This window comes from Colius striatus, chromosome 15 (assembly GCF_028858725.1).
Source record: "Colius striatus isolate bColStr4 chromosome 15, bColStr4.1.hap1, whole genome shotgun sequence".
Taxonomy (NCBI): Eukaryota; Metazoa; Chordata; class Aves; order Coliiformes; family Coliidae; genus Colius; species Colius striatus.
The window spans coordinates 16682538-16970895 of record NC_084773.1 but is presented as its reverse complement, the minus strand read 5'-3'; the positions used below and the strand labels follow the sequence as shown (position 1 = coordinate 16970895).

Below are 288358 nucleotides of genomic sequence, written 5' to 3'. Positions count from 1 at the left end.
CAATGATGTAACAAGTTCAGTCCCTTTTGGCCATCCTCTCTTTGGGAAAAGGCCCTGATGGTCATGAATTGGGAAGGCTGGCTGAGCTGTGAGGGGAGGTTGTGCTGATATGATTTCATGAATGAAATCTTGATTTATCCCTTCAAGCATCCTGTTGTAGTCATGTCTTATATAAAAGGATTGGGGTTTTCAACACAATCTAAAGCCCCCATAAGCACCTTTGAAGATATTGTAGTTAATAGTTCTGATGAGATTATTTCAGTCTGTCAAATCAAGTCTGACTTTGCTCCTCCTTTAGAGAGATGTACATGTGTAGACCCGTGGTTTAATGGTCTGATGGCAGTTTTAGAGATGCTACAGTCTGCTGAATTGCTGCAGGTTCATTGATGGGTTAGACCCTATAGGCCTATTCCAAGGCATTAATGTTCACCATGTCAAGAATATTTCAACGAAGTTATGTTCCTGGGCCATTGATCCAGTGATCCATAGGTATGTAGAGTTATGTTCTGTCAGACAAACTCTGAAACAGGCAGGAATGTTTTCTGTACTCTCCAACAATATTTTCTTTACTATAGGAGTAACTTAATTCAAGGATTCCTTTGGAAATGTCAAAGATTTTTTTTAAATGGAGTGACATTATTAAGCCTGCCAAAGGTGTTCTCCCTGCTCAATAAGTAGCTATATAAATGAATAAGTAGCCTCTGAAATTCCAAACTAAAGTCTTTCCTTTCTTAATGTTTTCTGCTACCACAGTACTTTCTGGGGTGTGATTCATTATATCCTGAAATCTAGGAAAAAAACCAATATTGGAATAACAATGTAAATTCTTTATATTGTCTTCCTCTGTCAAGTCCATAAATGTCCTGAATTGCATCATGAGAATCAGCTCTCAGTTAATTTCAGAGAGTAGCCAAGATAGGACACTAGGAGAGAGGGTCACTTGCTAGAGAGAAGTGCTGGTTTTGATTCTCTGTTAATCACAGTCCTGCTCTGGAGGTTGTATTGAGATCCAGTTACAGACTGTTACATACAAAGAATGACAAAATGGTTGCATAAATGCAGGTAGTCTTTTAAATGCAGTGGATATCCTAGTGTGCACATTTATCAATAGAAATCCTGCATGAATGATGGAGCCCAAAGGTTTTCAATCAATGTCTGAAAGCAATTGCATCCTTCTCTGCTTCATTGCTTGTGACAAAGGCTAAGATGCTGAGGCTGTCCCCACTCTGTCCCTGAGGCACAGGTCCAATGGAGAAGCCAGACAATAGTTTTTGCCTAGTGTGGATTCTTGTAGCCTGCCTTCCTACACCTCTCAGTCCATTGTGTAGTAAGTAATGTGAAATGATGAGCTTTACCAACTTGTCTATCAAATATTGACTCTGTCCAGCTACAGTGAGGCGTTACAGGATATGCAGTGCAAAACTTGCTGCATGGTAAAAGCTATGTCTATACTCATTCAACTCACAATGTAGGTCCAAGTTTTCCTCACTTCTGCACTCTTTTGTTTTTCCTTTCTTCTATCCAAACTGTGTATAAACACACATTCAAAAGTCAACAGAGGGATAGTCATTAAAGCCTCCTGCACTGCTGTTGCACGGACAGAATTAGATGAGAGCCGTTTTTCCTTTCAAAGTAGCATATTTTGTTCTTCGGGAACATTTACAGTATTGTGCACTGGGGGAAGCTCTTCATAACAGCATTTGGTTCTTATAGACAGGTGCTGCAGTATGGTTTCCCATAAAGGATGGGCTTAAGGTTTGCCAACTGCTCCACAGCTGCAGCCAGCTGCCATACTGACACAAGACAGCCATCCGGAGAGCGCATGGGAAGCCATTAGCCTGCTGACGCTGCTCTGGTTTAGCTGTGACTGCAGAGATCACACCCAGTCACTGTGGAAATCCATAAAATGTTTTTCTTTTATGCAGCTGGAAAGGCTTTTATGTTCAAATGCTGCAGTGTGCGTGGCACAGCGTAACTTGCATTATCACTTTTGCTGTTTGCTCTGCATATAGTCCCTATTGGGACTGATTTAGATCAGTGGTAAATGCATGCTGAAGGCAGGCAGACTGGCATATAACATTGAGCCAGTGTCAGGAGGGAGACAGAGGTGGAGGTTTTCCAATGCCAAAGAGATCAGCTGCTGGTTTTAATCAGTCTCCAGCACTGGCTTAGCCAGTTGGATGCTGCAAAGGAGCAAGAAGTATCCAATATTTACCAGTACTTTGCTTATTTGCATGGCAGGGAAGTATTGAATGCACAATGTTGGGCTGCCATCAGGTTGCAGGAATGGACAGACCAGGCCAGATAATAAGCAGTGAATCTAAATGTTATTACTTTTATCCCCCTCCTCCATGTTTGTAAATCAGCTGTGGTAGATGGAAGTTGTTTTAACTGAAGGTGAAATGTAATATTTTGTTATATCTTATGAGCAAGAACCCTTCAATTTCTTTACTAAATAAAATGTTAGATTTGCAGAGGTGTTACTTTAAGACATATTACTGAAAATCTGAAATGAATTTATTTAGCTTTAGAAGCCAACACACACTCTTTGTTTTTTGCTTCTGCAGCTCAAGGAGACTCTCTTCTCTGGCCCTGCAGATGTCTCTGCAAATCTTAATAAATCCTTAAACTTCAGTTAATGTCTTATGCATATTAGTCACATGTGAATTTAATCACCATTATGAGAGCCTACCATGGGTCATGGTCGCAAAAACCATTTCCCTTGGAAATAATTACCCTCAGCTGCAGTATGATGTGTTAATAGAATTGCTCTAAAGCAGGATAGCAGCCCTATTAACACTTGTCACAGCTCTGTGTATTTTCAGTATGTCTTTCTCTTCTATTGTGTACTATTAGAATGGAAATGGTTTGAATGCAGTAAATAGTCTGGTGCATGCTGGCAGCTGTGAGCAATGAACTGACAAGTGATTTATTCAAAAGGAGGCATCTAACACTCCAAAGGCATTGCTTCCTAGACATATTTGGTCCAGCTCTGCAGTCCTGCTGCTGAGAGTACTCAGGTGAAGTGCTTTGTTTAACTGCTCTTTTGCTGGCTGCTGCTTGGCGTTCGTAAGAGCTGCTGAGCCAGGCTTATAGCTGCATGTGCCACTAGGATAGTTTAGGTTGGAAAAGACCTTTAAATCACCAAGTCCAACCATTAAGCCAGGGCTTCCAACTCCACTACTAAGCAATGTCCCTCAGTACCACATCTACATGGCTTTTAAATACCTCCAGGGAGGGTGACTCTTATCACTTTCTTGAGCATCCCATTCCTGTGCTTGACAGCCCTTTTTTACTATCTAACCTAAACCTCCCCTGGGTCAACTTGGGGCCATTTCTTCTTGTTACTTGGGAGAAGAGACTAACATCCACCTCATTACAGTGAGCTTTTCTTGGTTCAAATGACCTCAAAACCAAAAAATGGCACAGTAATATGAACAGGAAATGTCTCAAACCTGTGTGTTTGTGTGCAGGTGCTTCTCTGTTTCCATCTGCCTCAGTAATCCTGGATATGCTCATGTAACGTGGAGCTGCTTCAGCCAGTTGAAGTGAGGGTGTCCTTCCCATTCCTACACCAATGGCAATGGTGTGTGCTGGTGGGCTTCGAGTTGAACTCCTTCACACTGAGAAAGCGATTGGCCCCACCTGTGAAAGAAGTAAGCAATGAGCAGTAGGAGAGGTGAAAGCAAGGGGGAGAATTTGCAAATCATTTGGCTGGGTGGTGATTGCACTCAGAGACAGCATTTATTTTCCATGGCATCAGCAATCTTCCTTTACAAAACACTCTGTTCGTTGCATTACATTTAAAGCAATTGTAGAAAATCCGTGACTATAGTTCAGCATAGTTTTGCATTGCTTTGCTCTTGCAATTAACTTGTTGGCATAAAAGTCATTATCTGATGACATCTGGGAGCAAAAAAAAGTATGTTGTTTGGAGCAATTGTTTCTGCCCATCTTAGAAACAGCCATTCAGACAAACACTTACCTGATTTTGTGCAAACAACCTGATCACTCTTTTGGCAATCTAAATCAGCTGGCTTCAGAGTCCATCCCAGCAGCAAAGGTTGATAAGTAATAAATGTTCAAGTCAAACCTGACCTAATGTAGGCCACCCAGAGCTTAGAAAAAGCTCACAATATTTCAGCCACAGCAGGTGCATTCTGTAATCCTTTATTAAAAACTCCTGCCACACACCTCTCCAACATGTGATGGCATCTTATGCAGATTAAATCTGACACGCTATGAAGTCACTACAACCTTTTCCTTACTCCTAATTAAAGGAAAGTAAGCCAAAATAAGGATGAAGTGCTGCTAAACAGAAATGTCAGGCAGGTGGGTAGAAATGATGGTGTCGTGTTTGGTACTCACTAGGCCTGAAGTTCACAAGATGAGGAAGGTGCTTGACCTACTGTTCTTCCTGTGTGTGCACTTAAATTAAATCGTAGGCTTTCTGTGAAAGGTAACTGACATTGTTTAATTAAAAGCCTCTCTTCTGTTCTACCTGGACTTCTAATTCCAGTGCAATGTGTAGGCACACGGTGCTTTGTCTTCTCAGGGTATAATTAGACTTAGTAATGCAGCTGTCCTGTTTACAGTAAAAATCCCCCTAAAGATAAATGGAATAGACTTACAGAGAAACCCTGACGGTACTTTAGCCAGAGAGAGTGGATGATCTTTGCAAATAGCTGCTGGGTAGAAAGTAAATCATTATCTGCTAATAAGCCTCTGATTGCTGGCTGTTTTATAATGTAGATGATTAGAGAACTTGACTTTGCTTTATATTAGTCCTGGCTGCAGAGCTGGAGCACAGACGGGGAGCAACTGGTTTGTCTATAGGCAAGATTCTGACCTTGCATCCTGAGAATCTCTTTGAGAGTTCTTGCTTTGTTAGAAGTTTTTGGTGACAAAAAGGCTTTAGAAATGTCTGATCACAAGAACTACGGGGAGTGGGTTTTGCAGTTTCTGTTCTGAAAGCACCCAATGACCTCAGTCAGATGTGAGGTGCTGCCTAAGTGCTCCACAGCCAAGTAACAGGAGACTTCTCTGTCCCCAAAAGCCCACAGAAACAGGAGATGGAGAATGAGGACATGCTTTGACCATTGTTCACAGGTGTGGATCAGATTCCTGAGGAGAGCAGAGCACACCAACTGCAGTCATTGACTTCGGCCAAGGAAGGGAGGTCACTTCAGGTGTCAGATTTCAGAGACCAGAGACTACTCAGCAGGGAAGAGATGAGAAACATATGGTGTGGTGGGAGGAGGTGACAGTGCTACTGAAGAGGAAGAAATATAATGAGAAGTAAACTTTTGGTAGGGTACCGACTTTAGTAAAGACTGTGGCAGAGGGCAGGAGCTGGTGAGAGCGTGGCTGTGTGTGCAGAGGGGAATCAAAGCATGTGAGGATGGCAACTGTGAACAGGGGTGAGTATTTGGGAAGGCAATTTGCTTCTATTCTGCGTGTGCTCTTCATGGTAGATGTCAGCCTGGAGAAGCCATTGTTGATGTGATGTGAACTAGAGAAGTATTTTGAAAGGTGGACAATCCATGCCTGTGTGTTGCTCTCCAGTGCAATAAAACTGGGGCCTCTGCTGACTGCTCTCTAGCTCTGATTTTGATTCGAGAGTGGGCAGGACCTGTTTGTCTGGTACACCTGATCGTGAACACACAGTCCTGGAAGGAAGGACAGGCCATGGGAGGAGATGTGCCAGCAGCTTTTGTGCCTGGAGGGGTTCACCAGGATCACAGGAAGAAGACAGGAGCAACTCTAGGACAAGCAAGTGTGGAGGAAACAACCAGTGAGGAGTTCCTTCAACAGAACTGAATCCCTTTTCCCCTTGCTCCATGCTGCTTTAGCATGTGTGATCTGTTGGGTTGTATTGCCTTGTTCTGTAGTTGCACAGTATTGTTTTTGTCACTCGTGCAGCCATCACCAGATTTTTCTCAGCAATGTCTGATCCCACATGTGTTTAACTCACCAAGGAGACAACCTGAGAAGCTGCTTATCAACAGTTTCCCTGATCATGGGAAAGAACATCTGGATGCCCAAAGATCTGCTGAAGGAATTGTTCCAAGTGGTTTACAGTTTCTCATAGTTAATGTTTCTGTTGCAGCTCCATGGGGATCGTTTCTCTAATCTCGGGGAAAGCCAAGGTTTGAAAAATACTTTTTGTCTCAAATTAAGGCAGAAAACCAAAATCTCAATGATTTTCATCCATCAGGTGGGGCAATTCCAGAGGAGAAAACTGGTTCAGTTGAAAAAAATATATTTCAGTGCATTGTGATTCCTGCAGTTTGAGTTCAGACTTTTTATCTTTTAAAAGAACTATTTGCTGCTCATTATAAGTTTCAGAGGAGGAAAGCAGAAGTAGTTCTACATGAAATGTAGTCTCTTTCAAGTAAAAAAGTATACAAAAAAAGTAGTTTCATTTACAATTCTTTTCTTTCTGAGTAACACATTTTTGAACCATCCTTTATCTACAAAATGTTTTGATTCAGCTGCAATGGCATTTTTTTGTGTGTTTCCTCAAAAACATTCTCATTGTGTTGGGCTCATGGTCTAACAGCACTCTGTAGTAGCTTTTTGCTAATATATTGTTTTACATATGGTTACGCTATAATTGTATTAAAAGAAAATATCCTTTTCATCAGGAAAATATCCTCAAGAGGGATAAAAATGAATATAGAGTTGTAAATGAAATGCTCTGCAAAAGGGGAAAGTTCCACTGCGAGTAAATCCATGCTCCACCTTGGGTCCGAGATGGTAATAAATTGAACATGGAGCATTACACAGACAGTGTCAGATATAAAATATATTAATCTTGTCAGAGGGTGTACTAACTCTCCCAGATTCATGATCAGGTGCACTTAAGTGCTGTTCTTCTCATTAATCTTGATTTACAAACAGTAGCCTTCAGAACGAGGGGTCAGAAGAGACAAGAGAATCATAGATGTGTCACTTGGATAACTCGCCTTCCCCAGCTACTCTGTATTTTCAATGACATCCTTCCATCTTTAATTACTGAAAGGTCTTTAATCTTGCCTGTGTAAGGGCAGAATATGATGAATGTGAGGGGTTACCTGTGCTACTCTGAGTTTTTAACAACTGATGCTGTGGATGTTGGTGGGAACAGCAAGATAATTACATCTACTGCTAGCAGGACTTGATGCTCAGGAGTTCAGTGGGAGAGGGTTGTTCTGGGAAAGGGAACATAATAGGAGGAGAATGATTGAAAGCAGCCTTGTGAAAAAATGCAGTTGCTGAAGAAACTGCATTTTGAAGTCAGCTTAACACACATACCATGTATAAGATCATGTCCATCTGCAAAAGGCTGTCTCTTGGTAATTCTTAGAAATGTGAGGAGCTGAAAAACTGAACTTCTTTCAATGCAAATAGAGCTGGTACTTCCATTAGTCTAGATTGGAGAGAAACCACACTGGTACACTAGACAGGATAACATCGCCCTGGACATTTGTTAAGCTGGTTGAGCTGGAGGAGTAAATAACAGGCTTCCCAAATCTACTTGTAATTTGTGAGAGGAATGAGCAAAAGAATTCATGTGAGGAAGCTGTAAAACCTCCAGGTCTGAGAATGCAGGTGTATACCAAATGAAAATTGGTTTCAACATCCTCTCTGATATTTTGTGTCATGAAAAAAATATTGACAAGGATGGATTGAAGCACAGACTAAATTACATTCAGCACATTCTTCCTGCTCTTGCTTTTGAGTTTTTTCTCCAAGGATATTAAACTACTGAAGTATCTGTCCATTGTGGGCAAGGTCAGCAGCAGCACTAAGTGTCTGTGTAGAACCTCTTTCAGTTCTTCACAAAGGGAGCAGAAACTCATGACAGTTGATGAGGAAGTTGGAAAGAGTTTTGGGGTGAAACAGTTATCTGATCTCTGTCCCCTGGAAAAACAGGGGTTCTGCCTCTTTATAGCTGGATGACATTAGGGTACGCTGGGCACTGGTGTCCGCTACTCCTGTGGGTCTGACCTGCCAGGCCACCAGACCAGAGAGCCTGCTAAGCCCGACTGGAGGCAGCGCCTCTTGAGTACTGCTCATAGGATTCTTTATTCACTACTTGTAGAAACAGAACAGAATTGTATCTCATAGGATCAGGAATAAGATCAGCCCTTATGCTCTGCTTGCCACACTGCTCACCAGAGACAGAGGCAACAATTGTCCTGGAAGAACCTCTGTTTGTGCTTGTTTTAACTTGTGATTCATGTACCCGTGCCTCTAGGATCAAGGTAGGTGTTGCATCTCACTTCCTTGTGTCCTTTCCATGATCCTGCAGGTAAAACCACAGAGTATCCCATGGTGTGTACCTTCTATATTGTCTCCCTTGATCAGGAGCACAGTTACTCTTCACAGCTGTGATAATGGTCTGTACCTGTGCAGGGCAGAACTTATTCTCAAATCTTTGGAACTCCTGGGACAGTTTTGCTGGTGAAGAGTGAGAGAGGAGCTGTGTGGTGCATAGTTGCTGGCTGGGGTTAAACCACGACAGTCCTGCATTCAAGTTAAGAAGTAAATCCCCCTTAAAGAAGTTATGCCTGAAGTGTGTTAGAATCCTGATTTGTCTGATCTCCATTAGAAAAATATTCCCTAGTTATTGATAAAAAGGGTCTGTTTTCTTCATAGCTCTCTTAGATGCTTTGTTCTGAGCTTTAAGACCTCTCAAAGGACCACAGTTGCCATGGGGTTCATGGATAAAAATTCAGACTTTGATGTGGTTGGGTGTCGAGACACTAATTGCTTTGAAAAATAGGACCAAGACCTTAAGTTGGCATCAGATGCTGATTGGGAGCTATGGGAAAGACTTGAGCACAAACCAGACATGCCCTTGGCAACATAAGCTGTAGAAAAAGCAGTTGTTCCCCATTCCTAACTGGCTGAAGCTGGTGTCCAGTTCCCACATTGAGGTTCAAAACATGTTGAGTTGTTATAATCCAGCCCCGAGGTGACAAACTCATGGATTACTGATGCCATCCGAGCAGCCAGGCTTTGCAAAGTGTCAGACCCAGGGCACAGCTCTGACAAATGTGGGCAGTGTTCTTCTCCACTGAGAGGGAGATGATGTTTCCATGTGCTGTTGAAAGAAATCCTTCACCTCATCTTGTGTTTTGGCTATGTGTGGATTCATTCACTTCAGCCTTGCTTGGATTCAGTTCAGGCCATCTGCTCCTCTCCAAGAGCTATTTCCCTGAAGGTGTTCTGACGAGCTGTTAGTGTCTATGGTTGTATCCATGGAGAATCAGGACACTGACTGTCAACTACAGACTGTTGGTAGCCAAACCTACAGCACCTCTGCATCCCTCCCAGTCACCTTGCATAATTAATGGAGAGAAGGCAGGATTATGTGGATTACTATGGACTGCTCAAGGAAGGGAGAACAGAACCTGTCCCCACTCTTAGGTTCACTGGACACCACTGATAGCAACTATATTGAAGATGAACTGCTTACTTCTGGTGCGTATTGTTATTAACAGTCTCTTCATCTTTGTATGAATGGCTGCAGACTGATTCAGAGGAGGAGGAGGATGGTGGTGACCCCAAGAACACCTTCGGGTGTCAACAGAGCTGTCTGTGTTGCTTCATAGACTGTATTCCTCTGTGCAACATACAGATGTTGGCCAATGCAATCCTGTTGGCAAGTAGCAGGGAGATGGTAAGAGTAAAACATGTCTAAGAACCTTCAAGGTCAAGGATTGGCTTTTGAAAAGCTCAAAGAAACTCTTTATAGTTTAAAGAATTGCTTTGAAGACTTGCTTTTTCCAATATTTATTTTGAATCCTGGCTTTTTTGGAAAAAGTTATTGTTTACTTCTGTTTATAGTAAGACATTTTTATTCTTGGCTGACTTTTATCAGGCAGGAAAGTCATCAATCTCTTTCACATATAATGACTTCTATTTTTACTGCAGTTTTTTTCAGAACCTGTAATGATCTGGCATGTGTGATGGGCTGAACTTAACTGGAGCAGGGAAGCATAAACATCAGTTTGTTTGTAGGTGAAAGTTTCTTTTCCAGAAAGAGCCATATGTACATGATTAATAAGCCAACACTTCTCCACAACTACTCATTTTTTCTGGCTTACAGATTAATAGAGTGACCTTCTTGGTAAGTATAAAGGGAATAGATGGGGTGAGGCTACCTAAACTGTAGCAGATAATATGTAATGAATTTCTGGCCAGTTTGCTTGCCTGGGACAGGTTGAGGTTTCTTTGCAAGGCCACTTTCAGTTATTCTCAGCTGTGCTGGTATATAGTTTAACCTCTGATCTCTGTTTACATTAGTTGGTAATTATTCCAATGCTGTTGTGCTTCCAGAATACAAGATTTCTGATTTTGTATTGAAAATATGATACAAAATATGTCTGCTTCATAAGAAAACCCAGGCAATAACACAGTTTTCAAAACAGGAATGAGGAATCTCTCCTTTTTATATGCCTGATATGTACCAAAATGTATCCTGGAATGTGCATTAAGATTTTTTGGTGAGAAGGAGCTAAAGTGAAAGAGTTATCTTCTCAAGAGTCATAAGCACCATTGAGTCACATCTCAGTGATATGACCACAACTAAACACACCAACCAAACTGAAGTCCTATCTAGTCTGACTGGGTTTAATGACATCTGATCTTCAGCTAGCTGCTAGAGTGATAGGCTTCCATCCCCTCTCTTTTGTTTAATGGTATTGCAGAACTAACAACTGGCCTCAGAATTGATTCAGCATATGGCACAGTTGGAAGAAATACCTTCTGAAGATTTAGAAGGTTTAAGGCAATGGTATTCCAGAAAGTTCCTCCTGACAGTTTCCAGTTCCTGAGCCCTCGAGGGGCTCTGGCTTGTGTTTGCCCTACTGGACTCTATGTAAGGAGATTTGCATCTGTTCCTTAGCTGTTTGCAACTGGTTTAATGAACTAAAGTATACTTCAAAGGGTTGGAGGTTCTTGTAGGGTGACAGAGCCAAAGACCTTCCTCACACTGATGTCACCGAGGCTGCAGCTGTGGCTGGGAAGGAGACGGCCATGTGTGGTTAGAAAAACCCCAATGGATTCAGTGAAGCACCATCCCACGCTAAACTATGAATGAGTGACACTCATGCGTAGTGAGATGTAATAACAGGTTTTCAAGTCACAAATTCACTGGTTTTTAAAATATGTAAAGCATAAATTAACACATATAATGAAAAGCTGAATGATTTTTGTCACCAAGAACTGCTACTCAAAATGTTTCTTTGTTTTGTCAGATTAGAAAGGCATTGAATTGTTTTATTCATTATTTCTCCCCATAGGATACTTTCCAACTTTGTGTGTGTTTTGTGTTGTACAGTTTGCAATCTTTTCAGACTGGAAACTGCAGACAAAGAAACTCCTGATTTGTTTTGGCAGTATCTGGTGTATTTCTCACAGTGCCTTAATGCAAACACCACCCCTTGATGCCCCCTCATTAACAGTGATCCTTAATTTGATTCACTCCATGGCACTCGATATAAAAACCTGTGAAAAGACTAAACTCTGCAAATAATTAAAAAATCATGTCTAAATCCAAGTGCAGCAGGATTCACTCCTGGAAAGTCTCAGAATAGCTTGAACAAGGTCTTTCATGAATACTTTATGGTCCTCTGGTGGGATTGAAGCAATAGTTTGGGTAGCGTTTTTCAGTCCCACTGTGGGTTTGTCTTCTGTAATTCTCTAATTCACTGCTTTAAATTTATTTCCAAATAAGGAAGAATTGTTTTTATAAGAAAAGCTTAGTAGCACTAGGGCTTGCTTGGTCAGAGAAGCCTGAAAGACAAGAGAAATATGTCTAATTCCAGAGGTTTCCCATGAGTGGACCCAGGTTAGGCTGAATATGGAGAGTGAACAATGGGACACAAAGACTGAGCTGGGCCTATGGGTATAGTTATCTAATAGTAACTTGTGCCTCTCAAGGTCAGCTCACGTGAAGTGCATGGATATACCCACGTTATAGAGGAGTATGCTGTTAAACCACAAAATGTACAGCAGACTGAGGAGATGTCAAGTGGATTATTACTTTGTCTGACTCCCGAGACCAAAGTGCAGATGCAGCCTAACAGCAGCTGACAAAAGAAGTGCTGACTGCTAATGAGAGCTTCCAAAGCACAGAACTGCCAATACTCAAGGAGACCACCCCTGAGGTAGGAACCATTCCTTCCTACTACCTCTCAATGCTAAGAATAGGCTGAGATGTCCCTAGATGGTGGCTAACCCTGCTGTCTACTCTCCTTTCGGGTGAGACCTGTCAAGGATACACCTTGTGAAGCTGTGTGATTTTCACCAGAGCTACATAATCCCTACTTTGAATAAGCATTTGTTATGAAAGGTTGGAAAGGATGAGGAGAACATCCCATATGATGGCAATCTTGGCGAGCTGTAACCATCAGTGCTTCTCTGGACAGAAAGTGAATTGGGGAGAGAAGAAGGTGCAGTGGGTTTTTACTTTGTTTCTTGTAATCAGTAGGGAAAAAGGAGTGGGTAGGTTGAATACTCACCATCATCTCTTGCACCTGAAGGTAAATGGGAGGAAGCCACGTGTGTCCAGATGAAGGTGGTGTATGCTGAACCTTCCCTGCATGTGTTGTTCCTCCCTCCCTGGAGGAACTGATTGAGTTTGTCAAATAGAAAACACTACATTGCAAGATGGCTTTACTGCTTTCAGTAGTTCCTAGGCATAGGTTTAAGCAGCAGTGAAAGCTCTGTGTACCTTGCTGATTAATTTGATGGAAACAACTTTGCGAAGCAGATTAAACTATTTTGTGTTCAGTTAAGGAAGGGATAATTAGCTGGGAACACAATAGGCAGGAACAAGTCACAAATACAGCATTATCAGACTCTGCCTTTGATCATCTTACTCTGAGGTCTGCAGTCACAAATTAGGATGTTCTGTTTGCAGTAGACAGAGATTCACAAACATTGTGCTCAGAGCTGCATTTTTCCTTGATTTCCTCTTCAAATACCTCTTCTGGTGCAGAGATTTCCAGGCTACTCCAGTCTCAGAGAAACTGTGCTATCTCCAAAAGGAGTCCACAGAGGAAATGGCAGCTTTCCCAGTCTCTAGAAACACAAGATTTACCTTCATGGAGTTTGAAGTAGAAAGCAGACCCTCCTGTGTGTCTCATGGAGCTGCTTACTCAGAACCAAAGTTGATTATTTAATCCTCTCTTTGTTGAGGCCTTTCTCTGTTCTAAAAATTAAATGTCCCTTCTTTGAGGCTCTGACAGGTTGTGTGGCTAGAAAATATCTAATGAAATAGAAAATGGAGTCACAGCTAGGAAATACACTCAGTTACCATAGCTGTGACTGGTGGGCTACAGCTGGGAGTCCTGGTGGACTTCTGACCAGTCTTGTGTGTTTTGGTCCGTCCTTCCTTCAAGTCCTCAAACAGTGGGATTAGGAAAAGCTCCATTTCTGTCCTTTTGCATCCTCCTGCTCTGTCTGGAGCAGTCTCTGCTCTTTGTGGTGGGGCTGATCTGCAAAGGCTATTGCTGAAGTGAGTGTTGTGTTTGTCCCCAGAAGGGCTGGGTGATGCTCTCCTCCTCTCACTAAACACCAGTGTTTGCTGATCTGCTCTGGGTGGTGCTGGGGAACTGTCATACAAACAGATGTGTCTATAAGTAAGGCCTCAGGGAAAGGTCCTATTGACAAATGCAATGAGGCAAATACAGGCATGAAAAGCAGCCAGATTCCTTTTATATTATGAGAGATAGAAAAGAGAAGAGTGAAGGAAAGACTCAGGGGCTGCTTTATCATATTGCTTTTGAAACACTGAAGGAAACCCCTTTACATGCCAGGATGGAGGAACAACTCCTCTGTTCAGTCTGAGTCTGCCAGGTCTGGGAGACAGCTCCTCTGTTATCAGGTCTCTTGCAACTAAATCTGGTGTCTTGGTTCCGTGGTAAGGGCCCTGGGGGAAATGAAGCTGCTGGAAAGCTCTCTGCAAAATGCAGGGAGGCTGTCACAGGATGGAAGTCCCCACAGCCTTTGGAGAATGCTCAAATAAAAGATTCAAAAGAAAATTTCAAAGGAAATCAAAAGCAGGGAGGCTTCAATCAGATGAAGATGGAATAGAATGCTTGTAATGCTTCATTGGTCTAGCCTATGGAAAATTTCTCCCTGGGACAGGCATCAGAGAGGCTTGAGTTTGAAATACACCTATCCATAGGGCTCAGCTTGAATTGTGGACCTATGTCCCTCGTGCTGTATGTCCTATGTCAGTGTGTAGGTCAGCCAGGAGGATGACCATCACATTTCTTCCAGAAGAATGCCATTATACAGTGAGTGTGCCCCAGGCAGAGGTCATTTCTACAACCAAGTCACATCTTAGGTGTGAAGGCTTCCCAAAACATAAACTTGGTTTGAAACAGGGAAAACCTTCTGCCCCCAAAACTGGGATCTGCTTTTATAAAACTTAAATCCAGACATGTAGGTCTCAGCAATATAAAAACTATCCCCTCTAGGTTAGAGGTGTGGTAGAGTCCTTCATGGAATTTGTCATTTCACATTATTGATGGAAAACAGAGGCAGATTGCATTGAAACCGTGGGGAGATGCTGATGAAAGTGGAATTTGCTGCAGCAAAGTGGGTTATGTCTGATGGAAATGAGAGGGATGTAGGCTAGAGCAGTGGTATGAGGTATACAGCATCTGCAGGGCCTTTTCTTGATTAGTTGTACCCATGAGCTGCTCAAAGGAGCAGTGGGGCAGCTGTAATTTCATATTGTCTTCCGTGTCTGATCCCTCAGTGTCTCTGCCTTCTGTGAGATAACACAGAAAGCTTTAGGTCCCCTCTGTATAAGGGATTTTTCACACATACCCACACTTTCCCATGCTATGCCTTGCCTGTCCATCTTCGAGTCAGCACTTCTTTGGGTGGCCAGATCCCTGAAGGGAAACGGGGGCTACGGCAGTAAGTTGACTTTGTATCATTTTCCATTCTTTTTGCCTCATTACAATGACAAAGACTGTATTAGAAGCTGAGCAGCTCATAAATTCTGAGAGTTATAGCTGTAGGCAGGTCATGAAGGGGAAATTGAGACTGGATAGGGTTTGAAATTTGCATATACACCACACCCACTGCTATTTAATTTGCATTTGATTTGCATACATCATGGTTAAATAATACCCATGCAGTACATTTAAGCAGGGAGGATTGCATCAGTTTGTCTATGATTTATACCATTTTTGCTTTAAGTGTAATTTTATAGAGTGGTTTGGAGAGCATGCAGTATGAACTTAAATCTAATTTTGTGAAAATGATCAAATAACACTTATCAGCCACAAATATCCAGCTCTCTTTGAAAGTAGACATTGTTTTCATAAAGATGCTAGATTAACAGCACTGCAGGCTGAAGGCTGCTGTTTATCAACTGAAAAACTGTGATACAATACAATTACAACCTTCTCTACACATTGCAGTTGTAATGGCACGTGTCTTGAACTGGGTGGGTGTTCAGGACACGTCTGTACAATGGTCTGTGACACCTCCTCCCTTAGGAACTGTGAGTGTGAATAGTAACTTAAAGTATGTTCTTTCCTTCTTGACTTTGCAGTAATGATCTTTCCAGGCTGAATGGAGAAGCAGAGTGACAGTGTCTGTCCATCCTAGGATGGTGAATGACTATACTGTAATTATTAGATCACTGTGGCTGGTGTCCCACGTGGGAAGAGAGATGCCGAAGTTATTTCAAGATGCTTTTCACATTGCCTTTTTTAAATGTCTATTTGGCATGATCTCAAATGTAGAAAGTAAACCCGTTTGTTTTGTGCCTGTCCCAGTGGCTCAGAAATTGCAATATCCCATTTCATGTTCTGTTTACCCTTTTAGCTTTGTAGCTGTTCTTTAGCACCAAGACCAGTTCTACAAAGGCATTTCTGCATCTTTAAGATGCTGTGAGTACCACAGCAGAGAGCTGCTGTGCTCCTACCATTGCATTTCCCTTCACTGGGGAGACTTGGAAATCTCACTAAGCCCTAACCCAGGAAAAACTCTCTTCTTGGCATTTTTAGGCACATAAACCTTTTTTTTTATCTCTAAGCATATCTTTGACCGTATATTAAAACCTTTGGAGTACCATGTAATGCCATCTCCACCTCCTCTGCACGCACTCACAAATCTCATATGGTAACCACCCTCTCTCTAATGAAAAGGAGCAAAGGCAGCTCTTCTCTGGCAGCCCAGCAGTAAATCTGCTCTGAGACAGAGAATATTTCTATATGACAAAACAGAGATGCTTATGTGTCCCTTCAGTGACGATGGCCTACAACCCTGCAGTGCTCTCAGCTCCTGCTGCCTGCAAACAGGAGCCCCTTCCCATCACTGCATGCTGAGCTACCATGAGCTGCCTGCAAGGTTGAAGTTTGCCTTGGATGATCTCTCAGCTGACAAATAACAATGTGTCACTCTGGAAACCTGAGCTTAAATTGGTTTGAGTCAGTAAGAAATGCTCCCTGCACCAACAATAACTCAGTTCTGAACGTGCAGCCTGTTATTACTGTGAGCCTTTGACACATGGATGCGAAACCTCCTCTTAACCTGGCTGAGCTTTTGCCAGTGTGATGGACATCAAGGAGTTCTGCTCTGTTTTGATCAGCACCAGTGTGCTTGGGAGCATATCCGTGATCAGTTGCTTTTGTCGGTGTCTGAGTGCTTCAGCAAGGCTTCAGGGGCTGGTGGAGTACATCTCAGTTGACCTCTCCTTTTGTCTCTAACCCCAGACACTTGTAAAAATGCTGTCTGGAGGCGAGCTGGAGATGTGCTGTTACACAGGTTGCAGATACTGTCATTAGCAAAACAGGCCAGGTGTGGGTTGGTACACTTGAGATCCAAGAATGTTTCTTGGAACTTTATGTACCTTTTTTGTTGGCTCAAAGCATCCAAAAGGAATTTCTTCTGAAGTCCAAATTGTTAATTTGGCCTGGTGGTATATTGCCTTCTAATCCTTCTGACAGTCTTCCAGCTTTGCTGCATTTTTTCTGTGCCCGTGAGTGGCATAAAAACCAGTGTACTTGCTGCTTCTCTTTGTCCAAGTTGCTCAGATAGCCTTCAGCTCCTACAAATGAATGTCAGTCTTCTCTCAGCTTGCTTTTTATCCATGGGGAAATAGGTGTGTTCATGTAAGCTTAAAACAAACCCTTTAAGCCTATCTCCTAATAATCTGGGTTCGCACTTGAATGGTTTTTATGAAATTCAAGACATGAGTGATCAAAGGTGCTGAAGAATCCAAGTGTGGGTTTGCCTGGTAGACTGCTGAGTAGCACTTCTGCACAAAACCTTAGTGATTTGAGAGTCCAAGGACCCCTTTGAAGATTCAGGCCCTCAGAAACATTTGCATGGAACACGCTGAAAAGAGGGGCACAGCAGTGAACGTACTGCCCTGTGCCTTTCTACCCTGCTGCTAATGGCAGTGCTGAGGTGCGATGCTGAGAGAGGACTGAAACTGAAGGCTGAGCTGGTTTGTCCTCTCTTGCAGCCCTAGTCTGGCAGCCCTTGGAGGTATAAAGTGTCACTTGCTGTCTGTGGTGCTTTTTGAGCTAGCTCAGATGTTGCTACAGTTCTAAAATCCGCTTGTTTACCTGCAAGAGTCCTTGGTGTCATCAGCTGCTACCTAGTGCCCTGATGTGCTTGTGAGTCCTCAGCGATGGAGTTAAGTTGCTTTCTGCCTCCATCTGTCTTTTCACATGGCTGAGGCTGTGGCTGCATATGCATGGGAGCATGTGTGAGGCTTAGGAAGCAATCTGAAAGAAAGCCAGTCACTTGGTGTTTGCAAAGCAACAGGAACGTGCCATAAACATGTACCCTTCCAAAGTTTGAGTAAGATAGAGCAAGACACCAGGTCAAGCAGAAGACATGTGCAACATAAGGGGAAGTGGGAAAGAAATCCATAAATATTCAATGAAGGAGGTGGGAAAACACATTCTGATTACAACTCTGGCTCTAATGTATGCAAATGTAAGTTTCCTCCCCTACTAAGGAATCATGTATTACATACATTACATGATGTACTACTGTGTAGCAACATAGTTTATGACTCCTAGGAGAAGAAAATCATAATTCACAGCCATTAACAAAAATAATAGTGCTTTCACCCAGAGGAGCTTTCCTTAGAAAGCCTGCACAGATTCTATCTAACCTAATTTAAGCAATGTCATGAGTTGGAACAGATCGCTATCAAGTCTGTCATGCTTGTCATAACATGGCACTTGAATAGAAGACATCCCTTCCCAGGAGAAATCCCTGTGAAAAAACTGTATTATTTAATGGAGTTTAAGATTCCTTTTAAGTTTCAGAGCTTGTTTATTTGAAAATTGTTCCAGTCAAAAGCAACTGTTAGCCAGGTTTCATTTAAAGAGAAATGAGTTGGCATGTATGTGATTATAGGCTGCTGTTCCTCAAAGATAGAATTAACCAGGGTGTGCAAAGGGGAAGCTGCTGCCAAGGAGCACGAGTCACGTGCTTTGCATCTGGTGTGTATTTTCTCAGGGACAAGGGTTTGTCAAGCCTGTGAATGGATACCAGCATTTATGCAGAGAGACGTTGCCCCATGATAGCCACCTGTCCGTGTCATGCCTTCCCTCATCCCTTCTCCATTTTATGCAAGCAGCTGATTAGCTTCCAGTTTTTAGTGTGTAAAGAGGCAGAAAGCCTAAGGAGGAGACCAGAGACTATGACCTCACCTCCCATCCCCCCAAAATACACGGCGTCAAACGGCATCTTTATGAGTACGTGTGTTTAAACCCTTGGCTGCTCACAGGCACTGGCCTGACACCATTTCATTCAAACAGCGACTGTTGGAGTTGACTTTAGTCAGTGCTGCAAGAGCCTGAGCTATGCAGCCATGGCCAGGCATTGCCACACGTGTGGTGGTTGGCTCCGAGGTGCCTCGCATGGGTGCTGAGGGAGGCAGATGGCGGGCGCTCAGCGCAGCACCACACGCTCGCTTCATTAGGAGCACGTGTGGCTGTCCTCATTTATTGTGGCTGCTCAGGAACCTCCCGTTTGCAGAAACTTTGGCAGCTTGTCACAGCATGTCAAGATCTGCTTGTCTCCCTGGATAGCAGTTTATGCATAATGCAAGAAATAGAGACGGGGTGAATCACTTACATTTAGCTGATTTCAGACTATGTGAAAGAGGAGTTAAACTAATATCTTCCTGTCAACCTCTCAAAACATTTAATCATCTTTTTGTGCTTACTTTCTTCACTCCCCTCAGTTTATTTGTTTATTTCTACAAGATCTTTTGGTTTTACATCTCTCTGTTAAAAATGAGTTGATGCCTTTTTGGATCCTTTAGGAGATGTTGGGGAACACTTGAAATACCAGAGGGACAGGAAAAAAAGGTATTTAAGGAAGTGAAAGTCTGGGGAAAAAAAGTAATCTTCTTTTCTTCTCCCCTAGCCTGTTTGCAGACTCCTGTGACCAGACCACACGGTGGCCTTTGGAAACTTTGGAGTCTAGCTCTGAAGAAGTGTTCAAAGGAAAACCTGTCCTGTGGCAACAAATAGGGCTGATCAAGCCCTACTGAAGTCAATAGAAAGGCTTTCACTAAAGGCAGTGGGCTTTGGCTCAGATGCTAAAAGCATTATCATCACTCTCTGGATGATCCTCTTGATACCAGTTCTCTCATCAAACCTTCTGACAGAAGAAGAAAGAAAATCCAGTCCCTGCTGGTTAAAACAGCAACGAAACACCGAGTTTTGACAGATCTAACCCACCTCTGTGGAGAAGAGGAGTGTTTCAGCACAGAGGTACAGTAAAACAACTGCTCAAAACTCCCTCGATCTTCAAAGCATCATGTGCACCCCAGACTTCCCAACATGCGACCTTTTCATGACCAAGAGTGACAGTAAAAGCTGAAGGGAGTTGCCTTGCACCTTGCCCAGCCTGTGGCAGGGTACTGGCAAGCACTGTTGGGGGCACAGGGCTCTCCCTTTGGGACTGTGGAGAGACACAGGGATGTGCCGTGGCTGGAACAGGGCTCTGATGTGGGGAGGCAGAAAGATGGGGCAATGGAAGTAGCCTGGGTTGTCTGGGGAAGCTGGAGAGCTGGTGAGCCATACCCAGAGGAGGTGCAGGGAATCCGAGTTCACAACCTGAAAGGAAGAGATATTTAATGAATATTCAAGACAAAAAAATGCCATGAATAATCAGAGGTGATTTTATTGCTAGTCCTGGCATCTTGATGCTAAAGGAAAATGTAACAAAGAGAACATGTATTCTGACTTTTGCTCCTATTTTTACTGCAAAGTCTCAGCTCACAGATTCAGTCACTGGTAATGAAGAGCCAACAGTGGGCTGGTGAATGCAGGGGCACAAACCTCAGCTACAAATTTTAAGCAGCTTCTAAGTTAAATAAGAAGACAGAGCTAAACAAATCCCTCTTGATTCAAAAACCTCCTTCCAGCCAGCAAGAGTAACAGGCTTTGGGTGTTAGATGGCCAGCCTGAGTGGATTAATAACTTACTTTATATTATCAGCTGAGCTTCATCTAGAAATAAATCCTGTCTGATCTCTCTGAACATGACATGAGATTATTCCAGCGAGTGTGGAGGCTGAGAGTTCTGTATTGAAACCAGGCAGTGAGCAGGGCTGTGGAAACAGTCTGGGAGAAGGGCTGGGTCAGGGTTTTGGGGACAGGGAGAGGGCTGAAAAGGTGCCCTTTGCTCCAGACCTGAGCTGCAGAAGCAAAGCTGAAGAAACAAAGCACTCAGGGAAAACCAGAAACCAATACACCCAGGCCAAATTGACTTGCAGCTATGGCAGGGACTCAGTTGTAGCCTAAACTATGCCTTGGTACATCCAAGGTAAATTTATGATGCAGAGGAGTAAATCACCTGCAGTTGGCCCACTGAGCATCCCTGACCCTGAATTAACAAACTTCACATGCCTACAGCCCTGACTGGTGAAGTTGAGGCATATGGGGACAGCCCTCTGCTCAGCTTGTTTGAATTCTGGCTCTGGGCTGGGCAGCAGCATGACGAGGGGGTGTTAGAAATCAGGGTGAGGCAGGATAGCAGAAAGAAATGTGGGAGAGAATTTCATCTCAGAGGGAAGTGATTACATCCTATTCCTCTCTCAGACTCACGCCACAGGGCTCAATTTCCATGATTCCTCCCATGGGAAGTTCTGCACAGTGTTTTAATTAGCAATAGAAAGACATTTAAGGAAGCTTGAGGCTTCTTGGTCCTTACCCATGCTTTACTCATCCACTACATGCACCTCACTTAGCCTCACGTTCTTGGTCTACATTTGCAATTTCTGTTGGCTTTTTTTTCCCCTCCTCCTGCTTTGAAACAAAGAAACATAGAGAAAAAACTATAAACTGTTGGTTAGAGAAATGCACTTGGGTTTTCAGTTAATTTTGCTAGTAGTTTTTCCAGTTCTGAGTGTTAAGCCTCATGTGATTCCCAGGCAGAGCTCCTTTAGAGCCTGCAGCGATGACAGGCTGAGTCCATGCTGATGCTGCAGCTGGACCTGGATGAAAAGGTTTGCTTCCAGGTACTGACAGGACCTCTGAGGTGAGTGACAGCCCTTAGCCTGCAAAACAGGCTTTTCATTCATTTCTTTATTCCCTATCTCCAAATCAATATTAGACCAAAATATATAACAACATATTCCTTTTTTTCTGAATCAAAAACTACATATTTTTCCTCACTGAAGCACTTTCCCCTTCCACAGCAGCAAGTTGCTCTCTGATTTGGAAGTGCTTCTGCAGCCATCAATTAAGTTAAAATGTCAGTGGCTTCTGATTTGCTCTGTGCCCTCCGGAGGATACCTGTGTTTATTTTTAACCTATCTCTTGCCTTGTTTCCCTTTGTCTTCTTGGAGCTGCTCTGCTGAGCTCCTCAGTGGAAGAGGGCTGAAAACTCTATCTTTTGTCTCTTATACAATCTTCCTTGTATTTTGGCTTTCAGGGCTGTTGCTGTTGTTACCACAGAATGCACCCAATCAAAGCTATCATTGATGCTGAAGATGCTCTGACCCATCATCATCTCTTGGCTCCTTGCAACAGGAGCTAAGGAGAGGCAAGAAGAGGAATGTTCCTCAACATAAGGTGGAAGAGGAGGTAATGGGAGACTGCAAGAAGGGACCTGGGAAGGGAACAAGATAGGCACAATAAAAATGGGAATGAAAAATCAATGGATGACTCAATGTAGCCTCAGAGACACCAGTAGTGGTGAGGATGAGGGTGGACCTGTGCAGGTCACTATCCAACTGTCCTTAGTCAGAACACTCTTCTGCACCAAGCAAGAAGCAGAGCATTGGGAAAAGGAGCGCAATGGTAGAAGCAAATAGTGCTCAGTAAGCTTGTCCCACAATTGTACTCCTCAGGTGGGCAAAACCTCAAGCTTTCCTTGCTTTGTCCAGCCAAACTGATCAGGATTACACAGCAGGGTTGACTTTTTGTGTTTTGGTGTTTTTTTTCCTTTCCAGTTGGAAAAAAAGATCATTTTCTCTCTTTCCAAATAGAATGGGTGATTTTCTTGTCAGTCTTTAAATTGGCCTCCTTGGGAACGTGCTCTGAGATGGTGATGTCTACATTACAGAACAGAGACAGCTCTTGCCTTGCCAAAAAGGAGAAAAGAAAAATGGTGGTTAATGGAATAAAAACTCTGTTCAAAAGCCATTATAACAAAATCCTACAGAGAACTTTCAGCCTGGGCCTTTCCTTGGAGTGTCACCTGTGAGTTCTTCAGGGACTCTCAAGCCAGATGAAACCCTTATAAGGACATTTATAGATGCTTATATGTGTTTGTATACATATACATAGATATAAACACTCATACATATAAAACACATGAGCCTGTAAAAAAATCCCCAAGAATCTCTCTATTGACTTCAGAGGCATTTAAATCCATGCTAGTAATGCAACTCTGTATTTGTAGGTGATTTGAGGATTTAGGGAATCTGTCTCTGAACAATTTATGAAGGCTGTTTGAGATTACAGCATTACTCCAGGTAGCTCCATTAAATTACAAACTCTGCTCTGATTGCAGCCCTAGTCTGCCTGTGCTGCAGTCTTTTTATTTCTGTCTTGGACTGAAAGTCTCAAACATAGTGATGCAGGATTAATAATGGATCACACTGCTTCTTGAGCAAGACTTGTTTGCTGTCCAGAGGAACCAGGGGGTTGAGAAGTGACAGGTCATTTTGAGGCGAGGGAGTTAAAAGGTTATGTAGCATGGCTTGTCATTTGCCCAAGGGAGCTGGAATGTAACCCAGAGTCTTGAGGAACGTTTTTAGCAACAGAGAAGTAATGAATCAGTATTGTGGTGGAGGGGGGAGAGTAGGGAGGTTCAATAGTGATATATTTTTAACGATTCAACATATGGAAAGTATTTGCATTGCTGCTTGCTAACAGGCAGGTTTTGAAGCACTCGGGTGAGTTCACAGGTGCAATGCCAGTTAGGCAAAAAGTGAGGATGGTTTCTGGAAAAAAAAATGTGTTTTCTCTTATTAATCTGCTCACCAAGCAGGACAAGCAGAAATATTAGCTATTCTTGTTTGAAAGCTCTTTGTGGCTTAGATCAAATCAGATGACAAAAGAGTCTCACACAGCCATAGTTTGTCATTATAAACACGCCTGAGATTAAAGTACTGTAAGATAAGAGCCAAATGAACAACAGGTGCATTTTCAGTATTTGCAGTTCATGAATATAGCTGTAGGGACATATAGGAATCTTTTGCAATGGAAACTAGGGCAGTATTTGGGCTCTTATATTGTTCAGACCAATGTATGTAGCCACATAGGCTCCATGTTACACCCAAATCACTAGATATGGGCTTGGTTTCTGCTGGGGATTTTTCCATTCTACTGAGCTTTTAAGTTGGTTTTTTTTGTTCTATTAGCTGATTTCTGCCTTTCAACATGAGCTGTGTCAAAGTCAGCATTTCACACTGTATATTTACTTTGGTTTGCATGCAATTTGCAAATGATATACTGTACTTGTATATAGTTAATTTGTTCATTCCAGTGTATAATGCATCCGTGAAGTTTCTGAATTTTGAGCTGAAAATATGATAAGTGGGTTATGTTATGCAGTGAAGGAGTTGTTATGTGAAAACACTTCCACATCATCAATTATGCACTAGCTTAATACAAAATGATATTAATACATGAATCAATGAAGGAATAATAGGATTCTCATGAGAACATGAAGCTGATGCTTGTTAAAGATGTAAGATCAACGTTAAGAAGGAATAGTTGGTTTTGTTCATTTAGTTGATAAGCGTCTCAGCTGCCCTGAATGGAGCAACTTCATTGTACATTCACAAGGAGCCCTCACATGTGCTTCTCATATTTCTCACACAGCTCAGAAATGTGATCAGCAATATAGATATCATAAAACCCAACTACTGGTTTATGGCCCATAGTCTTGCTTCTTGTAAGCAAAGAGAAACTCAGTGGCTTTGGAACTGACCCTTCAGGCTGCTGCGCACTAGTGTGTAAGCTGGGCTGCCCAGGGATGCAGGCTGGGGGAGCTGGTGGGATTCCACCCTGGCTTTGCTGAGTGGGATGCTGGATGGAATCTCACATCTGAGCTTGAGCCTCTTGTGCTTCTGCACAGTGTGGTCCAAGCAGCCTCAGTGTTGTTGCCAGGTTGCTTTTCAGCTTACTTCACCTGAATCTCAAATTGTAAGTGTTCCACTGCCCCTTCATCTCCAAAATTTATTACACATCAGGCTGCAGATCCAAAGGCCAAAGCTGCTAGGGGTAAAATCAGTGAGGGGGATATCTGGAAGTAGGATTGGGTGTTTCAATGTCAGCTACAATGTTTTGCATTGAGATGGACATGTCTCCTCGTCTATCAGCACAGAATAGAGCAGAATAGAATAGGAATAGTTCAGTTGGAAGAGACTTACAGTGATCATCCAGTCCAACTGCAAAAGAAACCAATATTAACCAATATAGCATGCCTGGATAGCAGGGATGAGCCTTGCCCTGGGAAAACCAGCTGGCTGATTATGGTGTCTCCTATGCCAGGTAAGTATTACACCATACTGAGTAGAAGCAAGGGTCAAGGCAGTTTATAAGACTGGAGGAAAATGGGGACTTTATCTAAGTATTTCTACTAAGACATTAACTCTGTTCCACCAAGGCACCAGATATCCTTTAAAAACAGTTGATGGGTAGGCATTAGAGTCTGAGCTTCTCTAAGAATGACAAGTAGCCAAGAGCAAACTCTGCAAGCAGTGCCCAGAGCTCCTTTTCATCTTGGTTTTACCAATACCAGGAACCAGAATAAACATGTCTTGAAATGAATGGGAGCCTCTATGTATTGTGTTTGTTCTCATTTGATTCAAATCCAATAGAATTTTGAGTAGTACATTTGATGAGAGAGTGTTTATTGTTGTTTTCAACAAACTTTTAGATGCTCTGGTGATCTACAGGCTGACACAACCACTTTGTCCTGGGTCCCTGCCTGCATCTATTAACTGTCTTTGTTTCCCTCATCATTGCAAGGTGCTACAGACACCTGAGTACCAACCACAGATATTTTAGAAGGAAACTCTACACTGCTGGAGGAGCTAAGAAAAGAAATCCTGTAAGGAAACAGCATGAAATCCTGCACAGCCAACCGTAGCAAGAGAGAAAAGCTTTGGAAAACACAGTACTGGAAGAATTAGAGAGAGCTTGAGGTAAGCAGCATGTTGCAAAAGGTTTGTAGCACAGATTTGTTCGAGAACAATGTATTGAACAGCAGTGAGATAATACAAAGAGAAGCTTGTACAATACCTAAAACAGGGTAAGAGGAAAGATTGAAGATTATATGATGAAAGAGAGAGGGAGAGAAGTGTGTGTGAGAAAGAAAGAAGAATGGCAGTCAATATTAAGAACTGCACTTAGTTTGCTGAGGGAAGTAATGGAGTATACAAGGAAAAGTGAGCAGGGTGATGGAGATATGGAAGAACTGATGATAGAGGCTGCAGAAATAGGAAGGAATCTCTCTTCTCATTTGCTAGGTGTTTGGTAAGAAGGATGTTGCTGTTTTGCAGTGGGACAAAGTAAGAAAGACAGTTGTGTGATTGTTTCCTTTCCCTGCCTTGCCAGCTTCCATCTCCGAGAATTGAGGACTACTGCAGGGCTGGGGTGGGCATAATGGCTCAGGACAAATGTCCTGCTCCCCTGCTGCTGGCCCAGAAGAAATTAGTTGGCAACTGGGAACACTGGAGAATGTCCAGTATCAGTGCTGAGCTGCCCAACCCCATTTCCCAGCCACGCTGAAGTTGGAAGGCAGAGTCTGGCCCCTCTAGTGTCACTAGAGGAAATGCTACTCCACGCAGTCCTTGGAGCAGGCACAAGGAGTGTCCAAATCAGCGGGAAATCTCAGTTCCTTGTGCAAGTTTATGTCCAATTTCTTGTCCCCAGCATGCCACAGTGTGATGGATAAGTATCCAAACCACAGAAAACCCTGAAACAAGGGAACACTGCTATCAGTAATGAAGATACATCACAACTGGGCTTGGTTCAAAGACCATTAAAGTTTCCAAATGGTTCCAATGGGAACTAGAACAACCCCTTTCCTGAAGAAATAGAGGCATATATTAAAACTTAATTGGGAACAGTCTCCACAAGGATTTTCCCTCTGAGGAAAAGGAGCTTTTTGCAGATATAATTGTTTTGGAGGGAGTAATTATTCTGTGGATGCTTCCTGAGGTGAATAATGGCTCTTTTAAGGTTTTTTTCCTCCAAAAGTGAAAGAGCTGTAACGGTTTTATCAAGGGCCAGCGGCATTACCTGGCAAGCAGGAGCCAGGCTGCTGTTTCAACATACACACACAGCAGTGGAAAGAATTTTTGTACTGTTTGGCTGAATATTTCTCTATTATTCTTTACCCTGCAGCACAACACAGTTTGCAGCAATTGATTGACTTAGCTGGACAGTAAGATAAAAAACTACAAATAAGACCTGTTGGAAGCTGTTCTTCTGCTGTGACTAGATGTAAAACAGCCACAGCCAGAGCCATGTTTTGCCTGGAGTCAGATCAACAGACCACAGATTCTGGGGTTTTTACATGTTAATTTTTACTCAGTTTCAGGAGGGCTAGAAATCATCATCTTGAAAAACCCTTCAAGTGATAGAGCATGAGTGTCAGTGAGAGCTACAGAATAATCGCTTTTTCCTCCTGATCAGGAAGACATTACAGGGAGGTGATGTGCAGGAGGGAGAGGCTGACTGCGACAGGAGAGAAAAAGGGACATAAATCTGGGATGGGACAGAAAGAATGAGGTGAAACATAACAGGGAGGAAGATAGATCCCTGGAAAGAGAGCTGTCATCTGCAAATTGCTCAGCGGTCAGGCCCTGCTTGCTGTTTCAAGTGGCATATGGGAAATCCTGGATGGCCCTCCCCATCTCTTGCTGGGGAAAGCTGCCATTGAGAGGTTGCCTGAATAAGGAATGAGTCAAGGCTGATCATTCATTAGCATAATCCAGCCCTCCTGGAGGAGTTACTGCTAGATGTGGTGGAGGCAAAAGACACTTGAAACGAGATAGCTTAAAATTATTTTGTAACTAATTTGCAGCAAAGTTTCCTTTCATCATTTCCCTCTTTTCCACCCCAGCCTCTCTATTTGTCTTATCAAATCTTGGCAGAGATATTTGCATTGAATAGGGAGCTGCTGTTGAGAAACTATGGTTTCAGCTCCATAATAAAGCAGTCTCACCACAGTGGATTTTAAGGGCTATTTTGGCTGCCTCAAGAAATGCTGATTTATAACTGGGATGAGTCATGCTTCTTGCAATTAGCAGGACATTGTCTGGAAGTTATAGGACATCTTGGGCAGAAAATCAACAATTGTCCTTTTTACAAGGTATTTTTCTAAAACCTTTCCTTTCATTCAACCTGCATGTTAAATACTCTCCATTAATAAAGTGGCTTCTGCATTCAGACTAGGCAAATTTAGTTAGATTTTCCTTCAGAGTTGATAGCATTATCAAATATTGCTCCCTGCAAAAAGTTAAACTCACGAGGAGGTTGGTTGATTTATTTTTATCATCATACTACCACCCTGGGCAAATCCATAAGCCTCATCCTGACAACTGGAAGATCAGTTGTGTTACTTGCTAACGTAGCGATTGCAGGAGTAGTGATGTCAAATGCCAGAGGACTGTAAATGTGAGTAGCTATCTATACTACAGCATTATTAGATACAGTGGCAGACAATGACATTGGCTTGAATGCCACACAGTTCATTAAGCAAAATAGTTTTCATCTCGAAGCATTCAGACCTGTCACATTCTTTTTAATGAAACTCTGTTTTTTTAAATAAAAATGCTTAGCCAGAATAGCATTTCAGTAATTAATCTGATCGTATATTGAAGCTGATATCAATTAAAACTTTCATTATAAGGGACAGATTTCTGGAATTTTTCACAAGACATTCCATTTTTAATAAGTTTCTGGGGGAAAAAAAAAGCTCTTTTTGAAAATAACTTTGAAAAGTTTAGACAACAGCTGCATCTTGAGTCATAGAATCACAGAATCATAGAATGGTAGGGGTTAGAAGGGACTTTCAGAAATCATCTAGTCCACCCCCCCTGCAGAAGCAGGGTCACCTAGATCAGGTCGCATAGGAACATGTCCAGGCGGGTCTTGAAGAGCTCCAAGGAAGGAGACTCCACAACCCCTCTGGGCAGCCTGTGCCAGGGCTCCCTCATCTCAACAGTGAAATAGTTTCTTCTTATATTTAAGTGGAACTGTTTGTGTTCCAGCTTCATGCGATTTTACCCCTTGTCCTGTTGCTAGCTACTACAGAGAAAAGGGATGTCCCAACCTTCTGACACCCACCCTTTAGATATTTATAAATGTTAATAAGATCTCCCCTCAGTCTCCTCTTCTCCAGACTAAACAGCCCCAGTTCCCTCAGCCTTTCCTCATTTGAAAGATGTTCCAGTCCCCTGATCATCTTGATGCCCTGTGCTGGACTCTCTCCAGCAGTTCCCTGTCTCTCTTGAGCTGGGGAGCCCACAACTGGACACAGGACTCCAGATGAGGCGTCACCAGGGCAGAGTAGAGGCGGAGAAGAACCTCCCTCAACCTGCTGCCCACACTCTTCTTGATGCATCCCAGGTTGCCATTGGCCTTTTTGGCCACGAGGGCACATTGCTGGCTCATGGTTAGTTTATTATCAATCAGGACTCCCAGGTCTCACTCTGCAGAGCTGCTCTCCAGCAGTTCACCCCCAGCCTGTACCAGTGCATGGGGCTGTTCCTTTCCAGATGCAGGACTCTATGAGACCTTTATGATCTAAAGGACATCCACAAAGTTACAGGTCTTTGTACTAACATTCTTCACAGAGCATAAGAACATTTCTGTCTCTATTTTTGTTTTCTTGAAGGGTGTAGAGTTGATGGTCTTGTACTCAGTGCTACTTTAATGTTCTGATGCCTACAGATGATTTCTTTAGGAGATGGAGAGCTCTGGGTGAAACAGCTTGTTTTGTGGCAGATCAGCCTCCATCCTGGAGAACTTGCTGGATAAGTCATGGGGAAATACAAAGTGAGTGTCACAGAGACCCTCAATAAATCTGAGGTGATTTCCCATGAAACACTGCTGTCTGTGTGTGGTGAGAGCTCATGTTCTGTGTGCAACACAGAGAAGCATGACCTGCCTGGGCGTGCTGGCTCTTGCAAGATACATGAAACTTCACCTCCCATGAGACAGCAAGGATGACTGCCACACCAACCTCTGGTGTTTTGTTCCTGAAAAGAGGCTGCAACTTCACGTTCAAATCCAATTTTTCAAGATGTCTTCCCTCTAACTTGTGGGTAGGAAAGAGGCAAAAAGCTTGTTATTTTCACAAGGATAGAAATTCTGAATTAATATAATTGTGTTGAATGTTGTAAAAAGAGAAAAATCAAGGTTACAGCAGCTGCCTGATGCATTGTGAGGGCATTCACCACAAATCCACCGGAATCATTTGCCTTTGAATAACGCTCTGCTCTTTTTACAGGCAACTTTTCCTGAGTTTGCTATGAAAACATTTCCATTACTTGCAATACTAGGAGATACCAGTGGGCAAGGAGAGAAATTTGAAATGAAAGACTTTACAATGGAGAGGATATTTGCCTTGAATGTGACATTTGGACAATGGAGAGTATGGAGGAAGCAGGTCAACTGTGCAAGGCCAACATGAGCACTAAGTCTTTTGCGTGTGCTCCATCCTAGTGTCAATTATTGCACATACATTAAAAAGCCTAAAAGCTTTCTGGCCCCTTAAAGTTGTTATGGAATGGAAATAATCATCCATTTTGGCATTTGAAATAAACACATTATCCTTTGCTTCCCTATATGGGACCGTGGCTATTTATAATAGGAATCATTCATAGTTATTACAATAGCATTTCTCCTTGCCATGTCCTGATTGGCTAAGGTACCTTTTGGTTTACCATTAATGCACATGGCCTCAATGAATAACTTTATAAGGTAGGAATAAATGAAAGGCCAGCATTCAACTCATAACCACATTCAAAAGCATTTGGTTTATCAGACTCCTACTGTGTCTGTTATGTGCAGATTTTGATGTAGGCAAGTGTAGTAATGTAAAATGTGGAACATGCAAACCTTAATGATGGCTCTGGCTCAGCATTCACAGTATTTACAGCAGCAAAAAAATCCCTTTTTAAAAGCAAAATATGACCTCAGGAAGCATAAGGTTTATATTCCTGCCAATTCCCATTGCACTTTCCCAGGGAGATGTAAAACCCATTATCAGTCATCACGGACAAAACCAGCACATTCACCTTTCAATGCCGTTTGATTGAACGTACGTAGTGAATGACAGGTCTGAAGTTAAAAATGGGTACTTTGTGCTTCTGTCCACATGTACATGGAGCCCATTGGGATGAAAGCCTCAGCCTAAGCTCCACGTATTATTAATCAGGCAGGATTGCTCCATAAAGCTGATTTTTCTTTGCTTCTTTGAAAGCCTCCTGTAATTGCAGCTTCTACTCTTTTCTGCCCAGGTCTGTGGTGCATATAGAGAAAGACAAATTATGATGCTGGAAAATGATGTCTTTCTAAATTTTCCAACAATTTGGTGACAGGAATAAAGCAAGGAAATATCAATAATTTTGGTTAAATCAGCTAGATGTGGAGTGCTGCCTTTCAGGATTTCTTGTGTGTATGGATTTTGCTATTTGGCCATTTTACAATTACATTGGTTGGAAAACTTGGTACAGGGTTCCTCATCTTTCTGTTGTTTTCCTAGGAACAGGATGTCATACAGCAGACTATGATCTACTCACTTCTGCCAGAGAGACTCCATAGCTACATTTTGTTTCTAAATCCTCTGCTGCCTGGGGCATGTGCAGTTTTAAGACAGGTAAATAAATTTTGGGACTAAAGAAGTCAGTAGCTGGCACAACAGTCTGGCAGGAACGCGATGCTGTGAAGCTCATGTGTGGGATTTGCGGCAGACTTCAACAAGGCTGAGCAATGAGTGTCACTGTTAAAGTGCTTTTTTGAGAGAAATCAAAGGCTGGTGGAAGTGTTGGTTGATAACACCACTCTGTCTCTCTTTGAGGTAGACAAGAAACATCCTGTTACCACCTGACACGTAGATACATCGAAGTGCACTTACACTTGTACTTTAAAGACTCTGTAAGCCAGAGTGGTACAAAGAAGCCCCAGCATCAGAGAATTAAGCCTTGAGGCACAAAGGCCAGATCTGTACTTGAAAAGGCTCCTTTCTGTTGCTGCACTGCCAAACCCTCCTAGAAGCACACATCATGCCACATAGAGCAGGCAGGGAGTTTTTATACAGGTATACCCAGCTTTGTATGCCAGGACTTGTGTGGATATTCCAGAGGGTTCACAAAAGATGTTAGGGTCACTGAGTGACCTTGCCATGCAGGCAAAGCTTTCTGAGTGGCTTAGCAGAGACAGGAGTGAGCAGAGGGAGTTGGCAGCTGGGCCAAGACCTTGCTGCCCTCTGAGGAGAGGCATTGAAGGGCCTTCTCAACAGCACCCTGCGGCACAACACCACGTGCTCTGATGAACCACTTGTTCTTTTTCCTACACTGCTTTTGATATTCTCCCCAGGGATGTGAATCTTCTGAGATGGATCGAAAATTCTCCCATTTCTTTCCCATACTTGTTCTTTTGTGTCTCTGTTCCAAATAGCTGTGCTTCAATCCTTTTCTGCTAGATAAGATTCAAAGTCATTCTGCTGACTAAGGACCAGCAACCATACTGGGCATCAGTCTGCATCACCACGTGGTGGTCATACCTCCTTTTTCTCCTTGCACAGCTGGAGTGCCAGACAGTCCTTCAGAGCAAAAGCTGTCTCCAAGGGTAGGTTTCTAGAGGAAGGGGAGGTGTGTATCTTGAATATCTCTGCAAGTTCCCGTCTGCTTTTGAGAACCACAATTCAGCAGAAACAAAGGAGGAGCCAAACTGGTGACAAACAAGGCAGAATGCAAGGCTGCTCATTTTATGCAGAGCTCGGAGCTTTTGGGTTTGAGCCTGCAGCGTCACCATATTTTAGATATGATAATTTCTGAGACCAATCTAAAAGGCTAATTGTTGCTGTTACTGATCTGCTTTAAAAGCCACGATTAAAACCAGAGAGAGCAGTCACAATTCCTGCCAGCTGTGGGAAGCTTTGTGGCTGCCTTGTCCCAATTACAGGGTTTTTTGTAGTGAGCACACTGTATTAGCATAGCTGCAGCTCGCTTCTAACAACAAGCAATCATGAGAAACATTTAATGGCAGGCTTTGGACCATGTCTTTCTTCTTCTTTCTGTACAATGCTAGCAGTGAGGATTTCTGCTACCCCTAAAACATTTTTTCCCCTGGTTTAATAACAGGTTTGGAAAAGCAGAGTCAAGGTTCAATTTTATGTATTCACTATATTTATTCCTTTTTCCAAAACAGAAGTAGCTATTCCAAGGTTTAGGTGGCAGATTCCATTCATGCATCTCCAGTGACATCAGGCTCTGTTTTAACAGGGAGGGCAGAAGGAACAGAGTTTGCTTAGGAAGTGCTCAGAAAAATCCTCCAGCTCTACACTCTCCTGAGGCCCCATCCAGACACTTTAAGAGTGGGAAAACAACTGTGAGTAAATGTGGCCAATAATACCTAGGGGTGACTAGTCACAGCAAAAGGAAGATTGGACTAGACCAAACTGGCTGCTCTCTATCTGACACCTGTCTTCAACAGCCAATGACTCAAGAAACTGCCTTCAAAATCCAGCCAAAAATCTCCCCAGTAGCCCAGTTTGTCTATGAGAAAGCTGTTCAATTACACCATTGTTGCTGTGGGCAAAGAAGTCTTCTAGGAACAACAAATTGCAGTTACACTGTCTGGTTCAGTCATATTCTTCCCGGGATTTGATCCAAAGCCCACTGAGGTCAATCAGAACCTCCCATTGACTTTATAATGACTTAAACTCTGTTCAGTTGGAGTTACTAATCCAATTTCCACAGCCAGTGCTACTGTCTGTGAAGTCCCAGTGCTGATACATGAAATCTAGCTTGCTGCTGGTGATAGCATCATTACAGTTCCTGCTGGCCTCAGCTTGCTCTGAACCAAGTATGTTCACATATTTGTAGCCACAGAAGCTTGGACAGGAGTCTTGCTAGGTAAGCTTATTTGAGCCTCATCTATTGTGAATGGAAGACCTCCAAGAAAGACTGGGATGTGTGTAAAATAGACAATAATAATTCAATAAAGGGGCACTCTTCTGCTCAGTGCTGGTCTGATGGCTCAGGGCAGGTTCCTCTGCTTCAAGAGGTGTCATCTCTAGGAAGATATAGGAAAATAAGTCAGTAGAGACCACTGAACACCCTTCCAAAACAAGGGCCATTACTACTCATGTTTGTTACGAGATGCAGCATTTTCCCCAGAGACTTTACAAGACTACACTTAATGCTGGGGGCCAAGAATGACATTGATGAGTTTCTCAAATGAATTCCTGGTTTAGACATAGTTTTATCTTCTAGTCTGACTGAATTTGAAGTTTTATCTCCTTTCTTTTGACTTCAGTTGTCCTCAGGAGCCACCCAGCTGGATGTACAACTCTGTGGCTCAATAGCTAGTGTTTTCTGCCTTAAAATTCCATTCCTGTGAGTATTTGATGTGTGAGCTCAAACCTTTCGATGTCCATAGAAAGTGAGAACACATAGGAACTCAGCAGAACTGAAAAGGCAGTTATTTAGAGACCCAGGCTGATACAGAAGAGTTGTTTGATTCAGCTACAACATCCAGCTAGATGTGAGACAAAGCATACCAGTGTTTATTCCTTGCTTTCCAGAGCAGCTGTAGAGAACCACGTTGGTGGGCTTTCCCGTAGGAAGCACTTAGCGTACTTTAGGGATCCTTGGAAATGAAGAGGTCTTTATGACTGGAAATCAATATCATTCAGAAACCAAAAGGGATCACTTCCACAGCAAAATGGCCATTGAGCTGTGTAGCGTTCTTTAAGTTACTGAAGTTCCTTGCGTTTCAGGATTTCTTAAGTTTCTTTTATTTTCCAAGAAACGGGAGGTGAAACAGCTGCTATAAATCCTGTGAATCCAGAAGTGCCAGGTGTACAACACTAAGTACTTTATCAACTTCTGTTTATCTGGAATTTCTTAAAACTTGTCAGATACAATGATGATCAGCACTGACTCCCTACCAAACAGGTCAATAGAGGCTTCAGTCTCTGATTCAGATGCCAGATGAGTCCTCCACGAAACATCCATTAGGACACAGACCTCAGGTGCAGAAAAAGACAAGGAACACTTACAGAGACCTTCTGGAGTAAAAGTAATTTAAGCCACGATTAGCTGCTTGCTCAGAAATAACTGATAAAATGGGTGCTATGATTCCTTGTGATGGCCTGCCTGTTTTGTGTCAGGAAGATGCAGCCTTGTGATGCCTGATTAAACTGTTTTTAACCCTGGGGCATTGTGCTAACAGAGAACTGTTTTAGCAGGTGTTTTGTGCCACCTGTTTTCTTGGTAGGAGTGAAAGGCTGACCCCTGAATGGTGCTGGGAAGAATGCCCTGCATGGCATGGCAAGGGACTTTTTCTCTGGAGGAAATCTGCATCTGGGCCATGCAGAAAGTGATGGGTGATCCACGATTAACTGTAATATATGCTGCAGACCCAGGAGGTTCAGAGTAGCAGGGGGATAAACTGATACCGTAGTCCCCCAATATCTGTTTGTCTACTGAGTCATCTATTATGTTGTTAAAATGTGATAATTAGAATCCAAGGAAAAAAGACAATAATTAAAGCCCAGACACAAAGGGGAGTTAATTCTCCAAAACTATTTTGTGGAGAGGTATTGGAGGGTTTCAGCAAAGTAACTCCTTCTGTTTCCTTATGAAAAACCTCACTACACAATGAATCTTTCGAAATCTCTGGAAAATAATCTAATTATAGTTAACACTATTATGTTCTTTGGTGCTTTGAATAGAGCTGTGGGTAATATTATGATTACTCCAAAGTGAAATAGCTCTGTGGTTCAGTCTGACATTTCATATCGATAAAAACACAGACGTTTTATTAAAAACAATGGATGAGGGAAATTATTCATTTTCTAGGTAATATAACAAAAGAGGGTAAACAGCCATTGTTTTCATAACAACAGGAGAAATGTGCTTTGCCAGATGCTGTTCTATAAATATGCTTTGTTCAAACATTGTATTTGTCTTCTCATTCACTCTAGGAGAAAGCAGGTGAAATGGAACTTTCTCTTTCCTGAAATCTTCCATATACTTTACCAAAAATAGAGATTAAATATGAAAGGATGGTATAAAGTCTGGAAATGTGCACTTAAATCTCCTAGTTCAATCTCAAACAGACACCTCATTTTTTGTTGGTTTGTTTGTTTAAGAAAGCCCCAACTGGAGGCCAATGAAGTTGGGAATGTATTGATTTTGTTTCATTTCTGTTATAATTAGTTGCGTATTGTTGAATAGTGACATTAGATGGCACAATACCCACCATCAGCCTCCCTGCAGAAATGAAACTGCAATTGAAATTTGCTGCTGTCTCTGAAGCTGGTTTTGTTGGATCTGTTTTATTTTCACTGCAATCCTGTTGTTAAATGTTCTTAGACCAGGGAGGTTGAGTAACCTGACGTAAGTGTAACCCACGCTCACGTAGGCATGGCTGCACGGTCGGTTTTTCTGGTACTTTATGTCACAAATCAACATCTTTTGGTAGTTATGATACATGAAATGTGTCAGGAACTGGGCTAGGGGTGCTTGAAGGATGCTCTTAGCAATGCTCCTTCTTCCCGGTGGGACAGCATGGAGATGGTGTTAAGGTGAAAGGGAAAAACCCATTGAGTGCATCCTCTGCAGCCCTTACTGATTCACAACTCCACAGGCACCACACAGCAGTCTCATGCATGGGTCATGAACTGTTCACTGTGGATGTTCTCTTCCCAGGCCACCTCTGCTACCACAGCCCCCTTTTTAACTGCAGTTCTGCCTGCCCTCCCCCCACCACCCGGTGCCATTTGCACTGGGAGGATCTGCAAAGGGACTTCTGGGAGATGTTTGCACAGAGCCTGTGCTCATGCAGTGTGAAACCTGTAATAGAGTAAAACCAGACTCCACTGAAACTGCATTTGAGTGGAAGCAAACCTATCTGCTATTTGACTAGATGACTGACACATTATATCTCCCCCTGAGAAAGCAAATATTTTTCTGTCAAAATGTCTGTAATACAATCCATTCTCAGTCTTTCCTCTGTGTAGAAGCAAAAGCTTCTATGATTTTAATCAGTGCTGGGTTTTGTGCTCCCACTGGTATTAGAAATCCAAGAACATACAAGGCTGTACTCTGGAGACAACTGGAGCTATTCTTTTTTAAGGTCACAGCAAATGTAATAATGCCAGCAGCACATAGTGCTCTTCATTAGGCTGTGTAACTTCCCAGTGCATCAATCACTCAGTGGAGGGTGTTTACTTACCTTCTTTAATAGGGTGACTGTTTGGGGGTTTTTTTATTGGTAACCTAGTTTAAATTCTTCTTTATGGGACAGGTGCAGCTGACCCAGTTGCTGTTGAGGATTTGGTGATGCAGAGCATGGAGTCAGCAGTGGGATTTCACTACCCCAAGGAGATAAAGCCAGACAGGTACCCAGGGCACTGTGCACCCCCAGAGCTCAGCACTGGGGTGAGTGATAACTCAATAGGTGGAATATGCACTTGAAATTGCCTTTTCCCTCTGCAAGTCATCCCTATAGTGAACCTCAGCTGCACCCTGGGAGTCTCTGAAACTTTGGGAAGAAGGTTTTGGTTTGTTGTAATCTCTGCTATAGAATTGTGGTTAGCTAGTTAGCTGACAGTGTAACACTGGAGTAGATGAAGTAGCCTGCATTACTGCTCACTCGCTCCTCTTACAACAAAGAAATCTTTAGAACTGAAAATGCCAGGCTGCATCTACTGTTGTCTCTAAAGGATGCAGCTCAGGCCTCAGGTTTAACTCCCCACAGCTGTCTTGTGCTTGGTGGACAGAGGTTCAAGCTCTCCCTATAAGCTGGGGAAAACTTTTAGGGGGGAGTTACCAGAAAGATATTCAGATAGACAAGCAGCAGTGGCCCCAGATAGCCATTCCTGCGAGAGCTCCTCTTCCCAGCACAGATGCTCTGCCCACCTTCCAGGTGCCTTTGCATGCAACAGTTTGTGTAAGGCACTGTAGTGTTATTTAATCAGGAATTTGGGCTCAGGGGTTTGTTTTGGGTTTCTTTGCTCTTGTTTTCTTAGTCTTAGTAGCTTACTGCTGGGAGCTCACTGCAGACAGCGGCACTGACAGCTCTGGGCTTTGGTGTAGTGCTGGTACTCACTGAGGATCCCTGCTCACTCCTTCCTTAATTGAAGGTTAGGGTGAGGATAAGGCTTGTCTCACACCCCTTGTGAGACCTCACATGCAGAGAGCTGTGCAAGATAAGAAGGCAAAAAGAGCAGATCCCTGCCTGAGGTTTGTCTTTTTTTCCTCAACTCCTCCTTGGGAAGATGTGAAATTGCGCTGTGAGCAGCAGGAGAGACCTACCTGCTTCCCAGTGTAGGGATTATATATTAATACATCAGGCTTCAACAGCTTCTGGTTACACAATGCCACACACACACACACAGAGCAACAAAGTGGCTCTGCACCTCTGTGATCCTCTGGCAACACACACGTGTCCCCACTCACACGAGCAGAGCACGGGGAGAAGCAGTCACAGGGCCAGGCAATATGAAGAGAGGAAACCAGACTCCTCAACTGCATGTTGTGGTGGAGAGAGCTCCCATATCACTGCAAGCCAAGCAGCAGTGTGATGCCATTTACATGGAGGACAGGTAGGAATAATGCAAGTGGAAGCAACTGGAGAAATGTGGTGGGAGGTGGTCCACAGCAGTCCTGCCCCACCAGTGTGTATGATTAAGTACTGTGATTGTGTTGGACAGGGTCCCTGAGAAACAGCACTAAGGCAGGAAGCTTTCTAACCTGCTCTGTAACCATTCACAAGCTGATCTCATCTATTATCAAATGTGAAAAGTCTCAGTGGATGTGTTAGACTGAGTTAGTGCCCAGTGTGAAAGCACTCAGGTCTTAATTTGGTTCTGTTTGGTAACATTGGAAGTGAGACAAGTTATTGCAGGCTAACAGATAGCTGACCATTATATGAATATTCCCAAGCAGAGGCAAAGAAAATTTGATTTGATTTGGCCTTTGCTGGCCAGGTTAAGTTCATTTATAGGCTAAGAACATGCACACAAATGGTTACACTGTTGGGCCAAATTGTAGTGCTCACTAGATGTGCTCACACAGAGATTTAAATGCAGCTTCACTAGCCTATGTCTCCTACCTTTGTTATTTTGTGAGTTTCTGGTAGTGGATATGGCATGTGGCTCTTGCACAGAGGCCACATCACCTCCAGCCTCCTGCTGGCTGCAGCCCTTGTGAGCTACAGCCCTGTGTGCACTCTGTGCTCTGGAGATCCCCCTCCCCAGCCTCTCAGACATCTGAGAGAGCACTGAAAGGCAGATGGGAAGGGTCTGCATACTAATCAGAGACACAAAAAAAGACTGTTAATGTTAAAAAGCAGTGAAGTGATGTGCTGGAGGAAATTTCTACCAAAAGTTGGAAGTGCTTGGCCCTGTTGCTGACTTACAAAGCCTCTCTTCTCTTTCACATGTGCCTTATGATGCTCACATACCTGTGCAGTCATACTTGTGACACAACATTGTTGAAATCTTTGCACACCCAAACAACCCATGCCAGTGTTTCACCACCCCTGTCATAAACATTTTCTTCTGTCTCATCTGAATCTGCTCTTAGTTTAAACCATTGCCCCTTGTCCCGTGGCAGTAGACCTTACTAAAAAGTTTGTCTCTGTCTTTTTTACAAGCTTCCTTTAAAGATTGAAAAGCTGCAATAAGGTGTCCCTGAAGCCTCCTCTTCTCCATACTGAACAACTCTTTCAGACTGTCTTCATAGGAGAAAAGTTCTAGCCCTCTGATCATCTCTGTGGCCCTCCTCTGGTCCTGCTCTCAATCTCTTTGTCCTATATTGATACTGGGGATTGCTCATCCCAGCTGCAGGACCCTACTCTTGGCCTTCTTGAACCTCAAAAGTTCACCCAAGTCCAATTCTAGAGCTCATCCAGGTCCCTCTGGATGCCATCCCATCCCTCAGGCTTGGAGCACAACTCAGCTCTGTGTCCTCTGCAGGCTTGCACAGGCTGGTAACAAAAGGAGATGCATCTTGTGTAGATCCAGTGTGCAGAGCTCTGCTGATCACAATAGCACTCCTGTCTGGGATGGCAGACTGCTGCTGGATCTCAGCTATTGTGTCACAAGTGTGGCAGACATCCATAGAGCAGCTGGGCAAAGTACATTTATCTGAATGCCTCCTGCTGAGTGGATGCAGGGCTACAATACAGCACAAGCACTCCATCTACCTGAAGTGTAGACCCACTGCTGCCAATAGATAAGCCTTCGTGCCCTTGGAAGTTTTAATTCAGATAAGCAGCCGTGATTCTGGCTGTGGATGTGAAGCATCTCTTTGTGGTGGAAATCTTCTTTTTTGGGAGATTATGTCTGTGGATGCCAGAAGGTACTTGGCAATAAGTGCTTTCTGCATTTGCCTCCCTGAACAGGCTCCATAATCCACTCATTGCCTAAAGATGTTCTTTAGCTGCAAAATTCAGATTCCTGTCTTAAAACACTTTGCTGCCCTGGCACTCTCAGTTCCAGAAGTTTGCTCAGTATTTCTCCACCTTGGGAATTTGGCTTGGGACTAGCTGTTCATAAATTAAATAGTTTAGTACTTTTTTTTTTCCCTTTGGTAATGCTTTTGCAGTGAAGGCTCATCAGGGGATATGGAGATAATCAGCTTGAAGAAAGTCCCGAGAAACCTGTCTGCACCTCTCCAAATAGGTCACCCACCATGCAGCATCCCTGAAAATTGTATGGAGTGCCTCTGAGATAGCCTCCAGATTATTTATTGTGTTATAATTCAATTAAGTGATGGCAGGGGATCAGTGAGGGTGGCTGTGAGATTCTCATGAGCTAGATATTTTTGGAACCTACAGAGGAAGGGATGAGAGTATTTAGGATCGAGTAATTACAAGGGTTAGGATTTAATAGGGAATTTATACTGCAATCTGTGGATATTAGCCTAGCTGAGTAACTTCATATGGAGCACTCATCAGACAGGTATCTAGGATGTTGCCTATAAATAATCAGTAAATGATCTGAGGGGAAAGAGAGTGGATATGCTTGGACAGTGTTTTATGACCACCCGTAAATTATGGAGATAGATGTTCTAAAATGAGTGTCTGCCTTATAGGCAGCAGTCTTTTAGGTCTGTAAAGAACAGAAAGGTTATGGGTTAAAAGCAGATGGATTCCTTTCTGCAACAGACTGAGAGCAGATTTTCCTTGAGTCATTTAAAGGAAATGAGGGGAAAAAAATGAGAGAATAACGTGTGCTTTAATGTAGGGGACTGAAATGCTAGCAAAGCACTTTCCTAGGGAAGGAGTATTAACTCTTGGGATCAGAACTGTCCTGCTGGAGGTGCAGATGAAACATGACTGAGCTGAAAAAAAGAGCAGTAGGTTGCTTTGGTTTAGCTACAACAGCAAAATAGTGAAACACTTGTAATGTTAGTCCTCCTACATACTGGCCAAGTTTAAAACACCCCTTTCAGAGCATTTCCAACTTTCATCTCACTGCAAGCCACTTTAGAGTAATAACAAACATTTCTTATTTGCTTAAACCATGAGGTTCCACTAATCAAGGCTTTGTAACTGATTTGTGGGACCCCTTCCTGCATAAACATGCAAAAAACTCCAGCTCATTAAAAGGTGGCTGTCTTGGTCTCAGCTCTGCTGGTTCCAAGTGCACAGAAGTCGTTCCCGTCTGTTCATCTGCTTGGTGAGAGCATCGATGGCACTTCCAGACTTGGCTGCTGTGGGATTCTGGATTTGGCTGCAGAGAACACTGTTGCTGACCTTGTCATGCTCCTGAATGGAATCACGACTCATCAAACTCTCAAGTTGCTTGGTTAGTGACACGAAAGAGTGGTTGTGTGGGTTTAGTCTGAATGATGTGCATAGAGTTGAGCAGAGCCCTCTTCCCAGTGCTGTCTGGGAAGCCCTAATACGTGCTCAGCAGCCAAGGGCATGCTGCTGCTCTGACAAGTTAGCGGTGCCTCCTTTTGCCTTCCCTGCAGAAGGTACTGGCAACATCTGTTTCCCATTTAAATTCAAGGGTATTACTTTGATAAATGGTGGAGTGCAATCCTGGAGGTGGGGAGATGTCTTACTGTCCTACCAGGGCTCTGCAGTTGTGGTATCTGTTACTGTCTGTGTGAGAAATCCACATTTCTAAGCCCTGCCAGGCGTCAGTAGTGAACAGCAGATCTAATTTATCTCTTGGAAAGCTGTGAGCAGACAGGCTTTGGAATGGAAAGCAGTACTTAGCAGTTGAAGTCCTGCACTGAGATGCAGTTAATATGGCTCAGTTCCTCCCTCTATCATAGATGTCCTGCAGCCAGGTCAGGATTCAGAACCAGGATGTAACCCCAAGGACAGGACTGCAGAAGTATTTAGGACACTTCACTGTGGTGCTCATTTATGTAATGTATAGCCATAAAGTCCAATGTTTTCCACACCAGATTGCAGAAAAGGGGATGGGAGACCACCTGCTCATTATCCTGCTGGGATAGGAAAAGCAAATAGGCAAAATGTAGCCTCAGTCTTCAACCTAGGGACAAAGGGACCTCCAGGCTCTTTCTTCAGCTCCTGGGAAAGGAGTGTTTCTCCTGAAACTATGCAGGGAAATGTCAAGGCTTCCTGCCCAGGCACATCAGCTTACAAAGCCAGCATCTTGTATGGTCACGTTTGTTCTCCTGCATTCCTCATTGCACCATGGCTCAGCTTCAGCAGGAAGACGGAGGCCGACAGCAGCACCTCCAGAGACCAGATGTATGTTCAACCTGCTGTGGTGGGGCAGCCTGGAGCCATCCTTCCTGGGGGACACCTAGTCACATCACAACTCCAGCACAGGGCAGGCCCATCTCCTGTTCCTCAGACTGGGCAGGTAAGTGCCAGCAGCTCACCTCAAACCAACATCCTGCTGAGATGTGCTGAGTCTTGGGCAGCTCTGAAACATGATGGTGTCAACTGGACACTTGGGTTGAACATCGGCTTGTGTTGGCATGGTTTAAAGATCTTTCAGAGAGAGTAGGACTCCAAACCTATGACCTGGACTCTGAAAATAACTCTTATTTTTGAATGGAAGCAATTCAACAGTAATTTCCAGGAAACCACAGACCTGATAGACTATGACAGAACTGAGTGGCAATTTATGAAGAGACCTTGTGAGGTAGTGAAGATCCCTAAAGCAGAAAGTTCTGCTGCACTAGTATTAAAATAAAGCAGCTTTATTAGAAAAGTATCCATGAACAAATTGTTCTCTGGACAACCAAATCATCCCACTGTCTGCTCACACTGCTTTTGTCAGGGTGGAATACTTCAGCACACAAGTAAATAAATATAATGAAAAAATAACCCTGACATGCTCATTTGTCTATCCTGTCACCTGTGATCTATACTTTTGATGATATCCTGAGATGAATGGCCACAAGAAGACCTTGATTGTGTTATGGAAAGCACAGGCTGCCCTTTTAAGCAAGAAGATAAATTTATCTGCAGGCTGTGTCCCTCAAGTATTAATTCCTATCTGTTTTTTAGGACAGTAAGAGCTGCTTCTGGCTTCTTCATGATGTATCTGTGATAAAGAAAATATTTGCAGAGTTAGGACTATCCAGCACATACAGAGATGTGTGTATGCACACACATCCGCATGTTCTGGTTCCTGGTGCACTGCAACAGCACAAGAGCAGGTTGCCACAGGTAGCCTGCAGACAGACAAAGTTGCCTGCAGGTCAGCACATTAGATCTGTTCTGCTTTTGAGAGCTTCATCTACTCATCATGTCTTGCAGCAGCTCCAAATCTATCCTAAACTCAAGGCAATGAAAAATAAGTCTCAAGCCCAGGTAGGCAACACCTATTTTTGAGCAGTCCTTTGTTAAAGAGGCCATGGGACCAGATGAGAACTGTGAAGGTAAAAACCTGACGATTTATTGACCTGAGCAGAAAGGGAAAACTCAAATCTCCAACGATCACTCAGCATATCTGTAGACCTGGAGATCACTTCTGTATCGACAGAAGAAACAAGAAAAAGAAGAGCAGTATTCTGGTGTAAACCAGGACATTTTGTGGCAGCAGCAGCACATTGCTCTGCCATGCTTCAATCATGCACCAAGAGAAGTCACTTCTGTTCCTAATTTCCTCCCTCTGACTACCTCTGGTCACTATTAATCATTAGGCAATTACATGCTTTAAGATAAATCACCACAAGTTTCTCTTCTGTAAACAGACAAACAGCTTTTCTTTGTAAAGATTGATTCAGTTGCCCTGCAATTTCCTGTTTAATTAAACAAGATCAGTCTGACAAATGCAGGTTTTTAAGCACTTTGTTTCTAGCTTTATTTCCTTGTCCTAGGAATATACAAAGGATGCAGTTATTTGTCATGGCATTGAAAGGGTAGCTTGGTTAATACCAATCACTTTGCCCTTGGGCATTGATTAATATCAGCTATGTCAGATAATCTCATAGAAGAGAACTGCCAGAGTGATTCTCCAATATCCTTTGTAGCCCTCATCTGGTACAGAATGAATGTCAGGACCTTCCTGGGTCAGAAGATGTGTTTTGTCCAGATATGGGTCATCTTTGCTCTCCTTTCTCCTCAGGTGCATTGAGCCCTGTCCAAAGGGATGGAAACTTTGGTTATCGGTATCTCAAATCTGCATGTTTGGTAGGTAAAAAAAGAGGCTCCAGAGCTGCATCTTCTTCAGGGAGGTAAAGGGTATCCTGAGATGGGGCAGGAATCCAGAAATCTGTGAGCACAAAGTGAGGATTATCCTTAGATGAATTTTGGGCTGTGGCTTAAAACAAATGTGTCCCCAGACACAGCAGCAACTTGAAGCTTTGGAGAAAAGCTTGAGTGGGACATGTCCATGGGTTACCAAATCACAAGTGTGGGAGATGCAGCCAATGTGGAACTGTTCATCATATTGCTTGAAATTAGGACGGACTAAATGAACAGCAGGCTGATGTGGCTAATGGGGATGGCAGGGGGAGGAAGCTGGGGCAGTGGGGGCAGCTGTGAGGGAGCACATGCCACGACCACACTGCTGCTCTCCTGGTGCCCACCACTGTGCTGCAAAGAAGCTATGCCCTTCTACAGCCATGATTGTCTCAAAACACCCGTCAAGATGAAGTTATATGGATTGGGAAAACAGTAGCCTGTCACATTTTTATTGGCTTTCAGATAAATGTTCCCTGACACTGGAGCCATCTGCAGATTCAGTCCTGCCACTCCTTTTATTCATACCTCTGGTTAAACTGTTTCTTGAAGGGAGAAATCCAAAGGTTCATTTATCCCCTTTCAACCTCTTTCTGTGCATCACCCAATAAACAATTAGCACTCGTACTTAGTACCATTATTACAGCAAGAAGGGAAAGATGTCTCGTTCCTGCTGCTTGTTCCCAAAACAGGAATAGGAGCAGGGATTTTTCTGGGAGACATTTTCTTAATTTTTCCCTATGGGGTATTACAATGATGCTACTTAGCTGTTGTGACAGGAGACAACCCTGCCTTGTGTTGAAAGCTGCTTGTCTTTTGTTATTAGCTCTGTTCCAGAGTAAGCAGTTTGAAGTCTCCTACCGGTTCATGTTAACCCCATTTGACATTTGGGCTGTGGTGGTACAGAGTAATTCCAGATGTACAGATATACATGGCATTAAGGCTGTTTTGGGGATTTGGTAGGAAATGGTAGCAAAACTTCCTGCAGAGATGTAGGCTGTGCTTTCCCAGATGCTTTTTGCCCTTTTGTAATGCAAAGGCACAACCTACTGTGTGCAAATGTCCTGCAAACACATGGTCTGGTGTGGGGTGGGAATAATGGCAATAGGATGGGTATTGGTATTGACTGGCACCTCCGTGGCATCACTGCCTTGCAGATGCAGCTCTGGCCTGCAAAACCTTATAGTCACACCACTGGTCTCTCCTCCCTCCCTGCAAGCACTTCAGTATTCCCTAACCCACGTCACACAAATTGTGCCAGAGGAATGCCAGGGAGGCATATTGCCTTTGGCAGGAAAGTGGTGATAACCTCCAGATATAGTAACCCTGTCTGCTGGCACAGTGGGAAATGGAGGATGTCTGACCCTCAGAGTAACACTGACAAAAGTGGCTCTTGTCCTCCTGAGGGTTCTAATCTCTCTGCACGAAGGCAAAGGTGAAGAGGTGACATGGCAGGAGCTGTGCAGGAATTCAGCAGGCTGTGGAGAGCTGACCCTCAGTGCTGCAGCAGCTGGAGCTGAAAGGGAGCATCACCCATCTCTTCCAGGCTTTCCTTGCTGCTTATCCTGGTGAAACATCCTCTCCCTCAGGCTAAGTGGTTCATGGCTCTCGGCTCATTGCTGTTACAAGACATTTATGTTTCACGGCAGATGGCCAACTGCACAACTTGTTCTCTTGTTTTTAGCTAAGGTAGATCAGCAGGCAGTGGTAGAGTCTCAGGCAGCTCCTGGTTGAGATTTCAGTATTATTCCAAATCTCTTTAAAGCAAATGACATTAAAAAAAGGTTTTGGGAGAGAAATATTGTCATAGTCACAAATTTGTCAGTTTTATTATCTATTTGGCACGTAATTTGTGGAGGCCACAATATGATGTCACAAGCACATCTAGGAAACCATCATACTTGAAAATAATGAGTGAACACTAGAGTGCTTTGTGACTGAATGCATGAAAATGCACCGACTTCCAGCTAAGCTGCATGGAATTTGACCTTGGCACAAATGATGGCATTTATCCACCTTCTTTCTGACCTGTGCCTTTTCAGACGATTTGTAGATTTAATTTACAATGCATTTCCATATACAGAGGAAATGTGCTACAACTTTATCTGTCCATGGAGTCCCAGCAGTCTCAGCTTACCAGATGTTCTTTACTCATTTAAACAGTGCATTGAGCTTTGCTTAGTATGATAATTTTGAAATGCAAAGAGTATGGGGACACATAATGAAGAGTTAGAGCCAGTGGCTGTGAGGGTAAAATGTTTCAAGGAAGAGATCTATTGCTATGTGTCCAGCTGCATTACCATAACTGTGGGTATTAATCGCTGTGCAAACACCTACAGGTCACTCTGAGCATCAATTGTGTCTTAATTTCTTTCCTTAAGGCCAGAAAACTGATCAGTAACATTCATGTGGAAACAGGAGCTCGCTGCAGACACAGTCTTTATTTTGACTCAAAGTCTTGTGATTACCACATTGGTTTTGCTGCAGCACTGATTGTACCTGGCTCTGTGGTGAGAAGGTTTGTCCCCCATGGCACCAGCCCACAGCAGGGCTGGTGGGAGTCACTGCCCCAACTGCCATCACAACTTCTGAGCACAAAGCTGCCAGACATGTTGCTGGGAGAAAAAATTTTGCTGCTGAAGATGAGGGAGGATGTGAAGAGCAGGTTTTGCAGCCATGCCTTCCTACCCCTAGGAGGAGAAACAGCTGACCTGGTTCTCCAGGGAATGAGACCTTTTTGTAGCACTCCAGTTTTCACTCTGTGTCCAGCCCTTGCTCCCTGCAGCAGCTGATCCCAGGCCATCACCCTTGAAGCAGCTAAACAAAGCGCTGTCATCTCCAGGAGCTCTGTAAGGGGCTCTGAGAGGGAGCTGTGCAGCAGAGAAGGGATTTAGGGAACTGTACTACCTACAGGTTGAGAAACAGTCACTGATGAGGGCTCACTCACTCCTTTCTTCATCAGCGAGGCTGGAGGTCCTCAGCTTAAAAGGAGATGGAGGGTATTCACACTTATCCTGAAGAGATCTCACCGGAGGAGCTTCACTGTGAGCTTCCACTCCATATCCAAGAAATAAAATGGAGAGAGAGTTTTACCTCTAGGGCAATAGCTAGGGTGTAGCAGGACCCTCCAAGGGACATGGAGAGGCTGAGGGACACCAGTGATGTCTGCTGAAGGGTGACATTAACAAACTGAATGATTTTTGTGTCACTCCAAGGTACCCTGTGCAGGCAAGACCATGCTTTACCTCGCTTCAAAACACAGCGTCTGGGCACAGCCTGGAGTCAGGCAAGGGATGGAAGGAGAGTGTGCAAAGATAAGAGCATTGCCAGCTCTTGGCCAGGCTTCTTCACAAACTCTGTAAATAAAAGAAGTTTCATTTCCACCCAGTTCACAGACAATCATCTTTTCCACCAAAGGCAAGCACACAGTTCATGTTTCCTAAAGAAGCTGAAGTGTAAGAATCCGCAGAGTTATGTATTTTCCCCTTAAGGAATGTTGGATATCTTTATTGGGATTCAAGTTTCTTGGAGTTAAAAATACATTCACCTCCCCTCCAATAGCTTGCTGAAATGGTAAAAACCCCTCAATCTTGTCTCAAGTTGCCAGTGAATTATTTTTGCTATATATTTACAGCAAGGTCAATTTTTTCTCCCTGAATTTTCTTGCATATAATTCATTTGAATGGGGCGGCTTCTATGTCATCTTTAATCTTCTAAATGCATCTTATGTCCAAATTATAAATCCTAGAAAGGAGTCACCTATAATGAATTCTTAACCACAACTTTATGGCAGAACAAATACACTTCTCTAATATGCAAACTGTTAAATGTTTTCTTATCATACTAAAAGTGTGAATTAAATTATAATATGATGAAAAAGTAGCAGTTTGCAGTAATTCCAAAAGTGGCAAATCTGCAGCAGTGCATAAAATTATTCAGTGAACTGTGGAAAACATCAGAGCAATTCTAGCCTTAAAGCTTTTCTTCCAACAACCAAAAAGTGCCAAAAACAAGCAAGCATAGCTAAGCATTTCATCTTGGAAGCAGCTTATTGAATTAATAAGACAAGTCAATTAATGTAATGCTCTGTTGCTTCAGGATAAAACATGAAAAGGAAAAATATGGAGCTGTTTACTGTAGTGAGATCAAGCAACCATGAAGTCTGTAAAGCTAAAGTTGCTCATTTCTCTAAATCCTAAGGAAATGATCAGCATAGCCATTGTACATGCTCTATACCCAAGTCATCTGTGAGATGTGGATCTTCTGCTCGCCAGACGCTGGTTTTAACATCAATTTGCTCCTCTTTTGCCTCTATGCCACGTAAAAACTGAACAGCTGAAATCATTCACACTAGTGGATGGTGGGCTTTGTTAGATGAGCTCACCTGTGTCTCAGGGCAACTTAGTGCTAACAGGTGAGGAAAGTTCCCACTCAGGTGTGCAGGGTATTTGACATGAATACTGTTTTACACTCAGTCTAGCCTGTGTGTTGCAGAGCAGTGAAGAAAATGGAGAGCTGCAGGTGGAAACTGCGTATTTCAGCAGAGCAGCCTGGGCTTAAATCAAGGTAAGGTTCAGATAAATTGAAAGTTAAGGTTGGTAATCTTTTCTTTCAGGTCAGTCCTTCAATTTTCATTTAACTTAATGCCAGGCTTGTACGTGCTCAGAAATCCTGATTCTTGGTGTCTGTGAAAAAGTGTCTGAGAAGGATGGAGTCAATTAGTGATGAACAACAGCTTTTCCTGTATAATAGACTGAAACTTCCCAGAAATCCTCGTTATGCAAACTTTGGGTTTGATTTGGAAAAAAACTCCTCATCTTGATCAAGAACTTTACCTGTTGTGAACTCCCATTTTTCAGTTCTCCTACCCATACTACTGCCTTTGATTGCAAGGGACTCATTAGATTAGTTTAAATAGGGCTGCTGTGGGTTAACGAGGACTACAGAAAGCGACTGGCTGTTGGTAGAGATGAGTCTCTCAATTATTCAGGCAGAAGAGGACTTTCATGTCTCACAGCAATTTGTGGAGAAGAACTCTCTCAGGTCTCCTGGTCAAATTCTGTTGAAAGCATAAGGGCAGCTGCAGAAAAGGAACCTGGAGACAGAAACACACTGAACCAGATCTGCTCTCACTTCATGTGATGTCATGTGGCCTCTCATTTCTTGGCTTTTGGGGCTCCTTTGCAAGTGTCCAGACTTTGAATGATATAGGTACAGGAGGTGCTTAGGGTTGAGTTACTGTAGTCTCCAGGTAGATGTGAGAAGTGTAATAAGGGTGGAACATGTGGACTAGACATCAATGACAGCTGTATACTGAACCTTTTTTAAAGTTTTGGGCTGCTTTTCTTTCTTTTGCCCCTAGCTCTCGAACAGCAGTGACTGTAAGAAATCTCACTGCCCTTATTTTCCTTCACAGCTTTATTCTGTGGTGGAGGAAGGGGTGTATTGTGAGACCATTGTATTTTTGTAGGTTGCTTCTAGATGCACAGTCAAGATGTTATTGTTGAGAAGAGTCACTGTGGGACATTGGAGAGCTTTTGAGAGCAGTCTTTAACTCCATGGTCTCATAGATCACATGTACCAATCAGTCCCAAAAGGCACAATATGAATAATTATTGGGGGAAGAAAAGAGACACTTTTAACACAGCAGTGGGGCTGCAAAGCAACATTATGAATTGGCAAATACTGTGGGTCAAATCCAGTTATGAAGGAAACTAATGTACTTTGGCAGAAAACAGTTGTAGACCCTTCCTTGTCAGTCCTTTGGGGTGAACTCAGTAACTTCTGTCTGGAAAAATCTTTCAAGGCAGCAGGTTGGTCTCTGTGTTTAGGTAAGTCTTTCCTGTTTTTCTCCCATCCCTGTTCTTCTGCCAACCTGGCTGGTGGTGGTGAAATTTTGCTGTGCCCTCTGCTGAGGTCAGTGACTAAGTGATAAAGGCTAGCATTAAATATTAGACCATCTAACATGCTTTTGAATTAGTAAAAGATGTAAATGCCTGGACTACCAATTCAGAGTTGACTGTTTCATTTTATATCGTCCAGGAGTGGTGTGGAGTGTAACAAGACACTGCTGGAAAGAGCATTGCATGGTGGAAATTGCACAACATCTATAGGAAAAAAATGGTGGAATCAGGCACAACATTTTGAAATCTCTGCTCAATTCCACTCAGATGAGAGAATTAGAGATGGGTTAAAGGAGCTACAGCTCAGAACAAGTCGAAGTTGTCTGACGTTAAAAAGAAAAAGATGGGATACAAGAAAGATGTTTCAGTTCTGGGGATAGCTTGGAATCCTGTTCATAATCCCACAGTGAAGCAAGTGATGAGATTAGCTTTGCTGAATAAGACTAACGGGCTCTTATCATCTGTCTTGCTTTGTATGTTAAGTAAAAGATTAGGCTTTTGTGTAAGCAGAGTATTCTTTTCTCGCTTAGGACAAAGGCAGAGTGGAGATGGGCTGGAAAGGAGATAGGCTATAATAATATTTAGAAATCCAGTGCTGAGAGAGTAGAAAAACTATCAGAGAACATGATATTCTTACAGTAATCACATTGCAACACAGCTGGGCAGAAAAGGCCGCTGTAGGCTTGTACGAGTTTTAGGGCTTTGGGTGGCAGAATTCACTCTTGCTTTTCTGAGTCTTTTCCCTATTCCAGCTCAGGAGAAAGCAGAATCAATTAGGGCTGCTGGCATTTTTCACTGTTGTTTCCCACCTGTTTGTGCTGTTTTGAGCCCATCAGTTCTTGGAAATCAAGGTCAGAAGAAAATGAAGCCAAAGGAACGAGGCATTCATTGAAGCTGCTGCTTGAAGGTTCCCATCCAGACTGTGGTGGTACTTTGTTGTGCTAGCAGTGTAGCTACTTTAGCTTACATGTCTTTGAGGGTCGAGTGGCCAAACATAATGGGGGAAGACAGCCAAGCTGCTTAAGGAAAGCATCATAGACTGATCATTCTTCTTGAGCAGCTTTGAACACATAGGCCACCAAACTCTGCTGAAAGAGCAGGTATTTATAATGAGGTTATCTGCTTTCCTCAGTAGGAGAGCTTTATTTGGACTACTGTACTGCATTGCAAAGTCATAAGTGCCATTGTCACATGTACCCATCAGCAAATTCAGGCTAAATTTAGATCACTGAAAGTGGGTGGAGATACAACAAATCTGCTTACAGTGGATCTCATTGGTAGCAGGCACTCAGTGCTAAATGCTCAACTTGCCATTGGCAGGACTGAGGAAAAGCTGGAGAGTGCCTGGAGGTAGCACTGAGAGTCAGTGATGCCTTTGTGGTAGGTGGTCTTCTCTGCTTACATTCATTACTAAGACTTAAATGGGTGTCAAGATCACCCATCAGAGTCACCAGAGGCAAAGCTAGTGAAGGATTTGACTAAGGGCTTGAATTCAAGAACCAAGTGCATTTTGCCTTTTAGGATTTTTAGCTGATCTTCAGCATTAATTCAGCATTGAGGTTCTTCATGCTGCAGAATGCTCTGAAGGTCGATGTTTTGTTTCAAAAATACTTTCAGGGAAGATTTTATTGAAGCAGAGAAAGGACACAGAGACCATTGTCTTCAGCCTGTGATAGTCCTTAATTGGTTCTCTGCCTTATGTCAGTGTCTGTGGGACTTTAGGGACTTGGTGGCAGATTTGTAAAAACTCTGGACTCCTTTACATCAGATGTAACACAGGCTGTGCAAGTCTAGAGAGCAGAGTCTCTCAGGAAAAAAAAGGTGAAAGACCACTAGGAAAAAAAAAAAGAGCCAACCCATCCCCCTCAATGTGTCTTGTGCCCAAATTGTGCATTTAACAGCAGCTTGGCCTGTTCTTCGCTCTCCATTTCAAGTCCAAGAAAAGTCTGATCAAATCAATAGTGATAAATTTTCCTGTTGCAGAGGCATAAACTAATGGCAATCCCTCAACTGTCAGTGTGCTGAGTTCCTGGTTCTGGTCAAGGTATATGAGACTGTAGGAGAAGCAACAAACAGGACAAATTCAGTGAAGGTGAAGAACTGACAATTAACTCCTTTGCTGCAAATCAAGTACGAGTGGCATCTGCTTCTGTATACTAGGGCACACCTGAGGTGCACCCTGTGGCCCTGAGCTGAGGATTGCTGGGGTGGGCAGTGCAAATACAGGGAGCTGCTGGCACAGCAGCAGCAGAGAGGTCGGGATCTCACCTTCCAATGTACACAGGAAGAAGGAAAAGATAGATCACATAAATCAGTGCTACTGGGAAAGCAGCTCCCTGAATTGGGTCTTGACAGGACAGCTGTTTTTCTTGAGCCTGTGGGGTAGTAGTGGTGATAAAAGACTAATAGAGATGGATGAAAATAATTAAGTGGTATGAAAGAGAGGGGATGAGATGAAATGAAAATGAAATGAAATAGGAAATGGAGAGCAATGACAGGTGGGTGGAAGTAATTGCATGTTCCCCTGAGCAATATTTTAGGTTATGGGTAGTTTGATTCAGATCTAGGTAGGCCTCTAGCCCTCATTTCTGAGTCCAAGACAGCCATTTGACAAAGAAAGCAGATAAGAAATGGGAAACAGGTCCATAACCTGATGCTCAAACATGTACATTGTCTCTGGCCATACAAATTTGAGCATATTGCCACATGATGAGAAAACAAAAGTAATCTCACAGCGAGTGTTGGATGAAAAGAGGTCATAACCATGTGTCTGTACATTTCTGAGCTGCACTCAGGAGTGATAGGGACTAGCAACAGAAAAAGGGTTTATCAAAGATTGGCCAAGTGTGCCCACAGATGAATATTTGTCAAAAAGAAAGTGATTTCCTCGTTTTTCCCCTCTGACTAAGCTACCCTGTGCAGTATCCTCTCCCCTGGCAGTGGTGCTCATGTTTTTAAGTTGGGAACAAGTTATTTGTGCTGCTTGTTGACTGGTTCAGGCACTTTCTGGTGTGATGGAATGTGTGCTTCTCTGCTCAAATTCAACTTTGATGGGAATATCATTCTATCAGACAGGCATCTGAGCAATTGTGACTTCCAAAGGAGGGACTGTTGGCTACATCTTTGTGTCAGCCCATCTCAGCCATTTCTGTGCCTTTTTCCCATCTCTACTCTGACCAGAAAGGCTCAAAGCAGTTTCTCCTAAGCAGCTGTGAAACTAACCTAGGAAAAGACTGTGTTACAGTGTCCCTGTGGGAGCAGATGTTGGAGTAGATCTAGTGGTGGTATTCCACACATCAGTGGTTTGAAAATCTCAGCTGAGGGAGGCAAACAAGCTCTGAGCACTTGGTGCTTGCAGACAATTGCCCACACTTGTCTGCAGGTACCCTAATTCCACTCCCTGTGACCTGAGCTATAAGACAGGGTCTGCTGTCAGCGAAATTTCACTGATGTGAAGTGTAGATGAACCATCTGCAATGATGACCTCAAATCCAGGTGTCCTCAGTCCTACTGCTGGCTCTGCTGCAGCTTTTTCCTAGTTTAACCTTGAGGAAATCTCATCTTATGACTCTCAGTTTCCTACCTGCAAAGCAGAGGATTCAGCTTCTTTTCCTCAGAGCAGCACAGTTTTATAAACTATACATTTTTGTGAAGTTAAGTGTTTTGACTGTGTGGACATTTAAGAGCAGAAACTATAACTATGTGTTGGGCCTATGATCTGAATTCAAACCAGTGAACTAGAAAAAGTGTTGACAGCCTTAAACCAACTGCCCTGTACACGCATCTCCTCCTGTCTACCTGAAGGATTATTTGTGGACTGTGTTTCTATTTTTCTCTGACAAAAAAATAGAATACTGAGCAGAGCAGCATGACCCATTGCTTTGTCAGGCAAGCTCGAAACCCTGCTTACTGGCATGTGACTGAGGTATTGATAAAAGAGAAGCTCATTTTAGGCCACGATATTCATCCACCCACTGAGGGAAAAAGCAGACTGCCACGTTCAGATGAAATGGATGTGCTTGCCAAGCCAAGATGTGTTTCTCTCCTCCACAGCTTCTCTATGATCTGTAATTATATTTGGACCATACAGTGAAACAGAAAAGTGGCAAATGAAGAGTTATGAACATAACTAATCATATTAGAATAGGAAAATATACAAGCAATACACCACTTGAAAGTACCTGCAGACTCTGTTAATGGTCACTCAGTAGGTCAGATAAGAGCATCACTCATCATAAACTATCTCACCATCAGCAATTTTTCCTATTCCTTTCTCTGTGTAGTGCCAAGTTTGGGTGCACAAGATGCTGTTTGTAGTTGTTGGCCATAGGAAGGGTCTTTTTTCTTCACCTATAATGTAGCATATTCAAAGCAGTATCAAGTCATACCACACTGAGCTCTTTATTACCAGAGACTTTTGGACAGAAGCACTTAATCTAGATTTTTTGAACCAAGAGGCAGATTGCAGCTACTTGTTTTTTTATCAGTATTTTTTGTCCAACTTGTACAGTTCAGATTTACAGAACTTGGCTCCACACATCTGAAGAAGAAACATTGACACAAATCTTAAGTTTATCTTCAATGCAATTACAAATATTTTTCTAGACATGTGAGTGTCTAGGCTTCTGCCACAATGCAGGGACTTGAAAACTTTCTCTTCCAGTGATGTAAATACCTTTTAGCATTGTGCAGAGAATGACATGGCTCTCACTTTCTCATGAGGATGCGGGACCCATCCACTCGGCTACTGGAACGCATTGGGTTTGCATCAGCCAACACAAGCAGCTCTGACATCTTTCCCCTACACACCGTGTTTCTGTGCATATCACTGAAATACATGATCATTGTGACTCCAGGCTGGTTGAATTTATTTTATTATTGTTTTCAGTTGGGTTCAGTGAAACAATGAAGGTTAGCTGCATCCAGCTCTTCATTTGACTTCACATTTGATTAGTCATTATTTTTGCAAAGGCCTTAATTCCCCTCTAAAACATTTTAATTAAAACAGCAGTTTCTCAGGGCTGCACTTTGTAAGCAGATTTTGCAACAACTTCAAAGAGACGCAGATGTTTACTGGATTTGCTGTGGTGATATTTGAGGCTGCCTACTGGCAAAGAAAAATTCATAAACATCTCTATGAAACTTTGCCATGGTAATGACAACATTTCCTCCTTACATTTTAGCAAGTCTAATATTTCCCAATCTCAACAGGCATATTTCATAGGCACAGGCATAAGCATTTTTATCTGCTCACGGTCTGGGCCACTGCTATGGGGCAAAACTTCTCAATGGTGATACCGTGGGCTTTGGCAAAAGGTACAAGAGGCCTTGGGTTAGTTTGCCATGTGTGGATTATCTTACAGAGTATTATTAGACTGGGAATAAGGAAACCAAAGTTCAGTTTCTTCTTGATTTTCCGTAGCCCTCCAACGTGACATTTGAGTTGCTGTTTGTGTGCCTCAGTTCCTACTGGTAAAGGGCTGATAATGTAACGTGGCTTTCAGTCAGCTTATCTCCTGGTGGCAGGGTCTGTCTCCTAGTACACCAAAGACTTCCTTGCTCTAGAGGGTCCTGGGTTTTTTAAAGTGCTGTTCTAGTAAAGTTAAGAAATGATAAGGATTTCTTTTGTAGGAGTTGCTCCTTACTTGTGGCAGGTGAGCCTGGAGCTGGTCTTGATGATCTCATTTTGGGACTGCACTGTCAGGTAGGCAGTGGTCCTCTCTGGATTGACCAGGCAGATCACATCTAAAGCATAGACTGGGGTCCGGGCATGTTCTGTATGTTAGACAGATGGCTGTGGCTAGAAAATACATGGCCTGTCCAGCTGGGCCACCAGTGAGGTTGGTTTCCATGTGCTAGGACCTACAACTGGCTAGAATGCTCATGCTCCTATTTAGTTCTTCTGTGCACAGAAGAAAAACAGGTTTATTCCCTGGACACTTTTCACTCTGATATCTTTTTGAAGGGGAAATAATAGAAGTACTTGGAAACAGCATATCCATTTCCCTGTGAGCATCAGGCAAGGACCACCACAGAAAGCCAGCATGGAGCATGGCGTGACACGTCATGTAGCTGCCTTAATATACAGTGTAATTACAGTGACAAATTTCTGCCTCTTGGAACATCAGGGATTGCCCTGAAGGAGAAAGAAAGTTAGTGGGAGAATTTTGACCAAGTCTAGGTCAGGAAGTGCAAAACTTCCTCTGCATTGGATTAAAAGTGATCAGCATGGCCAAAGGGGTCCTGTGAGAGACAGGTAAGCAGGCTGAAAGGAAATTGGAAATATTAAAGAAATGAAGCTGGACTGGACAGAGCAAGTTTTACAGTTCCCTGTTCCTCTTTGATTTGATAGAATTAGGCGTATGGAAGGGTAGATGGTGCAAACTTGTGCGTGACAGCAAGATACTTTTCCACACGAATAAACCCCCTGAAATTAATTGGACTGCTCACAGAAGTGCCTAGGAATGTGAACTAGGCTTGCACATTTCAGCCCTCAGATCTGATCTTTCTTCAGCAACGCAAGGGCCAGGCTGCATGGGGAACAGCAACAGCTCGGCTAGAAATGTGAATTCGGACTGCTCGCAGTGAGGAAATCAGTGTCTTTGTGGACACATCCTTGCTGGGAAGCACCTCATCTCAGCTGAATTCACCTTAGGAAGAAACAGACTAAAATGAAACTGAAAGAAGCTATCCCTGAAATGAAAGCAGGGCTCAGACACAGTTTGTTTACCACAAGCTGTTGTGCTTTTGCTGTGCCATGGAGTTACCCACATGTACGCTTTTAGCTGATGGCAAACGCTCTCAATGCGAATTAGGTTGGCTTGAAATGAGGGAACCTTAAATCTGGGTTGTTCTGCTGCCTGTGCTGGGGGGTAAGAGCACACAAACAGCAGTCCCTTGCGTGTGAGTGTGCCTGAGCATTCGAGGTGTCCACAGAGGCATTTGCTTAAGCTGAAATACTTGTTGACCAATTGCAAATGGGCTCATGAAAACCAACTGGTATGTAAAAGCTCTCTCACATGTTGATCTGGAAAGAACCAGCTTTGCTGTTGTTACAAAGATCTAGTGAGCCAACAATGCAAAGCTTTGCAGTTGGTTACTGGGTTTTTACTGTAGTCTCTACCAGCTATACAAAGTCTGAAGACATTGTATGTACAGTACATCTTTAATAAGAAGGGAGCTCACAGTCTACCAAAATCTGCCAAATAAACTTTTAATACATACTGTACTTCACTCAGGAGTTGTCCATCTCTTCATGGTGGAATAGCTATCAGCTCTAAAAATATTTTCTTGGAAGAGGATAGAATTATCATTGTTATATATCAATCAAGTATGGTTAATGAAGCAAAGCCAGCATGCTAGTATTGCACAAGGGGAAAAGCCTCCAGAACACAAAGTGGAACAACAAATGCCCTTGAAATTCTGCTGAAGGGAACAGGATGCTCTGGATGCCACATCGGTAGGATTCACGTAGCTCTTAGGTGTCCTTGTTCTGCAGCAGGTTTGCTTTGCCTCTTCACTGCCACATTTCCCTCTGAAACAGGTAGAGATCTTGCAGACCATTACAAAAAAGAACAAAAGTTTACAGCAGCTGCAGCAAAGTGTGGTACTATTCAATTTCTTGAAGACTGAGGCTTTTATTTCAAAATATCATATATTAATATATATATATTTCTATATATATATACTTTAACTGGTATAAAGTAAATTGTAGATCCAAACTTATACTGTTGTTTGTACTTCACAATCTTGGAAACTTTAGCAAAGGAACCATTTTCTTCATTTTTATTTTCAGCTGTCAAAAATCAGGGGCCTTATTTCCACTGAATACTTTCTTCCACCCAGTAAAGCCACTGTTGTTATCTGGTAAACAGTCAAAGTGCAAATAAGAAATCCATTTGGCTTGGAAATGCTGAGATGGTTTTAAACTTTCAATACTTTGTCCTCATAAATCAGCAGGGCTTTCACTGTCTCCATGCAGCCGGTGCTCTGTTAGGTCCTGGGGTGGATCTGCAGTAAGAAAGTGCAAAGGAGTCAGTTATATAAAATATGCTATGAGAGGAAAGAAAAGGCCCAGGCTTCATGGCACTTTGCCCTGCTCATGGTACGACTGAGTTTAAATCACAGTCTTTTGGAAGGGTTCTTTTTTAATGGAGCTAATTGGGTTTTAAGGATGTGAAAGGGGCAGATCCTGAGCCCGTGCTTTAGGAGATCCCAGATGAACCTGGGCTGGTGGCACAGGAGATGCCAGGACGGAAGCCATGCTAACCCCAGCCTTCCACCCTCCCCTCTCAGAGTGATGCCAGTAGCTTCTGCTACACAAGGACATGCAGGTTGGCTCCATCTTTCAGGTTCATTTGGAATCCCACCAACCCACTTACCCAAAGAGGGGCAGGAGAGGAGTGAGTAGCTCTATAATAAACCAGAAAGTCTGCCTGACTTCCTCTACTCACCTCGAGTGAGATAACACAGCCTGCACCAGACCGTGAAACCATCGCTCTTTATGACTAACACCATAATTGATCTGAGCGAGCACACTAATGGCTTCAAGAGGAAACACCACCGCCCAGAGGGTTTTTTAGGATGCTGAAATAAAAATGACCAACCAGAAGCAAAAATAGGTCTCTCAAGGAGAGGCTTTTGTTTCTTTCCCTCACTGGTACGCACAGCACAAGGGCTCCGACCCTTTGCTCGATGACTAGGTCAGCAAGGAAACAAATTGACTTGAATACGAGCAGGCTCTGACATTAAATCAGGGCTACAAATTATTAGCTAAGCACTGGGTGATATGATGAAATGCAGCAGTAAGTCTTCTAGCAAGAGATATTTACTATCTTGTGCTTGACTGCTTTGAACTGACCTCTTAATTACAGGGACTGTTATCACAGAAATAGAGACGTTTCCTCACAGCTTTAAAGAAGAACTTAGTCTGGAAATCATGTGACATATTAACCTAGTTGGGTAACTTAAAAAAGAAAAGAAAACGCTAGGTTCATTTACCATTTCCTTCCTTTCCCCAGTTCTTGTGTTTTGTTCTCCTGCTTTGCTACTGACAAGTGACCGAGCTGTGTTTTCTCTCTTGCAGATGAATACATCCCTTTCTCATTTCTACATTGCCTCAAGAATCTGTGTGGTTGGTGTAGGTACAGGGCATGACAAGGGATCACTCTGCCAAGAGGCTGTGAGCACCTCAGGAGCTATTTGCTGCAGCATGAGGTGAGCAGTGGCAGGTAAGAAATGTGATGCTTAGGGGGACACTGTAACATGGCCTGCATTTCTCTGATGGCAAAATGTAGGGTAGACCAAGTGTTAGTCTAGAAAACGGGAAAGGGGTGAGCTGCAACAGAGGGCACAGGCTGTGATGCTGGAGAGATGCTCTACTAGGCACTAAGTACTCAAACTCCTTAATTTCCATCTTCCACAGTATAAGTAGGAAAACAGCTCGTCAAAGTATTTAAAGGGGTGGTATGTGGATGCCAGGTGGGGTAGACACCAATCCACTGTCAAGAGCTTGTGAGTGACTCTCACTCTCAGATAGGAAGGAACAAAACACGGGATGCATGAAGAGCTATGCTTTCCTGTCTTTCAGCAGCTCTGGTTCTTACAGGCATTTATGTGCCCTTATGGGCACCGTCTCCCAGCACTCAGACTGAGACTGTGCTCTTGCATTTCCCCTTGTGCTGGTTGCTCTGCTGAAATGCAGTGATATGATCTCCAGCCAGGTCCTAGTACAGCTCCAAGAGTCCCATGTTTTTAAGGAAAACATTGACACTTATGTTCTTAAAAAACAAGAGAGGAGTGAATAGGGGTTAAAAACCCCCTTTGAAACTGTTCCAAAAACTGTTACAAAATGGTTTCCTTCCAGCGTTTGTCACCTGCTCTGACCACCGATAGACAACAAATCAATTGAGAGCTTTACCTCTTTGGCTTTCACAACTTAATTAGTGTGCTAAAGGACCAAACACAGGAATAAATACATGAAAAGGGAGGAATAGAGGATGTGCTAGCAAAGCCTTCCCTAGATCTGTTGTGCACCTTCTTCTGACACCTATCAGTATTAACTACATCTGAGAACCAACTGCTAAGTAATACCCTCTAGTGCAAAATGAAATATATCATGTATCTAGATGTATTCATATATATACATATATACACAGGCTTATATGTGATTTATTCTGGGCTTTGAAGGATGTACTAATAGGTGTTTTAATTCTGTGAGTCATAAATCTGAGTGTTTTCCTTGTCAGGGCAGCAGCTGCCTAATGTAACTGTATTTAGTGTAAAGAAAAGCCTTTATTTAAACAGTTCACAGCCTGTGGTGACTTGCTCTAGCTTTTTGGCTTATCACCACAGCGAGATCTAGGATGTTGACTGATTTGTCTTGTTTCTTCTGCTTCCTCAACTTCCTTAACTACATAAATTAGACACACGTGGCCCAATCTTGCAGCCTGGATTGGGGTCAGTACAGATTATAGTGTAATCTCTTTCTCTGATGCCATCTGAAATGACAAAACAAACAAACAGAAAAAGCCTGTTTCAGGATCTGATTGCTTCCATTAGTTTATATTTATGTGGCTAGGCTTGACGCAGCAGCATGGACTCAAGCAAAGTTTCAGGGATTGGGAAGTAGAAGTTTTGCTTAGAAAATGCAAGAGACAGTTGCTAAACCCGTCATGTCATGTTGCCTTTGTCAATTGGGTTCTGTAATGATATTTTTAAAGCAACAAAGCAAAATTCTACTGGAAGCAGCACCATAAGGTAGTCCCCTCAGAAGCTAATTAAAATAACTCCTGTGGGTAAATGAAGAAATATTTTTCAGTTATGAGCACTCACTCTGTAAGTATTTAATTTAAATGAAATACAAGAATGCATACTGAATAGATTGGACCATACATCTGCGTGTTAATGAAGCTGCTAAATTTCTAGCAATCACTTCTAGATGCAGGCTATCGCCTAAAACCAGTTTAGATGATGAGGGTTGGGGGAGTTAAGAGCACAACAATTTCACAGGGAAAAAAAGCCCCAAATGCAATTCCTGAATTGTATAATTTGCAGGCAGGCTGCACTGAATTTAACAACAGTATCACACACTTCTTTGTGTTGCTTATTACTCCTTTAATATCCTTTCCTTTCATTTTAATTCTCCAATTCAGTGACAAAAATGTTGCCTCACTAAAAAGGACATGGAGTAAGTTTGTTTGTTTGTTTAATTGCACTGCAAGGCAGGATCTTCCAGTGGTGTTTCAGGGTGGAGAGATGTGCTGTGAGCGCAGAATGGTTTGCAGCAAGAACAACACTGCGGGAAGAATTCAAGCCAAGGTATCACAGTTCCCTCCATGCTTTTCTTTGCTCTGGGAGATGACAAACAGATAATATGCATCTTGTTTTCAAGGGCCACTGCCTGCCTTTGCACAGAAAACCTCCTAAATTGATATGTATCTTAGTAATTTAATGTGGGGGTGAGATTAGCCATGCCAGAAGGCACTGTTCAAGAAACTAGGGTTGCAATACAAATCATTCATAGTGGGGTAAATCACATGGAGGGAAAGAAATTAATTCAGATGGCAAGGGGGGCAGTGGGGGTAAAATCTCCTCCCTCAACAAAAGGCCTGGAAGACATGAGAAATGTCTGGAATCCTAACTAGTGTTAGGATTGTGGGAAAAGAAAGAAGTCAGGAAATCATGACTTTGTTTATGGGCTGGTAGCTAGGTATGAGTGTGCAGAACCTCTGAAAGAACGAGGACAATCTGGAAAATTTGCTTTTTTTCATTTAGTAGTTTTCAAAAAGTAGTTTCCACTCTAAAGAAAACCAAAATTTATTCCTTTACAAAATGATTTTGAGTTGACAGTCATGTAATTTTCTAGGAAAGAAATTCAATTGTGGTATGAAAATAATTCAATTAGAGTTGTTGAATAGAGGTAGAGGTGGCACTTTTAAGGCAATGGCTGTGAAACAATTGCACAATGCAAAAGCAAGGCTAGAATCTAATTTTGAAAACCACTTTTTTTCCCCCAAAGGTAATTCATAGTGGGAGTTTGGTCAGCTCAATCCCACTCTCTCTTTGCAGTTTTCTCTCTGCATTTTCCTACCAATGCTTGGTGAAAGTTGTCATCACCTTTCTGAATCCTGAGTATCTCAAGAGTGTGTCACTAATGGGTGCACGGGGCTAGAGCTGCTTTTAAGTAAGTCCTGAAATGCAGATAGTTGAGTGCTCAGCACCATTTCATATTACAGAGCACCTATACAGCTGCCAATACAGATTTGGCCTGGAACTCCCAAGGAAAGAAGGTAGGATGCAGAAGATCCCTTCAATCTAATATTCTACCCTTTAGCCAGCAGCAAGGGACTCAGTGATGTGCACTAGTTGTTTTTGTTCTGAGGTGATAATGTCTGTAAGAAAGTGACCTGGCAATTCAGCAGCTCCAACCTGCTGGTTATCAACCCTGGACCCAGCTGTCCAGCCTGAATCCATCTGAACTTTCTCTAGGAGGTATGCAGTGAACTTTAAGACATTGACAGTAGACATGGTGATGGAAAAGGCTAAGCAATCATTAGTGATTCCCCATTAAGAACTCCTGGATACAGACAGAAAGAAAACTTACTCTGGTGGTCTTGATTTTATTGCCAGTTGCACACATCCATCCAGAATTATCAGGCAACGTCTTACATTCCTCTCCTTCTAGGCAGGGCTCCATCTCACACCACCATTTCCCAATCACTATTGAAGCTAAAAGACAGAAAAATCCCAATGTTCACAACTGTTATAATGAAAAATGTAAGTAAATAATATCTCAGTGGTCTAACACTGCATTTAAGGGGCAGAATGTCCCTTCTAAACAGTTGAAATTGAGTTGCAAGGATTGCACATTTAATTACTTGGTTTCCATCCCATATTCTCTAACATAGGGCACTGCTGCTTTATACAACAGATTTTAGTCTACTGTCATGCTGGGACTGTGGGGAATGCTGTGATGACAGCAACACTGCTCCAGGCCAAAGGACCACCCAGCCCAACAGCGCTTCTTTGTGAGTGGCCAACCTGATCTTTATGGACAGGTATAAGAGCAAGGCAAGCAGAAAGAGGGTTTTCCTCAGAATATTCTCTAGGTCTTCAGCACTTGTGGCTCAGGGTACTCCAGAATAACCAGTGTCTGCTTTGCTTTCAATACCTACAGCTGGCTTTTCCTTCCACAAATCTGAACCCATGCAGACTTTTAGCTTTCATAGTATCAGTGTCAGAGCTAGAAATAGAAGGTAAGGTAACACTGAACAGCAGCCACAGTTTGTTGAAACATGATGAATTTGATAGAAACCATGTTATTTCCAGGGGTAACTTAATTTCCAAATATTTAACATTGTAAATAATTGTAAATGATGGCAGTGTTTGGATCTTGTTTGCATTTAATTGGCATATGTGTTTACAACCTTGAGTGTACCTTAATGAAGTGTCTTACCTGGGAATTAGCATCTGTCTATAAACTGAACTGTATCTTAATGACCTTTCTTGTCTTGGGATTTTGATAAACTTTAGCTAACCTTGCAAACTGTGACTAGTTGGTGCACGAGTGGTTTGTTTTTCTTGGCAGGAATTAATTTCATGGTTGCACACATGAAGCCTAACTGTCTGTCAAAGCTTCTTACACACTCACTCAAATACAGATGTTCAGTCCATTCATATCACCCCACATAGCTGCTTCAAGCCCATAAAATACCTTTGAATGAGCAGACTGCCTTGTAACATACCATTCTCTGGAAAATGTCCTGCTGTGCAGGAATTAATTTAAAGACATTTCAGAGTTTATAATTAAAGTCTTGGTTTATATTTCATCTAGTTGGAATCAGTTTATGCTCACAAAACCCCAAGGAAACACCCAAAGATGTTATCTGCAGCTGCTACTGCTGTCCATCCCTCTAATTCACAGAGACACAGATGAAGCTATAAATCTCTTTTTCTCTAACCTCATATGACTGACCCACACTGAAATGTGCTAAACCCACAGACACTCCTGGACTAACAACTGTGTAGCTTAGATCTTGCAAAGAGATTGCCAGCCCCCAATGCTGTTCAGCATGGGAGGGTTGAACACTGCAGCTTTGTGATGTCCTTCTCTTTGCACCTTTGGAAACAAATGTTGCTTAGACATATGGCTGAGAGGCCTCCGTGACTGAAGTAGGAGCACAGTGTTTCATGGGTGGCACCTTCATGATGAGTGAACATACTGCTTCACTTCCATGGGTGCATATATTTATGAAGTGTGTACAGCTGTTCAGATGCAAAAAAACCTCTGTTTTGTTACCTAGGTACACAGATGAAAACATCCAGGTTTTAAGGAGAACAGTGGAATTTGCATCATTATCTTCTGAGTCAGGTAGATCTCAGATCTTGGCAGCACTGAGAACAGACCAATTAAAGGCAATCAAAGCTTTTCTTAGGCCCTACAGTTCAACTGGGGAGATCTTTTCAAAGTCTCAGATTTTAAGACAGTAAAAACATGAAGCCACCAGAAGCTGTCAGGCTTGGAGGCCAACAGGGTGTAGCCCTCCTTCCCAGAGATGACACCAGATCTCAAGTCAGTTGAATTATGCTTGGCAGCTATCTCTCACCCCTTGATCTCGGTTCCTAATCCTACACTCAGACATCCTGTACATCAGCTTTTTAAACTATTCCACCTTCCACTGAGCTCAGACATGAACAATGCTTGGTGTTTTTCCTCTGACAGTTATGGATCACAGTTTATATTACATATAACCCTCACTGTACCTTTTTGGAAACTTTGTCTATTGGGAAACTCAGTTTTTGCAATGAGAAGCAGAGCCTTACAAAAGAGGATTTTTTGCAGATATCTGTGGCAGACAGAAAGGACAAGGAATGACCAAATAATCAATAGGTGATACATTTGTGTCCCCAAAAGTGTATCCTTATGTTTTTCCTTGGAAATTCTGGAATTCATGCAGAGCAACCTACATCTAAGGCAAGCATCAACACTCTCACTTTTATTTATAGTTTTATGCTTGTGAGTTTATTAGTGTTTGACATAACTTCACTGCAAAGACAGTGGGTCATTTGAGAGCAACCTGCTGACACTAATGAGTGCTAATGAGACTAATGAAAACATTAAACACTTACATGCAGGGAGCTGAAATAAATACAGGTGAACAAGTATCTCCTTCCCATCTGTATGGAGAAAATTGATCTTTTAGAGGATAGGGAGATGCATTGCTGCTATTTATTACTGATGTTTGGGACTGAATCCATCCCTTGTTGTAGAACAATGCTGAGAGCAGGCCAATGAAATATTTGTGCAGTGTAGCAGGGTTATTTACACCCTATTTGAACTGCTTCTATACAGCATAGTGAAAGCTTCATCTTATTGTTATATAATTAATGAAACGCCAAAGAACTGCAGCATAATTATACATCTTTGGAAAGACAAAAGGAAGCTGCTTATAAATATTCACACACATGTTTCACACCATGGTTGAGGAGCAGTGTGCCATCAAAGAAGAAAACTCTTTCCATGCAATGCTAATTCTTCATTAATAATAATTCATTTAGAAAGTAAACTAATGAGTTGAGATGTAGAGGGAGAACAGTCGAGGCTCTGAAAGGACGGTAAGGGAGGTACTCAGAGGTTTGGGAGGGGCCTTGCAATGCTATTCCTTTGGTGGCTGCAGGGTCACTAAGTCATATATATACACACACACGTCTATCTGATGAGCTGCTGTGGTCCTGATGCTGCTGTTACAGGATTGCTATGAGGGTATGATTGCTATGGCTTGGGCCCTCATGATAGTAGAAGCGAGCACCCAAGAGAAACAATTATTGCCTGTTTTCCAATTAGAAATCAATGATCTGTGTTTAAGGTCTGATCCAGTAGCAACAAAAGAAACAAGAATAAAAGAAATCCTCCTCAGTTTTAGCAGACTTCAGCCCAAACCTGGTGTCTGTAGAAGCTGCTGTTTGCTCAGACGTGAATTCCCTGCTCTGTGGAGGGATGGTTTAGGGAGGTGGAAGGGAAAAGCTGCAAGATGGTCTCTGAAGAGTGAAAGTCTATTATGAAATTTTGTCTGAATGAGGTGCCAGAAACATAGCTTAGCAGCAAAGCACTCTATGAGAACACTGGAAATGAATAAATTATATAACAGCAATGCATTTATAAGGCATAACAAAGCATGCATAATATATTGGTAGTTATCAGTTATGGAATTGAATTCTGGTGTGCTGCTTGGGCATAAAGTGTGTAGTATTTGTTTCTTGTTTCCAGTTCACAAAGAAGATTCCTGTAAATAAATGCAGAAAATTCTTCCGTTGCATCTACAGAATTTAATAACACATCATGTAATTATGTGTTATTAGTCAATGAAAACCTCATTTTTCAGCTTTGTACATGCTTTTCCAGGTGAAAATGGTTTCTTCTTTTATTTTTAAATGCAAACTATTATATAGTCATGGTTGTTGTCTGTGACAATTACTAAGGTCTCTGGGCTTTAAAGACCTAAGGCTGGATCTCTAAGCTTAGAAAATGCTGAAATATGTGGTTGAGGTTTCAGGTATCTCTCTGTAATAGTGAGAGCTGTCAGGGGGATACCTGCTGCTGAAGGAAATATGTGAGGACAGGAGGAGTGGCAAAAGAACTGAAAAGCACAATGGCCAGAGATTGGTGTGAGCAGTAAGAGGGTGATGTTTCTCCTAAAATCTGGATATCAATTTTTGTAAAAAGAGACTGCTAAGAGGTGTGAAGTATATGAAGCCATCTGCTATTCTTCCCTTAAAAAGGATAGGAAGAGAATAAGAATCAGAGCTGGAAAATTACTGAATCAAAACACTCTTCAGTTTTGAGCTTGTTGTAAGAATCTAATCTCCTAAAAATGTCTGAACATCACCACAGAGATTCTTGCTGGGTTAAGTTCTCAGATTCAGCAATACATTGAGTAACTAAATACAGATTCAGCCATCACTTTACTGCAATTTTATAAGAGAACCTTTGCTTGAGACATCATCCCTTCAGACAGACTGACCCTATCACGTGAGGATGGGGTTGAGTGTTCACAATGGCACAATGTGGCTCTGGAAGGACTTTCTTACTCTCCCCAGTGTCACCACTGCAAGCATCTGCTGGTATGGTCTTACTGATGTCCAAAACACCTACCATCCATGTCTTTGTACTGTCTAATAGCAGTAAAGCTGACTAGCTGACCCGTGACTAGTGATTAAAACATTTTTCAAGTAGTTGAAGTTCATTTGTGCTTGGCCAAATGTCTCATAACACATTTTTAGTGTGTTCCCTCTCCCCTGAAATATTCTACCTGTTGTGTCCTGATAAAATATGCACAAATCTATTACCCAACGGATACATATGCAGAAAAACAAGAGCCTTCATTAGCTGCCTGTTGCCATATGGCTGGTCGATTTTCAGAGTCAAGTGATGTGAGTGTAACCCATGGGTGACCCAGGGTGCTCTGGGAAAGGATGAGAGCAGCCCTTTGCTAGTGTCTGTACCACTATTTTCAGACCACATCGGCTACAGAAATACATTTATGGCAGATTGATTTACAGCTGGTGGAATGTTATTTAAACCCCCACCAACCGATAAACATGCTGCAAACTAGGGTCAGGTGCCCTGTGCTCTTGTCATAGGGATGGTTCTATCTGAAAAGATAAACTAAGGGAATTTTTCTTGTCCTAATGATGGTACTATGAACTTGCACGTGGTGTGACACTTTATATACAGTGATACCAAAAGACAGAGCTTGCATATTTCTTTAGGAGGTAGTTCAGTTTAGTTGCAATTATGTCTGCTGGGAAAAGACAGCACAGGACAAACTCTCTTCCCTGAACTGGGGATGGCTATGGTATAACACACTTACAGGACACTTAAATATCCACAGTCCACCTATCAGAAGGGCACAGTTTAAAATCTGTGTGGAGGAAGCTGCTTGCTAAGGTTGCCATAAACGAGCCAGCTGCCACTCCCCAAGGTAATTACTGATTTATTAAAAGTGTTGTCTTCATTCAAATCTCTTTGTTCTGTGATGGAACACAAGTATAATTTTGTTTTAAAGATTAAAGGAACATTTGGTTTTTGTAAACAAATCCCTTGGTGCTATTACAAATTCCATCATGCATAATCTTGACATGATAGATCTGGAGATATTTCAGTGCAACAATGGCACTGCAATTGGAACAAGAAGTGTGAGACTGAACAAGAGTTGATGAATTGAGCACACGATCCTTTGTATCTCGTGTCATAGTTTAATTGCTGCTTCAATATGCATGGAATAAGAGAAGTAACTCAATCATAAAAGCTTATCAGAAAGACTTGAAAACTCTGAAATTCATGAGTGGATATTAAACTGACCTTAACTGACAAGCTTTTCTTTGAAATTATGTTTTCCTTCAGTGCTCATAATGCTTATTTACTCTGAAACATTTTACAGAGCTGAGAAGTCTGTTAATGGGCACTTGTAATTTCATGGCCGTGTTGGTATTGGCACAGCTCATGTCTTTTTGCTTCCATTCAATTCAACTCTGAGCTGTATTATTTTAAAAGATGAAAATTCATTACCATTTACAGTGCTTTTTTTCCTCCTTTTTTACCTTAGAAGGCTCCCTGGATTGCACTTCTAGGTAATCCTTTGCTACAAATAATTTATACGATGATCTTACTTTGCTATCCTTAGAGTGAATAATCCTGAATTTATACAAGGATCATTATTTCCTCTGCAATACACAAGATGTGCCCTTGAAAAAAATAACCAGATGGAAGCAACTGAGAGTCTCAGACTCCAGATACTCCAGGAATCTCATGCATACACTCTGGTCAGATGATTCTTAGCTATGAAGCCGTAAGCTCTATTCTCATCACTACAAACAGGAATGAAACATTGTATTTTTCATAAACATCTGCCCTTGTTCTACTTGATCTCATTAATGCTCATACAAAATGAATGTAAATGCAGCCTGAGCATGCTCAGCACAAGTTCTTGTACAAATCTGAGTGTGAATTAGCGTAAAAGGCTTTGCAGAATACGTTCAGCTCTGCCAGTTGCAAAATGTATGCAAACAGAAGCCCTCTGAAGATGAACAGCTAAACAAAGATGCTGAGAATTGCTATAGTTACTGCAAACCAAACAGGAAGCTGCTTTAGATGAAATTTTGTAATACTCATTCTTCATCTTTTAAAGCACTTTAAGCCAGCACAAGGCTGAAATAACTGTGTTTGCTTTCCATACAGTCACCTCCACAACTACCTGAAAGTTAAACATACATCAAATAGGAAAGGTAACTGGCTGGTGAAACCCCTGATTCTGGCCATTATGTTACAGTTCTCAGGCCAGCAAGATTTCTGATATTCTACTTTAGTTGTGATTCCAACCCTTAAGATTCTGTGATCAATGGAAGAAGAGGTGAAGAAGTGAAGGAAGTGAGTGGACAAGTGTTGGGAAAAATGCTGGATATGTGGAGCTAATCTGAGCTGTCATTCCTTGTAGATGTGAGTTCATTTTTACAAGTCCTTCAGTTTTATCAGCTATCACAAGGTCACAGTCTGAGGCTTTACAGCAGGAGCATCTCCTGGTCTGTATTGCATGACTATAAACCAAATTCACCAGGATCTCAAGAAATCTATATTTCAACCTCAAAAGGTTCCTTGAACACAGGACAGTTAAGAAAAAAAGCACATGGTGAAAGGGATCAACATCAGACATGCCTTTTTATTTAAACACTTTAATTATCCATTACCCTGCAGAAGTAGTTCTGCCCTGATTGGCACCTGCAATTTATAACATGACTGTTCTTGAAAGCCAGACCTGACCATGTGCACAGAGATTGGGACTCAAAAGGTAGACATGTCTACAAGGTGAGCCTTCACCTTACTAATCAACGTTGCAAAACTAAGAACTCCAAAGCTGAAGCTTCCTTCCACCTGGAAAAGAATTTCCAGAAAAGTTTATCCAGTGCAATTTTAGGTATCCTGCTGCTGCCATATTTACTTTATGTTTTACTTGTCCTCTCCTCTAAGAAATCCCCTTGCACAGCCTAGGCTGATCTGCCATAGAGTTGTAGGATTGATGTTCTTTCCAGTGCCACTTACAGTATTTGACTTCTCATTCAATCAACTGATCTGTGTGAGTGATTTCTTGTTTGACGTGCTCCCGGCTTCTCCTCAGCACCTCTCTCCCCCTTTCTGCTCACTAATTCAGTTTGCACACCTGTGATCTCCAAGCCAAGGCTGGAAGCTGATGGCTCCTCTCCTAAGACACTGAGCACGGATAATGAAATGGTCACATATTTGCTTGTGTGTCACATTTAGTGCAAACCAAGATAGAGATGATGTTGTTTCATTTCAAACTTCAGGGGGTGATTTTTTTGCTCTAGCCCTGGACAGGGATCAGAAATGGCTTTGCTGCAGAAGGCAGGCTTCACAGTTTTGTAACTTAACTTTCTATGAAAATAGAATATGATAATTTGTAGAGTGCTTTTTGCATGGGCTGCCATAAATATGTGTAAACTCATTTACATAATTAACACAGGAGTTTTAATAAACTGTTTATATTCACAAAAAGAATGCAATTTGCAGGAAGAATTGTTCAGGTGTTAGGAAACATGGGTGGACCACATGAATTAAAAATAATGGCTTGTGGAAAGGTCACATAAACTTTAGATGCAAAGTGTCTAAGGTTGTTTTGGGGTGAAAAAGTGCTTCTGTTGAGCTGGTTAAGATTCACTGCACAGATTCATTTAGAAAGGGAGGAAAGAACGACCTTCTGTTAGCCTGGGGATTGTCAAGATCAAGGTTTATTCAAAGAAACAAAATATGTTATCTTAATTAAGTGTGTCACTAGATTTCCTTTGGTTTTTTTGAGCAATTGTGGCTGTACACTACTCTCAGGAAAGTGAAAATAGTTTTTCATTCACTGGGAGACCTTTGCATTTATCACGACAGCAGGTCATTGTTTAATCAAGCATAAGCTATCTAAGCCAGCCTGGGACCATCCCAATGTGGTTAATAACAATAAAACTAGCAACAAAAGCTATTACTTCACAGGAATTCAGCCAGCTAGGGCTTTCCCTGGGCAGCACTGATTTCCTCCCTCAGCTTCGGAAGCCAAGTTTAGCACATAACTCTCACAGGACACTTGCAAGGATGTCAGATTCAGGCTACTGCAGGTCAAAGGGGAGTAGCTCGCTCTGTCTCATTTTTATTCCATATATCCCTTTCTATGAGGTTGTGGGGTATTTAGCTTGTGCTGAGGTGAAGAGCCTGCCTCACTGAGCTGAGCACGGCCCCTGGCACAGCAGATCTGTACAGGCTGCAGGGCAAAACTTCCCTGCTAGTGCTGGGCAGGCACTCTCATCCTCAGAAACCAGCCTGGACTGATACATGACTTCTGCCCTACATCCATATAGCACTGAAACCACCTATTGTTTCTTGCCATCCTCTAGTTAATCAGTAATTGCTATTGCTGGCTCAAGGGATGCCTCTCAAGATGTGTGTGGGAAAAGTTGCCTTTGACCTCAGTATCATTTATCCTCTTCAAGGTTAAAGTTACCATGAACCAGCTAAATGCAAGCGGTTCTTTCCAAAACAGAAGCTGCTTCAGGTCTGTGAGCTCCTGCATGAGTACTGGGTCTCCCTAATTCCAAATGCTGTCTCTTTCAGATACCAACTACTGTCACTGCTCCAGGCAGGTTGAACTCAGTCATATCACAAAGACAAACTTCACACAGAAATAGCAAGTGGAAAAGAGACAGATTTTTTCCTCACCTGTATAAGCACAAAAAGCAAGCCCTCCATCACATTTAGAAAGGCAATCACAGGTATTTCAAATACCAAACAAATCCATGCTTATCTTGTAACTTCTGCTATTATAAAACTCAGGTGTGCTATGTTCTGCAAACATCTCATCTTTGCATAAGCCACTAGCAATCTCCAGCTCCAAGCCTGGAGAGAGCTTCAGTAACTAAAGCAAGGTGGAGAGCAAGGAAGGAAAGTATGCAAATTTCATTGGGCACACTATAATTACTAATTCATAGCAGAACAGATCCCAGTATTTCACACTTATCCCATGCAACTCAGTCACAGCAGTATTCATCTCACTATTAATTTCAAGAGAATAATTACTTTCTAAAGAAGAAAGAAACTACCATCAGAGGGCCAGATCCTCAGGTGGGGGAGATACGGTGATTTCTGCCAGTTTGATGGGTTTTGGAACCTTTCTTTTTCCTTCCTTTGAAAAGGAATTCAGTAATTGCCTAGCTGCCAGATTTACAGAGATAATCTATGCTAAATGAAACAAAACAAGAAGAAATTGTGAAGCAAAGAAATGCAAACACTTAATGGTAAAGTTTACATATCTGGATGTGAATGTTTGTGTGTGCCCAGGTCATTCCCAGTACTGCCTGGCAGGAGAAACAGTCTCTGTAGTGACATTCACTGCTGCATTTATAATGTTATGTGTCCAGATTCAACCCTTCAAAATAGCACAGAGTTTGGGATTCAAATAACATCCTTTTTGAGTATTAGCAGAGAGAAAAGGGGTTAGATTATGAGCCGCCTAAACGACCTACAAAACGAGGAACAGAGAGCTATATTATTATCTCAAGAGCCCAGAGAGATATGCAAACCACTTAAAAATTTTGCTTTTGGTCACTGGAAACTTTTGATAGCATTACTTTATAACCTGCAGCTCTCATCATTCATATATTTTTCAGAAAAAGCTTTGACCTTACCGTGCGCCACTCGCTGCCCTCGCATCCATCCTGCTTTTTCTCCCTGACATTTTCTTTTCCTTGTCCTTTTCCTTCATTTGCCTGTCTGGACTCACAGGAGCATCCTCAGCAGATCTGCCTTTTGCCTGAGCTAGTGTGCAGAGAGGAAGCAGAAGGAGGTAGAATTGGCCACCTGCAGCTGCCTCTCATCTTAAACCAGCTTCAGCTGCTGTAATTTAGATACTTCAAGATGCTGCCTTATATTAAAAAGAAATGGCTTGAGAATTACTACTGAGATTAATTGAATTTATGTCCCCATCCAGGAGTATGTGCCCTCATGTTGTGATTAAGATAATCCTTTGCTTGAAAAAGAAGTTAAAATACATGTCAATGTTGCCACTCTGCAGCGCTGTCATTGAAGTTTTTTACCTTCAAAAAAAAGAGAATTGGAACGTAATTGTTTCTTTTCTCTCTCCCAAGGTTTCATATTCAACTATTTTATTTCAGGTTCCTGTTTAAATTGAAACTACTACAGCATTGTATGCAAAGAGAAATCAATCTCAGAGGGAGGAAAAAAGACGAACCAAATATAGATTAAAAAGCTGCCTCTCCAAAGATTTTGAAATATGAGAAGCCTGGCTCTGCATGTAAGATTAATGACAGCCATGTGTGTGATGAATAGTTCAGCTCAAATCTAGGGGAAAGTTTTACCTTAAGTATCTGGTGTTCTGAATGTTGAAACCCTGATATCACACAGCCATGCAGCCAGTGCATGCGGCTGCTTTATTCTGGACTGCACAAAGAGAACTAATACACATGCCTATAGTCAACCCACATCACTTTATGACAAAAAAGGTAATTTCTCTCTCTCTGGATATCTTTCTTTCATTATTTTTAGCATGGTAATATATCAGCTTTGTTCATATCTTATTAAGAAATGTAGATACAGCACCAGTGACAGAAGCTTCTCGCACGTTGCAGCTTATGAATGGAGCTATTCTTGTACTTGAAACTGTATGGTTTTGAAGAATGGACAAAACTGAATATCCAGTCACTGTGCATTCAGGGGCTCATTTCATGGCCAGGGAGCATTCAAGACTTCAGTTCTACATTGGGAGCTCATGAGGAGACCTTCCAGCTCTGCCTTGCAGGGAGCACCAGTCCTGGCTGGGGAAATGCAGAATGTCTTCTGCAAAGAAGAGTCTTCAGTGGTTTAAGTGCTTCAAGATTTTATATCCTGATATAAATCAATTATTCAAACAGTGTCAGTATATTTGTTCATTGTAAACCAGGTGAAAACTCTCAAACTAGGACAGCTTTCAACCTCCAAAGGCTTTTTCAGGAATAGGGAGGCTCCTGCTGCAGCCAAATGTGTGCACCATCACGCCATAGAAGTTCTGTGTCTTTTTAGCACCTCCACTGCAAGGATCTCAAAGCAGTTTCTAAGCTGTGGCTTAACCCAGTGAAGCCCTGTAGAAGGGGAAGCATATTCCTGCCTCTGGATCACTATGGATTGTACAAGCTGCTCCAAAGGATATGGGCAGAAAGGGTAAAAATGTCCATCATCTTTCAGTGGAAATACTGGGTTATATCTGTGATCTCTTTGCTGGAGAGAGATTAGTGGCAAGCTCCCTTACGCTTTCTGTGGGCAGTGGAATAAAAAGACACTCATGAATTCTTTAGGAATGGCTGTAACATTTTATAGAGCTATAAAGATAACTCTTTTTTTTTTCTAATACTAAAAAAAAATGACCTGAGAGAGCTCTCAATGTACATTTCTTATTGCTATTTGGAAGGAAATTCTTCAAAAGCTAATGAGTTATGCAAACTTCTTTTTATTTAGTGATTGTATTTGCTATTACATTCAAAGGGAGCAGGTCAGAGAAGATGAATTGTGTGGCTGTTAGTGCTTTTTGGTTTAAATTGTGATTTTTAATTTAGAAAATCATTGAGGGCAAGTCATTTCTGTGGAATTTAGGTGACTGACTGGAAGCTCTCAGTCTTGGAAAGGGAGATCCTACAAACTAGTTTGTGCTAAAGAAAGAGAAGCAGGTTATGTTTGCAACATCACTGGTGCAGCCTAGTGTGTTGTGTGTTCTGAGTCTTCCTTCAGCCATCTGTAACACTCCCTCACAAAGCATCCCTCAGTGTGATTGCAGACAGCTTTTCTTGATATGTACCTGAAGAAACTATAAAATGGGAGAGAAAAAAATATGTAGACAAGCAGCCAGCCATGAAATGGATTACATCTATTTACAGCTATATATTTCTGCACCACCTTTTCTCTTTATGAAGGCACTGAGAGAGATGGACCGTAGGGACACACCTTTGCAACATCAACTCTCCATGCAGAGCTGTCTGGTTCTATCACAGTGAAGCTAAATTGCAGCAGCATTTGAGTGAGACCTTGCTAAATTCTAGTGAACAGATTGGGAGTCAAATCAGGTCCACAAAGACAAGATAACTACCTATTTAATATCCCTAAGGGATTGTCTGTGACCAATCTCAGCACAGCACGCTGCATTACGTTTTTGTTCTGCAAGGGTAGAGTAACAAATGGGACTATCAGAAAGGGCCACAGATGCATCTTCTGTCATTTTAAAGAAAACTAGATTTGTAAGAAGTCAGCCATACTGTATGCAAAAGAGGGTCTAAATGTACTGGAGTAAGATTGAAGACTTGACATTTAAATTGCAAGGCTGAAATTTTTATGCATGCATGCTGTTATGGCTGTGTGAGTAGATGAAGGGTAGGAACAAGGAAGTGAAGTGTTCACCTTCTGATGATTTGCAAAGACAAAAAGAGAAATTGTTGTTTATAGCATATCTTTACAAAATGCACTTGCTTATTATTCTGTACAAAGATCCAGAAATCTCCTGCTTTTGCTGAACTGTTGGAAAACACGTGCATGTAAGTGGCAGGGTTTCACACTCTTATTTCTAGTGATGTGATATAAAGAACTTTGCACATGGACCATGTTATGCAGTTCTCCTGCAGGCATTACTTGTTAGTTCTGCTGGCCACAAAACTAGTGGCAAAGCTTCCCCCAGAAGCTGAAGTTTCCCTTCAGCTGAAGCAGTCTAGCAGTGCCAATGGTTTCAGGTACTCCACCAAGGTGCTACTGATACACTCTTTAGATTGAATGACAAAATGGAGTTGAAACCAGTTTATACATCGAGTCAACACATTCAGTTTGAAGTCATGCAAAGAATATTGTATCTTTGCCTGAATTTCCCAAAACTGAACACAGTATTCGAGGTGCAGCCTCACCAGTGCAGAGTACAGAGGGACTGTTGCTTTCTTGGTCCTGCTGGCAGATAGCACAAATACACTTCTGGATTTAGGGCTCATGACAAAAACCTCACCACTCCAATCCTGATCCTTCCATAAATACAGCAGAGTATAGACAGAACAGCAACAATTGCAATCCCCAGTCTAACAATGATGTGAATCATACATTACTGTAGATGGACTTGTGCCAAAGCTCTAAGCTATAAAACATGAAGAAAAACAAAAACTCACTGCCTTGGTTTAACTAGAAGGTGATAACTGCAAATATACTTCACAATGTGCATCACAAATAAGGGTAGAATTGAACGTTAAATCCACCAGCATTTCATAATGCAGGACTACATCCTAACCAGAAATGCAATCTGTTATCTCACTAATTTTGACTCTGTCTCTTTCTGTCTTCTTCAGTTTAGTGCTGATAAGATCCGATTGAGAATTAGTTTGCTCCATTTGATGCTAATTCATGTGTATCTCCAAGACTTCATACTTTGTCTGTCTTTACTAGAGCATATACCTATAATGCAATAACCTATAGTTTTTATGATGACAAGCAAGCCAGAGAAGGAGCTTCAACTGAGCCAAACTGTACTCATCCTCAGCCTTAACATAAATGTTGTCTTATTTTCCACATCTCACTTCAAAACAGTTGTGAGTCATTGCAAATGTCCATCTCATGTAGAGGTTTGGACTGGACCCATGCTTTTACATGGCACAGGTAGCTGCTTCCCTTTCAAGAGGCTCAGAAACAGCCAGGGTAGTTTCAAGAGAGGATCAGAAACAGCATCAAAACATCATCTCAGCTGTCTCTCTTTGCTGCTCTTCCACGGAATCGTGTCAGATGCTGAAGGCATCTCCTCCAGAGGCTTCTTACAAGGCAATTCAAGGGTGAAACTTTACCCCAATTACTTGCTTAGTGAGGTGTACATTGTACCTCTCTCCTTCAGCAGGGCTGAGTAGTTCCTATAGAGCTTTCATGGCAGCAAAAGACGACCACGTGAGTTAACTTTCATTTCTACCAGTTGACCATAAAAGAAGAAACACAGATATGTGTCAGTCTAGAAACGATACACGAGGGATATCACAGACAGATTAATCTGACGCCTTGGAGACAGCATAACTCATTTGGATGTAAAGGGAATTCTCCTCAGTGACACAGAGAAAAATCTCCTTTTATCCTTTTCTTGGCAGCATGTGAAACATTCTGAGGCACATGGGGAATGCTGTCATAATTGCTGACACCATCCTGGCCAGAGATACTCAATTAGCCCAGTGCCCATTTCCCTTCTTGGCTATAGGCTTCATGGGCATTTGTGATTCAGTTCCCTAAATGTACCATAAAAGCATAGCACCAATTCTTCTGTCCCCTCATAATAGGAGAACTAGTGATACAGTGGACAATGGTGGGATGACCATGAGTATTACAGCCCCTCCTGGGAGCTGGGACCATAAGCCTTGCACAACTCATGCTAGTCTGTAACACAGACCAACAAGTCCTCCCTCTGTAGTGGTTAAGTCCAGGCTGACGATGGCCACAGGACATCACTGTACTCGCTGCAGCTTCAGCACTGTCAAACTCTGCCCTCCAGCCTTCCCTTAGAAAATTTATTATTGTAAGCACTGTTAATTCCTTGTAACTGTCAAGAGGCTTTATTTTTATTTCTCCCCTGTGATGAATTCCCTGTTAACCAAAATAATGTGACAAGGAGTAATTGTCAGAGAGGTAAATTCACACTCTGCTCTTTTGTTGATTTGGCAGTTTTTGAATTTGCATAGACAGCAAGCAATATGTTTTCAAATATACTGAACCTGAATAAAATCAGATGTCCTTACAGTACAACTCCTGTTATCCACGTTTCCTAATGGAGGGAATTGTGGACAGATGTAGGTCAAGGCTTCAGAGCAAGGCTCGCTCTATGAGTTGACACTATTTTGAGGGTAACTTGCCACTGCCTGGAGATATTTGGTTTTCAAAGCAAGTATAGGTCAGCTCTCTTAGAAAATGAGTATGGAGGTCTGTCCATTTGGTGCATCGTTGTGCACCACTTCATAAAATCTCAAGTAGACTCTTCTCTACCCTAACTGCTATTTCTGCTGTGAAGATGTGCAAAAGGGGCTACACTCATTTCTCATCAAGAACCTGAATCAACACTCCTGGAAAACTCCCATTAGCTTGAATGTGAATTGCCTTATACCAGTAGAAAGTTATAAATATGGATTAGCACCACTGGCACAGAACTGACACTATTGTAAAATATGAGGGATGATTACCTTGGCCTGTTTTATTCTGCATGCTGCTTCAGTAATACAGCTTCCAAGGCCCACCAAAGTTTGCAATAATCCCCTAATTTGCATCAGATGTCTATCCTCTGTTCAACAGCTTTTTAATGTCCCAGGGCAGTGATACTGGGCACACAACTTTGGCAGAGGTCCACCTGAAATATGGTGTTTCCCTTGCAGCATTTTATTAGCAAAAGACCAGGTAATGGAAAGAAGGTCCAAAGATGTGTAAAAATAATAATAACACTGAGATACTGATTTGTAAGGAAACAGTTCTTGATTACAGCAGAATAAGCAATACTTAAATTGGAACAAGTAGAAAAATAAATAGATAAATAAGGATATTGGGTATTACTATAGAGGGAGATGTGAGACTCAAGGATTAACAAACTCAACAGTAGGCTGGAGGTGTGTCATCAGCACAGGGAGTCCTAGAAGAGAGTACAATACATCAGCTTTATACTAGACCTTGATGAGGGTGGTTGACTAAGTTTATGTCAGTGTTTTGCAGGCAGGCAAAATAGGGGTGAACAACTTAATCAAATAAACTAGTAGAAAGACTGAGAAGAAAAGTCAAGACTAGGTCTGTGGTCTTCGTTTTCACTGCCTGTAACGTTGACTTTCCTTGGAAAAGGAAATGATATTAAAAGATATTGAGCTGAGAATATCCCCCTGAAAACAATGTGTGCTTGTTTCTGGCTAGACACAGGAATAGAGGCTGGAGAGATCCTGGAAGGAAACAGTGCTGCTGAAATGCTGGTGTAAGTGCAAAGACCAAAGGGGCAGCTAAACCAAAACAGACTGTGTCACTAAATCACATGTTTTTTCTGGAAGGGATGAAGATTAATCAAGACAGGACTAAAAGTGAGTCTTTGATAAAATGCTTAAGTGGCCACACTTGAACTGCAAATTATTTGCATCAACTAGGAGGATGAAACAGTAGTTTTCCATTATGCTGCAGGAAATAGCTGCTTGCTAAATAACTCTTTTAACTTTCCTCTGGCACCTATTGATTACATCCACTAGAAATTAAGAGTAGAAGGCAATTAAGTTCAAAATTTAATGGTGTTCAGCTCCTGTTAATTTACTGCCTGACCTGATCAATACATTACACTGGATAACAATCTATTCCAGCAAGGTTTGGTTCCTCCAGTGTCCCTTTCACTAAAATTACAATAATGACAAACAACCAAAGCTTAAGCAAATAATACATTAAAATAATACAACAACATACAAAATAATTAAGAATTGAATTATTCACTGTAGTGGTGAAAACAACTCCTTAAATGTAAATTGATTTTTATACCAGAACTTGGACTTTGTCAAAGTGTTAGATAAGCTACAACCTCAGCCTCACAAACCCCTCTGGAAGTCAAAATCTCAAGCAAGTTTTAAACACCTCACATACACAGCAGTACAAAGAACCCACCCTTAATCTAGAGGCAACATTGACCTGGGAAACTAAAGATCACTGGTAGTGAAACACAATCTTGTTCTGTAGCCATTATTTGTTGTACATAATAGTTGAGATCCCTTGGTGACTAAGTACAGTATAGACTTCGTGTGTACTAATATAATCCTTGAAGAGGACAATCTGGGTGCAAAATGTGACCAGTAGTTCAGCAATGTGTAAAGCAATGGAGCCTTTCTCTGGAGAGGTTTCTCCTTCCAGGTGCAGAATTAAGTGACACCCTTCTATGTGTGTCTATGTGCACACATGCCTATTTAACTGGCTGACTTTTCACCACTTTTGGTGTTTGCCAAATTTCAGCACGTCAGCATACATTCAAAACAGAACACAATGAGGTTGTCTGCAAATATCCTCTTCACTGATGGGCTGGATCCCTACCAGCATTCACTAGGTAGCCAGCACACTATTAATCACTATGAAACATTTTCATTTATTTTGACACCAAAGAGAAATTGGAAAGAGGATTGTTTTTGGATGAGAATTCAAAGCAAGCTGTAGGAATATCTCCCATTACCTTTGGGTTTCCCCAGCCTGAGTGCAGAACAGGATCCTGTGGGTCTGCCCCCTCTCTACCCCCAGTGCTACATGCTTTTATCTCATTCTTCACAGTAACAGTGGTCTGAACTGTGTGTGCCTTTAATCTAGTTATTGCACACTGCTTTGGGTTTCTGAGAGAGAAATAAATCCCAACTGTTTGAAGTTATTTACTGTACCCAGTGTTATCTAATACAGCAAGACTGCTCCCACTCTGCAGTGTAACCTCTCTTCACTCCTGTGTTGCCCACAGCCTAATTTTCTAAGCCCATGCTCCAGTCCTTGCTGAGTGCCTACCTTGTTTTGCAGTGTGAACTAGTAGATTGTGGTTCCTTTTTAGACTTTGGAGTGCAAATATAGCCCCCCTTGGACTCTGCAAAACTTCTGGAAAGAACCTCTGCACAACTATGGTGTTGCTTTCTTAGTGGAAAAAAACACCCCAAACAAAACTAATGCTGTAATATTTCCAGCTATCTGTCATTTTTAGCTGGAAAATGTGGTAGGTGGCAGCAGCATCTACATTCTTTGACATATCATAGTATGCTACAAAGCGAATACAAGGGTACACATAAGCAAAATGTGGTGTACAAGCAGGACACTACAGTAATGCAGTTGATTTGTATTCCACAGAAAGCTACATTTATCAAGACCTAATATTTCAAGGAAAGCTAGAAGAACAAGTTCAGGATCCATAGCCTCAGCACAGGGATACTGCAGTAAGCCTTGTCCATAATTCTGCTCAAAACCTGTGGACTCAGCAGAGTCAGGAGGGGCTCTGGCTGGCCCTTTTGCTTCTTCTGAGATCTGTCAGCAGTGCTAATGTTCCTAGCTACACATTTCCTCCAGGTCCATGACTATTTGACAGTGATAGTTGAGAAGGGATAAATAAGGGACAAATAAAAATAAGAACAGTAGAATAAAAATACAGCAAGACTCAGCAAAAGGCAATTAATACTGGCATAGACATCCACCAAAAACCAGAGCTGGGACTCACAGTGATGAGGAGGAAACAGTGTGACAGGTCATTAAGATCCAGGTGGTCCTTACAGGACTTCTACTAAAGATGAACTGTTGGAATTGAAAGAGCAAGTTTATCACTTTGCATTTTTAGCATTGGTCAGTAATAGAGACCAGTGCTTTATAGTTGCTTCTTCACTCATGCTATGGAGAGCAGAGTCTAGAAAATGCTTCACAGTTAGCAGCTGATTTGATTTAGGAATGTATTTTGTGTCCCTGAACAATCTGCTAGCTGAATGTGTTGATTAAACTTTGCTTATTTTAGAACTATTTGGTGAAAAAAAATTTAGAAGGGGACAATTTACTCTCCAGCTACTGTGGCAACATTTCAGGCATGCACTAGTGAGAGTTTATTAGCTGGGTTGAAACCCTTCATTCTCAACCACAACCAATTTATTCCTGTAACTCTGCTCCCTCACAGGTTATCATCTGTACAGATTAGACCTGAGACCTGGAGGTTATTTAAAAACATGAATTTCTATTGCTCTTTCTATTGGTTCAACAGTAATCCAGTAATAAATGATTTCAATCCCCTTTTGCTTTTCAAATACCAAACTATTTTTTATTACAAATATAGATGGAAATGGGGGAAAAAACCCCTAATTAAAGAGCATTAAATCAGCAGGGCAGGAATTCCTTACAGTGCTTAATATACAAATCCATTCACAGGCAGGGTTTTTTTCCTATACCAAATATGATTATGTTAACAAGCTGTAATATTTTTGTCATTCCTGCCCCAGACTTCCATGTTGCATCATATTCAAAGTCAAGGTAGTCTTTTCACATCATCTCTTTATGGGACAGGCTTCCTTACCTCTGAAGACCAGGAAAACCCCCATCATGCTCATTTCAGAGTGCTCCTAGTACCAGTGGCAGAGCAGCCTCACAATTTACCTTCTGATTCCCCAGGAGCTGCTCAGCCAAAACAGGCTGAAGGTGCCAATTGCCCACAGCTGCTCCTCACCCATCAGCAGCCTCTAAGGATGTGGGCCCCTCAAACCAGAGCTGGAGGTTCTCATGCTGGGTTCATGCCTAATCAGAGCTACTGATTTTGGAAACTAGTACAGAGCAGTGGGAAGCTGCCAACACTAACTTCCTAAAGGTTACTGCTTACAACTACATTTTGGCTCATATTTTCAAAGCTGCCTAGAGGGAACGGATGCCCAGTGCCCATTAATTTTAATAGGAGCTGGGCAGGCACAGTCCTTATGAGGCTCTGGCTATTCCAGCCTATTACTGTTGGTGACATAAGGTTTGATATTGCAGGAGGCTGATTACCTGCTGGGAGCACTGAAGCTAATGCAACTCCTATATTTTGGCTTGAAAACTGATTATTCAAAATGCATGAAGAGTGTGGCTATGCTTACCATAAATAATGAGTTTAGAATGAAAGTGGTTCATGTGGAAAAAGTCTAACCCAACACTTGTTACAAATGAGTGTTCCTGATTGTTTCAGAAATAGACTGATTCAATACAGCAGACACTTGCAGGAGTTTTCACTAAAGGTCATTGCATAAGGGCTGCTGCATTTAGAACATGAGCTTCTATAACCTGACTTGTCAATTTATTCCTCTTATTAGGAAATTGGATCAGCTTTCAAAAGGTTTTTCAGTGCCAGTAAACAGTAAAAAAACACAGATCTGTGTGATATGTAATTAGATTTGAATTTCAGGAATTTCTAAGCCTTTCCCATTTATTTTATTTACCAAATCTGGCTACAAACAGTCCATTCAGACCATGTCCACTGTAATCACAGATCCTGGGTTCCATCCTGCTGCGTGTGCAGCTGGCAAATCTGCAAACTCAAACCAATTGTTTTGGTAGAATCCCCACTTGCAGGCTCCAGTGATCATTTGAAGAATTCAAGCCAGGTAACAAGGCTATAATTTCCTAAACTAGTGTTTGCAAATGCTGGTTTCTTGCAATGACCACACAGAACTTACAAGCCCTGTTTCAGAGAAGTAGTAGAAATTGATTGTGCAATACTCCCTTATTATTGCTCATCCAGGGAAGTCCAGCACTGCCACTTCTGACAAAAAGAATAGATTAAAGAAAATCCAAGTCAATACTTACAGGGGAGAATTAATTGGTTCCACTGCTAAAACTGACTTAACAGCACATTATTGCAAATAAATGGATTAAAAAAAGATATCAACGTTGGTCAACCAAGCAATAAAACACTATTGTATCACATGAAGTCAAACTGTAACTGAAGACTTCAAAATGGGAGGAAACTTTTCCATATGTCTACTTGGCAATTTTATCCCCTTTTCTTTTTTTTTGTTAGAGTCACAACATTGACAAACCATTTTTGTTTTCAAAAAATGTATCTGAGAAACTACCAGCCCTCTCTTGCTCTTCACTCTTTAGTTGGTCTGAAATGCAGCTGCCTGAAAACTAATGTGAGCTTTCTATAAAGGTGTTTTTTTTTGCCATATTGAATCAATGCAGTTTGTTCTGTGTCTGTCACATGAATGAATTCTTATGAGTCTGCTCTATAGCTCTTTTTATTACACCAGTCTACAGTTCGTTCATTGCTCACTAGTATGCTGGGGTGTTATTTTATCAAACAACATGAATTCATTTTCCTTTTGCAAGATGGAAGCAAAAGACACTGCAAATCTTCAAAACTGGATGGCACCTCTACTGGGAATGCAGCTCCTCTAAGAGCCAGGACTGTTCTAATTGCCAATATATATTTATTGATGAGGTGTTTGTATCTATTAAATCCTCTACTACTTTCTTGGCCTTTCTCCATCCCTGGTGCCCATGCACTGATCTGCCAGCAGATTCACACTCCATGCTTTGCTTTGCCGCCTTACAACTCTTCTGTCTCGATAGCTACTGCCTATTCTCCCAAGCAGCCAATGCCTTTCTCCATACCTTGGCCCACAAGTTAATTAACCTTCTTTTATGAAGCTGAGTGGCTAGAACAGCACATCCATCCCAGGAAAGGATCCATTACTACACTAGAGAAGCATTACACTTCTCCAGCTCTGCCTCAAATTCCTCACCTGATTCCCTGTCTGACATTCAGATGAGACAAGTTCATCACAATACCCAGACAAATGAGACAAATGAATAGCACCAGTGCAACAATGAGGCCAGGCCTTTGCTCCTGAGCTGAATCCCAGAGGAAACACAACCAGGCAAAAACCACACAGATTTTCTACTTTACTAGTCTTCCTATGCTCTATGGTTTAAGGCAGTGAACCTTTTCCTCCATCCTGCTCAGAGCAATAGGGATCTGTGTCCCTGGATAACCATCTCACTGTGATACAAGTGTTCATTACACTAATGGGCTTTGGGGTTTTTTTATTTAACAGGGGCTACAGGTGCTCCTGTTTTAAACCATTTTCATCCAGTTTTCAAGAGGAGGAAAGGAAATTTCCAAAGACATAAGAGTTCATTTGATATTTGCATAACTATATTACACACAGTCCCATTTGATGGTATTTTGTGGAGGAGTCTGAAGAAAAAGGAGAGGGTATTTTATAATAAAACCAGTACAGAGATATGTATTCTACTCTCATTTGAGTTAATGGGAGATTTGCCATTGTCCTCAGTTAGGACAGTGTCATTTGCTTCTCAATTTCATTCCTGAGTGATGGTTTGTGCTGATGTTTCACCTTGCTGTTTGTGAGCTCTTGGGCACATTAGGGAGATTAAAAAAAATGTACTGACCATGCACATGCATCTTGAAAACTCTACTGTATGCTTGCTGCCTAGGAATTGTAATCAAAAGGAAATTATTATACAAGACCACATATTAAAAGCAATCCATCTGCTTGCAGAATAGGTTTTATGTACTAATGACACAGAGCAGAATGCTTAAATGGTAAAGCAGAGCCCCTTTCCACACTGCTGCCTTTTGCATGAGAGTTTCAAAAGGGAGAGGCAACACTTTGCAAATATTATTGACTTTTGCCATACTACATCAGCACTTGCACTTGCTTAACTTTGAGCAGTTATTGTAGTTAAATTGAATGGTCTATGGAAACAACTCCCACAGAGGAGCAGTTTTCTTTGAGATACTGGATTAGTAAACTGCTTTCTGACATGTACATATAGAGCCCTGTTCCAGAATCTGCAGGCTATGTACGTGCTGAACAGCAGACTTCCTCAGCACAAAGCCTAAGATCTGAAACAAATCCCTCCCTTGCAATGTGCTTACTTGGTTCCTAAATGTAAGGCAGTTCTGCAATATTAATGCAGGAAAATCACCCAAAAACAGACTACAGGCTGACAAACTGCTGAGGGGTTTGGATCCTACAGCTGCCTGCTTGTGTTCTGAGAGGGGGAATTTGAAACGTCTCGGTGGTCAATTTTATGGATAATCAATTCTCTGAAATCGATTAAACACTTGTTGACTTGTCTGCCTCTAGTTGCAGTTGCCAGATTAATTCATGTTGTTCAACAAAATGGACAATCCCAGTGCTAAATTAGTGACTTTTATTTGAACTCACTGCAACAGTAAAAGGATTAGTGATGTGCATTCCCCTTACAAAGGCTTGGCTGTTGTCTCTGGAACAGTGTGCAATAACTTCAGGTTCTCCTCTCTTAATTTAAAGAGAGCACACTATGTAGCAGCATTTCCCATTTTTACTTCATCAGCCACTTCTTTTGTCCTCAAATCCTAGTCCCACAAACCACATTCAAGCCTTGTGAACTGGCTCCATGTTTATAAATAGAACACAGATTTGAAAGAGAAGAAAAAAGGACTGAATTCTCTGCAACACTCTGGTCACATATTTGCTGTATTGTATTAAAGACGCTTGTAGACAAGCAGCATTTCACAGCTCTGGCCCTGAAAACACAGTATCTGATGAAGAAAAGCTGTGTGACATGATCTTATGGAGCATTAGTCATTTAGTAATATGATCTTTCTTAGCAAAGATAATCATCTGAATTACAGCAAAGATCTGGTGTAAGGGAATACAACACCAATGATAACCCAACCTTAACATTCCCCTGAGCTCCTCTTGGCCACTGCTTATCTGAATGCTGGTCTCATATTCCCTGAAGACTGTGAGCAAGGTTTAATAGCCAGTGACCATTCTGTTCATTTTCCTAAGCTCAACAAACCATGTCCTCGTGCTGCACAAACTATCAGGTCTCTGGATTTCAAGAGTCAGTTTACACCAGCTGAAAATCTGTCTCGGGGTGTCAAACTGCTTTCTGAATGTGATCTGGACAATGCATGTGTGCTTTGTCACACAAGGCACAGATAAACCCAGTGTTTGTTTAAAGGAATGGTGTGGTTTAAATCTTTCACTCCTGAGACATCACATATCCTGTACCAGCTGTCAGCATCACTCCACTCAGATGCAGTAAATGGTAGCAAAGCTCTTACTGCAGCCATGCAAGGCAGATACAGACCAGACTCCATACCCTGTGGTGGCAGTGAGAGATGCAAATACCTCAAGTGTCTTACACATAAGTCCCTCCTAAATATCCATATCTTACTCTTCTGAGCTATGTCTGTGTTACCCTTCAAGCTAGGACAGGCTTTCTGCCTCTCAGTATTGCTATGTACTGGCTTATTGTGAGAGGAGCCTCCCTCAGCATCACTGCAGCTTTTTTTTATGTCTATATCTACCATCTTTTCCTGCAGAAAAGCTGCAGGAGGTTGCTGCCCTTCCTCTGGGGTACTGTGGGCTCACCAAGATAGACCTGTGTAATGCAAAAGCCGCAAAAACCTCTTTTTTTGGTTACTCTCTATGCTTGCCAGGCAGCATGCTCAGTCCTTATGCTACCTGACCTCTACAGGACTCACCTGCATGGACCTGCCTGCGGCTTCACCCCTGCAAGGGAATTTTCTCTAGGCTCTCTTTTCCCACACAGTTTGTCTTTCTTTTTTACCTGTAGTACCTGCTGTACTGGTGTGGCCTTCTGCTCTCCATGCCTGTGCTCCCTGCCTCCAAAACCCCTTACCAGGCTCTTTCCAGTACTGTGATTAACGCTTAATGCTACCTATAAGAAGAGAAAACTCCTACTGTTTTTCCATTTAGCCTCTAGCGGGCTTATTGCAAGTGTTGTAAAGAAAGGTTACTTTCCTCTCTATGGAGGTGAAGTAATTATATGTTTCTGTGTGTCTTCACACTGCTGTGCAGCCGTGCCATTCTCTAATTTCCCTGTAAGGCTGCTGCTTGTGCACCTTGGTTGGCTGTGAGGGCTCTGCTCCCTCTGTGTCAGCACTGAAACCCGTCAGCTGGAGCCTGGAAAAATGACCACCCCTCACACAGATGGAGATAGTGCCATGACTTATGACTTATTCCCTCTCTTAAATAGAAAGACAAAATGCTTTTCCTGCAGAAACTGGGATTTAAGTGAGCTCTCTGCACTTCATCTGGGGTGGATTAGTCAGCTGTTCCATGGGCTTGATATTAAAAAGGGTGGCTGCTTTGCTATGCAGGAAACCACAAACTCAATTGGAAAAGAAAGAAACATAAGACATAGGTAGAGAGATAAATTATAGCTGAGATGAAGATGTACTCAGATGATCTCATTAGCTACACCATCCTCACACCAGAGAGACATGATCATCCGTCTACTTCTTCCTAATGTCTGGCAGATGTTTGTATGTGGCACAAACAAAGCAGCCCTCGCTGAGGGATGGGGAGGCCCTCAACTCAGCATCCCTCACTGTGGACTTTGGCTTAGCTTGCCTGCAAATTTGACCCTTAAAATTCCCCCTTCTGTTTACCTTAATCACTGAAAATGCACACCTGTGTCTGCACAGCACTGGGGGTGCTGTGATGTACCACCTATGGCAGGGTGACTCTACAGCAAGTGCATAGATATACATGTACATATGTAAACACACTTATATATGTTTGCACATGCTTCAGGGAGAAGCATGGCCCCTCTCCTCTTCCCTGTTTGCTCATTGATGGTCTGGGTTCAGGAGATGACACCAAAACTCACTGACCATCTGCATAGTCTCATCTCTGTGGACAGAGATCTGGTCGACAATAAACTAAACATGAGCCAGGTGGACCTGCTTGAGCAGGGCAGTTGGACTAGATGATCCTCAGAGGTCTTTCCCAACCCCTGTCATTCTGTGATTCTATGATTCTGTGATAGTCAAGCATGTGAGCCCCCCCTGCTCCATTCTGCCTCTGCCATGTAGATTAGAAGGCACACTGGTAATGAGAGCTACTATGCCTGGGCAAATGAACTAATTACTCTGCATTGTCACTGCCAGTTTTGCTTTTGCTCTGCCTGAAGTCAGCACCTCTCAGGATCTGGCTGCAAATTCAGGGTGCCTGCAAGGGCATTTCAAGAAGACACATTTCTAGACAAAAGCAAAGTCTTAAAATATTCCAGTACATAGTTAGGCTTCTTTCTCTCTCTCTATCTCTCTCTTTTTTTTAATAGTGCATGTGATATACTGTGATATTTTTTTTGGAGCTTACTAAATGGATGTCAGTGGGGAAAAGATACAAGTTTTTCCTCTTACAAATGAAGTCATCTGAATTCACCAAATGAAAAAAAATATATAGGAGTCTCCTGCTCAGTTCCAGTGGTGCTGCAGAAGGACAGAGCTATAGATTTTCCCAGGAGTGTGGAATAATTCACCAAGCCTGCTCGTTATTCATATAGACAGTGCATTAATAACGTGGGACCCTGAGATCTCTTCTTATCTAGGCCAAAGCACAACTAGAGAGATGAGAAACTGACTCCTTGGATTTCAAAAAGCATTTTTTTCCCCCTTTCTTCAAGAAATAAGAATTGATTGAAAGTATTTTCACAGACTGCAAAAAGAAAAAGGCTTTGTGGTGCTACCACCTCAAATACACATTAGATAAATAGAAAACTATTGGCTTTGTGACTGTGAACCATTTTCACTTGATGTAAGTGCTGATAGATACAGGATTATATCTAACACAGCATTTACTAAGGACCTGACCCAAAGTCAATAGGAGTCTTTCATTTGACTCTACAGGGCTTGAATCCCATACTCACTCCAGGGAGAGCTAAGAAGTTTCTGCATTTCCCATGCTCACTTCTTAGCTGGGACGAGCTGGAGCTGTGAGGGGATGCACAAGCTGAGCATCAGCTCAGGGACCCATGAAGGGATATGCTACACCTGTGTACTGTAGGAACACAGCACTCGAGTTATGAATGCTCACTCTACTGTAGGCATCTTATCTATACATTTAAAAATACATAAATAAGCTCATGTCAGCAGCAAAGCTGCACTTACTGTCTGCCCAAGCAGTGGCATACCACATATGACCTTTTCATTTGCAGGGCATTTTCTCTCTTTGAGTGAAAGAAGGGCAAACAACAACAAAGAGAACATGTGCTAATGAATGCTGTCCTTTCTCTGCTTCCACTATTCCACATGGAAAAATACCAACTGTCCAGCCCCATGACCAGAGAGGTGCTGGCCCAGAGAGGCATTAAAAGTCATGGTGCTCCCAGTGATCATTAAGACTTGTATTTACTTTGTTAATGCTGTCCTGACAAAGTCTGATGTAAATTCATAGGGACATATGGTGGCTAGTGATGGATAATCCTCAAACTAATAGAAATTTGAAGTATGCACATGCATGTTAATATTTCATATATTATGGAATGATTTGAAACTTAATGTGATCCAAAGCCAGTCTGAGAGAAAGGGAAATACTGGATTAATTCCATTTTATTGTTCTGTATCAGTGAGTGATTTCCCTTCCCCCTGATGCATGACTGGTATAAAATAGGGCAACAGCAGACCACGGAGAGTTACAACACTAGTCCTGCTACCTGAGAGCTAATGCTTCAAATCCTGTGTTGCAGACAACATGGAATTAGATCATTCCAGATCTCTGCTGAGACCCTTCTTACAGAGGGAGAGATACTGCACAGTATTTTAGTAGCACCTTACTTTTTCCTCATTGTGTTTGACCAGTGTTAAAACCACCACATTTCCTAAAAGCACTGGCAACATGCACAACCTGCACAAAAATCCTTTTGGACTGGTTTCAAAAGCCAGTGCCAGTGCTTTTCTGTTCTTCCATGCTATGTGGTCCAACAAATTTTACAGATAATCGTGTGAGAAATATTGAGGTTGTCTCTGAAAGAATTTTTAAAAGACTGGAAGAAAATGGAAGAAAAAGGAACAGAAAAATTCAAGCATTAAAAAAAAGTGTGCCTGAAAGCATCATTGACTGCAATACAGTAAACTTCAGTATAGATGAACAAAGTATGTATTATTGAGAGGCCTTGCAGAACACACAGATGTAACCACCTAGTGTCTGTACAACAAGGCTCAATACCACTGTAAATGTTATGGAACTAAGCACATTATTCATAGTATAAAAGGGACAGCATTAAAATGATAAATAACTTATAGTAATGATATGAATCATAGAATTATAGAATCATAGAATGGTAGGGGCTGGAAGAGGCCTCTAACGATCATCTAGTCCAACTGCCCTGTTCAAGCAGGTCCACCTTGATCAGGTCACCCAGGAGCACACCCAGGCAGGTTTTGAAACCTCCAGAGAAAGTGACTCAGCAACCTCCCTGGGCAGTCTATGCCAGGACTCCCTCACCCTCACAGCAGAGGAGTTTGTGTATTAGAACTGAGAGAATTTTAAGTCAGTAACTGCAGGGGCTCAGCCTCCTTTGTGCTGGCTGTTTGTGACCAGTCCTGTTTACTGATAGCCTGGAAGAACGTGAGCAGCTGCTGCAAACTGCAGTGGAAAGTGAAAATGTGTGTCCTTACAGGGAACTGGAAATTTTTCAATAGGAGAATTCTCATATGCTTTCAACTAGAGTGTAGAAAAGGTGGAGACTTCCATGTCCAATCAAACATTCATGTTGTTTACGTTGAGTACGAAAATGAACTGCTTAAAAGCCACCAAAAAAAAGTAAATGAAGTGACCACAAGCCTCTTACTGATGGAAACAATCAAAGTGGAAGCCATGTGTAGACTGACCATAAAGAACCCATAAAGAAAATCTGTGTATTAACCAATTTACTGCTGCCACTTGCTCATTGTTGCTCTCTAGCTCACACAGCCAACTTTATTCATGCTACAGAAGAAAATTTCAGTCTATCCAGAAAGATGAGATCAATTTTGCATGAAGATTAGGTCAATGAAGAATTAGAAGAGGGCATTGGAGTCTTGACCCAAATATGGTGTTGGTATAACCCTGTCAGAACAAAGTTGTTTGGAATTTATGAGAAACCATATGATGCCAAGAGCTGGTAGAACCATCAAACCTGAAGCAGTGTTCAGCCATTTATTTGAAGGAAATGTCTTCCAGTGTGAATGCAAATCCCTCAGTAATACTTAAACATTTTGAGCATATGCTGAGTACACCTAGAAAAGGTTCAAATAGCAATTTTAAAGGTATTTAAAAGTCACATTTTTTCATCAGGGTTTCACTCTGCTCAGTGCATTCCATACTGAGAAGGAAGATGGCACAGGAAAAGAAAGCTCTGATGAAGTGATGAACAAGCTTAAGAATACCTCCACATTATGCATGAACAATAGAAGAAATCATGGTCTTACTTAATGTAAAGGAAGTACTGAGAATGGTGAAAAATCCTAAAAAAGGCAAACATCTCTTTAGAAAAGAGAAATGTAGGAGTTTTTTCTCTTTGTTGTTTTGTTTTGGTTTAGTGGATTCTTTTAGTCTCATGTAGGATAACAGAAAATTAAGAAAAAATAACTACAATTTTGGAGCCAGTGACTGATCTTTATTCACAGAGGTGAACAGATTTTCTAAAGCATGTGGGCTTGACACCTGAAAGGACAATTGTTGTGTGCTAACTGACCCTACCAGGGAGATGCAAGAGGCATTGCTATAAAGAAACAGAGGGCATCACTGGGAACATCTCTCTTAGATAATCCCAGTATCAAAAGAATAATTAACAAAGACAAAGGAATAAAACTTCAAACCACATCAGAATTGTACTAGCCACACAACAGCTAGCAAAGGGATGAATCCCAGCTATTTATGCTGACAATTGAGTGCCCTCAAGCCTATGGAGGAGGAAAATTCATGGGATTCTGAAACGAGGAGGACAAGCTGTTTGTAAGCATGGTGGAGAGGGAAGGTGTGAATTCAGAAACATGGCTAAGAAACCCTTGCAGAAATAGGCTGCATGTCACACAAAAAGTGCCTGCAGTAACAGGAAAAGGAGAGAAAGCAGTTCCATCCAAGTGTGAAGCTACAGGAGTTTGCACACTAGGCTGAGTGGCAAATCAAGCCCTTTGCTGGCCCTGGCAGCCTCTGAAGTGTGTGAGCAGGGCAGCAGGTCAGCAATTGCTCTGGTACTTTCAGACAGCCATCACAGACACCATGTCCAACAGTGTTGCTGTGGGGTGGTAACACTCTAATCTGCACAGGTCCCCTGTGCTCTGGAGACACAGAGACTCTCTGGACATGCTTGACATTGCTTTCCCCAGAAAAAGGAAATCTCTCAAGCTGCTGTGTCACAAGTGAAGAAAATCCATTTGAGACTTGCTTTGGAGAGGTATTTAGGCAATGGAGAAAATAACAACAGCCATGATAGAGAGCTGAATAGGGTGACATGGGACATAAATGTAGGGAGGAAAGGGAGCATTCAAAACTATCCTTCAAAAAATAGAAAAGACCTTGAACTAGTGAAGGGAATCATGAAATATAAACATGCAACACAAGTGGCAAAGAAACAGAAACTGGCATCTCTGTTTCACAAGGTTTGGCTTTTGTTTTGCTCTCACTGTTGCTGCTACATAATTCATTGGTGGCTGAGGCAGGTTTTAGGACAGTGTCTACTGAATGAGCAAGAAGGAGTTATTTATAACTTCTGAGGCTACCAGAGCCTGGCCTCACTATACTTTTTTTAAGGTGAAGCCCCAAAGAAAAAGTTTGCTGTACTTGACAGGAAGCAATGCTTGGGAATACATGGCAACTTCTGCCCTTCACAGGACAACTAAGTGCAGCTCAGTCAGGGGGAGGACTGCATATGTGAGTCCTGTGTATTATGATGCTGCCCTACCCATGATGAGATTTCAGGAGGGGACAAAAAGACCATTTAGCACCCCTTGATACTTATTAAGCTGACTCCTATGTGTAAATGTATTGTCTTTTAAGCAGAAAACAAAGATAGCTCTGTGCACAGTGCCACTGCCCAGTGGTGTCCCAGAACAATGGCTGACAGGAGTGGAAGGCAATGCAGTCTCTCTAATGGGTGCTCAAATTGTCAAAGCATGAGCCTTAATGAGGTGCTCTCTGACTAAATTGGACTGAGAACCACCAAAAACTTGATTCTAATTGCACTGAGTAATAGTTTAGGCCAATGGTACAAATAGGCCAAGACTGAGGGTCATCTTGGTTTATACACTCTTCTGAATGGTCATTAGGTGGAGATGGCTCCAGGCAACAGTCAACCACAGGTGAGACTCAAACTGCTACCGTGGGATTTCCAAGTCCTTGTCACCTCTCAAAGCTGGCCAGTCTGTTCAGATGTGAGTATATTGCTGTACCTAAACCCCTATGGATTTTTAATTAACAGACCCAAGCGAGCTTTCTTAGTGATAGATTGTGGCCTGCAGTGTAAAAAACAGTGTGAGGTTAAACAGTCTTAATCCATTCCATATGGTGGGTAAGGAAGGTTAAAAGTTGCAGATAGCCTTTTGAAATATCCTCATGTACTAAAGAAACAACAAATCCCAAATCTTTACATCAGTTACAGTTCTGAGGCCAATGGGACTTGCATGGGAAGTTTGGGGAGTTTGCCATAGCAAGAACAGAATCACTAAACAGGTCAAAGTTCTATCTTAAAACAAGTGAGTATGTCAAAAGTCACAAAGCAAAGTCTTAGATAAAACAAATTTTTGCCAAAGCAGGTGCCCCTTCTATTAATTTTTACGAGAGTCATATTGGGCTTTTGAACCATTCACCAGCCATCTACAAAAGAAACTCTGAGATGACTACAACAACTAAACTTGAAAGGGGAAGACATTCCTTTGTAGTTCACGTTTGCTGGCTTTGAAGTCACTGTGAGTCTTACCAGGGACTTCAATGGGACTAGCTTTGCACTTTTATATTAGCCATTGTTTTATCCTCACTCCTTTCAAAATTCCAGACAATAACATTTCTTTTTATTATAATCCTGACAGAGCAATTAGGCTCCAGTCCACACCTGCACCCGACTTTTTCTTCTTAACACAGCATTCTTTGAGCTCCTCTTCTCTGAACAGAATGATGAGATCTGAATTAATGGTGTCTCTCTGCTCTATCCAGTGCCTCTGTTTTTCATGACCTGATGAGGAACATGAAATACTTCAAGGCTTGTACAGCTGATCTTTGGTTAAGACCAGCTGTAGGTTTCACCTACAGTTTTATGAGTGTGCTTAACAGAAAAAGAAAAGCTTCTTTTTATCAGGGTAATTAAGCAATAACAGAATGACAGAAAGTGGATTAAAGCGTAATCATTCACAGGTGCATTCATGGCGTGTTTCTAGTTACGAGTTCAGAAGCTGAATCACAGCCCCAGTGTAACAAGCTATGAAACACTGCCTCATCAGTTAAAAATTTTAAAGCTTTGAGAAAAAAACCCAGCAACTTTCTATCATTAATATATAAACTGGATATGAACACACCACAAATACCTGCTGAGAAAACATGAAGTTCTTATCCCTCCAAGGCATCCTCGATCTCTCATCTTCGTGGTGTTGAATGTGCAAGCCTCACAGCTTTGTCTAAACAATCCTGCAGCCCACAACACCCACCAGTACTCCTGTCTAACTTTGAGCCACAACTGGGCCAACCCCTGTTGCCTTGCTGGTGGCTTTGCAGCGTGTGATTTAGAAAAGGTATCCAGAAGAAATCATTTTCATAGAATCACAGAATGGTAGGGACTGAAAGGGACCTCTGGAGATCATCCAGTCCAACCCTGCTGGCTAAAGCAGGTCAACATAGATCAGGGGGAACAGGAATGTGTCCAGGTGGGTTTGGAAACCTCCGGAGAAGGAGACTTCACACCCTCCCTGGGCAGCCTGTGCCAGGGATCCATCACCCTACAGTAAAGTAGTTTTTCTTTATGTTTAAGTGGAACTTTTTGTGTTCCACCTTATGCCCATTACCCCTAGCCTAATGTTTGCTTGTACAGCTTCTCCCTCTCACTGACTTGAGGGGAAAGCTGAAAGCCAAACAACAGATTCAAAGATGAGACACTGGGTGCTTCCAAAACCTGCAGCTGTGGAAGTCCAGTCATGGGAAGGATGAGGACAGCCTAGAGCAGAGCTCACCTTGACTATGGCCAAAATCACCCCTGGCTCTCTGAAGCACCTTTGGCCTGTGATGTGGTATAAGCAATGACACCAGGCATTTACCATAAAGAACAGTGAGGAATTTTTACAGGGTATTCTGATTCACAAAGCTGCTGCATAAAGGGATTCTGAAACATGGAACAGCTTGTTTGGGATGGGTAACTAATGGGATTAGTACCACTTAGCCCCCATCTTCTTATGTGATTTATGTTTTTCTTAAGTGCTTCCAAGCCATGTCTCTCTCCCCAGTTGCTGCATGACTTCACCTTGCACTAGTGGCAGGGGAGACCCAGTGAGGAATACACCCTGTGCAGCCACATTTGATATTAAACCAAGACACAAACAACATGATGTTTTCCTTCAGTAAAAAGAAACCTCTGTGACAAGAAACAGCACCAGTGATTTCAAAAGAAAGAAGCTTTCTGTAATGCTTGTCCCAGGACTGGATAACAAGGTTAATTTATCTATTTTGTCACTGATTTTTCATAAGGATAATGAAATCAAAATGAATGGCTGTTGTCCTCTGAAATATTTATGAGTCAAAACTAATGGGACACTGGGAGGGCTCTGCCAAGTGACACAAGGGATAATCTTGTCCAGTTATTTATTAAGGGCTTTATCCTGACACAGAATCATTGTACTTATCTCAGTGTCTGTACTGAATGCCATACTTTCACTTTTTGAGTAAATCTTTATGTGACCTGTGTGCACAGAACCATCCACTAAAGTAGCAGACAAGGTGGTGTAAATGTATGCTTATGCCCAGAGAGCTTTTGCTTTTGTCAGAGAACACAACAAAGCTCCTTTGCATAATCTATAGACTTAAAGGTGTTTACTGGATGGTACACAAACAGAGACATATATACAGGAGGAACTACTTGCCATCAACACAGGAAGGTCTGTTTCTTGTAGTCCCAGCCACTTTCCCAGGTAGACAGGAGCATTTTACTGTTTGTGATCTTTCCTCAATTCGATTCTTATTACAGCATCTGTGTGCTGCTATAACTTCACACGTTCCTCCTTCTGGCAGGAAAAAAAAGAAAAAAGAAAAAAAAAGAAAAAAAGAAAAAGAGAATATTGACACTCTGATTAAGAAGAGCAGCAGTGGCTAATCAAAGCACCCAGGCCTGCTCCTGTCTGTCTCTCTACAGCTTCTATACAGGTGGGATTACAACATTATTTCTCCCATTGCATGTGCTCCTAAGCCAGGTGTGCTGTACTTCAGTTTTAATAGGCAATGCAGATAAATGGCACTTTAAGGTAGATGTAGGTTGCCTGTCTTATATTAGAAGCCATTGGTAGAATTTTTGACCTAAAATGACTGTGTTGATGCCTGGGCCTGAAGAAATGTGGGTAACACAACTACAGTAAATGTGCAACTGTTGGCTGATTTAATGCTTGTAATGTTGGAAGCCCCTTCCCCAAATATTCTCTTGTACAAGGGCAGCAGATAAAGGAATTCATCCAGAAATAAGCTTTTTCTCCAGGCATTTGAATCTACACCATTATTCATCCCTCAGCAGAGGACAATCAGCCTCTGTAAATTACAAGATGGTCTAACAGCGTTTCCCTTTGCTACCCCACTCACTAAATTGGCAGTTTTAAGGGCAAGAAACATTCCCATTGTGTTCAAGATCCCTGGGCTTAATCTGTCTTTTCCCTAATTGTTCTTTATGAACAACTACAATAGTTTGATTAGGTAGAGAAATGACTTAAGGTTTATGAATCCTTGGTGTTTGTGGCATATGCTCTACAGATAGATGAAGTGTCAAGTGTGTTATTCCCATTCACCTTAGCAGCGCAGTGCAAGGAGATGAGACACCACAGTGGGCTAATGCACTGCCCAAGTAATTTCTTGATTCCTCAGTTCAGACTGTATTTAGCTCATAATCACCAAGTATTTAACAGTGCCAGTCTGTTTCCCACAGATATTTGGCTGCTTTATGAAACTGCGGCATAAATTTGGCAGGATTTGTTTAAAGTTAGCACAAAACATCATGCACAGCCTACTAAAGAGCAGCATGTGTAAGAAGGTTTACTAGAAGAAGATTATTACTTTGTGCCACTATGAAATGCTAACTGTACATTGCATTTACTACAGCATAAAATGCATTATTCCTGTCGTTGACTTTCACTCTTTGTGAAACATCTGCAAGAGCTTTTGAACACTATAGTAACCCTGGAGATGAACAAGCAGCGTGGAGATGCTGATCCATGTCTCTCTGTGAAGAGGGGATTTGGGGAGAGGTGTGAGAATTCAGTGGCATCCCCTGCTCAGGTGAGAGTGCTGTTAATTGGTGATTCTAGAAATGTGACATGTCTGTAGTGAAGCACTGGGCCAGGTGAACAGGGAGGCATTTCCCTTGACTATCCATTGTTAAAGTCCTGTGGTGGTGTGCCATCAGCTGTACCCACAGTATCAAGTGGTACAACAACCACCACCAAACAGGGAGTCCACAAAGTGTGGAAATGTTTTATGATATTAAATTTTCAAAACACTGACCTCCCAGGGTGAGTCAGTGAATGAAATCCCATGAGCATCCATTAGGGTGAGCGAGCTAATGTTGTGTGGTCATGGGGGTTAAGCACTGATGAGCTTGCAAGCATGACACGAGACTAATTCCACAGTAAATATTAAACTCATCTGGAAAGAAATGCTGCTTTATGTATTAGTTATTAGGTGCATTTGGCCTGCTGACTCAAGCTTTTGAAAGCTAATAGGTGTCACAGCAGAGAGATCTAACAATTCAGAAAGCCATCATCTCACAAACAGTCTTTTAAGTGTCTCTTAGGAGTAAGAGAAACGGTGACAGTCAACTCAGCCCCAAATGCTTGTACTTTTCTATGAAGTAATTCTTCAGATAAAGTCCCTGTTCCCCCATCCAAATCATATTGAAAGCAATGAAACCATTCTCGTAGGTTTAATTCATCTTATGGTCATGCCTTAAGAGAAGAAAGATTTGTGATTTTATTGATTGCAACCTCAACAATAAAGATAATATATGCAGTAATAAGCATTTCTAATTTTAGACTATGTAGGCTGCATGGTAAATATCTGTGAATAAGCTAAATGCTTCATTTTCTCTATTAATTTGCTGTGTGAGTGCTAATAACCACATGAGCCAGTTTTGCTTATTAGGATATCTATTTAAAATAATGTGTTGTAGTGGATGAGCTTTATAACACCTTTAATTGTAATGTGGAAGCTCAAGCTGCTGCAGCAATAAAGAATTTAACTCAAAGTCTAGAGCTGTTTAGGAGTGGCAAAATATAATGAAACTATAAAAGCAATAACCCCCCACTTTTTACCATTAGACAGTTAATTACATTAATTGGAGCGTTTATCTGCATGGATTACAGTTATAATGCAAATAATAATAACAACAATAATAAAAAGACCCTTCCCAATGCTGACACAGAAGAAAAAATTCATCTCATGGAGTAAGTTCTGCATGTTACATGCCCTGTATTCCTGGCAAATTCGTTCTGTGAGATCAGATTCTTCCATTAAAGCATGTTTAGCCTATCAATCACTACTGGAGAGCACTGTATGCAGTGTGTTTGCTGCTATATGTTTTACCAACCATGCATATGCATGATAACATTTTTAACAGCCATACAGAAAATGGGAACAGATAGAGGTGCCTAGACAAATGGACACAGTGAGACTGGGAAAGAAGCTTATCAAAAGAGCACGCTCTTGCTCGTGTTATTCACAGAAATATATACACCACACAAATATTGGGCAGGGGGGAGGTGGTGGAGAGAGGTTTGACTTGAATTTCTATTTCAAGTGTATAAATGAGGAAACAAATTAGAGTGGGGAGAAGAATATGAATCAGTCTTCAGTTTCCTCTGAAAAAAAACAAGTTCAGAGGAACATGTGAAGTTTCTGTTGACCTGATAGGCTGTGAGTGCAGCAAAAGTTTGAACCTTTGTCACAAAGAACAGAAGTATCTCTTTTTGGAAGTTTATGGTCCATTGATGAATGGCCAGAATTGAGTTGGAGGCCTGTGGCCAGTGGAGTTCCACAGGGATGGGTTCTGGGGCCAGTCTTGTTCAACATCTTCATCAACGACCTGGATGAGGGCACAGAGGGACCCTCAGCAAGTTCCCTGATGGCACCAAACTGGGAGCACTGGCTGATTCCCCAGAGGCTGTGCTGCCATTCAGCGGGATCTCGACCAGCTTGAGAGTTGGGCAGAGAGGAACCTCATGAGGTTCAACAAGGACAAGTGCAGAGTCCTGCATCTGGGAAAGAACAACCCCACGCACCAGTACAGGATATGGGCCGAACTGCTGAAGAGCAGCTCTGCAGAGAGAGACCTGGGATTCCTGACTGATAATAAACTAAATATGAGCCAGCAATGTGCCCTCATGGGCAAGAAGCCAATGGCAGCCTGGGATGCATCAAGAAGAGTGTGGGCAGCAGGTCAGGGGAGGTTCTTCTCCGCCTCTACTCTGCCCTGGTGACGCCTCATCTGGAGTCCTGTGTCCAGTTGTGGGCTCCCCAGCTCAAGAGAGACAGGAAACTGCTGGAGAGAGTCCAGCACAGGGCATCAAGATGATCAAGGGACTAGAACATCTTTCATATGAGGAAAGGCTGCGGCAACTGGGGCTAGCAACAGGACAAGGGGTGATGGGATGAAGCTGGAACACAAAAAAGTTCCACTTAAATATAAGAAAAAACTATTTCACTGTTCAGGTGAGGGAGCCCTGGCACAGGCTGCCCAGAGGGGGTGTGGAGGCTCCTTCCTTGGAGGTCTTCAAGAGCCGCCTGGGCATGTTCCTATGCGACTTGATCTAGGTGACCCTGCTTCTGCAAGGGAATTGGACTAGATGATTTCTGAAGATACCTTCCAACCCCTACCATTCCATGATTCTATGATTGACCTAAGGTGGCTTCTGGCTTTGTTTCCATATTAACTGCCTCATCCAACTCATTCAAGTCAATGGGAGATTTGACATTGACCTTAAAAGGAAAGTGCCCTAAAATCCTCTAAGTGTCTTCTGAATGGTTTTTTGACAGTTACATTTCATGAATTATCCACCTGGCAACAAAAATAGCTTAGGGTTTTAAATGATTAGAAATGGAATAGGAACTTGCAAATAAAGAATAACTTTTCCTTGCCTTTAAGAAACTTCAGAGATGAATGAAAGTGTCCTAATAGAACTTATATCCTCTTCACATCAAGCATTAGAAGGACTTGATAGTAAGAGCAGCTGACCCTTTGTGAGTATTCAGTTCACAGGATGCCCTGAACTTTGCATGAAGGAAATGTGGTACCTACAAATGCAAGAGGGACAGAATTGACTGCTGGGAAGGACCTTAGGCTGTTGAAGATGGCAGCTATTTGTGGCATTTCAACTCTGCTCGTATTTCCTAGCCTTCTGGGAGTCTTTGTTCTGCGTAGGCTTAAAATATAGAGCTGTAGAAATTACATCTCATCCTTACTGTAAAACATGGGTAACTCTTTGCTGCTCCTGCAAATGGTTTCATTCTAAGCAGAGGACACTAAACTGCTGAAATCATGTTCATTTTTGTCTCTGTTATAAAGCCACCTTGAGTTTACACACTGCAGAGTGAAATATTTTATCATAAGTATGAGCCTACTGTGGGTGGCTGTGATTTAAAATATCTAATCACCTATTGGGTCTGAGCGCATTCCTGGCAGAAGCCAAAAAACCCATCTTCTAGTCATCTTTGTTTTTTATATCTCTAGCTGAGAGGTAATAATAAAAGCATATTTTGCACTTCAAAATTATAACTCGCCTCTGCATTCTAGCCAAGCCTGAACTTATCAGTAAACAAACATAAAAAAGGCAAACAGCAGTACTGATTTGTGTTATACATTGTGGAAGTCATTAACTATGACTCAGGTAGCAAAACTTATATGTTCTCTCTTTGACAGTGATGACAATTTAATAGTATTTGACTCTGCTGAGTTACATGGAGCATCCTGCAGCAATGAGAGAGGATGTTTATCAAAATGATAAACATGTTTTCATTTCCTCCTTGGCTGCATGTATGTGATCGGAAGTCTAAGGCCATCAAGAATTCACTTATTCTGGCCACCAGGCAGACATTAAGCTATTCAGGACCATCTGTGCTTGAAATGAGTTCCATTTAATGGACCTTCCTAGGGCAGGTCAGTCATAATGAATGCGTGTGTGCATGAATGCATGAGCAAAGCACCGCTTGGGTGAGACTTCTTGGGTTGTTTGTCAGAGGCACAGTTGTCTTAGAGATAAGATATACCTTTCTTTTTGGGGTCATATGCCCAGTGATTTTAGAATTCAGATCCTCTGTTACATTTGCTTCTGTCTCATTGCTAATGCACCACGTAACCTAATGCAGTTGAAGGTTGTTGCAAGAACTTGTTTATGTTACTTGCAAAACTGTAGTGATACCCAAACAACTTCATGGGGTTTGCTGGTCAGATTCTGCCTGCTGTTACACCATAAGAAATCCACCATGGCAATGTGAGCCAAGAAAATCGTATGCATCACTTTTATCAACATTTACAGAGAGTTCATTAAGACTATTAGTGGCTTGGATAGCTGTATTTATTTATACAGCTTCAACTAGTCTATGCTTCCATGTTATTATCCTATAAGGGGTTATATGCCCATATGTTATTCTGGTAAATGCTTAAGTACATGCAGGTGTTTCTTGACCTGGGAGATCAGACAAAACTTTAAACACAATTAAAGTTCTTTAGACTTTCAGTAAATTCTTAACAACATGACAGTAAAAATTCTTCAGACACTCGACTTTCTGTAAAAGTCCTTACAGCAACTGGTAGGTAAAGTATTTACACTCCTGTCACCTCATGGCTTTATACAAGCACCCTAGAGCAAGAACAGGCAACCCTGTGATGGACATCTTACATTTGCTAAAAAGAATCCAGATTTGGGGGCTGCAGTTTGAAGAGTAACAGTTTGAGTAAGCTTTGGAAACTTCCCAGGTGTAATTAATATATTCTTAAGCTTTAATCAAAATGTTTATACCGGCTAATGTGCCAGAACTACAGACTGTGCTGTGCTCAGGGGAAAATGCTATACTTTACTTTAAGAAATAATAAATCACTACCATGTTACTTACAAAACAACAATTTTGCCTCTGATGGGACTATGTAACAGATGGAAAAACAAAGTCCCATGCTATTCCATGAGCAACTTCATCAGTGAAGAAATAAAAGTGGCATAGCAGCAGCACAATTACACTCCAATTTCTGTTTTCCATATAATATATTGACATTCTGTATCTGATCCAGAAGGAAAAGGATCAAGCTTACAGGATGCATCTCTGCACACAGAGAATGCTAATGGCTACAGAGCAATCAGATAGAGTTTAGGGGTTTCACTCACTTTTATAAGGTGGAGGCTGATAAAAGCTGCCAGCGTGCCATCAGTTCCAGTGAGCTGACAACACAGCTAAACTTGGCACATGAACATGGAGTAACGCAAAGTTACCATAAAAAAATGGACCCCAGTATAAAAATATAGCATTAAGCCATAGTTAATTATTTCACATTATGATGCCTGATACAAATAGATTAATGGGAGACTCATTATAAGTGGAGTCATACCCATTGTGGGAATTGGTAACACACTGCACATGTTCTGCAAACCTCCTGGTTGTGTACTGAGCTTCTCCTGCCCAGTGCATCAGAAGAGACTGCAGTGGTCTGTTTCCTAAATTTACGTTTATATTTTAATTAATATTCAGTATAATGGCTGATGGATATTATTTTCAGCTTGGGAAGACTCTATGCAACAGGAGCAACATGGGAAATTCCCACCGTGGGTCATTAAGTTTTAGGTTGGGAGGTTATTTTCTCAGATGCTGTTGCTATGAAAGGGTTCTGGACACACAGGGTACCTCCTTGATATAAAACTCTATTTGTTTACAGAAGACTAGAGCAAATAGTTATGTGAGGAATGCGGCCAGTGAAATTTGGAGTCTTGAGGAGTTCAAACTCCTATTGAGCATCTTCCAATGTCTTGGTCACTTAAAAGAGCACTCATGGAGGTGACAGCTCAGCCAAGAGCCCAAGGGACTCTTTCCCGTGCAACATTCCTGTTCAGTTCAAGCCCCAGTTCCCCTATCACTGACATAATGACTCTTTTTTGAGTGAGACCAATGTTATTGTCTTGGTTTCTGTTGACACATTGCCCAGATGGTCAGAGTCTAGAAAAAAACTACTGGACAAAGCAGGTCAGCTACAGCTGGAAATTAATTTTGTGTTAAGCCAAGGATTTGGCAGATTCTGGAGTCAGAATTCAAAACTTCAGAGAGGCAATGTGCAGGCAGCAAAGGCATCTCTGATTATTTATGGTGCTATAAGCTAATTTTCTGAGAGCAGTTTCAACAGAATCATAGAATGGTAGGGGTTGGAAGGGATCTTCAGAAATCATCTAGTCCAGCCCCCCTGCAGAAGCATGTTCACCTAGATCAGGTTGCATAGGAACATGCCCAGGCGGGTCTTGAAGACCTCCAAGGAAGGAAACTCCACAACCCCTCTGGGCAGCCTGTGCCAGGGCTCCCTCACCTGAACAGTGAAATAGGTTTTTCCTATATTTAAGTGGAACTTTTTGTGTTCCAGCTTCATCCCATCACCCCTTGTCCTGTTGCTAGCTACTATAGAAAAAAGGGATGTCCCAACCTCCTGACACCCACCCTTTAGCTATTTGTTAAAAGACCATTTCCATGAACTCAATCTTTTCTACAAAATTCCATAACAAAAGAATTTGTGGAGGAAAACACCATCTTTAAAATGTTTTGTTCAGCAGAATTCTAATACTTCATTTGAATATTTCTTTTTTTCCCCCACATTTGTGTTTTATTTCCCATTCAGTGTAACAGGGGAAGCAGGGATATGCAAAGCTCTAATTAGCACATGCACTTGCACTCTTCTACAATTTTCTGCTAATGCTCTCTGCCATCAGCCACAGGAGGCTTTTTATCTGAGAGATTTGCAGATTCTTATGCTTACACCCAGAACAGACTCTGATCCTCAAGAACTGGTTTATTCACAGAACTTAAAAATAAGTAATTTTTGTAATGGAGCAATGGTACTGATTCTATTTTTGAATTCACAAAGAAAACTCAGAGCACGTCAGTGTATGGAATGTGGGTGGATCTAGGGCAGGCTTATGGATTTCCATATCAAACCAATATACACACTAGAGGATAGGTCTTTCTACTAAAGAGCCTTGCAAATTGATCTCCTGAGAAATTTGCAGAGGACCTTATTCTTATGCATAGTTAAAAAAGAAAAAATCTTAAAGATGAATCAAAGGAAAAATGATATCTAGAAAAAAACAAGGCAGTTTCCTAGCAGCTACTGCCTCTGGCACATTGCATCTCAAATGGCAGTGCAATAACCAGCATTGGCTGAGGTATTCGAGAGGACAACAGGGCAGGAGCAGCTGGAGAGGAATGCTGATGAGGAATTTGCCTCTAGCTGTTATTGAAGCAGAGTTATGGGTAGTTTTATGATTCTGTATGCACGTGTACAGTATACACATACACAAAAATGACAGAGGATATGAGAAAATCCCACCTTTGGTGTGTGTATGCTGTCCCTGACAGACAGCAGAGTGGAAGCAATCAGGCAGAGCCGCCTGCAGAGGACCATACATACACCCCATAGGATTGATTGCTTTCTTGGTCACAGGGAGTCTTGAAAGTGAATTGTAATAGGTACTATTAGCATTCTTATATTGATGAACTACAAAAAAAGCAGAAATGTAACCTGTGAGGCAGCCAAGAATCCAATGTTCTCTTAGTGGGAATCTTCAGTCTTTTAATGAGATTTTTTTTACTTCAAAGGTAGATCAACTTACAGCAACTTTGAGAAATGAAAGTTAGAAGTTAGAAGTTTTGGTAGGATTTACAGCTCCAGAAAGCCATTAAGAGATGTTTATGAAGAGGTAGGACTTTGAAAATTCAGCAAGAGAAGAATGTTGTTTTTGAGGAATAACTTAAGTTGCACATCAAAAAAGTAATAGGTGTTATGACTCTAAATTTCATTGGCTGTCAGTGAGATATGACACTCCTAAAGGTCTATATCCCTTGTAAATAGAATTGCTTGGTCTAAATGATGCAGGACTAGTGAGGCTGAGCATAAAATCTGGAAGTATCTTTAAAAAAATCTCACCCTTATTCACTTGGGTAGTTTGGGAAATTTTGCATTTTATATGTCAGAGAGGATAAAAACAACCAGTTCAGGCAAAACACAAGTAATATGCCTGCATTCAAGCAGTGCTTCTCCTATAACTTAAACTGCAGACAGCAGTATAAGCTAGAGATTAAAAAGACCTACTATGCTATTCTGATCATTGCTTTGCAGCCTCACAATTCTTCCCCAGAAGAAATTTTCTAGATATCAAAGCTGTGGAGAAATGAACATTGCTGCTGTTGCTGAACAGAAACAAACATCCAGCATTGGCATCTCTGGTTCTTTGCCAGAGCATAGTGAAAACCCAAAGTGGAATTAAGCCTGAAAATATCGTAACAATAAAAGTTGGGTGAACCACAGAATACTCTTCTAGAGGCCTCAAAATGTTGTTCTAAATGCTGCCAGCAAAAGGCACCCAAAGAATGGATGTTGAGTCTCAGAGAAGACAATGATAGAAAGATAGGATAACTCTCTTTTGAGGTGGAATGATTAGGCTGATAAGAAATACATCATCTAGGTGCAGCTGCTGAGAAATGAATATAGAAGTGTGAATGAGTAGTTAACTAAGACAGGATTTAGAAATGATTCTATATCAACCATGCAAGGACAGTTTTGTCCTGCCAGTCTTGCCCAACAGGCTTTCCCCAAGCACCTTAATGTTTCCAGATCTCTGAAAGTGCCTAATCCTTTTATTAAATGCCTTTATCTTCAGCCTACTCTCCAAACTGGGAAAATATACTACTTTTCACATCAGCCTCAAAAGAGATCCAGAATTTCTTATTGCACTCATAACACATCCTCTATTATTTCACATGATACACAAAAAGCTCACACTTTTAGGATTTCTGTTAACTAGTCATAAATAAATCTACAGATTACAGAGGAGATCAGCAATAACTCACTTTAAAATCCAGGCTTTCAGTCAAGACAATATGATGCAGGGATTTTAAACTCTTGTGGAAAAGCAGAACAATTCTGTTCTATACAGTTTGTCTTTTGATACAATTGCTGCAGATAAATTCATCCCCAGATAATTTTATGCACTAAGGTGATTAGCCCATGGAGAGTCTATGATGTGTTTACTGAGCAGAGTAACATAGTTTATGGTAATACTCTTGTCACGCTTTATAAATGTGTGAGGTGGTTTTTATGAAGTAGTTAGATAAGGGGTGGTGAAAGTAATGTGATCCATAAAGAATGTAGAGTGATGAAGAGCTAGGATTGCAGAGATACTATAGACAGACTGAAACAGAGAATTATAACCTGTGCAGAAGCTGCATTAATCTTCCAAAGAATAGCAATAAATAAAATACCAAGGAGGAACAGGACTAAAAGCATTTGGCCAATGTATAAAACTGAGATGTTAGGATGAGATCAAAGTGAAGATGTTTTGAATAGGGTCCCTTACAGATGAGTTGTCTTGCTGTGGTGGCAGTAACACTTCCATCAATGGGGATGGCTGAGTGTTACAAAATCCACAAAAAGGGAAACAAAAGATCATAAGTTACAGCATATGTAAGAAAATGTCATTATACAGGTGCTGTGTGCCACAAGCAGCTGCTGTAAATTCTGTTCTCTGCTGCAGCTAAGCAGTGGCAAGCAATCATTGCTCAGTCATTTTTCAGTGGACAAGTGTGCACATTATCCCATCCCATATATTCCTAGTCATTCACACTGTGACCACCAGCAGCTGGTCCTACATTTGAGTAGAAAATGAGACTTTTGCCAGGAACTGACTGAACACTGGTGCAGAAGGACAAAGGATGGAACTGAAGGAATAGAAGCAATCAGATTTTTATGCATGGAAAGCATTTTACACTGCATACATTATCCATAGCAGAAGAATCTGGTAGTCTCCAGCCTAAGGAATTTATAGCACGCTCATTACTGAACCTTATTTAGCTTCAAGCACAGTCAAACACTTAAGTAAATGTTACAGGCTGGATATGTGAACAGCAGTATTTTAATTTTCAGACTACTATACTGTGGTTGTAAATTAACAAGTTAAAAAATTCTCTCTCAAAAGAATCCATTTCATCCAGACCTAACAATGATTACGCAGTTTTACTACTGGTCAGGGCCAAACTATGACTGAGGAAGAGGCAGAGAAACAGAGGATGCTGTGAGATTCAGACCTTACTGTTGTCAAAATGTAACTCTTCCCTGCAGCCACTTCTACAGGAAGCCTTAGTGGAAGGGTGGCTGCCTCCTCCTCAGAAAAAATTGACAAGACGGCAGTGGCAATACTTCATTTCATGCTAACGTTTAATTCCTCTTATTTCCTTCTTTTTGTTTCATTTTGGTGACACCCATCTCAAACAAAATGTCTGTCTGACTTTTTCCAAACTAAGCATTCCCCAAACCTCCTTTCCCCTGGATTTTCCAACAGTCACTATCCCAAGCTGCCTTTTTTTCATGAGTCTCCACGTTTGATGTCTCTCTCCTCCCCGCTTCTGTTGATGAGCAACATTTTATTTCTCATCACCTTGATTTGTTCTGTCCTTCTGCTCCAGCTCAGCATACAATTCTCACCCTGGTTTATTCTGATTCCCCTCTCTCTCTTTTTACCATTTTTGTAACTGCATCGAATGTTTCTCTCTGAAAATTTCTTTCTCCTCTCTTTTGAAGCTCCTGGTGAACACCACAATGCAGTACTACCTCCTAATAATTGATCATCTGGCTCCTGTTCACATTTGTGCTGCTTCTTTGAATACATGTGCAATTCATTTCACTCTGTTCCCTTATAATAGGAATAGAAAGGGCTGCATACTTGAGTGGAAATACATGAAGTCTAGTGAGCAAATAATTTTCTACTCTGAAAGCAACGTGTGATGCATTACAGCATTTGCTTAAAATTCATATTAAGTTATTTTTTATTAGATAAAGAGTAGCAGTGTGCAGGGAGCTCTGCAGTTAGCAGAACCAAAGAGGCCAGCAAGAAAACAGTTATTTTCTCATCCAAATACTATCTTTGATAATTTGGAATAGGTTTTTGAATTTAAGTTGCTTTTCAAATAGATTTGGGTTTTTTTTAACTGAAAATATTTTGGTAGAAAAATTGCCACTTCCTTGGCAAACATCAGTAACCTTAAATTCAACAACATATCTCTACCTCTTGGCTGAGAAGGGGAGCTTATAATTCATTTAACTATTTTTGTCTAATCACTTCTTTCCTATATAGTACCACAGTCCAGTTATGTCCACCTGGAAAAACAACCCCAAATGTTTTGCTTCAGATAGCTCAGATTTAGCTGCTATCTCATGAGGTTCATGTGCATCCAGGCTATGCAGCTCCAGGTGAGTCCCTGATGCTCTGAGCTCTCAGTTCAGCTACCTGAATTACCAATCTTGAAAGTTTTGGTTGATGCTAAGTATAAAATGGGCTCTCATTACAAACAAACAAACAATAGATAAATTCAGACTAGAAACAGGGCATCTCTGCCAGCTCTTCCTAATAGGCTGATGGAAATTAGAAGCAGAAGAGGTCATCTTGCCCAGTCCTTTCCCAGTATCAAAATGTTTCCCTCTGCACACTCATGAGCATCTTGCTCAATTTATTTTCACATTATTTAAGCAATTGGGCTTCTGTTGGTGCAACAAGGGATCCTTTGAAGATACCATTCTAGTGTTTAATGTGATCTACCATTGGGCTGAACAACAAAAAAATGTTCTGTGTTTTCTTTTGCTCAGTTTTCCTCATTAACCCTAATTGTAATGCTATGACCAACTGAACACAACTATTCCCTATCCTGTGTTTACAGATGTCAGATATGTTTGAGATGGTCATCACATCCCCCATCATCATTATCACCACTTAGACAAGCTGTGCATTTGCTGCTTCTCTTCATCTTTCTTCATAAGCCTGCCTCCATCACCTTAATTATGCCTACAGATCTTCTCTGCATCATTGACATCTCTGGTGCTGATGTTTTTAAACTCCACTATATAACGATAACATTGTTACTAATAGTGATAAAAATTCTGTGCTCTTAAGTTGATGAGTATTATTGTCTCCATGTAAGAGAGGAAATCTGCCCTATTTTCCCAACCCAGCACTTATCTCTAGTCTACTCTTCAGCAATATTAACTCAAACATAGACAACCAAAACAAGTTTCAATAATATTTGGGTATCAATGTATAAACTACCAGATACACAGATATTTATCTATTACTGCTTAGGCATGTAGGCACTATGGAGGTAGACAAGGAATGAAAAAAACAAGGGATAGAAAGAGAGACAGATGCTATGCAACAGAAAATCCAGCCAACAGCCTGAGACTGGAAGAGGAATGCTATAACTAATTGAAATGGCGTTCTGTGCTTTCCAACAGTGTTCTCAGCAAGGAAAGAGACTATTACCTCCTGCTCTTTGAGAAAATGCCATCACTTTACTATTTTTTCATCCCCACTGTAGCAGTTAGCAATTTTCCAGCATTAATACTTGAATACTTCAATTCCTCAGATGTATTAGTTCACACTTTTCTAGATCCACTCACGCTGTTTCCTGGGCCTTCACATTTTTTTATCCTTTTTATTATGACTCTTGGACTTTGGTGACATCTGTCATAACAGATACTTTAATATCACTGTTAAATGGACAAAGGCCCCATTTCCCATGAGCCACAACCTGGATAAAGCAGTCCCCAAGTACTTGCTTTAAAACTTAACAGAAGAACAGGATCTTTCACTTGGCAGAAAACTAAACCAGGCCTTGCAATACCTCTATGGCCCAAAATGGTATAAGTGGAAACCAATTTTAAGCCCAACCTGCTAAGATATCCAACATTGAAAGATGTGGGCTTCCTTCTTTTTCTAAAGGGAGGCTTCTCCTTACCTATATCAAACTGCACAGTAACAAAGAGGGAATTTAACCCTGCAGGCAGAGAAACTACTGACTTTTCACTGAGCAAACAAAAATGTAATATCAGAAATACCTATAAGGCAGACTTGGTTGACAAACAGGTGTTCTCTCTGTAAGACAGTTTTCTTATTGATCTGTGCTAACATCTTGCAGAAGTGAACAATCTCATTGCCATGTCAAAGGCTAACCATCTGTGAACAAGTAATGCAGCCAGAAAATCCATGTTGCTACAATAATAGCTTTAGGACGTGGGTCTTATTTCAATCACCACAAAAAGAAATCCTCACACAAAAACCTAAAAAGTCCTTTTTCTGATAAATCAGTGTACCTAGAAAAACACTTTTGCTTACACAGGTTTCATCTAAATAAATTACAATAATTTACACACTCTACCAAGCAGGTAAAATACTGAAATAATATGAAAGTTCATTTATTCCATTTCTTCCTTTGATATTGCAGTCACCTTCTTACAGTCTCATGCATTGTAGCCCTTCTCTTATTTAGAAAGAGTAATTCTCTCTGTGGGACAAATCACCTCTTCAATATCTGAATAAATATGTTAATACTTTCAGGTTCAGATGCTTCTTTTCACATCAATAAGCAATATTCAGCCATACCAGAACTGGAATTTTAGACTTAAAGACCATTCTGAGGGACTGATGTGCAAGCACAGGATCATACTGAGAGTCAGAGTAGTGAATTAATGATGCTGGAACAGAAATCTAATGGAAGCACTTTCTCAGACCAGGAGATGGTCTTGTGAGAAATTTTCTAGCTCAGTGAGATAGCATTAGGTCCTAAATAATTGTCATGTCAGTAGATGCTGAGGCTGCTGGGCACAAGTTTTGAGTGACCAATTTAATAATCTAACTGTTCCTTTAAAAACACAAACCAGGAGCTTCTTAATATCAAGGTCATGAGTTATTATTATTAATCATTATTTGCCTTTGAGAAGCCACCTGACCTTGTCCAGTCTCTATCCAAGTTTTATATGTATAGTTTTGATCTTGAAAAATCCAAGGTTCTGGCTAGATCTGGAAGCCTTATGCTTTGTCCTGCTGCTCACTTGTTGTGCTCCAGGAGCAATCTCATGGAGTACCACCAGTGTGGCATCCAGAAACAACTGTGGTTCCCATCCTCCCGATAATCTGCAAGGAGCAAAGGTGAGCTTATGGTCCCTTTCGCCCGAGGAAGACTGGTGAGACTACTTGAGCACAGATGCTTCACTGGCACAGTTCAATACTAAGATGTTTGGCCTAACTAGCAACTACTGCAGCACAAATTTCTGTGGTGGCTGTGGAGAGGGTATGGAGCAGAAAGCACACTGGCTTTTAACAGCTGAGCTCCTGTTCATGAGCTGCAATGGAGACAGAGTAAGGGAGGGAATCCTTAACCCCAAGACTTTTCAGCTCAGTGCACAGCAGAAGAGAGAGTTTGGCTGGGAAGAGGCACAATGGGACACAGATGTCCCAAATTTCCTATTCTCCTTTCCTGCATTGTTTGTTCATGTTTTTATTGCAGCAATCAAAAGCCTATCATCCCCAGCCAATGCAGGCAAGCTATCTGTGAGGTCTATTCAATTTGTGCATAAATATTCCACTGCTTGCTGCTTTCCAAACAGATCAAATCTCCTAGGCATTTGTGGTCTCCTCCCCACTATCACTATTTTGTTGACTTGCTTCAGCTGAAAATTTGCATGACCTTGAAGCATTGATTCCAATTCTTTTTAAACTAGGTTGGATAAAGAAAGTATTGTAGAGACTGACAATAGAAAAAACTACTGCAGAGAGCTACAATAGAAAATAGAAAATAGAGCACTGTCAGTAATTCAGCAAACTCATGATTCTCTCTTCTTGAACTCTTTCAACCCAAAACCTCAAAACCAACCACTTGGCATTCCCTGATGTATATTTGCATACTTGTTTACTTTTCAAAGTAATTAGCTTTTAAAGTATTACCAGGGAGCTGAACAAATGCACCGTATAGTTCCAAAAACAATACAAGAGAAACTGTTTGCATTTGAATGAATTTACTTTTCTGGTACCATGCATGTATCAGCTGAGTGAACACTTAATGTTGAACATTAATTATACAAACAAAAGAAATGGTACAAAGCCGTTGTCTCTGTTAGTTTTCTTCCAAGATTAATCCTTGTTTATGTTAGAGGTTTTGTGTCCTAAATAAATTACTTACTGTGACTGCTTCAAAAGGGATGATATTGAAGATGATTGAAAATATGCACTGATCAATGCCCCAGACAAACAAGCTCTTAGCTGTTGATGCTCACTTACTGACCCTCACTCAGTAAGAAATTCTTTTTATCATGCTGTGAATTTCATCTAGTGGTCATCAGCATGATGGACTGATGATAGCTCTGCTCCCTTCTGGCCAGTTATCTAACATATGGGCTTTCCAGTCAGCTGCTCTCGGTTTTATGGCTTTGTTTCTGATCCTCGAGAGAGAGAGAGAGGGAAAGAAAGCACTTGGGCATCACAACAAAGCAAAAAATAAAAGTGTAAAGCTCCACTAAACTTCTTGAAGAAATACAGCTTTAGTTAAAGTGAATGTTTAAGCCAAACTCCCCAGATACTTTTGGCTGTTGATTAAAAAATAAATGGAGAAAGGAAATTAATTTTGTCAAAAGATGGTGGCAATCATTTTGCCAAAAGATGCAAGACTGCAAGAGTCAATAGCAAGAGATGAAATAAAGTCTCCTATGTCAGCCAAATTCCCTTGGTTAAGAGTTAAACGGTGTCTTGTGAAAACTCCTGGCACTTCACAACTAGCAGACACCATCTCATCAAGATTATTTTCTGAGACCTATCATGCACTGCTCTTTGTACCAGTCTCATAAGACAGCAAGGTCTAGTTACTAGTGTCCATCCTGTAGATTTTTGAAAGAGCTGCATAGAATTGGGCTTCACTAACTTGGTTATCAAGCCACCATAGCCTCAATCATTGCTCCCTGAATACATGGCTTCAGTGTGTTTGCAGCAGGGAACACAAACTAAGAGCTTCAAACTGTAATATTTATTGCCAGATGATTCTGGAACGTTCACAGTCACAAAAGAGTCAACCTTTCTGCTCAGTTTCCTACCATAAAGTCAAATCAGGCAACACTCACACTCTTTAGCAAGCTATAATAACGGAAAGAAATTGAAGAAAACCAAAGCACAAGTAGCCTGTTTCCACTTGGCAATGAAGTTACAGTGTTAGTGTTCCTTATGGAACATTATGAACTGTTCCCTCATGGAAGATGCTCAGATAGTGAATTCCAATATAAGCATTTAGAAAAGGGACATCATTCTGCCTTGGATAATTACATTGCACTTAAATTCATGCTGCAGATGAATATACTCATCTCTTCATGCCTGGAACTACATGCATGCTGGTTGTGTGTCATCATGTCCCATCCTAGAGGAGACTGCATTGTAGCACTGATTGCATTCAATAGCCTTGACATCTTTCTTACATGATGTGGCCTTATATATTTCTTAGTCCTTTGCATGAGGTAGAACACCTTTTATGAAGCTTACCTTGCAAATTGATGTAACATATCCTGGTGTGATTTGTCTTAAATTCATGCAGTTATACAAAGAAAAAGCTTTCTCTCTGATTTGTAGAGGTCTGAGATTTTTAATATAGAATTCACTACTAGAAAAAAGTGAAAATAATGGCTGACAATTCACTCAAAACTTGAAGAAAATAAATAAGCTGGAAGAAACTACATATGTATTTTCAAGGGAGGTTCATAATTCTGTGTTTAAAAAACTTTGGAACATACTTTTAGTGATTTGGAACAGTAAATGACAGTTAAAAAAAAAAAGGGCAGTTGCTACACATGACAGTCCTCTGAACAGCTGATCTGACACACAACAGAAGTTCTGCAGCTCTCAGCCTGCATGCAATGTTAGCACTTATCTCCTGTGAACAAGGCAGATCTTCATTGACCCTGCTAGCTGAAGGAGTAACTAAATCATTTTTTTCCAAAGTAGCTGCTGATTTTGGATGACTAGTTGGAGATGTGTTAAGACAAATGAGTGCTAGAAAAGATTTAAAGATAACTATGCTGAAAATCAAGCATCTTGCAGCAACTTCAATCTTGCCTCCAAAACAGTTCTCCAAAATCCCTTGCTATTCTGGGAAGTGTTTGGCTTAGGTTTGACTTAATTCATAATGAAGGCAATAAACATTTGCTATCAAAACTCAGTAAAATAATAATGCAATGTGAACAGCAGAGCATGAAAAAGTCCACTTTGACTCTTTGTTGCCACCTCCAAAGCCCCATATGAGATTAAGTTTGCCCAACTCCTGTAAAAAGTAAATATTAAACTGTCAGTGACTAAGATTAATTAAGAATAAAATATGAATGTTTCTAAAATAAGAGCGACTCTCTGGAAAAGACTATTCTTGGGAGTTCTGAAAAAGAGCTGTGATTTGAAATTATATGTAATCAGAGTACTGCTAAATGTCAAGGAAATAAGAATTTTCACTGTGTCTTCCAGTAGCAGGTTCAAACAAATAAGAGACTTTCTCACACAGGGCACATGAACTGAAAGTGTTCCTTGTGTTCACAAGCAGTTAGACAAACAAAGGGGATAAAACTCTGTTAAGGGTTACTAAACCCAATCTCTGACTCACAAACTACAGTAAAATGGGACAGTCTAGGTGGAAACTCTATGTATTTATCACTCCTGTCCTCTGCCTTAGCATGTGCTGTGGCTGCTAGTGGAGACAAGAGACAGGATTCCTTTCCTGACCCAGTATGATTTGTTTTGTATTCTCAGAGATGGTCCCAATGTCCCAGAGGTCATTGTTCTAGTCATCTGAAAATAGTAACCCTCTGCAAAGCATCACCAAATTATTTAGGACACGTACTCCTAACATAAATCCTATATTGGGAATTTCATATCCCTTTGCAGGTGTTACATTTCCATTTTTTCTGTTTTACAGAGACAATCTCCTTCATGCTTCCATCTCCTGGATTCTCTTTCTGCTCAAACTACATGATTTTGATGTGCTGTCTCAAAAGAAGACTTGGGCTATGAAATGCCATCAAAAGTACACCTTCAAAGTTGTATTTATTTCATTCATCACCTGCCTTGCAGAGCCTTGTCCAGAGTCACTGCTACGGGACAAGGAAGGAAATGTCAAAGTTATTGTGCACATTCCCCAGTTCTTTGATTTCTGCTGCTAGCCACATTCCCTTCAAAATTTCATTGTGCTTAGGTTTCAAGCTAAGGATGAATGTCCCATGCATCTGAGAAATCCTCAGAGCATCCTAAGTTCACTGATAAATGGCTCTTAAACATCTACAAACCCAGAACATAAATACTGCCAAACTAGATTGGAACAATTGTCTATCATCTGTTTTGTATTCATTCTGACAGATGCAACACAAAGGGCTTCAAAGGAACATGAAAGAAGCCCACAAATGGGACAGTCACAAGATAGCCTACTTACAAACTTACATTATGGGGAATAAGAGCCCTTATTCCTTTGGAACCAATTTTAACCCTAGTCAGATTCATGATGTCCCAGTGATCCAACAAGGCATCTGTGTTATTTTGTGTCCCTTGTGCTACTCGTACATCATTTGTTTTAATTACATCACACACTGTATTTAGAAATATTCCAAACGTGGTTCTTTATATCAGGTTCATATTTTTTCTTAATGTCTGCAATTGTTCATTAAGAGAGCTCCAAAATTCAGTAAGAGATCTGCAGCTACAATTGTTCTCCTGCATTCCACTGCATGTCGCTTCATGAGATTTCTTCACTGTATGTGCTCACTAACATGCCAGTTTTTGCACATACAAAGCTACGTCCCTGTCTCTCAGTTCTATTATGTGGCTCCTCTCTTAATTTTCACCGGTGCTTTGGATTTGATGGTAGAAAGGAGCATGGAAATCCATCAGTAGACACATCTTAAATTTTCATTGTGTCATTCAAGAAGTCAGTATTCAATCCAGTATTTCCCACACCATTTTAATCCTTGTGTGCTGGAGTGAGGATTTCAGTAGTCACCTGTTTGGGCACACTTACTTCACTTTGACACTCTTGGGACTACTCTAGCTTTGCTTTCTAATAATTCTTGGTCTCTTCCTCTATTTTCTTCTTATTCTTTAGGGCTTGAACTCCTGTTATGCTGTTCTACTGTCCCTGATAGGCCTTTGAAAAAGCTGACCACACGTTGCCCTGGGAGTACTTGTCTCTCTGCAGTTTACATCTTGACAACATCGCCCTCCCTAGTTCTTCACAGATCCATTTTTCATTTTGAGGGCACATTGCTGCTAACCAGATCACACATTTGATCATGTTAACTATGGTGCACAGTGAGCAGATGTTCCACTCAGGAGAGGAACCAGGTCTTTGAATTGAGTAGTTAAGATTTAATTAGAGCCCAGTATAACGAGGAACATCCTTAGGCACTAGCTATAGCCCAGAGACAATCGTTTAAGTGGCCCTTTAAATGTCCATCTCCCTCCACTGAATATAAAGATAGAAAAATACCCCAAGGTTAAAATTAGCTTTTAGAATTTTCCTTCTGTGTACACATTTTTGTTATATTTTTCCTGCTTTTATCAACACTGAAAATCATCTGTCCTTAATCATCTCCATTCATACTTGCACTACTCGGCCTCTGTGCAACTCTGTGTTGTGTTCTCCACATGAGAAAGAAGTCTTAAGTTTAAGACTGATCTGCATGCAATGAGAAAGAATTTCATCTTACAGCAGGAACCACAAACAACACATTTTTAGCAGTGGTTGTGCATGTCAGTCTGTAAAAACTCTGGATGTGCATGCACAAGGTGAGCAATTGTGCACATCAGCATTTACCCAGCTCTGCAGTCATCAATGCTTAGAGTGCCTGACCGTGGTCTGTGTGCAGATAGAAAGAGTTCTCATGTCATACTCATAGAGCCTATTATAGAAAATCTGTGTTGGTTAGAGATGAGCAGTACATATTCCCATACTTTTTCAGAGCATTAAAAATATGGTCCATAAGATATTTTTAGCTCGGTTCATTAAATACGTGCACAAACAGGCTCACATATCTCTAATTCCTCTATGCTACTCCTACAGTTTTGCTAAGCAATATTAAATGCTGCATACTGCATGTTTCATGTTTTGCTGTTGCTGACTTGAGTGCCACAGATTTAATTGTCAGAGTGACAATATTTCAAGAGTTGTGAATCAAGGACGCTATTTGAAGGCTACATAAAGTTGGAAGTGGCAGAGGGCAGATATCTGACATGAGGAGGGTTGTGTATGAGTGTTAGAATTTTATTAACAGAAAGTCAATTCTGATGAGTACTATCCATGCCTACAAGGTATTGTATGTCACTGAGGGATGTGTCAAGGTCTTTCTAGGACGCTGCTTGATTCTTGATGCCAATAATCAAAGAGCAATGGCAGAAAAGTCAGAATGCTGTCACCCTTGTATATGCTTTCAAAAACATGCTTTAGACTGTGGATAAGAGATGTTGATTCCTTTTCCCAAACACAGTAACAGGTTAATGCCATTATGCTCAGGCCTTTTCACAAACTGCCTCCTGCCCACTTTGACATTTTGTTTCTTTGATTGCAGCAGGTCACATGTCCATCAATTTAACTGAACAGCAACACCTATAAATATCTGTAGCAGTCAATTTAGCTTCACCTTCTCAGTCTCAAGATAGGTGTTGCACATGGAGTAAGAAGCTATTTCTTTATTCCTATAACTACTATTATAAAAATAATTATTGGGTGTCTAAACATAATTCACTGGTAAAACAGAAGGGAAAAGCTGTCTCTAACAATACAGTAGAACCAACAGTAATAATTAACTAATGACATGGTGATAACATACAGAAGAGGAATGGAAAAAGAAAAAAAGCTGAAGTTCAGGTTTAGTAACATCAGGAATTTGAAGAAAATAAGCACTTCTGTCTTTGGGTCAGCTCTCACTCATTTTGAATTTTTCCACTTATTCTGAGCATATGCATCAAAATCCACTAAAGTACCTTTCTAAGAGGTTTCTCAGGTGTTAATGTAGCTGAAAAGAAACCTAACTCATTAAGACATCTCATACTGCTAAAGTTGACAGATTTGATCCCCATATGCCACATAAAATCTCAAGGTGAAATCCTGGTCTCACTAAAGAAATTGGTAAATGTGGACAGGACTTCACTCTGCTTAATTCTTTACACTACCTTATTTATGGAATATGGACTGTGTGAATTTCATCTGCCTTCATTTCATCTGTGCAGCCCTTTTTTTTCCAGCCTATGGTGAAAAATTTTAGTCTCTGAATGCAAGACTGTTAGTGGAATTTGAAAGTTAATTTTGTGGAACTGCTCCTTTCTTTCCTGGTCTTGGCTGTAAATTATTCAATTACTGGGTCATCGTCATCATCAACAAGTTTATCCACCAGACTCCCAGGAATCCAGATGTTTCCCTAGTTAATTTTGTCATACAGAAATATCTTTTCATATGTGTTAACCTCCAAGACTGGAGGAATTTATTGTTTCATTTTCTAGCAAAGTGGTTCAAGGAAGAGAAAGGAAGGATGAAATAAAACGTTCAAAGGAACATGCAATACCAGATCAATGTGTCTGGCTCTTGAAGCTGAAGGGGCCCAGCCAAAAATCCTATTTTAATAAAGGCAATGTTGCATCCCTTCACTGCTTCTAAAGCAATCCTCTAAAATGATGTGGATCAGTGCTTTCTAAAAGCTTCAGTAAACCCACAGTGTTCTTATGCCCTTTGCAGAAGCTTCTCTTTTAATATCAAGTGTTAACTGTAATATAAAATCTCAATTGAATTATGTCCTGATAGTTTCTTTGCTTGAGTAAAATAGACAATGAGGCTTTAATCTTAGTTACATCAATATTTAATCTGGAGTAAACTTGGACCCTGCTCTTGCTACAAGCAGGAATAAAATGAATAAATCAGTGTTATACTGCCATTAAAGGATGCCTCCTCTCCCAACTTGTGGATTCGTTTACTGTGATGGATTTCTACTCTCCATCAGTAAAATCTTACACAAGAACAAGAGAAACAGCACCATGGGTCATTTATGAACCCTTGATAATTTGTTTTTGAAAGTATAAAGTATTTTCCAAAACTATGGAAATGGCTACCTAAGTACAGACGTGATTGTTTTCATTGATGTGTGATATAACTTTTTTCTCCCCTATGTCTGAGTATGATGCCAAAGTGTGAATTTAAAAGGTTGAGCATCATATTTATTTGTACAGAATGTATTTCAAGTGACTAACTAGAATAATATTAGTAATAGAAAGGTAGGAAATTCTCAACTTGCTGAGTAAGCCAGGGCATCCCAGGGCAAACCTACCAAGTAATTAATGAAGGAAATTTTGCCCTATTTCTTCCATCTCTTGGGTCTCTCGGTACTTATCAGGAGAAAATACAAGTTGACATCTTGTTACTGAAGGAAGTTTTGAATTAGCCATTACAGTAATTCCACTGAGATCCAATAACTAATGAGTCATGTCACTTACAGCTGGAACAAAGTTAAAATCAGGAGTTAACCAGGCAGCAGTCAGCTCAGTCCCTAATGATATGTGTTCTCAGAAAAGGCATTTTAGGTGTTCAGGTGGCCTTTTTTTTGCTTTCCAGTCCTCCAGCTTTACTATGGAAGGGCTTAAATATTACAGACAATTATATACATCCAAACTCCTTCACAACTTCCTTCAACAGCCCTTACAAAGCTACTGGAAAGTATGGGTGAAAAAATAAACACTATCTGTATATCACAACATTTGCTTTTTCAATATTACAGAGAAAGATTGCATAAAACTGAAATACTTCCAAACAGAGCGTGGTTTTACTAACAAAATCCATAGGCATCAGGTACAAAATGTTACAACTGCTTGGTCCTGGATGATGAATTTACATATTTGGACACAATTATACAACCAAAGCACCCAAAGCTTTTTGAGTAACACACCATGCAATATTTCTTATTAGACCCCTAATGTCTTATTTTTATTGGAAGTAATGTTATGTAATCATCTACTTTTTGACACTGTAGAACCAAACTCATCCCTCTCTGAAGAGCTGCCTCACATCCCTGATGAAACAGTGATCATGGCTAGGGAAGGGCATTTGTAGCAGAACATATCCCACACTAACCCAGCACCAACTGCTTTATGAACATCTGTATCACTTCTTCCTAGTGATCTACTGTGGCCATCATAGTGCCAAGTAGCTCCCTGCTATATGCTTGAATTTATTGGATTTTCTTAAAGTGTGTGTTTGGCTGTCTGGAGACAGTTTTCTACCTGGAAAAGTTAACAAAGTAACACTGCATCGATTTATTTGAGAAAGGTTATTGCCAAAACAAGAATGATTGGAAGTTACTAGGCAGCTTGTTTTATTTTGGAAAGAAAACAGTTTCAGGAAGGATTTAATTCTTGGATTCCTGCACTGGTTGAGATTTCCCCTTCTTTAGTACCAGAGTTGGGCAGGAATGCAAAATGTTATCAAAAGCAAATGGGTTTTTTTTTCAGTTGGTTTCACTGCTCTCCATCTCAAGCAAATGACTACTAAAGCTCATTTAGAACATGTCCAAACCTATAGTCTTTATCATAATAAAGCGAGAATTGTATCTTAACTAAGAGAAACAAAACCTTCAATAATGGCTTCTACAGGGCTTGCACCATTTATTATTTTAAGTCCAGATAAAGAGCTCTGTCTCATTAAAGGTACCTGATGCCATGCATTGCCTAGAAGGCTTCTTACAAACATAGACTCTCCCTGCAAGACTTCATCCTGCCTTGGCTGGAACCTTCTTTAACTTTTAGTGTTTCCCAGCATGGGTGAGCTGATTCCCTGCTGAGCAGGTCAATTGCTTCTCTAGACCCATAAACTACCTCATGAGTATCTTCTGAAATGGTCCAGAGGGGCAAGAGATGGTGCCTCTTCCCCAAAATATATTTAATGACAACATGCACGTGACAAGTAGAATCACATCCCCAGAACTTTGTGAGATTATTCTGTAATTTCACTCAGTAGATGGTGTCAGTCACTGTAGAGCCTACTCACCAAATAAAATCAGAATGAGCCCTTTTGTTTGTGGGTTTTTGGTTTTTTCTTTTGCAGATGGAGCAAAACATTTTGTCATCATTCTTCCCATCACAGGTGGCAATCCTATTTTCTTAGTGACTGTGCCCCTTATCTGCTGCTTTCTTGCTGTTCCTCTAATTCTTTTTAAATCTTTGCACTATCCTACAATTGTTCCTGAATACTGATGTCTCCTAGAGTCTTTATGTCTTGAAAAGTCAGATAATGTAGCAAGTAGCTTCTATAAATGTAAAATAAAATAACTACATCACCATTTGAGAAATAGCAGCTCTGCTGAAGCTGAGGAAACCCGTTTCAAGGCACCAAATAGCAATTATTATTACAGCTTTCATGCAAGAGTAGGCTGCATTATATTTATTCAAAGGAACAAGCAATAGAAGATAATAAAAGGGTCACCAATTAATGCTAAAGGATATTATCTATTTTCACCTATAAAACCAGAGACTGAGTGTAACTTCCCTCCTACAATCTTCTCTGAAAAAAGCAAATAGAGGAGAATGAGAAAAATGTTATGTGTTGACTTTGAAGCAGGGCATATTCTGTGCATAAGTGGAGATTATAATGCCAGCTAATGATGTATTTGCACATGCTCAGAGTGATTCGAAAATCTGTGTACATGTGCATAAACACATACTCAATTTTAAACATATATATGCATAAAAGTTCAGCTAGCTTAGAATTTCAAATTCAATTGTAATTTCCTCAGGAGCCCCTGACTGTCTTGAATGATATGTGCAGTTAGCAGATAGCTTGAGGTACATTTGAACAACTGTTCTGCCTTTACCTGCTGTTATTATCAGAAAACAAGAGGAAACTGAGTGATGTCTTCTACTCTCCATCTAAAAACACCACAGGCAATGGTAAGTGTTTTAAACCATCTTTGCTTGAATAGCTTTCATAATGTCAGCTGGCATATTCTGACATTTGCTAGCTATTTGCAAGTTAGGTAAAAAATTGAATACACAGATCATTTTTCTACAACAAAATATCACATTTTGGTGATAGTCCTGGTTCACTCCATGCATACTAATTCCACGTGCATCAGGACAGTAGAAATACTGATCTATTATGTTAATGAACTTTATCAGAGTTAATAACTAATTGTGTTATTTTTCTGTTCTCTACTTTGGTGTTTCAAAACACCAAAATCAGAATCCTGAAATGGATCCATGAGTAATGTGGATCATCACAGCTGTTATTGTTTGATATGTTTACTTGATATAACTTCAATGTTTACAATCTGGGCCACAAAGCTAACATTGCCATGAACTAGATGCAGCATCTCAAGCAAAATGATCCCCTTTTCTAACACAATTTGGTGTTTCTCTTCTTTATTAGTGTCTTTTAGGCCTTTGTTATAGCATGTCAATATATATAGAAGCTTATGTAGCTTATTTGATTGTCATACATTATCTCTATGGGATTACCAACATTGTCCAGCAGCTGCTGCCAGGCAGAAGCATTCTGTGCATTAGATCATGCAAAGCTTTCACAGCTAGGAGATCTTTGAGCTCAGGTGTGAACATTTGTATTTTAACCATTCAAGCCATCATGAAGTGAACCTCACTATTTCATAACAGAAAAGGGAATAACCTGGGTTTCTAAAACTGTACCATGCATTCTTCTACCTTTCCTGGTTTGGACTGCTATGGGAAATTCAGACAGCACACATTAATACTCTCTTTCTTTTGCACAGGTTGTGATTTCTCTTTTCTCAGTCTGTTGCACAGTTCTGAGTCATGATTCCTTGTTCTAGGTCTTCAGTTCCCTTGTTTCCTTGTTTGATCAAAGCCCAACTGTGTCACCTACAGATTAGTTGTGGCAATTATATGCAGCAAATGATGTTTTACAAATATGTTTTGGATACAGAAATCAACAAGTTTTAGTGATGCAAAGACTTTGTCTACCTCAATGTTTCACTCTAATCTTTGATCATGTATATGCCATTACACAGTCATCACCCACACGTCCCTGAATTCTCATGTATTTATTCTAGTCCTCACTCTTTCACTCATGCAAACACTTATTTGTACGAGTTCCTTCTGTAGATGCTGTAACTGCTTTGTGCAGCTGTGGTAAGCAATCTTCCCTACTGTCTCATTTTCTGTTTAGAAATGATCCATACTGGAGAATTGTATGCATCTCCTGCCTGCATGTCTGTGCCTAATGTGCAAACACAGACACCTCATAGCCTTACAGGCCTCATTATGCATAATTACAAAGTATATTCCCTTGTAATACAATAAATACAGAAAGCAATCCATATTCATGTTGTTATGATATCAGGCAGCATGGATAAAATCTTGCAGCCTCACTAAGGTGATAAAGTCAATGCTCTTGGTTATAGTCAGCAAGATCTGAAAATACCCATCAGGAATTTGTCTGATGTCATTAAGAGGTCCTTTCTGTATTATGAGCAAGGTACGTTATATTACCCACTGATTTCAATCACAGAACATTTTACAGTTTGTCATATTACACTGCATGCTGTTTAGAAGTTCCTATTTAGCAGCTCTTAGCACTTCAGATGCAAGCAACTGGACTCAGGTCGCATGCAAATCTTAGAGGTGTTATAAGGAGATAAAGGATTTGAGGGGTTATTGCAAAAAATGAATTTGATGTCTTTACCTAACATGCAGGAAGATACTTACTTTTGTTCCTATTTCCAAAAGCAGAGCTCCAAAAAATGCATGAGCTACTTAGGAATAAGCCAGTACTTATCACAGTGTTTGCATATATTAGAACAGTAAAGCCAGAGTGATGCCAAAGAACCCTTGCACACCCATGCAGAGAGGTACACAGGCAGATAGACAGAAGAATACTACTAAAACACTTTGGTTAGCTGGAAATTTCATCTTTCGGTCCTAAACAATCCCTGAAACTTGGATATGTCAGATTTCAGATGAGTATTTTATATCTTAAGGGCTATTCACTACAACAAGTAAAATACTTGTTATTAAATTCTCAGCAGATTACAAGGCATCTCCAGAACACAGTGCAATGGAGAGACTGGGCCTTTGTGGTGCACAACTTACTGAGCACTGGGGAAGTGGATTTTGCTTTTTGAAGGATATTTGCCTCCAGCATAATACCAATAATGGAAATAATATCAGATCATATAAAGCTGAAGCTTTTATTCTCTACAGAACTAAGGGATGATGAGAGAAGTACTCTGGGAATTTCACCCTTTAGATTAAATATTTGAGTCGTGAATGTCTGAGACAATCAGTTTCAGTTCTGAAATTACCTTACTATCTCAAGCATAGGAAGAATAAAAGACATTTTCTGTATTACAATTAAGACATGGAAAATCTTATTTTCAACAAGATTTTATGCTTGGTGCAAGAGAAGAATTTTTTTTAGATAGTGCTTAGCCTTGATGTCAGCTTTTCCAGCACTAGCTCAACTTCAGCCTAGGAGCTCAAGGAATGATCTGGTTTCCCCCTTTCACCCACTGCAACCAGTTCAACAGAGAACCACATTATAATGTTGGAAAGCCATTTTGGTGGCCTGCTCCTGTCTGTGCTGAATCACTATTCCCAGCCACCTTGACAGCCTTTGCAATGCAGATCAGTTCATCAGCATAAAAATCTCTTCTTTAAACCACCATCACATCTGCTCCCGGGGTAACTATCCCTACTTCCAGGATAGACCATTGCAGCAGACATGTGGCAGAGTGACAACCTTTGGAGTACATCATAGTGACAACACATCTCCCAAATATTCATATAGTGCTAGAGTATAATATGGTGTATTAATATGCTTGAGAAATGTATAGCACCTATTTATTTATGGACAAAAAGTTTACCAGCTTTCAAGGTTTTCAGTTACCTGAGCCTGTACTGAAAGTTTGCCAAGTATTAGACTTATTGAAACTGGGAGTTTTATCAGAAGTTTCTGCAGACATAGGTTTAGGGCATTTTTTCAAGTTATATATCAACCCTTCTGCATCAGAACTAAACAGAACTCCTTTGTGTGCTTTGCTGTAGCAACATGTGTGCATGGTACTGGTAACAGGACAGTCACATTGGACTTTTTGCTCCATTCGGTTACAGAAAAAGCTCCTCACCTAACACCAAAGCCCGGCCTCTAACAAATCACAACCTGGCTGGGATGGGAAGGGAAGGCTCCGAAGATTCCTTGCCCTCTTGCAAAGCATCAGATTGACCACCAGCATCTGGAACAGCTCTTGGAACCTGCAGGTATGTGGGGATCCATGGTGAGGCTTTCAGGAGTGTCCAGCAGCTCTCAGGTCATAGGATTAGCAATAAGAGGAGCAGCTTTAAGAGGGACACTTTGTTCTTTTTTTTACTGTGATAGAAGCCCAGCACCATTAGAGAGTAAAATCTTTCTCTGTGTGTTTTACTCCAACGTTTCAGACTAGAGGACAGAGGAGCTGTAGATGTCCTAACAGTTTACCAAAAGCTGGATCCCAGAAAATGATGCCAATAAGCACAGGCACACACATTTTTTCCTTTGTTCTGTCAGCCTTACTTCTGTGAGTCAGAATTTTCTACACCTTGTAAATTTGATCTCTAAAGCTTGTATGAAGTTTCTGAAGAGCTACCATTGTCTAAAACAAATGGATTATAAATGTAGAGATGATCATGACAGAGGGGATTACAAACGTTTGCAGAACTAATACTATTTACTTTCAGGGATGCTTTACCAAGTAGAGAAAGTAACATGAGACAAGTGTGTGTGAACATTCTAAATAAGTGACATCATCTTTATGTAGATAAATAACGTTTTGACAAACAGATTGACATTTTGAGTAAAAATGGAACAGGTCAGAGCAGATTTGCCAGGTTGAGGGAGGAAAATTCAGTTCATTTCTCCAGTTCATTGACTCGTGCCTCAGTAAATATGCTTATTCAACAGAGTTTATGAGGCTCAGCACTGAAACAGTTGGATGAAATCATGTGACCTATATTACACAAGAGAATGGAATACATAATTCCAGTGACACTTTCTGACCTTAGAAATCTTTGAGTCAATGGAGCAACTCTGTAAAAAAAAGTTTACACATCTTTTAAATAGTGAGTGTGAACCTTGAAAAAATTAATCCTAGGTATTCCCTTTTTTAGCTTCTTTCCTTTTTTTCCATTGTTCAGATGTCAGATATTCATATGTATAGGACAAAGTCTAGAATTTGATGTAATTATATCTCTTCCAAATTCACACTATATAATACAAGAAAAAAGTCCAAAATATCACAAGTTGCACTCATTAAAATTATAAAGCAGAGGCCTTTTAGTATGAAAAGGGGAAAGGTGTATGAAATTTTTGGCAGTAATTGGGGAAAAACTTCTTTTCCACAGTCACACCTGAGTTACATGTATGAAACGTTGGTGTTGGCACATATTAGTGCTGAAGTGGGACAGTTTCATAGCTCAGTTCAGTTTCTCTTAGCATAATACAGTCCAACAAAAACACTCCATCGACCTTCAGAGCTACATCTGGATGCCATAGGCTTGTGAGGTGGAGAGCACCCTATACATGGAGCTACTCAAGCTGCTTTATGGACAGTCACAAGGGAGAATCCATGACTCTGAAGAAGTTAAAGAAAAAAAGAACAAGATTAGTTGTATAAACTGTTGTTTTTCAACTGGACTGTTTGCAGAGCTATGAGTGGGCTCGAGGATGAAAGGAAAAAGGTTGCAAATGGAAAGTGCAGAGATTTGCAGGCAAAGAAGCAATAAAATATCACTTGGGGATGACTGGGCTATTTTCTGCTGAAGATGTGGAGCTTTCTCCAAAGGGAAAAAAATGCCACTCATATAATTAAACAAACTCCAAGACAGAGAACCTCAACTCTAGCAGAACCTGAACACAGTCTAATACAGCTTGACAGAAATCATCTCAGTGATTAGAGGACTAACCAAGTGCTCTTCAGAGGCATAATGATCTTTGGTAGGAAGGGCAAAGACTTTAATGCAACACCTCTTTTCTACTACTAGGTGATTGCAACTATGTAACTAGAGTACAATATAAACTGGATTTTTATACAGACCTCCTGGATAAAGACATATAGGCCAAGTCCTGAACAAATAAACAAACTAAACCAATCCTGGTACAGCTGGTGGAAATAAAATGAGCTTTCTGACTTTAAGGCTAGCAATTTTATTTTATCTTTAACAGAAAGCAAACTGCAGGTAACAATTTTACTACTATTAAGTTTCACCATATGGTGAGATTATTTTCCAGAACTGGGGTACAGTCTACATTAGATTTTGGGTAATTAGTAGAGCGACAAGGGAGTAGCTGTAAAATTTGATCTGGATCTGTACTGTTACATGCTGCCAGGAGTTTTAAGAGATTTCTGATTTGGAGTTCTGCCACTTTATTAATAACAGCTAATTACCAAGAACTAGACTGCTTTGACTGCTGGTGAGCAACACATATGAGGAATAACATAGTTTATAGAACAGGACAAGTGCAGGGGTAGTGAAGGGGAAATAAGTCTTCTGGAATATTTCAGCATTTTACACATTCCTCGTGAGTTTGCTCCATATACACATTTGTTACTCAGAGATACAGGTGCTATATCACAGAGGCAACTGTTCGATACAACACAAAGTCTTTTTTCCTGGTCCACTTTCCTCCTGTTTACTCCAACATATGTGCTGCTGTAGATGCAGTTAAAAGAAAAAAGGAGACAGGAGTAACAGTGCTTTTGGTTTCTCTAACATAATTATACTTCCAAAATGGATTAAAAGCAGGGAAAATATGAAAGATTTTTGCTTTTTGCCTTCCAAATATTTTCTTTCCAGTTTTAAGACCAGATCTTCTCAAAGGCATGCCACAGGAAGGAAGGACAAAAAGAAGAGAGAATAATTCAGTGCTTTACTTAAGTACAAACTGCTTGTAACTTGTAAGAATACCTTGTAAGATGATTACAAGGTATCCAAAATTTGAGTGTTGAAACGTTGTGAAAGTTATAGGTATCTGAATTAGCCTCACTAAGGGCAATTCTTGCTTATGCAGGGTTACACATGAATTAGTTCTATGACAGTGGGAAGTGCTGCATTTAACAGGAAAATGGAGCAGAGTATATATGCATAATAGATGAAGACAGTGGATATTCCTTATCTCATTTTGCACAAGAATATCTTAACTGAAATCTTCAGCACAAAGGTAAAGAACCCCAAATCATGAGTAATGCCTGTTAGATCTGATCGCCCACCTACCAGATGAAAGTAAAAACTATAGGCAAACATGGTATAAAATAGCCCTGTGATAGATCCTTAACAAGCTCAAGAAAACTATGAGCTCAACATGCAGAGGACCTCTGCATCTGTGCTGAACAGATCCACTTCTCTGTGAAAAGCTATCAAGTTTTGGAAGCAAAAATCAAATAGCCCAAAGACAAGCTTCATAAAATCATGACAAGCCTGTTAGCAGCCCTTGATTTATTTGAACAAGGAAAGCTCTGTAAAATTAAGATACACTGTGTGTTAACACATAACGATATATGGGGCTGATATATATATGATGGCTGTTTGAATAGCTATATTTTTGTCTGGATAGAGGTAATTCTAGCTCAATGTTGAGCCAATTATTCACACAGACACCAGGGGACTCGCATTAACAACTGGTTAGCTTCCAAGTTTTCAAGTGAAAGTGAAAGATGCATTTTAACTGTTTGTCTACAAATACTCAGCAATTATATAGATATGAAGACATTCAGTATCACTCAGTAGTCATGGCAACTTGCTTTCACTTGATTTGCAATTGAAATTCAAAGGGCTATTTGACTGGAGTAAAGTATGCCATATTTTATTCTTTATTGATTTAGGGACAAGATTTTAAACTCTTGTCCTATGCTGTGAACATGTCATTATGAATATTATACCCCAGCTACATTGTTGCTTACTTTTCTATTTTCAGTTCTCTTTCTATTTATATAAGTCATGTAAATTTTTACTGGCTGTCTCAGTTTTACTTCAGTTCTAATATAAATGTACCAGTGAACTGGGCCCTTCCACCTGCCAGCCTTTAGCTTTCCCTCCACGTACCCACACTTGCTTTCTCTCCTTTTTCTCGATCCATGTACAATGAATCGCATTAAACTTTTAGATGTAAAGAACATAGCACCTGACAGCTCTGTGCTGTTCATTTGAAATTATGTCCTTGTTTTCTGCTGTAACGAAATGCAGCTAATTTCAAGCTGCTTTATATTGCTTTTTATTTCAAAGGCACAGTGACAATGTGGACCCAGCTTCTCAGTGGAGATAATGCCTCCTTACATCAGGGGATGTCAGCAGCCAAGGCAGCAGTAAATAGGTACCACATCAGGCAGACCAAGAAGATGTGTAAGGTATAGGCTACATCTTTCATGTTAGCCCACTATATAAACTCTTCTAACCATACAGGTTGGCACAAGCAAACTCTGGTCAAAATCTGTGTCAGCTCACAATACAGGCACTTGACTTTAACCTTTTTGTACCCATTTCATACCCTAACATTTCCTCCACTTGTTTGGGAATAGGAATTCAATCTTTTGAGGACAAAGGGATGAACACACATGAATCTGACAGCAGTCACTAACAATATACCATTATAACAACTGGGTTTTGTGAAAAACACAGCATGCTTTAAGTTTGTCTGGAACAAACACTGGTGCAGAATTATTCTGAACCCTGAGCATCCTTGGTCAATATTATATTGGTATTTCCAGGCTTGAAATCACTCATCTCAGATAAATCTGGTCATACTTTGTTTTGTTTCTATAAAGCAAACAATTTCTCAGATAAAGTCTGAGGGTTTTCTTCTATCTTACTTTGAAGGATGAGTGGAGAGTTGCAGCTGCTGAAAAGGGGCTGCTGTGGATCTACTGAAGGAGGCGGCACAGAGCACACACATTCACAGACTCGGCCAGTTTTGCTTTCCTTGCTTACCATGTTTGGGGCTGGGAATGATTTTTTTTCTCTATCTCAGAATTTCAGGGCTTGTTGTGTCTTTTGCTTTAGGGGAGGTGAGGTTTTCTTGCTGGGATCATCCAGGTACCACCTTCAAAAGGTGTCTGTAGTCCCACCTCTCTCCTGTCCTCTGCCTACCACGAACTGTTAGTGTTCTACGTGATTTGCAGTATCGGTGCAGGATATTTGGCCAAAACTAGAAGCGCAGTGTTGAAGTGCAGTCAGAGGAAACAGTCCTCTTTTATATTCTTAACAGTCCTCTTTTATACCCTTACATTCCCTGAAACTACCAAGCTGCAAAGGTGGATATAGGCCAACAGTGACTTTTCTGCATACAAGAAGAATTGAAACTCTGAAGTAGTTGTTCCATCAACTTGCAAGGCAATAAGCCAAATAGTTTTGCTAAGATCATTTCCAGGCAATGTTCCATTCCCAGTGGAGGTTTCTATTGATCAGTAGTTATTTTTGGCTGCAATCAGTCATAGACTTGAAAAAAACACCACCTCTATTCAACAGAGCATCATCATAAAGTGTATACAAACTAGAGAGGACCTTCTGATTACAGTTTACATCCACAGATTACTTTATTTCCTCTATCTGCCTTCTGTTTTTTATTTCATTTCCCCCATCATTTAGAATCAATAACACCTGATATTTGATATTTAAAGCAGTATGAAGTGGTAGGAGTTGCTGCAGGTTAGAGAGCATCAGTCCCACAGCATCCTGGTGAAGTCAGTAGCACTCTGCAGAATGGGATCTCTGCCAGAGGGTACTATGGTGGACCAGGGGTCAGAGAACTGGGTTTATGCTCAAATAATACTTTGAATGTCTCTGCCTTTTGACATGCTTGGAATAACCTGGGAGTCTGCATACTGTTAGCAGAGGTTATATTGCAGGAAACTCCACAGCTAACTAATGTTTGCATCCATAGGTCCTTTGATGCTGTTGTGTTCTATTACAAGAATGATATTGTCTGTGAGAAACAAATATGTATTTAGCTTTAACCACCACTAAATGTAGATCTTTATGAATGCAGGTTACTATAGTTACACTGGCATTGTGGGTAATTCTTTCATTATGACTGCTGCATGTTTGTATATAAACAGCTGAGCTGCATTTTTTTACTTTAATCTAAGAAGCCACAGGAAATACTTTGATTTAAAATTTGCTGATCAAGCCTGCAATGTTAAAAATGTGAGATCAGGGTGAAATCAGCATAGTTCACTGCATTATTATTTTAAAACTTAAGGAAAAATACACTTCAGAAAGCTGAAAAAATGTTACAGTGACACACATGAGTGGATCCACAATCCATTATGATTAAACATGTGCTTAACCATTGCATAGATTCAGATTTTAATGCCAACTGATAGATTTCTGCTAAGCAGACCATGAATGTAAAGGCATGCTGCATGCTAGTGCTTCTGTCATCCATCCAGATTATTCCAAAGGGAATCTTCCTGCTGAAATCCAACTGTTCAGCGCTTTTTAGGGGTTTGGGTTGTTTTGTTTTTTCCCTCTTACTGATGTGAGCAATCATCTTAACGAAAAGTTTCCTATATTAGTACACTTTAAAGTGTTCTAGTAGCAAATTAGTATTTTAATATGAATTTTGAAGTGAAGTGGAAGAGTCAACATAATTCTTCAACCACTGCTTTTGGTGAGAGTCCTTAATTTACTGTGCAAAGTTACTGCCAGAAGTCACTCTGATTTCTTAACTAAGTAATCCAAACATTGGAGAAGAAAAGCCCAAGGTAACATTGTGCACTTCTTGGAAACATGTTAGGAGCAGCTCTGCTTTATCTGACCTGCAGGGGTGATCACAAAGCAGGAGTGGAACAGCTTTGAGCTTCCAGGAAACTTTGCATAGAAGATGAGCAAGAAAACTTGAAGATAAAGAGCAGCATTGTTCCCAGCTGGTGTCTCATGCAGCACAATGCACAGGGGAAGAGCAAGAAGGCAGAGAGGAAACTGCAGCCTGGAAAGGGGACAGCTCCAAGATCAGCTGGAGGAAAAGGGTAGGGTTACTGAGCTCCTCTGGGAACTATTCTATCAAGGACTCCTAACAAAGCAGAATGAGGTAACAACAGAAATACCAGAGTCATTTGCTATGGCTACTTTTCCCTGCACATTTTCAGCCAACAGAGAGAGAAAGGCAATAAACAGTTTCTCATGAAGGCAGATGAAGACCAGCTTATTACCAGCACATCCATCTCAAAATAACATGACCCCAATTTCATAGTCTTCCCCTTCAAAAATCAGCATGAAGTACAGCAGAGAGCATGAAAGTTGAAACCAGCTTTCCCTTGGGACAATCTGAGTGTTTCAGGAGAGAGACAGACCTGCTTAACAACCAGCCCAGCCCACTGCAAGTGCTATTTAAGATACCCCTGTATTAAAATCAAGGTAGGATAAAGAGGTTTGTAATACCTCCTGTAGCATTAACTGTAAATTAACATATCAACTCCTACCCAAATGGAGCTCACTAAACAGGGGGACACGGCTCATTGTCCTTAAGCACTTCCTTTTTGGTTAATTAAGAATTAAAGCATGGTTGTTTTGTACCTGAGATTCCAGCACCTCAGTAATTGGTTTTTGGGAATAAATAGTTACAAGCTGAACTTCCATCCCCATGCAACCTAGAACAGCTCCTACCTATCTGCTCTAAGATTTCAGCTAAAGGAGCAGCTCTGCTAATATCAAGATACAGAGATAGTTTAAGATACTTCTTGAACTGCAATAACCAAGGGAAGAGTAGAAATCATGCTCTTTATGATCTGTGCTTACTTTTTCTGAATACATATGAATTAGTTTACAGTCTCTAGTCTTTTCAGGATTATTGTCTAAATCAATCTGCCAAGCACTGAAGAGAAACCCACGTTTCTTCTGGTTGAGCCACCAAACTCATTGACAGAAAGGATGCAAGACTTAAATGGGCATCTTCAAAGCAGAGGACGTGGGTTAAAAGGTACAGAATCATTTCGGAGGGTTTTACTGCTATCTTCCAGCAGTAACTGTTCCTGTTATTTCTGTTCCTTGCATCTTACACACTAATTCACATTTCAAAACCTCCTTCTCCTATAATTTACCTCTTTTGCCGTCGGTTCTCTCTTTTGCATTTAATGTGTCTGACTTCATTCATGTCAAGTAGGATTGCTTATTTAAAATAACACACTTTAATATATGCATTAGTGCTGTTTTAGGAACAGAATAGTCTCTACTTGGTCAGATTAGTGTATCTCTCATTTAATTACAACTCGAAAGGTTAGGAAGTTTTATCATGCACACATATTCTCTGGGAATTATCTGACTCTAAAATATAATTAATCATCCTCTGTCATGCTTTTATTATAACCACTACTCTCTGGAGTCATTCCTTTATTTCTTGTTCATTCATATTCCTCTGACCTTCCTCTTCACTCTGTTACCACAGACCTCAGGTGAATTTTAGCCGACTGCTCAGGATGAGTGGATATTGTTAAACCCATTTGTCAACTACATTATCAATTCACAAACATGAGATCTCTGCATATGTTTAGCATTTTCCATATATAGCAATCCAAGTATTAACATGGATGGCATCTGCCAATGTTGACTAAAATGAAATTTTGGAACTACTGTAAATAATAAAGCAGTCATACAAAGATTATTTCTCTGGAGCATAAGCTACCAGTAAACATGATTTGCATATTGTGCTTACAGCTGTTTCAACATGAACTGTTTGCTGTGGTTCATTAAAATGATTTGGTTTGTCAGATTCCAGGATAGTTGCAAATCTGCATCTACCAGTCTGGATGAATGTGGTGACAATTGAAGTTTTCAGAACTACGCACATGTGTACTGGATTAGTGAGCTGAATTGAATAAGAAACCTTAAGAGATCATTAATCACACGTTTCTGACGAGAGAAAGCGTGAGTACCTCAGAGACGTTCCTCAGAAACAAAGAGTACAAATAGCAAAGCAATGTCCCCTGTGCAAAGAAAACCTCTTTCATATACCTACATCTCTTCTATTCAACACAATGTAATCTTTTCTTTTGCTTAGTTAAACTGAGACTTGGGCATGAGACTGAAATGATATTTCCATATAATACTCTTGATCTAGTCAGTAACATTCATCCATCTAGGAAATGTTTAACATACAGGAAATTTGAACCAATAAATTCTTTTGTTAGGAACATTTCCTCTATTTCCTTCCCCCATAACTTCACAAGAGTCTAGATCTCTCTTTTCCTCCCTATATACATAGTCAGGGCAGAGCAGCAAAGAGCAGGTAGAAATCTGATTTCAGCTATGGAACTGTCTCTTCCCAAACAGAAAAAAATGGTAAGATGGCTCAAAGACTGAATGAAAGGAAATCCTGTGCTCTGAAAGCATGTGGACATATAGGTAAGACTCATCAAATTGCCACAACACTCGTTTGTGTGACTAGAGCTGTATTTCTGAGTTCAGCTATACCAGAGAAAGCAACAGAGATAGCATCAATCACTTAGAGTTTTGGGGCTAGCTGATCTTTATGCCAGACCCCGAGCCTTGTGGGCTGGCTGTGTGCTCAATGCTGGACCCCAGGTGACTTCAGCTTCCCTGTATCACATCCCCCAGGACACTCAGTCCCAGGTCATATGGGAAATTTAAAAGGCAAATATAACCAGGACAACAGCAGCTACCCTGGTTTTGGTTATCCAGCCTTAGTTTCTACCACCTTGCTACCCCTCTTACTCCCAGCCATCATAAGAGAAGGAGCCTAAGAGGAGTCTTACATGTGCACTGTTTTTTGTCTGTCTGCAGAGCACACAAGTTACACTGAGCAGAACAGAGGACAGGCACTGCCTGGCTTCTCACTCTGTTGCAGACAAGGCAATAAGTGGGACACCCACTTGAGCAACCACATCCTAAGAAAAAACATTCCATTTTTGCCTTCTGTCCTTATGTGACTCCTTGCTGTTTGCAGTCCAGAAGTATTTTTCAATATTATTGAAAGAGATAAGGATACCAGAGTGAGAGATAAGGATCCCATAGTGTGGCACTAAACTTTTATAGCATTTGGACATCATTGAAAGTGTCAGTGAGGCTTTTACAGGTGTATTTTCCAGCCAGGAGCCAACTTAGCTGGAAAAAGAAATGGATGTGATTGCAGGGGTTCCCCTGCTCACAGAAAATTACAGGAATTTGAATCCTACATTTGTCATAGTAATCAAAGCTTTAACAAAAATACACATGGAATAACTGGTCATTGAGTGCTTGTCCAAGGAAAATTCTCTGTACAGTATTTCTTCTGGAGTCTGACTCAGAAAGAAAACACATACACAATATTTCAGCAAAGGAGATTCTCTTGCTAGTCTCAGACAGATAGGTTTGCTTCTAGGAAAGCCTGTCCACTCTCCAAAAGTCTGCTAAGGAAATGTAATGCTTCAAGAATGCTGGAACAAGGAGAAGGAGAGAGAGAAAGAAAAAAATAACTAGTTTCTCCACCAGTTCTGAGATTGAGAAGAAAATTGGTTTAGGTCAATATATATATATGCTATTTTCAACAACAAGAAAACCTCCACATTTAACATAGGCACAATCTGAAACGCTTCATTTAACCTAAATAAAGTATTTTATTTAACTCCTGAACAAAGGCTTGTTTCATTTTTGTTTTTAATATCTAGAGCTTTTTAAAAAACTGAAAAAATGCTGATTTGAGGCAAAAAGTTAAGAAGCTGGATCATTAAAGCACTGAAAAGAAACATTTTGGCATTTCCCATGAAATGGTTTGAATTCTCTCTTGTTCCTATATTTTTCATCAGGAGCTATTTATAAGGTTTGACCCAAATTCTTTTCTCCCCAGCTAGCTCCTATTTTTCCAACTAATTTATCAGTTGTCCAGTAAAGCAGTGCCCAAGATCTAAAGGTAACATCAAGATAGTTATCTAAAGAAAGCAGGAATAAAGCCCTCTTAACATCTCAGAAAGGGAGTGCAAAGGGATGAGAAACCTTGGCTTATTGCACTTCTATTGTTCAAAAGATTTCCTAGGAAAGGACCCTCAGAATAGACAAACTGTGTCTTCAAAATGCAGCTTCTCCTATTTGATGACATATTCCTTACCCTGTGTCAGCCTTCAGGGACAGTTTTTGTGCCTCATGCGTATGCTGAAGCACAAGTATTTGCTATGAAATCATGTTAGCGCTCCTTGCTCTGACATCCTCCAGATCCTCAATTTGGAGCTGTGCATCTTCCTTTGCAATGCATGCAACTAGTTCCCATAAATTACTGTGCATTTAAACAGCAGCTTGTGAACTATGCAAGGGCTTGGGTGAGAATGACTATATTTCTAAGTAAAACAGAGACTCAGGGCAAAAGAACCAAGTTTTCTCCAAGGAGATACATTAATTGAAACATATTTCAGGTGCAATCTGGATTTCACTCAGGAGCTGTTACAAGCTGCAAAGTAGCTACTGAGATGTGCTTACTTGGGTTTTTTTTAATGTTTTCTGTCCCTACCATTTTTCCATACTCAGGTTGTGTTATGGTTTTCAATTTGAAGCAGTTTATTGGAGACAAACTCTCAGCCAGATGCTGACACCAAACAGAAGTTGCCACAAAGACTACTTGTGGGTGATTGCTAAACTGGCAGAAATAGGTTCTTTTATTTTAGCAAGCAGAAGGCTTTGACATATTTCGAGTTATATAATCACATTTTCTTCCAGAAGGAGAAAGATAAACCTTATTGAAGTCAAAATCGAAACTCCCATTTACTTAAAAGGGCCAAGAAGTTAAAAACCTGAAACTTTTTGAAACTTGAAAAGGAAAATTGTAAGAGAGACAACTGTCCCATTCATTTGCTGGATCTGACTGAGGACTCTGGTCTGGGTAGCTTGCTTTAACTTTTTTTTTGAGAAGATTGAAGCAAAGAAATGACCTGCAAAGAGTAAAAGCAAATGTCTGACTTTTTAATTCAGTGGGGAGAGAAGAAAAATGAACATCCAACCATCTCTTAAACCCCTCCAGGGACGGTGACTCCAGCACCTCCCTGGGCAGCCCGTTCCAATGCTGACAACCCATTCAGTAGAGAAATTCCTCCTCATATCCATTCTGAACCTCCCCTGGTGCAACTTGAGGCTGTTTAGTGGTTGATAGGGCTGGGGCAAAAGCTGGACTTGATGATCTTAAAGGTATCTTCCAGCTGAAAAGATTCTGTGGTTCTAATTTAGTTTTAGGTGCCAGTTAGGAAAATCATTTTACCAACTCAGTCCTTGCCCTCTCATTAGCAAAGACTGCTGTCTGCATCACATTACTAATCATGGCTTTATGATGGCTACAGCACAACCAGCCCTACCAAATGTCACACAGATTGTTTCTAGAATCATGCAATGTACCTTTCACCTGTACTGCAACTGCTGATCTGATTAAATAATGCAATCTGCCTCACAGAGTTTTTGGAAGCATTTGTTTATATACTGAAAACATCAGTGTCATGTGAAATAACAAAACCTTTAAAAAAGAAACAAAGAATGATCTCTTGTAAATTCATAAATGGGCACTTACACTGTCAGTCAAGTTGATTGCAGCAAGCAGGTAGAAGAAGGAACCATGTGATATACCCTACTGCAAGGCAATATACACAGGACCTTGATAGAGCATTAAATGCTGCAAACACACATCAACAAATATTTGGTATCTAAAACTCTATCACAAATCAGGCTGGTAAGAGCACATGAGCAGGCTTGCAGTGACCTCAGCACTGTCACATAACATGCTTATCTGCTAAATTGCTTTGCAGTAACCTCACCTCGTGTCCTTGACCACGCTTTTTACAGTATTTGTCTCTTGCTTTCCAAAGAGCTTTCCAAAGGGCTCCTGAATATCAGAAGGATGAGGTTTTCTGTATGGTCTTTAAAACAATTCTTGCTTTTTTCTTTGTAGATGCACACTACTGATACACAGCTACAGAGCTAAACTGACTTTGGCATATGGTATTCATTTACCACACGAACAGCTACAGCTTCAATTAGCCAACATGTAGTTGGCAAATGAAAGAATTACCTATGGCAGTGCATGAATGGGACAGTTTCAAAGGATGCTGTAAGAAAGCATCCTGCCTTTTCTATTTATATAGCAAACTTTCTGAAGCAGAGTCTTTGTCCTGTTCTGTCTGTGCTGTGTCTCAGACCACAGTGTCCCATCAATGTTAGTCTGTTGGCACAACAATAATAGACTTGACAATTATTATTGGCCTGTGCTATTAAAGTCATATCAGTGACATGAATGTACAAAGCCATCAAGCTGCTGGGAAGAATATCTGTAAACATCTTAGCAGATGTCATATGTGTGCTAGAAGCTGAGGTAAGTAGCTAAACAAGTACAAACCTGTTTATAAAATGAAGAAAATGCTGAGAGAGGATGGAACCAGTTGGCACAGCACAAAATGAAGGTATAATGGTGCTAGATACTTAGTTCACTATTCTTGTTTTACATCAAAGGTCATACTCCATTACCTTTTGCTCCAAGCTCCAAGTCAAATTTGATTAGGGACTAATCTGATTCCACATAATGAGAATACTATTTAGGATGCATGCTTTAAATGTGGCTTTTAGTCCACAGTTTGTTAGGTTAATGAATTTAACAATTGGGATGATTTGTATGTTCCATGGATGATTTGGCATGGAAGGCATTTGTAAAATGTGCAAAACCGGCTAAAAATGGCATTTCAAGCAAAACAAGCAAATAATTATGGCTGATGCTACAACTTGTGTTTCTCCTTCAGCATTACATAGGTAGTTAACATTTTTCAAATGTTTTTTAAAGTACAGTTAGAAAGCATGAAATGAGGAAGAATTTCTTGGACAGAGAAGAAGATTATTTTCATTTTCTGAGCAGATGTAGTAAAGGACTTTGGGGCTACAACACCTACACTTACACAGTGCCTCCAAATGAGTACGAAATATCTGCTTGGAGCAGAGGGTATCAGCACTCTTGTATAAGTAGTCATCAGCAGATGTGGGTTAGATGCAGGACACATACCTATGCCCTACTTTCAGCTCATTTCCATAGGAAAGTCCCACCCAAGACCCTCTCTGAACACATGCATCCACAGCCTTTCTTCCAAAACATTGGCTCTGATCAGTACTTTGGTTTTTTATAATGTAGTTGATGGTGCTGGATCTTTCCTTTTATTGCACAGAAGTTTTGCAGCTATTCAGCCAGTAAAGCAAAGCCACAGACACCCTCATCATCCACCTCTGCTGAGGACCCTGGTCATTAAGTAGTAGGCAGAGCAATAATATGCTACTGGGTAGTGAAGATAACAAGAAAGTTGATAACTACCTTTAATAAGGTAGAAGCCCTGGATCCTGGACCCTGTGTTCAGAAGTACTGGTACATTTTACCCAGTCACTAGAGGCATGCTGTTAAACCAAAGCATTTGGGTGTCACCAGTAGAGGGTAGTTGGATAAGCTTTTCAGAACTGCAATTTCTGATGCAGGAATCTGATTTTTTTTCCAAGCCTTACAGTAATGCTGAAATCCTGTATTGGATTTGTCTTGCTCATTCCTGCTCCAGGACCAGAGAGCAGATTGCTTGTCAGAAGCACTGACGCAGAGTGGTGAGAGGGTAAAGAAACTCTAATAGCACTACAAATCAATAATGGCTTTTCTTATGTTAAAAGTATGTTGCAGCACAAAGCTCTGCAATCAGATGCTGCACATATCATTACTGTTGGTTTGTTTGTTTGTTTGTTTTTTAATTCAGAGGCATAAGGACTCTATTGGTGAACAGAGCACTGCGAGATTTCCTGACAAGACAGCCATTCAAGTTGTAGTTCCCAGGGTGTCACCTTCTTCTTGAAGGCAGCAGTAACAAGACCATGTGACCAATAGCCTTACAAATAAAGGAGAAAAAAAAAATCATCTCCCTGTGGTTCCTTAGAGCTCTACTGCAAAGATTGCCTTGCTGCTGGCATATCACAAACTCCCATTGTCCCCATGGTAGCTTCAGGGAATGTGACGTTCCCTTTCCCTCCCATCATTGCGTCAAAGTCAAAACCTACAGGGAGAAGTGGTGGTGCATCCAGGCAGGAAGGATGATGAGTTCAAAAAACCTGGAGGAGGAGGAACCTCTTGATGAAGAGATGCCTATTGATGCCTGGAAGGAGCTGCAAAAGGTGATGAAACACTCCTCTTCAGTTCCCACTCTTGCACATCTGTGACAAGGCATGTGCCACCCGTGCCAACTTGCCTTCATTGAAACCTATTTACGGCAGTTTAAACACCATTTACAACAACAGGTCAGCCCTCTGGGAGTTTTTGTGATTCTATAAGTGCAAGTCAGCCTTACCCTGTAAAGTGATGAGGAGCTCTCCCCCCTGGAGACTCCTGAGTGCACGATGGACTTGTTGGATCTCCATGGAAATACAGATATAGACTTCAAAGGGCTTTCAGTTCTGTCACACAAAGCCTGCAAAAGCTCAAAATTCTAATGTTCTGAACCATTGTTGTGTCATCCTATCTAAAGCAGAAGTATTATTTCTGACTTTGCTCTCCTGCTGAAGCAATATCTCTCTGTTAAGCACGCAGGGTATATCACAGGATTCGCCTTAGGGCAGAGATTGTAGTGACTACATTTCCTAGCTAATGAGCATCTGAGAGAAGGTTATAAAAGGAAAAGAAAAAAAAAGTGGCAGCAATTATTTTATTTAAATATCAGTGATTTGATCAATCTTATTTCAGCTTCATGTGAATGTAAAAACATTAAGGTCCTTGCTGTAACTACTGAGCTACGCATAGCAGACATGATCTGGGGTGGACCATGTGTCTCACAGACAAAGATCTCTGACTTCTGAATCAAGCACCTGACAATCTAATTGACATTTTATAAAAGTACATTTATTACAGGGTACATCCTAACTGACACAAGTTTACCAAGCTGACTTTTGCCAGCTGAGGATCTTGCTTTGGAACAATGACAGTAGGCCGAGCTGGAGGAACATGATGAGAAAGAAACAGTTGGTGCAAGTTCTGCTGTTGTCTTGAAGTACCTCAATTGAGTTTAATGGTGATTGTTTACAGCACAGAGTGTAATACCAGTCATAAAGTGGGAAGGCAAGTGAGCAGATGACAGGGAGAGAAAGAGATATGTATTTCCCTTTCCAGAGTATGTTACAGAAGGTACACTATTAATTTTGCAAACTTCTTTCCTTTGAGATACCTCCGTACATTACCTTGGTACTAGGATGCTATATGTATATTTATATATAGTCCAGCACTTACAGAAACAAGCTGTCAGGACTATAGTAATATTAGCATTTAGAAGATTTTATCTGGTTGAGTTAGCATTGGACATGTGCATCCTGTTGAAAAAATATACAAGGGGATCTTCAACAAGAACTAATCATTACAATGAGCACAACGCTCAAAGCCAGGCGCGTTGATTGCTGGATACTGACCAATCCATTAGTGATCCCAACAGCTCTGTGCTTTGTGTGGATATTTAAGCATATCTATTGCTCATGTCTTCTTCACGGTTTGCTTAACACCGACTTCCTGATTTCAGCTGCTCATAATAACCAGAAGTAATTTGCCAAAGGTAACAACAGCAACACACACCAACCGCACTCAGCCTTACCTCCCATATTGCCACAATAATGTAACTGTATTAGCAGCTGATGGCAAGGAAGATTTCAAGTCCCAGCACAGCGAGATAAATGTTACTAAACGTTAGACTACTGTGAAAGATTCAACAAAACATAATTACCATGATTATAGGCTATAAAAAGTAACATTACAAAAGAGCTCACTTAATGCAAAGGAGAAGAGGAACAAAAAATAGATTTCAGTCTGGAGTTCAGTTTGACACGATTACAGCACATCTCGGTGGTCGATATGAAAAGTCAGGTGGTTGTATCCAAAAAAGTTAGAGAATTGGGTTTTTCATTAAACCAGTAGGGTCTCCTCACTTGCCTCCCTCCATCTGGTTCTACTGGTTTTGTTCTGATGGGGTATTTTGATGGGCCATGACCAACTTGTCACTCCACAAAGGCATTAAGACATTTCTTTCACGTAAGGAGTTGCACATGACCCATGGTGGCACATAGAAGGAAAAGGCAAACACAGAAATGGGGGAAAACTACATCAATATAAATGTTCTACCATTGACCATATAGAAAGTTTCCTTCTTTTAGGAGACATGGTGATGACTCTCACTAGAGTTTCTGTAACCAAACCAGTGGAGTGCCCCATGCACACGTTGTGTGTGACGTACTGTACATAACAATAATGTCTGTGGCTGTATTCAGTGCTAACAGTCATACCAGAAAATGCACATATATTGCTTATGTGAGCATCCACTCTTTCTCTCCACAGTGTCATCTATGTCAGGTCTACATATCAGTTTCTGGCTCACCCTTGAAGGAATTTTGGGGACTTTTGGCTGCTCAGCATGAGCAAATGTTTACCAAAATCTGAAAGATCAACAGCCATTCTTCCACAGCTACATTGCACTGATATTTTCCATCTCTTTCCAGTGGAAAAGTAAGCATACAAAGGTATTCTTTACTAGCAATGCAGCTTGTTAAAAATACTTTATTGATAGATGTTACATGCAGCCACAATGCTTTCCTTTTTTCCCCTCATCAGGTGTTTTTCTTATCAATTACACTTTTCCTCACTGCTACAGTCTCAAGTTGCAGTCAGCTCAGATTCTGCTTTGGCCAGAATTAAAAGCATGACCCAGAAATTCCTTACAAAGAAACAAAAAATATTGCCAAAACAATTTGAAGTTTTAAATAATGATTTATACACAGGTCACCATATTCCCATCCTGGGTAACCTGTTATTTTTCCACCATGGTGAGGCTTTTCTTAGCTAGATCAATAGTGTCCTGCCCTGCCATTTTGAGAAACTGAAGCATGAAGAAGTTTTGAAAAATATTTTGAGCCTTTGTGCTTCAGAGAACTCAAATCTCTATGTGTACTGTAGAAGAATAGATCTGTGGTGCCATTCACCGACTGAATGCAAGCAGTTTGAATTCTGTGGTAATACATTAAAAGAACACATGCAAAAGATATCGTATTGTTGAAGAAAGAAGATTCATATGAATAATTGAGTCTGTTTTCTGTAGCATGAAAGGCAGAGGGGAAAGATGGAGTGGTTTTAAATCAGAGGCAACCTAAGTACACCTAGGACATGTGAGTTCATTTAAACTTCTGCTCTTGCTGGAGCCTTGATGGGAGTGAGGCATGGAATAATGCTCTCAGAAGCACTTGCCTGCATCTTTAGCTACCTAAATAATGTAGATAATCTTAGTCATCATCATCAAAACATCACATTGTATTTACATGCACTGAAGGCAACATTTCTATTAAATTCATGCCAGGTTATGAACAAAAGAGAAAGGCAGACTTGAAAGGAGCATTTACTATCTCTACTATAGTATGTTCTCAGAGGGGTGTTTACACAGCATGGGGAATGTCCCAAAAAACAGCCTCATTAGTGGGCTCCCACCTCCTCTGGCTGCAGTTTAAGGAAAGACTTCAATCATGACACGATCACAAAGTGCCAGGGAACATGAAGCCAGAAGCTGCTCAGAAACCCACAGCGTACTCATTAATAGCCTGGGAGAGATGTGCATTCCTCCAGCAGCACTTCAGGCAGATGCATGTATTGATTTCCACAAACTGCCTCCTTCAGAGAGGTTACACAGCAGTCTTGGTCACATTTTCCAGATGTCTTCATCTCTTAAGAGCAGGATATCCTGTTTTTACCCTTTTCCATCTTCAGACCCCTCCAGAATTCACTTTTTTTGCCTCTGATGAAAATCTAGTCACATCAGCTTCCATATCACCTTTCCACTCTTCCTTCCAAACTGACAAGCCACTAGAACCTCTTTCTTTTCCCCTAAATTAGAGCCACCAAGAGGAAAAGCAGAGAGGTGGCAATGAGTATTGGACAAGGGGCTTGTTTTGGTGAGGTTTGGGGTAATTGAGCTCAGTAGTGCCATCACCCACTTCTTGGTGTTGGGAGCAAGCTGCTAATGAGCCAGTACAACCTTGCTGGACTTGTAGAGTAGAAACAGGGTGCTGTACTGCAGATAGGACTATGTTCCCTCTGCTGCTGTCCAGGTGAGAGGCTTTGCAACATTGGTTTTAGGCCTAAATGTTTATTATTTTGCAACTCAGTCCCAAGCACTGGCAGATGGCACAGGGGGAATCTTTCACATGTACAGACACATTTGAACTCCCTCTTTGCTTATGATCACTTTACATGATTTACTGATCATGACTATTGATCAAATTGGAGGTAGAAGATTCCTGGTAAAAGTGATAAAAATCAATGAAAGAATTCTTTACAGTAATTCCAATTATTTTCCAAATTCACTTAATAGGTGACAAATTAATGCTTAAGCACATCGGGGGAGTATGTGCCCTTTATTTAAACAGCAATATAGATATCAATTAAAGGACAAATTAGTTATACCTTTTGACTTATGTGCAAAGAAGAGAATTGCTACAGTATTAAAGAGTTTTTAACTAGTGGGTAGTCTGGTAATTAGGGAGCTGTCAGAGCTTGTTATGTTATCTTGCAGCAGTTGGTGTTCAAAATACTTTTTGCCACTCATGATCTGAGTGGGATGTTGTTAATATGCAGCTACAGTCTACAGGAGTTCAAAGGGCAGAATTTAATTACGATACTGTAAATTCTTAATTTTCAATTACTATGACACTAGGGAACTGCCCTTGAGAAAGGGCAGATAAAAGACATTTTGGCATTTACAGGAAGGCAAAGAGAAATAATATTTGCAGGATCCTTACATTTATAAGTTCTGTGGTTGCTTTTTAACATTTATTTCTGCTGAACTAGATTATGAAACAGTTTTCCCTTGTCAACAGACACAATGTACCATTTGCAGATATTATCTCAGTCCAGGTGACAGTTTCAAGGCCATCAGAAGTAATACTTTGATATGAACTGTATTGCAAGCCCATGCACAGCTAATGGTCAGGAGAGTTCCATGCAGAAAATAACTACACATGCTAAGAAAGACCCTTATTTAGAATCACATGCCCAGGTACCTTGCAAGTCTCCTTGTTGTTGAATTCACAAGACCATCTAGACAAGCCCTATACAAATACTTGGGAGCAGACCTTTCTTTGCCTTCAAGTTTTATCACTGGTCACCATCAACCTGACAACTGAAATTCTGCAGCATAGAAATGATCTGGCTTCACCACCAGTCAAATTCCACTTTGAGGATATGAACTACTTTGGAAACGATAGATCAAAGTATCCTCCTTTCTTGCTAATGCTCTCTTACCAGCCACAGTTGACTGAATATACCCAAACCCAACACACAAGAAGACTTTTGTGTGAAAGACCATATTTGTTAGAAAGGGTACAAAGGATTATCCTGAAGTCAGCACTAATAAAGAAAGCAGGAGGGTAGAAGAAGAAAGATTGCTTGGATAAAAATTAAGTTTAAAAGGCAAGGAACTTTTGCTCTGTGGATAGTACTTCAGTCCTGTTTAGGAGGAGAAAACATTGGCCTCACGTAGCCTCTCTCACAGGAGAGCCTCATCCTTGTGTTACCCTTAATGGCACAGCCTGTTATATATCACCTAGAAGTACACCAAGTGCATTTTGTCGACTTGTTTTTCTCTCTACCTTTTTCAGAGGTGCCAACACAAATGTTCACTCCAGGGCAGCACAGCTCAATACAGAAACTTACATATAAAGCCCTCCCTCCTGCCTGCAGTGAGGAGGAAGCAGTGCAGCCTTCCCTCATCCACATGCAGAGCCGTGCGCCGCAGAGCCCTCCCTCAGCACCTTTGCCTGGAGCGGGAAGGGTTTCGGCTTCCCTTGTCCTAGGAGTTATCAGACACAGTTCTGAAACAAGCCTTTGCAGAAGGATAACAAGCAAATCCTCCACATAAAAGGGAAAAAGGAAATACACCATGACCCCGGGACATTCCATTTATCATTGAGGAGCACAGGAGCACTGGCAACTTGCATTTTAGACTTCCAGTCAAGTTACTGCGGTTTTAACAAGTTACAGCAGGGCAGCAGAGGCACACTGAGCAGCCAGGTGCATGCTCTTTGCCTGTGGTGAGTGCAAGCCAACTCATCTTCTCTTACAGCTTAGGGAAACAGCTTTTAGGAGAAGTCATGTTACCTTGTGTTCACCACAAAGTCTGTAGACACATACAGGGCTTCAGTTGATCAAGGGTGCTGTTACTACTGCTTACTAATTTACAGGGGAGCCTTCAACACACACAGCAGCCACTGGATTTGTATTTCAGTGTGAATACCACGTACCACCAGCAGAACCCAGCCTTCCAAGTCTGCTGCAGGTTTGCACTCCCAATGTTTGTGCAGTTTTGAATACCAGAGCTACTCATTTCACAGCTAAACTGGGCAAGATCAAACTCATGGGAAGCTCGGTGTTCCTCTCTACAACCACAGTGATTTGATTTTATGATGGTCTTTATGCAAAGTTTCACAAACCACCACAATCTGAGGGACTGCTGTAAAAATCATATTTGTGGGTGTTTCCTACCAAACCTACAAAATAAAAATGAATGCTCCAGGACCCAAAATCTAAAGAAATCTTTTATTTGAGCTGAATAAATGGCTATAATTGAATCCCATGAGACAGATTGTCATTGGTGGGGGAAGGGATAAATAGCTGTAATCAAAAGTTTACATAGCATGAGGCCCTGCAGAGGGAAACTGTGCTATTAAAGTATTTCTTCCAATGTATTTTTAAAACATTTATAATTTATATAAAAGCACCAGGCAGTACCTTTAAAGTTATTTAGCATGAAAGTCCAATAAAAAGCTCCTTAGATTTTAACAGCGTGATACAATAGCTCTCACAGTGAGTATAGTTAGCCAACCCATAGTCGGTAGTGTAGGGAACAAAAGAACAATACTTAGTGCTCTTTGTCAAACAAAGAAAAAGTTATTTCACCACTTACAATCATTTACATGCATGGCAAGCCAGTCCTAAATGCAGGTGCCTTATCCAAGAAGGGAGAGGAAGTGCAAAAGGTCAGAGACACCATCACAAGCACTAAATATAAAGCAGTTTCATTAGGTTTTCACAGACAGGAGATGCTGAAGGAAATCCCAGCTGTACCATGTCCTTCAAGTAACACACATGTAGCACTCTCCTAATTTGCTCAGTTATTCAGCAGTGGAGATTGTGTCAGCTTGTTAATAAGGCAATCAGCCTGTGAGATGCCAACAGAAAGAAGTAAGAAAACAACCTGGTTTCATCTTGTAGGTGCACAGAAATAATTTATTCAGGGGTTTTAATTTCAAATTCTGAGCTCTGCCTAGTCCCTTGCTTTGGTGTTTAGTTTTTGGGTTTGGCTGGGTTTTTTTTTTTCAGAATTAAAAATAAAACTAAGCCCAAATCTCTAGCCTCAGGTTCCACTGTATAATCTCTCACTAGAAGTCAGTGGGAGTCTATAAGATATGGCCGAGGGCAGATTTCGTCTCTGCCTGTGATTAGTGATTTGAGGAGGTAAGAAGAGAAAAGAAAATAAAAGAAAAATAGAAACAGAACTTATTTTATGTAGGACAGCTGCTTTTTCATGCTCTGAGCTGCTCTGAGACACTCTATACCACGGCTCCAACTTCTGTGTGGACCAGCATCACAGAGGCACACGGTAAAAGGGAAGTCAGGATTACATCAGCATCCGTGGTGCAGGCAAATCTGCTTTTCATCACTTCTTCTAATTATCAGCTGAGACTAGTGGTAACAGCACCAACAAAATCTAAGCCATTTTTCTCATACTACTGCTTCTAATATCTTCATGTGATGCAAGACCTACGTTATATCCCAGCACTCAGGGAGAGAATGTTCTGTGACATTTTGCAGTGACAAACCTGCCGACTTGTTGCAAACTGCCTTGGCACATGTGGAAGAATGGCATCATACCAATGGGAAAGGTGTGTAGGCTGTAGGAAGCAAGGCCCTGGCTGTGCCATGCATGCAGAGACCTGTTTCACAACCTGCCTGTCAGCCAGTGGCATCACAGCATTATTCTGGTTGTTTTGATTTGTCCAGTGCACAGAAATCAATGATACTGGATGGAGTGAGAGGGATGCATTTTTTCCCAATCTCTGATAGTCATTTTTTCTAGAGTGACTCCCATAAACATAATTTAAAAGTCTTTCAAGGCAGTCTTTCAACAACCTGAAGCACTAATGGATTATTTAGTAAACCCTCAAGCATCCAAACAACAATCATGCATAGGCTGAGGAGAAACCTAACAGCTGTCAATAAACAACTGAGGCACCACCATTGATTCAATCAGCTCAGGTAACAGTCAGGACTTGAGAGCGAGTGTAATTCTAACTTCACCTTGATAGGGAATCAACTACCATTATTTATACTCATTGTCAAAGAAAAAACCCCTAAAATCACAGAATAAAGTTTTAAGTTGCAAGAATCATAGAAGCATAGAATGGTAGAGTTGGAAGGGACTTTTAGAGATCTAGTCCAGCCCCCCTGCAGAAGCAGGTCAACCTAGATCAGGTCACGTAAGAACATGTCCAGACGGGTCTTGAAGACCTCCAAGAAAGGAGCTTCCACAACCCTGCCCTGAGATCCTGGGGGAAATAAAGGTTGAATTGCCTCACATGATAGAGCAGATGAAACACCTCTGGTCATCTTCAACCACCAGACACCTGCCCCGTGCCTCTGTCACAAGCTGAGCCCTGCCATGAAACCAGTCCTACCACTAGACAGATCCATTGTGAGCACTTTGCCCCACTGCAGATTCAACTTACTCAAAGTAAACTTAACTGGTTCTTGGTCTGCCTCAGGATCTTCCTGCTGAAGGACTGCAATCCAGACAGGAGGGTTCACAGCTCACCCATGTGAGCAATCCTCCAAGTGTAGGTAAGCAAAGCACAGGGTACACAAGTAGGGTACACACAATGAACTGGTATCAGACAAAAGGGAGTTTGCCAGGAGTGCATTTCTGATATTTGTGCACTAGTGCTGACTCATTCACTACAGAAAAGGCAAGTAAAAGCTTTGTAAGTTAATGTGTTCAAAGAACAAATATGGGTTTTTTTAATTTGCAATCCCTACTTGGTTCCAGAGGTAACACCTGAGGAGCTAAGTGCCTTATACTGTAAATACACCAACACGGAAATGTTTCTCTGTAACGGAATGGCTCGGCACCCAGGCCAACTTCTCCATTGATTTACATTCCATGTAGCCTCAGGAATACTGTAAGGGCCGTAAATCAGTGAAGAATAGCATCCTTTGAGGCTAAATCTCCTCTGCCATTCAGGAGCCATGTTAATATGTTGCTACAGCCGTAATGTACACGCAACGACTGTCAGTCGGAGCTGTTACAATCAATGCTATTGAAAGAGAGCACTGTGGTTAGTTACCGTATCGATCACCTTAAAGAGTGATAAACAATTACAACTATCAGCCCACTATCATTGCACAGGACACTAAATGAAAGATTTCACATCTTTAAGGCTGCATTTTTTCTACCTGATTGTACCTTTGTTCAAATTATTGATTTTTATAAAATCTGTTCTTCTGTTCTCCCTCAATGATAAAAAGCACCAGGATCTGGAGCACAAACATCCTTTGAACCAATAAGGTGCAGTTGCACTCAGAGAAGTATCTGTAAAACAATGCCTTGCCGAGTTGCAAATTTTCTCCTTCTCAGTAACTTTCATCATCTCTGAGCTGGATGTTAAGTTGTTTATTTCTCTAGCCAATAGTGCCATAGGCTTGGTGATCTTCCTAGCTCACGCCTAGGGCAAGCCTGCTGATAGAGGGACAGAAACACAGCTCCAGGAATCTATAACCTGAGTTAATTTGATAAAGCCATGACTGGAGGTGAAATCAGGTAATTTCCATGGATGTGCATGATAAGCAAACACTGCCAGAACAGAGCACATGTTTCAAAGTTTTTAAGTGAAATAAATTCAGATGATTTCAAGTAGCTACAGGAAAGAGAACCGTTAAAAACACATGCTTTGTTATCCCACAGACACACTTTCCATGCTAATTTATACCCTTGAGCATTCAGGAATTTCCACATCTTACCAAAAGGCAGATGAAATCCTTTTCAATATAGAGGTGGAAAAAAAAATCAATGTTGATTTGAGCCACTGTGAGCTATACTGACATATCTGAGCAGATACAACAATCCACCAGCATGTTCACTGGTTAACAAGATTGTTGTACAGGATCTGCTCTTTCTGATTCCCTGTGCTGATGTTCAGCTGTGGATGCTGCATGTATCTTCTAGACAGTCTAGTTACGAGATACATTTTCCATTACATCTTTTGAGCCAGAACAATTGGAGAAAAATGGCTTTCTCCAGTAGATGCAGAACAGTCCAAACATGCAAGTATCAGCTATGGGAAGAAACCAAGTGAAGGGAAAAGAAAGAAAACACAGGAAACTCTGACCTGCCATGATCTTTGTAGGGTTTTAGTGATCTTTGTAGGGTTCCCTGTAAGTATCTTCCTGAGATGTTTTAAAACAGGTAGTTCTCCATCAGTAATTCTTTGAGCAACTGCTGCCAAGATAGGGCTATGGGGAAGAGTAGGGCTTTTCAATGCAAGGTGCCTTTCTTCCATAGTCATAATGGCACTGCTGACTGAATAAAGACCTAGGTATTAGGCTCCTGCATTTAAAAGTAGCCATGTAGCATGCATATTTGCCCATCAGGGGGTAAGCGCTGTGTGGGAGCCTTTTGCACAAATAGCCCGTGGGATGCATGCCAAAAGCTTGTGCACCTCTTAAATAAACCAGCATGAACCTTTATTTACCATTTTCATTTTGTGTGTCAGTCAGCTTGTGGGGGTGAGGGTGGGCAGCAGCAGAAAGAAGAGGCAAATTGTTGGCTAATCTGTTTACACAGTGTTAAGTGTCCATCAGCATATGAATCAAATGCAAAGGTTGTCAAAAAGGGGGGAAAAAAATCCAAAATCCCTGTATATTGCAGTTTAGAAACCAACAAACAAAAGATGGCACTAACCCAAATAACAACAACTCGGGAAACATTTTGGAAGGCAGACTGATTTTCATAAGCTCATTAAAACAATTCCCAATTAAGTGTAAAATAGAGGATTCCAGATTCACATTATAAAGGAGAGTCTCCGTCACGGCTGATTGATGTTGTGATCTACAGAGCTTCAAAAATAACATGCCACACCACCCTTCCTCATCACTATTTTAAAATATTGCTTTCCAAAGCAATCAAGAATACCTCCTGGAAGAGCCAAATCAAACTATATCTTGTCCTTGAGGATATTAGCCGAGAAACAATTTTTGCAAGCTATGCTGTAAGGCATACATTGATCTGATGACAGCTTTTGAATCTCTAGATAGAGGTGAACTTTGACCTTTTTTTCATAATGCCAGCATGCTTTTCTCTGTGAAAGCCCTCAGAGTCATATATTTTTTTTTGCTAAACACAAAGAAATGTATGAATAATTCTTTTGCCATTTCATTTCACCATTCCCACTTCTCATGCGAGTTCATGGGCCTGCCCTTGATTTTTTTCCTTCCATGATATGAGCTAGCATATGATTTTTAAGGAAGAGATAAAACTAATTAGGCTTATTGAGTTTTTCAAGTTGCTGCATTTTATTTTACTTTTTAAAGGAAATGAAAGTCTTTTTTTCTTTCTCTTCTGTGTTCTTATCCTAGGACAATTGCCAGCATTTGCCTCGTGCTTCAGGGTGGTTGCATGGACTAATTCAAAACTGTTTGCAGAAATGAAATGGAGAATGCACCATCTAAAATAAAGCTTATTTTAACTTATGAGACAGCAAAGGGTGGGATACTTCTGAAAACAAAACTCATTTAAAGGTTGAACAAGGAAACTTAATGTCCTCTAGCTACCTGTAAGAACAAAGTCTGCTGTCAGCACCCTGCTTGACACTCCATAGAGTTTATGTCCTGCAAGCCAGAGCTTCTCCATAGCTCCCTTAGGGCTTCCAGCAGCTTCCACTAGCTGGGGTTTTAGTATCTAATGAAATCTAACAAGGTCTTAAAAATAATAATTCACTACTGGGAAATCAACTTGATGCCAGGAAAAAAAAGACAAGATAAAACAACTCTTAAATATGTAGACAACTCCCAAGGAATAGAAAATGTCAGTTCTCAGCCCTTCTGTCAAACCCTGCTGAAGTCAATTAGAAGACTTCACGTTGGCTGAGGTCTGTAACTTAGTATGTGTTGAAGGCTCAAAGAAAGAGGTGAAATTGGCTAAAAAAACTTCACCTTCTTTGTAGTCAGGTACCAAAATCAGAGACTTGGGCTAAGAAAACTACAGCCCAAAAGAAGGTATTTTCTCAATCTTGCCCCTCTCAGGCAGATTCTACAGGACTTCACCAGTGAAATCCAGAAGGATATAGTTGGAATCCATAAAGCACTGAGGAGTTTAAGTAAAAGAATATCCATGGCATGATTTCTCTCAAATACATCTCACATCTGTCAAACGTGCTGCAATCAATACTTTTATGACTGTAGCTGTGAGTCGATGAAGAAACACAGCAGCTATCTTTTAAACTGATACCAGCTCGATATAATGGGATATAATGGGATATTGGAATTAATGCTAGCTCAGTCAAGCATGACAGCTTGGTGTAATGACTAAGTGTCAGCTACTTTGAACGTTTACATCTCTTTTAATTACCAGGATTACCCAACTGGCTGGTTTTCTGCTCATATGCCTCCCGAAGGCTACTAACAAGCAGCACATACATACAGCAGCAAAGTTTTCCACCAAAGTTGATCCTTATCAAACTGCTGTCCTCTGCTAAGAACATTGCAGAAAACCTTATCACTGCTTAGGATGGGGAGATATATCCTATTTTTGTTCTCTTTCTCAATATAATGGCTTTTGTAGGCAGTGTTAGTTGTGGAAACTTGGTTGATCAAGGAGTTTTCTTACTGCAAGGTCTCTTCTGTATCTCACCAAGTTCAGGGTTGTTGAAAGCCTACTTGTTTTATTTCTAATTAAGGCTTCCCTCTTTTATCTCCAGGCTAATACAGCTCTTCAAACCAAATCCTATGGGTTACATATTAAGCATAAGAACTATTTTTCCCCCCTGTGTGCATGGACAGGCTGGAAATAAAAACCTATCTTTTAATAAGCTCTGTTTTCAGTTAAAACACCTTTCCCTTTGTCACCTCAAAACTATCAAAAGCAGAAATTCTGTGTGAGGGAGTACCAAGTAAGCACATCCACACAAACACCAATTAATTGGTTAATCCTGTACCAGACCGTATAAGGTCAACTGGGACCCCTCGAGTTCTGTTTCCAGGGTGGACTACAGGAAACCTGTGACTGGTGAGAGTTGAATTAGATCTTTGGGAGACAGCAGTTTGCAGTAGGATTCAGTCAGGGAGGGATATCTCTTAACCACCTCTCCCAATCACAAATAGACTTTTGCTTTCCTGGCCTTTACCCCCCACTTCTGTGGATTGTGTCCCAAGTGTACTCCCCCTTCATGCTTTTTGAAGCAAGTACTGCAAGAGCTATGAGGAGATGTTTTCATAATGAGGGTAATTATCATTGCATTTTAATGTACTGCAATACAGAGCCATGGTTCAGTAGCTTTGCTTTAGAGCAAGTGTTAAAATAGAGAGCTTTAGATCTATCATGAAACACATCTGTAACGAACCTTTGGTGCTGCATGCCAGGGTTTTCTCCTACTAAACACTAATGAGGTGTGCTCTGCCTTGCCTGCCACAAGTGGATGAGGCTCTTCTAATGAGTCTATAGCTACATAAAAAGAGAAATAACTATGAAGTCACTTTGGCCTCTTTTTATATACAGTGCCATCTAATAACTCTAATTGTGACAGAACATTGCCTCCTAGTGATTGATATCACTACATTAAAAACAAAATCGAATCAGAAAGCAGCAAAGGGCAAGCAAGCTTAGAGAAAAAACAAGATTAGCCATAGATGTGGTCAACTATCAGGATCATAATAGTGTTATGAATTCCATTACTTTCAATATACCTGACACAGTATACACAGATAGAAGGTAGCAGTAAAATACCACATGCAGGTTCATTATTTCCCTTGGCACATGCTACTTCTTGTATTATTTTGTGAGAAGGGAAGAGGATGTTCAGAGTGAAGGAACACTCACCCATCTTTTTTCAACAAGAAAAATCCCCATTTTGGACATGCACAAGAAGTCTCTCACAGAAGAGGGGAAGTCTCTGAGAGCAACCCTGACATACTGCTGGCAGCTGTTTCAAAGCCTCTGAGCTTAGCCAAGCCCTGAAAATCCTTCTCCAGCCTGTCAAGGACCAGAAAAGGCAGTTGAGCCTTGTTAGCAAATTGGTCAGACAGAACAGGTAAACTTCAGTTATCCCCAAAAGTCAATAAAAAGAGGACTTACGAGGCAAGTCTGGTTGGTTAGTAACAGAAAAGGGATTGGCAACGTTGGTTTGGGAGGAAGCAGCCAAGGTAGCCAGTATAATTGCCAAGGTTGTGAGAGTACATGATGCTCTTTAGGTCTCAGTTAAGAGTAAATGTGCAAGAAAGAAACAGCATGAGACTCAGGATGATAATGGTGTTAATCAGAGACTGCAGATAAACCTGAGCAGAACAGAGTTCTCTGCTTTGCCCAGGCCCTGTGTGAAGAGTGTTGCTTCTGCTGTGCTGACTTGACCCCTGCAGCAACCCTCCTATTAGATAGTGGAGACATTAGACACATCCCTGTACCTCCTGTCCAGGTCTTTGCTTTTGCTGAGAAGCAGCATTTATGCATAAACAAATAAATGTGGAGAATCTGGGATGGAAGTCTCCTCAAGTGAGATGAAACTTCAAAGCTGGTGAAAAAGCCAAACTGGAAGCAGTTTACTGGCATAAGGAATTGGCAGGAGCAGCTAATGGAGCAATGGAGAGAAAAGAGCACAATGCATAAATTGTGAAGCCTGGGGTCAGTTGGAGGAGAATGGGTAAGAAATCTCTTTTATTTCCACTCTCACCTATTGTGATTTCCCCTGCAGAAAGAGCGAGCTTTCCAAGTGAAGAAGCCATCAATGCAAGCTGAATTTTATGTTGGCTACAAAACCACTCTCTTATTAACCCTTCCTCCAGGAATCACCATTAGTTCTTCCTGCACAATGCAACGTTTCTCTCAACCCCGAAAGTCTCTTCATTTATGAAATTGCACTGTTGTTCAGTGGCATTTTCTGAGGCACAAGCCTGGCAGCTTCCCTCATTTCCCACATGAGCCCCAGTCTCACCCCAATCAATCACGTTTCTAAGACAGCTTTCCTATTCTTCCATTTCCCAAGGCAACTAGAGTCGACTGCAGTGAAGAAGCCATAGGTACAACACCTGTAAGGAAAGAGGCCATACAAGTCAGAAATGTTCACTGTTATTAATGTATTAGAGAGCTAACATGGTAGCTGTTCTTGCTGTTAAATGCTTTGGCAACACACTAATCTCACCAACCATGTAATTCCCTGCCTCTCCCCAGAGAAGCTGATGTTTCTCTATGTTGCTTTTCCATTGTGATTCTACCTACAACTTCTAGCACTGACTTATTAAAATAACTTGCCCCCAACTTTCACAGTATTCTGAAGGTGACAACGTTTTTAGACGTGACATCCTTATCCAACAGAGAGTGCAGTTCCAGGAGCCTTCCAATGGCTCTTGTGAAGCAATAACTCTGCAACTTGAAAAAAAATAGATGAAGCTGCTTTTATTAAGATACTCTTTTTCATTAATGTTCATATTTTAGTCCTAGATATCATTCTGTGGATATTGATGGCAGAGAACTGGGTACTAGGTCACTGATTGGTGATTTACTGGTGATTTACTGGTGATTTACTTTACTGTAAATACTCTTCATTTACTTTATTGAAGAATGAAAAAAAATAATGAGAAAAAGAAGATTTTGATGTATGCTTTTTCCCCCAAAGTTCAGATGTAAGGTGTCTCTGGTAAGGATAACCTGTTGGCATTTAGAGATGGAATAAACTCCATCAGAAAACTAGACATTTCTGCTTCCATGTATTGGGGGATTCTAAGAGACACTCCAGAGGTCTATCCTAAAGAAGATTTCAGGAGATCATGAGATGCTTGTTTGGAGGTTTCACTGCTAGCAAAGATGTTCCATGTGAAAAAGGTGCAGGGACAGTTTCCAGCAGACCTACCAGAACCAACAAAGTTCCCAGATGGCCTCCCTGCACCTTCCCCGAGTGTTTCCACTAGGATTTTATTTTGTTAAACTAGATCAAAGTTTTGAATCTCCCCACAAGCCATAAAAACATAAACACAATCACAATAAAAGCACTCAACAGCTATCTCAGATGTGGTAGGTATCAAGTTCAAGGAGTTATTTTTCCTTATATTCATAAAACTTTCTTCTTAAGTAGTATAGTTTACAAAAATACTCTGATTCAGTTCCCTTTAACTTCAGGTTTGCCCTTGACTCCTGAGGCAGGGAGATTTTCTTGTAGTAATTTTACAATTTCAAATTACCAGCACTTCTTACAACCCCTCTTTTGGCAAGAATCCTTTGCAGGTAAGTTTACATGTCTCAGGTGTCAGCAAACAATCTACAAGAGAGCATCCTACCAGCCACTTGATTTCACTTAAGACAACAGATTCTCTCTTTTTGGTTGTGGGTTTTTTTTCTTTAATGATAATACAATACTGGCAAATATCAACCATATTTAGAAATGCTCTGTGGATAGTTTTTATGAGCATTTGTTGAACAAATTCATCTTTCCTCAGTCCCAAGATTGGTATTTGTCTCCCCAACCCTGCAACTTAAATATTATGTTTTTGGGCAAAAATAGTTACAGCTGAATTTCTGCTTTTGACAGAAATCTACCAAGAATATCAACACATCAATATCTCCATTGGTATTCAGTGAGGCTATCCCTTTTTTCCCTGCTTTTTATGAAAGAATTCCTTTAGAAACGTATCCTAAGGAAACTTTTGCAGTATTGTGACTAAATTTCCATACCATTTGTAATTACTTCATTGTAAGCATGGGGAGAGCAACATCCATCCACCTAACATAAAGGCTGCTAGGGACTAACAGATGCTGCTCATAATATCAAGACAGATATTATGGTGAGGTAGGATTATGTTGAAGAGCCTGAAGTTCTTCCCACTGATCCAAACCACTAATGGAGCACTTGTGGACAGAGTATGGCCCCAGCTGAGGAAACAGCCATCACAATGTGTATAATGGGTAGAAATCTCCATGTTCTCAATTCCTAGCTACCTGAGAGTCTCTGAGGCCACAGAACAACTGGGGGCAACTTGGAGTTGCCCCTTCGGATGCTTTAATTGACACAAAGGCTGGAACAGATGAGGTTGGTGAGTCTGAGATCCATGATCCACTCTTTGGTATCCCTCCTCTGCACTGAGCAGATCTTGAATCTGGGCCAATATACACTGTGCTTACAAGGGTGCTTGAAGTAGCTTAATTAGGCAGATGCATTACAAAAGCTGTTCTCTTACAAAATAAATCATTTACTAGCATAAAGTACAGAAACAATTCAATTGGTTTCTACACTTCCACATCCAAAGCCCTCTGTAGAGCTAAGGAATACCCTTATAGCTTCTCAAGCAATAATAACAAGGGAAATTACTAAAAAAGGGCCTCAGACACCAAAAATCCAGCAATTAAAAGAGTCTAATATCATATTCATGCTTTCATGTATCAGATGTTCTCGAACTATTCTTGCATGCCTGCATTCATTACAATGTGTAAAACTGTGATGATAGTCATGGTCTTAAGTCAAATTATGCCACATCAAAAATCAGTCTCTGCACTTCCACCTCAATCTTGTCATGCTGCTTGGCTCCAAAGTTGGCCACTTCCCTTAATATAATCCTTATCTTTAATGCTTCCCTCCCTTCCCCCTCCCTCCACTTGAAAAGTGCTTTGTACTGCAAAATGTTGTTGCAAGGGATTTAGGAAGAAGGGGAAAACCTCACTGCAGTAATCTCTCCTCATATCCAAGAGCCAATTTAGAAACTCAAGGTGTCAAAAATCTCCCAAGTAGCATTTTCCACCCATATGTTTTAAATGTTCCTTTCCCAAAGGTGACCCTTCTGAGATGCCACATCCCTGGCATGAGCACACCACTACCAAATCCAGCTGCTCTGGATTGACACTTTAATTAGCAGGGAGGTGAGAGAAGAGCACAGAGCAGCGAAGGTAGGGAGCCCTGCGAGTGGGACTGATTGCACAGTGGGGTATGATGCCAAAGTCTGTGTTCAGAAGTGACCCAGGACCTTTCTCATTTCAACTGATGCAAACAGAAAGCACAAGGATTCCCCTCAGACACTCTGGGAATGCCAACTGGCAGAAAGAGAGCTCATCTAGGCTAATTACTGAAAGAGCAGGACAAGTAAATGAGTCACAGCAATGGAAATCTCAGCAAATGATGGTTGTCCTTTCACCACATTAAAACCTGTTATTTCCTTTGGGAAAAATCAAAACCATTTGCCTTGCTTTAGCATTGATAAAAATCACACCAGAAGCACAGCACAGAAATCTGACTAAATTTGAGATATGTGGCTTTTTATTTGAAAGCTATTTGAACATGCTAAATGATCTTTAATCAATGGAATGCTTTGCACTTGAATTTTTGTGTGAATTGTTTAAAGATGAAAGAGCCTTTTAAAGCAACTTTTATGTTCGTTCCTGTGACACCTTTTCAAAGTTCAGAGCAATGGCTCTGCATTCAAGTGGTACATTAGTGAGAAATGCACACCAGCTGGAAAATCAAAATGTTATCATATAGACAGATGGACATCATCTGGAAATGAAGATTAATTTTTCAACATGTATCATAAATATTAGGAGAGAATATTACTGTAAATGAACTGGAGAGTTATATAGCATTATCACAGGAAAAAACCTTTTTCACAGAGAAAAAGCCTTTTTCACAGAGAAAAAGCCACTTATTACTATTCCAAGAAAGAATCGGTGGAATTTTCAAGGCACTGGGTGGGCTGAGATCCTTCCCATTGAATTCCATGATAGACTTCAAGGGGAGCAAACTCAGAGCAACAAAAATAATGCTTTGAAAAGCAGCAAGTTTCCTGCCTGGAGAGTTAAAAGATGAAAAGCTCTGAGAGATCACTTTTCTGTAGAAATCCCTGAAAGTGCAACTGCAGGACTGTGCTTTCCCCTGCACACGTAAGGCATCTGCATCACTAAAACCAAGAGATCATTTCCATGCCAAAATTAAGTGTACCAATGTGTAAATGCCTTCTGAAGGAAAGGTGGGCTGTGCAGTTTTAAAGACCACTTCAAAATGGTGGACTTTTCTAGAGAATACATATTTTAAGCATTTTGCCCAAATTATTCATGAGCCTCTCTTCATGGTGGAGAGAAACTGGCACCTCCAGAAGGTAGTTTTACTCATCAGAGATCAGGCTCATCTCAAGCTCCTAACTAAGGGCAATTAAACTATGTGCACTGAAGTTTCTCATCCATAGGGGTGTTTGTACTAGCAGGGTGTGCTGACCTGTATCAAAGAAACATATCAATTTTCATCAAGGGCAAGTGGTGCCCAGTGTTCTGATATAGCTGCAGAAAAAGAATGAGCTAACAACCTAGTAGGCATTGTGTAATTATACAGATCAGCTCATGAGACTATGTGGTGTATCAGGGTGACTAATTGTTCCTCTGTACATGACAAATTTCTACTCAGATGAGAAAAGTAAAGTTTTTCAATTGAACTGTAGTAAGCCATCAAAGCCCTTAGCATGTGAAGGTTTGCCATGTACCTAACGTGCACTATCAAGAGTATTTCAGGTCTCACTTCATGTCACATCAAGTCATTGATTTTTTTTATTGATGCATTACAGTCCTGGGATTGGGATGGCAGAAGTTGTAGGGAGGTCTCTGAGGTGGTGGTCTGGGTAAAACAGAGCATCATGACATGAGATACTTATCAAGTGATAATGTGAATGACTGAAAAAGAGATAAGGTGGGGACAAAGCCACCTCCAGCTGGGAAGTTATTGATCAATTGGAGCCCAGGAACAGATAGCTCAGTAACAGCTGGCTGTCTCCAGCTCCCTAAAAAATTAATCATTGAAGATAAATGCATGAAAAGACACCCCCTCAATCTGTTTCCTGCTGAAGCTGGTAGCAAAATTCCCATGTCTTGTTCCTCTCCACCCTCCAGTCTGTGCTGTGAGGCCCAGATGTGCTCGCAGCAGTCCTCTTGTTGTGATACAATAAGTGTGTTGGCACCAGCGGACTTGCCAAACAATGTCTGTGAGGAAAATCCACAGGACCCGTGTCCACCACTGTGTACTCTCCCCTTGCTCGCTCTGCAGCAAGCAGGACCAGCACCCAGTGTTTGAGCCTCTACGATATCAAACGTCCAGTTTTGGCCAATCCTCTGGTGCAAACAGACAAGAGCATCAACAGCTCACCTCCAGGAATTTGCTTCTGTCCCTCCAGATACACACCCTGATTTACAGCATATACACTGAAAATGATGGAGCTGTGTATAAAACCTCTTCTCATCAGCCTTTCCTGGTGTTTAAGAAATACATTCTCAGACCTAAAACTGTTAAAACTGGAGCAAAATGACTCATCTCAGCTGCTTTTGTTTTCAGTAGGTGTTCTTCAAAACAAGGATTTCTTTCAAACAGTACAAGATCACTCTGTGATTTCAGAACAAGTGCAGGACTAGCCCTTTGAAATATGTCTTGGTTTCAAAACAGTCATTCTATAAATATTTTTGTTGGTAAAACCATATTGTAGAAATGTTCACAGAAAATTAACACAGGTGGAACACAATATAGCCAAAGGAAATTAATTTACAAATGTGATGGCATGAATGTTACCAAGAGACACTGAGCAATTGAACTAATCCCAGTTATAAGAGCTCTATGCTTTCAACATCAACATTATGCTTGGAAGAAAAGTCCTCCTACCTACAAAAGATGCAGAAAACACTGCTAATGAAGCCCAGTTAGATGTCTTTCTACACTGGTAAATACCAATCCTGTGTGAAACTATCAAATTCCACCATAGGACACATGTTCACACCAAAAAGCTTTACAGTCTGAACAGGACAATGCTACTTGTCTTCTGAAGAAGGATATTTAGTAATGTGTACTTGATCTTTATGGTCTTTTCCAGCTGAACCAATTCTATCATTCTATGGGCTGTCAGCAGCTGATAGAACTTATGTACTGGCATGTTATGGTGTAGACTTTGCATTTACTCTGCCAGCTTTTGAGGTTTAAAGAAAGATGGCTGTAAAGAGAGTACCTGAGAAGAGCACGAGCATCCCTGGAAAACAGTTCTAGGGAAAAGAAGGATGGGATGACACAACTGATTGGGCTATGCTGGAGGTTTTCTCACCTCTTGCCCTGGTCTCTCCATAATCCCATCACTTCCCTTCCTCCCAACCCTGATACATTAAATTGGTTTAAATTCCAAACATTCAGGAACAAGAATGCTTCCTGGGTGTGCAGCCACTTTGGAAAGGAAGCTGCTCAGCTGTAACAACATGCTACTTGGAGGCATCAATTGTGTGAATACTTTTTTCTCAAGGAAAAGTAAGGTTAAGGAGGTCAATGTTATTTCTCATGCTAACAGGAGTGAAATGGGTTGAATTAAGCAAGTTTGAAAACAGCTGTTACATTTGGTTAGCAGATAAAAATCTGATTTCAATAGGGACAATTTTTCCTGTTTAGTGTAAAGCAGTAATACTGTGCACTTTGTGAAGTCAGGGAAGCTTTGCCATTGACTCAAGAGACGTGGGTTTCCCTCTGTGTATACAACAGACCATAAACATTTCATAAATGATTGCAATCAAATACAAATAAATATCTTTACTAGGCTCATCTTCTCAAGATTGATTCTGAAGAAGCTCCATAAAATGATATATGTTTGTACAGCTACAATAAAGTTTAAAAAAGGTCTTTTTTTTTCTCCTCCCTGTTTTAAATTACTGAATTCTCCAGACTGGCTCCTTTGATTTTAATCTAACAGGCTGAATTTGCAGATTGCCTACAGATAAATGAATATTTGTCATGTGTCCCACTAACATTTTTCTAATATATTGCTTCTGCTTTTGGCAAAGCTGCTAAGATTTTCATATAGGTTTTTTTTCCCCCTGTTATAAAGCCAAATTTGTTTTGAATGACAAATAATTCATTACAGAATTAGGAGGGGTTTTTTACCTTTCTATGCCTGAGCCATCTTTTCAGTTGTTTCAGGGCATTGTTCTAGCCAAAGTATCAAATCTACTCTTTTATTTATTCCAGTGTGCAGTTTTGTGTTTTACTCTGGCAAGTTTCCAGCTGAATTAATTTGACATTCACTGATCAATCAAACTGTCTCATTACTACCTTCTGCCTGCCTTGTCATCGTGGTCCACTGTTGACAAGAGTAAGACACGAACATCCTCAGGGTCACCTTCAGAAAATCTTCTATTTAATTGTAGTAGACCTACTGCTAAGCCCTGAGGTTATCAGCAGTTTTCCTGGATGTCTCTCCCTTCCTTTTCACATGTGTAGTGAATTATTTTACATAGGCTCATGCAGTTCACAGATGGAGCAACTCCAGCAGAGTTATTTAAGCAGTGGCCTTAGTAATTATACGGAGTGTTCACATAAGGAGGACTGTTGTATTTCAAAGACCACATGAATGACAGGACAAGTAGATCATTCAGAGAAAAGTATTCAGAAAAGGGTACTGAGGAAAACTGACAAAACTCTCAGTATAGTACTATTTATATTCATTATCCAAGTGTTCACAAGAAAGCCACTTTCCTCATTATATAGTACATTATTCTAATTAATTACTATTTATAAGTGCCAACTGATACTGATTGAAATTTGCCAAAAAAACAGTAAAGTGCCTCACTAGAGCAGATGAGGATTTCCAGTTTCTGTTTACATATGTCTGAACTGACACTTGTAGCAATTGTTCTGAAATTCTTAGGGAATTAAAGCCTTGATGTCCCATGTAGAAGCTGAGGAGTTTTTAGAAGAAGGTATCTCTGCCTTCTTCCCTTCAGAAGAAGGGAACTGAAGTCCTTTATATTCTCCTGACACAAACATAATGTAGTTCTAGTTGTCTTTAGACAACCAAAGTTAGGAACATCCTAACTTTTATTGCCACCTAGGATCATATATGACACTGATCCTTATACATGACCAGGCTTCCAAGGCAGCACAACTACATCAGAATATGGATCTAATATTTCAGACTTGTTTTTTATGAAAAACATATAATATTCCTTAGGCTTATTGTAAGATTTGGCTACTGTGATGGAAAACCAAGTATGGTCTGATAGGCAGAATTCATTTTTGTCAATGCATTTCCCCTTATGTTATGTAGTTGATCTTATTTTTCTCCCATTTCTTACAGTTTTTTTAGTGAGAAACACTTAAAAATAATTCAAGCTGTAATTTGTAATTTGCACAGAATGTTTTTCTCCCTTAATAAAACTTTTGTCTGTGTTAGGTATATGTGTTGGCTGGAGTCCTTCATGTGTGCACACAGCAGCAAACATGTCTCAACCTTGCAGATATGTGGATTATCCATCAATAATGACACAATCACGAGCGTAACACAAACTCCATCGCTGTCACAAACTTGGAAAGGACATTTTTATAAGATGGAAGCTGTACAAGGTATGAGGTGAATGTTCCAACAAGTCAAAGTCGTAAGATATCATGGGACCAATTTACTAGGTGCTTAGAAACTAAAGGGTATCATTATCTTTAAGAGGAAAACTCACTTTGCAATAAAACAGAAGCCATCAAACTGGAGATGGGAGAGTTAAAGGAGTTATTAAAAGGATAGGAAGTAACTTGGCAGCAAGCCTTTTGGTGTACTCCCTGAATGCAAAGGGGAATTCAGGTATTGCCACCCCAGTCCCAGAGGAGAAGATGCTGATTACAAAGAATATGTAGAAACATATGGTCAAGTCTACACAAGATGTATCTGGAACAGAATTAATAAACTGCAAAACTATGAGACCAGCAGAGAGAAAGCTCAAAGAATATGAAAGATCAGGTCAAGAAAAAGTAACTTTGTTAAGATTTATAGCAGAGATAAGCCCATTATTAATGAAGCCCTGAATTTGGGTTCTCTCTTGTTACATGCCGGTAAGAAAACATTATTTTCATTGCCATTCAAGCTCATGACTGTTGCAGTGCATGTTTTCTGTTCTCCTGGATCTAAAAAAGGGTTAAAAAGGGTATTGTAGGTAAAAAAGGTATTTTGTCTCTCTTGAAATGAGCAATTTTATATGTTTAGTTTTCTACCTGGTCACACAACCAAACACAATCCCACCCTCCCTGCCCAGATGTTTGCAAATTCGTAACAATTTAACAGGAGCTCTGCCAAAATCAGCTGCTGAGTTCAGTATATGCAGTGGGTCTATAGGATACATCTATCAAACCCATATTAATGTCACAATCTAAGCAAGGGCCACCCGTTGAGTCCTTAGCACCACACTCATTCCCATTCCACACCACACCCCACCCCACCACTTCTAAGTGTTGTGTGCCACTGCCAGGCACTTCTGGGAAACAGAACTAATACAGTGAGGAAGAAAACCAAATCTCTAGACCCCATTTTTAATAACACTTAATGTTATTTTAAATCATAGTTTATGATTCATGCAAACTGGGAGGCTTGCAGCTTTTCTGCACACAGATTCCTCTTGGTGAACTGATCAGGTTGCTGCCAGAACAGAAAAAGCTTGTGAGGACATCAGTCCCCCAGGACATGGAAATAAACTTATGAATCACCAGCTAAAAATCAAAGAAAAGGGGTCATGGAATACTTAAAATAGGCATACATATTAAAGAAAAGAGGACTGGAGCATCTTATCAAAGTGTTGCATGATTTTCCTCGTACCATTCTGGAAATATGCTGCAGCTTTGAGAAACAGTGACTCTCATTCCATTTTTAAACTCCTATTAGTTTGGATAGGCTTGGTTGTCATATCCTGAAACAGGAATTTATGTAGGCATGGATAGAGAAAGGAGAGAGAGACAGAGATACTGCTTTGAAATATGACCCAGGACCTTGCTCTGACTCAACATATGACTCGTGCAGAAGGCTTCTCCTAGCTTTGACACCCTGGAATGACATCCCATTTCCAACTAAGAAGTCCTGGTGTTTATAAAGCTCATGGGAAATGACTACTTGTTCCCAGGAAGCTTTAATCAATGGTGCAAAGTGCTGTTAATAAAACCATGCTGCACTTCCATGCAACTTTGCAGTTTGCAGCTCTCACTCCCACAATTTTGGTGTGTGTTCTCAGAACTGCTGCCACTCCAGTTAGGTGTTGCTGTGTGGTCTGCCAAAGACATTTTAAAGGCCCGTTTTCCATCAGCAAAGAAGAATCTCTCCAGCCCTGGATTATAGGTTGCAAGCCTCTGGCTCTCAGCCCTGCACCCTAAGTACTAAGCTCAAACTCATTAATTCAAGCAGAGGTGTAAGAGTACAATCATGTTTCCACTGGGTGCCAAGAGAGATATTTGTTGACATCAAGGGAACGCTTGAATTTTGTTTCCTACAGTTAAAGCTATAATAAACTGAGAATCCTTTTATTTTCCTTCTTATTTACAATACAGAGTTGCAAGACAGATGGTAAGAACCTATATAGTAAAAGAAAAGGGTAGCTTTAATTGGCATTTCTGTTAAAAGGATTACTGTTTGATAAAGGCTTGTTCTCACCCTTGCTAAAGGAAGGAAATTAGATCTTTGATGGAGGTTTAGGATTGTGACTGAAGAAAGAGTATATTTCATCCTTGGGATGGATGGTTTATTTATAGCTGGTTGTGTAGCATTAGTTTATCAATTACCTCTCAAAATATGATTTACCTATCTGGAGAAAAAAAAACCCAACATTGTTTTTACTGTCTCTAATGATCAGTTCTCACAGTTCTTGTTATTCCCAGCTGCAATAAAATAGTTCTAGTGACAGAAGATCCAATGTGTTCTGCAGAAGTTCCACTGCTGTCAGCATAGAGTCAGCACATATCTTTTCTCCATCTTTTATTTTGTGTGCTAATTTGAGATGCACTTGTATTCACAAGGATAAGAGCAGAAATGTTGGGTGGGTTTTTCCCCCCCACCAGATTGGTCTGTGTACATTTTTAAATGTGTATATTTATTTTAAAAAAGGAAAAATGTAAGAAACTGCCAAGACAACTGAATTAATCTTTCTGAAACTCAAGACAATCTGTCATCCAAGACCCAGATAAGAAAAATCTACAAAACACACGTTAGACATACAATGGAATGCAAAACAGACCCCAAACTGTTTCTATCAGTGAAATCTCTTAGGGATTCAGAAATCTCTCAGCAGCAACTGATGGTGAATGAGTGTCACACAGTGCCTAAAATCGTTCCACCATGTGATTCTAGGAGAATTGAATCTGACCTTGATTTACCATATTTCCTCCCATTTGCTTACCAAAGCCCTAAACTGAACATCACAAGTACTGAAGGGTGTGTTTTGTCACTAGTGTTAAAGGAAAAACATATTTTGGGGAATTTCTTCCATTCCCCTTGATTGGTGACATCCCATCCCTACGAAGGTAAAGGCTGACTCTTACCCTTTCTGCTGTGTTATTTTATTTGCCTGGGGAGCTATGGTGAAACAGCCTGGATCTGACCATTCTAAATGAGCTCAAGAACACCAGGGTTCAACATACTAATGCCAGCAGAGCCACCACTTACCATAAAGCAAAGGGTGAGCAAGACCTTGTTCATACCAGTGTGATGAAGAGAAATGGAGCCAAATTTTACACTGAGTGGTTTCTGGATGGAAGGAATAAGCTTTTCCTCTTCCTTAGTTCAACTGTTCCATCCTATTTTGGTTTTGCAGGATATAACATCACCTTGGCATAGTCAAGTGTCAAGAAGATTTCTGAAAGTGTGACCATTCCAGCCACCTTTGAATTGTAGCATTGTCTATCCAGAAATGATTTCTTACCCTCTTCCCTATTTTCTCCTTCTTTTCCTTCACACTGTTCAAGTGTTGGTAAATTAAGTCCTTGATACAGCAAAGGTTGTAAGCATGTGATTAACATTAAAATGGCCTGTCAGCAGTCTCAAAGTGGATTTCATCATGGGACTACTGAGGTGCTTAATGTTCAGCATGAAATAATTGCTCTGCCAGTTAGAAGGTCTGTTTGCCATGTTGTGCCTATATTACAGCTGTAAGTTAAATTACCACAGTCTATAAAACACCTTGTAGTCCATTTCTTCTGGATGAAAGGAGCTATGCAGAATAAATTGCAGTTTCTGAAACACAAACACCCACCTGAAATGATTATGGAAGAAAATACAGGAAAATGGTAGTAGATGTACTGGTTCACTTTGATATAGCAAACTTCAATGTATTTTCTCTGTCTCAGACAATTTTCTCTTGCTAATTCTCAAGTTTCACATTCACCAATTACAAGTAAAATATCAAAATAACAGGAAGGCAAAGCATCAGGGGTATCATTTGCCTACCAACACATTGTGTCTATTCATAACTAAATTGAAAATACAGCTCAGATATTTTATGTCAGAAATCCAGGTAAGAAATCTTTCAAATAAGCACATTCCTACTCTCTGAGAAATCTGCTTTAGACTAATTTTAGAACATGTTAGCTGTACATTAGAAGAAAGAGATAGAGCAAATATGTGTATGCTAATATGGTCTTCAATTACACATTTCAAGGGGCATAAAAGCACATCAAACTCTTCCATCTTTTTTTTTGGCTGATCTACAAGGAGATAGCAGTAGTAAATGGCATAAAATCATTCCATTTTAAACAGTAACCTGACCCCTTGTTTTCAATTGTGTCAGAACTGAAAGCTCAAAGGGACAATGGGAAAAGATGGCACCCTAGAGACAGATAGATCACACATTTTTTTCTATCAATCAAATCGTCTTTGTGCTCAGGTGGACTGAACTCAACAATGTGGCTTGAATTAGAAGTGCTGACATAAATTTACCTTCAGCATTTGATATACCAACTGCACTTTCATGCAAAAATTAAGATTTTTTTTCACTGGTCATGATTCCTTGTTCCTCGAATCACCCAAAATGCCTTTACATCTAAGCAGAAAAAACAGCCTCTGACCTAGCACACCAGTTACTGATGTACTCTAAGGTATTCTGAGGTGGCACTGACTACCACACACATCCCATAAAGTATTGTAACCTTGCTAAGAAATAAATGCAGGTGAGTCCTGGGTAGTCCAGACTAACAGGCCAGTTTGAGCCCTGGAGTTCTTTGAAGAGATAAAGACTCAGATACTTAGTGGCTATGGTTATTTGCATCTGAAGATATTTTAAGACTACTTTTGGATTGATTCCACACTGTAAACTGACATCATCAGTTTTATGAGAAAATTCAGAAGTGCTTCTACTTGGCAATTAAGGAAAAACTATGTGAAAATTATTTGCTCTCTATAGTTCAGGACAACAAAGAGAATTGGCTGAAAATGCAGTTTCTTGAACTGTACTTAAAGGAAGCACCCAAATAATTGCAAAAGCCATCTGTGACACAAAGCTTGTGGTGGTACTGACAGGACCCACAGTGCTGAGCTTCCCACCAGACAGCAGCTGGCATTAACAGGATCATGAGCAGATCAAAGGAGCTCTTCCCTTGGTGTCTGTGGTCCTTCTCTTGGGTGATCCCTGGGCAGGCACCTAAACATGTACCCCCCTCCATGCCTGGGATGGTAATTTGCATCTCAAAGCCACAATTAGATAGTCCAATTGCAAAATCAACACTTAAAATGTGGCTGCAGATGGGGTGAGAAATGAAGGGTTATGCACAAGAAGAAGAAGATATTTATGGCTGATATTTGAAAATAGATGAGGAGTGGTTGCAGTAAAGATATGCTCACAGGTTCCTCCAGATGGCCAGAGCTGCAAAGAGGAGGAAATTCAAACACCAGCAGCTGTGGTTTGTATGGGAATTGAGATGAAGTTTCTGGTAAAATAAAGATATGAGTCCATGCCAGAGGTACGTAAACCTCAATCTACTGGAAAGTTTCACAGACAATTACTTGATATCCAGTCTTGTGGGCTGTATTGTCTGCTCTGTTTTGATGAGCCTTAAACCGAATAGAGATAAAATGAGATGATATTTGTGCAGTGATGTGCCTAATGATGGGTAGGTGGGAATTTGTCATTAATTTCTCCTTTTGATTATGTATCATTAAGAATATATCTGAAACATATATATAGATACATAAAAATCTTTGCACCTGGTCCGTGGGAGCATTGCAAACTTGTAAATATCATTTAGTGATATTTAACAAACCAGCCAAGGTTTGACAAAAATAAACAGCACTAGTGTGAAGGAAAGCAAGCATTTTCATTAAACAACATCTTATGAAATCAGTTATATTTAACTTCCTTACAACAGTGAAAACTCCAGTACCTTGGCATGGGAGCTGTGGTGTTTTGCTTGGCACACTGTGCAGGTTATGTCCCATGCAAGGAAGAAAACTTTGGTTCTTAATGTAAGAATCAATTGTTTAGCATTAATTTTGAATATATAATTCTATGAATAACATATACATGCAAATATATAGTTATGATTATATAAATATATACTAAAAAGCTTCAAAATACACATATACATATTTCCAAAGTGCACATATATATGCACATATATGGATAAACTTCACTTTTAAGCCTGTTCCCTAGCTACCACGGAAAAGAAATCTTACTATATTTTCAAAGCTGGGCTTCTCATCTCAGACTTTTTCCCTTGGAGCTTCATAAAAAGTCAGAAAAGCAATTTCAAAGCACTGAGTCTAGGTTTTCAGTCTTTATCTGGGAAAAATCAGCATAGTTCTGTATTCACTACAAAATATATCTGTGTCACAGTTTGGTTAATGTAGTTAAAGCCTTAAAAAACTAGCTTTTTTTACACACACATCAGTTCACACAAGCTGAAATTTGGGGATCTCTATAGTTGAAGCCTACATGGTTACTGACCTGAAAAGGGCTTTGGTATCACCAGTATTGCTATTGCCTTGGTGCTGCTTATTGACAAGAAAAAAATGTAGTATTAATTGGGAACATCCTGATAATATCAACTACATCATGTGGGTAAATGATAAATGCTGAGTCAACGTAAGCCTCCTCAGCAGACTTCCCAGGAGCATGAAATAAAACAGAGACAAAAAGGCAAAACCACCTTAATGAAGACTGAGTAAGAAGGTGAAGTGCTCAAACTAAGCAGCCAGCCTCTGTAGGCATGGATCTCACAAGTGTACTGCTCAGATTCAAATGGCAATAGCTGGCTACATGCACTTCTCTATACCCTGTACTATTTCAACTCTCAGTCTAGAGATTTTGGAAAATAGATTCAATTCCAGGGTTAGAAAACTCCCATTTCATGTAGAAGCTGAGCTGGAAGGCAGGTTGAATTTCCTTTAAGCTCTTTTTTCTCTAGAAGTGCTACATTATTGTCATTATGCCAATAAAGTCCACTTAGGCTGTGTGAATGGTCTCATTTCTTTCATAAACCACACATAACAAAGAAGTACATTTCAGCAGGGATTGACTGACAGCTGTCAAGTAACACACAGGGCACTTCAACTACCAGACACCACAAAAACCTGTTGTAAAAGCTGGTGTTGGTGAAAGGGTTTTCTGAAGCAAGAGCCTAGCAAACTCATTTTTGTCATTACTCTGCCTTTTCCCCACTTTCCACATACGAGCTAAAGGAAACCATGTAAAGAAAATCTAATGAACAGGGTAGAGTATTGGCTGGTTTTCTTGAGCCAACTCTTCATGGCAAGCAATCATTACTAGGGTTTTACTCACAAATACTAGCTGTGCCATGCAAAGTTCTTGTGAATCTTTCTAGATTGAACACAGCTCTATAAATATCTGGCAAGAGTCAGGATTTCACCAGCAAATCACTTCACAGTAGTGAATAATTTACCATAAATAAAGCATCACATTTTTTTTCCTCTTTGTGAATTATCCACAGATGATCATTTGAGCAAGTATTCTTGTTGGGCACAGCTATTTACCATGAAACTTCTGCAAGTAGTTACTGCTCTTTAGTTTATTCATAAGTAGTCAGCTACAAGTTTGTGACATCAGAAGGTGGAGTGGGGTATGACCAGCACACCCTTGGCAGGTACTAGAGTCATCTTCATATCAGGGTTATGTGATTTTTTTTCTTGTTTTCTTTTGCAAATCTAATATTTCTCTTTTTCCAAAATCCTAACACAGTCCAACACATGTTGCTGTGTCCAAAAATGCCCCCCCTCTCTTTCTGGAGACTAGAGGGTCACTGCATTTGTTCACAGTCCTCATTTCTGTACTTTATAGGTACTGTAACTGGGTGCATATTCAGGTTCCTAAGTACATTTAAAGACTTGAGCCTTAGGGCAAGGTTAGATCATAGATAATAACCAACACATTGAACTCCAAGCTTAGGCCAACCACCAGAACAAACTCTGCTCTCAGTGTGTACTGACATGGCCATGCTGCTCCCAGGGCTAAGCCAGCTCACCATGAATTGGGGAGTACAGAAAGCTCCCTGACTCCCTGCTTGTCCCCAAAAGGCAGAGAGTGCACAGGATTTCCTCCTGCTCAAGGCAGCTAGAAGGCTGGAGCAGAGAGCAGTGCCAGACTCCAGTCTAACAGAAATTAAAGCATTACAAATTCCACCACTTTCTATTATTTATTAAGTCATTCCATTAAGTTATACTTTCTGTTATTCATTTAATTGGCTATAAAATAAATAAGATGCACATGTATAAATCAGTAAGCCAAAGCAATATTTCAATACAAAAGAGATTGCTTATGTAAAAATGCCCTCAATTAACACTTTAAAACATTCATCTAAATTCAGACTTTTCTTAAATGGATCAGGACTTCAAGCAACCAAAACAAATACAACACTACTATGGTCAGTGCAGGAGTGATGATTTATTCCAGCTCAGCTTCTTCCTAATGATTTGGAGCTGTCGAACATGACACTCCCACACTCTCTACTTGTCAAAAGCTCTGATCCAGAAAACATTTTGAGGACAGAAAGAAGAGATAGGACTCCCAGCCGTGCTGAGGATCTGCCAAAACAAGTAGTAGTGCTGGGCAGCTGGGAAGACTATGCTTAAAAGATTTAACATTTGTTAGCTGCACTTCATTAAGAAATGAATAGTGTAAAGCAATTTTAAGGAAATGTATTCTAATGATGCCACATAAAGTTGATGCCATAGTCTCAGATGTAACATTTTAAATGAACTAGAAGAAAAACATGGCATTACTTATTTCTTCACCCTCAAAATAACAAGATTGTTTGTTACTTCAGCTTTTTACAAGACCTGTCTTTTCAGTTGAATTACAAGTGAGCAGCTAACAAAATAAACATGCTAAAAGATCCTTTTTTGCATTTCCTACTTAACAAAAGCTTCCACTGCAATTTAGCCATAGGAAGTCATCCAAACTCCCTCTGCTATCTGTTCTTGAGAAAGAAGCCAAGGTCATTAGGTGCCAAAAGATACATTTACAAAATGCCTTCAGAGGTTGTGCTCCCAGGGAATTGGATGCCTGGCTTAATTACTGGTCTTGAAAATTGCTATCTCTATCTTAAGATGCTTTTATAACCTTGAAAATTTGGCCTTAAACTACTGCTGAAAATGAGATTTAGAGACATAATATACTGTTGGCATTCTCTCTGGGATCTCAGTACCCAACAATGGGCACCTATTATTGAATAATTAAGGAAAAAAACATGAATTATTCAGGAGAGCTGTGTTTCCCTTCCCAAAGGAAACTGTCATATCCCAAATGTGAGCCTGCAGACAAACAAGCTTGTGTCCTGCTGAGTTACAGCCACCCCGAGCTGTACAAGAGGAATTGCTGCAACTGCTCCATCTCTCTCTTGGCATCCAAGTGTTTGCAGAGGCTGCTGCTCCTGGGAGGGTAGTTCAGTGACTTCTTGTAAGCAAGAGAGGGCATTTCTGTCCAGCTAACTCCCCTCTCCTGAACTGCTCTCTAGATAGACCTTTCTCTCCTCATTGTCCAGAGAATTTAGAAGGACTTTAGCTTTAGCTGGGTTACCCTGTAACAATCCAGCCTCTGTTGGACAGCCTACCGCCAACTCCTGCATGAGATAGCATCTGATATTGAGTCCAGCTGCAGCCTTTCTGCATCAATGTGTATTTAGTTTCTAAAAAAATCAGTTCAGCTGATCATCAGGTGAACATGAGCCTGGACATTAGCATCCCTGAGATGACAGGAGCCACTTGAACTCCTGTATGAGAGGTGCCGTAGGAGAATCCTGCTGTCCACACCACCTTAACCTGAACCATGGCAGGTCCTTTTATCAGCAATAGAAATAATTTTCCCCACTCCCCTCCTCTGGCAAACAAGAGGGTCCCACAGCAAACCTCAAAATAGAACCTTTTTCCTCTCCTAACCTTGTGGCGATATCTAATTAATTAATTAATTAAGGTAAGTTGAAGTTGGGGCCCAGAATCTGAGCTATTAAACTGTTTGCACCCCTGCTAAAACAAACCACGTGCATGAAGCAAGCTGCCAGGTCTGTTATTTGTGAGATTTGACTCTGGAACAGAGGTGCCACCCCTCAGGGGTTTGCTGGTGAGAGCAGCCTCTGGTGTGGGGCTGCACCGCAGGCTCAGGCATGGCATGGAAGAGGAGAAAAGAAATCCTCCTAACTTCTGTTTTAAGAATTACTTTTCCTGTCCTTTTTGTGAACTTGAATATCTGGTATTTTAATTTTAAAGGCCAGCTCTTGAAATGGAGTGATTAGATACAATATCTCACCTTTGACAAGACAGCCTTTGTGGGTTCAAAGATGAGCTTGCAAATGAAAGCTGATTAAAGCCCGAGGGGTCAAAGCCAAAGATGGAAATAAAAGTTATCTGACATGGGCTTCTTTTTAAAGATCACATGCATTTAATCCTATTGCACGTTTTTTGACTTGCATAATTTAGAAGTGCAGAAGCAGAACATGTAGTTCATGGAGGGACAAAGGTGACCTGGGCTGGGTGAGATGGAGGGAGCAGAGACTCCGCGTGAGGGATTCTGTGATGGAAGTGCCCGATGAGGCAAGCTGCCCCCTCAGCCCACCAGGCATTAATCATGACCTGGCCTGTTATAAATATATAAACAGGCAGATCACTTCTGCTGTAAATAGCACAGAGCTACCAGCTGTGAGGATTGTACTCATCTGTTTAAAAATTAATAGTATTTTAGTGTGAGCATTTTTTTTTGGCAAAACCTCTTCATACTCTTAGGAAAATGAAGATGAGCTTGAGAACATCCTAAATACTGCTGTAAACAGAAGATGAGCATGCAGCTCACAGATATCATATGGTCACAGCTTGATAAAGCCCTTGGCACTTGGATCTGGATGGATCATGATTATTATTGCTTGGATTTTCTGTCGTTCGCAGGAATCTCTGTATTTTACACTTGTTAATTAATCCAAAGTTGTGGTGAAGGGATCCCAGCAAGCTTTATAAATCAAAAAAGAAAATGCCTCAGAAAGGTCTGTTCATCTTCCTCTCAAAGCACTGCAGAGTTGCTAAAGGTAATCATGTAAGTGGCTAGAAAGATTGTACTCATGGGATTTAATTCTTATTGTTGAATGTTGGGCTTTCCAAGATTGAATAGGTCAGTGGTAATTTCAATAATTACAGGTGCTGTCAAATTAAAATAGTCTTGAAAGTACATCTGCACAAACATGATTTTAAAAAACCTTTTCCAAACAACCACAAAAAGTCATTGGCCCTAAAAGACTTCTGTGACCCACTAACCTCTGCAGTGTCATGCATTGTAACCAATGAACTATGCTCTTTATTGGACTGGAAAAAGAGAATCAAAGAGAAAACACTTGGGAGGCTGTTTGATTTACTTAGGCACATGCTTGCACTCCCAAGTGAACAGCTGAGCAGAGCTAGACTTAACATGTTTAAATATGGGACCAGGATGAGTAGGAATGCAGCTATGCAAAAGATGGGGAAAGCATGGATGAGCCTATATGGCAGATACATGTTAGCAAAAGAGTAAACCATGATGGGTCAAGCTTCAGCTATACAGATGGTTTTCCTCAGCTTGAAATTGGCTTTATTCTGACACATAAAAAATTAAACACCTTGCTAAAGAATCCTCCGGTTTACAAGACAAGTTGTTCTGGAGAAGAATATAAACTTATTGGCAGCTTCATTGATAGTCTATGCTTCAGATTCACTTTTTTTAAGATACAATGTCTGAAACCACAATTCTCCAGTGATAAAAATCCCGTTAGTAAGCCTGGCAAAATCCTAAAGGGCTAAAAAGCAATGAAGAGGATTTCTAATGGTAAGTTATAAATCCTTTTAGAGAATATCTTGGTTTAAAATAATTCAGGGAGGGGGGGAAAAAGAATCCTGGGAATGAGGTAGTTCTATTTAAATATCCTTTGGCAAAATCAAGGACACTTAGGAGGGCTGCCACTTGCTAAGGCAAGAAGATGACATTGAGCAGTAGCTTTTTCTGGTCACTAGGCCAGTGAAGAACCAGTCACCTAATGCCAGTAGAAGAGGAGACCATTTGTTCAGTGCTGTCTGTAATCCCGTCTTCCAGAAAATATATTGAGTTCTCCTCATTAGGTCAATAAGAAGTCATGAGAAAAAGTGATGTGTGCAGCTGCAGCAAATGGGGTCTTCAGAGCAAACAGTGGCATCGAAAGGGAAGCAAATAGCAGAGTGTAGTGCATTTGGCTGATTTCCCCTGTAAAATGGGCAAGGCTTTCTTAAACCAATGTTTCTTGTACCACAAATGACATCCACTTAAAACCCTACACTGTATTTAAGACCTGATTTTCAGGCTTTTTTTTCCCACACACCTATTTATGCAGCATAAATACCTGATTTATAATTTTAATGATTGTTTTAGAAGGCTTGTAATTTTTCTCTATAATTTGGAGGTGAATGAATGCACATCTTCACACCCAGTGGTACTGTGGATGCAGTGCAAGTCACACTGGCAGAACACACCAGTTTCTGCTGAAAACAGAAGATATGTATATTAAAAACCCTGAAATAATTTCGATAAGCCTGAAACACTGCAAATGCATAGCTCATTCTACAAACTGAATGGACAAACTGCATATCTAATATTATTCCTCTGCTAGATTTAGAATAGACCTGAATTTGTTGTGGAAACTGCACACTGAATGAAATGCGGGGGGGGGGGGAATTAATTGGGGTCTTTGCACCTTGTGTCACCAAAGGCAGAACAAGAGTCATGATTAATAATTCATTATCTTCTATTATTAATTTATCAAAGAGGCTACATTCTCCAGTCACTTGGGATCTGACAGGGACGAAACCAACTGGATTCCACGGGAATCAATAAACCTGCTGTATTTAAATAAATAATTATACACCTTCTGGAGATTTTTAAGCTCTTTTCTAGCCTTCCAGAGCAGAAGAGCAACACTTATTAAGTTCTGCAGGCTGCAAAGAAGTGATTACTATTCTTTATCAGCAGTGAGGGTATTGCTCTTTATACAGTGAGTAATTAGAGAAAGAGAGCTCACCACTGAAAGCCACACTTGACAAGAGGCTGGGAGAGGTGGGGAAGTCTCTCAGGGACAGGCTTAGAAACATGATCTTTATAAATTGGAGAATCAGATTGAAATTTGGAAGATGAAATTCACACAAGTGAAAAGTACTATGGTGAGGAAGGCAAATCAGATGTGGCAACACAAGCTGGGGCACAGCCAGTGCTGGAGCTGCGGTGAATGAAAATGGAAAATGAAGGAAAGCAGTGGAAGGGTTTGCAGACATCTGCAGGAGGGCAGGACCTGTGCAGACATTGCTGACCAGCACGTGCAGAGCAGCACCGGCTGCTTGGTGGAGGGAGCTCTGAAGGATGCTCACATGGGCAGCTTGCATGGCAGGGCAGCCCCTGCCCTCCTCCTCATGCTGGCCTCTGCTCTCATTTAAACACAGAAGTTTTCCTTGTGTGCTGAGAGCCCAAGCCCCCAATTGGATTTAGCCTGAAATATTTTATTCAGCAGATTTGATTTTAACCTCTCAGCAAGGAGTTTTGGGATAGCTCCAACCTCTGTGTGTGAATAATTTAATCCTTGAAAAACATTTGCCTAACCCTAAATCTAATCTTAACCTGAAACACCGTGTAAGCTGTGGAGCCCTTTAAGGTGAAAAGGCAAAGCAAGACATGTTACAGACAGTTGTATGAAACTCTGCCCGTTGCAAGGGAAAGCAGTGGGCAAGAGAAGACCTCTGAGTGACCTTGCTATGAGAGTCAGCCTAAGAGAAAATAAACCAAATATCCAAGGGGCTATTGCAGGACTTTCATGGGCCACCTGACCAGTATCTAAACAGCACAGTAACTCTCTCCATCAAAGATGGAGAAAGATATGTAAAGAAAGGACTTTAATATTAAAGTAAAGCTCCATTTATCCTCTTTATAACTGCAGCAACTCCTATCAGGACACTCCTCGTACAGCAATATATGGCACAATATGTTTTTAGAAATGGTTCTCAGTCACACCTTTGCTAATTCAAAATGAGAATGTAATGGTATGGGAATTTAATAGTTTCTCTGCTGTGTCACATAAAACTTGTTCCATATTCATGTAATAGCTTATTACTGATATGATAAAATAGTACTGACACTGAAAAGCCATTTGTTTCAGAAGCACTGCAAACATTAAACCTTACAATATACTAGCTACTAAAACATACAGCAACACATAAAAGCCTTGTATGAGGCATTGTAGTCAGTTGCTGAATAGATTGCATATTAATTAGAGAAAAAAACCCATCTGCCAAAACAAAAATGCTTTGTGATGAAGTGGAAAGGCTACCTAACTGCTTATGTATTGCAGAAAACTAATTAATCCACTCGCCTACTTAAAAAGTGATTCAGGACTCGTGTATCTCTGAACACATTTTAAGCAGGTAAAATCATTTATGTTTGTCAACCTCTTCAGCCTTTTCTGGGAAAGCCTTTTCTGCCAGTAGCCCTATCCAGGAGCAGTGCCTCTGCCCAGGAGAAAACAATGACTTCAAAGGACTGTGAAGGACAGGTCATAAGGCTTCTCTTAATTTGGCTTTGGATTAGGCTATGCTTTGGATCCTGACTATGCAAGATCCAGACACTGACTAAAAGTCTCTTCCAATGCCTACCATTCTGTGATTCTATTATTTAGTTGACTACTATCTACTATTCATTTAGTTGTTTATTTATTTATCTACTACAGATAAACTTAAGGAGTTGCTAAAATATGAGGATGACTTCAGAGTCATTGATCTGAAAACACACACTAGAGAGAAAAACTTGGTAAAACTACAATCAATTTGATTCAGGACATCAAAACCTAGTTCATATAGAATTGCCAACCATGTTTCTGAAAGAGCTATCAAGGTGAGGCTACAAGGCTATTGAGATCAAGCACATAACACTGTAGGAAATGGATACATATTGACAACACAGACACAATTTTACAACCCAGTCAGATCCAGTATACTCATCCAATGATTAGATCTAATCAAAACAAAGGATTCTTACAACCTGCACTTGAAATCTGACCCTAAATGATATGGCTTAGTAGTCATCCAGGGTTTTACTAGAGTATTTGTCTGTAAAGCATAGCTTCTTGCAGCATCTGAAAATATTACACAGGCAACGTGCACACCTATTACGCACAGGAGCTCATATTGGAAGATGTGGGAGACTTGTGATTGTTAGTTAATAAAGACTCAGGGGGAAAAAATCATTCATAAATACACAGCCTATTTCAAAGCATCACAAAATGAAGAGTCTGAGACATTTTAGCAAACCTCCAAACTACATTTTAAACTCTCAAGTTATGAAACAAATTGCTCCACACTGAGTCACTACCAAAAGGAAACTACCTTTAATGACAGCAGAAAGAGAAGTGGATGGCAGAAATCCCTCACATCTGCAAAGTACCTTACTTAAATGGTAATTATTTTCTATAAAGTGCTTTTACTCTTAGTCACTATTTACTTTATCTATTCTGAGTCATATTAAGCTTAGTGTCTCAGCTGCAGAGAATTTCATTATACCATTTGTTAAAGCATCTTTAATAGGCCAATTTCAGCATCCATCTACTGTATCTCACTAATGGTTTTTATTTGCTAAATTATACAGTTTAGATGAAACACACTTCAACAAGAAATGTGGTTGTACTACTACAGATGTCACACTAACAGCCAAAAGACTTTCTCTGAGATCACTGTGCCTACCAGAGAGTCTGCAATCAGTGAGCTCAATTCTGAATCCTTACCCTGGTAAAACTTCTAATAAATTGCTTAGAACTAGAATTAAAGTTTGATATTAAAACACAATTTGGTGGTCTATTCAGAACTAAAAGCACTTATTTGCTATTTTTATTTGCAGACTCTAATCTACACACTTAGATTTAAAGGTCAAATCAAGACTTCAAGGACTTCACTGGCTCTTCAGTTTGAGCCATGCTATTTGCAGTGATGCTTTGTATGGGAGTGACACATTAAAATAAAGCAAATTTACCTTGCATTGTAAACAAAACAAAGAGTACAGCAAATCTTGCCAGTGCTGCTACCTGCTCTAATTCTCAATAGGTCTCTCCAACTACTTTTCTGTAATCAAGCCATCTATATTTCAAAAATTATACACTTCAAAATGTCTTTATAGAAAATGGATCGAGCGCAGTTCATACTAGAAGACTTTCAGTCATGTATATCTGTAACTAAGAAGTGCAACAGTGTAGGTAAAAATACAAGCCTCAGCCTTGTTTTTCTATATTATTTCTTCAAACTTGTGTCCTGGCTTAGCCTGGACTAGACAGAGCTGCTGTGAGCAGGCTCTAACCCTGCATAAACTGACCTTTCAATCTCATTGTGTTGATTTTGTAGTGGTTTTGGTTCCTTACATCTATCATCCTTTTCCTTAAATACCTGATACTTTCACAAACCTAAATCCAAGAACTGAGGACCCTTTCAGTCTCTATTAGGTGAGGGAAAGAGAAGTATCACTTCAGCTGACACCACTCAAGTGATGCTATCAGTTACATTAATGCCTAGAAAGGGTATCTCCACTGGGAGCTGTCAACAAGCAAACACACCTTGAACTCAAGGGTAACTTTCAGGCACTTTCAGCTGCCAACTGCTTTCCTTACTACTTTGAATTCATGTGAATTTTAGACAACTCAGGCAGAGTTTTGTGTTCTGATCATCACTAAACATCACAGAAGTTTCCATCAATCAATATGTAAATGCAGAGTAGAGTTTGGTGTAAAAAAACCACACAGTTGTGGGTTTTTTTCCTGAAAATCAGAGAAAACCCTACAAAACAACCTATATTTGCATGCCCTCCCACCTGCTCGAATGACATGTTTGCTCAAGGTGAAATGCCTCAACAGCAGTAGACACAGATGAAGTCAAGAAAGACCTTCTGCTCTTATGGCCTTTTGTGGATAGAACCAGAGAAGATCTGATAAGCAGAGATGAGGATTAAACATCTGGTGTCTCCTGCCCAACTTGAGCCTTTCTATCCCTAAGAGAGGGAAGCAAGAAGTGCCCAAAGATGTCCTTAAAGAGGACTAAGGTGCAATCAATGAAAGAAGCAGCTGGAGGAGCAGAGGGGCACAATCAAACCGTGCAGCAGAGAAGTCCATTAGCTTCCATTAGTGCTGTTAATGGAGATGGAAATTCTGTAGGTTCACAGCTAATGTGAAAGGAAAGGTGGCTGCTCTCCAATAATCACCCTCCCTGGATTAATCACTAGTAAGGTAGTTCAGGTAAATGTTGTGCAGGGTTACAGCACCTTGAATTTTGCCTCTACAACCCTTTCATACAGTGAGGTCAGGAGCAGTTAAGAAGGGCAGTGCTGGGTAAGAACAGCCAAAGCAGCAGGTGATCTGGAAAGCAGATACCTGCAATTAACTGCACTTCCCAGTGGACTTTGTTTTTCTGGTTCTGTTTTCTTTCCTCATTAATTAATTCCCTCAGGTAGTTAAAAGGAATATGATCAGTGTGCCCAGTTTTAAGAAGTCAGGAGGAAAGTTGCCTTTTTTCCCCCCTGCCCTAATATTTCAGTGCATCACAGGGTGTTTTGTAGTTGTTGGCCAAGGACTGACAGTTGATGTTCATGAAACACGCTTTTGATGCCAAATCAGTTATTAGCTCTAGTTATATCTTTATACTTGCTTCCTTCTGTATGCATTTTCTCTTCAATTAAGCTTTTGGAAGTCATTGCACATTGCTGAAATCTCTGCAGGGTCAACAATCTTCCTCTGTTTTGGTGCAGTTTGGCTCCAGAACTCCTTTCCTATTCTCAGTGAATTTATGTTTTCTTAAAGAACTATGAAATGGGAGTGAAGTTGAAAATGAGTGCAGGTTTTGTCAGGTATCTTGGCAAAAATAACACACCCTCACATCATTCAACCAGCTGAGCACTTAAGTACATGCTTATCTTTAATAGCTCCACTGAAATCAATGAAACAACTGACATGACAGCAAGATACTGATCAAGGGTTTGCTCCAATGGATGCCTTATGTCATATGATTAAAAAGAATTCCTACTTGGGAGCTAGGAAAGCATTTTTTGAAGCCTGCTGTTTACTGGTTTCTTGTATGAATGTCCTCTTGATTAGAACAGCATAAGCACCACAATCTCTATATGAAGTATTTGGAAGATACATATTTTCTAGGTTTCCAAACAGTGCTTTTCTTTTAAATAGGATGTGAAAGCCAAGGCAACTTTGTTCTCCTTTTACACTCAAATGCTCTGCTGCCACATGTCTATAATGTTCTCTGATCGGTCTCACGAATGCCAGCAGTATAAAGTACACCTGCTGTGGCCATCTCAGTGTTTCCTTTTCAGTTTTTGTTGTGGTTGGAACACATTTCTCTGATCACTGCCTAGCATCTTTCAATGAATTTCATCTTACTGAACTATCTGTTGGATTTTTAACTGCACCCAGCTTTTTTTTGCCAACAGCATAATCTCAGCAACACTTGTTGTTCTCTTTATTTAGCTCCTGACATCATCACTTCATCACATGCCCTCCTTCCATTGTTATGGCTGTTTTCCAGATAATAAGCTTCAAAAAATAATGCAACTTGGTTTTTGGTGTAGAGACAAAGAAAAAGGTCTCTGATTGCAAAGACTGTGCTCAAGAGTGCCCATTTGCCACAATTTCTGCTGTCTCTATCATCGTGAGCAGAAGGGTAGAGAGATGAGGTTTTGTCTTCCCTGACACACTTGGAAACAATTCCACTAGGATTAACTGAAGGACCAGGTCGAGTTCAGACTGTGCCAACACTTCAACGGAGCTTCTCAGGGCCAAACTGCATGATGGATGAGTGTGAAGTGAGTAATTTTAACTCTGTGTTTTTATAATTCCAGCTAGTTTTCCAGCTAGAATATCATTATGACAAACTTGTCACTGAATTTTCCAGACAAGATTTTAATCCACCTCCAGCCTGCAAAACTGAAGAATAGCTCATATTTAGAAAATTACAATAAAATCCATGTATAAGGCTGGCTCCATAATAAGACTTTTTCACGTGTTTTGCTGATGAGTGAGACAATCTGCCAAAACTCCTCCAATAATCAAGGAGGAAGTTTGCTGTCTGTGAAAAGAAGATGCAAAACCTGATTCTACTCTTTGGCTGTGCTGAGAGCAGGAGCCCAGCCTGCATTTGGTGTGAATTCAGTTAGTCTTTTATGACATTGTAATATGCAACTCAAAAGAACTCATCAACTTGATCTAATCTAAGCTTCTCTACAGAAAACTCAAATAAGCTTGAATTCTTGGATTAGTCAATGTTTGCAGCCACTTGAATTACAGTTCATATATACATAAAGTGAGCATATGAATCTCAGCAGTTAAGTACTCTGATGTCAATTTTCATTTTTTTTCCTTAAGAAAAGAGTAAAATACATTCAGACTTGTCACTGTGAGAAGTACTATCTGGCTGTGATCAGATACAACCAACTGCAAGAAAAGAAATAGCCATATTTGCATCCATAATCTTTTTTATCTTGACACTGAAGGCTAATTGTCATATCAGTAAATGCAGAATGAAATACAGTATATGTGCCTGGAGGGACCACATTTGCAAAATGGCTTAACAGCAGCTACTACTGTTTTGACAAAGATATACTCTTGCTGTCTGAAAGCACATTTCTGTAGGAGATAATTTTGAGTAGACCCTGTCAAATAAACTTAGATTTAATGCAGCCACAATATGAGTAATAAAGGGAAAGCATTAACGTTTTCTTCTTTATAATTAGATGTTGCCACTGATATCCAGACCAAAGACACCATTGTCCTGAATTGTGACTGTTGCTGGAATGCTCGTTGTGTTTCCTGAACTCTGTATTGTCCCTGTGGGTATGGAGCACATGGGCATGAATGTTGTACCTCTGACTGAACTGTCATAAATCTATCAAAATATGATCGAACTCCACCAGATGAACCCCACTTGAACATACAGCAACTATGTCCCTTGCTGCCACTGCTTACTTGCATTATATTTCACATTTTAGGGACAACAATAATAATGTGTTATGCTCAATGAAAGTGTTTTTTAACAGACTAAAAATTAATAGGGGTTGAGATTTGCTTTCATAGTCTACATATGCCTGGAGGTTTTCTGGTTTTGTTTTTGTTTTCTTCATGTAATCATTTATCTGAATCAAGTTATCAGATGCAATGAAAAATAGTCACATCGTTACAAGAGTACTGTGACAGCCTAATCAGGACCAGGGTCCCAGTGTGTTGCAGGCTGTGAGAACACAGCAAAAGAAAAGCTTGCTACTTGGCAATGCTCACTGCTGGATTTAATTCCGAGCAGACCCTGGGAAGAAGAAATGTTGACACAGTCTACATCCAGTGATAGCAGAAATCTGCATTGCCCACTACCCCCTAAGCATCTGTCTGTGTCAAATACTGCAAATACTGAGCAGATCTGGCCTCACTGCAGCTCAGGCTTCCAGGAGATATGGACACTTCCAGAGAGGTGAAGACTACTTGGTCATGGCTGTGTCCAAAGAGCCTCTCCAGTGGTCATTCAGCCCCAAGAGCTGTTCTTATAAACAGAAAATGAGGAATATAGATCCGTGACTCAGTTCTTAATTGAAATCCCTGGAGCCTTTCCTAAGGCATATACATCCTACAAGTCGGTTTCTTGCATCAATTTGTAGTGTTACATTCCGCTTACACATATCCTATGTAAATAAAGTGAACAAGAGAGATGGAAACAAAGGCAGACGGAAAGAGGGAATATAAAATGCAGCCATCAATATTATAAATCCTGCAGCAACCAGGCAGCCTCATTTTATCTGAAAAGCTAGAGAGATAGAACTGATTAGTTCTCGCTGAGGAAAGGATATTGATGTTTAATACCTTTTTGAGGCTGTTGAACTCAGTTATTGGATTCAAAGCAGGATACCTGACAGTACAGACAGCAGCGTATAACTCGGTTTCCTTTCCTAACAACTCAAAGTCCACAAGAAAATTACCAGCTTCAGCATAGAAAGGAAGGTGCTTGTTTGCTGAATGAAAATCATTTATTTATGACACAGTTTTAAATTAGCTGCCATTTGCAAAACCAGGAAAAATCAGAGTATTTCTTAAGTCACACTACAGTTATCAGTCTCTCTGCAGTGGTATTTAGTGACCCTACCATTTTTCATCTTTTGGGTTGAATTTGTTATGTTTCTGCAAATGACAACACATACTTTTAAGCAGGATTTATCCCCAGCAGAGGTTAGGAGTGAAGATGGTTGGGTTTTCCCCTGGAAAAAAAATATCTCCAAAGAGAAAAGGGACAAATCATTAAAAAATGAATGACCCAAGAACTGAAAAACTGGAAAGTTACTAGTTTAAAAACAGCAAATTGCCTTTCTGAGGTGAAGCCCAGAAAGACTTTAGGGCAAAAGAGGTGGTGATGTTTTTTTAAGTGCTCATGTATTATTCTCAAAATGAAACATTTCAAATGTTTGTTTCCTTGGTTTGTTTCAAATTAAAATGTGGTTTTGGCATTCCAAAAAGTGGTTGAATCTCTTTTAAAACCCCCAAATGAAAGAAGTTTAAAATCCACAGAAACACAAACCATCAGTTTGAGATAAACACAAAAATGTTTTAGGTAACCTGAATTCACACTCATTTTTTTTCTTATCTAAGAAGAAATGTTTTGCTCCAGAATGACTAAGAATTAAACACCAAACCAAAAGCCCAAACCCAAATAAAACACCAAACCCAAGGCAGCAGACACATCTATTAACCATTTACACACTTATGTGAAGAGCTGTTTGCAAGCTTTATACTACAATTTTTATCCATAGAAAATGGTTTCTATCAACCAGACATTGTACATAGCTGCTGTTTTAATTAAGAGCACAAAATCATTATATAAATTACAACTGCTATAGGCTCAGCAAAATGCAGCTGATGTGGAACGTGGAACTTTGGGAAACTGAAATATAAACACTGATAATTACAGTGCAACAAAACTATATTGCTATTTCAGTATATTTGATCCTGCAATGCCTTAACCATCAATATCTGACATACATTTTCGCTAAAAGCTAGTGTATAAGCAGATTTTTTGACATACAACACAGCAGCACAATCATTTTCTGCTCATGGCTTCTAATCCTCCAAAGGGAAACTGAAAATAATATAGCCTAATTACAACTCTGAATAAAACAGTGTTATTACCAAATTAACCACTTTAATTCTTTGTTTGCTCTCAAATGATACGTGAAAATGAATACTTGGCAAATTAATCCCATAAAAGTTGGGAGTGAAGGAGTTTTTTTCAGTTTGCCTTTCTATATCTGCAGTGAAGGAATACAATTTCTCTTATAGCACCACAGGCAATGAAGAACAACAGTTTATGGTAATGACAGAAGTTATATAGCACTGGGCTTGCCTTATAACATAATTCAATCAATTAGAAGTCTTCAAACTTACAAATATGTTTTAAATACTTCTCAAAACTGAATTTTGACTGTGTTAGTATGCACCAAGATTTATGCTTCACCAGAGACAGGGCAGAGAACCATAACAAAGCAAAGAGTGCTACAGTGCATGATAATGCATGGCTTCTAGTTCATTACATCAAGACATTGCTCTTCAGTATGAGGACATAATTAGGTGCTCGAGGTGCTATAGTACCACAGAATGAAATCCAATTAAGATTAATTAACCTCTGACCTCCTTCACATATTTGATGGACAGTGAGCAGGGAAAAAGTTAAAAGGCGAACCTATATGAGCTCAGTTCAATGGATGACATTTTGAGGAGTTAAAGATACCTCAGATGATGATTTACATCTGAAGCATCAAGGCATGTTGACATATTGATTGATAAATAGAAACATTATATGAGATGGTCATGCTGGATGAACATTTAGAGTGATTTATACTGAAACATTTTCTTTTTATATGTGTACCATTATTTCATGTTAACAATAAAGAGCTGTAAATGTTACATTAGTAATAAAATATGTACTAGATATGTGCTTCATTGGCTTTATTTGGTACTAATAAATACCACCACACAAAAATGTTATGGAAATAATATACCTAGACTGGGCACAATGACAACCTGTAACTATCTTAAGGTAAAATTAGTGTTGAAATCCTAGTATGGAAGCCTGTCCAAAGCAAGATTTATGTAGGTTATGTACATCTTACCACTAAGCTGATGGAGAAATGTGTCGAAAATAAAAGAATGTGTCAAAGTTATTAGGGCAACAGGAGAGAGAACTATATGGAAGGGACAACACTCAATTGATATATGCCAGTGCTTAGATACAGTTTAGACTTTTGATGTTCCTCTGAGATTAATAAAACCATCTCTTTATATTATATGCACATGCAGAAGCGCTCTATTGCAGTATGAGACACAGTGGTTTAGCAATCACAGAAATGTTAGATGACTCCCAAGTATAACAATGCATTTATAAGAAACTCCAGAGCAGAAGTGATTTTCCTTTGTGATTATACACTTTTTATCTTTCCTTCCACACCACCACCAATGAAGGTTTTAGTACCTCCTGGTGATCAGTTCATTTTCAGTGGTGGCTGGTCTTGCCTCAGGAAAGACCTCTCTGAAAGAGGGGCCAGCATGAGAGTCCCCTCACTATGGAGCCACAAGCCATGTGCTCCAAGCAAGCTTTCTTGCAAGACCTGCTCTGAGACTGTTACCCTATGCATGTTTTGCATGTGCACAGATTCTCCTGGGAAACATCACTGTAAATGTGTAAGCACAGCAGAGATGCTCTGTTCACGTGATCCAACACTTTCATACCTGACTGACTTTCTAGACATGATGAGTAAACCCAAATATTTCATGAACACTAGGACTTGCTTTATGGGTTAGCAATAAATATACAGTGCATACACTATATTGTCAACATTTAAAAGGTTAGTTTGACTGCAGTGCCCTTGACCTTGGCACATGCCAGTAAGACACACAGGAATTCTGGATATAAAGACTGCTACATAACTGTAACAACATTTAGTGTACAGTCAAATTTATTTAGGAAAATGTAGAGGAATGAAGAGGAAAACAAGTTGAGAAAACTTCAGATGTTTAGTACCTTGACTTGAAGTCAGAGTAATGATCTACATAGGAGATGGGGGAGATAGAACCTGGAAATTCATAATATGAGCAGTTCCAGGTTAGCAGCAAAGTGCTGTGTCTTCTTCAAGGACTCTTGTGTTGAGTAGCTTGACCTCATGCAGATCAGCTGGCTCAGACATAGCTCAATGCTAATAATTTTTTCAGAGCTAGATAAGGAATCAAGGATTCAAGGAAAAGCAGCTCAAGAGTGGAACTATTGTACTGTTACTCAGGCTCTTACTCTGTGTAAGACTCTTACTATACTGAATGCAAAGCTTCAGCTCTAATGCAGGCTGTTGATTGAGTGTATATTATCACAGCATCAAACATCTGGGAAGATACTGTGCTGTCCTGAAATTCAGTTGACTTTCTCTGGGATAATCAAGTCCTGACACTGTAAGGAAGCCCTATTTTTGTTGACAAAAATAACCACTTTTGAGGGAACAGAAGAGACACAGATTCTCACCCTGTGCAAAGCAGACCAGCACTTTCATGTCAGTGAGTTTCCTAAGGCTTTACCCACCCCCTCAATGCAACCTTTACCATTTACTTCTCTGTGCAAATTAGTTACAGAAAGCAGCAGAAACAGTATGTATCTTTTATAATCAAAGATCTCAATAGGTACAGAATGCTGTGCAAAAGCCATTTCTTCAGTTCAGCAAGGACTAAGTGGCAACAAGGGAAAGGACGAAGCAGGGATAATGGCAATTAAAAGAAAAAGGGATTAAAAGCATTCCCAGATACCTCAAAAGTAGCAGGAAGAGAAGACCACTTAATTATTAGCTAGTATCAGTCTCTACATGGAAATGGAATCTAGATATATAAATGGTGGCACCCAGAACTTCTTTGTTATTCTCAGCATGCAGCAGTGATGTGAATTTGCGGAGGGAAGGGGATCACACACCATTTAGCAGATAACAATTACCCCACATACACACAGGCACATGCACATTTATCTCAGACACACACAAACAAGCCTGCTGGCACATATAATGTACTCCACAAACCCAATTTATTTTCACTTCATTATTTTTGAATACATAGGGAGAGTTCTGGGAATACATGATGCTGCTATGCCAAATTCTGCAGAAATATAAGTTCTTTTGGTACTAACAGGAGCCTTTATACCATTTTAATTCTAATTTTCTACTGTAGCACTGCCAAACACCATTTAGCTTTGCTCTGAAAGTTGAAGCTTTTGTAGGCAAGCCCCCAGAATCACTTTTTTTTTTCTTTACTCCTGTGAGCAGCCACATAAATCCCAGATGTTCTCCATTCTGCATGAAGTAAATATTGAAATTGTGCTAGGAGATATTCAAATAGAGCTGACAGAGATGTGAGCCTGAGATCCAAACTGTACTAAACTTGAAACACTTATATCAGCAATTGCCCACTCTGACAGTGCTGCATACCTGCTGTCTGCAATCAGTACAGAGTGCCATATATCTTCCTAATCACTTCTCTTTCCCATGACAAATATGAGCAAGTTAAAGCTAAGGTCAAATGAAAGTACTAAACAATATATCAATATATCAGGAAAGTTATCCTCACTCAAAAAATGAAGCCAAATATCTGGCAAGCTTGAGTGGGTAGTAGGTCTGTCAAAATAAGAGCATTCAAATAACCTGAAGTAAAAATTCCTTGAGGCTTGCTTGAAGCTGCACAAGGTGGTTTGCTGCATGGAAGCATTGCCTGTGAGTGCAGCTAGCAACACATCAGACTCAGCCATGACACAAGAGGCATTTGTTGCTATTACCATATAGAATTAGCTTTTCAAAACCAGAGGTGCAGTCCCATGGGCATATGTAAAGGGTTTTGCATGAGTGTCATTAGTTGGTGCACTCCTTCTTCCAGCTAAGCCCAGCAGAGAGGATTCCTCATGACTGGGCCACCATGGGCTTGACCTCCTGCAATGATGACGTGAAGGCAGTGTCCTACCTTGGGGCAGCTGTCAAGACTTGAAGGCTTTAAGACCTCTAGGTGTTCCCCACCTTCACCTGCTCATCCCCACCACTGCCTTGCCTGGGTGCCATGGGATGTCTCTAAGTCCTGGGTAAAGCAGTGAAAGGCAGTTGTAGGGCAGAGCTTGCTCTTTCGGTGTGGTTCACAACAGAGCACAACACTCGCATGCCGAGGTGACTAACTCCCTTCTTTCTTTTGGAAATAACAAGGTTTTAGAAACTTTCCTCAGGAAAAGGAGAGGAAAGAAGAAGAAGAAAAAAAAAGTCCCTGACTTAATTCCCTGACTGAGCATCTCAACCAGATGACAGAATCACTTTAACTTGGAGCGAACAGAGCGGATGTAGAAAATACAACTTTTACCACGTACAGCAAGCACAAACAGGCACAGAGGTATCTGAATGAAAGTTCAAATCTGAACTTTGTGCTAGGCAGTGTGAGCAGTCAGTAATTATTTATAGCTACAGGCCAGTGCCTTCTGAGCATAGGAGAAGCACTAAGCAAGCTACCTTTCACCATGAAAGAGGCTCTGGGAATATTTCACGAGGTTATGGGAAGAATATCTGTTGAGGGGTCAGGGCTCAGGGCAGGAAGCTGCCCAGTACAGTATGATTTAAATTATTTTATTCTGCAACCCCAGAATGTTCTATTTCATCTGTCACAGAGGCTGTCAGTCAGTTATTTAAGTACAGCCTGTATCTAAGTGCATATGTATTATTATACAAGGGTGAAATGGCTTTTCCTTCCCCCCCTAAATGAACACCCTAAACTTACTGAATCCACAACACAGATTCTAAGTTCTCACAAATACAAGGAAACTTTATCCAAAAGCAAGGGCAGAGCAGCTCCAAAGCCAGCAAAGATTAGAGAGACCAGAGGCACATTCTTGTTCTAAGCAGCTCTAGTGGGTGCATGGCTTGGGGTCTTTGCTGTGTGCTGCACCACTCCTTTCCTTGTCCTCCCTTGTCCCTTCAAGGGATGTTCAAAGCAGTTTTAGATTTTTAGCTCCCTGTGACAGGCAGACTAAATTCTTTCTGCAAACCCAGATCCATCTGAACTTAGATCTTGACTGATACATTCGTGGCTCTGACTTGTATCAGTAGCATCCTTTCAATACAGCTTCCTTCAAAGATGTTAGTCAAGAAGTCATTCTCCTTCTAATCCTATTCCACTCACCTGAGAAAAAAAACCCCAGATGATCTAGTCCTAAAGTTTCCCAATAGTTCATTTGCTAAATCACCAAATACAAATCTTCCCACAGGACTATATGTACTGCATAGTGTCAACTAAGACAAACTCCACCTGCTCCAAGTGCTCTCTTGTCCTAAATGTGGAGTATTCACTAGGATACTCTTGGCTGAACAGAAAATTAGTTTGCTTCCCCACTACATGAGCTTTAGCATACAAATTTGGTATCTGTGTCTGAGGGCTGCATCCCTGGCATGGTGCTCAGCTACTCCAGCCTGCCAGGAACTCTTGTCTTGGTCTGAGTGGCCGTGTAGCCCTGGCACGTCCCACGAGACATCTGAATGAACAAATGCAAAGGGTTAGAACACAGCTCTAATAGCTCTGTCCCTGGGCTGCTTGGAGACCTAGTTTTCCAGTCCCACCTGCATTACTCTGTCTGTAAGGAGGACTTTCCCATACCTCTGCCAGGCAGCCCCATCAACATGCCATAGTGAGTGCAGACACATAGGAGGACGCCCCATTCCCACACACAGATGGTGGTTTTGTCAATGGATTATCCCTTTCCCCAGATGCAAAGAAGGACAAAAGTACCCTGTTGTGTTATAGGGTAATATAAATGTTGTTCTTGGACTTTGATGCTTCAGTGCTCGTTTTCCAATTACACAAGACTCGATTGTTCATACGAAAACCCTTGTTGACTAATTGGCAAAAACATATACACAGCTAAGTAGCACACTGTGTCCTACTTTGATGAAATGTGCTACCATTCCAACCTAATTAGAAATATTCATTTGCTCTTTTAATTGCATACCTTTGCATATTTACAGCAATTAATACACTGTAAAAGTGGAACATACTAAGTCGGTCTAATATTTGCATTTCTGCTGGTTGAGTCTGTTAAGGCATCACTTCCACATTAGGCTGTAATTATGTGAGGAATGCAAAACACCTGATGCCATGCTGGAACCCAGAATCATTTTCTTTGGACTCCTCTACCTGGTCACTGACCAAATCAGTGTTTTCCCCATAAAAATTGGCTAAACATCTACTTCCCAAGGAATTCATGCTATAATTGCATGCACATTTCTAACTGTGTATTATGCCCTTGAAATACTGATACAATCTTAATTACAGAAGTATGAACAATACCATTATCACAAACTGCTTTCTATTTTATGCCAATTATGCAAGTAATAAACCACATTCAGTAAAAATAACACCTTTTAACAGTGCTCAAGTCTTCTTTATATTTTTAGCTAGTTTGAGTGTTGCTTATTTTTGCTGCCTGAAAATATCCTGCCACAATAAATATTCTAACAGCAAAATGGATAGAAGGTTTATTTCTGAAACTTGGTTATTAAATAGGCTGAATTCCCAGTTGTTTCTGATCTTTTGATTTCATTTGACACCAGTTTACACCAGCTGGGATCTGGCTCACCTTACTTCACAGGAACTGACTGTGTTTGATCTGGGAATTTCTCCCTTAAAATTTATTAACAGCCAAATGGAGGCAATTCATATATTTTTAAGTGTTCAGTCTATACACACACACATGCATAAGTAAAATGCGCAATCTGTTTTAAACTGTGATTCATGTAGCAAAGCAGGTAGGAGCAGGGAGGTTTTACATTCAACAAGCTCAACACAAGAAATAAGATTATTTTTTTTATACCTCCATACAAACTCACTGCTTTCCAAAGTGTAACTCAATCCACTCATGACATTCTCATGAGGTGACAACCTTAAGATTACTAGCAGTCTTCATTGCAGAAAACAAAAAGGCTGCTGACATCCCTGTCTGAACCATCTGGCTTTACACCTTACTCTAGATAAGGTTTTTTATCTGGTGGCATTTTACATGGCTGTACAAGTGCCAGTACAGCTCACCTGCCTGAGATGAGCTGAAAGCCCTTTCCTTGCTGTAACCTTCATTCTTTCTGGACTCAGAAACAATAGTCTTTGATAAAATAGGTCCAGCTCACAGGATTTTTGGATGCTGCTCGTAGCTTTAGGAAAATAAAGACCATGGCAGGAGAAGAGAGTAAATTTAGTACTACCTGCAGCAAGATACTGAGACAGTGTTTCATATAGACTCTCCCAGCCTCTCCAATGCTCCATGGCAGTGGTGGGGAAGAGAGGACACAAGAAAAGAGTAACCTGTTTATAGTTTTCCTACGATATTTGGCTGGGAAGGATATGCAGGACTTCGCCATGGAGCTGGCCATGGCGCTGGCCAAGCTGAAGACAGAGCTGCGTGGCAAGAGTGAGCTGGGGAGCAGAGGCAGGGCTGTGCTGGCTGGACACGGCTGAGGGATGACAGCTCCATCCCATGGCAGCGTGCAGAGTCAGCCTTTCCAACATTGCAAAACACATGTGTTGCTGGCAGTTAGGTCAGTGGCTTCAGAGGTTGCATTTAAATCCATTTTCTATTTATGTCATGGTAGGAAGCCAAGGCTGAGTTTTCTGTCTTACACCAAAATCACTGTCATTCTCTAAAAGCTGTTTCTTTCCTTTTTCCCTATATTTCACATAGCCATAAACCTTTAGCCACATTGACATCTTTAGTACTTTGGTAGAGAGCAGGGTTTCACTCACAGACAATTCAGCTCTTGCATTTTGCAAATAATATTCAAAATATCAGGGTACAAATGTTGCACCATTCCCTCCACCCAAAGAACATCAGCTCCAACTCTTCAGATGCCTTTATGGCACACTATTTGAGTCTGCAGTAACCTATGCATGAATTCATTCAAAGCCTGACATTTTTAAAAACATATACAGCAGGTAAACAAAAGAGTGTCTTGCTCTTCATAAGTAGAAATTCCAGATTTTAATGTCATAAGATGAAAAAACCTCTTGTTTTTTTATTACACCATAGAGAGAATTATTTAAGAAAAAGGAGATTTACAATTTCAAACTAAACAAGCAAATTGTGTTTGCACTGCAACTTTCTTCATTATCAATTTCAGATGTTTTCAGAGACAAAGGGGAGGAGAAGGCTATGGGAAGATGAAAGGGGAATTTACCCCAATGGTGGGCTTTCAAATGCTGAGAGTACAAAGAAAACCTGATCAAATACTTGTTACTAAAAAAAAAATGAATGTCTGTGTGTGTCTGAGGCAGAGGAGAAATATAAATACTCACACTCAAGAAATTTCAAGTACAATAGAAAACTGTGCTGGATGTCCACTGGGATTTCCTCTGAGTTCATGGGCAATCACTATATGGATGTCTAAACAGTGTGTCACATCTCATGTTGAAACCACACAGACATTTACTGAGTTACATTCAGATATGAGTGGGATTTAGCTTATGTCTTGGTTTTGTCTAGGACAGTTAATTTTCTTCCTAGTAGCTGGTACAGGGCTGTGTTTTGGATTTAGTGTGAGAGTTGTGTTGATAACTCACTGATGTTTTAGTTGCTGCTGAGCAGTGCTTATCCTACCTCAAGGACTTTTCATTTTCCCATGCTCTGCCAGAGAGGAGGTGCACAAGAAGCTGGGAGAGAGCAGGGCCAGGAGGAGCTGATTTGAACTAGCCAAAGGGTTATTCCATACCATAGGATGTCATGCCCAGTACAGCAACTTGGTGGAGGTGGCAGGGAGGGGCCAATTGCTCCTCAGGGACTGATTGGGTTTGATCACTGGGTACTCAATAATTGCATTGTGCATCACTTGTCCTACTTGGAGTTAGTTTCACTTTCTGTTATCTTCCTTTTCATTACTATTATTATTATATTTGATTTCCATTATTAAACTGTTGTTAACTCACAAGTTTTACTTTTTCCATTGATTCTTGTTGCCATCCCACCAAGTGGGGAGGACTGAGCAAGTGGTTATGTGGTGCTTATGGCCAGCTGGGGATAAACCACAACAGTTTGTAAATAAACATCAGCAAATTAAATGATAGACTTGCTGCTCGAGACCTGATCTTGAACTAGAGATGAATTCCACCAACATGACTATGCAGGTGTCTGCATCATTTCATATGAAATAGTTTGGAAGTGTAAGGCTCACTCAAAAGCAAAACAATTTAAAATTATGCTCTACAGGAAAGCATTTGATTTGATTCTTTTGCTGTCTCATAAATTACTAAGTGTTTTTTTAAAGATTAGTATTTTTACTCTCCAATGGTGACACTAAATGGATTGATGCTGCTGGGGCTCAGATTTTTTAAGCAAGCCCATTAAGATGAGGGGTGCACAGCCAGAAGAGTAGGGCCATGAATACTCTTAGAGGCTACTGAGAGACAGCCTAGAATGAACTTCAGTATTTTATGTGGTTCACAAGAAATCAAGTTGGTTTCTGAGGGTCTGCACTCCCAGCCACACACACGTGGGTGGGCAAAGGGGTCCTTATATAATCTATATGTGCATGGAACTGGAGAGGTGATGTGGGTGGCACAGAAGGAAAGAATGCAAAATAAGGTAAACTTGTTCATTTAAATAAATTTGCCTTCTCCTCCAGTAAAATGTTTATCTTTCTTCTAACAGCTCTCTGATCTGCAAAGCTTCCAAAGGTGACATCAGACAAACCTTGTGAGCATTTTTGTAGGCAGATTCTCTCTGCTGGACACGCCAAAATGCCTTGGACTGAAGATAGCAGAGATGTGCAAGTGATGGTGTTACATCTCCTGCAGATGGGAGATCTCTCATTTCACAGGAGATGCAAGAATTCAGTCACGACCAAAGTACTTAAGAAAACATAATTAGAAAAATCCCCTCTTGAGGGTTATGCAACAAATGCCTAACAATACAAATCCACATACAATTTTGCAAATTGGGTGGAAATAGCTCTTTCATAATGTGCGATTTCCTATTGATAAAGCAATCCTAGCATTGCTGGAAAATCCTCTCACACATTGAACAAGAAGGCTATGATTGACTGACTGCACAAAAATGATTTATAATGAGATTTGGCACCCCTGAGCTGGGAGGACACAGGGAGGCCAGCAATTGTTTGCGTTTCTGGAGAGGTTATCCAGCTTCAGAAGTGTTCTGCAGTGTGTTTCAATCAACACTGGGAAAGTACAGCTATCTCCACTTTGAAGAAGTTTAATCTATGGCTAGGATCCAAAAAGACCAAGTGTCCTCTGAATTCAAAGGCAGCCAATCTTCATAGACTTTACAAGAGATTATCTAGAGATTATGTTGGTAATTAACTGAGGAAATGGAAAGTTGGTCTAAACCCCGTGGATCTGTCTCAAAGTGACATTGCTCTTTTCTCTCCATAAGCGATACACATTGAAGGCTGTGGACATACTCTGAAGAGAAACATGATGCAACATGGGTAAAACAACCAGGGGAGTCTGAATACACGTGTCTTTCTTCACTACCTCTCTTCACATTGTACCAGACAAGTGGGTGGTTGATAATGGAGAACTTACCTTGTAAAATTTAAATTAAATCTAGCAATTACCCACAGTACCCAACAATCATCACATCACTGTTAACATGTGCTACTCTCATTAGTAGCATTTAATCTTACTAGTCTTTATTATATCACTAGTTTATTGCAATTACTCCCAATTAGACATAGTCTGTGAACACCAGCTTTTGTACCCACTGTACCCCTGTCACATCCCAGATGAGCTGAAGGACCCCTCTACTGCAACCCTATTAAATAAATAGACTTAATTTTACATTACCCTAGAGAGCTTCTCCAGACAAACACTTCATTCTTAGAGTGTATTTTTCCCCTCTTATTTGCATGGCAGCATTTCACAGTTCTCCTAAATCCTCAATTACTTAGTAACTATTTTTCTTTCTCATCTGACTGCACCACGGAGCGTAGCAAAAGAGCACTGCATAGTTGGAGACATACAGCAGTCCTGCTATTTAGCATTTAGATGGTGCAACTGAAAGAGGGCTGATGTACTGGATAGGCAGAGGGGAGGTAGATGTGAGCAGTGACAGTTGGCTGGACAGAATGCCCCCTCTCATTTCTTTCACTGTGGTCCTTGCCAAAAACATTACGCCGTTTCAGGCAGACAGAGCAAACGTGCCTGCTTTCCACAGGTCTGCTCCAATCTCTGCATCCCACTCTGCAGACAGTTCTCAGGCTTCAAGTCCTTGTTGTTTTGGAGAGCAAAGAACAGCTTGAGGGTGCTACAACAGGGCAACAGAACCCCATACACCAGGAAAATCTCCCATCACAGACCATGTAAAATAGACATGAGCATTAACATTCCATAATTCATTTTCATGTAACCCCAAATGATTACCAGTTCCCCAGTTCTCTCACCACAAGCTTAGCCTAGTAACCCAGGATATTCACAGATGTCAGGGAAGTTCTGGAATCAGTTCTCCATTTTAAATGATCCTTTCACTCTTTCCCATATGAATTATTGTTATTTGCATTAGCAAATGCACTCTATGCCAAATTTCCCACAGGCCTTTTTTCAAATTAGCCATCTGCAGCCATGTGAAGCTTTACATGCACACAAAGTATATGAAAGGATACCCAAAGTACTATCAAATCACATAGGTATTTATCCATCTCTTAATATATTGCATACATGCACTGTCCATTTCAGGTGAAAGCAGTGTGATTATGAAGAGCAGAAAAACATCTGACCAACCCACACACACAATCACACATTCCTGGACATCTCTCCCAAGTCATCAGATTCAAGGCAGTGACAGTCACATAACAAGGGAAAGCTCCTAACTTGAGGCATCCTTTATTCTTTAACTAAAAGGTGGTGTTTTTCCATTATTTGCTCCTTAAGAACAAAACATTTAAGGTCTTTATTGCCTACTGCAGAGTGTTAATTTTTAATGGGAAGAGCTACATGCTGCTTGATTTCTTTAGCTCATGAAGCAGTCAACCAATCGTGCATCACCTATAACTCCAGCACAGCAGTTTCAGCAAGGAGTCTTTACAGCTCAGAGCATCCTTGAGGGCTAAAGATGTCAAGCAGCTTAAATGCCACTGAAATCAAGAAGACACCAGGCTCAGACATGTTAGGTAGAAAGGACAGGAAAATGGAGACCTCTGCTGAGAACAAAAAACTTTGCCCTGCTTTAAGAAATAAGGATCCACGTAAGACCACTGTAAAGAGCTTACCTAGTGAAACGGGCAGAGGAATAAGCAGCACCAATGTAGCAAATCTTACCAGGAAAAAATGAGAGAAAAATGGGCTGGAGGGCATGTGACAAAGTCCATCTCTCCCTCTGCCTTAAGTCAGAATTAACTGTACCTGAGATGTTACTGACATATGCTTTGCTTAGCCTGTCCAGTTTGAGTTCTGGTGATGGAGACCTGACAAAGGCTCGAACCAATTTCACAGAATCATAGAATCATTAAGGTTGGAAAAGACCTTTAAGATCATCGAGTCCAACCACTCACCTCACACTGTCAAGCCCATCACTAAACTAAACCATACCCCTCAGAAACTCATCTATGTGTCTTTTGAACATCTCCAGGGACAGACACTCCACCATCTCCTTGGACAGCTTATTCCAATGCTTAATGACCCTCTCAGTGAGAAAGTTCTTCCTAATGTCCAGTCTAAACCTCTCCTGGCACAACTTGAACTCATTTCCTGTCATTCATTACTGGAGAGGAGACATCAGCCCCCACCTCACTACAAATCCTGTTCGGGTAGTTGAAGAGAGTGATCATTATCTCTTCTCAGCCTCCTCTTCTCTAGGCTAGACATCCCCAGTTCCCTCAGCCACTCCTCATAAGACCTGTTCTCTAGACCCTTCACCAGCTTTGTTGCCTGTCTCTGGACACGCTCCAGCACCTCAATGTCCTTATTGCAGTGAGGGGCCCAGAACTGGACACACTATTCAAGGTGCAGCCTCCCAAATGCTGAGTACAAGGGGATGATCACCTCCTTGGCCCTGCTGGTCACAGTATTTCTGATACAGGCCAGGATGCCCTTGACATTCTTGGCCACCTGGGCACACTGCTGGCTCATTTGTTCCAAGACTTAACAACAAACTCAGTGCAACTGTGCCCACAGCCATAAAACTCATTCATGCAATACAGGACTTGCCATCCCTTGAAGCTAAAGCTCATTTGCTAAAATTGCTAGTTCACATTGCTTTCAGGACTGCCTGTGCTCCCTAACTATAAAGGCCATTCCTTCATAAGGCATGGGGCCTTCTAAAGAGGAGCTTGTGTCTCCAGCCCTTTCAGGAAATACACTACAGAGGCATCTATGTCTCAGCATCTCGCTGTGAAACTGGACAACAGCCCTCAAAATGTACCAGGTCACATTCAAGAGATTAAGATTTCAGTGGATAATCCAAGCTACATTGCTGCAAAAGCTTTTTCTTTTCCTTTTTTAGCAGTTTTTTCAACTTTCCAATGTTCTGTGCAGTAGGATTGAAAGTTAATATCCATTTAAGTCAGTGCCAGAATAGAGATATTTCTGCTTTTGTATCTTTAAAAATATCTTCTGGAATGAAACCATGGATGCCAAGTTTCAAGGTTCAGTGAATTTTTATAGCAAAATTATGAATCCCTGAAAGTGGAGGATAAAATGGGGAATGTTTAATAAGCCTTAACTGAAACACTGCTATCAGATACCCCTCTAATAATTTTGATAGAAATGTATCTTCCCTAAGATTATGCTATCTGTGAGTACAGCACTCAGCTCTGGCATCATTCTGCCTGTATTTAAATGTATAGAGTGCATAAGAGGTAGCAATAACACAGTGGCTTTCCTGCAGCTAGAAGCATAATAAAACACAAGCAGGGCTAGGAAATTTACCCCTAGTCCACTTCCACGTGAGTACTACTGATGGTGTCTCCACTCAGTAAGCATCTCTCTAGTCCTACCATGGAGACCTCAGGGTCCAATCTAGTCAATGGTACAGTGAGAGAAGAAGGTACTAACACTGGTATTAAGCAGGTAAGCTTTGACTAGTACCCTGGGAGGAGAAGGGGGCTGGAATTATCCTTGTCATGTGCAGTTTAATCTCTCTTAAATGACAATCTTGCCTAGAGGAAATGGTGCCAACCGAGATGCACCAATCCAAAGTCATTAAAGATGTGTTTTGTAGTTTCACATGCAGACTTCAGGAGTTCTTATCATTGCCTTCAGTCCCCTTTCTCCCCTGAATTTACAGTGATGGAAGTTCACTTTGTAATGACACCACCATGCTGGTGCAATTCATGTGCATTCCAGCACTTCAAAGGTAAGCAGCAACAAAATGTGTCTTGATGATTAGAAGAAATGAAAAAGGACAGCAGTGCAGATAACAATAAAGGGTGTAGCTCAAGTCAGCCCTTGAGGAAAGAGAATTTAGTGGCTAAACAACAGCAGCAATACATTTACTTATAAACTGGCATGTGGCTCTTCTTTCAAACATTGAGCATTCTTCAAGAGGCCTAGGAACATCATCAGATGTTAAAAACTCTTCAGCAGAGGTATTAGACCGTTACCCCTATAATGTACTATGAATTTTCCCAACAGATGGATCTTTCTTCATTTTTTTTGGCACTCCTGGATATTTTTTTTCAACACTAGGTCAAACTACACTTTTTTCCACTGCTTTGCTTTAGCTGAGCATGTGTAAGCATACCCTTTTATAACATTTCACCTCTGCTCTCTCTTTGCTCAAGCCATCTTCAGATCAGTCCTTCCCCATTCCACGGAGAGGATATTCTTATTTGACAAAACAAAACCCTCTACCTTTTTTGGTCTGTGCCTGTTTCTAGCTTCAGACCAAAAGCAAACAAAAGCATATACTGACAGCAGTGTAATATGCAAGATAGAACAACTTCAGTCAAGGCTCCTTAATGGAAATGGCAACTGCTATTGATTTCCTAAACACAAAGGTTGTGCCCTTCACCTCTGTGACAAATCAGTTAGTAAAGACTTGGGACTCGAGGGAAACGCCTCGGTATGTAAACATGAACTTGTGGTTTACTATTAACATAATATGCTCTGCAACTTCTTCTACAATGAAGTCTGGGAACATATAGGTGGCAAAGTCATTCATGGTAAAAAAATCATTAATATAAATGGAAGTGAATTCAACAGGGAAAAGAAATAGCGGTCACAAAAGAACACCAAGAAACTGAAGTTGGCCTCCGAATTACCATAAAAGTAATACTAAAATTCAAACAGATTACTTTAGTCACAATATAAGACATACAGTGATAAAGAAAAATAACTGGTATTTATCTTCTGATAACAGTAAATTGAACTTGATGCAATTAAAATTAGTGTAAGAACTCAGGTTGATAAGGACAAATGTCTTTAACAATAATGACTGTCATTATAGAAGTCACGTATCATATTTTTCCAAACAATAAAAAAAGCTAAAGAAGCTACTCACTATTTGGTAATATATTTTGTATTTTGAATAAGAGCAATGTCCCATTTAGTAGCAGAGCAACTTGCCTCTGACTTCAGCTTCTGCGGGCATTATCAAGGATGGGGAACAGAGACATCACAGGAGATGTTTGCAGCCCCTTTTCTCTCACTACTAACAGTAAAAGCAGCATAAATAAAACCCCTCACTGGCCTCCTTGTACTAGTAGAAAGATCAGACAGACAGCTTAGATGAATAACATTGAGCAAAGAATAACTTATTTTGTCCTTGAAACAAAAGCAACTTCCTTACACTCCTTAAGTTAATAACCCTTTATTTTGTCCCCAGCTGTTAAGTTTATAGAAATTAAAAGTCATGACTATTTGTCTTTTGCCAGCATGAATTTAAAAGTGCCTTTAAAAAATCTCATTATCATTGTGGGTTTTTTCCAAGCAGATTCAATACAAAACAGATTACATCCTGCCTGCACTAGTAAAGTGCACATAAATTTTTCACAAACCAATTTATCTTAAAAATTTGTCTTTCCTCATTTTGATTCTGGACACAATGCAGAGTAGAAAGGCACTTCAAGTGTTTTTTAGATAACACAATTCTAGAGATGGTGATGCATTAGTGTTTCTAGGGTCTTTCTGCTTTATAGCATTACTTCCAGAGCATCAGAAATACATTTTATGAAGTGGAATGATCTCACATGAAACAATTATATTGCCATGGAATTTTAGTCTCTTGTTCAACCTAAATTTTAAGATATAGAACTATGGGATTCATTCACAGGTAACAAAAGAAGAGGGTAAAAATACTTCCCTTGGGTAAAGAAGGTGGGAGCATCCAACAAATTGCCTGCAAGGGGTTGGAGAGATTCCCTGTGAAATCGTTGGGGAAATCAGTAGTTCTGCAACTACACAATGTGGGGAGCACCACCAGTTCCCCACACTGGCACCAGTGTGTACTGCCAACAGTACAGTTACTCTATCAGTGATCATTTTCAAGCTGCAAGCCATACTATTTGAGACATTAGGACATGAGAGTGACCATAATTCTCACCAAGAGTTTTTCAGAATGGTAGGAAGAGAGCAGATTTCCAGCTCTGTGGGCAAGTGTTTCTCTGGAGAACAGCTCTTCCTCCATAGAGACATTACTCAAAAATGCTCAGGGATAATCAGGAGACACTGGTTGAACAAACACTTCCAGTGAAAAACTACACTATACCTGGAGCTGGCAGAGATATTTATAGTCAGTTTTGTTAGAATGGCTGTAGTGGCTGAGGTACTACTTTTATTCTATGAGACTGCTCCTAAAACATCGAGGCAAGGACACTTGTGGAGTAGTGACACTTTTTATGCAGCATTTCTCTCTCTCTGGCACTGATGACAGCCTTTTCACAAGTACCACAGCTGCTTTACAGAGAGAACAAGACATGAATTTCTGTCATGACACGAGCGCACAAAACGGAATAAAAGGTACCTTATACTGGTCTGAGTCGCTTACTGTTAAGACATATCAAAGTCATGAATCTCTCCTGTTCCTTCATTTGCTTCCATTCCTGCCCAAGGAAGGTTTTTGAGAATGCTTTCATTTTAGCTAATGAAGTGTTCACTAGTATTATCTTTGCAAATAATAGCATTGTTGTCCCCTTTGAGCTAGACAGGCACTGACTAGGAAGTTAGTGAGTTACTGGGTCCAGGAGAAAGATGACATTTCTTAGATATTTGGGTAGATTCTAAATGTGTCATCTTATTCTTGCATGTTTGCCAGTCTTGGAGCAGAAGTGGTCAGGAACAAGAGTATGTCATTGTCTTTTTTAAGAATCTCAGAAATAGAGTGTATCAGGAAGCAACTCAAATGAGAAAGTAAGGTGCAGAAGAAACAGTTCTTCACCCACAGCAGGCTCCTGCTGCAGTACTACAGCTATGGCATTCCTGCTTGTGCTTCAACAGTCACTCCCACACTAGGAAAAAGAATCTGGAATCCTGGGGGTGACAGAATAACCCATGACCCATTCAGAACCAAAACTATTGGACAGTCTTTCCTGTTTTTGCCACGGTGTTTAGTTGGTCACAAAGTGGAGGCTCCTTTTACTTTTAAAAAAATTAATAAAAGATTAAAAATAGCACTCGAAAGAAACACAATTCCCTGTGCTCCCTGGTAAGACTTTCCAGAAAAAGATATAACTTCACCTAAGCATGGTTGAAATTGCTGCCTGAGGAGAAAAAACTTTGCACATTCCCTTCCCTCCAGCAGACAGGCAGTGACAGCAACGTTATGGTCCTTCAGGAGAGCCTTCAGGGATACACCAGAGGAGACTTCCAGTTTCCTTTTCCACACAAATTTGCATTAAGTTGACACTTTTCACAAGGGGCATTTTTACATTTGGGAAGGAAGATATTTTCCTTTGTAAAGCAATTTGCCAGAAAATTCCTACTACTTCAACTGTTTTAGATTCCTCCTTTATCTTTGGTAGTGCTGTCTTTTGAAATGCAGGTGTGAGAAGGCACTTATGACATCTCTGCAGGCGCACAGTCTTTACTATGATTACATTCCTATGCATTGTAATACGTTCTTCAGAAAACAAACAGTTGGAAAGAGTGGATGTAAATGTCAACTTCAGGATGCTAAACCTTTCTTTGTCACTGAAGGGCTAATGGGACACTGGTTAGAAGGAATCAGTGCAAAAACAAAGCAGTTCCTTATGCCTTCTTTCTCAGTCTAGATGTAACTGGCCCACTCCAGCAATATTTGGTGAGCGTTGACTCTTCTGCATCGCCACATGCTAAAGCAGGAGCAAACAACCCACGAGGAGCCCTGGGAGGCCACCTGACTCAGAGATGCATCTGAATCACAGTCACCTACTCCCCGTGGGAGGGAAAGGGGACTGATTTACCACTGGCCTCTAACATGATTAAATTCTTACCTCCCCGCACACAGGTGCTGGCTCAGCTATTTTGACCCAGTGAGTGGGAAGGCTTAGCCAAGGTGTTACCCAGTCTTTGGACTTACCCACCATCTCCTGGCCTGTTCACTGTGAGGGGAGACTTAAGCAAGCTGCTCTACCTTCTCTAGACAGATGAAGACACAAGCCAATTAAACTACAAACTATCCCACGGTTATTTTCCAATTAAAGCTGTGTTTAATACATAGCCATTGTGTGCTTCATACTACAAGTTCTGCTCTAAGAGCCTTTCAGAATTCACCAATGGATAGCAGGAAGGTGAAAGTTAGTATAAGTTTTGTCTTGTGGCATCCTGAAGTTGCCAATATTGTTAAAAAAAGAGAACAGTACTCTATTTTTGTACCCTTTGGCCTTCTATTGATGCCAAACACAATCGTAGTTCTGTCCTTATTCAAGACAAATAGAGTTTAGGATAACTGTATGTGATATGTACTACAGGAAACCAAACACTGAATTACTCATACTGTGTATTGAACAATTTTGTGGTCTGGATAAGCTGACATCACTTAAGTGTTTGAGCTCAGCAATAAAAGACCTGAGATGTAAGAGTAAATGTTCAATGTAGCAAGAACCAATTATTCAAACAAGCATTACGGTTATAACATAAAGTTCATTAGTTCAGCATGCTTAGAAACCAACAGCAAAAAGCAAATGACAATGCCATGTAGCAGTGGCAATCATGAGCCTAAACAGACGTGTTTTAAATGGTAGCAAACTCCAGAAACAGGTACCTTTCAGAGCCAAGAAAACTCAATTTCCACTTGGCACAAAAGAATCAATTAGATACGGCACTTACTGGTCAACAGAGAGCTGGATACACCTCTGCTCTTGTCTCACACTTCAGACTGTATACAAATCAATGATCAAAGTAAACACAACCACACAAGTCTGTGAGTTTGTCATAACACCATTAATTTCTGAAGTTTGTGGCTGTGTGTGGAACTTTCTCATAAAAACAGAGGTAGGTGCTGTCATAACTAGCATCCATGGCTTGACAGAGGGGAGAGGAGCAGAAAATCAATAGGTTTGCAAACTTAAAACTAATTCAGCCATTCCCCAGTGCTGAATGATTTGCAGCAAAACAAGGAATCATTTAATGACTGAGATATTTTACCTCTAATCTACATACCCATGTGGTTTGGAAGAACATCTCATTTAAAGAAAACATCAAATAATGTGTATAGGCAGAGACAAGTGCTCTGTCATGTTCCCTTGCACAATGAAGTAGCTAAGGTGTTAGCAGTGCAAAGAACTTCTCCAAAGGCCAATGCAGCCAAGGTTTGGAAGAGACTTTGAGTCTAAGGAAGAACAGGCTAGAACAGGCTGCCTAGAGAGGTTGTGGAGTTTCCTTCTCTGGAGGTTTTCAAACCTACCTGGACACATTCCTGCGCCCTCTGATCTGGGTTAACCTGCTCTAACAAGGGCTTGGACTGGATGATCTCTAGAGGTGCCTTCCAACCCTCAACATTCTGTTATTCTGTGAATAAACTGACCCTAATTGGCACTGGCTAAAGTTCAAGGCTTGGTAGATGAACCAGCCTGTGGGATTTGGGCACCTCATTATCCTTACAAATCCTGTTACTATGCAGAAAGAGGGCTTTAAAATGACTCAACCGACACATTAATTTAATGGAACTATGCTTCATCTATTCTACACTTCCTTGGAAAGAACACTTTGAATAAAGTGATTTCAAAATGTGGCCTACTGTTAACATTTTTCTGCATTTCAGTTGTTCTTTAATACCTCATTTCAATACAGTCAGTAGAACAGAATCATAAAACAGCCAAGTTGCCATATTAACTCAGATTTCTGAACAGTACTCCCCTAGTGAATAATACCATCCCTTACCTGATGTTCACCTTTTCTCATCTCCCACTCTTCTCCCCAAGAATGATTGTTCCTTTTTTCTTTACTTTCTCCTTCAGTTTTCTGCACTGTTCTCAACGAGCATAATGAAGAAACACAAGAATCATGCAAATAAGCTTTTCCTCTGTTTTTAGACTCTAGCATAAGAACATGAGTACTTTGATTGTTCCTGTGCAAATGTTCCTCTCATTGGACACTCCAATACTTGCACAGATGTCAGGACAGACATAATCAGATTATTCATTCCAGCAGCTCTTGTGTTTTTTGGAAGTTATTTACAATGATAATCCTTAATTCCTACTAATCGAAAGCATCTGTCCTGATATCTGTGTCTTCCATCTGAGGAGCCAGTTTCCCTTTATGCAAGTCTCGCTATTCATATTCCAATTCATCTTCTTGCTTGACATTTTCCTATCTGGAAACTGTATCTGTAAAGCACCTCCAGAACTGGAGGTGTGATGTTTGGTAGTACTTAATATCCTAGATATGCTGAAGAATATTTAGCTTGCTCTTACAATAACCATCACTGTGCAGTTAAATGGTGCCAAGCCACTAAGTACATCATCTGAGAGATGGGATTAGTCCATTTTATGACAAATACTGCAACTGCAGAAGCATCTATCACAGAATATCATGTTAAGGCCAGAAAACATTTCTGAGTTTAATGTCATCACACTTGCTCAGATCACAGAAACTTCTGAAATACTGAATTAACACCCCTCTCCCCACAACCTGCAACAAAAACTTTACACATACTTGAAAATGTCAAGATGTATGGAAAAGATTCACTCTATTTTTGTCCCAGGACCTACATTACAGGGCAGAAGACAAACTTTAATTGAGGCAGAAAGTGTATTCTAATAGCTAGAGCTGAGCAAGTTTTCCTTACAAAGAGTGTTTCACTGAAAATGGAATATACAAAAAGTTAATGGTGTTTCCAGGAAAGATCCTCAGCCAACCATCAGGTTCTTCAAAAGAAAAGAAAATAAAGAGTGTTTCTCATGAAATGCAATACCTTTGATTCAAGGATGGGAACTAGAACATTTGTAACCTAAGGTGAGGAACTCTACATCTTTCTCAGAGTCAATATTTTTATTGTGTTTAGCTACTATGCTATTTAACTTTGGTGATGCGGCTTCTCTCATGTGTGTAACTGTTATTGACTAAGGACAAGTCTTTGAGGTAAGGTTACGTGGGAAATAGGGAAAATGAAACTCTGTTCAAGGAGAAAGTAATGACGAGAAGAAGGTATCTGACTACCATACTTTATCACAGAGCAGAGGTAGCTAATACAGAGAGCAGGAACAGGCAGAGACCAACCCTAAAAAGAGATCAGAGTATGTCTCCTGTGCTGATGGAAAGGTTTGAGTTCCCCTAAGCAGCTTGCAGATAATGGGCTCATCACTCTTCTCCGTGCGCTCCCATACAGACAGCAGCCACACAGCAATGTTCCCAGGGACACAGACAGTAACTGAAGCTCTCTGTGTCACCTTCTTTTCCATCTTTATTCTTTGCAGCAAAGTCATAACAACTCCCTATGTAGCTAGAGTTTATCCCAGACCTGCTGAAGCCATATTTTTTCCCCCATAATAATAGGGAAAATAAGAAACGTTGAAAGAAGAGAAAAAAGAACTCTGGAGTATGACCTGTCTGGTCTGATCCTCAGTGCTCTACCCGTGATTCTGTGAAATGCAGTGAACCAAGGACACGTTATATGGCTGGTAAAACTGCTTGGGGTTTTTGTTTGCTTGTTTTAATCCAAATGACAGGGATATCTAAAAGCAGAAGAGAAGGAACGGGGTATGCATATTAAACACACATTTGAGCAAAATAAAATGTCTGTTTTAAAAGCATGTTCCCAAATCTGAAGGTAACGTCTCCAAGAGATTGGACTGGAAGATGAAAGGTAAAAGTACTATATTTGTGCAGAGCTGAACAACATCCATCACCACTCAAGTATGGAAATACAGACTAAGGGCTTCAGCAGCTCACATCCCCGGAATCAGTTATCTAATGATTCATGTTTGCCACAATAACTGTTGCAAAAATCAATTCCACAGCTTTCCTCCAGTCTTGGGCTTTGCATGGAAAAGCAATTATTTAAATTAATAATTTAGCAAGTAATTTCAGGAAGTTAAAATACAGCAGCTAGCTATGCTGTCTATTTCACCATCATTTAATTCTTTTTAATATCAGCATCTCAAATACAGACTTTTGTGATTAAAAACAAACAGTTGCAAGAAATATTAATATAAATAGTAGACAACGAAATACAGCTTTTCAGTTCATTAATATCTGTATCTTAGATGACTGCAGGTGCACCTTAATGAATTACATGACTAGTTAAATACAATTAAATGCAGCTGCATATGTTTACAAAACTGCAGAACCAAATTACAGGTATCAGTAGTGCCCATAATTCATCCATAATTGACAATTTTCGTATTACTGGAATAAGGAATCAAGTCATGCAGATGATTACTGCATTTGCCTTTGAGCACTAGAGACCAAGGTTCATTTCCTATGCAGCACCACAAATGAAACAAATTACATGCTTTCAGGTTAAGACAGACCTGAAAGCAAAAGCACCCCTGAATGACAGCCAAAACCCCACATCATTCAGGTTCTATTTAACTGTCAATACAAGTTCATGAATGGCTGATAGCTGACATAACTTAAACATATTGTTAATAAAGTATTCTTCTTTACAGGAAAATCATCATATCTCTTCTGCAGAACTTGTTTCTGACCCTAGTTATCCAATGAGTGTATTTTCTGGCTTCAAGGACATGATGAGAACATAATAGAGAGCAGAATTTGTGCCAAAGATTTTGGTTTTCATCTGTCACCTCTTTTACATGCAGCACAGTGATCTTTTTTTCTGTCAGGACCTTTCCTATTGCAGTAACTCCCGTCTACATTTAATTTTGATTCCACCCACAGACCTCATTAGGACCTCACACAGTGCATGTTATTCAGATCTTGACTGGAGGAGCTCTCGAGAAGCCTGCTCTACCTGCCCTACTGTAAGCAGGAGTTCAGATTAGATGATATCCAGCATCATCTAGACTGAGTGACACCTTACAACTGACAAGAGCCCATGGTTCAACTCCTTGATTGCTTTTAATACCTCCTACAGCAATATATATCCAGGGCTCTATGTTTTCCAGTCAAGAGCCTGCTAGATGTGGGGTTCAGGGACCGTTAAATTCCAGTATAGATCATTTTAACTGTACAAAGAGTTACCGGTGAGAAAATCTCTGTGTGCATGCTGGTGGTTGTGTGCTTAGTATGGATCAGTGTTCAGTTTTGGAGATAAATTCAGAGAGATCTGCAACTCCCCATGGATTGCACTCCACCATGCTGCACACTATTAATGGCCAGAAAACCAGATAAACACAGACACCAGGAAACTTCTGCTAACTTCTGCAGAACTTTGGATGACAGCATCAAGAAAGTCCTCAGGAGCTTAGGATCTTCATGGAAAGACTCTCCTAAAGCATGGATCAGGAAGCCTGTCTGTCACAGGGTGAGGGTTGCTAGAGCTCCAATGTGTTGCAAAGAAAATACACAGCTCCCTTATTTCACAGGGGAGGCAACATGGCACATAGCTAGCAAGGCACAAGTTGATTGTATCAAAGACTGTGCCACCACCACACCTCCTCTGACAAATAAGAGAACCTGTTAAACTAATAAATCTACAGTGTCTCAGCTTGGCTTAATCCTAGCACGTGTATACATGACAAACCCTCCTGACAAATGCCTGATAAAGAAAAAAGACTAGTTAAGAGCCACCACTGATCCTGGAGTAAAACCAATCAGTTCCTTCTCTTTTTTAATAATGCACATCCATTGTTGGCAATACTTTTGATATGTAAAAAAATTAATTAAAGGCAGCAGTCTCTGTTGCTGGTTTCATTTTGCTGTAAAATGGATGATAGGCAGCTCACATTTTTAAAAGCAAAAAATATTTTCTGGAAATCAAAAAGGGAAAGAATTAACTTCAAATGTTTCTCGATCTCTGGCTGATCTTATCTTTTTCTTACACTAAGCAATTTTATTCAAACCCTCCAAAGTATTTCAGCACCAATTCCCAACAGATTTTGGTGAGAAGCAGGTGCCCAAAATAGACTAGAGATTAGTGACAGGATCTGAGGCTTCCAGGTCTGTCTTCTTTCACTGTTATTCAGAGACTGTTTTCAGGGTGTTGGATCAAGGGCAAGGTTGTTTCCTACTCCATGCAGTGATGACAAGAACACCGAAGTGCTTTAGGTAAGGATTGTGGTGAGTCTCATGGAGGAGCAGTGTGACACCTTCACACACAGACCCTTCTCATTTGGTGTTGGGCCACACTCAGTAAAAGCTGCTGCCTGCCTGCCCTCCTGACAGCATGTGTCTGGGACATCTTTGCAGCGGTCTGGCTGGCAAACCAGCTGGGGAAATCAGAGCATGACCCATGCTTTGTGTACTGGTTGTTAGCATGCATAAAAGACAGGCTCAGCAACCTCTTATACTCTATACCCTGCAGCAGCATCTCGGGACTTTTTGAAGGAAGAAAACTTGAGAGGAGATTTTGATCAGAGGCAGTATGGCAACCACAGATGCCATACATGCAGTAGCCACTGCAATCAATACAGCTATTCTGGGTGCATTACACTAAGCCTTTGTAGAGCTAGAGTCCAAATGCTCTGGGGGATGGAAAAAGAGAGGAAGGGCAAAGGAAAGAATAAAATGCAGACAAATTAAGCATAGGAGTAGTAGCACCTAAGATGCCAATAAAGTACTGCATGTAAGCTATGTCTTTCAACAGGGGACTTAACTGGATGGCGATTTATCCTTCAGGAAATACTTGACTTCACAAAAAAAGAGCCGTTCATTTTATGACTCTTTCAGTATTTATCTTCCCAACTGGAAAATTGTAGCTGCCTGCACTGTGTGCACGAACAGTACCCAGCAAACTGCTGCTATGATTTCCCTCTGCAAAATTATTGTGGGTGAGATGTGGCAAGCCTAAATCTCAAGACAAAGATAAAAGACAATTTCCTGAGATCATCTGTTTGAAAGTCTCTGTGCTGGATTTAAAATATAAGTTATCAGGAGGATTTTATTTTAAAATAACGGAAGGACAATTTTGCAAATTCTACTGACAAGTAGGTGTTTGTTATCACTTAGATTTTGTAAAATGCCATACTTTTATTTTTGGTTGCTTTATGGGTTCTATTAATGAAAGAAGTCATGGCCACTCCTCTACATAACCAAATGGATGATGTCTTCTGTATTGTAGGCGGTGAACTTGAGATCATGAAGTGATGACTCCCATAAAGGTGTTCATCTCCTTTGGCTCTGTTGTTACATGTTAGAATTTGAGATTGGAATGAGTGGTAATGCTATGGGCTGAGGAACTTGTAATTCTCTGCATAAGATACTTGGAAATCTTTTGCATTGTTAAATCCTATTGTGCTCCTTTGGTATCTGAGTATGCCCCACTGATTCCAAATGTGAAGCACAGATACTGCAGTGTTCTTAGCAACAAAAAATGTTTCTCAATGTAAAACCACATTTCTTTTATGCTTATAGAGATATGAAAAGAGTATCTTTCCCATCTCATACACCTCCAAATACCTTCAACTGGAGTGTCACAGTGTGAAGACTGAAAGCTTCCATTTCAGTAGAGCTTTCTGCTAAGGTTTTGCCAAAACACCTATTTGTACCACATATCACTGAACAGGAACACTATGTGACACTACATGCCATCAATATCCCTTTATCATGTATCATGGCTGAAAAACTGTCCTGAGTGTGGCCAGCTTTCTCTATGTGGTGTAATGGTTTCGATCCTAGCAATGCTGAAATGGTGTTCATGGCCACCATAGTCACTTGACTGACAACAAGGTTCATCAAAACTTGTCATCCTCTGGGAAATCCCAGAATGCCGATTGGGAACATTTTGAAGATTAGGAGAAGGCAAAAATTACAACTGGGCAGGAAGAAGCCCATAGTGATCTAAACCATCACCATCTTGAAGACTATGTAACTTTGAGGAGACATTGTCCTTTCTGCAGAATCATTCCTCTAGAGGTGTGGGCTACAGGAGAGCTTGGCATATACCAGCCACACAGACTTCCTCTGAGGTTAGATTTAGCATCCCCCTTAACCTCCACAGATAAGTTAGGTTTGCAAGTGACTCACAGTGAAAAAGAAGAGTCCAGATCTACTCCCTATGGGGACACGGAGGAAGGAGCTTTGTGTGGACGTTGCCCCAGAAGATCCACACTAGCATTTCAAGACTTGGTGAGGACATGATTGAAAGCTATTGTGAGCCTCTATCCACACAATCCTCCCACTCCTCTGTCCTCCAAAGAAAGACAGAATTGTAATACATCCTAGCCTTAGCATGAGCTACTTATATCCTGTAGTAGGAGGCTTTACCAGTTTCGCTTAGTTTCTAAGTGATATAACACAAATCTGTCACCACAGATGGTCTAGCTGATAGCATCTGTGGCTGAAGTGCCGAGAAAGGAAGCCATACTTCTTACCACTGTGTATAAAAAGAAAACTCTCCTGCAGTAATATTTCACCAATGACAGCATAGCGTCTTAGTTAAAAAAAGAAACACTCATGTATCCTAATATTCTGCCTTCCTAAATAATAAAATCAATCTCTATGTTAGCAGCCTGTCTAGTCAATATTTCCCCTATAAAGCTAACTCATATTCCATTTCTATGTCCAGGATAATGTTTAATGGAAGGATAATCAACACATTACAGAGTCCTGCTTTTCTATACGTTACAGAGATTCCTTTGTCTTCATTAACTAAAAAGGAGGCAGCTTGCAGGACTATTTTTCAACTCTGACTTAATAGCACACACTATTCTGTTTGCTATTATTGTGTGTAGGTTTAACTCACGTGCACAGATACACGTGGAATTTACCTCATGGATTTCTCCTCCACATCTGTAATCACAGCCATGTAGTTTAGCCCACAACTACATCTTCTGCCTGCTAATATATTGCTCTGAGATTTATTTCTATGTAGCAACATAACAGTATACTTTCCTCTGCACACTCGAATGGTCGATTCAGGAAGGAAGTTAGTCCCTAACGTTATCAAAACACTGTTTTTTCATTTTCACTAGAATTGGAATGTCTCTTCACCAATTAATTTTATCCAGGCCACGGGAGTGCCTGGGCTGTGCTCTTGGTCAGTAAAAGCTTTTCTGGAAATACAAATGTCTCAGTGTAAAAGTCCATTATCTCCCATCCCTTCAAAGATATGAGCAAAGGCTCTTTCCCTTAGAAAAGATCACACAACTGTAAATCCAGCATGACCTGAAACTCTACTCCAGCAAGTAAAATGTCTTTACTAGATATTACATCTACATTTCTAGCTCAAGAGCATGAGTCTGCAAAATAAATGTCATGACTCTTTTGGGTACTAATAGACACTTCAAATTTCAGATCATTTTTAACTGCCTAATAAGTAATAGAATTTCACTTGTGTACTACCCAAATCTGGGCATGGGATAGAAATATGACAAAACCTACCTAGACAACAGACTTTGCAGTTACTTTGTGACAGAGATGAAACAAACATACCTTGGGAAAAGCCTTAAACTGTAATCTACTCACATACTTTCCAAAGCCAGAAATGTTAATTTGACAGGAGCATGTGTTAGGTTTACCACGTTTAACAGGCATTAAGTTTAAAGGATATTAACACATACAAAGCCCTGCTTTCACTTTGTTGTTGTTTATTTTGTTTAAAGACTGAAAACTGTAAGCTGGCCTCCTGATAAATTAGGTTTTCCTCTCTAGTCTGATGCCCTGGTGTAATTAATTTATAATAAAAGCTGGGTATTGATTGCAAAAGCAAGATGATATGTATGGTTTTAGCTACCATCTTTATGGTATCTCTTGCTAGTTGAACAACTGATAGAGATGCACTTTCCATATTATCTTACACAATATCATCTTTCAAGTAGCTGCATGTTTCAAATATGAACAGCTTTAAGGGTAAAAAAAGGAAAACTAATCTACAGAAACCTACAAGACAGTTGGTGATTATTATTTGAAGCAAAGTAGGGATGAGAACCTTTCCTCCTTTGCCCTCCAACCATGGTAATTGTACCCTTGTCTCTTATGCCCTGGCTTTGATTTGAGACACAAACATTTCTTAATCATTTGGATAGTCATATCCTGGAGTCAGCTGAAATCAGGAAGTATAATTCCTGTAATACAGTGGGGCACAAGATCTAGTTTGGGTGGAAAAGCTTTTTACTAGAAGGATTTGTCAGGAAAGTCACTGGAAGGTCTCTGAAGATATCCTTTCATAAGCAATAATGACACTAAATGACTGAGAAGAATGTTAAAGTCACAGAGTCTTTAGTAAGCAGAATCCAATCTGTTACCAGGTTTAATCCTACAATATTAATCCTGTGCATGAATTCTATGCCTCCTGCTCCTCAGGACCCTGCCCAAATCAGTGTGTAGTTTAGCCAGCGATACAGTGAAACATTTATTCTTCCCTTCAGCATTCAATGTGCAGACCCCCTGCTTCACTCCTTGCTCAAAATCCAAATCCAGCAATAAATGAAACAATAAACTTGCTGAATTCCTCACCAAAGGATACTTCATTCACTCTCCTACTTACACAAGCAAAGAGATGGGTGTCCTGAGGAAAATACAAGCACTGGAGGAGCCCTGCCTCAGGGAGACATGCAAGCTCAGGAGACTCATGGAGAAGATGTCACTTTGTCTAAAAATCTACATGGGACAGATGAAGAGGATAAATGGATGTTTTAAGATCTAGCTGCAATAAAAAACAACAGTATCAATCATTTTATTGCTGCAGCAAAAAGATTTTTCTCTTTGCCATGTGGGGAGATTGATCCTGGCTGCAACACATGGAAATTCTGCACTCTCAGCAACAGTATTCCATGGATGGCAGCAGGGATCTCACCTGCTGTCCCAGTGCTCCACAAGACACCAGTAAACGTTTCACTTTGGTCTGTGGAACCCTGATAAGCCACAAAATGCAGAGGTTAGTTTTAGGTTGTGTGTATATGTGTTGTTGTGGTTTTTTGTTATTAAAACTTTAGTAATAAGACTAACATTGGGGGAAATCTCCATAACTGGGTTTATTGGCCAAAAGGCTGGTCCAACCAGTGATGAATGGTACTAAATCACACCTGTTTTTACCCTTTAAGTATACATATGAATTCCATAATCTGAGAGTATTAAATACTTCTCCATTAAACAGAATGGTCTGTATTTCTGTAATAAACTATGGCTTATTTTTGTTCTCCTTATAGAGTGATATCTGTCATTACATTTGAGAGTCAAATCACTCTCCCAACTTGACTGACATTCTACCATTTAGTTGCTATTACAGCCAAAGCATTAAAAAACCCCTAGACTGTTCACTGCTAGTTATGCTTATACCATTTTCTAATTGCTGGCTTAATTTTTTAATGCCAACAAAAGACAATCAAATTGGTGTTGTAACTGTTCAAGTCAAATATCTGTAACAAAACCTTAATAAAGGCATCCTGTTTAAGATTCAGTTAGAGTTTTGTCCATCTGATGGCACCATATCAAACATGACAGCTGCTCTTCAGTGCCTGCTGTCCAGCCCATCTGAGGTATTGCTGCTACATCTAGTGAGCTTGTGTGTTGTTTTGAGCATAGTCAGAGCAGGCAGACAGTTCAAATCTCCACTGCAACGTTAATTATTAAGCTGTTTCCCAAGATGTCAGAGTTAAGATGGTATTTGCAAAATGGCTGTCAACGTTTTGACTGAAAAATACTAGTTTAGCTTTATTAACCACTTTCTCTACTTTGATTGTCAGAAAACAGCAAACAGCAATGCTTTATAGTGTACCAGCAAACTTAGGGATGCTGCCTGATGAGCTCTGGTTTTGATGAGCCCTTTCTTTGACATTGAGTGGCAAAGAAAAGAAGAAAACTGAGGAGCATCTGCTGACATGCATGAGTATTGTGGCTCAGGGTACAGTGATAAATCAGCTTAAATGAGGAAGCTGGTTTATTGTGTTCTCATCTCCCAGAAAGCTTTTCCCAGCTTCTGCCATGGTTTGTTGCCATCTTAGTTGTGCAGATAAACTCTTTATTGGGTCATAATATAGACTGGATCTCTAAAAGCAACTTGCATCGCTGGGAAGATGCAAGTAGCATCTAACCAGAGGTGTGAGCAGCTACACAAGCCAAAACTAAGGGCCACTGTCAGTCACCCTGGATCTGTTAAAAAACATCTAAAAAACAGCAGCATTTGTTGATCTTCACAAGAAAGAACAGTGGTTTTGAAATTAGATGTAAGCTGTGGAATCCTACAAAGGCAACCTTAAAAATGACAAAATAGCTCTCATATGAGATGTTGTCTGGCTGAAACCAATTAGACAACATCTTTGTATGCCAAATTATGTGGGTTTTCAGGGGAAACAAATGTAACATGGCCTTATAAATCAGTTTTTAAAAGTCATGTGCAAAAACTTGCCAGCAAAACTGTCGGTCAGAGGTGTTTCAAAACTCACGTCACCAGGACAGGTAAATACTCAGGAGAGGTAAACAACAGGACAGGGCCCCATGTTAGCCTGTTAGCCTTTAAAATCTGAGACAGCATAAGGAACTGAACACAAAATATCACATCTGGTATACAATAACCTCACATTTGGAAATGGACTAAGGAAAAAGACCTTCCAAAGGATGTATTATTTCAGAAGAAAGTGTCCTCCAACAACTGAAATCTATAAAGAGGGGATGATTTCTTATGACACCCATGCTCCTGGACTTTTGTTAAAAACTACAGTTGTCATACTAAAATGAAAGCAGAAAAATAAGTCTCAAATAATTGGAAGCTTTTCTTGACTATTTTATTGCTGACAACAGATGTGTTTTCTAGTCTCTGGCAAAACAAAGTTGGAAAAGACACTTTTTTTAGGGGTAGCACTGCATGTAGAAGCATCACCAAATGAGATGACTTCAGTATGAAAGAGAATATCCACCTACTGAATATTTTGCTCCCTTTATTTTTTAATAAGAAGGTGCAAACAAAGCAGGCAGCTAACAGGCCCTGACCTTCAGCTGAGCCATCTGACAAGAACACAACTGTGAGGACAGGAGTAGTAGGACAATTAATTGCCAGACTGAAAGCAGAATGTAGCTGAAAAAAAATAGAGGCAAGAAGAAAGTTTGTGTGAAGGAACTGTCAGGGTGGACGTGGGATGATTGATCAAGTCAGAGTCATAATGTCTCAGAGGCTCAGGAAGGGGACGTGGAAAGACAAGGTAGTGAATTTATTTTTAACTGGATATGCTTTTTTTCTTTTTCTTCTCCTAAGACAGCAAAAAAGTGGGGATGTGAGTGGAAGAAAGGACGTCTTTGGTCAAATCCTCTATGGTTCCACATGAGTCTGATTCTTTTCCTGTCTCTCTTTTTAGGGGTGAAAGAAAAAAATTAAAGTATACACCCTAATAAGTAATTTTCTTAAAAATAGGTGAAGGTACAAGGCTTATTTGAAGCAGTTGCCATGGAGAAGCTGTTCGACTGAAGAATAATTACTAGGGCAAAATCACATACAATATGGGGATTGATCCTTCAGCTCTTACCCATGCAAAACTCCCACTGAAGTCAACTTGTTATCACACATTTTTAGCAAGCCAGGAAAAGAAAAAGAACTCATACTTCACTCCTACTAAAGGAAAGAAAAAATGTTTGCATAACACAGCAGAGAGGACAGGCTTTTTCAGCAAAAGGCTTTCTTCTAAAGAAAACTCTGCAAGCCACCTTGTAGCACAGGTGGGGTTTTTTTTCACCCTTAGGATCAAAGAAGTTAATTAATGAGCAGTAATTTTTAAGTGCATAGTATGCTCTTTCCCATACTATCAGAAATGTTGCAGAATGTGTACTTAAACAAAATCAGGTCCCTCTTTTTTATTTAATCAAAAATAGTAATTGCAAACCTGAAGAGAAACATTTTTAGGCAGGTTCCAGCTGGCTGTTGATGCTGACTTGCAGAAAGCTGTGTTTCTTTGTCCTGAACACACATAACTCCAAAATTAGAGTTTCTCTCTTCAAATAACAGTGGTTACACAAAGGCTCCTAATGCTTTTAACTGCACCTTGCACAGAAACTCCAGTGAATTAATTCCCCCCTCACCCACGTTGCCTCCTCTACGCTTTGACTTACTCGGCCTCAAAGTAAAACTGTGAGTCTGGGAGCATCCTCGTCCCAGCCCTGCAGCCAATACTGAGCATGCTGCTTTTACATGTCTTGAAAGACTCCTATGACTTGACTGTTCAATAATACACTGTATCAGCTTGCTGAAGCATGTGTCTCTGGCCCTTTCCAGAATCTGTGATACCAAGAGAGACACATCCCTGCTAGATAGTTCCTTTGTGTTATTCTGTGGTTTAACAGGATAGTAGCTACCACACAGCTGACTGAAGCACAGCCCATAGACAAAATAACCCCATAGGGCCATGCAACACAGCCTTTCTAATTTTACCATTGCACTGAGACACAAATCCAGGTGGCTGTGGGTCTGGCAGATGATGAGATGCCTCTTTGGGGACAGCTTGCTGGGACCTGGCCCAGCCTAATCTCCAGTTCTCTAGTAAGAGCAAACAGAACTGCCAAAGGTTCTTCCTTTTTACCCAAAGCATGTCATGGTGAAAACAGGATAAAAAAGAAGAAAGTAACCTTCATCCTGTAAAACATGGGGTATTTATGCTGATACAATTAGAGCTGTATAATCACACTGGTGTAATTACAGCAGTAAATTTCCCCATGTGGAAAAGCCCTTAAGCCCCTTGACTCCAGTCACTGCCAGCTCTCCATGGCCTGTTCCCAAAGCAGCAATTGCCATTTATGAAACACCTCTGGAAAATAAGGACAATACTCAGAGAGATGATGATCTTAAATCCTTTCAAATGGTCTTCCTACTGTGGTTTTTTTCTATTAATCAGACTGCATGAGGACTGGGTTGTGGTATACACCCTATGGGCTTCTTTCTCTTCTCCAAGATCCATTTCAGAGGAACAATAAAATTAACACAATTTGAGATCAGGCTTAAATGAATCATGGTCCTCATCCTGCAATGTAATCCTAAAAGGAATGTCGGGTATATGGGTTCCCAGCAGCCATATGTGATCTAACATTACCAACAAGAGGGCTGTTAGGAAGCCAGGCCTGACACAGCAGCCACGTCACCCATGGCTGTCAACATCTTTCCCACGTTGTACATGGCAGATGCTTTCCCACAGTCTTAAGCAAATTAATGTCATGGGTATTACACTGAGGGAAACCTTAAATAAACAAACACAACCTAGTAATAAGAACAAGATGAGTTTTTCTTGAATTACACAGATTAAAGCATCAGTTATTATCTCATACAGCAGTGGAGAGAGAGCACAATTAGAAAATTTAATTAATCCAGCTGAAGACAAGGGTACTTATTTTTAAGCCCTCAGTGCAGTGTAGATTAGCAGACCAGCTCAGTGAAGCAGCAAATACTTAGTGCTGAAGGAGGCATTAAGCCCATTCATTTGACCCTGCAAGTGGACAGCCCTCTGTGGTGATCCATCCCTCCACAAATGAGCAAGTGTTCTACAGGTGTCTTCTGTATTCTCCTCACAACCAGATCTATAGATAAAACAACAGCTGCCCTCTACATCAAACTGAGTGATGTTGGAAATAACCATTGTAGGCTTGAGCTAGACAAGGCAAAGCTTAGGGTGGGGGTACAAATGTATGTTTTATACTTACAAATGAAGACATTGCTTTCCAACAACAGCAATAAAAATCAGGTAAATCAGACTGATTTATATGGTTATATAGGGTTAAAGGCCTGGGTGCTGTCAAGAATGAGCCCTCAGCAGTACCCAGAAACTCTAATACACTATTAGAGCTGCAGTGGGCCACCGAGGTTAAAGAAAATCAGCATCAGGATGAAAACTAACAGAAATCTAAGCTGAAAACTAGCAGTCTTAATGAGCTACACTTAAAATAAAGGAAATCAAACTACAATGTGGAGGAATTAATGATGCTATTCATAACTGTTTTAACAAAATGCTGTAATGTTTGCAGAGATATTGAAGCAGCCATCACAGCACAAGCACACAAATCCAGGTGAAAGGTGAAAAAGACAGGGCAGGAGAGGTGCTGAGGAGGGAGATGGATTAACATCCATGAGTAGATTCCACACTCTTCCTAAAAGAAGGAAATTGTGAGGAAACCAACCAGAAAACCCATCATGATATTTACAAGTTGTGTCCACTAAGACAGAAGGTCTCAGTCCAGATGGTGCAAACTCCACTTACAGATAGAAGAGAAAAAACATGGTAAGACCAAGGCAGATGGTTGAGTTGGAAGGGAAGCACCTCTTTCAACTGAAAACAAACTGCTGGAAGAAGCAGCAGGTAACAGAGGGCCTGTGAACCAAAGCACAGCCCTCAGAGCCTGGCCACTTGCTCCCATATCTGGTTACCCAAGAGCCACAAGAGATCAGGCAACAAAACAACTTGGGTGACTTCTTCAGTATTAAATAAAGGTTCTTTTCTGTGCTGCTTTCACCATGGTAGAGTGTATAGCAGTTTTGATGTATGCTGAAATAAGCTGCTATGAACAGAAATAGCTGCACATTCATCCAGTTTGGGTAAAGTGGTGTAAACCTGTTTGTCAGCCACTGCCCTGGAAAGAAGCTAAAGTGCCCAGAATAAGAAAGAGAGGAGAAGGGTGAGGAAATGGTTATCACTGGGAGAGAACCATCAGGGGAAAGGACAGTCAGGGATGGTATCAAGGGAAAGGAACAGCAGCAAGATGTCTAGAAGCAGAGAAAGAGGAAATAAAAATTCATGAGTAAGAGAAATAAACTGGGGAGTGACTTTGGAGGTATCATCAGAGGAAAGAAGGCAATTTGATCCACACAGTAGATTTGCATGGCATGTCCTCAGCAACAGCAGGGGTGGGCTCAAAAGGTGAAGAAGATGGGTGATGCTCTCATGGGAGTTCTATACAGACAGGAGGTAAAAAATCCTGATGCAGGATGAAATCAGTAAAGAACAACAGCCTATGACTTATTTTTTTCAGAACTGGCAGCATTAAACACTCACTGACACAACTGAGTGCCAGAGACATGACATTACAATGTGAGCATGATGGCATTTAGGGAAGAACTTTTCTATTTATAACACAGCTTTTCAATGAATAAACACAATGAAAGTAAACTGCATATATGCACTTAGTGCTGTGGAAATAAGATTATTGAGAAACACACGTGGAAATGAACTGATAGGTTACACACAATTAAAGATCTCCTGATTTGCATTCTCCCATGATTTTCTGCCCACAGCTCTATAAAACCGACAGACAAACAAACCTGAAACACTGCTGATGAATTCCCAGAAGTCTATGTGGCACATTCCTCAGAGCTGGTATCTAGCTAATAGAGAGAGAAAAGCATTCCTCAAATGACTCAATTCTCACTTAACAGAAGTATCTTTCCCCCTGCCTCCACTGCTCTTTAATAGCTCCTTTATGCCAATAGCACTTCAGGTCACTAAAGGATAACGGGCCCTAGTTCTTTTCAAGATCAGTGCTTGCCTGTTGTCCCATGCAGAGAGCTTGGTGTTGCCTTTTGCTGTGCAAAGCTGACTTCTCCATCCTGAGCTTTGATTTCTACCCCCTCCCCAAAGTCTACCTTTTATCAAGGATTTCTTGTCAGAGCACTTGCTGATGCTCCTGCCTATCAGTTGTTCCACTAAGGCACAGAGCCATCTCAGGTGTATTTGCAGATGGACACTTGTTGTTTGGGAAAGCCAAGGCCCCCAAGGCTCAGCAGTGGGCTAGTTCCAGCATTATCTCTGCCAAAAACATTACTGATGTACTTGCAATGTCTAATGCACACAGCAGCATTCGGGTTTGTGCTTATGCCTCCCTGAGGAACTGTAATGCTCAGAGATAATTAACCTATGGACCTTTTGACATTATTGGCAGCAGAAATATGTTTTAGATGTCCACATAGGTCCTACAAGCATAATAGGCAAGACATGGTCCTTTCTTGTAACTGATGGACACACGAAATAACTTTCAGTGACTGCTTCCACATAACAGCCCTTTTCACGTACAGTGAAGAGCTGAGTCTCCTGCATTAGTGTTTAAGGTCTTTGTTTCAGATCCTATTTGGAAACGTGTCACAGTCTCACTGCTATTAGATAAAGGAACATTACGTTGCTTCTGAGTGCAGTGGTCTTTTTCTTTGGAAATCTGGGAAGAGGGAGTTGAGTACAAAGGACCCTACAAGAATGCCTGTTCCTCCAAGGATAAAAAAATCCACTGGAGGAGACACTTAAAGTGTTGTCATTTAGATGAGACATTTCCATCCTTACCAGACACATCTTACACTCTGATTATAACGCAGAGAAGAGAAAATATTGTCAAATGCTGATGTTATTGTTCTGACAGTTAACACAGTAGGAAAAATAACAACTCAGATGTCAATCTCTTCTCTTTTTATTTCAGGACAATGAGTTACTAAGAACTAGTCCAAGCAAGCAAGGTAGTGCTGAATAAGCACCTAAGAGAATTAGGACCCCAAAGACTACAGCTGAACTATTCTACAGCCCCTAAAAATCAATGACAGCATGAGAACAAACTTAAATAGTCACTGAATTATGTGTTTCAAAACTCTTCACCCCTCTTTCCTTATAAATTGAGTTTAACAGCTTGCATCCTAAATTACCTTATACCTTTTGAAACTCAAGTTGGACCATGCCCTTGACTTTCTGCCAAGCATGGAATTTGGTTGTGAGTGCTTCTTGAACAGCCAATATAACAAATCATGTAACAGTTTTGAGAAGGATTATGTTTTCTGAGTGTGGGGTTTTTTTTAGCTTTGCAGCACTAAATAACTGTCCCTCAACTCCCTGTTTAGGTATCAGAATGGCTAATGGGGGCTACTGCAGGGGTCCACAATAATGGGGGCTACAGCTGAGCACACATAGCACTCTACAGTCACATTTTAATCTGTATTTATCAGATTCCATTAAGATCTACCAATTCTAGCAGGCAATTTGCTTTTTTTTCCCCTCCCAAGGGTTTATCAATTAATTAAATGTTAATATTGTCAATATATATTTCACCAAGACAATTACAACTATCTGTTTTTCTGAAACTACCTTCTCCACCCCCACAGTACTTAAATAACTTCTGCAAGGAATCATGAAGTTCTTCAATAGTATTTCAAACCACAATATTGTATCCCACAGCACTGTGAATAGGATTAGGCATATATATAGTCAATGTAATACACAATCTCCATGTCAATCTAGTACTGAAAAAAATGAATCTCTCATATTCTTTCTTGTATCTTTGTTTGAAACTTACATATATGTGATTATTTTTTCAGTAATATTTTGTCCTCAATTTATCTAAACCTTGTTGAATCACGTTGCACTGGATTGTTGAGTTTTCACTAGATACAACAAAGTGCAGCTTCTGCTACTGGATCTATGACTAAAAAGCCCAAGGCCACTCAGAACTACAGGCTGTACATGCAAACCCATCCTGTTAATGTGACATGATTGAACTAATGGAAGACACAAACCCACATGGCATTCTTCTAGTTTAGAAAAAATAAACCCAGATTAATTACTTAATAAATAAGTAATGATTACATGAAATGCAAATGAAGCTAGAGAAAGGCTTCCCGGAGCCCTGTCACCCTGCAGATCTCTGACTTCTGTCCTGAGGAATTTTGAGGAGTGGGACCAGAGTGGGTACCATTTCCTAAACCCCAAATTGCTAAGGAGACAAGGTTTGCAGTGCCAGGTACAGGAATGCAGTGTAATGCATGTTGAAAGAATTTTAAATGGCTCCAAGAACAAATGTATGAGGAAACCCATGGACTGGTGTGACTAGAGGGCTGTAAGAGAGCAGTCTCAGAGGTGGATTCTGTTCCTCATCTCATAGACATTTTTTAAACAGTTTGAGACTGTTCAAGGCAGAGATGTGATAATGTTCATTTTTGTCAGGAAGCAGAAAAGGATAGCTAAGAACGTTCCATAACTTCCCAAAGTACCAGACAGGATTCAAAGACAGGAGTTTCTAGTGCTTGCTTCTTGGAGGTTTGATGCTAAAAGGCAAGCAGTTGCCTAGCTTTTGTGTGCCTGTACCTACCTCCCAAAATTAAGAAGAAAGCAGTGTAAAACCTTCTCAAGAGAGCAGACTCCCTTGCAGCTTAATGAGAAAACACTTACTGCATTTATAAAACAAAAAGAAATTTATAAACAAAAAAAACCCCATGAAACAAGCATTTATGAGATGCAAAGGTCACCATACAGCAGTGAAGTATCAGGGAGGCTGAAGTCACAGATTCCAAAGACTCAGACAGTAAGTGCTGCTTAAATTGAATATACAAGCAGACTCTTACAGCTACCAAAAGCTGCTTATTAAATTAAATAAACAAAAGCTGATTAATAAGACACTTGGTGTTAAATGGTTAGCCTCCTGCTTGCTCTGCAATGTTCATCCTACAACAATAAATGAAAAATCATCATGCCTAAGCATGTCTAAATCTAGGCTGTAAGGATTCTTAATATATTCCTGCAGTGAGGCAGACTGAACAAAGAATTACTGACATGAAAGAATGATACAGCATATACTAATGGAAAATTTGGAGCTCAGTTGCAATTAACATGAGGTCTATTCAACTCTCAGTGAGGAAATAATTACATTTTTCAGAAGTTTCCCTTTGTGGTCAAAATGAAAGAGGATTCAAGGGTCTTACTGTCTCCAGAAGAGTTTCATGGTGGTTATAAGGCTGCAGAAACCCAAGGCTGCAAGTGTCTGCACACACAAAGGCTGCTCTCTGTCCTCAACAGTGCAGATCAGGATTCTAGCCCCAGCCTGGTTCTGTGTAGTCAGGTCTACACATAGAATCATAAAATGGTAGGGGTTGGAAGGGACCTGTAGAGATCATCTAGTCCAATCCCCCTGCAGATGCAGGTCAACCTAGATCAGGTTGCACAGGAGCAATTTCAGGTGGGTCTTGAAGACCTCCAAGGAAGGAGCCTCCACAACCCCTCTGGGCAGCCTGTGCCACTGCTCCAGAAAGATTCTATCAGAGAAATCCCATTCAGGACAAAGCTGCAACAACTCCTTTAGCTTCTAGTGTATGTAAATCAGGTTAGTCTTCTATTTTCTATAGCAATACTCCCAGGAAGGTTCAAAGTCCTTCTTGAATAGCATGAATCCCAACTGACCTGCTACATTAGGGTGTGAAGACATGGCACCCAGACTCACCAAACTAATTAGACTAGAAGTGAAATGCCTGTATCAATGGTTCTAGAACTACTTTCTCCAAATAACCAGGATAAACTATAAGTGCTCTTCTGATATGGCTGTGTCTCTGACATGATGCTTTGGAAAGGCCACCCAGTAAGCACGAGCAGGCACAGCATTTCTCTGTCCTGCCCCAACTGAGCTTCATTGTTTCTGCAGCTCATACCAGGACACAGTATGTGGAGATGGAAACCTATGTTTCAAGACATTTCATTGACTGGGGGCGAGGAAAAAGGTTGTAAGGAGGTTTAGACTTATATGTGTGAGATGCTGAACTTTCTCATTTTTGAATAAGAATTACAGACCCTTCAACATCTCCTCACATGACTTGAACTAACCCAGAGAAATGTGCATACTGCATAAACCAAGCAACCAAAGCCACCTGGGCACACTGCAGCTCACACTTCTCTTCCCAAGGTGCAGACGAGAGGAAAAATGCATACTAGATATTCACCATGCTGCATAACACACACTGAAAGGTGTTTGGGTGCAGTTGGGAGTGTGTGGCTACAAAAATCCATAGAGAATAGGAAGAATGGCATGGATGCAGTCAACCCTGAGATCAGGTCTTTGCTTTTTGGAGAGTCAGATGAAGCTTCTAAGACCTTTAGCTCAAAAATAATTGTTTTAGGCCTTGCCCTCACAGGAAAATTATTGAGAAGTAAATTATAAATGTAGCCTGTGCTAGCTACTCTGTAACAACTCCATGAGGACATCCAGGGCACACAAAGCATAGGGCAGAATATTAAACACACATATTGTAAAAATAAAGACAGAAGATCAACTGATATGAGGGTTCAGAGCAGCAATGGGTAGAAAGAGCCCTGAGATTCTGCAAAGCAAAACACTTCTGTTAATGTTAAATAATGAGGTTGTGGTAGATAAATAAACTATGTTATTAGAATGAAAGGTTATTTAAACAGCCAGGTAGTTGTTTGTTGATGATTTCTGAATAAAGGAAAAAGTACAAGGCAAAGGACAAGTGTTATTTTTTTTTCCATTCAAAAGAAGTGTTCTGCAATTCAAATTGATGCTTGTCATGACCAATGAAAAAAAAAGGAGGGGAGGGGAGTGTCTGTATTCTAAATGTTGGTTTTGTAGAAGCCTTTATTCAGCTGGATAGCAATATCCAAAAAAAAAACCCAAAAACAACCCACCACAGCACAATCTGATTTCTAAGAAAGACTAACAATTACCCATGAGTTATTTGACAAGCTTTATATGTTGATTACAAGTGGTGGGTGGAAATATTGCTTTGCCTGCACTCTAACACAGTACAAGATGACATCTCCTAAAAGCTTTCACCTTGGCACTGAAGAAAAGTTAACCCAAAACATTATATAGTTATAAAACTAAGTAGAGGAGCTGCAGAGGAATAAGTCACAAATGTGTGACCCAGTTCCTCAGTAGAATGGTGCCAAGATCTTCACACTCTACTAATGAGGGAAGCAACATGTATGCAGAGGTGAAATGTGCGTCACAGCATATGTGTTAAAAAATTGTGTTTGATTAAAGGGGGAAAGAATTGAGGGCCAGTCAGTTGTCTATTCTTCATATAGACAAGTATGTAAAGAGAGGAAATTCAAGAGAGGTTTAATCTTTCCTTAGGATAAAGATGGAAAAAACACTCCTGTCCTCAGATGGAAGCTGTCTGTACAGACAGCAGGACTGAGGTCTGTGTGAGATGTGACATGTAGCCTATATACTCTATATGCTCTGAATCCAGCAATCAGGAACTATGTCCACATGATTACAACTGTGTGCCCTGGAGTATGGTATTGCTCACATAAAGCTGCTTCTTTTTTCTCCTCCATAAATATAACACCAAAAGTGGTATCCTTCCATCATTAAAAGTAGTTCACATCCAATTAAAAATTGGTCCTCCAAGGGAGTTTCAAATCAGGGCTTGGACTTGATTTGATATCCTAGGCACTATATCAAGAGGCTGAAGAACAACTCGTTCTCATTCTGCATGAGTCACATCCTCTCAGCATCCATGCACTCAGGCATTCCTCTAAAGAGGAAGAAACCCTATGCTAATTTTCAGGCATATGATCCTCCTCTGGGGTTTTTTTGCTCTGTTTAAGATTAAGCTTTTAGAGTTATAATGGATATTGCATCATCAGACTAGCTTTAATATGTAAAAGAAAGGCTAATTATATGCTGTTCAGTGGTGGTAGGAAAATTGTAGCAAAAATCAAAGCTGTTTTCTTTATCTTATTTTTCCTTTGAATCTTCATGGCTCAGGGAGAGCACAGAGTTCAGAGCCTTGGGCTATGAAGAAACACAGGGTGAAATTGGCCCCCATGCAGACTACAAGCAATAAGCTTGGGCAAAACTTTCTCAGGATTGATACACTACTACAAGTTTAATTTTCAGCTCCTAGAGGCAGACAAGAGATGCAGAGATAACGTGGTCAAGCTTTTCCTGTCAGTGAGATCAGTCCGTCCCACATTGCTTTCCTTGGAAGTGCCTGTCAAACAGAGCAAGGGTGACTGGCCTTGGAAAAGTTTGCAGCTGCCATTTGTCCTAGGGCAGGGTGAGAGACAGAGAGCTGTACCCTGGCCATCACTCTCCAGTGTCTGGGAAGCAAACATGATCAACACAAGGGCTGGGATCTGCATGAGCATGAGAAGGCACCTCACATCTCTCCAAAGCCTGGTTCTGGTTGAGCCACCATGAAGGTCTGGGAGAGCTCTTGCATCCCAAGAGACTGTCACACAGACAGGAAAGGGAAAGGATTTGCTTTTTAAGGGTTTGTGACAATGGATTAAAGGCTAATACCCATTATTTGTCATTATTCGTCATATTTCATGAATTCCAAATAATTTTTCATTCTCTGCCAGCGTCCTGGGGCTTTTATTTAGAGTGCTAAGGAATCAAACTGGGCAGACTGTGGGAGTTCAGCACTGTGGGGGAAACTCCTCTCATCTCAATGCCAATGTTCACTAAACCAGAGACAAAAGCAGAGCATTTAGCTGTGCATCCACCAAATATTGTGATTTCCCTGAACTGCTTTCTTTTTTTCCTCTATTTAATCACTAACAAAATTAATTCAGACATCCCTATCTCTGATGTAATGGTTCTACTTAAATAAATCATCCTGGGTGCACTTTGGGATTGTGTCTGAATCCAGCATTGCCTTCACTCATACAGAATTCACCTCTTCAAAGTATTGTCTATACTTCCTAAATATCCATATAAATGTGCCATACTGTTCATATGCTGCACAAACTGGGATCCATCTTTAAGAAGCAGGTGAAGAAAATAACATAAATCTATCACACCCCAAAACATCTGCATAAACTCACACCTCAGTAGCTTCATCACTTTTTCCTATGTCTGATAGGATGGATAAAATAAAATAGATGTAAGAGCAAAGTGAACAGTGCAAAAAGTAAATCTGCCTTTGATAAGCAACACAAACACACGTTCTTTTGGCAGAGGACTCTCTAAATTTAGTTAGGATTTGGTTTGCATATTGATTTTGTAATATCCTTGCAATTCCCTATCCTAATGTAGACAGCAAAAGTTAGTTTTTAAGAGAGATTGAAATGAATTAACAGAGTTGCTGGGGAAACAGAGGCATCATGCAGCTCAACAGCAAGTACTGGTGAGCAAAGATAGGCTAATGTAGATCAGCAGCTTTTGCTGTGCCATAAAATAAAGAGCACAGACAAATCTACTGTGAGTTGAACTAAACTAGCCCCACAAAAAATGACTCCAGCCTCCCAGGGGAGCAAGACATAACTGCACCAAACATCTTAAGTTCCTGTTCATGTAAAAGGATGACAGAGCAGCACTGTGTAAATCCTGCTCACCTGCTTGCGTCTCATTTACCAGGTGATTTACTGCAGCAAATTGCAGTGTGACTACCTGATCTCTCCACCACAACGGGTGTTTAATATCCCCTATGCCAGGCCAGGGTCAGCTTTATCACTCACATCAGGCACCCAGGCTAATTCAGGTGCATGCCACATCCTCCCTAAGGCACTCATTTGCCCTCTTTCACCATGCAAATGCTTTACACACTGCAAACTAATTATTCGACTGTGTATCTGCCTCTCCCTAGTCTTCTAAAACATACAGAAATGCAAGGAGAGGACAAACAAACTCACTTCAAAGCTCTGAAAAACTGAAGTTAACTCTTATTTTGGGCTTCCACATCACCAGTCAGTGATTTCAAAGTAGGAACAGTCTGAGAAACCTCCCAAATTCAAACCTCACTAACTCAACTTCTGAGCTGAAAGGCAACCCAAATGTGTGGCTTCTTTTATAACATCAGTATTAAATCCATTGCCCTTCCTCATACCTCTGTAATCCTGTCTGCTCCAGGCATGTTTAGTAATCAGGCCATAAAGAAGCATTTCTGCCCCATTCCTGGTGTATGTACAGGAAAGGACATGCATAAACATACTTTATGATCACCTTTGGCAGAGGCAATGCAGGAGTAGAACTGCTGAAGAAACTGTCACTTTTCCTTAGCATTTTTTCCAAAAACTACTCCTTTTTATTGAGAAAGCTTCTACAAATTTGGAACCCCAGGTGCTCATTGCTCAGGTTTTTCAAACTAAATATTCTGAAGCTCTACAAGCAACACATTTTAGTGCTACTTTTTAGATAATAGATGAGGGTGCCGAAGCACAAGTATTGTGGATACTCCCTCCCTGGAAGTGTACAAGAGCAGGTTGGATGGGGCTTTGAGCAACCTGATCTACTGGAAGTTGTCTCTTGAAGGTGCTTCCCAATCTAGACTACTCTGTGATTTTATGATTACTTAAGAAGTTGTGTTGTTAATGTATATACACTGGATCAGAAGGTATTTGTGTGGTGTTGGCTCTGTGTGGGGTGAAACAGATGTTCACTTGAGCTGTCAGTTACTAGGGAAAAAGAATTTAGGTAAACTCATCATTTGACTATAAACAAAGTAGTAGGAGGTTAAGATGCCATCGTCTGATATTGTCTTCTAGCAAGAGGAGAACTCAGAAGGCAGGTTTCCCAACCAAAGACTTCAAACATTGATTTCAGAAACTGCCGTATTTCTAAACAATACTGTTGGGGAGCCTTTTAAATGCAAGTGCATGCAATTTGTATCATTCTTAGACAACCAAGTGGGGAATCACACAGGAGTGAATTTCATTCAGCTTTAATGTGCCTGGCTCTTGCAGAGAGCCCTGTACTCCCAAGGTGCCTTTCCACACCTAGGGCAGAGCACAGCAGCACAGTAACACAGATCAGCAACAAAAACGCCTCACCAGGAGCAGAGGGGCCAGAGCTGAAATTTGTGCCACACCTTCTCATGTCAGCTAAATTAAAGCTGACAAGTGCACAGCTATCAGGATTGCATCTTTCCTGGGGTTTCTAATGTATCTTTTAGCAACAGAGGTAGCATTTCTTCTTTGCACTGATATATTTATCTGTCCCTAAGGAGAGATACTCCTGAGAAAAGGAGTGTGTGTGATTTACGTACGCTGTGTGTGCACGGCTATCAGCAAGGAAAGACTGAAACAACAATTCTTGCTTGGGGAGCAGAACAGTGGCAAGGCTCAGATGAGATCTAGAAACCAGCCACCAGTCTCTTTAGAAAATGCTCTATTTAAAAAAAAAAAAAAAAACAAAACCATTTAATTTCACCTGTTATGCACAAAGCATCTTCACTTTGGGAGGTATTCTCCCTCTATCCCAGCTCTGTCTGCCCTCACTACAGGCTGTGTGTCCAAGAAAGTGTTGGCCTTCAACAGCTCTTTGAAGCAAGACTGGTACTGAGGGCTACAAATCCCATTGGTGGGAGACAGGACAAGAGCAGCTAGAGATGAACATGCAGAAAGGGAAATTCTTTATGAAGAGATAACACAGGCATCATTTGGGGAAGACCATCACTCATCTAGCAGTACTGAAAGTGATTAATTCTACAATCTCTTTATTTGGAGTACAGACACAGATAGTAGTTTTATTTTTAGATAAAAAGATCTATAAAAAAATTATCAACAAAACCCACCAGCTGTTTGCACAACAGGAAACCTTTTCATTCCCAGTGCATAATCTATGAAATAAAGGGGGATTTATCAGCTCCCAAAGAGCAAACCAGTACAACACAGTGCATGGCTGCGGCTGCCCAGTGCCCATGCAATGCAGCCTCCCTGCCTGTAACTGCTGTGCTGTGGAAAACCAGCAGCCACTAAGATGAATCATCAAGTTTATTTTCTGATTTCTGATGCATTGCTTAAGTCCAATCTGATTGCTGTGCAGTCAAGGGCTTTTTATCCAGTGATTTCCACTGGGTCACCATCTTTGTAGAAATATATTGCACAGCCAGGCTAGTAAACTTTAAAAAAAACAACCAACCAAACCAACAAATCACCCCATAACAATACCCATCAGATTTTTCTTGTAGGTGACTTGCACCACCAAATAGGAATGCATTTAAGTTTAGTTTAACTTCAAGATGAAGTAGAAATCAAAAGCCAACTCTTACTATTTTGCTTCTCAGTACACAGCACCAATCTTACTGAACTGCATCCAGATATTTCCCTACATCTCCTCTCACATAAAAATATAATCTATGGAATTATATTTGTGGCAACAGTTTGTCTCATCTCTGAGTGACAACAGGGGAAATACTTGACAGTGTTCGTGCCATGAATTTCCCTTTCAGGAGACAGAGTTGTTCTTCCACCCTTTGTTTCTCATTTTCAGTATCAGTACTGGCCTTCCTTGAAGCTGTGCTTCTTTATTTCACTAGATAGCAGTGATATTCCAGGTGTAATACTTTATAGCAATTTAATTTAATGTAATTTCTTATGTCCCTGCCTTTAGGGTGCTACATCTTCTTTTCCCTTCTCTGTGTGTTGGTTTGATTTATTTTGCTTTTCTTTCCACTCTGATTCCTTTAGTCTCTTCTCAGTCACATTGTATCTTCTTTCACCAGTCTTGCTATACCCTACACACACCTAAGAACATATTTGTCTGTACAGTGTAGATGCACCTGATCTCTTCCACTGTAGCCCACTTCTCACCTGGAAGCCATATAGCCAGAGGAAATAGTAGCTACTATATGAATTATTAACCCAAAGGCAATTTAGCTCTACCACTAAACTGGCATTTATCTTTGCAGGTAGATATATGGACAGGATATACACAGCCTTTCTTATTCTCACAGTATGAGAGCACCTCTAAAAAATTTCAGGCATTTACCTTTACAGCACCTTGCAACAGTAAGAGATGGAGGCAGTCTCACTGACAAAGGAGAGACTCAGGAGGAGATACCATCAGGGATCCTATGCCCATGCTGTTGAGAAATCTGAGGGGAGGACTAAAATGGAGTCAACATAGACAAGACCCTTCTATCTACAATTCATCACTAGGCTGGATGCAAATCTCTCCATTGCCAAGAACAAGACAGGAAATAGCCAAAATCTTGAATCTGAACAATGCTCAACAAAATATGTGTAAATTGAGTATCCAACTCCCAAAAACTTTACACAGTAGTACACTTACTAACTTATGCACACTTACTAACATATTTGAATCTTTGCCACTGGCCAGGTTCATTCATCACTGATTTTCTTGCCACCAAACATTTCCAGCATGTGGAATAACTCAGTTGCCTGAAATGAATGTACAGTGAAACAAATCCTACAAGAGCAACGTGCTTTATATTCAACACACTAGTGCCAATTACAGCAAGCTCATCTGACTGTTCCAAATTTTCCAAAGTGTTTAGTTTTGACAAGAGACATTTCAAAGAGAAGTTGTGTTTTATTAAGCTGTACTCTTTAAGTACAGGAATCACTGCAACTTAAAAGAAATGTCATTTCCACTACAAATTGCATTTAACTAAGAAGAAACTATGTTAGAAACTAAATTCTTCAAGAAGAAACTGTGTAGGGATGCATCATTGGCTAGTTTTAAAGTAACTTTTTCCACCTTGCATTATTTCTGTTTTCCCATAACTAAAGAAATGCTGCTGTTACCTAAATTCATATCCTACACCGGTACAATCTCTGAATGAATGCCTTCAGTTTACCTTCAATTAGGAGATAACCTCATTAACCCAATAATCTTTGAAGAATTATCTTGCAATGATAATTCTCCAGCTTGCTACAGAAGTTTGTACAATGGGTTGCTATTCTCAGCTGGGGCTTTTGGTCCCAATTATTTAAGAACAACAATACATGCCACATGTATATACAGTGCTCACAATTAAAAATTTAGTGTTTCCTGCAACAGTCAGAGTTATTTGAGACACCATTTGTTTGTGCATATGCCTGAATTAGCAAATAACTGCAGTGGGAATGCAGCATCTGTAAACAAATTCTGAAATGTTAATGGTGACCACTGTATCTGTGCAATATTATGTTGTGGTATAAATATTTAATTGGCACCCATTGGGCATGTCTCCATTGCAAACAGTAAACTCCCAAGGAACTTGTGAAGGTCATCCTAAAGAAATGCCTGCCTCCTTAGAGCACCTTAATCCATATTACTATAAACAATACACTTGAACATGGAAAAATCATTTGAGAATGTCTAACTGTGGTAATTTTCTCTTTTGCTTCAACTAAATATTGGGTCTACAAGAAAGGATTCACAGCATTTAAAAAAAACAATTAAATATCAAAAGCCTTCCAAGGAGAAAGCACAGCTCAGAAATTTGACTCAAAACACTGCCACCAAATGAGACTATTTTAGGTAAGTCTTGGAAAGTCTTAGGAAAAAGCCAGGATTCAAGAGCCAGATTCACATTAGTAAAACATGTAGTAATAAGGAGACATATTCAGGGAGATTTTTGGCAGTATCTTTCTGCATCTGAAAGTACCTACATATATGTTTGTAACTGTGGCTCTATGGCCAGTTTCTGCAGAAGGCCAAAAAGTTAAGCAGATGCCGTAGGGCAGCTGCAGGGCTGAGATTATCTGTGTCATGATTTTTAGCCCCTCTCCATGGGCTTTTACCCCTAAAATTAATCCTAATATACTGATGTCACCTTTAGAGCCAGTTGTGTAATGCACTGAACATAACATGTGAGATGCTCAGCATTTTCAGCTCCCAGGAGGGAATTAAGGTAAATGCTTTCATATAAAATATCTTGCATCTTGCAGAGTGTGGTTCTTCATCAGTTAACTGATAACTATGTTTTGAGAGACTCAGCTAGAAGCTGTCAGGATGGTCCTTTCGACCTGCTCTTCCCTGTGGACTAGATCTAAGAATAAATAATATGCCAGGCAAGATGTGTTTTTACTGTTCTCACAAAACATGTTGCCAAGCATTCGTCTCTCCTGATACAGCAAACCCAGACAAAAGCACAATCCCACTGGAAATGGACAGAATTAGGAATTTCCTTCAGCCTCAAACTAGGATCATTTCTTTGAACAAAATGGGGTCATTTTCAGGGATTCATTTTGCATCTTGTAATTCAGACTTTGTGTAATTCTGATTCAAGCCTTGTACCACAGCAGGTATCCAATAGTAAGTAAGGAGTGTCATTTGCATAACACATAAATGTTTCATCCAGCTCTTAAAGCCACAAGTGCCAAACTGGAAAATGTGTGCAAACATCAGAAAATCTCACCTCTAAAACACTAAATGCAGCCTTGGGATTTAGGAGGTATCTTGTCAAGGAGAGCCTTCTCATTCTGCAAGCTGCAGATACAATTAATGATAACTCTCTGAGCAGGAGAGTGCTCAGTCACACTAAATTGTAACCTCTGTTTCCAATCAGAGAGTAAAGCTGTTGTTTCCATGCCATCTAAAATAAGAAGCTTTAAAACACAGCAACATACCAACATATCTCCACTACACACTCTTCTCAGTTTTAGAGGTGAGAGAGTTTTTGGATTAACTGCTCCTTTATTTATTTCTTTTTAATTGACCCAAGAGATGACAATGATACGAGAATATCAGTCACACACCTGAACATTCCTGGGGACTTGAAAAGAAGGCTGCCACTGTCACCATCAGCTCTCCAACGAGCAAGCTAATAGCAACACTTAAGTCATTCTGACAGCTCCAAAGGACAAAATTTAGGTCAATGGTTCAAAAAAATCCTGATGGGAATGGTGCAAATTAGGATGCAAGATCAATATAAATTGAGTTGAAATGACTGGCTTGGATACAAAGCAAATGTTAGTAAATATCATCCAGTATTTGCTTATGAATAGGTTTAATACATTATGCATGCATTTGCCATTCTAGTGTTACACCCTTAAAAAGCTGCACACCTTGCAGAAAGCTTAGACATCGAGAAGAACTGAAAACAAAGCAGCAGATTAATCTTTTATACTGGATAATCTGAGATTAAGTGACTCTGGAAACAAACTAAGCACATTGCAAACTGGTCTCAAAAGTATTTGTCCATATCATTGAAGTTTCACTGAACTCTTTAAAAGCAACAACCTGGCTTTTGGTGACAATCAGAGATGACTCTGTGATTGTTATCAAGGGAGTAAATGAGAAGAGTTCAATAATTGGGATAGGATGTTTTTTCCTCTGTGTTATCATTACAGTGGTATTTTCCTAGGTTTTGTTAACAGTCAAAGCACCATCTCTCTCACTTCAAATTCACATGTCCCTTTCCCTGTGCAGAAGAGATGGAAAAGGCAGGAAAATAAGGAAAGACTGGGGTCTCTTTCAAGATGCCATGTAAACATAGGGATTGCCCTGTGTGTCAGTGCTCCCTCACTCATAGCAGCAATTCTTTGGGAGAGTATGGGAGTCTCCATCACTTTGCACCATCCCAACTCTTGGTCCTTCCTCAGCACCTACAGCCCTGCACTGGAGACATTCAAGGGCAAAAATGTCCTTTTAAACTCTGTTTCCTGTTTGTTCACTGTAGCTGTAATTTTCAGGGAGATGATGAGCAGCTCCACATTGGTTGTTTTTCCTGCTGTTGAGGTGTGGCAAGGCATGTCCATGTCCCCCCTCAATCCTCTTCTCCTCAAGCTGAGACTCTACATTTGGTGCCATATCTGGAGGCACGCTACTTATCGAAACTGGTTTGTCATCTTCAGCCAATTATTGTCAATCTCAAAAGCATGCACTTTAATAATTTATCTAAAGTATTTAGGTTGACATCTACCACCCACTTCTCTAGTATATAAGGATTTGATTGTGTCTTGGATTTCAGATGATCATGAAAGGGCTTTAAGAAAGAATAACTCTTCCTTCTCTCTCTCTCACAATAGGAGCTGATTGAGAAAGAGCTAGAAAGAATAAAAAAGTAAGCTTAGCATCAGTCTTCTGGAGTTTTTAACAAGGACTTGAGGGTCATGAAGGGCCTCTTCCCCCTTCTGATATATTGTTTGTTTAGGGTCTGGGATCCAAATGTTGCTCTTTGACAAAAAAAAAGAAATCTACAAATTCTATTGGCTTAAATAGAAATGTCATGAGATATTCTGGATGGAAAGTATTCCAATTAGGCATTAAAACAGTTGGGGAGTATTAAAATAATGAAATAAGGGGAATATTAACACAATTTGCTATATTTTACAGTTTACATGGTTTTTCTTATCCTCAAGATTTTCCAGCATGATGGTAGTAACATCCTGCACTACTTTAGTATTGGCAGGCCTTAGTGTATGATTTCTGTGTGTCACACTTACTCTGCACTGAATCTCAAAGCAGATGCTTTACTCTAGATAAAGGGTGCTTTGATTTGATCAATGCAAAGCAATTGCTGATTTTCAGAGAGAGGGGAGAACATACAACATAAAAGATGAGTTGAAGTATTGAACCCTTATTCATTTGTAAAAAAATAACTAATACAAATGCAATGCAAAACTAATACATAGAATATAAAAAACTAGGGAAAAAAAGCACAAATAAAAAATGAGAAACCCATATTTAACCAGCCCAAGTCCTGATATCCTATTGGAAGAGAGTGACTATAGACACACACATCATCCATGAAGGTGAACATGCAAAAGCCATCTTCAAGAGCCTGAGCTGTAGCACTTCCAGCCAGGGGCATCCCAGGACACACCTTAAAGCACAGTTAGCTTCAGTGCTAAAGCATGGACCACTGTAAGTTTTACCTCCACTTGGCTGTTCACAACAGTCGACACAACTAATTGCAACTACTCAAGAGAAAATAAGAGGCAAACTAACAATGCAGCACATTCTGAAGGTACTGGCAGTTCTGAAAAGACTCATACAGCAGTAAAGGAAATTTTGGCCATTCTCTTTTCTGCTATAATAAAGTTTCACTTGCAAGCATTGCTGAGAGGATCACAAGAGGTCATCAGACTGGAACTTGTTACAGATGCTGCAAATGGAGCAACACCAAATGCATTATAACATGAAAAAAAGTAAGCAAGGACATTTCACTCAGTGATGAGGTAAAACTAGACATTTATCTAGCACTTGCAGTGTGACCTATGTTTTTCTTGCAGGAATTAAAGGGATCCTGAACTGGAAAATAAAACTGAATGTTCATTTTGTGTCTCTGCTCCAGCTAGAAAGTAGAGGAAAACTATAATGAGGAAGAATAAATTTTACAAGATGCTACGTGCTCTGTAAGAAATGTAATATCAATAATTATTGAGCTATTGATAAACAGCAGTCACCCCAACGATGGAAAAATTTGATGAAGCTTTGCATTAGTCTGACAACATTAAGGGAGTAAAGAGAGAGTCAGGAAAAAAGCGTTTCCTGCCCACTCTGCTGCAAGGGGTAGAAGGCAGAAACACTCAATATGCTCCGGACGGAGAAGACGCAGACGGTGGCTGCACCTCCCTTGGCAAGGAGCAGGAAAATGAGGCAGAGGCATCTAGCAGGCCCTGGTAGAGCACTTGGCAACAAAGTGCAACCAGGAAATAGCAGTGGGATTGGTTGTGTATTTATAGGGTTCAAGCCCTGTCTGCCACATTTAATTACTCACCTCCTAATATAGTCAGGATTTACTGCTTAAAACGTTTTTCAAATGTTTTTGCTGGCCTATCAGTATCATATTGATTAAAACCATTAAAATATGACTACTACCAGAAACCAATAATAGCTCTTCTTGGGGATTAGGTGGTACTAAAGTGCAAAAAAATCCCAAATAAACAAAACAAGCAGGAGAGGAACTCAACTCACCTGTTACCATAAGGATAATCTTCCAGTTAGAAGGTTAACTAATGCTTTTAATAACTAAAACATTAAGGCATACTTAAAATTCCTGTTTGCAGCCCACAATACTACAGTATTGTTCTGTCTTGCACGTGGTGCTGAATTGCATCATAAATTATGGTCATCCCTTCTCCTGCTACCAAAATTAATTATCTGATAAATAGAGTTAATACACATGGCTGCTCTGCAACAATCTGTTTGATGGAATTAGTGTTTGGGGCATGGCAGATGGCCTTGCCAAGACGCAGACACTATAAACATTTTGATTATGTGACTGGCTGACTCACTGCGATGCAATCCCTGCGCCTGCATTATGAGCTGAAGGGCTCTCCAACACTCCTGCTGGGTCTATGGACAGATAACCTCACATCACCACATCAAGCAGTGAAATGACAGTTCATCTCTAAATGTAAATACCAGCTCCCATGGCTAAGATATTGCTTTCCATTATCACTATAGCCAAATACATCATAAAAAAATGCACATGTGCATCAGTGCACAGCCACGTTACACTTGGTAGTGGCCTGACATACAGGCAGCTGCCTTCTTGAGCTCCAGATGTTTTGGATAGGAGAAGACAGGAAGAAGAGTTGGTTTAATAGAAAACTGAAAAAGAGATGGGGTTTTCCCCACCAGATTAACAAGTGAGGAAACATCAGTCAATAAGAGAGGCAATATCCCAAAAGTAAAGTGTCTAACTATCAGGAGTTTCTTCAGCATCTCAAATAATGCCAATTAATGCTGCAAACAGCCTACTTTTTTTCTCTTTCAAAAGGGAAATGAGAAGCAAAAAGGTAAAATGACTTACAATAATACAATTCAATGCTAGACAGAACAAATTCAAGCAGTACAGCCTCTATTCTCAGCAAGAAAAACCTATCCCATGATGAATTCACTACTAACTCAACAAAAAACCTAACTAACTCAGTTTAACCTGTGCTGGGACTGCAATGGTCTGTGTAAATGGGTATTCAGAACAAAGCACAAGTTTCAGTGGAGAAAACAAAACAACCTTGCAATTGCCAGTTCATGTGGTCAGACCCAAAATGATAAAACCACAGATAGCTCCTTTACCACAACCAGGGAACTGAGCTGTGCCTTGTCTCAAATACATCCTCAGTTTTTACCCAGTTAACTCCTGCTCTCATTCTGCACTTTCCCTGAGCAATTATCCCCACCCATTACAACCTGAAATCATTCTTTCTGAAGCTGAAAATACAAACACACCCCCAAAGTGACAGACCCAAGCAGAAGAATAAGTAAAGATGCCATCCAAGCACTAGCTGCACTGTGTGCTCTGAAGTCCAGGCACATAGCAGCATTGCCTGATGACGACTGACACTTGACAGTCGGACAGATCCCTTATCTGCAAGGAGGAAATGAACAGTGCCCTCAATAACTTGAGGTGTCTCTTTCAGTAGATGACAGTAGCAATTTAGCAGTTTGTTATGGCAAATCTAGCAGCATTTAATTGCATTTATACAGCCAAATTGGAAGAGCAATTCCTTCTTTACTGCACTGACCAGCATTTCTTACAGAACACAGTTAATAACTTGTTTATTTGCAAACGGGTTTTGCTTCAAACAACTGGCAAGAAGTAAAGGCTTTTCTGAAGCACTTAGGGATGTAGTTTTACCTACAGATCTCATAGAGTTAGAATATAACAAAATGCAGAGACAAGAGATTACTGTTCATTATGTAAAAGAGAGAAAATTGTGGCAACATGCTTGATTCTGGAACTCTGGAATGAAAAAGCTGAGTAACATATATGGATCAATACCTGTTTAATTCAAAATAACCATATAAGCCAAGAGTTAATTATTCACATTATTCTTTTCAGATTGTAGACCAAGTTACAGTCACCCTTCAGAATTTCAATGTAAAGTTGTTGAAGGATACAAGCATGAGACAGCTCTACATTTGGAGGATGTAGGACCACTGGAGACAAGAAATCGCTCTTACTACAAAACAAGCAGGCAGCTGACTGACATTTCTGCCATCCTCAGATCCATAGGTGATGTGCAATAGCTCCTGCATCTCAATCTTTTAACCTTTTGTCATAGATCAAAGACATTTAAGATGTTTTCTTTTGAATTCAAAGCTACCTACTTTATAAAGTGAGCCACTGGCTTTCAGTGTCACTCTGTTGTAAGAATCAGATTGCTTCAACTACATGATGCAAGACAAGCCTGGATAAATGTGGGTTTATCCAAGATACAGCATCTTGAACAGGGGATAACTGTGGGCCTTTGAAACAGTTGCACCAACATATTCCTACATCCAGGGTAGTCTGGAGCTCAGAAGGATGGCCTGTGCCAGCTGTATCCTGCCACGGGTTTCATTCCTTCTTGGGAAACACTAAAATATCATTTGAGGCTGTAAATCATAAAGGCTCAGAGACTGTTGCAAATTCAAGATCCCCAAAAGACCTGGGGATTTGTTAGAATGAAACAAACTGCCCAGGGAGGTGATGGAGTCCCCACATCCCTGGAGATACTTAAAAGCCAGCTGAGGTGCTGAGGGACATAGTTCAGAGCTGGGCTTGGCAGTGGCAGGTGAGGGGTTGAATTTGATGATCTTAAAGGTCTTCTCCAACCAAAATGATTCTATGATTTTAAAGAAACAGAAATTCAATAGGATTCTCCCAGAGAAACAATAACAAACCTGTAGCTTTAGAGTAGAATCAAAGACTCTCTGAACTCAAAGGAATCAGTTCATTAGTTGAAAAAAAAACCCCAAAACCAACATACAACATAACACTACATTTTGAAGTAAAACCAAGTCCTATACTAGAAACCTTCTACTGTTTCCTGTGAGGTTCTGTGTGGGGGGGAAGGTAATTATGCACATCAGGGTTTTGGGAGCACTGAAAGGCCACCTCCAGTTGAAGTGATTGATATGAAATTTTGTGTTATTACTTTTCTCCAGCTGCGTGGCACAGGGACAAATGCTGTGATGGCACCTGCATAATGTTACAGACATACCATGTCACAGTGAATCAAAAGCCTTCGAGGAAGCCTTTTTTGAGGGTCAAATGTATTAGAGTATTTAATGTAGAACAGAAGAATGTAAACAGGCATAAACTGCAAGATTTCTGAAAGGCTTCGCATTCAGTTGCCTTAGCATTGTGAGCATCAATCCCAGAACATAAAAAATAACTAGAACAAAGGAAAAAATAGTTAAACAAGAGAGAGAGCTTCAAAGGGAGGATATGCTTCAGACTCAGTTGCAAAATATATCACTGTAGGCAGATCAATACAACCAATTTCTATCTGCACTCCCATCTGCGGACAAAAGAAATTCTTCTAAACACTCACCCTTACAAGAAATTCAAAGTTACAACTCTGTTAATGCTCAGATCATTACAATGATAAAGCAATAATGATTAATTACACCACAGGTTACACTCCAGCTTCTCCTAAGGCAGCAATGGGAGAATGACTGCACAAGGATTCTCAGCATTTCAGTACCTATGCGATAGTTCGGATGATGTGCTACATAACGCCACCGTTCAGACAAAACCTTGTCATTCTCCTTTTGTCCAACCCCCCAAATATTCTTGAACTGTGTTTTTCATTTGGTGGGAGAGAAAAGTCTCCCCAGCCTGCACAGTCTCAACTCCTTCTGATCATAGTTCTGAGAAATTTGAAGAAGTTCAGGCACGTTGAACTGTTAAGATAGATACCCATAACCTCAGAACTGAGAACACACAGACCAAGATATCTTTACTGCTCTCAGTTGAATTAAAAATGTTCTAGGTAATTTGTAACAAGTATTCATGTTATCATAAAATGACAGGCATAAAGCCCAAACCTTAGACATTGATCTTCTACATTGGAGAAGAGCTGTCTGAATCTATGAAGCAGGTTTCTTAGATACACGTTTCTGCATTGCCCCTGCATCTGAGCCTAGTGCCAAGCAGCCATGTGCAACAACACTGAGTTCTGAGCTCTTTCCAAGAAAAACACACACAACCAGAGCATAAAAGCAAATTCAAAATGTTAGAGTTCAACTGGTGCTTGAGAAATACCAGGCCTTTGTCCCTGAACAATGTATCTGCTGTGTCTCCCTCCTTTTTGGAAGTTGATAGGGAAATGCAGTATGTCAAGAAGGATTTATTACAGACTCCATATATCCAAGTGCCTTCACAGCTTCAGGCAAGACAAAATTAATTTGATTTTAAAACAAAGTAAATGTTAGTCTAATGTGTGCATGTTTGCTGCTTTTTCCTTGGAGACCAAATTGTGCATTTTGCAAGCAGCTGAGATGTTCTGAAACCAACAGGCATTTTGACTGATTAATCACTAAGGATTTATTGCTTAGTGAACAAATGATGATATATTATCTAAAAGAAATGGAGCAACTGGTGTCTGTAGAGATGTGTCTGGTGACCAAACAATGAAGATGAGAATTCCATGCCTGCAAAAGGATACCTATTTATTTAAGGGTTATTATCTGCATAGGAATAAAAGTAGAAGAAAAACTGGTTTCAATTGATTTTTAGTTTTGAGGTTTTTTAAGGATAATTATACTTATATTTCAGCCCAAGGAGACATACTTGCATTCAGAGTTTGGGTAAGCAGTGCTCAAAAATAGAAAGTCTTAAAAAAAGAAATAAAATAGTAAGAATGGCCAGTACTTAATAATTTCGAACTCCAGGAACTGGCTGACTGGATATTTGTGCTGCATTGATCGTGTAATGCTAATTACAACCTTGATTTAAAACTTGTGTTTCCTGGATATACATGTTAGCAGTTAATTATTATGTAAGTATTAATTATTCTTAGCCTAGACACATTTGCTGAAATCTTCAGGCTCTTTTCCATTTCCTGGAGATCTAAAGAAAGTATTTTTTCTGAAGAGCAAGCTCTCTGTTTTAGCCATACTTTGCCATCCATTTAAGTTGATAAATTAAGTAGGTGCTCAGACCTCCATATCATTCAAAGAAGTGACCCACCTCCCCAGGAAAGGTGCGGAAGGAGCTGGCTCCTGCTGAGGGTGCTGGAAGGCTGGTCCCACTGCTGCAGAGATAAGCACAGGGATGTTTTGCAGCATTAAAAAGGGGAAAATATGAATTGCAGAGCAAATGCAGCAACAGCAGCTAAGGGCCCAAGCTGGTATCTCCATGTGCCATTATGCTGTGCTCTGTGCTGATATTGGCCTGCTTGGAACTAAACTGCAGATCTGCTCTAACATTGCACTACACAGGATGGATACTGCCCTTTAGTACTATCACATTACATATAAAAAAGAACATAAGGATAGCATGTGGGTTTTGCACTTGCTTCTTGTTTCAACCTGTCTGAAGCTGTTTGAAGGCCAGTAGGGTAATACAGAACAATACCAACTACCCCAAAACCCAATTAGCCCACTAATCATGCCAGGTAATGTATTCATTCATTTTCAAGTACAGCCAAGAATAATTTGAAACACTTGCAGTCATCCTTATTACAGTACTTTTTTCTAATAACAGATAATTTTTAATAGTAAGAAATTATATAATAGTCTCAACTGTAACAGAACACTTTGCAGGTATAAAACTATAAGGTGATGAAATTTTCCATACAGCATTAATGGGCTTTCTCGGACAAGTTATGTTTCAATGAAATATTAATTCTTGATCATTTGTCATGTGTTAATTAGCAGAATAAGCTGTAGGAAGTCTAGATTACCATGCAAATGTTAATTAGGTCATAATTTATGTTAAGCATTTCTAAGTATAGGAGCACCAGAATCTCATTTTGCAGCAGCTGAACTTTAGAAAAAGAATTTGCATTTGCAACAGTTATTTTTCTGTTTAAATTTTATAGGTAATTTTAAGTGCAGATTCTTTGATATTTATTAATTTTCCAAAGTGTCTTCTCCCCTTTCTACCCAGAGTCACAGTTCAATTAAAAGTTTGTCTGTGGCTAGGTATGATGAGGAATGGGGAGCAGATGGTGAGGTTGCTCTCCAATGCAACAACTCACAGGTGCCATAGGAGGCCTGTGGAAGAGATAATGGCTTTAATTTACATCAGAGCCAAGATCCACAGCCCCTGAAAAGGCAGGGATGCTGGCTCATCAGAGTTGTGTTGGAGCTCACCCCACATAATGTCAATAGCACTCCTAGAGTTGTTTTTGAGATGACTCTGTGGCACTTTCCCAGCAAGAAGAAGGTAGCTGAAAAACAAGGGAATCCTTTTCAGCATATGTCCCACTGGGGACATAGGAAATAAAGTCACAGGAGACTGGCTTCCAAACCTGTGAGGCAAGGACATCATTCAACCATAAGCTCCTCAAAGAGCTTCACTTTTTTGTATGCTGTTCACAGTCACAGTTTCTGGCAGTGTTTTTTGGTCAACTGGTGAAGCAGCAGGACCTTCATCTAGCCCAAGGTAGATGGCAATACAGGTAGCAGTCAGGCCTGATGTTGCTTACTGTCCTGTTACCTGAAAACACCCATATACTGCAGCCAGTCTAAGGCAGAGGAGAAGCTGGCTCTGCTTTGCTATTTTATGTGGAACAACTACTGAAATAAACAGCTGCAGTGACACACTGTAGTGGGATGAAGATAAATTTATTTTGCTATTTCCACACTCCCACAATTTTTACACCTCCCCACACAAATCTGCCCAAGCTGCTTCCACTTTGTTGGTATTATCAAAGTAAGAAAAATAGCACTGAGGCTCTGAAGGGAATACCAGCATTAACTCCTCCTGCTTCACTTTGGAGGCCAACATTAATTGTTGTTTTCATTTGTTGAATTGCATTTCAATTGATTTTTTTTTTCCATTTTTCTGGGTTTGTTTTAGAAAAAGAGGAAAAATTCATCAAATTATACAAGAGTTAACAAAACAGATGCAATTCTACTTGAAGTCATGCCAGTCAGCTCTACCTTCTCCAAGATATTTCTAAAGTAAACAATACCAGGCTGGAAAAAATTCTAGTTCAGCCATAGTCAGACAATTTGGGATCTAGAAAAAGAATAGCTTCAAAAAAATCGTACAGATGGAATATAAATGGAGTTAAAGCAAACTTAAAAGGAGTAAAACTGAAGGTACTCATCCTAAAAAAGGCAAAGTGGGAAAAACAGGATAGACACACCAGTAAATGCACCAAAAGTAATCAAGGCCACTAAACAGATTCAAACTCTTCATTTCCAGCAGGTATAAAAAAAGGGGGAGGGACACAGGAAAGCAAATAAAAAGAGACCAAGCAGTTATTGACCAGGTTTTGTAATGCAAAAGTGGCAAAAAGCATTGAAAGACAGCACATGTCAAATGGATTCAAATGAGCCATTTTAAAGTACTATAATTACTATAAGGCACACTCACTAGTATTTTAATCCAGTAAACCTATGTACTTCTATGTACAGTAACTACTTAGTTCTAGGTCAGTACATAGCTTGAGCCATGCTACCAAGAGGTGCAGAAAAGCAAGAGAGGAAAGCAGGACCTCATATCGCAGTTTGCAAAGGAAATAATCTTGGTGTGTAGCCTCTGAATCCAACCCCAGGTTACTGACACATAGCACTGGCTGGCAGCAGAGCCTGCCTGCTCTACAGTAGACTTGTCACTTTACTTAGGAAGCAGCCCTCAGTGACTAAGGGATACTTTTTGTGAGCATGCTTTATGGATAAACTAGCAGCTGGGATACAGAAGTAGTGAGCATCCACAGACATTGAAAAGAAGCAGCTAATATTTTTAAGAGAGCTGTGTTTAATAAGTATTACTGATGGTATTATGTATACTATCGACTGGAGCAATTTAAACCCTTCAACTCTGAGGGAATTCCCTGTTCCACATTTATTTCCTTAATAAGAGAACACAGTTATTAATAATGTTTCAGTGGAGATGAGCACAGTAGCTTGCCCTTTTTTTGGAACATTACATTTAAATCACTATGTATACCACACCAGTGTTGATCTCACAGCACCTCAAGCCAAAATAGCTTTCTTCCACTCTGCTTTTACATTTTTCAGGGCAGAGATGCAATCGATACAAGCAAAGGAGTCTGAGGAGCCCAAGAGGAACAAGAATAGTTTTTTGTGGAGTTGATGTCACCCATGCATCCATTAGCCCCACTCAGTAATTAGGAAAAGTGTCTATTGTTCTCCTCTAGTGAAGGTCACCCTTGAGGCCCTAAGGTTGGGTTTAGATGCTAATTAAGTGTTTGCTGGCTGCTGCCAGGACACCAGCTTCAAACACCAACAGAAATCCTGTTTTAAGTCTTAACTTGCTATAAACAAATGCATGCACTTCTCTGTATGGGACATCAAGAGCCCCTAAGCCTCAGATTTATCATCACTGCCTGTAAGGCAATGGCCTGGCTGTACACATCTATTTCATTTCAATGACATCTTCCTTCTTTCAGAGCAGCACAGTTTGATTCAGATTAATGAACCAGGGGCCCTGAATATTATGCACACTCACATGCATAACTGATTAAATTTTAGCTACACTTTCTGATAAGCTAACAATTATCAAGAACAGTTATTAACAAACCTGAGAAACCCAGCACAAGCACATATATGATTAAGATGCCATTTGATAAATTTTAATGTAAGCAGCTAAAACAGCTTAAAAGTAGCCTACACTGAACATCCAAGTGCAGAAGGTAGATTTGAAATCAAACACATGCATGGTGCTGGAACAACACTGAATCTAGCCCAGCTAGAGAAACAGGGTACCAAATGAACAGAGCAACTGGTTTAGGCTAGCGTGTCCCAGAGCAGGTATCATAGCTCTGGAGCTACCACAGGCTCCAACCAGCACATCACAGTTGTCATTGTCTTCTTTTTATAAGGGGGATGTTGAGAGGACTATAATCCATTGAAATGAAATACTTATGCATCTTTTAAACTAGATGCCTGAAAACAACAGAAAGTGTAAACCTGTATTTGAGTACCTAAACCAGTATGTCCCAAGGAGGTGTCTTTGTAGATAAGAGATGATTGCCTAAGAATAATTTAACTGTAATCTTAAGCACAGATCTTTAAGACAGACTATCTAAAGGAAATCTTTCTGCAGTTGGAGAGAAGTTGTTATAGAATTGCTACATCCAACTGAGTGTCCCCACAGCAGCTAACACCGAAGTAGGTCAGTGCTTTGAAGGTTACATGAAGTACTATGTGAATGAACAACATGAAAACCTACACAATGTGAGATACATATGAAAGAGTACAATGCAATCAACAGGAGATACATCTGCTGGGAATAGACAAAAAAGGCTATTAAAAACACCAAAACAAGTAGTTTGCAATTGATACAACAGTGAAGGGGATACCAGGACAAACATGAGGTACAGGCTAAGGACAGTCTTTGCTTCATCATTTCAGAAAGACACTTGCACAGTACAACAAAACTTATGAAGAACAGACAAATGAAGGTAAAAAAATAATCAAGACATGTGACAAGAGCCTTAATAAACCTTCTGGCTGCACATATAAACCTCAATGATTGCATCTTAGATGGTTCACAGCACAATTCAGAGGTGGCCATGATGACAAGCTGAGAGCTGAAGATGACACTTGTTGCAGGGAGGACAGAAAGTGGCCAGACTGAAACCAGATTTTATATAATGATGTGTCCTGCCTTACCCACAGTGACAGAACAATTTAGTTCTAGATATATTACATCAGACTTAAGAGCCAAATGTCATGGACATCAGGCCAAGATTTTAGTGCAGGCATGACTAGGATTTGCACTAGAGACATGAAGTTGAGGTTGCTAGTAAGCTTACACAGTTCAAAGGGGGGCTATAAGCTAAAAAAATATCCAAATGTAACTACAGATATTTTTAGTGTCTTTTACCAGTCATCTAAGTCTCTAATCTATTTTTTGAATCCAAACCCATTGTTGATTTGTGATTACAACACATTGCAAAGAGGTTCTGTAGCTTTGGCCTTCTCTTATTTAAGATTGCTGCATCTTTCCTTCTTTTTTGACTACATAAGAATTCCCTTATCACCCATAGACCTACTTATGTACCACTCTCTTGTGGACCTGAACAAGACTTGCCATGATAAATTTTCTACCTCAGTGGAAGAGCTTAATTTTGCACTAATTATGATCAAGTGTCTTGATTAACCATTTAATCTTTTCTCTGATGGATCCCTTAGTTCATCTGAAACTCCTCACAGGAGACATCAATGAATCTTATTTTGTAAAAAGATCTAAAGGTGTTTTTATATACAACCCTAGAAACCTTCATCATCTACTGCCCTATGTCTTCTGGGCAATGCTTGTCAAATACTGTTGAATCAGTGTGGTCTTTCTTAGTGCCTACACTCTGCTGATGGAGTAACACTACGATGAAAACTCAACTGAGAGCCAACTGCCTGTTTTGGAAAGATTTCCTCCTATACGAGAGTAGCAACTTCTTCCACCACCTTTTTCTTGCCAGTTTGGGAGTTTGAGTTCCAATGTTTGCACTACCTCATCATTCAATGAGCTTTCAGAAACTCTGCCACCCTCATGGTTTAGCTTCTTCTCCTGCACACTTCCCTGCAGCCAGTCTCAGCTGATGGAATCTGCCTCCTTCTGTGCAGCCACACTATGAGAGCGTGGGCTGATCTGACATCACTGCCAGATGCAAAAAGCACCCTTAGCATAGCTGCCCTGATGTCTGGTGTGTGCTGTATTTTCATCCCAAGGGGAAAGGCTTTGAGACTCACAACTAATTCTATGGGTAAAATACATTCTATGGGTAAAGTACTGAAGAAATACACAAAGGATAGTCAAATTGCAAGGACACAATATTTTGCTTCAGAAATTAAGTACACTGAAATATTTAAGTAATTGGGGGGTTTTTTTGCATGTTTTCAAGTATCCATTTTTCCTCAAACAGAAGCCTAACAAAACCAAACAGTCACAAGCAAGTCTGGACTGATTTTAAAAGATGTTGTTTCACTAGCAGGTTATTTACTACACCAAAATGTGTGACAGACCCAGTAGTAAAAACAAATTAATTGAACCAAAACTTAGAAAGAAGCAATCTGGGTTGTCAGGTGTTGGTAATGAAAAAAGTATTAATACAGTGGTATTTGTGACCTCTACCTATGAAGAACCATCATGAAAATTTTTCTCTCTTCAGAGAATGAATTCATGGGAGTCTTGCAAATTGTAATTAGTATTAATTTAGCTGACTGTACACTTATCTAAGATGTACATAAAACCATTTCAGACTTAAGGGGAAACAGACAACTAGATACACCAGTTACCAAATTTTTAAAAGACCTGGAGATAAGCAATTAATTAGAGGAACTCTGGCAAGAAAATGCTCCCAGCTGAAGAAGAAGTTGGAGGCTCTGCAGACAGGAGCCAAGCAATCATTTGAAGGAGGATGTGGGATGTCAGGAGAGGACCAGACCCTCTCCCCTGCACCACTCTGCTTGCCAGTTCCACAAGCAGCAGGGATCAGAGCAGCTTAATTGAATTAAGCAGGCTGACTATAGCTAGCTGAGACTTCTTTCTGAGGAAATCTTTTTGTAATCCATTAGCACATATTCTGTACAGCTGAAGCTTTGAGGGAAGAGAACTGGCAAAAACTTTTATGGGTAAGAGTTGCTCAGGAACAAGGCAGGTTTTGGTGAGAGACAGACCACAGGAGCCTTGTCAGGGCACTTTCCTGGACCCTGAGTAGCAAATGAGAACTTTTTCCTTCCCATAACTCACAGTAGGATGTAACTGTGGGCTTCCCACACTCAACTTCGCTGCACCACCATCCAACCCAGAGGCCCTTCAACAACACATAGATCTGAACTTTGGATCAAAACCTCTGACACACTTGTTTCATCTTGCTTTGAAGTAGATATTTTTAATGAACTATTTACCAGCAAAGTCTAATTGTGAAGCATAACTGCCACAAATCACTCTGAACTGCCGTAGAGGTGGGAAAGGGCTGCAAGCCAAAAGCTGCAAGAGTGAGCAAATGAAAAAGTTACTTTAAAAAGGGCTCCTGACATAAGTGAATCTGCAATTCCTCCTTCTTTATAATGTGTGTCCTTGTTCATAAGGAAATTGCTTAGCATTTACCGGTCAAAACCAGTTTTGATTTCTATTCAAATGGCCAAAGATCTGTCTGAGCTGCAATTATGAACCAGTGTCATAATGACATGACAACGTAACATTACAGTTATAACAAAAGCAAATCTAAGGAATTGCAGGCTTTTAATATTTCAATAAGGTTAAAGCAGGAGTGTTAAATAATTTAAGTTCTGGAATAAGATATAAGCACTGGAGCAATATTGCATCCATACTCCATGTGTCTTTTCATGTGTAGAGGTGATATCTATGTGATAAATTGCAGGAGCGTGAGGTAAATTAATTTAGTATGCACTTTGATCACCATACCCTCTCCTGGCCTACTAATCCATTTCCCAGCAGACTTGCTTTAACATCCCAAATCACCGAACACTTTCATTGCTGCCATTAAGAACAATGTTTCATAGCCTACCCCTTTTTCTCCTCCTAGGCCTGATGTTTCCCTGCCTGAAAAAATAATAAATATAAATTAAGTTATGGAAAAGCATACTGATGAAACCTTCATATCCTCCACTCCTCCATATAAACTGTGTAAGTGGCTGAAAAAGAGAAAACATCTTCAAGTCCTGACAGCTGGGTGAGACGCTGTGATGTCTGCATGTTTCTGGTGACAGGGGAAAAAATGCATAAAGAACAGGTGTAGAGTTCTCCAACTATGATGACTTAATATGGCCAATAAGGAAATAATATATATCTGTCTATAATTCCTGGGAAAGCACTAATAGTACAAATGTGCTCACAATTTAACATTTTAAGGCTATGGACTATCATGCAATAAAAATGCTAATTAATATATCTATCACTGCCAGAAGAAGAGTGATGAAACCAAAATGTTTGGCAAGCTTATTGTAAAGAAAACCTGTTACTACCTCAAATCTCCATTCACTGCTAACTACCAGATCTTTATACTCCATCTCAAAAGGCAGCTGCAGTACAGGGCAGCCAGGCAGCCACAGGAGCTGCCTGAACAGTTAGGCACCACTCCCTGCCCAGGGAAGACACGAGCATCCCCTCATTGCTGGACTCCCAGACTGGAGCCTCATAGAGGAGAAGGTATTTGCTCCTCTGCCCAGCAGGCTGGCAAAGGCAGTAGATTCAAATTATGATCTATCACAAAGCTGAACAAACTATAAACTCTTGGGTATCAGAAGATCACCGAGTGGATTGATTATCATGCATACAGAAGCATATGATGCACTATACATCCATGAAAGAAAGTCATGTGAAAGTGGGGAACATAAAGCAGAATGAATTGGCTTACAGTAAAAGTATGGGTGTCACCACATGCAAGAACTACCTTCCACCAGTTAACTCTGACTTTCTTTGCTGTATGAATTGCATTAAATATTGACAGAAACAGTCATGGCAAACTTAGTGACACTTGAGGCTTTTTCCATACTTGAGTTGATATATGTACTTTAGAATGTTACAGCAATCATAATTCAAAATGTAATAAGAAAAATGTTGCCAGAGAAGAAAGGCAGAATAATTGATATTGTTCCCAGGCTTCATATATTTATCCTTTATGATTTTAAGTATTTCATTTCAAAAGCCCAAGTTTTGCCAGCATTGAGGTCTGCCTAACTGTGGCCACCAGAACACAGAACTACAGGTTGAAAGAATATTTAAAAGGAGTATCTTTATTAGGGGGGTGGGGACAGGCAGATAAAAGAATGAAAAAGCAGGGAATTTGGTAAGTATTTCCAATCCATGGAGCAGCATTTCTGAAGGTTTTCAGTGATTAACAAAAAAGCAAAATGTCAGGTATATCTAAACTAAAGAGAATGAGAGAAGCCCAGTGCTTTTGATGGCACCTTTTCTTCCCCTAGAAACACACAAACAATGTCAGCACCATCAGCTTGCCAGCACTGCTTCAAATCTGATAGCACTGTGCTCTGAAGACAAGCAAAGCTAGAGTGGTCTGGAGGGAGCAGGGGCAAGAAACTTGGAAGATTGTGTGCTGAGCTTCCTGCATCACAGTGACATTGCAGCTGCAGCCCTGGTCAAGGCAGCTACTGACACATCTTGCTTCTGCTGCTGCAAACAAATGTTTTCACTGCTATTAGGGGAACTGCAGAAATTCTCTATGGTGGAAAAAAAGAAAAGTGAAGAAGCAACAACACTTTTTCCCCCCAGAGGCATACAGAGGGGTTTTCTGCAGTCCCTTACAATACTATTCCTGCTGCCACTTTAGCCCATGACAAGTCATGGTCCTGGGGAAAGCATCTCTTTCCAGACTGGCACTTGCACAATGAGGAAAGATGCTCTTAGCAATAGCAGAACTGAAAACATTCCAGTCTTCATCAAGAGCTGGCAGAAATACAGCCAAAGCCCAAACTCTTGTGACTATGTGAACAACTGACTGCAAAACCTGGTTTGCTGATAGGAAGCATTTAGCACTTAGTTATGTGTGATGGTGAACATCCCCAACATGGGCTATTGTGAGAAGATGAGAAATACAAAAAGAACAAAGGACAATGTTCTGTGGAGAAAGCAAGTGCAAAATCCAGCTCTGTACACTAAAAGCAGGTCTCTGCACTACAAGATGAGACAGTGTACAGAGGGCTGCATATGACTGTGTCTGAACCACTGTGAACAAAAAGGACAGACATGTCTGGCCATGGGTGCATCCACACAATCTCATTTTGGGAGATGATACACTGCTACCTCCCTCCATCCTCCTCAAGGAGTAATGAAAGGAAATATGTAAAATAACAGCATCTATAAATAAAGAAGCTTTGCAGCAGAACAAAATTTTATAGCATCTTTCAAAAACTTCCCATTAAAGAAGGGAGAAATGCTTCAAACAAAAGAGAATGTCCAAAACTGGGTCAATTTCCTGAGAAGTAGTTATACTACAGATGTCAAAGTATTCAGAGCACCAGAGCAAGATGAAAAATCTTCATCCTTTTCCTGTTACAAGAGGCAGATTTTTGTTCTTTTGACATTTAGATGATGCAGTAAAAGCAATAAGGAGAGAGACAGGCAGACAGTAATATAATCCAGGATGAAAACTCATGGGTCTATGTTAGAAATCAGAAGTTAGCACCTTTGCCTCATAACTTAGTGTCCTGAAAACACTAAGCAGCTTTGTTACTTGGTAGCACCGTTATCTTCTGCAGATACAATCCACAGGTTCTCTCAGAACTACATCACAAATAAAGTACTTGCTCATTCACAGTGCCCAGAAGCTGTCTCCATAATTTATGGGTACTATCCTATGTAAATCATTGAAAAAAAAGGACAGATCTCAGGGGCTGTTTGTTGTTTAATCTCAGTTTGTCGTGATTCCAAAAGAACATGTGAAAATCCAAGGAAAGTCATTCTTAATGGTAGCAAAAGTTTTAGACATTCTTGGTTATTTTCTAAGAAACATAAATAATCGGCTCTTTGTCAGCTGTGAAAGGAATCTGCATTTTCTATTCCATATGAAAGGCTGTCAAACCCAATCCTAAGTGGTTTACACCCTATTCTATTTCTGCTGGCAGAAAGTTGGGGCTCTGCAAGATTTGACAGCTACAGATTGTCCACTGAGATGGGTAACAACGTGAAAAGACATTAGGCAGAACAAGTCTGGTACCTTGACAAAAATCACAGGGCTTTGAGCTTTCTGCTGCTGAAAAGCAACCCCTTGTCTTTATGCTGTGCTGCTGCCAGGCCATGCCAGCAGCCTTCTGTGTGCTGAATGAGCAGCTCACTGGTTCAATAAGACTTTCTCCCCAGTAAAAGGAAAATTCAAACAAACCCAACAGCCCAGTGAAAGACCAAGATTCAAATCTTTCATCTGAATCAGGTCCCAGGGAAATGTCCCAAACACCTCACTGCTGATTATATTGCATCAGCAATCATAAATAACATAACAAAGCTTTTATTTTACCAAAAAAAGGCTTCTGTTAAATGGATATGCTCCTGCCAGAAGATTTTTTTGATAAGTTTATATATTTCACTAAAGGTCTCCTCTGGCATATAATCCCTCACTTATTGACTGTAAGTACACTTCAAGTCCAATGTGGCCACTTACAAATCCCAATACAAACCCCTCCTCATCCTCCCAAGAACTTGTCATGAAAAAGGCACAAGTAGATATAGTTTAAACAACTGCTGGACTCAATGATTAGCGTTAGACTGCACAGACAGAGCTTTGCTGCTGACAGATGATCAAGTTTTGTCCAGAAGAGGAGAACAGTGGTGCCTTGCAAAGCAGAGATGAGTTTACATAAAAATGACAAAAGCAGATGCTATCATTTAAAGAAACACAATTCTAATATTAAGCCTCAGTTAAAAACTAAGAAGCCTCTCAAAAAGTGATATTCCAGTCTGTTTCTTCAAGGACAGCAAGATAATTTCTACAGATGTATATTAAAGGAGAAATGACATTGGTCTCTGTCATCTTGATGAGTGAAATTGGCTCATTATATTAGCAAAGATCTTGAGATGAGAGAAGTCAGGAAAACATATCAATAGTACCAGAAACAGCAGCCTTCCCTCCCTGGTGGCTCCTGGTTCTTTCTGAATGGATGAGCAGAGGCCACAAGCAGTGCTCTGCTGTGGCTGGGCTGCAGCTGTGGCCTCCTCCAAAGTGCAAATGGTGGGAAGCCCCCATTCATGCTTTACATTCAAACACAGCAGAAGAATGGTAGAACATCCACATCTGCTGCACCACGTCATTAACTAGTAGTGGTTTAGCTTTCTTCTGAAAGATGAGCAAAATCATCCAAAGCTGCCATTCCCAGAGGTTAAACCTTGCAACAAGGTATTATTAACACATCTATCCTTTGTCTGTTAAAGCCTCATTCACACACCCACAATTCTCAGTGACTAGGATCTGCCACCATCACCTCAGAGCAAAGCTGGGCTCAGTTTTAGCAGCAGTGATTTTAACACTGCCTCTTCCATCTCTTCACTTTTTGGCAAGGGTAAGGCTTGTCTCAAAGCCCATTTACATAAAACACTATGTTAGCCAAGGAGACTGAGCAATGGACTGGCTTTTTGTACTCTACCATGGCAAGATAGAGAATAATCCTCATGTCTCATCTTGCTCTAATTATTTATTCAAAGTGGAAAATAAGAGGTATTGGAAGTTACTCTGCCTACCAGCAATATCTTAACACCACAGCTCTACTTTTGGGAGAAAGATGAAGGCTCAGCCCCCACAGCAGAACACAGCTTCTGATCAGAGATACTCTGATTTAAATCTGTTTAAGGAAATCAGCAGTACCTTCTCTAGATCATTTTTTATTAATTTAATCTGGCCTTTTCCTTGCTTTTATTTCAGTGTTTAAAAATGTGACAAATTGTTTCAGGTGTTTTTTCTTTTCTCCTTTTCCAGTTAGTAAGAAAAACAAATCAAATGTTTCTAAACTAATTTGAGAATTTAAATACTGAACCAGCATTTGAGATCTTGTTTTGGCTGTCAAAAAGTTGAATTATTTACACTACTTTAGTCACACAACAAAAGAAACAATGTCTGTAAAATGTAGAGTGTTACCCTGTATTCCTTCAGCCTACAAAAATAAACAAGTGTCACAATAGAAAAGATATTTTCTGCACCTCCTCAAGCACATATAAGCTTGTAAGCAAAAGAGGTTAAAGTGAGTAATTTTCACATTAATTCAGCAGTACAGATGGAATTCTTCAAAACCCACCTGGATGAGTTCTGTGTGAGCTACTCTAGGTGGTCCTGCTCTGGCAGGGGTTTGGATTGGATGATCTTTTAAGGTCCCTTCCAACCCTTAAGATTCTGTGATTCTGTAAATCAAGTGCTAACGTGACTCTCAAGGCCTAATAAGAGCCTCTAGATACTCTGCAAGCCAGGCAGTGGTCATCAGCTGAAGCTCTGTTGCCTTTTCACTGTATGAGAGGAAAAGCATTCTGTGGAAGAGGATTCCTTGCCAGGACTCACCAATCCAACCTGGTGACCCCAGTATGATCTGGGACACAGGAATCCTGCTGTGGCTTTATGACAGCATGAAGTCCTGCCAGGAAACATCATGCTGGTAGATAGCTATTGAACCTCTCAGCTTTTGTGTTACCAAAACAAAGGTAAATAACAGACAGCCTTTCCCTACCTTGGAGGTTTTCTACCTTCCAGAGAATGAGAAGCAAAACTTATGCTGTAGGATTGACACTCAAGAGAAGCAGCCAAAAAACAGCCATTAGTAAGGAAAGACATGGTGTGCTCCAACAGCATCCTGGTCCTACCAAGTCCCTCACCACCACCTTTGGCTGGGCCAAACAAGACATTGTTCACAGGCGATTTTCTAGCTAGAAGTCCCCAGACCTCTTTTGTGACTGATCTTCCAGCTCTTTCCCCAGAGTAATCTGTGCCTTTAGAAGCAATCAGGAGATTAAGTTTTTTTGCCAATTGTAGTAAATTAAATAGTCTGATTTTTTTCCCCCCATTAAAGAAAAAAATGACATGATTTAGCTTGCCATAAGTTTTTATGCTGCTGCAGCTGGCCTGCAAGCATACTGAGATAACAGTGTGCAGTTAACAAGATTTGCAAGTCAGACAGTTACAAGGAATACGTTCAAGTTATGCAGAATCAGTGTTATACTGCCTGGGGAAGACTGGAAGCATCACAGAGAATTGGTGGGAAGCGTAGCCTTCAAGTGACATATACCCTTAAAGTGGGAGCCTTGTCCAAAGACAAGCCCAACCTTCTCATCTCAAAGGAAGCAGTTGGTAAAAAGTGAGAAGTCCCACACTTGCAGCAAATGCTGCACTGCCTGTCTGCATGGGCTGAGCCTGTGGCTCAGCTGTGAGCATGGACACAGGGGAAAAATCCACTACAATGCTCCAATCTATCAATTGAGTAACAGTAAGCAAACGTGAAGTTTTACACCTCATAACTGGGGCAGTCTGATGGATTATAGCTTAGCCATGAAAGTTTAAGCCAGCGTGAAGTTGGCTTACAGTAAAGCACTTGATTTCATGAAAAGAGGGAGCTAAGAGGCTCCAAGATCCATCATCAGGCTCACAGCAACACTTGTACTTTCCCACCAAGCCATGCCAAGGACAGAGCTCTAGGGACAGAGTGCCTGCACTGAGTACCAGCTGGGAGCACAGTGTCTGACAGCCACCAGCCTCACTTGAAGAGGCTACCTGAGGAACAGAATTACAAAGCCTCACTTAATTGCATCTCAGCTGCCCTAAATATGCTCACAATGGAGAGCTGCTGCCTCAGATGACCTATCCCACTGCTGGATGCTGTGCAGAGGATGAACAGGGGAATCATCTGTCCCTCAGCAGGGCATAAAGAGAACAAATAAACCAAACAGAAAGGCAGGTACCCGTTTGGTGTCCTGATAAACTCTACTCCTTTTATAGCAAATATTGATGTTCTGAGGTCTGTATGAGCTATCAGAATATGCAACAATCCTGCCTGACACAGACATATTTAAATTTTGTTTCTATCATTGGCTGGTTCCTCTGTGAAATCTGAACATTGAAGCACCTCTTTAACAGCAGGCAGGACACAGCTTACAGCAGGATCTCTGCAGCTTTAGCTACCAATTTATACAATGCACATGTATTATACAGGGGAAATTATTTTGCTATAGTTACATTTAAAAGCAGACTTGCATTTTAAACTCCATCAGAATTTTCCCTAACAGACTTTGATACGTAGATTCTGTCAGGACTAGGGGATAATCTCTTCTCACCTGCTAAAGAGCTCAGCTTCTCAGCTGTAGGGAACAGCATACAAAAGATATATAAGCCTCATCAGAAGGACTTCAGTATAAATGTGATATTGCTTTGTAGCTTGTTTCCATGTCCAGACACTATAGATTTCACCTTTTTCCTTTGATAGACTACAACACAAACAAACAAGAGTATAAGTAATTCAGTTTCCTTAAGAACAAGGTTTAGAGAAGACTTTCATAGCCTGAACATCAGAGGAGTATGACTAGTACAAAAGAAGTGCTCGATACCATACTGCTTGTAGAAAGTACATCATCAAAAAACACTGTGCAGCAACAGGCAACTCAAAACCCTTTCAAATACAATTTGAAAAGTCAAGGAACTGTTTTATGAGGGGAAATTGTAAAATGATTCTCAGTGAAAGCAGAAATCCCTTTCCCTTTAATTTACATTGAAGTTTGTCACTAGTATTTGTTCATTTCCAGAACTGGTCCTGTTCAGTCAGGAGTTTACTTTCCAGAGCCTGCATCACTTGGTCTGACCAACAGACTTATGTTTGTGGTAACATCATGACCTCGACACTACAGCATCAAAACCAAAGGAAACTTTGAATGTATGAGGAATAAAGGCCTGGTTCCAGTACAAGTACAATGAATTAAAGCACAAGAGCTAAGAAGTAGGGGAGAACAAAAAGATTGAAATGGAGTGGAAATCTCAGGAAGACAGCAGGTAATCTGGTCACATTGTAGTCCTTTCACTAAACTACAGCCTCTGTGTCTGGTGCTCTCCTAAGGGCAGTTTGGGAGAGACAGAAATTCAATGTGAAAATGTGCACGGGATGTTCATTGCCCACAGGCTGCTCCCAGTCAAGGTCTCAAAATTCCCTTCCTACAGCTGTGTCTCAGCTCTTCCTCACACCATCCTTCGAGCTGGGAACTTAGCAGAACACACACTTAGCTTTAAAGAGTGGAAGCAAGCTCATAAAGAAACTGGAGTAACAATCACAAACAAGAGATAAATATCTAATAACTACTGTCAACTCATTCAATTCAGTGTTATCAACAGTAGATCAGCATTAAACAATTACCAATTCAGTCCTTGGGGAAAAAGGAAGTGTTTAGCATTTCCAACAGAGAAAATGAGGAGGATCTATTCTACCTCGACATAATTCACTAAAACATCCTGCCTGGCAGCTCTTCTGGCTCCCATGGTGCTGTGACAAACTACAGTATGCATGCTGGAATAGCACTAATAGTCTTCTCTATTTCAGCCTGCCTATTGGTGCCATCCCTCTCCTGCTGTGGGTGCAAGATGAGTTTTGATAGGCAGAGGTAAGGTCCTGCCATTGAGTAGCTCTAGGAAAGCCAAAAGTTCCTGTGGACCCTTCACCACATAGCAGGGGTCACTGCACTGCTCTAGTGCCTTGAGAGGGAAAAATGGCAAGAGAGGAGACAGAAGAGTAACAACTTACTCTTAGGTATGAGTAATCTCATTTAGGGACTTCTATCACTGGTATTTGGGCCATGTTAATTTTCTCTTCCCCATTCAGAAACTTGCTGGCTTTTGTCTATTGCTATCATCAAGGCATTTGCATGCACTAATCCATGACAAATGGTTTCATTCGATGCACATCTGATTTCCTTGCCTGCCAACTTGAAAGAGATAATAGAAATACCAAAAGAAACTAATTTAGAACTAAAGGAGTCATCTATTTGTTGGAGAAGCTCAAAACAAGGTTAAGATAAACACCACCCAGACAACTGACAGAACAGAGGAAGCATTGAGGTTTCAGCCATAGAAAGACAATTTCTAATCACTGGGGAGGAATCTGCATTTTAAGCCTCACAAAAATAAATGATATTACTACAGAAATAATTATACTACAGATGTGGGAGCTGGCTTAGATACAATCATTCTCCATCAGATCCTGTCCTGGCACACTGAAACCAATTACAAACTAAAACCTCTCTCATCTTCAATTCATCCCTTGAGTTTTTGTTTTAATGCACAGAAGTGACTCTTGCTGACTGACCACCCAAATTCAAAAGCATCTCATGCAAGTAACAAAGAAGAGGAACTTCATGAGTTAAAGATATTCCCAGAAAAGACTGTCAGTGTAGCCCTGATTGATTATGAATTTAAGCAATATTAATCAAAAAAGGAACTATGACAACAGCAGAGGAGGTTGATTTTGGTGAAAAGGCAACTTCTGGAAACATTAGGCCTCCTTTAAGTTCAGTGCTGCTGCAAACCAAAACAAGAGCTGGTACTAGCTAGGAGGACACAAGATCTTCCTTGGGTTTGCATTGGTATTGCATTTGAAGTCTGTGAAGACTTGATTTCTCTTGGGAAAGAGGCAGCCGCTGGCATCTGAATATATGCTTCCAGGAAGGATGTATTCATTTATCAGGATGACGACTTGTTTGGATGGCTGATGGGACAGCAGGTGGCTTTCTTTTCCCAAACAAGGAATATCAAGGCAGAAACGATGAATAAAGTACCTGGTTGGGGGTTTTAAATTACAGATTCAGCTGAGGAAACTTTCCTCAAAAAAGAAAAAAAATTAAGTCCTTAGAACTTGAGTCAGTTCTGATTTTACATTCAAATATAAAATAAGATGGAGTTCAAAAGCTTCTGAACTGTAAAATTAGATGATTTTGAAAGGTGTGATAAAAACACAGGAATTATGATACCCTAGAAATACAATACAGCTATGTATTGTATTATTAGATTATTACAGAAAATACCTGTGTTTTAGTGTGCTTTAAACACACCTTCCTTACCCAAAGCACCTTTAACCAATCTGAAAAGGAGCAAAGTTTCCCTGAAATGCATTTTTCACAAGGCATTGTTCTGAACACTACCTTACTGTTACTTTTAATGTTATTGATCTCATTTCCTCTTGGTCAGGGGTTACGTTTAAATTCAGAATGATTCAGAATGTGAACATTCACTCCTTAATAGGTTTGTGTAGGCATATATATAACATACAGATACTTTTCCATCCTTGAATCTGTTCAGAGTCACAATTGTGTTACTGATGATTCCTGGGCAGCATGTATAGGAAAGGATGCTAAACAATAGGTTCCCTTCATTTATTCATGTTCTCTTAACAAATAAACATATAAATCAATGAAACCGATTTTCTGAATAAACTGTCCTTGTTTACTCCCAACCACTTAATTAAACACAATTAACTTCAGTTTGCTTTGGCAACCTATTAATGTCATGATCAAATATAAATAGACCATGCAAGAAAAGGTTATAATTAATAAACGCTTAACAATACAATAAAATTACACCACAGCTTTGCTTGCAAGAAATATTTAAAGGCAATTTTGAAGAGCACTAATGAGGACAATAAAAAAAAAGACAATAAAGTTTTATCAGGGCGTGTGCAGCTCAGATCCTGAGGCTTTTGCCTGAACTCAGGCTGATCTACACAGCCTGATGCTGTTTACAACATAGGACACTTCAGTACCAAGTTCCCCGCCTCCCAGTAAACTGCCATGTATGTTCATAGGAGTTTTCTGCTCAGGTTCATAGAATCATAGCTCTCTAAACTTTTGCTTGCACATAAGTTAACTGCAGAAGTGATTCTTGCTCAGTGTTATTGGTTCACAAGAAAGGCTCTTGCTTCAGATTTGTCACTTACAGGAAGCAAAATCCAACAGGAGCTTGAGATCATTCATAAGGATAGATTAAATGCATATCTTGATCTGAATTAGCAGATCTCCTAATAAGACACAAGGATCACCATTTAAGTTGCTTTCTAATTGCCGATTTAGTGAGAGGTAAGGTGCATGCCATACAAATGAAGCTTCACAGCTCATAGAAGAAATATTTATACACAATTTGAAAAAGCTCCCAGTACATGTGACTCAGTGGGAGCTGCTAGTGGGGAGCCGACAACTCCCAGATTACTTGTAGCTCAAACACAAGGCACCACAGTGAGGGCACCCTGGCAGAGGGAAATTCAGATATCTCAGATAAGTGAGTGCCCATGTATTGCACTTGGTGATTGTCAGGGAATCACTTTCACATTATTTAAGAACTAGCAAGGTCCTCCATTCCTGCCATCAATTCAGTTCCCAAGTAAAGCTGTTCTCTCAGACTATAATAAAGATTACAATGGAATACTATGACAATTATTGGCTATCATATGTTAGCAACAGTGATCCTGCACCTGCTGTCACTGAAATGACCTTTCAAGATGGGCAGGACTGTTATCCTCTCCCACTGTGAAGAAAAAGGGGAAAACTGTTGTTCTGAAAGGAATACAGAAGGCAAGAGAGAGATGTCAGATAATCTTCTAAATAGAGCACAGAAATATGAGTCAGAGATACATACATGGGGCTTTGTAACTTCATTCATCTTAATTTACACCCCCTATTCCCCATTGTGCATCATTGACTGAGCCTCATAAATTTAGAGTCCAACTGTGCTGCAGTGCTTGTGGTCCCTGCCTAGAGCACAATGAATAGAAATCTCCAGCACTGCTCCTGTGCAAAAAAAATAAGTTTATCTGGAGAGAACTGTTCTGTACAGAGAATCTGAAAATAGCAAAAATGCTGAATCCCATCAGGAAAATAAATCTTGCTCACAGCAAAAGTTGATTTCACAGCAGAGTGGAAAAGAAAACATTGAAAAGGAAATACAAAGATTAGAGGTGGGATAGGATAAAACAATATGAAACTTAATGGGAGAAAACACATCTATCTTATGAGGAAATGCGCTTGTATATTGCCTTTTAAAATATAAATGAGCCTTGGACTAAAGTAGGCTAATCATTAAAGGCAGGTTTCTGATGTTATCAGCAGAAATACTTCAGTGCAGGGCAATGCAGGCTGCCTTTGGGGTTTAAATTTGTAGGTGCCAAATTTTCCTTGGGACTTAACCACCATAATATGAATTCTAACAGTATTTAATACCGTGACTACAAATAGTGCAGTGCACTGAAAGGTCCCTTTATGGCTCACCAAGGCCCCAGGGCTGCACTTAGAACTGGAGGCTCAGCACACAGGTGTGAGAGAAGATGCCTGCTGAGGCCACTGTAATAAGAGGGGCTTTTTGGTCCCTGTTTACCCAGAGCAGCTCCTGCCATGCAAAGAGGGATGTGCTTTGCATCTGCCTGTGTGGCTGCCTGCAGAGAGGCCCAAGGGAGAGCTGAAGTGACAGGGGGTGGGGACGGGAGCACGGCCAGGATCAAGGACAGAGCAGGGGCAACTAAGCCAGAGCACAGATATTGCCAGTGCAAACCATATGCAGGAGACAAAGCGTTTCTCTTGAAATACCACAATTAGCACCTTGCCACTGCTGTTGTGCACAAGGGGTGTTGGGAAGGCGACGGCAGGGAACGCAGCCACGCTTCCAGCAGCTCCTGCAGAGCCTCCCTGGGCACAGCAGCACACTGAGTGCCCCACTGCACACCTGGGCCCTGCTGCTCTTCACAGCCCATCAAGCTGCAACATCTGCGGCCCCTCAGGATGCTCCATCTCCTTGGATCAGAAGTAACAAAGCATCACATTCAGCAGCATGACTGGTGACAGCTTTCCTCCACCTGCAACTGAGCTGCAAGCCTCCCAGCTACACACTCTTCTCCAGTGAAGGAAAGGTGTCCTCTTGCCTTTGACCTGCCATTGGTTACTGGTTGCTCCTTGGCAATGCCTATACCTACTTCTTCCTCTTTACCCAGACCATTAAGACCAGACACAAGATCATTAAATTAATAGTTTAGGGGGGAAAAACTCCAAATCAAACCAAAACAACAACCAGTGCAAAAGCCCAAACACCGGTAACTCTCTGCAAACACCCTACAGGCAGATTTCTTTGAGAGGTTTGATTTTTCAGGGAAAAAAAATCACAGGGTGTAATATTTCTGATAAAATTTGCTGCTGTAAACAAGCACATCACACAAGCACAGCAGACAATTCATTGCTGTCATGCTGCTAGTAATCCTACCTCATCCTTTAAGTGTTGATTATATTACATCCGTTCTCTGCCTACACAAAATACATATGAATGTTTGTCCATACACATCCTAATATGTTTTGTATGTGACCAGAAATACAGTAGGTACCACCAACCTGGATTTCTTTACTTAGCAGCTGGTGGTCCCACATCAAGAACAGACTGTGAAGGCCAGAGGTATATAACAGAAAGGTATCATGAGAGAGATGATTTCCAGGGAGTGACTGAAATAACTCATGACAGGGATTTTTACTGATTGTGGACAAGTCAGTATAGGTATGGTGTTCCCAGGGCATGCACTGCTGTAAATCACATCTGAATTAGGCCTTAGAGCTTATTTTCCTGTCATTAACACAGCAATAAAGACCAGTTGCCAGCTTTCATGCCCATGACATGACCTGCTGGGTACTGCCTAAGTTGCTTCATGGCAATTTGGACATTGTACACTGAAGGTAACAGTTTGCACTCACACTGTGTGATTAATGGAATACAATTCTTGCTAATATTAATGGCCTAGTCCTACACTTGCTTCTAACAATATCAAGAGTAAAAATCCTGTTGAATTCATCTTCCCAATCTCAACAGTTCTACAAAATAAACACATTTTATTTACACTTTGCTGAGGAATTAGATTCAGACTGACGTTCTTCCTCGTCTCTTTTGACCTGAATAGCCACATATATGGGCCACATGAAAACAGCAGACCTTTTGAAATGTGAAAATATGCAGTTTCCCCCAAGGCTATTCAGAAAAAAGAAAAACAGTGGTAAGACAAAGATCAGAACTAAGAAATTTTTTGCTCACAGCCACAGACTCAAGTTTCCACAAAATGCTGTCTAGTGAGAAACATGCTCAGAGTATCCTTAGGTTGATGTTGCTTGTTACTTCATGTAAAATTGCTTTGAGACTGGTTTTCCTCCTTGTAATGTGAAACATAGAAATCTTCTCAAGAAGTGAGTCTCTAATGGGCACACCATTAACTACTGTCACAATAAAAGGTACTTCATGTTTAGTAGACATACAATCCCAGCCTTGATTTAGTCCACGATCTCTTCCTCTGAATAGGCCTATTTTTAATTAACAGATTTGCAAATGTCAGCATTGCTGCAGAAGGTATATGTCTCTGCTTGTGTCTGCCTCCCATCTTTACACTGTATGCAAGACTAACCTAGCATCCTTAATGTGTACCTAATTATTTGGAACTTACAGGTGAAGCCAATGTAGTTTCCTGTATTTTTAAGCAACACACACCCAGTGTGTCCACTGTGATTCAACACTAGCTGATGGTCCAAACTGGGATTAAAAACATCCCCCATTTATGAAACAAAACCAGAAAGTTTGTTAAGAATATAATGATTGAAGGGATGGTGGCTATTTTTCAAACTTGCATCCTTTACTTTGTGAATATATTGCTGCCTTACCAAATGCCACTTCCCACCTCTGGGCAGGGTCAGCCCTGTCAATCAGATCATCAATGGACTGTCATAGGCACTCAGCTAACTCTGCAAATCACAACCTGTCTGTTCTAATCCTCAGGCCAATTCAACAGCTCTACAATTGTATCTTACAGCCTAAAATGGCCAATGTGGAATTCTTCTCATTTCCACTGTTTCTTATTAAATCACACAGAAGTGACAAGCTTGTAAAAAATGGAGATATGTTTCCACATAAAGTTATTTCCTGTGAATGCTTTCATAAGTCCTTTGCCTAACATAGTTTTCATGAAAATGAAATACAGTCACAGAAAAGCCGTGTGCATTACCCAAGGGGAGTTATACTGCAATGGTGTTCAGTCAGCTTCCTTCAGAGGCCTCCTCCAGATCCCAGAGAAGCCTGAATATCTCCCCTGCCCACCTCACCTAGAGTCAAAAAGAACAGCCACCAATACCTAATGGCTCTTAACAGTGGCATTCAAATTTCTTATTGATGAGACAAAAATAATGAACAGTTACAAATAGTAACAGCACCATCCATGATATATTCCAGCAAACTTTACTACACCCTTTCTATCTGTGCCCACCTGCCAATGTTTCAGAGGAAATAAAGCTACAGCCAATTACAAATGCTGTCACGTAAAGCCATTTATCGCATTTGTTTTCAGGTTTGTACCTTCTGCTAAGTCACCTAAATGAATAATGAAGTACTGAATTATAAAACTGAAACATTCCCCTGCACTGAAAGGAAGCTTGAAAACTTTTGTGATTGCATATAGTGTGTTTTAATCTCTTTCAACCCTTTCAGACACTTGCTTAAGAAAGCTTGGAAATCTCTGATAACCTAACCCTTTCATATATTGCCCTTGGTTTACAGTGCTTCAAAACTGGATTAACGAGGATAGAACAGATGGGTATATTCACTGCACTAATCCACTGAGTTCAGTTCAAGTTTATTATGTTAAACACATTTCCAAGAGGATCTGATCTTTTACCTGCACCTTCCTGTGCTCAGTAACACTCTTGTATTCATGAAGTGCGAGAAGCACAAGACAGGGTGGAACCTGCCTTTTTAATTATCTCTTACCAAAGCAGACCCATGACGGAGTTGAGCAGCTCAAAATCTCTTATTTTAGAGCATCTCATTATCTATGGAAGGTCACAAACTGAAGGGAAAGCTTTGCTGAGCGTGCTATTGATTACAGCTTTATTTGCCATGATTCAATAAGTTGAAATTTCATATACCAAATATTAAATTACTGAAATTATGCACTGGCTCATCTGCATCCATTTTTTATTCACTTTTATTTGGCTGAACATTTTAATCTTACTTACACAGTGACTAACTAAAAGTAAATGATGCATTCCTAATATTATAAATATGAAAAATAGGGTGTGCTCAGGGACTGCAGTTGAATGCATTAAAATCACTCAGTTTGCAAGTTAACATATTTCCATCCCTTTTATGTACAACCTTTCACATTCAGTTGGCAGACTGCAAATTCATGGCCTTATAAAAAACAGTGCCTTGATTTTTTGTTGTGACAGCAGAAATTGTCCAAAATCCCTAACAGTTTCCCTAAAGGATGCTCACTAGCTGGTGCTTCCCCAGGTGCAGCACAGTCTGAATCCGAGGTGAACATCATGTCAAATTCCACTCATCTGTCAATGTAGTGGATTATTTCTTGAGAGACTGAAATTGGCTGCCTGGGATCAGAACACCATCAATCTTATTCATGTAGGGTGCAGAGAAGCTGCCTGAGAAAGGCTCGCAGGAGGGAAAGCTTGGCTGTTTCTAAGTAGGTGATGAGGCAGCTGTAAAACCTTCACTCTATCTGTATCACATCTCTGAGTGAAAGATTTTGTCATTTTTCACATTTCCCCAACACTTGGTATGCATTCAGTGTCTTGCTGTTCTTGCTTCATAAAAAGGGTGATTTTTCAAGCTTAGGCAAATGTTGCAGAGCTCTGAATCTGCCCAGCTCTCATTTTTTCTCATAATGTCACTTGTTTCAATTGATTTTACAAAACGAGATTACATTTTCCTTTTACCTATCTGTTTAGCTGGGCTGTTTTTTCCTACTTCCTTCACTGGGAGACAGACTCAAATAAACAGCAGCATTACCTAAAGCTGCATTGTAATAAATACTTTCTTAATTTCTCTGCAAGTCCCAAGCAAGAAGTTTGTCACTCAGACTTCAAATAATCTCAAACTTCCAGTGCCTGCTAGCAAAGATAACAGCATGAGTTAATCTGATGCCCTAACACAGCTACTGAAAGCTGGGCTATCAAAGATTTAGGTCTATTCCTCTATACTATACATATTTTATTTCAAGGAAGCAAGACAATGCTGATACCTGTGACTTCTGGGCAACTAAAGTAGTTGGGAAAACTTTTAGTCATTAAGGTTGCTAAAGACCTGCAGTTCAAGACTATCTGTCTTTGAAGGTATGCCATTAGATCAAAAAACATTAAAGGTTCCACATTGTTAAATGATTCATTGCTGTGAGTTAACATTCTTCCATCTTTCATTTTTAAAACTCTTCAAGCCTCTCCCACCTTTCTCTGGATCCAAATTTGTTAAGAGACATTCTCGGTCCATCTAATTTTCATCAGATGATAAAAGTGTGCAAGAACATGCCAACTCCTCAATTTAACACAGCCCATACTCCTCAAACCACAATTAACAGTTGAAGAAGTTCTGTGATCCATTTCTATTAATAAAAACACAATAAACTACTAGTGTGCAGTCTCTGCAGATGACAACAGTTAAAGCGAGCTGCATTCTCCACTGCTAACTTGGGGGATTTATTCTGATGTTACAGGCATTTAAGTCCATTGACAAACAGTCCCAAATTCTCCTCTCTCCCCACCAACTTTCAGAGTTAAACTTGAGAACCTTGGAATAATGGGGTCTCTCATCTCTGCTAAGGCAAACATCTGACCTCCAGTAAGCACTAGTGACTGTGAGAGATATGGTGCCAGTATTTTAAGCAGCAAACCTGTGTCCGATTTGCCTCAGATAACCGCAAAGTTATCCAAACCTGTGCTATCACAATGTCTTGAAGTTACACACCCATTCAAAAAGTGCATGAGATGGGGAGAAGAGGTAGAAATAAGGACAGAGGAAGAGAAACTTAATGGTTATCCAGCATTGGATTTCTGTGTTGGGAATTTGTTAGAAGATGACATTAAAAAATGAATGTTCCAACATCAGGTTGGCAAAGCACAACATGTTAGACCAACCAAAGAAAAAGAGATGCTGTGCAATATAAAGGGAAACAACTCATAAAAGTTAAATGATAAAGGATTTCATAATCATTCAATCATTTATCGAGACACACAAAGCACAGGCAGAAAGTGTGCAATCTTACAGCATCTCATAGCTGATCTCAGTCCTACCTGGTCTGTGCAGGTGATGCTGCTGGAAAGTGTGATGGAGGGACCCCTGACAGAGCAGCATTGCACAGGCACTTATCCACAAATACAGGACCCAGGACATTGCAGAGACCACTGCCATTCTCTAAACAAAATATTAGACAGATATTATTATCCATTGCCTTACAGCATACACAACAATCAGCTTCCATTACAACAGTACAAGGGGGCTTTATTTATTTTACTTCTTTAACTAAATATCTTTTGTCTCTGGGTTATTATTCCACCCTGCAGGATGCAATTGTCATACAACAAAGGTCATGTCCAAAAAGGACAGTTGAGGTAACAAGATGTCAACACAAGAGCCTGGATAACTTGAATAATTCAGTGGCTGAAAAATTGAAACTGGAATGATCTGAAGACTAAAGAACCAAACTAATGTAAATAAAAGGTTGGCAAACATTCCCACACTGGTCCCTGGCTGCATTTACAGGGGAGTTAAAATAATCATTTTAAAAAGTCACACAGCCAGATAAAAAACACATGATGTCCAAACAGTACCCAAAGTACTTTAACCACGTTACAGCTAGGCATGCAGCAGCATCACATACACAAGATACACTTCATAAATACTCCAGCCCCAAGGCTGCAAGGCTAATACTGACCCAGAAGGTAACAGTTTGGTTTTCACTTTTTGAGCATTAATTTTTAATCATGATGCTGTCTGCTAAACAAAGTAATTGTTTCTCAGAATTATATTCTAATCCCCAGATGAAATCAGCTTCCTTTTGTTCGACCTCTGCATGCAAAGGGACTGGAGTAGGGCCAGGCTGAATTTCAAACATACTCCATAGATTTTATCTTTTCCAAAAGCAGATTGTGTCAAAAGCTTAAACAGACTCCTACTGCAAAAGGAAAGAGTGATTTCTTTGCCTCCCAGTGCTGGCATACCTGACTATCCAATACAGACAATTGTGGGTTTTAATACTTGCATTCAGCCTTGTACTAACTGGCTAAATTTCCCTCTGACTTTTTAACTTCAACAGCTCTTTCTCGATGCCTGCAAGGATTGGGAGGTTTGCAAGGCTCAGCTACGCTACACATCGTCCAGTTCCCTTAACAACACCTTCTGCTGCATTTCATATTGCCAAATTAATCAAACTTCAGGCACTCTCCCTATTCAGCCAATGACGTGATGCCATTTTCTATCTAATAATCCAATCAGCTGAACATCATTTTCATAGAGCAAGAAAGACTTTGAAAGATTAAATCTCCCCTAGAAAAATCACGTCTTTACATATAAATACAAAAATAAAAAGTCTGTATATAGTATCTCAAGGGGATTTCTGCAGCAGGAAAATTAAAGCTATTAAAGGAGTGAAATGCAGTGGTAATAAAATATATGCATATGAAATCATTTGTCTTGCCTCCAATTTTAAAGAAGGACACAGTCTTTGAGAAGGTTTCAAAGTCTATTTGGTTGAAGAGAATCACATAGATTGACACATATAATTAACAGAAAATACCAAAACATGATTGTAATCAGCATGAGGCTCTTCCTTTCTCTGTTCTGAGTGTTTGATGCACTGCTTAGCATGGAATTAATTTCATTTCTCATTGTTTACTTTAAAGTATACAGTGTATTGTTTCCCTCTTTTTAGACCTATTTATCTTGCAAAATAGATTCAATCCCCTCAGATCAGCTCCCAATAGGCTTCACAAATTAACACCCTCCTGTCATATTCAGTCTTCCCATGTTTTTTATACAAAAAGGGAAGAGGGAAAGGTGACTCTCACATGGGGACATTTCAGGTATTCAGGTTATTTAAACTGAACTTTAAAACCCCAGCCAAACAGCAAAGCCAAGGCAAACTTCTACAGCCCGATAAATGCTCCTGTGTCTGTCTTTCAGCATCATGTTCTTAACCACATGGGCAGCAGACTGACTGAACCCACTCAGGCTTTATTATTAGTTCTCTGCCTTTATGTATGTATAAAAACCAATTCTCAAACTAAACTGTTTCAAACTACCTTTGCTCAAAACTCGGCATTTCTTACAAACATTTCCTCATGCACCTGTTTCACAGCAAACTGCCATCATATACATTTACACACACATCATCTTATCATTACTAAGAAACACAGCAGTGAGTATTCCTCCACCTATTATCTGATGAGTTCTAAATCTGCTTTCTGAATCTTAAATCCTAAAGAATCTCCTTACCTGAGTAATCCAACCAAGGGCAGAGCACTCTATTAGTGTTCATTGGAAAGATCTAACACTTTTTTAAATCCATCTGTATCACAATGAGGGATTGTTAATAGCTTCCCAATAATCTTCTTTATCAGGATTAAAAGGAAAAAGAAAAATCTCTCGTTACAAATCCTGTTCCCAGAGTAAAGAAGACATCTGAGCTCTCAGACTCTGCCGTCAGAAAAGTGGCCAAGGTTTGAGGGGTGGAAACCTTCTCATTTTCACCTTTAAATCATCTCCTAGCATCACCTTCTGCTTGATGAGACCTTTGAAGTGATCTTGAGACAATTTGCAGCTTCCAGGATACTTAAGGATGAGGAGCAGTTAATGTTTAACGACAAAGCGGCCTCACTCCAGCGCGGGCAGTGCAGAGTAAGGCAGCTGTACGTACACTGCTGTACGATGCTGTAAGTACCGTAGCCTATTTCAATACATCCCTGCTCGGGAAAGTATCACATGCCTTAAAGCGACACAGCCCCGGCTGCGAGCCCCAGCCAGGCACTCCGCGAGTCGCCGGGGCTCAGCAACTGGAGCTGCATTTAAATAGCGGCACTCAGACTTCGCACAGAGCAGGGGAGCAGCTGGTTCCGTCTGCGAGGAGCGGATGTGACCGGGCACAGGGTGGGAGAGCGCTGCTGGAAACGCAAAGCCGGTGGAGAGGCAAAGGACTAAATACCCGATGAGCAACCGGGGAGATGCGTTAATTCTGACGGCAGAGGCTTTATTCCCCACGGGTTGTTCTAGCGCTAATTTGCAAGAGGCGAGTGAGACTTAAGGGAGTCTCTTCCATTTCACAGGAGAGCAGCACATGCTTGTGAGCAGGGAGTGGTGGTGCGGGAAAAGTGTAACAAAAAGCAAGGGAGGGCAGGAGACTCCACACACTCCCCTGGGCTTTCCAACACTTTGCCACAACTCTGAGTGAAATCTTTCCTTCCAACTCCATTTCCAATGCATCTCATCAGACAATGGGGAAAAAAAGCTCTGATTTACTCCTCCTCAACGCTAAAGCTCCGATACAGCAGGTTATTAGTTATTTATTCATTGTCTGCATCTTAAGTGGCCATTTACAGGAATGGAGTGGTTTCCCTCTTGTACCATATGTAATTATTTTTTAAAGAGCCACTGTATAGACTTAATACGTACAATTCTCTTAGCATTACAGCTCCCACTTCTGCCTACAAAAGGCTGAAGGCTTAGAGACAAAACAGAAACTTCCATTTTAAGAGCCCAGGGTGTCTACTATAACACCACATGGGGTGAGGCTTTTTTCCCCTTAGCCTATGTTAGGAAAGTGTACTACCTTCACTACTTACCAGCTCCAGATACCAAACAATCGTAAATAACAATGTTAACAAGTACCCTTACTCTCAAGCACCTCCTTCTCAGCACCCAAGGACACACATCTCAGTGGAAGCTCTCACCGAGAGGTGTGATGAGTTTACTTAACAGACTATACACTACTTTGGAGCTGCTGTATTTTCTTGGGTAACACACACTAAGATATTGGCCCTGTAGAACAACAAGAACATTACACAGCTCTCTGCCACAATGTTCAGAGCAGCTCTGTATTATAGTCTTAAGAAAAATGAAGCAATTAGGGGAGGGAGATAACCAAGTAACCCAAGAGAGCAGTGGTGAGTGAACCCTCCTCGCACCACACACCAGCACTGCAGCGTGACTCCCAGCAGGTCCCTGAGCAGTGTGAGGAGGAAAATTGTCTCTCAGGGCAAACCCTGTGATGACCAGAGGTGCTTTATATGAACACACATGGCACAAGTATGAATGGGGATATAATGTTTTGTTTAATTAAAGGGTTTTTTATTTTCTTCAAGAGTTCCCTTAGACACACAAAAAAGGCCAAGAACTGGGGCAATTGCTGCTACTTTCTGGCCACAGAAAGGACTAGAAGTGTCCAAGAAAGCTGATGAGAGGCAATCAAGGCATGCTAAGTACTGTGAAGTACTGATGAGCAAGGAATCAGGACTTGAGATCAGGTGCAGCCTGTAGAAGGTGGTGGGTGAAGGGCTGCTGTGGTTGCTGGAAGCTCAAGACTTTCCCTCTTTCCATAGGAATGCAAGAAGATTTCTACAGCACCTGAGAGGGGCAGGTGATAGGAATTGGTTTTAAAGTAGCACTTTTTTAACAAAATGTGTTCCCTCTATGGGAAACAAGGGAAAAGATATAGAGTAGGGAGGTGTGAAGAAAGAAGGGGCCTCAAAAAGCAAATAAAATCCTTCTACGAAACTGAGAGGCCTTGTGAATGGCAGGAGGAGTCAGACAAATTGTGACTACACACACACCTCAGCAGAGTAGACAGAGACAGATTTATGCAAGATACAGATTTATGTAAGGTGCAGCAGAACTGTCACTCTGCCAGGCACTGCTAACTCCCAGCTCCATGAGGCCAATGCCACCGTAACCCCTGACAGATGCTGCTATTGCTCAGGACAAGCTCTGCAGAAACATGGGACATGTTGCTTCTACAGGGTAGGGGGAAGATCAGAGGGACAGATGAGAATATTAAGCAGGCTGTGCTTCCAGTCTTTTCCCTGCCCTGGCTCCCAGCATCAGACAGGAACAGAGGGGTCCTTGGCAAATCTTGCAGAAGCAGCCTCACACCTGCTTTGATGTCTTTGCTGCCAATTTTAACTTCCAGTGGACCAATAAGACATGAAACAGCTTCTCTTACCCTGATTTGAGCTAGGCACAATCTCATCTTCACCTGATGCTTTAGGGCTTTACTTCAGTCTCCTCACTTCGGGAGTCACTGACTTTGACAAGAAGAGGATGATGCTTTACATGTGCCCATGGACCTTTGTGTTGAATGTGGGGCTACTAACACCGACACATTGGAAAGAAAATAGGAAGGAAAAGTGAACAATCACATTTCAGAAACCTCTCTCATGAAAAGTAAGGTCTGAAAAGTAGTTTATCTCTAGAAAGGAGGTAGGACAAAACATGTCAACCATCCTGTGCAATGGCAGTTCCTGCCAGTGCTGAGACAGTATGGATCCAGGCCCTGAAGAGGGGCAGAACTGCCTTTAGGTTACATGGTTTACATCTGGCTGCTGAGAGGTGAAGAGTCAAAAGGAGTTCCTTCCATTTCCTCTCGGATACCTGGTAGCAAACAGAAAGGGCAGAGACCCAGACCTGAACTATCCCAATCAGAAAGCACAGAAACCACTTATGCACAGCTCTGATTGAAAGGCTCAAGGGGTTGCTGACAGGGCTGCCAAAAGCAGACCATTACACCAATGTGATATTTCCAAGTTGAAAGCAGGTTGCAAGGGGTCAGCAGAGAACAAACTGTCCTTGAGACAGGCTGCCTCACACACACCAGGACTGTATTCAGAGAACGGCCTTTTCCTCCTGGTTCCACCATTTATCTAGAGATGCCAAGTGAGTGACAAAAATAGGCAAATAAAAATAAATGCTCTTCACTGCCTGAACCTCTATTTATCACAATTTTCTGTGCACACAAAAAAGGAGAGCATATGCAACTCAGGCAGTCTCATGCAGACAACAGATTGGTACTTGCACCCAAATAAGGGCCTCTGGCCTCTGCTTTCTGCATGCTACCTCCTCTGCCTCTCCCCCTCCTTCACACATGCTTTTTCCCCATGCAGAGATTTAACATGACAAATTCCAGGCATATATTTTACAGGGGCTGAAGAAGGTTCACCACCTTTGAAGTGCAAAACCCATTATTAATTCTAGTGCTTGCAGGACTGTGAAGCTTTGCTTTTGACCAATTGTCTTCATCTCTCCCATCTTCTATTTCCATTTACCCTACAAAGCTCTTTCTTTTAGACCCAAACTCAGTCTTGGCTTCTGCCTCATGCACACTGCAGCTCCTCAGTACCTCCATGTTCCTGCCCTAGGAGAGCCAAGTGTCTAACAGCAAGTTCTGCCCTACCTGCCCTGAATGCCAGATTACTGACTGCCTTGCACCCACAACACTTGTGGAAGCTTTTTTTTAAAAGCTGACAAAGTTTGGCTTGGCCCTGTAGCCTCCCCACACAGCCTGTCTTCCATTGGAAAACCACCCACATGGAAAACCAGCAGCTTAGTGTGTGAAAATTGATCTGCCTACATGTGATAGCCTCAACAGCAACCACCAATCTCAGAATAAAACCAGCCAAGCAGCAATCCTCAGCCAGGGCCCTAAGCCTCCCTGTGTTTTTCTAGATCTTGATTTGTTTCCTCAGTGGAACAGGGAGCACAAACACTGAAGCCTGAGTCCTTTGGTAGAGGGAGGGCACAAGATCTATGAGCTTCCTAGAAATCAGTTGTAGACATAGCTTTGCTTACATGCCCCATTCAATGAATATGAGTGTAGCAGTGTTTGATAGTTTTCATGCACATCCCCTGTGCTCAGCCAGATGCTCACCAGTGATGCTCCAATTCCTTTCTAGCACTTCCAATATATTCCCAGGAAAACCTTTCCTGTCTTGACTCTTCCCCTTCTCAGTTCTCACTACTTTTCCTCCTCTCATGAAGGAGGTCCAGTTCAATCTCAGTGACACCACCAAACCTATTTCCTTCCTATGTCTTTTACAACTGCATTAAATCCTTTAGTTTATACTATTAGGCTTTCTTCTACTTTAGCTTGCCATGGCAAGAGAAGATGCAGATATTTTCCTAGAGGCAAATATGCTGACCATGAAGAGCCCAACTAGAAAGCTACACAAAGATGATACACATCAAAAGCCTGAAAAAGCAGAGATGAACAACAATGTGGGCAGGGAAAACACTTCTTATAGGAGCCCCAGAGCTAGTTCAGACATTTATTATCCCACCTCAAGTGCAGAGTGTTAGGAAACTTGCTCCATTTCCAGCATGGATAGCTATAAGGGAACAGACAAGGACTCTGCAATACCAGGAACCAGCAGAAGACACTCAGTGGAGAAGTTCCATTTGTTGCACTTGGCACACAGGAAACTGGTGGCTCCTTCTCACACCACATTGCTGCAATACCTTTCTCCTTGCTGCCTCAGCCACACAAACCTTGCTCAGGCAAAGCATCAGTTTTGTCAGCCATTCCCTACACCCAAATGTACACAGAAGATCCAACCAGCAAGATGGCATTGACAAAGCCATTAGAAAAAACCCCAAACCAAACCATACAAGCACCACAAGTAGTTTGTACTGAAAAAGAGTAAAGAATTAACTAATAAGTCTGAATATTGACAAAAGCAAGAAGCAGCAAGAGCAGAGCACAAAAGGAAAGATTTCCACAGTTATTTTCTCCAGCTTACCTTAAGGTGTTGGTGCTCCTTGTTAAAGGGATATTTAGCCTTCAGACTTCACAATTACTGTGTTTGGGAGGCAATGATGCTGCTTCTTAGAGTTTTTCCATGTCTAGGACAGAGGAGAAAGGAAAAAGAACACATCTATATTTGTCAAGGAAGTTTATATCAAAAAGTTTGTGTCCTAGTTATTTTTAAAGTATGTAGGACATTGCATAAAAAAAATTTCAACCCTTATCTATAACTTGCCATTAGCCAACAAGATCAGTACTTGAGAGGGATTAACAAGATGAATTATCTGTGCAGCACAACAAAATTTAAATAGAACTTAATATCAAATTTCAACAGCACTCAAGATACTCAAAATATAACCATAAAAACATGGTTACCCTTGGGATATCACGACAGGTGAACATCATCCTTCATATAATGGAAACAAGTTGTTTAGTTTCATTTCAGATACACCAAAAAGCAAAGAAATCTAAGTGAAAACACCCCTTGAGCAATGCTGGTCATGGTGTTCTTGTCAAGCAGTGATAATGTTATTCTTTATCAGCTATACATTAGTGGGAGAGATCATCCTGATCTGAAAATCCAGTATCTTCTCATTGATTCTCAACTTCTGCAAAGCATAAGCTCAAGAGCCTTCAGCCCAAGCACTACTACATTAGCCTAGTTGAACTCATTATATGAAATTCTATTGAAAGAGTCCTAGTTTCAGAACAGTTATTATAGTGAGTCTGCAGTTGCCTTTCCAGATCAGCTAAAACCACATTACATGCAAAACTCATCTGCAGCAGACAAATCATGGGCCAGACCCCATGAACTGCAAATTTGTGTATCTATAGTCAGAAAGGATGCTGGATATTTGATTTACCAGTTTCAGCATGTCAAATATCAGTCCTCAAGCATGGGTTGTGTTTACTTTTGCTACTTGAAAAGTCATTTTTTATGTGACTTTTCAATATTCACCACATAAATAAAATAAATCTAGCAGGAGCAAAGCAATTGAGACACTCCAGGAAGCAAATTCACTGTGGTGGGTTCAAACACTGTCACTGGGCTGACTTTATTCCCTGGAGATTTGCTATATTCCTGCTTTTCAGCTAAAATTAACAAACAAGAGGCTGCCATTATCTCCAGGTACTGAAAAAAAAAAGAGGCTTCAATAGTAGCTGTTCTATCCAAGTTCACATACATCAGCTTTCAGCATAGATATGAGGCTGTCAAGGAAAGAGAGATCCCCCTGTAACACTGCAACAAGCCACCTCCAGACTGATAGCCCATGTCCTTCCCAGCTGTGCTACGGCAGACTCTCCCCTAGCCCAGCCAACCAGCACCCCAATTTCACCTGGAATAACAAAAAAGAGTAGGAAAAGCAGACCCACAGCAAAAAAGTTACCACACAGACCAAAGCTCAAAAACCACATCAGTTCTTTCCTGGCCATCCTCAACCCCTCCCATCACCATGAAGAGAAAGAACTTCTCAAACACATCATAAAAGCCAAATGCAAACTGCAAACAACCAAAAACTCCCTCCTCCAGCCCCAAAACCCTACTTCCCAAGCACCAACCTTGAAAAGAAAACAAGTCTGAGCTCACAAGAAGGCTTAACTCTTTCTTCCATCTTCTCCTAACTAAAAACAATTATTTCTATATATTTTTGGCTGCTAGCCTCACTCCCCAAGCAGACAACATCGTAACTCCAACCTACTTCCACAGATTGGTGTCTTTTATAAACTCAATCCACCTGAGCTTTAAATGGCACAGGCATGAGTTGGTTTGAAAATCAACACCCTGTCAGGTGCAATGCATTTTTTTGGTTAGAGTAAATCCCTACAACAAGGAGCCACCAGGCTGATTTGGGAAATATGCCAGGATGGTTGTGCTGGGGAACCTTGCACAGAGCTCTGCAAGGAGTTTCATGCTTGTCCTGGCTGTGAAATGTCTCCAGGCATGCCTGGGTCCTCCAGTACGTATCAAATGCACATCCTGGCACAACCCAGCGCCTGTGCTCAGGAACATCTTATTTTAGAACAAAAGCTTTGGCTGGTACCTCTGCAAAAGGAAAATTCAAAGAGCCAATTCAGCTCTGCTGTGTTACACTTCTGGTCTTTATAACTCCAGGTGCTACCCTGAAAATAACACTTTAAAGTCTACTAATTCTGCATTGGCTCCAGCTGCAGAGGAAAGCTCAGCTCTTATATTACACTAGGGGACTGACCAAATAGCTCATTTGCAAATCCATGTATTTACTTCCACTTTGTCAGAAAGCAAGCTAGTGGTGGAAAAAAAATAACAAATTGAGAGGTTTCTTGGCTACTCACTGCGTGCAGTGTAGCTCTTATAAGGGACTCACTATATGATCTTAAATTATAAGAGTTTAGAAGTTTATTACTTCTAAAATGCCCTGGATGCTGCAGGGACACAGCATGGCTTGCATACATGTATTTTAGCATGCTTGGAGATCCTCAGACTAGAGGTGCTATATAAGAAGATTTGGTTCTGGATGAAATACACTAGTGTGCAATGCTATAGCCTGGAGTTCACAGGAAAAGCTGTGAAAGATAGAGCAGGCAGACAGGGACAATTTTTGACTTCAGTTATGTTCATGGAAAAAAAAACTCCAACTGAAAAAAATAGAAAGCAAGAGTGAAGACACCATTAAAGAGGTGGAAACAGGAGGCTGGAGAAAGTTCTCTCACTGGAAAACAAAACAACTCCAGTGAGAAGCAGCATGGCTGTGTGATATACAGCAGCCAGTGCTTCCCCGTTGCTATCGCTATAACAAACACAAGACCTTAAGATTTAATACATTGTCACAGCTATGGGCTTTGTAATTATCTAAGAAAAACACTCTAAGCTCTCTCTTCCACACCTCATCTACTTGTTTGCAGGGTTGGGCAGAGGCTGCAGCCAGAGCCCTGCATGCTGTACTAGTGCTGGAAATGGTTAGTTTGTGAGTAAGGAATTAGTGCATGAAATGAGCATGGGACAAAATCATATATTGTTCTGCCTTTGCTTCAAAACAGGTTGGTGATTGACAGCAAGCCCTATGTAATAATTCCTTCCAGGCAGATGGCAAGATCAGGATTTACTCTTCGGTTGCAATTTTCTGCTGTCTTTCACAAGCAACCTAGCTTCATGATCTACCTCTAAGAAGGGCCTGGGCTGTTTTATGTGTGTTTTAGAATGCTCACATCAAAACATATGGATTAATATTGTGACAAGTTCTAGTATTCCATGTTGTAATAATTTGCCTTGAATTGGCCTTCAACATCTCATAGCTGATCATATGTAGATAATAGCTTCATAACACCCCACAAAGCCACTTGTAAGTTCCTCCAGCACCCTTGACAGACAATACTCTTTTGAACATTTGAGTGGGAGTTGAAAAACTTGCCATGCATCTCGAACTCTCTCAGCACATATTGTTTTTAGGCTGCCATCTGCTAATGCACGGTTCCACCCTAAGAGAGATGCAGGAGTGCTCTGGTCTCCAGTCTGTTCTGTTTTCAGATTTACTTGTTTATTTCTTCCAGTTCCCAGCACTCAGATTCTATCATTCTTAACCCTGACTGTTGTTACCAAGTTCAAGAGACCCATTCTCATCGCTGCTAATTTTCAGTGATACAGAACGTTTATCGCACGCTTATCCAAGCAGCTGCTTTAACAAACTAAAGCAATGCTTCATGCAGTGGTGTCCCTGCAAGCAGGTTCATTTGTCTCCATGTCACCTGGTATGCCCATAAAGAGGTGCTGGGCTCTGCAGGAACTTTTGAAGCACTCATTTCCAGTGCACATACACTAAAAGCATGTGTATTAAGTTGGTGGCAAGGGGAGAAGATAACTCCCAAATAAATAATGTGGGTAAGATCTTGACCAAAGCAAGCAGTCACAGTGCAGAATGTCAAGATCTAATTATCATCATAAATAAGGAATGATGAACAATAGACATGACTGATTTTGTTCCTCACCAAACTTGTCAGCAGTACTCTTTTTCATACTGCTGATTTTGCTTCACTACCAAGCACATTAGCAAAATGTATAAGATAATATTTAACTCTAATTTTTTCATTAGAAAACAAATTGATAAGGGATAATTTAGGTTAAGTTTGCTATGTGGGATCCATCACTAAAATATATTAGAAGCTACAAATTTAACTCTAGGAAACTGAAGAGCATATTATCACATACCAGCTGAAATTTATCTTCCCTGATCCTTTTTTTATATTCCTCTTCTCCCACACATGCCTTTTACTACCCCAGCTTCTCAGGTTTTCAAAGATTTTGTTGTCATTTGCTTCTGAATAAAATACCAGGTTCTTTTGGCATTGTAGGCTCTGTACATCAAATTGCTGTTCATGTCACACCCTGACTTCTGGGCACCAAGCAGAGAAGTCAGAGTAAGTGAGCATACACAATAGCACAGAAATCCTTCCCATATTGCTTGCAAAGCATGAAAGTGAATAAAAGAGGACCAAGAGGAGAAAATAGAGACTGGAAAATTAAAGCATAAAGGAGCGTGTGTTTAAAGGAGGCACAACTAGTACTTTTGCTTTTTTTCCCAGCTTGTGCAGCAATCCTCTCTCACATTCCCTAAATTGTACAGAAATGGTTTGGTAGACTTGGGTTATACATTTTCCCTGATTTCAGTAATCAAGCTAAGCCAGGACAATCTTGTCCATTGAAAAAATATTTCTTTTACATCTAAGCTACAGTAGTAGTTTTGTTTCTTCTGTCTGCAAAAGATTGCAGCTGCCTTTTTTATGAGCTTTTAGTTGCTAGAGATATAAACTCTCTCTCCAAAGTATGACAGATGAATTCTCATGCAATGAAATACGATACCTTTCAGAGAGCCTGAAAGCAACTAATAGATTTTCAGGAAAATGCTGAAAATTGGCTCAATGTTGCATAAATAAAGATATTTATGCAACCTGGAATGAAGTTCTACCACAGGCAGAAGGATAGGTCCTACCTATGATATCAAATCTTTCTTTTAACAGTTTGCATGGGTCTTTAATTGACATGGGATTGCTTGCTGGTCTTCCAAGTCTCACCTGATAGTCGTCATAGCTACATTTGAAATATGAACCGTTTTCCAGGCGGCATAATATCCAGTTGGCTCCTCCTTCCATTTCCCCACAGGGGGCTGAAAAATGTTCAACTACTGTCTCCACAATTAAATTCATGAAACACTTAAATTCTATGGCAGCCAGACACCAAGGAACAGGAAAATCATTTCATCTCATAATGTTTTAGAGCCCCTAGGCAAATGTAAACAGTGTATGCTGTGATAGAGGAAGGATTTATTGATGCTTTTGAACTGAGAATCTGCTGATTTATTTTTAATTCCAGAAGATTTTTTAGGTCAATTTATTAATGACATAATTTTGGTAGAATTACTGTTTAAGAAGTTTGAACACACCAAACCCATTTGTGTGGAAATGCATTTTAAACAAAAAGATACATAACCAAATCAATCTGTAATCTTGAAGTAACACTGGCCTGTAAGAGTGAATCATTATTCCTCCTGCCAGAGCATCAAAGAGGGTTTAAGTTCTGTCTCCACGGCTTCTGGAGTCCAAGTAACATCTAATAGGCCTCCACGGGAGGTGAGGCTGAAGAAAACTTGAGCTTAGGCAGAGAACTAAGTCACTCTCATATTTTTGCAAATATTTCACCCAAGATTCATTGATTTTACTGAGAAAAGAATCACTAAACTCTGCACCCAGGTGCTGCTTTAACCAGACATTTATGTACATCTCAGGATTACAAAGGTTACTGTTTTGAGTGAGTGCATCTCGATATATCAAGTTCATAGCATCATTAGGAACAATGTGACTTTATGTCATGCCACTTACTTTTACAGTGAGCACTTTACTGGAGTGCACTCCTCTGCTTCAGATATACTCAGAAGCCTTGAGAAATGTTTGGAAAACTAAAGAAGGTGAATTCAGTCTTGTGGCAGAGGTCAGGCCTCGAGTCTTTAACACCAGTTCACAGTCGATGTGTATTTGTAAGGACAACCATCCACACACTAGATGTCTGCCTCTGGATATTCAAGCTTCAGCAATGATCTGTCTTCTTGTGTCCTTTTTCTGTCTTGTCCAACCCTATTGCAGTCTGTGGGTTAATGATTTGGGCAGAAGCCACCTCCTTTATATCTACATGGATGAGATCTGGCACCAGTAGGCAGAGCTGTGACTAGAGCCTGTGCCACACCACAGCATAGCTAAAGAAAATCATAAGGAGTCATAATCTGATCATCACTGTATTTGACAATTCATCTCCTATGTCTCCACTAAAAGGTGTCTGTGTATCACACAAGTAATTAAAAATCCTTTCTGTCCTCTTCTTACCCTCCCTGCTTGTTTAGTAGAGATGACAGTAAACAGGAGATTTGTTTAAAGAAATGCATAATTTCTGAGTTTCCCTTCAAAGATGCCACAGAAATGACTCCAGAATATCTGTCGAGCTGCCATTCCCTTGAGACTGCTTGAGCTCCTTGCTCTAGCTAACTTGAAGCAAGAACTTGAACCATATCTCAAATAACTGCTGTAGAGAATCAATTTTCAATTTCCTGCTGAGCTTCAGATATATATTTAAATACTCAGTACTTCTAGCATCTGGAAAGAAACTCACAATAAAATCAAATGGTCAAACCACTCACTTGATAAGAGAAAAATCTGCAATGAATCAAGCAAATAGAAGACTCAGACATGAGCCTGAAGGGTAAACTTTCTCAGCACCAGTGTAAGATCAGTGCCACTGTCTTTTTGACAAGAAAAAAAAACCCTACTCAGTAGCAATTTTGTCTAAACCAAAGTATTTTTGTAGAATTCATAGCTTGTTTTAAAGAAGTCTACTATTTTAGTGGAAGAGAAAAAATAGACAGTTCATAATGAGGTTGAAATCAGAGAAAAGTGTTGATAGTGACTTAATTAGAAACAAGGTTCAGTTCAAGAAGTAGTTCTGTTCTTGGAAGAGAGGCACTGGAGAAATGCTGATCTTCCTGAAGACAATGAGGGTTTTGTCATGTTCATGGCCAGGATTTTATTCTAATAACAGACCCTACACCTTGCTATGTGCTGTTATTAGGACACAAGTCTCTCAGCTCAGCAGTCTGCAGGTTTGCCTGCTTGTCTTTCGTATTTCTCAATCTACAGTGTCCTAAATAATGAACAAATAAGTAAATACAACAGCCTCTGAAGAAAATTCATGCTTAAAACAAGGCCATTGGAAAGATTCATGTAAAGAGTTATAGCAGCTTTGGCTGAGGTGTTATTTGAACAAAATTTTAACAAATAGACTGGTGTTTCCCAGGAACATTAAGATGTTATCAATTGTGAAACAATGCTTCCTGGCTCAGCCTGTAGACAGAGCAGCAAATGCATCTTATTGCATTCAGAAGTCAAAATGTTAATGGAAAGCCATGGTTATGAGGAAATATTAAACTGGAATACACACCATAGGAAGGATGATAGCAAGAAAACCCCATATAATTGTCCTGCAGTTTCGTAAGGTGTTGTTGCTTTAAGGGAATCAGAACAATACAGTGCTTCCCTCTCCTTTACCAACTGTTATAAGGTTGTTTCTGGGAGTAACTGATGTGAAGAATGAACACATACTTTTCTCTACAATGCTTTGAATGTAGAAACATGCAAAACAATTCTTTGAAGTCACAGTGATTGCAAACTGAAGAGAGAAAGTCATGCTAGCAGTATTAAACCTGCATCTCTGGGAGGTTTTATTCCCAGCTAACCTGCTCCTGCAGTCTGTCCAGACAGCTGATATGTTGGGAGCTTTCTCCAATTTACAATGAGCTATCAGCATCTTGCAAATAGAAAACAAGGGAATGACAACAAGGTATCAAATATAAGCTCATCTTGATGCCACTGTTCAGGATGGAAGCAGCAAACAAAATAATAGGCAGAATGGTGACAACTTCAGATTTTTTTGGTTTTCAGAGGTGTGAGAGTAAAATTGGAAAAATTAATTGGATTCCAATTTTATCCTCCCTCTGTGAAAATGCATGAGCAACTATGGGAAAAAATGCCAATAGTGGTAACAGTAATTGTAATAATAAATATGACAGGAACTGGCTGAAAAATACCAATTTGGGAAGTTAGAGCTTTTCAAAACTCCTACCGAGGGATCTTTGGAGGCTGTTTCTTGCAGAATGACAGAACATCCTTTTTAGTAGAATTTAGACACATCCTTCTGTGTAGTGCCCCTGCAAGGCAGCATAGCAAGGCTTCATGCTTCTGTGCATGTGAGGAAAAAGATCAGCTGCATTCAAGGAAAAACACTACCTGTGCCATAATGCCTTCCCCTCCATCTCTGTGCACTCTGTCTATTGCTTTCCCTGAGTTTTCGGGTCAATGTCATTACAAATGAAACGAAAGATGTGATTCTCCATGGCTACAAGAGAGAGAATGGGATGGAAGCCCACCAGTGCTTCAGCTTGGCTTAGCTCAGCCTTCATTACATCATCTCTAAATCTTAAAATACATTCTGCATTTTCTGCACAGAAGAGGTTTGGAAAGTTGTACTCTAATTCCACTCTCATGGAAATCAATAGTAAAGCTCCCCTTGCTTTCGAAGAGCTAGATCTATATCAGTGCTCTGCAAAGTCCCACCCTGCTGTTAAAATGCCCTCATCTGCCTTGAAAACAGTAAGTCATGCACCTAAGTTGAAAATGTCTCTTTTCAGCAAGGGGTGAATGCATTGACATAAGAGATTCTTTGACAGCCATCAAATGAACATCACTAGGGGCAACTCAGGCATCTCTTCCTTTGGAGAGATGTGTGGAGAAGCATGAGCTATTGAGGAGGCTTTATGCCTTCCATCCACCTTAGTCTGTAAATGAGTGGCAAAATGAGCTTTTTCATATTAGTTCCACAGATTTCAGTGGCATATGGGGGATGGATGTAGTTAAGAAATCTAATTCAAAGTCATTTGGCTCTAAGGATAGTTTAACCATGCTGGTATTGCTGAGTGACTATGTTTGAAAGAGTGAAAAGCAAATACCCAAAGGCCTCTTGTTTACAGAGTTGTGATTTCAGGGAGTTGCTCTATGGCAGGATGGGGTGCTGATAACACAGGAGATGATCCAGTATGATAGTGCTATCAGCACCTGAGGAGTAATAACTGATCTACTTCATATTTACCAGACGTTACCAAGCACTCCGTATTATGTTTACCTAATGATTAAAAGGAGCAGTAAATGGAATGACTTTGTTTTAATCAGTATGTCAGTTTGAGCAGCATAATGAAATTAGTCAGGGGTGAATATAGGCTTCTGAGCCAAGAGGGACATTTCATTGCAATTCACTTCTAAAGTCTGTAACGTTGCCTGTTTCCATGGCAGGCCACTGTGTGATGCCGGGCTCCTCGTTCCAATACGGTATATCCCAAATTAAAACAAATGTGTCTACTCTCCTGGCTTGCAAGTTCACCAAAGACTTAGCCAAGGATTCCTTTTCTCTAAGGCACATTTATTAATCATTTGTTCACATCTACTTACTTAAATATGGATAATATCTGACAGTTTACCCCTGTTAGCATTAATAACTATTAATGATCCTGTTGTTCCAATCAAGCTGCATCAGCTCAGAGCTTCACTTGAATTCATCTAATTTTTCATTTAATTATGAATTTCAGAATGCTTCTCTTCCAGACAGGCTTGCTCACTTGAAAGGGCAGGGATCCATCCATTTGATTGCTTTTAGAAATGTGGTAGATTACATTATTTAGCTACTCTTACTGAGATGTGGAACATATAATGTGTTCCCTTAATCCTCAAATATAAGTTATTGTCACTCCCATGGAAGCCACAGCATAGAAAAGTTTTAGATGCAAACAAATTGAAAGAAGTCATGTTTTCTCAATGCTGAGAAGGTTTAACAAATTCATGTAGACACTAATGAGTATTACTAGGCTTATGTAGGGTCATGGAAAATTAGACTGGCTTTTTAAGACATTATTAAGGATCTTCTCTTTGTTACATGCTAAACTACTATTAATATAGCTTATTTTTAATAAATCTTCCTTTTGCTTTTGGCAATGGGACAATGTTTGAGCTTCAATGGTATGGCTCTCTTCAGATTTTTTTGTTTCTTTGGTAACTATGTATTTTTCCCAACTTTAAGGGTTTGGCAGGATTTAATTTCTAATTTTAACTTACTGCCTTCTTCCAGAAATTTGCTTTGTGTCTCTTCCACAAGGGAAATTGTCATGCAACACAGAGTGCCTATTTATCTCATTTCCCAATCAGTACTTGATGGAATGGTGTATGTCACCACTGCTGTAAAAATAGCTAAAATAAGAAAAATAACGGTTTCTTAAAGATACAATGCTGAGTCCTGGCCTGATTAAGTATAACTGGAGTTAGCAGCTGTTAGAGTATAAACAGAAACACAATTTGGAAGTCTGTTTATAGAGTTAGCATACATAATACATGCCTTTCATTCATGAAGTATATTTTCCTGCGTTTCAACACAGGATAACGAATCCCCAGTATCCACAACTTGCTCAAAGGTGAGAGGTTGAGCTGTGGACACATTTCACCCACTGCAGCTTCTTGACATTAGAGGGCTCCATAATCCACAGAGTATGGCAAAAGCAAGTCTCATTTTGAGGTCAATGGAGATGACTCTGGAAAGAGAATTATAGACTCCTTGGAGCTGTGGTTTGATGGTACTGTAAATTCAGCTCTGAAGCCCTAGTATTAAGTCAAAAGCATCACAGCTGGAAATGTAAAGCACTAGTCTCTTACAAAATCATTTTACTGGTTCATATTGATTTAGAAAGTTTGAGTAAATCCTGATTTTACCAAGAGTAGATCATATGTCATGGATCCCTGTCTCTTGTATTATGATGGATCTGATGTTATAATGTCATCATCTATCTTCCCAGGACTCAGAAAAACCTGTCATATGCTGTCTATCAGGGGATCCTGTTAATGAGACCGGGAGTGGCCATGACTGATACAGATTAAATCTGCATCTGAACTTGGCTAGAACAATTGCAAAGACACAGCTGCATGCCACGCTTGTCATCCATCACTATCAGAGCTCTAGAAGGAGCTGTCAGCACAGCAGCCTGACACCGAGCAGTGGAGCGGGAGGATGTGGTCAGAAA

At 40.6% G+C, this 288358-nt stretch overlaps 1 protein-coding gene across 1 annotated transcript; it reads right to left on the bottom strand.

Annotated features, from left to right (window-relative positions):
• Positions 1-58281: 58281 nt before the first annotated feature.
• Positions 58282-269851, bottom strand: TAFA1 (TAFA chemokine like family member 1). Its single transcript, XM_062008547.1, has 4 exons — positions 269734-269851; positions 96735-96875; positions 62894-63018; positions 58282-58299 (listed from the first exon to the last, which is right to left on the bottom strand). Exons 1-4 carry the CDS (start codon positions 269849-269851, stop codon positions 58282-58284), a joined length of 402 nt encoding a protein of 133 aa, XP_061864531.1.
• Positions 269852-288358: the final 18507 nt, after the last annotated feature.

Bases quoted from the DNA above. Each gene is read 5' to 3' on its own strand.
- TAFA1 (XM_062008547.1), bottom strand. From the start codon at position 269,851: ATGGCAGTGGTCTCTGCAATGTCCTGGGTCCTGTATTTGTGGATAAGT. The intron at 96,876-269,733 runs GTAGGACTGAGA...TTTTCCTGCCAG, and splicing joins GCATCACCTGCACAGACCAG to AAGGAGGAACGTGTGAAGTT. The intron at 63,019-96,734 runs GCAAGTAGTTCC...TCTGTCTTTTAG, and splicing joins CAGACCTTCCTGTGTTGATG to CTTCAATAGTGATTGGGAAA.